Raw genomic sequence first — 288,358 nt, forward strand, 5'->3', positions numbered from 1 at the left:
TTCCCTGTATATCCCTTCCCCTGTCCATCCCTTCCCCTGTATATCCCTTCCCTATATTCCTTCCTGACCATCCTTCCCTGTATTCCCCCGTATATCCTTCCTGTATACCCTTCCTTGTTATCCTTTCCCTTATATCCTTCCCTGCCTATCCTTCCTTGTCTATCCTTACCCTGTATATCCCTTCCTGTCTATCCTTTCCCCTTATATCCCTTCCCCTGTATATCCCTTCCCCTGCCTATCCCTTCCCTTGTCTATCCCTTCCCCTGTATATCCCTTCCACTGTCTATCCTTTCTCCTGTACCTTCCTTTGTCTATCCCTTCCCTTGTCTATCCCTTCCCCTGTCTATCCCTTCCCCTGTCTATCCCTTCCCCTGTCTATCCCTTCCCCTGTATATCCCTTCCCCTGTATATCCTTTCCCCTGTATATCCCTTCCCCTATATAGCTATCTCTTCCTCTGTATATCTCTTCCATTGTATATCCCTTCCCCTGTATATCTGCAGCTTGACAAGCTTCAGTTTGAGGGCTGGCTTTAAGTCTGTTTTCATTTCCAGTGGGTACGCTTTGAGTTGGCACACAAATTCAATGTGTGAATGGTGTGGGAGTTAAGAAAGTTGCATTGCTATTTCTCTTTTTAAAATTAACAGTGGAATCCTTATGCGAGCCGTGTAGGCTCCGGAATGTGCCACACACTGTTCTCTAACTGCATAATTAGGGAGTTCTCCATAATAAAGTAGTCCTCATTCTTGCCAAAATTGGTGCCCCTCCTCCACACCCTCCTCTGAGAGGCAGGAGACTGACAGCTGCTCTGCAGGCTTCCCCAGCTCCTGTAATTTCACTGTCAATGTAGCCTCCACATCCTGGCTACAGGGCTTCTCAGGTGAGGCTTACCGATTGAGTCTGCCTGCTCTGAAGTCCCTGTCCCCTTTAGCTTCCTGGCTTTTCTGAATTCACCATGAATACCTCCCTGATCTACATTCTGTGCTCATACACTCCTTGGCAAGGTCAGTTCCCAGTGGCTCTCTGCTACCCTTTATAGAGAAGACCTTTCTACACAAATATGGTCCTTCAACCAGCAGAAGTGGCATCATGGGAGCATATTAGAAATGCAGATTCCAAGGGCCACCCCAGCCCTACTTCATCAGAACCTGTGGTTTAACCAGCTCCCCCGGATGATTTGTGTGCACACTGCAGTCTGAGGCATGCTGGGTGTATACCTGGGAGCAGATCAGAAGGCTGCCTAGGTTTCTATCTTCAGTCTTGATCAACCAATCAACCAATCATCTAATTAAGGACTACCTTCCTATAAGGATCATCTTTCATCTGTTAACTGTGGAAATCAGAGTAATAAAAAGGTACCAGCCCTGGGGACACCCAAGTAAAAACTTTTCTCATGGCGATTGCAAGATTAAGGACAGTAACATGGCCCAGGAAGGTAGGAACATGGGAGACATCTGAGAATTCTACGGCCCCTGCGAATTTAGAGGCTGCAATGCAGTTTAGCCTCCTGCAGTGACCTATCGGGCTTGTCTTACATTGGGTGGTCAGTGCTGACAGCAGAGAAAAAGACATCTGATTTTGGTTTTTGACAAAAAGCCATGGCTGGGGCAGGTGGGTGGGTGTGCAGGCAGGCCCTGTGTCCTGTTGTGGCTTCCGCATGGGTAACTTAAAATCTCTTCAAGAAATTCATCAACTACAAATTTCTAATTATAAAATTATGAAGAAATCATTCCTCAAGGATATACTGACCACATATTTAAAGTGTTCCTTTTTGGCTTGGTGCGGTGGCTCATGCCTGTAATCTCAGCACTTTGGGAGGCCGAGGTGAGTAGATCACCTGAGGCCAGGAGTTCGAGATCAGCCTGACCAACTTGGTGAAACCCTGACTCTACTAAAAATACAAAAATTAGCCGGGTGTGGTGGTGGGTGCTTGTAGTCCCAGCTACTCTGGAGGCTGATGCACGAGAATCGTTTGAGTCCAGGGTGCGGAGGTTGCAGTGAGCCAAGATCGCACAGCTGCACTCCAGTCTGGATGACAGAGCATGACTCTGCCTCAAAAATAAAAATAAAATAATAATAATAAAAACAAATTGAAAAATAAAGTATTCCTTTTAGGTTCTTAAAGTCCTATTTGGCTCTTCACTTTCCTATGCTTCTATCATCCAGCATGCTTTCAAGGTTATTAATTCTTTAGAAATGCGTTTCCATTAACTTCTTTCATTTCCTTTCCTGTGCCATCCCTAAAGTCCAAGCTATTATAACTTCTAATTATATCAGTTATGAGATGACTACTTCTTTCCACAATATTTCCCCAAACACATCTAAGACTGTCTTTAGCTGCACAGTTTCCTAAGATGATGTTTATCAGGCTACTTTCCTGTTTCATAACCACATTGATGTTCCATCTAAATGACTCTCCTTTATCTTCAGTGCTTCGGTGACCTGGCCTCATGTCACCCGGACAAACTTGGTGTGTATACCCAAAATATTAATCAAGATTTCTTTCCTAATATCATCTCTTGGCAAATAGAAAGTCACTTTAGATATGTCTTTACAAAGTTGGGTGCCTTTTGAAAAGCACTGGTAATGTGTGTATTTTCTCTACTACTTTATTTGGAAAAAAAATTCACTGCTTGGGGATCACATTTTAGACTGAAATCAATGCTAGCTTGGGATGCTTATTGAGGTTACCTGTTTGAACAAAAAAAAATGTAGGAAAAGACATCAAATACTAGTAATTACTTCTGGGAGTGTGATCTTCTAAGATTTTAAAAGTGATTATTTTTGAAAGATTACTTTAAAAATATAGTAAGAAGGTACTTTGTGGAGATCATGAGTATGCAACTACAGGAAGAAGGTTATAAAAACTAATCTAATGGGGTGGAACTGGTAAATTGTGGCTTGGATAAAATATTTAATAACAACTTCATACATGGATTGAAGTAATGCCATCTATCCAACATCTTAGATGACTGTGGAGATGAGGTACTCTGTAAAATTGTGATAGATGACTCAAAATATGGCCTTAAGGGATCATGATGATTCATGAGAAGAGTTTCAGAAACTGATGTACAAAATGTGACAATGGAGAAAAGCAGTGTTTGTATGTTGTATAAGATATGACTGTAAACAAGCATGTGCATTCAAGGAAAGCCTTGCTGCCCACACATTGACACCATCAGGGCCTTCCTCAGCAGGGTTAGCTACTAGGCCTCCCTAGCCCGAGATCTCACTATGGGGTCAGTCCACATCAGGTGACCAAGCAAGGTAAAGATATAAAGCCCTGGCCACTTTGGCTTCACTGAGGGTAACTCTGGTAGGCAACATTTGCTCCAGAGCTCCCTGCAGGGTTGGTGGAGTCTTTGTCAGGGTTGTATCACAGTTTAATATCTTCCTCTGAGAAATCCTGCTTCTTTTCTCTTTCTTTGACAGGCATTGATCTCTAAAAAGTATTTCACATTCCAAACTCCATCTCAGCATCTGTTTCTGGAGAATTCAGTTTGTAACAGCATGGGTGCTACGTTAATAAATATTACAAGGAAATGTTGCTTAGTTCATCTACCTCCTTACCAGTTTACACATTCAGGTTGGCTACTAAAATTTTTCTTTAAAAATGATCTCTTTGGGAAAACTGGGTATCACCTTATGAATAAGGTCGTTTTTTATTGCATACACTTAGTACTCCCATCGATACTGTATTGAGGCTGGTCCACTCACTGTCCCTCTTGCCCCATGCCCTATCCTCATATCACACCCCATTGCACTCATTCCTGCTCTTAGGTTCTGGCTCATGCCATTTCCTCAAAGTAAATTTCTGTCCCTCTGCTCTCTTGCACATGTAGACCTTACTCATTCTTCAAGGTCTTCAAAGAAAGTACCACTTCCTCCACAAAGACCTCTTTGACTTATGTAGCCTTCTCTTTTATTCCTTAATTTTAAAAAAATTAAATGTTATTTTGCTTTAAAAATGCAACTCAGTTTAGTGCAGCTATTTTCTAATAGTTTCATGTGAATTATATCTCCCAGTACCTAATACAGCACAGAGCATAAGGTGTTACCTGTAAAAACACTAGTCAATTGATAAATATTAGGGAACATCCAAAAAGTTTAAAGTTTAAATTAAACCCTGAGAGAGCAATATGTTCCAAAGCCTGTTTCCTGGATTTTCCTTTTTCTTTAAAAAAAGTTTTCACGGTCAAATTTGTTTGGAAAATGTTGCCTGTCATATCTTCCTACTGGGGATGAGTACACTGGGTAGTTAAAGGATTTGAGAAGTCGCTCAGTAAATAAATCTGGTTGACTTTAACCCAAATTACTTTAATAAAAATGCATTTATTCCCTGTTTTAAATAGCATCTATGAGCATCTCTGTGGAATTTGTGTTGTGCAGAACATACTTTGGGAGTTGTGTCCCGGCAGATAGCAGAGACCTAGATGCCCATAGAAACAGACTCCATGTCAAATAGGCTGATGAGTAGCACCTCCAAATCTAAGGGGGGACAGGCAGGCTTGCGATGTCACCATTGCAGGCACAGGAAGCCAACTGAAGGAACAGTGGGAGGAAGAGCTGGCAGTTAATGCCAGTGACTCATGGGAAAGGGTTGCTTTCGGGTAGCCAGCCGCAACCCTGGCGCACATCGGAATCACCCAGGGAGCTTTAAAACATCCTGACGCCTGGGTCTCACCCCTGGAGACGCTGATGTCATGGGTCTGAGGTGGGGCCCGGGCACTGGGATATTGTAAATTCCCCACATGATTCTAGTTGCAGCCAAAGCTGAGAGCCACTGCTTCAAGCAAGTGGGGATGCTTGTGTGTGAAAGGATTTTTTTCTTCTCTGTTCCAGGCTTCCTTTATTGAATGTATCTGCTGTACTGGAAATTACTCTGGGAAATTGTTATGTAAATAACCATGTGTGCTGCTCACCTTGGCACTTGAACCTCCAGCTCCAAGTAGGGTCTGAGAACCGCCAGAGCTGGTTAGAAAGGCAGAGTTTCCCGCCCCACCCAGATGCCAGTCATGACACCTGGGTGATCCGCAGGAGTGTTGCAGCTGAGAGCCCTGAGCTAGACCGGAGTTGCCCTGTGGAAAGCAGCTCCACCACCAGAAGCCTGTGAACCAGAGGGCCTGCTGTGTGCCTGCTTCTTACTTCATCTCAGTCCCAGAGGCACGGGCAGCCTGGCTTCTATGCCTCTGTGCTGCTCCCTCAGCGGACGGCTGCCTACCTCTCGAAGGAGCCTTCAGGGGCCCCCACAGTACCGTTTTCAAACACCAGTTAGTCAATATTTTAAGCTGGGGGGGGGGGGTCCTAAATTGGTGGAAATCTGTCTGGCTGTATTCCCCTGATGCGATAAGCAGGAAAACAAACAAACAAACAAACAAACAAACAAAAAAACCAGAAATGTATTTTATTTCTATAGATGACAAACATTGTCAGAAATGGTTCTTTTCCTTCTTTGTTTTGGATTCAATAAAGAGTGGGGGAATATCGGAAATGAAGGCCCTGAGAGATGAGCCAAATCATCCAAATGTATATGAGCAAGGTATGGATGAGTCTGTCACTTCAGGGGCCCGTGGGAGCTGAGCTGGATGAACGCAGAGCGAAGAGTCAGAAATCCCGCAGCTGCCAGTGATGAACTGTTAGCTGTCCTTTCACTGTGCCGGCGCATCTAGCTCCACCATCAAACAGGGTCACAACTTGCTCCATCAATGACTGGTTCACAGCGTGCATCTGTTTCAGGCAAGTTGTGCTCGTTACCTTAACAGAAGGTTTACCTTGTAAACGTTTCTCACAAGGAAAAACAAATGACCAAATAACCTCATATTTTTGTGATGGGTAGATTTTTTTGGATCATCAGCCCTGCCCTTTCTCCATTACCAAGTTCACGGCAGGGCTGACATTCCAGGGCAAACACCCGCCTTCTTGGTGCCCACGAGCAGCGGACTCCTCATTCTGCTTTGGTTTACTGCTTCCGCATTAACTCATCCACTGGCTCCCTTATTCATTTGTTCAACAGACAATTATTATCTACTGCGTTGGCAACAGTGCTAGGTACTGGGTCTTCATGTTCTTATCTACCTAGAATTCAGAGAAGAACACAGTGCATAGATTGCCTAGGAGTGGAGAAAAGCTTGATGTGGCAACTTCCAGATCCTATCATAGGAGATGGAGCCGCGTGTCCCTCCAAGATGCATATTCTGGGAGGTTTATTCCCAAATAAGAAGACAGTGTGGGTGATGGGCAGCCCCAAACGTAGCGAATGTTCACTAAAGATAGTATCTTTACTATGACTGGTTCATCTGCATTCTCCTATTCCATGCCCGTTGCCTGTGAAGAGTCTGCAATGGTTAGGTGCTCCTGTAGCTGACCCGGCCTTCTGCATAGGGAGGAAGACAAGTTAGACTTCCAAACAAGGTGGCATACAAGTGAGAACCCTGTTGGAGGCAGTTAGCAGAAACCTAATCCAAATTAGCTTAAGCAAAACAGAAATTTCATTTTAAGGATGTGGGAGAGATTTATCCATTACAGCTCAATAAAACTGGGGGAAAAAAGAATATGGGGGAGGAGCACGTCTCGTGGAATCCAATGGAATCCATGCTTGGACTTTGGGAATGACACAAATCCAAAAATATGAATGCTGTCAGGACTCTGCTGCTAATATTCATATAATTAATAATATTTGTGGAGCATTTATTATGTCCTAGGCATGCTTTCTGCTTAGGTTTATTGCATTTTATTTATTTATTTTTACAACAACTCTGTAAAATCTGAACTAAAATTATTCCATTTTTCAGAGGTGGAAGCCTGGGGAAGTAAAGGCATGTGTCCAATGTCACACAGCTATTGTAGTAAGAGAACAAGAGTGAATCCACAGCCTGTACTGGTGACCCTCACCACATCATTGTGCCCTGCCTTGGTACAGACTGCTGTCCTCTGTCCCTCAGCTCAACACACCTCAAGTTTCACACATGCCATCCATCAGTCTATGGAGACACCACACTTTTCTGTGTCTCCAGTCATCTCTCAAGGAAAGGACTATGATTGGCCAGCTTGGGTGAGGTCCCAGTGGTATCACCCAGAGGGGCTCTGCCATACCAACTAGAAGAAATGGGTAAGAGTGAGGGCTTCAGGGGCAAGGCGACTATTTTCAGGAACTGAGTGTTTCTGAGCAGCCAAACAATGGTTAACTACAAATTTCACCTTTCCCTCCTGCATGACTTTTCATTTTTGCTTTACTTTCCACCAATTTAGAAATAAATTTAATTTTCAAAGGCAGTGACTAACTCATTCCATGTGTCTGGGAGCATCTAGTTCTCTGCTCTATTTTACAGAGCTTTCCTCTTCTTTTACTATTTTTTTCAATCATTAAAAAAATTAATTCTCGGGTTTTATACTGTGCTTGATTTTTTTGTAAGCTGTCTTAGCTTACAAAAACATTTATGGAAATATGTGAGGGATAAATTATGGATGAAAAAAGAAAAAAGACTTCAGAGTTATGCTATCAACTGGCAGCTACTAGCCACTTATGACTGTTTAAACTTAAATTAATTAAAATTAAAATAAAAAATGTAGTTCCTCATTCACACTAACCATATTTTAAATGTTCAACAGCACATTATAGTTCTATATTATAGAATATTTCCATCTTTGCTGACAGTTCTGCTGGACAGTGCTGCTACGCAGGGTTCCAACAACGGTGTGCTGTCTCTGAAATAATGAGCTCCCTAAAGGAAGTGGCCCGGTGACCTGCATTCACCCTCCAGATCTCAGGGGTTGTGAGTCCCAGCTTTCCTTCCCACCATTGTGCTTCCTGTTGATTACTTCCTGACTCACTTCCCTATTCATTTTCTCAAAGCCAACGTTTACATCACATAAACTTGTTATTCCTTTTCAGTAGCAGAAGAAATATACAATTGTAATAGACATTTTTGGGGGGTGGAAGGGACATTTATTACTGATACTAAAAATTTAATGCCCTTGCTTAATTAGAGGTGGGACTGAAGGGATGCATGAACCGAAAATGCTGGCTAACAAAACAAAGTGTTTGTACATGGAAATGCTTCAAGAGCCCCAAAACAGAGCTCCCATGTTCTCCATGGTGGGAAAGTTCCCATCCTTCCTCTTTTTGTAACTGTCCAGAAAAGACAGAATGTTTTTGATCAAAGTGGCTTTGAATCTTTAGCATTACGTTGTCCCATTAGAACAGAACTTTTTCCCATGCAGTGCCAGTCCACACATTTAGTTTCTGCAGCTCCTTAGTTTTATTGGGAATGGGGGTGGGGGTGGGGGCACCATCTTGTTTGAAAGAGTTTACAGCTGATACTACTGTTTACAGTAAATTCCTAGAGTGGGAGGAGGAAGTGGCACATTTTTGGAGCAGCTAGGTGGCTGGAAGAGATTCTCTGCCCCCAAGACTGGTCAGAGGTCCTGTGAGAATGGGAGCTGCTCACCTCTCCTTGGCAGTGTGCTGGGCTGGGGAGGTGCCAAGATGTCCCTAGCAGCGACTCCAGCCAGGGAGATTGGTCCCTAGATGCAGCATCTTCCAGTGCACCAATGTTCTCATGCCCCAAGACTGATACTGAAATACCAGGATTGTCAAACCTGAAGGAACCACTGCCTGTGGGCTGCAGGGACCTGGAACCCTGACCCAAACCAGGATGGAGGAGGTGCCCAATAATGATTATGACTCAGCTGTCCAACAGCTCAATAAAAGGGGGACTTGGAGTTACATGCAACTTGATTTAAGGGATTCTAAAAAGATATGATATTTATTGTGAACCTGAGTTTAAGAACTGATATTCTTGCTTACTGAAGTTGGACATACTAAGTTGGGACATAAAACCTGAGGGGCAGGTAAGGGCAGTGTCTGTGTGCCTGGCATGCACAGGACACGGATGGCATTCTGAAAGCCACCATCCAGGACTGAAGAGTTGCTTTCCACACTCGACATGAGGTTCACTTTGGAGAGTCTTTTGTGGATGAGCCTCATCGATTAACAGTCCTAGTGTGTGTAAGCGTGAGCTCAGTTTTGTTCTGTCAAGTCTTAAGACAGCATTTGATTTAGCAATTGATTCAATTACATTACATGTGGATTTGGAAAAGTGTGTGTGTGTGTGTGTGTGTGTGTGTGTGTATTTCTTTTAAACAATGATGTAACCTTTCTGAATTCAGATGGAAGCTGTCTTGATTGACCTCCACGTACCTGGACAGATCAATTAACTCTCAGTTTCTTTTCGTGAAACATACGAACACGCCCTGAGCTCACTGATAGCTCGCAGCTGGTAGGACAGGAGGCTCCTCTTTAGTAGGCCCAGTGTGTTGTTTGCCTCTTTCCTAATCTGTTCATTCCACTTAATTGTATCCCGATAATGACATAATTTGAGCAAATATTACTAAAACCAATGATACACAGATACATGAAGAAAGGGCAGATATTTCCAATGGAAAAAAAAAGCAAAATGCTTGGGAAAGATTCAACAGGAAAAGCTGCTTTAAATGTGTTGTTGAATTGTATTTGATGGTTATGAGTACAGAATCTAAGATTCTTTAGTCAAGATGCTTTACACTGTCTCTAAATTCTCGTTTCACAAAGGAAACTCAAATGAGACAACATGGAGGATGCATTGTATGTGTGGCTCATAAAGAGAGGGAACAATACAGCACACTAATCAGCACATCTATATTCAAAGAAAGGCATTGGCTAAATAAAAACACTGGTGAGTAAATAGAAAACTCATTTCCCTGCTAAAATAAAATGTTCGTGTAGGCAGGACTCCTGCGAGAGCCCCTTTGACTGCCCGTTGAGCGCCCTCTGCTGGCCCGGAGGGAAGGGTGCCACGGCGGGGACGGCCTGGAGGCCCCACCCACGGTTTAGTTTCAGATCAGCGCTTTTCAGTTCCAAGATGCAGATTTCCGGTTCCAATAAATGCCGGTTGAAAATACGGCCGTGTTTTTAAATATCATGAAACTATTTTACGTCCGTAGTACTTTCATCTATTTTTATAAGAATGTTTTGTAACTGAGAAACCTAAAAAGATGATGAATTTCCCCCACTGCCCCCGACTATTTTGCCTTTCAGTGACTCGGTAGTATTTTACGATAGGTGCCGATTCAAATCAGCGGCTTTCAAAAAGTACAGCTGCTATTCTTTGGTGCCGCTATTCAGAATGACAATGTGAAATAAAAGTGATTCTCACTATGGGAGGGTCTGATCTTCCCATGAATGAAAACAATCATGTGGACCACAGAGAGCTCTCTCTTTCCAGCTATCGAGGGACATTTTGCAGAGAGAAAAGGATCCTAAAGCCACGTTCCCGATACTGCAGACTTGGCGAGATGGCGGCGGGCTCCTGCCGTCTCTGCGGCAGCGTCACAATCAATAATGCAGGGCTCTGCGGCGGAGGAAGCGCCTGCTTTTATGTAGGGGGGCCCGGACCGCAGAGCAGGGCTGGTCCCTTAACCCATTGCGCCATCTAGCGTCTGCAGGGGCTTATGGCAGGTTGGAGCCGGACAGTCTGGAAACTGCAATCTAGATTTTGCAGAAGGGTGACCTTCAGCCTTCTGCAAAACCTAGATCTCACTTAATGTAGATCTCACTTAAGAAGGGAAATAAAAAGTGAGTGGAGTGTTTATTCATTTGCCTGTAAGATTAGTAATTTTAAGGCTAGAAACTCTAAAGTAAATATTTACCAAGCCCCTGCTGTAGGTCAGTAATGTTGTGGGTACCAAGGCTATGAAGATGTCTCAGTCTCTATTTTCAGTGACCCAGTCTAGTAGGGAGAAGCCATATGAACACATGCCCAGTTAAATTTGAATTTCAGGTTAACAAGGAATTTGTGTGTGTGTGTGTCCCATATATGCTAAAGCAGTTAACTGGGCATCTATTATTATCATTATTTTTATAAGCAAAATCTTCAACCGTGCATATAAACAGATGATTGCAGTACGGGTTTTACAAGGGCAGGGTGGCACACTAATTGCTTGAGGAGCTTTGCTGTGGGTGCTGGTTAGGAAGCCTTCTCAGGGGAGAAGTCACTTGTGCAAACCGCTTATCAGATAAAGCAGTGGGCAGGGTTGTCCTGGTAGAATTGCATAAGCAAAAGCAAGAGGCTGGGGGACTCACAGTACAACAGGTCTGTGCTACCCGAGCTGGCAGGTGAGGCAAGGATAGCGCAGGGGTGAGATTGCTTCATCGTGGAAGGCCTTCTACCGTGCTTCCCAGGAGCTGGGTTCTATTCCAGGGGGAGTGAAAAAGGGTTTTGAGTGGGAGAGTGACATGATCTAACTTGTGTTTAAGAAAAAGAGATCAAATAGCAATGTTGAGGCTGGACTGGGGGAGGTAGGAAGCTTGGAGGCAGGGAGGCCTGAAGGAAATTGTCTGAGGCGAGTGAGCTCAGAAAAGTAGCAGAGCTTGAATTTGACTCCAAGTCCAGGATGCCTGTCACTGTCCCCATCTAATTGAATTATGATTCACATGTGCAAGCATTTTACAAATCAGGAATGACACACCACATTGTGCATACTTTTCCTTCTCTGAAAGATGAGCTTCACCCACATTTGGAAATACTGAAAATTTTTCTGTCCTCCTCTTCTCTCGCCTCTGCTTTGCATGTGGTCAGCCTCAGTGTCTACCTCTGATTGACTCAGCCCTGTTTCCCACACAGAGCTCCCCCTGCAAACCAGACTAACAAGGCCAAGTGACAAAATGAATTCTAAACCTCTGAGATATTTGGCCTTGTTTTCCTTGGGCCACAGCCTGACTTTTTTAAAGGCCCTTGGAATGAGCACACCTGCTTATTTTCAAGGAGACTCTGACCCAAGCCCCATGCAGATGGCTGGGCAGAGCATTTTGTGGTGGTCAGAGGTTGCTCATTTTTGGACCTGGTTTATTAAAAGTCAGACAGGGGACCAAGCAGAGCCTGGCACCTCTTTGTCCCTCAATCCATGGTGGGGGGCATTGGCAGCACCTTAGCACGCACAGAACAGCCCCTCAGAGAATGCACAGGTGTTGATTAACAAGGCTTGTTTACATGTTAGTGGAGGAAGAAGAGAAAACAAACCTACTCTCTCATGCACATGTGACTAGAGTCATGTTGGGATCTTGAGGCTCGTGCTTTGTAAAAAAAAAATGGGATGCTTTTAACAGAAAGATATATAGAAAAAAAGGTGAGATGTGCAATACAGTCACATGTCACACAATGACAGTCACATGTCACACATGTATATGACAGGCCTCATATACAAAAGTGGTCTTATAAGGTTATAGTGCAGCTGAAAAAGTCCAATCACCTAGTGACGTCGTAGCCATTCCAACATCACAGTGCAATGCATTATATATTTGTGGCGATGCTGGTGTAAACAAACCAACTGCACGGCCAGTCATATAAAAGTATAGCACATACAATTATGTACAGTACGTAATACTTGAGAATGATAATAAATACTACATTACTGGTTTCTATATTTACTATACTATATTTTTATCATTATTTTTGAGCGTAATCCTTCTACTTATTAAAAAAAGTTAGCTATAACACAGGACAGGCAGATCCTTCAGAAGGCATCGTTATCGTAGATGACAGCTCCATGCATGTTTTTGCCCCTGAAGACCTTCCAGTGGGACAGGATGTGGAAGTGAAAGACAGTGATATTGATGATCCTGACCCTGTGTAGGCCTAGGCTAATGTGGGTGTTTGTGTCTTAGTTTTTACTAAGAAAAGTTTTAAAAGTAAGAAAAAACATTAGAAAAAAAGCATACAGAATAAGGATACAAATAAATTATTTGTGTATAGTGGTACAGTTTGTTTTAAGCTGTGTTATAAAAGAGTCAAAAAGTTGGCCAGGCACGGTGGCTCATGCCTGTAATCCCAGCACGTTGGGAGGCCAAGGTGGGTGGATCATTTGGTCAGGAGTTTGATACCAGCCTGGCCAACATGGTGAAACACCGTCTCTACTAAAAACACAGAAATTAGCCAGGTGTGGTGGCAGGTGCCTGTAGTCCCAGCTACTCGGGAGGCTGAGGCAGGAGAATAGCTTGAACCCAGGAGGTGGAGGTTGCAGTGATCTAAGATTGTGCCACTGCACTCTAGCCTGGGGGACAGAGTGAGACTGTCTCAAAAAATAAAAAAATCAAAAAGTTAAAAAAATGATAAAAATCTATAAAGTAAAAAAGGTACAGTAAGCTAAGGTTTATTATCAAAGAAAAAATAGGCTACACTAAATCTATTTGTTAATCAAGTCTACAGTAGTGCACAGTAATAATGTCCTAGGCCTTCCCATTCACTCACCACTCACTCACCCAGAGCAACTTCCTGTCCTGCAAGCTCCATTCATGGCAAATGTCTTATACAGGTGGATCATTTTTAATCTTTTATATGATCTCTTTACTGTACCTCTTCTGTGTTTAGATATGTTTAGATACACAAATACTTATCATTGTGCTACAATTGCTGACAATATTTAGTACAGTAACATGCTGTACAGGTTTGTAGCCTAGGAGCAGTAGGCTGTACCATACAGCTTAGGTATGTAGCAGGCTGTATCATGTAGGTTTGTGTAAGTTCACTCTATGATGTTTGCACAATGACAAAATTACCTAACAATACACATCTTAGAACGTATCCCTATCTTTAAGGGACATATGACTGTAATGGTAATAGTTTGCAAATGGCAGGAAAGAATGCAATGGATAAATGTATGCAAAATTATAGACATGCTTAGCTTTGGTAGTATGCAGTATGTAGTATAAGGTGATTTAAAAGGACTCTCTTTTGAATCACCAAGTTTCTATTGAGCACCTACCAAGCAAATGTCCTTTAGCCTTGTTGGGCCTGCAGTAGCAACCCGGTGGGCAGAGTTGCTGCATTATTAGAGATCCAGTTGCAGGCCGAGCCAGGAGTGAACAGAGAGCCATGGGAGATGGTACAGATGCTCTGGCATTGGTTTTGGTTCTGAGTTCTGTGAATTTTCAGGGGAGAGTCCACACTCCAGGAGAATGGCTATTTTGTGAAGCTTGTGGTATTTGTAGCAAGTATGAGTATGACTTCAACTTCACAAATTCATTTTCTTTAATTCAAATTAAACCAGGCTCTGAACCCTCCTCCCCTGCCTCCATCCTCAGATGGATTTATTCTACGGTATCATTGGTGCATTCCTCCCCACCCCCAATACCACGGCCACCATCATGACCACCCACCCACCCACACCACTGCCACCATGAGTGGGGGTTTAACGACAATCCAGCAGGCCTAGAAGGTGCCTAGAAAGGGGCCAGGCCTCTAATTATCAGTTCCTAAGTTTTCTGCCAATACCTGTATTATCCAAATATGCATAGACACTTGAGGCTTTGCATCCTCACAAAGTTCTTTGAGGAACTTAGCCAGTGCAGGGCACTGGTACTGGGTCAGCCTCCTGGAAGCACCATGAATCATCATGTCCCTCTGAGCTTTAGCCACCTCCCGGGGTGCTGCACAGGGAGGCCTGAATGTTCAGTCCTCACCCAACTCACAGCTGCACTCCTCTTCCTCCCCCTCATCTCCCAGCATCACCTCTCACCAGTGAGAACAAGGCAGGATCTCAAAGGCAAGATAAAACATGCCAGCAGCTTCCATCCTGTGCTTAGAGGATGGATAGGCGGGAACCCTAAAGGGCCTCACTAACTTGTTGAAATCCAGGAGAGGAGCAGGTGGAAGAAAAATACAGAGAACTCAATGCAAATTAATATATCAATCAATCATCCTGCCACTGATCATGGTGTCATTTACAGGCCATGCAGAGAGCAGCAGAGCATGGTAATGAAATTCTTGGAATCTTGGTTCTACCTCTTGCTAACCATGTGACCTTGCCCCAGTTTCCTAATAAGTAAACCAAAGATGGTAATCATAGCACACAGGCCCAGTGTTGCTGACGGATCAGATGAGTTAATACATGTACAGCACTCAGTACAATATTGAGATACAGTGACACTCGGCCAATGTTAGCTCTTATTATTATTATACTTTTTTTTTTTGAGACAGGGTTTCTCTCTGTTTCCCAGGCTGGAGTGCAGTGGTATGATCATAGCTCACTGTTGCCTCAACATCCCGGGCTCAAGCAATCTTCCTGTCTCAGCTTCCCAAGTAGCTAGGACTACAGGTATGCACCACCACACCTGGCTAATTTTTTTACTTTCTATTTTGTAAAGATGGAGTCTCACTATGTTGCCCAGGCTGTGTTATTGTTACTATATCTCTATTTCACAGGAGCAAATATTGACCCCTCTCATAGCACACATTCAGTACATTACTTCCACAAACAATATCTTCTCTTTTCTCAAGGCTGTCAATACACCCTTCTCCACAACCAGTAAGATCGGAAGATAAGGAAAGAGGGGATGAGGAAAGGAAGACTCATACTGCACTAAGCTTGCTGACCACAGTCATGAGCTCCAAACGCTTCCTGGCCAGACAGCTGGTACTCCCAGAAGAAGGGACTATTCTAGCTGTGATGCTGCTGCTAACAGAATGATTTTAGGAATCTTATGGGAAAAGGAGTGGGATGTGCTCTGTGCAGGGGAGCTCACCACCATTAGAGGTGTGTATCTTGCCAGTGGAAGGAGTCCTGGACTGGGAGTCGTCTCCCGACTCTTCATCTAGCTTTCTCTCTCAACTCTTTAAGTATCACTTCCTCAGAAGTCCTCTCTGCCCCCAATCTAAATTAGCTCTCACCTGTCCTTTTCTCTTATAGTTTCTTCTTTGCTCTCATTAGCCTTTACTCAACTTTCAATGACGGACATTTTGTGTGTTTATTTGTTCAGCGTCTTCTCTCCCAGTAGATTATTTAGCTGTAGAGGGCAGAGATTAAGTGTGTTTTATTGACCAAGTATAATCGCTTAGCTTTCACTTTTTAATCTGTTAAATGAGGATGGTAATACTGCTTTTGTCCACCTCACTGAGCTGTGAAATTAAAAATATAATACACAGGAAACTTCTTTGTAAATCATAGAACATGGCGCACATTGAATTATGCTTAGCGCCATGTCTGTTGGAACGTACATCACAAACTGAACACTTGTGAAATGAGCTCCTAGACAGATTAGCATTCTGTTAAATGAGATAATAGGGAAACATGCTCAGAACAGGACACACACTGTGAAAGCTCTTATTGTGTAAGGTCAAAAATAGCAGCCCCAACCTCTAAAAATACCATATCCATGGAGTCCACACGCAGTCGGCTGGAAAGAGTTAAATGGGAGCTCCCACAGCCAAAGATGTCTAAACACATGTGGGAGTGAGTAACCCAGCGCCAGTGTGTTCTGGAGCTGGGGGAGGTTTTGCAGGTCACTTTTCAAGCAAGATGTTCCTTTCCTACCAAGAGGCAAGGATGGTCAACATCTATCTTCCCCTGCTCCACGTCAGTGAGACTGCAGAGGGATGGAAGACGATTCCAGAAAAATGCCTGCTGCTGCCAGCATTTCACAGACAGCAAATGGGAGGAGGGTGAAACTCCTTAAATTCAAAAATTACACAGATATGTGCATTACTATATGTGGAACCGGGAGAGCTGGAGCTGGAGAGATACAGTTGATGAATACCCCAGTGTTGGGCTGACTCCTCTGCTTTTCATAGACAAACCAGAAACATGAAATTATCCATCCTGATGGCCAGTGTGGTGTGGGAATCACAGGCTGGGACCCACAGACCAATGGTGCTAACCAGGAAGATAAAAAGCAAAAGATCAGATTGGACACTGATGGGTCTTGACTCTTTATCCAATTTGCCAGTCTGTGTCTTTTAATTGGAGCATTTAGCCCATTTACATTTAAGATTAATATTGTTATGTGTTTAGGTTAATATTGTTATGTGTGAATTTGACCACATTATGATGTTAGCTGGTTATTTTGCTCATTAGTTTATGCAGTTACTTCCTAGCCTCGATGGTCTTTACAATTTGGCATGTTTTTGCAGTGGCTGGTACCGGTTGTTCCTCTTCATGTTTAGTGCTTCCTTCAGGAGCTCTTGTAAGGCAGGCCTGGTGGTGACAAAATCACTCAGCATTTGCTTGTCTGTAAAGGATTTTATTTCTCCCTCACTTATGAAGCTTAGTTTGGCTGGATATGAAATTCTGGGTTGAAAATTCTTTTCTTTAAGAATGTTGAATAGGCCCCCACTCTCTTCTGGCTTGTAGAGTTTCTGCCGAGAGATCTGCTGTTAGTCTGATGGGCTTCCCTTTGTGGGTAACTTGACCTTTCTCTCTGGCTGCCCTTAACATTTTTCCCTTCATTTCAACTTGGTGAATCTGACAATTATGTTCTTGGAGTTGCTCTTCTCGAGGAGTATCTTTGTGGCATTCTCTGTATTTCCTCAATTTGAATGTTGGCCTGCCTTGCTTGGTTGGGGAAGTTCTCCTGGATAATATCCTGAAGAGTGTTTTCCAACTTGGTTCCATTCTCCCCGTCACTTTCAGGTACACCAATCAGACGTAGATTTGGTCTTTTCTCATAGTCCCATATTTCTTGGAGGCTTTGTTCGTTTCTTTTTATTCTTTTTTCTCTAAACTTCTCTTCTCACTTTATTTCATTCATTTGATCTCCCATCTCTGATACCCTCTCTTCCAGTTGATTGAATCGGCTACTGAAGCTTGTGCATTTGTCACGTAGTTCTTGTGCCACGGTTTTCAGCTCCATCAGGTCATTTAAGGACTTCTCTACAATGAGAACACTTGGACACAGGAAGGGGAACATCACACACTGGGGCCTGTTGTGGGGTGAGGGGAGGGGGGAGGGATAGCATTAGGAGATATACCTAATGTAAATGATGAGTTAATGGGTGCAGCACACCAACATGGCACATGTATACATATGTAACAAAACTGTACGTTGTGCACATGTACCCTAGAACTTAAAGTATAATAATAAAAAAAAGAAAAAAAAAGAAAAATATCAGATTGGACCAAAACAGACACATTTTCTTCACTACTCCATTCTCTGGTTTTGTCCTATTTCTTAGGGAGGCAGGATAAGGTGTTGGCACCCTAACTGCAGTGGGTGTTCCTTGTTGTTCAATGTGCGTATACTTACAGTTTAATGACTCCTTGGTAAGCTCTGTGTGATCTGCAGGTTTTAGGGTGTCCATGGTTCTCCAAGGACACCAGATTCTCTGTGGCAGAGGACAGCCTCATTTTTCCCAGGCCCTCAGCCCAGGCCTAAGCAAGGCTTGACGTTGTCTTTATACAGTAGTGCCTGCCTTGAACAGAAACAAAGGTGAGCAATGGGTATAGAATACGTAAGGCAGCAGGAAAAGCCGGGATAGGTAACTGATCAAAGGAAATAGAAATAGGCCTTGGGAAGGGGGCAGGCAGGTGGGACCCCTCAGGGACCTGAGAGGGACAAAGCGCCATGGCAGCTGCAAGTGAAGATGGGAACACAGACCCAGGCTGAGAACATGGAGAGGCAAAGGTCCCACGTGATGACACAGGAGGAGATGCGCTGGTGGCCACACATTTCAGGGAGGTGAGTATGAAGAAGAGGAGTACAAACCTGTCAAAATTTTATTTTTAATCTTTTTTTTTTTTTTTTTTTTTTTGAGACGAAGTCTCGCTCTTGTCCCCCAGGCTGGAGTGCAATGGTGCGATCTCGGCTCACTGCAACCTCCGCCTCCCAGGTTCAAGCGATTCTCCTGCCTTAGCCTCCCAAGCAGCTGAGATTACAGGCGCCTGCCACCAGGCCCGGCTAATTTTTGTATCTTTTTTTTTTTAGTAGAGATGGGATTTCACCATATTGGCCAGGCTTATTTTTAATCTTAATTCATTAAATGAATGATTGCTACCAGTGTAATTGTTTTATTTTAGGCCTGGAAAAATGGAGGTTAACTTCATTGTCATCTGTCATGGAACTGTGCCCCCAAAAGGAGGCGTCTCTCAGGCCAGGTACTGTAGGAGTCCGCCCCCTGCTCCATCTGTATTTTTTCCACTCACAGTCCACCTGGCATGAGAAAGGTGTTGGGATAAAGGTGAGCCCAGGGCACTGTGGGTGCCTCCGAGAGAATCTGAGCTGCGGGAGTCAGGGTCCTTTGAGAGCCTGCCATTAATATGGAGGGGGAAAGCCAGGGCTAGGCTACGATGGGTGCTATGGGGGGACCAGGCCTGTGCTCTGTACATGAGGGTGAAGGGGGAGAAGGAAGCAGCCCAGAGAGGACCCGGAGCAGGGCAAACACAGATGGAGAAGCTGAGGGCAAGGAGGGGAATGACGTGGGACCTCACCCGTTGTCGGGGGCAGGCTCTGCTCTCTAGGAACAGGTAACGCAGTCACTCAGAGAACAGTCACTACTTGCCCTGCCCTCCTGAGTCCCGGGAGGAAAGTGCTCGCCCGCTCCTGACCTGTGACACGCTCACTGCGAAGGCAGGTATTAGAAGAGTCCCATGAAAGTAAACAGGGTATTAAAACGGATCCTTAAAAAGGAAAGTGCAGGCTGAAAGTTGGTAGTGTGGGAGGTAGAGGGTGTGTGTTCTTGTGCAGAGGAGCGTGGGGTTTGCAGAGGAGACAGGGGAGCTTTGTGTACCCGGAGCAATGAACAAGCGGCGACTTCTCTACCCCTCAGGGTGGCTCCACGGTCCCAGCGACATGCAGGGGCTCCTCTTCTCCACTCTTCTGCTTGCTGGCTTGGCACAGGTAAGTCCTCTCCCCTGACTCTTTCCCTTCCGGAGACTACAGCCATCCTTAGTTCTTCAGGCCCAAAACTAAACAAAATGAAGATGGAGGAAGAGGGAGGATCAATGGCTTGTGGAATTACTTCATAAGAAATAGGAAGCCATTTTTCTTTCCAAATAAAGTTCTGTGTTCGTTCATGAGCTTCATGAAAGAAATGTAAAACATTTCTCCCTTTCAGGTAATGGCACCGAAGCCTCCTTTCGCTATGTTTGAACAGCCCCACGCTTTCCTATATATTTTTGTAGCAGAGCCTAAGGCACAGCCTGGCACAGTGCGGGAAACAGTGTCTCTCCATGCCAGCTCCAGGCGGAGGCTCAGCTTTCCACTGCTGTTTGCAAAATGTGCAAAGAGCCCCTGGAAAAAAGAATTTTGACAGCGACTTTTTCCAGTTAAGCCTGTCCTTGTTTGAAAGGGGCACTTTGAAATAAACATTTACATTTTTAAAACATTCTCTTACTTTGTCTTTTCTCAGTCCATGTGTTTCTCACTTCCTGAAAGGGAAGCAGTCCATGGAGGCTTGGAAATATTTCAAGCAACAGACCAAAGGGAAGTGTAACTTACTATGAGCAGTTCATTGCCTTAGTCTTTTTAAATAAGAAGATGAAAACAAGGTGACTTAATTGTTGATTTATTTACACGGTAGACAGGAGACAGAGCTTTTGAAATCTGGTGATTTAGAAAACATGGGTGTGTCTGTGAGTTAGTAGTTGATTGGGGCCATAAGTAGTAGATATATCTTAGAAAACAAGGAATTGGAAATTGTTATACCATATAGAGAGAGATTTACGATTTCAAAAGAATCATGCAAGAATGTCAGTGGTCCGGGTCATTGCTGCCCTGTCTGTGTGTCTCCTATTCCACTGTTCTTGAGAAAAAGCCTGTCATTGTGGATGGAGAGCAGCTAGATGTTCTTAGACAGCAAGTATTCCAACACAGAGAGATGTGTAAAAAATAAAGAACAACAAACACAGAAAGGTGTTACACACAGAGCGGTGAGAATGGATTATTTTGTGCTTAACTTTGCTTTTATGAATTCATAAATTCACGAAGTATCTGATAATACCTAGCATTTACTGAATATCTGCTATATGCCAAATACTGTGCTGGGTGCTTTATTTATTTATTTATTTATTTATTTATTTATTTAAAGACAGAGCCTTGCTCTGTCGTTCCAGGCTGGAGTGCAGTGGTGCAGTCTCGGATCACTGCAACCTCCACCTCCTGGGTTCAAGTGATTGTTGCCCCTCAGCCTCCCAAGTAGCTGGGATTACAGGCCTGCACCACCATGCCCGGCCAATTTTTGTATTTTAGTAGAGATAGGGTTTTGCCCTGTTGGCCAAGCTGGTCTCGAACTCCTGACCTCAAGTGATCCGCTCATCTTGGCCTCCCAAAGTGTTGGGATTACAGGTGTGAGCCACCACCTCTGGCCCAAGGGTGCTTTAGTTATTATCTTAATTATCAAAACAACTTTACAAGGTAGGCATTATTAATCCCATATTACAGAGGAGATCAAATGATGGGAAGTTCTGTAAGATCACAGAACTATCGCAAAGCTCGGATCTGTAGTCAAAATGCTTATTCTTTCTATTGCACCATTCTAGTGACACTTGTTGTCTTGAAATTTTGCTGTTGAAAACAATCAAAATATGCCTGAGGAAAAGAGAAAAATACAAGATTCTTTATATTTACCCACATATTGACTATGTCCAGGCCTCTTCATTTCTTCCTGTATTTCTAAGTTACTATCATAACAGATCTTCAGACTGAAGATCCTCCTTTAGTATTTCTTGTGAGGCGGATCGGCTAGCAACAATTTCTCTTAGGTTTTGTTTACCCAGAAACGGTTTTATTTCACCTTCATCTTTGAAAGATAGTTTCACTGGCTATATAATTCTGGGTTGACAGGATTTTTTTTTTTTTTCCCATTTAACATTGTCTCTGGGCATCTTGTCCTTCTCCATCTCTCCCTCCTCCTCCTTCTTTTAATGAGTAGTCAGATCTCGTTTTACTGTGCTTCTGTATGTAATGCTTCCCCCTTTTTTCAGTCTACTGTTATGATTTTCTTTCTTTATTTTGAGACAGAGATTTTCTTTCTTTATTTTGAACCTCTGATGCCCAGGCTGGAGTGCAGTGGTGCGTCTCAGCTCACTGCAACCTCTGCCTCCTGGGTTCAAGTGATTCTCCTGTCTCAGCCTCCCAAGTACCTGGGACTACAGGTGCACGTCACCACACCTGGTATGTTTTTGTATTTTTAGTAGAGATGGGGTTTCGCCATGTTGGCCAGGCTGGTCTTGAACTCCCCACCTCAAGTGATCCACCTGCCTTGGCCTCCCAAAGTGCTGGGATCACAGGCTATTTCAGCTTCATTTTTGAAAGATAGTTTCACTGGCCATATAATTCTGGGTTGACAGGTTGTTTTTCTTTTTCCTTTCAACATTGTCTTTGGGCATTTCTCCATCTCTTCCTCCTCCTCTGTCTTTTGATGAGAAGTCAGATCTCATTTTTAACGTAATTCAGTATGTAATGCTTTTCTCAGTCTACTGTTAAGATTTTCTCTTTATCCTTGGATTTCAACAGTGTTACCTTTTGACCTGAGATTATCTGGAAATGCTTCAAAATTGGAAAGATAAAGAGGCATCCAGGGGGCAGTTTTGGGAATGTGCATTTCATTAGAAAGAACAGAAGAAAGACAGGGAGGAGAAAACCAACCCGGGGAGTCCCGCAAATGGCTAGGCGTGGAAGGAGAGTGTGTGAGAGCTAAAGCTCAAGAGGTAGGCAGGAGATGGCTTTGGATACCTGGCTCAGAAGTTTAGGCTGCACAGTATAGACTGTGGGGAACCCCTCATGGGCTTTAAGGAGAGGAGTAATACAAGCAGACATGTTCTTTAAAGAGATTCCTCCAGTGGCAATGTAGTAGATGCACTTGAAAAGTCATTCTGGAGGGAGGAAGGTCAGTCAGGAACTCGTAGTTGTGATGCTTACTTAGTAGCAATGAAATGGGGAAGAGCGTCTAGTTCTGGGAAGACAGGGACAACAGAATACATAGGAGAGGTCACTGAATGGCCATAGGAGGTGAGAAAGAGGAAGACAACCTAGATGAATCCAGCTTCCTGACTCCAAACTTTGAAGAGTGAAAAATGATGACTTTTGGTCTTGAGTATTTCCTGGAGGACATTTGGGTGGAGATGTCCAGTAGGTAGTTAGCTCATGGATCTAGGGCTCAGTGGAGAAGTCCAGGCTGGAAATTTAGTTTTGAAACTTGCATAGGATGAAAACTGAAGGCAAGGGTCTGGGTGAGATTGTCAAGATACAGTGTAGAATGAGGCAAGCAATACATTAAAGCTATGAAACACCAATAGGCCTAAATCTAAGTCAAATTCAGGGTAACAGGAGCTTGCGGAGGAGGTTGAGAAAGTATGTTGAAAAGTAAGGGGAGGATTGGGGGGACCAGATGTAATGAAATCCAAGGTAGAGGAGAGTCAAATGCCTTAGAGAGGTGGGGCAAGAGGAGGACTGAAGAGATTTCACGGATGTGAGACCAGCAAAGAGGCCACTGAACCTGGCATCCTGGATCACTGGTGGCTATAGCTGAACCTGTGCAAAATTGAGAAGTAGGCAAAATTTTTTTAAGTTTAAATTTTTATTAGGATTCTAGCTTCACTATTTCTACTCCCTTCTGCACTTTGGTGTTTCCTTTTCCCCTGCTCCTTCTCCAGAAGCCCAGCAGTGTCCTATCCTCCCCATCAAAACCCATTCTCATGTTGTGCATGCAACTTTTGAATTGCAGCTGAAATGTTACTCTTTACTGGGGCATGTGTGTTTTACCAGTGGTAAGAAAAAAAGGCTGAGGGTTTAATATTAGGTGGAATTTCATGCAGATACTTCTAAATGTAGAGTTTTTGAGCTGCGAATGGACTTAGATCTAGGAATCAGTTCAACAGCCCCTGGTTCCATCAAATAAACATTAAGAGCTATTTACACAAGCGAATTGCCAGGCACTGTGCTAGGTGCTGGTGGTATACTCACAAACAAACCACAAGCACCTGAGGTTGGGTGGCTTTATGGCTAGTGGAAGAGATGGGCACTTACTTACATGGGTAATTTCAGTTTAAAAATGTGTGCAAGGCAGGGAAGTTACAGGAACCTTTCTGGAAAAGATGATACTGAAACAGAACCTTGAAGGATAACTAGATGAAGAAGGAGCTGGGTCTAGGCAGAATGTCCCAGGCAGGAGGAACAGCATCACATATGCAGGGAACCGCAGGCACTTTAACTTTCTGGAACCTAATGCATACAAGAACTGCAAGACATCAGGAGGGCCCTGAATGCTGTGCATAAGTGCTTTCACCTTTCCTGTAGGTCAGACACTTTCAGGTGTGAAGGATGAGGGAGAGGAAGAAATCCAGATGGTTTTCAGCTTCCTGACTAGGGGACCTGAGTGGATGGTGATGCCATTCACTAAAATGGGAACTGCTAGTTGAGGAGTAGTTTGTCAGGGGGAGGGTACTTGTAGAACCCCAGAGTGCATATGTCCAGTAGCAACTAATAAGTTGTAAGCTTAAGGGATGAGGTCTAGGCTGGAGAAATAGATGCAGAGATTTGGTGATTTGTTCTGTATCAAAGCTGGGTTGCAGTGTGATTTGGACTAGGAAAGGAAGGAGGGTAAGTGTTGAGCGCTTAGGCTCTGGAACCTGCCTGCCTGATTTAAATAATTCTTCTACCACTTACTTGATATGTCACACAGGACAACTTAAATAATTTGAGTCTCAGAGTCCTCATTTACAAAATGGAGTATACGGTTTCCTGTTGCTGCTGTAAGAAATCACCAACTTGAACGGCTTAAAACAACATGATTATCTATAGTTCTGGACATCTGATGTCCAAAAATGGGTCTTACAGGGCTAAAATCAAGCGTTGGCAGGACTGCCTCCCTTCTGAAGGTGGCAGGAGAGAATCCATTCTTTGCCTGTTCCAGCTTTTAAAGGCTGTCTGGCTTCCTTGGACCATGACCCATTTCAGCAACAGCATCACTCCTACCTCTGCTTCTGCCATCACATCTTCTCTGACATGCCTGCCTCCTTCCCCAGTGGACCCAATGTACTTGCGATTACCTTGGGCCCACCTGGATAATCGAGAGTGATAACCTCAAAATTCTTAAGTTGACCACATATGCAAAAATCCCCTTCAATGTTTTAGGTAACATATAAGCACAGACTCCAGGGATCAGGACATGGACATCTTTGAGGGGACAATTATCTGCCTATCACATGGTATAATCACCACTGCACACTGTTGCTATGAAGTTTGATTGAAATAACCAAGTAAAGTGATTTATAAAGATGGCAGTCATCAAGACAGACATTAGGCAAAGACCTTGCTTTCGAGATGCTCACATTCTTGGTGCAGGTATCAGAAAGTAAACAACTGAAATGCATAGGTAATAAGAAAGGTGGTAAACTCTACGGCGAAAGGACTGGGATAGGGTGACCTTTCACAAAGAGTGGTCAAAGAGGGCCTCACTGAGAAATTTGAGCACAGACCTAAAGATAGTAAAAGAGTGAGCCATGAAGATACCTAGGGGCAGAGTGTGCTTGGAGTCAGAGAACAAGGACACTGGTGTGGCTGGTGTGGAGGCAGCAAGGGGGTGAGTGGCAGTGGGCAAAGTAATATGGGGAGGGGGGACCACAGGATGCAGGGCCATGGTGGCATTTTGAATTTTACATTGAAATGGGAGGCCATGAGGAAGTCACTCCATATGAGCAAAGAGTGATATGAACTGGCTTATTTTAAAAGAATCATTTTGGATGTCAAGTGGACAAAGGACCAAGCAAGGTGAACACTCAGGAGGCTATTGTAATCATCCAAGTGAACAATGGTGACTTGGATTATGATGGTAACAGAGAGGGTATGAATAAATGATCAGGGTGGGTATTTTTAAAGGTGTAATAAACAGGGTTTACTGATGGAATTAGATGTAAAATGTGAAAGAGAAGAGTCAAGCATGATCCGATCTCAAGGTATTTTGGAAATATATTGGCATTTGCTCAAATAGGGAAGTGTGTGGAAGAGCACATTGGAGGAGGAAGCTTGGGAGCTTGTTTTTGGTCATATTAAATGTGCTATACCTATTAAACATCGAAGTGGAGATGTTAAGTAGGCAGTTTGAGTCTGAGTTCAGAAGAGGGGTATGAGTCGGAGATAAGAGATACAGTGAGGGAAGATACTTTAGAGGCCTTATCCATGGGGCTCTGAGGTTTACAGATTAAGAGGATGAGAAGAAACTGACAAAGGAGAGTGAGAAGGAGCAGTCAGTTACAAAGGAGGAATAAGAGTGGAATAAGAGGAATAAGAGCCTCCAAGAGTCTTGGAGGCTGAGTGAAGAATAGTTTAAGGAGAGTAATTGTGTCAATTGCTGATAGGTGTAATTATAATGATTATAACTCACCACTCTGTATACTACCTGTTTGGGGGAAATCTTCTATTCCTGTTACACTATTACATAGAGAAGCTATTTCTAACATCACCTTTATTATCAAATGAAGTTCTGCTGCAGGGCACAGGGCACTGGACCATTAGATACAACACCCAAAGGAAGGCCTGGAGAAGTGTCAGACGCACCTCAGCGTAAACAGTTTTGTCACTGGCCCTGCAAATGCCCTCATCAGAAGCCCCGTTGCCCTCCTGGAGTGAGCCTGGTGAGAGATGGCTGTGGATGCTGTAAAATCTGTGCCAAGCAACCAGGGGAAATCTGCAATGAAGCTGACCTCTGTGACCCACACAAAGGGCTGTATTGTGACTACTCAGTAGACAGGCCTAGGTACGAGACTGGAGTGTGTGCATGTAAGTTCTTCTTCTGGACTTGCTGGAAAAGGTTGAGTCTAGACAGAATTTTTTTTTTCCTGCAATTGTTAGCTTGGAGTGATCAGCTTAGTTTGGCTAAATATGAGGTGGGTTTAGTTTTCATATTCCAGTGGGACTGGCTCCATTGTATTGGATACTATGTGAAATTAGCGGATGCTTACACACATTCAGAAACCCATTATTTTCATTGTATTGAGGTGACCTTGCAGTTCTTCTCAGGTAATTGCTTTTAACGATAGAAAATAAAAGGAATTATCTAGAGTCTGACTTCTTAAAGTGCTACAAAATGACAGCTCTTGTTAATACTGTCAAAAACAATCCGAATTCAGCCTCTTGAAAGTAACAAAAAATGATCTCCTTAAAAATATTAGAATGTATACGCAGTATTCAGACATATAACTTTAACCTCAGCTTTCCCGACTAATGACCAAGTTGCTGTGCTTTTTACTTCAGCAGATTTGTAAAAAAAGAAGGTGAGGTCACCCCAAACCACAACCTGACCCTCAGCCTTATGTGACTAAGCTCTGGAGACTGATTCAGACCATCTGAACATTGACACTAATTCAGGGTGCCAAATTATTTAGGATTAAAAAAAATAAAATTTACAAGGGAAGAGAAACACTCATGTCACCTGGGCAGTTTAGTCTGTCTGTAGAAAAGTCAAAGTAGGAAGGCAAATTACTATCAGAAGTTTGGTTATGAGCCACGGAATGAGAGCCTATCTTTGGAGTCAGGCTGAATGTGTAGAGCGCTCAAGCTTGATAGGCTGAAGCCCCTGCCAGCACTGTATTGTATGGTTAAAAATGTGGGATCTAGGTTCAAGTCCTGACTGCTCTGCTAACTGAATACACTTGATCAAGTTGTTTATTCTCTGTGTGCCTCCGTTACATAATATGTACTTCCTAGCTTATAGAGTTGCTGGGAGGATCAAATAAAATAATGACATAAAACACCTAGCACAATAGCTGGTATTCAGTAGGCTCTCAAAAATGTTATTTATTGGAATCCTATAACGAAAACATGACCTATCAAATAAATGTGGCATTCAGGACACTCATTTTTCCGAAGCTGGGCAGGTTATTTCATTAACCCAACAAACACTTAGTGACCATCCACTACAGAGCCAAGCACTGTGGCCAGCAACTGAGGACATGACAGGAAAAACAAGAGATACAGGCCTTGGCCTCAGAGAATGAAATAGTAAGGTGTCAGACCTTTCCGTAAGTAATTTCACACAAAATGTGATGAGACTTTTAACAGGGCATAGCCACGAGGATAGGAATGGGGATAATCTATAACTAGGGCCCCAAACTATGACCTGAGAGTCAAATCTAGCCAACAGCCTGTTTTTGTAAATGATGCTTTATTGGAACATGGTACATTAATGTAGAGTCTATGGCTGCTTTGCAATGGCAGAGTCAGTAGTTTTGACCAAACACTCTCTGGCTTGCAAAGGCTAAGATATTTTCTAATTGGCTTTTTTCAGAAAACCTGATGATCCCTGATCAAGAGCAATATTTTAAAAGCTTTTTGATCTGCGGACCCCTTTATAGTCTTAGAAATTACCCCTTTATACTCTTAGAAATTATTGAGGACCTAAGAGATTTTATGTGGGTTTTATCCATTGATATTTGATGGATTAGAAATTTAGAAATATTTATTCATTTAAAAAGAATAAACCCATTGCAGATTAATAAGAATAACGTTTTTATGAAAAAACATATAACTTATTTTCCAAAGAAAAATTTAGTAAAAGAGTGTCATTGTTTTACATTTTTTGCAAATCTCTCTAGTGTCTAGCTCAATAGAAGATAGCTAGAGTCACACATTTGCTGCTTCTTTCAGTCTGTTACTATGTGTTTTCCTGGTTGAAATATGTGAAGAAAATCTGGCATCACACAGATATGTAATTTGAAAAGGGAGGAATATTTTAACAGGCTTTTCAGATCATTGTGTATATACTTTTACGTTTATTGATATTATATTAAAACTTGGCAAGTGACAGTGTCTTAAAAATTAGCTGCATCATGGAATCTGAAACCACATCAATGAACTTTCAACTCTGTGACATTAAAATGCATTGGTCTATCCAAGACCCATTTGGAATAGATCTTTTACTCATGCATAATTTTGCCATTCTATGCATTGTTCATTTGGAAAATATGTTTACTGTGTTGTAGAGATGTTCAAAATATTGATACACTTAATTATGTAATATCTTTAAAAATCACATTAATATCATCCTCACCAGAAAAGTCTACATATTGGATAAATATAAAGTTTTCAGTGATGGATACAAGTTTTCCAAAATTCTAATTTTTCCTTGAAATCTTGAATTCTCTCATCGGCAAAAAACGCTGTCACAATTGTTTTCCTTGAAGTGACAGGCTCAGTTTGCTCATTTTCAAAGAAAAGTTTCCAAAATACACAAGTCTGAATAACCAGTTATCATCAGTCATTTCTTCAAGTAAAATTCCCACTAAAAAAGTGGTTAGCTCAGCTCACAACTTTACCAATGACATAGTTCCTTAAGTTTTCCTGAGACAGCCATTTGCTGAAGTTTCAAGACAGCTATTGCACTAAAATATTCTATGTATATTTCCTATTTTGTCACATAGAATATTAAAGAGACCTGTATTTGATGATTAACATTTAATAAAATTAATACTTTTTGCTGTGCCATCAAGGACATTCTTAGGTAAAACTCCCACCACCCCTTTTAAAGTATAAATACCTGGCAAGGAAAAATACAAGATTACCTCTACAGTTTGATTCATGCCAAGGCACCAGCAGTTCAGTTTTAGCCACAGTTGCTTTTGTAGCACCAGTGCAAATACCAACACAGTGAAAAAGGCCAGCCACATCTTAGTATTTGGAAAAGAGTTTTGACCTTTTCCAGATCCCCTAAAAGTGTCTCAGGTACTGCCAAGGGATTAGAGGACCACACTTGTGGAACAGCCGATCCAGAAGGTCAAGAATACCCCTCAGAGGAAGGAAAACTCTCCTGCAATCTCTTAACAAAAACCTTGCAGTTCTGTAGTTAACTAACATATAGTTTCTTCAGACATTCATTTATCCTGTCTTCCTAAGACTATATCCTAGCCTATTTGTTGGATGTCTGAGAAAACCTGTCTCACTAGGCATCAGCCTATCTCAGATTTTTTATCAACCGCTATACTTATGGTGATTTTATAGGGTCTTTACTTGGTCTTAATTCTGGAAGTGACCATGTGGGGTTTATAGCCTGCAGTATAATAAAAATGCCTCACTTTAGAAACCTTTCTACAGATGTCCTGTGAAGGAGGTTCCAAATGGAACCTAAGAGGTTGAGAGCTATACTTCATACAGGAGATAATCCATTTCTTCTTAGGTTTATAATTGGAGGTCTAGACTGTCACAGGTTATGGCTTCTTTGGCAATTTTGCTCTTTTCTCGTTTCAGACCTTGTAGCTGTTGGATGCGAGTTCAACCGGGTACATTATCATAATGGCCAAGTGTTTCAGCCCAACCCCTTGTTTAGCTGCCTCTGTGTGAGTGGGGCCATTGGATGCACACCTCTGCTCATACCAAAGCTGGCTGGCAGTCACTGCTCTGGAGCTAAAGGTGGAAAGAAGTCTGATCAGTCAAACTGTAGCCTGGAACCATTACTACAGCAGCTTTCAACAAGCTACAAAACAATGCCAGGTGCTCAGAAGTAGAGCTATTTTTCATGTATGACCTTGGTGGTATTCCTTCATGTTCCTTCTATGTACCATAGGTACTCAGTAAGTACTTATTGATTGGTGGTCAGATTGAGATATAGTTTGAGTGTATCATTTTACTCAATCTTTGCCTCAGACAGGGATAAATATCTGAAAAGGAAATTTTATAATGTTTTAGAATTTTCTGGTAAAACATTTAAAAACATTTTTAAAAGATCTACTAAGTCAGGAAGCTCTTCTAAAATCTTACACCTCTGCTTATTCCTAACCTCTTCTTAGGAAAATTGACCAAATATTGTTTACATATACCCTAGAACAACTTATTTTTATTCTTCTATTATGGGCAAGAAGTTTGACCATTCACTTTCCCAAATTTTAAAAGGCAACATTTCTATGTGATACAGGCAGAAATGGGAGGCTACTGCTGAAAAATATTTAAGAACTGACACATATTTTGAACTTGTAAATATTATTTCTAAAAATAGAAATCTCATAGGAAGTCGTTTCACTCACTCTGAAATTGAAGCTCAATTGCTAATCTCTCTGTAAACACACACACACGCACGCACACACCCAGGCATTTTTAAGTAGGTTACCCATGTATCTATGTTCTCAGAAAAATGAAGTGTGATCCTTCATTACTCATCTTGTGTATCTGGCCACTTCAAACAGCTTAAGTATATTTATAAACCTTGTATTCTGGTCTGCTCTAAGTTAGCATTTTATTTAAGCATCAGCATATTTTGGGAACAGGAGTTTCGAAACCACCAGCAAATAACGTATAGAGGAGGAAGGACCCAAAAGGGGCACCATCGAAGTCTGGTTCTTGTTCACATCTCTGTGTTCTCATCCAGAAATCAAGAATGCCTTTTTCTTAAAGTTTAGAGCTTAATGAGAGTTTCCATGGAAATGAAGAATACTTGTATATGTTAACAACTCCTAAGTTCACTTTTATTAAGTGGATATTTAATAAAGGCAACTATAAGCAGAGAAATGAGTTTAGATACTTAAAAGCTAACTCGATGAAAGGAACATCCTCAGCAACTCCAGTTTCGTCAGTAAATTAGAAAAAAAATTTACCAGGTTGTGGTGAATTTCCATTTACTATACATGTTCAGTTGACAGGATGACACTGTTAATGCTCTAAAACCTCTGGAATTATAAGCTATGTCCTTATTTTTTTTTTCAAAAATTACAGAACAGTTGGTTTTATGCATTGGATTTTAGTGATTCAATATAAGGGTCTTAGAACCCACACATAAACTTCCCTGGAAAGACTACCTTAGAGCAGCTTTCCACAAGTGAAGCCCTTCGGATCAAGTTCAAGTTGGTCTCATTTTAGAAGTTAGAGCAGTTAAGTGGGTTCACTTTGACCTTGGCTGGGAGAGGCATCAGATAGTCAGTCTTAGTAGTTAGTGCTTTGTCAGGTAAAACAAGAAAATCTCCTGAAGTGTTCTCTGGTATTTATGATTTAGACCTAGATATGTTTCAAACGAAGTTTATGTTCAGTCTAATGTCTCTTCTTTGCTTAACTATGAAATTATATTTATGGCCCACACAGGAATTTGGCTTTTAAAATTAACCATAATGACAAAAACACATACTTTAAGGTATATTCGTGACAGTAATTTATAGTCTATGGTTGGAATCTAGCTTTTGCTAGGTCAGTATGAAGCATGCAATGACATAATGCCCTCATGCTTTTTTCAATGCTCACCAAACACTAAGCTTTGTTTAAAAAATCTCTTCTAGTTTTCTTGCTTTTTAATGAATGGTAAATTCCTGAACTACAGCTCTTGGTTTAACAAGCGGGATTACTGGTAACACGGTAATCTAACCTGCCTTTATTTATTGCAGATGTGTGCCAAGCTTCTAATCTGCTTCCTGCATTGAGGTCTTTAAACTGTTGTCTACCTTCCAGGTATCTTCACGTTTCTGCTTCCTCTCCTCAGTTCTATGTGCAATTGCAAGAGACTCTACTGTAATAACACTGAAAGCAGTGTCATAGTATCAGTTAAAATAGAGCACATACTTTAAAGAGACTATTTCCTATGAAGAAGGCTTTTTTTTTTTTTCTGGGTCTTTTTCGAGTTTTAAATTGATTTTTTTGAAGTAATATAGCCAGAATTTTGCTGTGCAGACTCAAATCACAACCGTACTCCCAAAGCATCCATTTCAAGGTGCACATTAACCTTAAGGAAATGCCTTGAGACAGTAAGTCAATATGTAGTTTGCTTAAAATGAGCCAAGGGCCTGTTTCATTTATAACAAGAAGCTCCCAGTGACCTTACATGGAAATGGGAGCATTATTAGACCCTCTTATATTCTCTCTTCCCCTCCTATTTCTCCTTAGCAGCAGACAGTGGAGGGGCTCTATCTACTCACTCACTGACCCATCTATTGATCCATCCATTGTTTTTTCATAAGTAATTTGAAATCTTAGCCAATTGGAGAGTAGTTTGGGCCTAAGAACATAGGGAGTGTGACAATTAAGTTGAATGAATGAAATTATACACTTGCAATGACTTTGTATATAAATGATTAGTTTAGTTCAGTGTAGTATTACTTAATCAGACAGTTTTCTAAAAGACTAGATTAAAACAAATGGAAGAAATCTGGTCTCACTGATAGTCTCATTCTCAAATATAATTTTTGTATTTTAGATTTTAACATATTATGAAAGTTAACATTAAGATCACACTGTTCTGATCAAATTCCCTAATTTTTATTTCAACGTCTGTTAGAAATGATGAGGCAAGAACAATGGAAAAGACAACTCAACAGGAACATAAGCTTAGGTTTAGTATTCAGAGGACAGGCAAAGCAGAAAAATGCAAATGAGTAAATCTTCTCAGTTTTTCAAAGATAAAGTATTTTTATTCCTTCTAAGAGACTGGACTGTAGTACTTGATTGAAAGTTAATTTTGGGGTTGGGAAAGAGGGAGATAGAATGATAGATTAGACCATCAGCTTCTTTTATTCTGAGTTATACAAAAATATTCAGATTTCTTAAACATTAAACATGATTAAAAATTATCTATTTATACAAGTACATTTATACGTATACATATGTACTTTTCTCCCTTCGTTATAGCTTATAGAAATCTCCCACTTATTTGGAAAAAAAAATGTCTTGTGCAAGCAACAAAGTGGACTCCCTGCTCCAGAACATGTGGGATGGGAATATCTAATAGGGTGACCAATGAAAACAGCAACTGTGAAATGAGAAAAGAGAAAAGACTGTGTTACATTCAGCCTTGTGACAGCAATATATTAAAGACAATAAAGGTAAAGTTTAAATATATTTAACTTAATTCAATATTAAGAGATTCCTGAAAAGTAAGAATGTGTGTGTTTTGGAGGGTGGGATGGTGTTTAGTTCTTAGAAAAATAAAACTATCTCATTATAATGCTTAAAGTCAAATTATTTCAGAGGAAAACAGGTATTAACTGCATGTTGTGGGGAAAATTTTACCAACCAGAGCAGATTCTAACTTCTTTTTTCTGTGTTAATGAATAGAAGATTTTGATTGCTACACTATAATTATGAAAACAGGTATTATGAACATCAGAGTAGAGAAGTCCTGATCTTAGTTATATATCATTAACTTGGAAGGAAGCCACACCATTTCCAAAATGCTCTATGCTTACATAGTAAACTTGCTAAAACACTACAATAAAATATTTACCCTAAGATTGCTTGGTATAACTAGAGCTGGTCCTACTTCTTGAACGAGGCAGGAAGTCTGTCTCAAAAAGGGTAATTTTTAGAAATGCTACACAATCCTTCTACCCCAAAGTTATTCTCTATCATATTAGCAAGTTGACAATTCAGTTTTAAAGAAAGATTAGGATAATTATTCATCTATGCATCCACGGAAAACTGTCTGGGCTGTGTTATGGAATTTGCTAAGTCTTAGATAAATATTTAATAAGACATGGCTCTTGATATCAAACAAAACAGAAGTTTTGTTTATTGTAAAATTGAGTCAAGAATAGATAGCAAAAAACATTGGGGAGTAGGTGCTATAATATGATGAAGAATAGAGAGGGCAGACCTCTGATAAGGGGATCTTAAAGGTAAAGAGAGTGCTGGAAATCACTACATAGCAACTTTTATTAATGCCTCCAAATAATTATATTCATACTATAAAATATTCTACATGTTGATTTTCAAAACTATTGTAATAAAATTTAAAGAATGACTTCATTTTATGTATCTTTCCAGATTCCCAAAGGAAAAACATGCCAACCTACTTTCCAACTCTCCAAAGCTGAAAAATTTGTCTTTTCTGGATGCTCAAGTACTCAGAGTTACAAACCCACTTTTTGTGGAATATGCTTGGATAAGAGATGCTGTATCCCTAATAAGTCTAAAATGATTACTATTCAATTTGATTGCCCAAATGAGGGGTCATTTAAATGGAAGATGCTGTGGATTACATCTTGTGTATGTCAGAGAAACTGCAGAGAACCTGGAGACATATTTTCTGAGCTCAAGATTCTGTAAAACCAAGCAAATGGGGGAAAAGTTAGTCAATCCTGTCATATAATAAAAAAATTAGTGAGTATAAAATGGTGGTAAATCTACTTTGTGTAAAACAGTATGAATGCCTATTCTCAGATCACTACATTTAAGGCATTAGAAGCTTTTAAAAAGTTATTCTAAAAATATACATAAAATTTGAAAAACTTAAAAATTGAACTCATTTCTAAAATATATCCTATAATTATATAACACACAGACATTTGGTACCATCTAAGCATTTTGTATATGAAAAAATTATGCAATTTACAAGAAAATATTTTACAAAATAATCTGGAATACTTGCTAAAGCTGTATAAAAAGCATACTAAATTTTAGGCTGGGCACAGTGGCTCATGCCTGTAATCCCAGCACTTTGGGAGGCCAAGGTGGGCAGATCATTTGAGGTCAGGAGTTTGAGACCAGCCTGGCCAACATGGTGAAACCCTGTCTGTAATAAAAAAATACAAAAATTAGCCAAGTGTGGTGGCGTGCGCCTGTAATCCCAGCTACTCAGGAGGCTGAGGCAGAACTGCTTGAACCCAGGTGGTGGTGGTTGCAGTGAGCCGAGATTGCACCACTGCATTGGCATGGAGGAGCGAGACACTCCTTTGGGGGGAAAAAAACATACTAAATTTAAAAAATTTAATCTATATTTGACAATGTAGCCTAAGGTGCCCATTAGTTGATAAATCATTATAGGGCAAGTGAAATTCTAGATTAATTCTTGAACAGAAATAAGATTAAGCTGTAAATATATTTAGACTTTTCACTGCCTGATCTTGAATATCAGTTTATTTTGGAAAGGAGAAAATGCAACTTTTCTGGCCACTGTTAACAACTGCAATCTAAAATTTTTTGTATCAAATATTGTAAAAAATTAAATTTCCAAGACAAAGACCAAGAACAGTATCATTACTTTGCAAAGGAAAGAAACATAAAGAATAAAACTTAAAATTAACCTGTGGGTCTGAAATATAAATTGTTATTAAAAATAAATTAATGTTAAGGCTAGAACTGAAGATTATAGTAACTGGAACAATTATAACCATTTATTGCAGAGTTTGGAAGATATCAAGCTTAGTAACATTCTGTTGTTCATTTGTATAAATGTCATGCAGAACAATAACAAGTAGCACTGTTGAAAAATATAGACATTTACTATAAAATCAATTGGTTTGATAAGAAAGCAATTATTTAAAAAGTTTAATACAAATACATGTTAAGTGTACAAATTAAGATTCTTTTGAGCAAACAAGTTGTTATCTAAAGAAGAAGCAAAACCTCCTTAACAGTTGTAATAAAATCTATGCCTGAAAAGTTAGTGGATATTACACGGAAATATTTATATTGTGTTCTTCTACTCCCAGTAACTACTTTTAAAGAATCAGGATAACTTAAATAGAACATCAAAATATAAATTATAAATAATTATAAAAATATATCTGTACAAGATTTTTATTGAAGACTTACCAGTGCATAAATGCCTAAATATGAGGCTATAAATACAGCAAAATATTCAAGAACTCTGTTCTCTCAATTTTAGAAAAGGGAACTTTCCTGAAGAGAAATGTTTGAAGTTAAGGTACTAAGATTTCACTAGTTTCACACATTGGTATTACCAACAAATTGTGATTAAACAGAAATCACTCTTTTAGACAAAAATATTTCCTGATAATATGAAAAAACTGGAGTTTCCAAATTACAAAAATGTTGAAACAGAAAGGTCAGAAAAAACAATGTGAAATTAAGAAAGTCTTTCTGAGGGTTTCTTTTTCACATAGCTATGCTTAGTCTGGGTAAATCTTGCACAGGCATGTTTTTTGTGGCATCCAGTTGGTCATATTCCTGTATGAGTGCTGATAAAGATGACACAGCTTCTGTGAAACAGCTTTCTTCCATCCCTTCAACTTGTAGATAGTGATGAAGGTGAGCCTATAAATTAAAAAATTAGGTAACGTTTACCATTTCAGGAATTTTAATAAATAAGACTATCCTAAAAGGTAAATATTCCTTATTAAAATTAGAGTTCATTCAGCTCTACATTTGAAAGAGAACTTGTGTCAAATTGAATGAATCCTATAAACTCATGAATTTTCTCATTTAGAGTAAAAGTAGTATGAGTAAGCCTCTCCTCTTCAGTTATAATCAGTACAACACACATAATAGAAAAGATCACCCCGATTTGTAATAGTGTAATTTTTAAGAATACATCTTAAATAGCCAAAATAAACACATACAGTTACAAAGCTGTATGATAATTACCTTTTTCTTGTAGAGCCTCATGAATCTCTCTTTCAGTTCCATGAAGGTGGGCTTCACACATGTGTTATTTGCTAAAGCTAATAACGAATGAGAATGGCCCACAGGAGGTATGGAACACAGGCTGGTCTTCCAGCCTTCTTGATTCCAGGAGACAAATTGTAGAGATGGTTTTAATCTGAGATTAAAAAAAAAAAACCTCAAAAGGTAAGAACTAAGGTACTAAAAATGTCTGCCATATTATGGCAGCTCATATTAGTTAAACCAGAACATTATGGATGGTATCAATCTAATTGCTTAGTTTATACGCTAAGTTATCTATTTTTTACTATTGGCAGTAACATGGTACAGTCTGACAGTGAACTAAGAGACATTTTATAGGGGAACATTAAATTGGCTGTGACGGTGATTCAAGAAGCTAGAAACTCATTCCTTAAGAGTAGAAATCTAGGGATATAAAGAAATGAAGGTACTATCATTTTCCTTGCTTTGTAATTCAACAGACTAGTTTTCTTACAAATAGAATGAAATACTAACACAAAAATCAGAAGTAGTAGTAGTACTACTATAGTAGTACTGGTGGCAGCGATAATAAAAATAGTATAGCTACGATTTTCTGAACACTTTCATAAAATAAAACATGTCATATATCATTTAATACTCCTAAATAAAAACTATGTACTATTATTATCCTTATTTTACACTTGAAGAAAACAAGGCACAAAGAGACTAAGTAGTTTGTTCACGGTCACACTTTAGTAAGTGGCATTGCTAGAATTTGAAGGGCGGCTGTTAACTAACTACTATGCCACACTGTCCCAAGCAGCACACACAAATTATCTTTAAAAATATAAACCAAACCTTTCAATATTTCTACGAAGATCTGAAATTTGTACATTTCCTCTAACCATGAGCGCACAGGCGAGGTAAAGACTGTGTTTGGGGTCCGCCCGAAGCAGCTGGTGATCTTTACTAAAGGCATCTGAAAACATCTGATCCAATCTGCAACAATGAAAGTGTCATTGTTTATATAAAAATTACTTATTTCTTCTATGTGTAACTATAAAGTGAAGATAGTCTTCTATAAGTAAATAAACCACAATAAATATTAAACTAACAAAATATTAGATTATATATATTCTAAAAATATTAAATAACTACAATTTTCTTGAAGTAATCTTAATGATATGAGAAGAGAAGAAATCATATAATATTTTCTTTTTCTGGGGGGAAAAAGCTTCTGCAGTACATGGGTGATTTCAGGTAGCTACAAAATGTTGACTGTAGCATTACTGAACTCTGTAGTACTGATTTTTGAAACTTGTATTATTATTACTTAGTTCAGTATACCTTATTTATTTCATAGTATCCAAACTACTAAAACTAATTAAAAGCCTATAACATTAAGACTATTACTTTGTAAAGTATATTATATCATAAATTTTGTTAACAGGAGGAAATTATCAAAGGACAATGTGAAGCTCTCCTATAAAAGATGAAACTCCATAGTAGTGCTCCTAAAAGTAGAGACTTTTAACCTAAGTCTGTTAACTGAAGGATAAAAGACAAAAGAAAATAAAGGTGGCTGACAAAGTTTGTATCTAACAATACACAGACTCCAATGCTAGGCTGATGCCAATGGACATTTAATAATCACCATGTTGCATACACTGTGTATGTTGCTTAGCTTGTTAAGGTCATCAGCATCCCGTGCAGAAAGGGAGTCCTATCTATTAGTTGGCAAAGTGGTCATTTGCTGTTGGCTTAGATGAAAACTTACCAATATCACTTGTGACATTCCCGAAGTATAGAATTATCTTGTCAAAACTTTAGTTATAAAAAGGAATCTTTAATTTAGTTTACTTTAAAAACTTTTTAAAAATTATTTTCAATCTGTTTAGAGACAGAGTCTGTCTTGCTTTGTTGCCCAGGCTGGAGTGCAGGATCAAAATCATAGCTCAATGCAGCCTCAAACTCCTGGGTTCAAGTGATCCTCCCACTTCAGTCTCCAGAGTAGCTGGGACTACAAGTGCAGACAGGGTCTCACTATGTTGCCCCGGCTGGTCTTGAACTCCCGGGCTCAAGTGATCCTCCCATCTCATCCTTTCAAAGTGTTGGAATTACAGGTGTGAGCCACTGCACTCAGCCAATTTAGTTTTCCCTTTCTTACTTACACATACTGTCTCCTTACAGAGTTTGGCAGGACCTTTTCCCTCAGTCAACTGTGAATGCCACTGTGAACTTTTCAAGCTCATCATCGGTATACATGCTAAGAGTATCTTTCAAAACTACATTTTTTGTTAAGTATACTGATGTAATCTTTATGCTTAACAATGACACACAGTTATAAAGCAAGGTGTTCTGGAAAACATACAGAGTTACATCTGAAATTCTTCTATGGTACTGGGCTGTGACAGTAGCTTTAAAACAAACTCTCATTTAATCTACCCAATAAGTATATGAGGTAGGTACTATTTCATTTTTACAGATGAGAAAAACTAAGAAAGTTTAAGTCACTTGCCCAAGGTCCTGTAGCTAGTGACAATTAGGATTCAAATGTGTTTATCAGACTTCAAAGGACTTTTCATAAGCCTACAAATTTAATCATTAGATTTAAGTTCAAATAGTTTAATATTGACATTTTCAAACAATTACTTCTAAATAAAGATGCATTCATCTAATGGAAAAATGCATGTCATCAACTGTATTTTACATACTTCTCACAGATAAAATGATACAATTAAATAACTAGAGTTATTGTAAACTTTTTTCTCTTAAAAATGTTTTTTAAAGTAATTTGAGGCCTCAAAAAATTGAAACAAAGTTACACCTTACCTTCTAGGAGGAATGTTAACATCTGTCAGTGTATACAGAGGTGTTAGGCTTGACATGAGATAATGAAGTTGAGGAAAAGGAACTAAATTCATGCTGATTTCATTAAGGTCCATATTAAGGGACCCTTCAAATCTTGCAGAGCTAAAAAGTTAACATTAAAATGAGAAAATTTTTAATTTTAAAATTATACACTTTAAATGTAGCTCAATTTATTCAGCAGGTAGTTTCTTAAATTCTTTTGTACACTGTTCTTCAGTGCAGAACACATGCTTTTCTTCCATATTAGTGAAATTTAGTATCAGAACAATCATGTATAAAATAAAACACACAACATCTAAATTTTTTCTTTTTTTTTTTTTTTTTTTGAGACAGGGTCTTGCTCTGGTTGCCCAGGCTGGAGTGTAGTGGTGTGATCTCAGCTCACTGCAAACACCGCCTCCCATCTCAGCCTCCTGAGCAGCTGAGACTACAGTAGGCATACAACGCCATGACTGGCTAATTTTTGTATTTTTTGTAGATACCGGATTTCATCATGTGCCCCAGGCTGATCTCCAGCTCCTGGGCTCAAGCAATCTACCTGCCTTGGCCTCCCAGTGTGCTGAGATTACAGGCATGAGCCACCATGGCTGGCCCTACAGTCATTCTTGTTTCTGGATTATCTGAAGTGTAATCAATATACTATTCTAGTTGCTCATTACACATATAAAAATATCCTATTTAAAACAAACTTTATATTTGAGTTAAACACATATAAGTCAATAATTAGTAACTGTAGAAATAACTAAATCCTCAAGAATCTGCTTTATATACTCTACAATCTAGAATATAATAATGTCAAAGCAATCTCTGATACCAAAAACCCAAAGAAATCTTTTGGACCAGCTAATGAGGGGGTACAGATTAGTTGGTTTAAATGATTAAGACATTCTACAGCTAAAAAATGTTTAATTTTGTCTACGTGTTTCACAAGTGTGTCAACCACAAAATCTTTTACATCATATGATATCTATTAATATTCCATGGAACATACTTGGGGAAATGCTGCTTTGGAGTCATAGAAGTTAAAATTCTGCTTGATCACTCCAAGAAAAGAAGATAGAAGACAAAATACAAACAGAAGCAGCTTCTACGATTTAGAATAACTAAAAAATGCTACTACAAAAATTCAAAATATCACCAAAAGCACAATAGTGGTTAGAATTACCTCGTTAGGTTGAGCAGCAAATTTGCCACAATGTTATTCATTGCATCAAATGGCTTCTTATGCTGTTTTAAAGCCCCAGAACTTGAAGTAACCAGACTCTTTGGCTTCACAGTTGTACCCAACTTTCCAGAATTCACCATGAGGTCGACTTTGCTAATGATGTCAAATAAAGACTTTTGAGGGAAAAACATTGGGAGAGAAGCTATTAAGAAGAGTGGATGTAGATGATATTCTACTAGGAAAGAGAAAGAAAAACAATTTAAACTGATTTTTTCTCTAAGAAGGCTGAAAAGTGAAGAGAATGTTTCATATAAACACATATACATAATACAGGACTGAATATATATAACATTTATCCATAAGTTCCAATGTCATTTCTTACTTGATTGTCAATGGGCAACACACAGTCTGCATGCTCATTAAGTTCCTTCATTGCCAAGATGCTATTATAAGGTGAGGTTATGACATCATCCTCACCAGAAGGATAAATAGAAGTCACAAATCTGTATACTTCTGGGAATTCGTCTTCAAGCACCTTTAAAAGAAATGTGCCAAGTCCAGATCCTGTTCCTGAGGATTAAAATGTTTGTAAAAATTAGCATAAATGATTCAGAATATAATCGTGAAGAATTTGAAATTTTGTGTTTTTTGAGACAGGGGCTTGCTCTGTCACTCAGGCTGGAGTGTAGCAGCATAATCACAGCTCAATGCAGCCTTGACCTCCTAGGGTCAAATGATCCTCCTGCCTCAGCCTCCCAAGTATCTGGGACTGCAGGCATGCGCCACAACACCTGGCTAACTTTTTAATTTGTGTAGAGACAGGGTCTACCTCTGTTGCCCAGGCTGGTCTTGAACTCCTAGGTTCAAGCACGCTTCTGCCTTGGCCTCCCAAAGTGCTGGAATTACAGGCATGAGCCACCACACCTGGTCAGAATTTATATTTGTAAAAATAATTTTCAACTTATTTCTGTGATTATATATTAACTAATCTAATTTTGGATAAGGAAATGAAGGCAACATTCAGGAAATGAAGTCTTGAATTCCATTTCTGGCTCTGACAGTGAGTTTGGGAGGGCCGTCTATATCTTACTCCTTTTCATATTTAAGTTATACCTATATAATGCCACAAGAACCAATTGCACATGCACAAGTAAAAAATTCAACTAAGACAGTGTTCAGTCTGCATTTGATATTAAGCAACTTAAGAAAACTAACTTGACAGCTTTAGTGTAGTGTGTATATAATCTTGATGAAGAAAACGATCATGTCATCAAGCAACTTAAACAGCCTTAAAATTGTTTACAATTAAGGATGTCTACCTTGAATTTCAAAAATTTTCAAATATGAAACACTGATTATGTAAAAGCAGAAACTCTAGGAATCTCACTAAAGATAACTTTCTGATACATAAAGTTACATTTACATAAATTCAGAAATTTTTCAGAACTTAAAACTGGAATCCTCTAATCCGATGTTTTTCAAACTGGTTCTGAACTACCAGCAGGCTATGAAACTAATGAATAGATTAGTACTGTTTTCTTTTCTTAAATGAAACAGTAGAAAATAACATGTCAGATGTAGTATGAGTAAATAACGTTTTCTTATTTTTTCATGTGTGTATGATGCATTGTGATATATAAAATGTATTTCATACTATTCTGGTTAAAAAAAAGTTTAAAAGCCAATGTTCTAATCCATGCAGATAACTATTAAAAGGCTATGATGCTAAAAATACTAAGTCAAAGTGAGGGAGATTCTTGGGGTGATCTTTAATGAGAAGGACTTTCTTAGCATCATAAAAAAACCAGAGCCATTACAGAAGACAGTTTTGATTTCATTAAAAATAAACAAAACTTCTATATATACTTAAAAACCCATAAACAAAATAACAAGAAAAACTTACAAAACAACCCTTCAATACATATGATGGGGAGGACTAAGTTTCTCTAAGAAAGAGTTCCCACAAATCAACAACAAAAAATATGAATAATGCCACCACGAAATGGGCAAAGGATAGAAATATTTGATTCATAATAAAAGAAATACAAATTGCAAATAGAAGTAAAGATGCTCAACCTTTCTTCTAATTAAGGAAATACAAATTAAAACTAGATATAATTTTGCATATAATAGATTTATGTCTCATGATACTCAGTATTGGTGCTAGTGTAGGGAAATAGAAACTCATACACATTGTTGCCAGTAAGCAGCACTGGTGCAGTATTGTAGGAAGGTATATAGGTAATATCAGCCAAAATTTAAAATATATATATGCTTTGGTCCTGTCTTCTTCTTAGGAATACTGTCTGAAGGTATAGTGGCACAAATGCAGAAGTATTTGTCCCAGACTTTCACTGATGATTGGATGTAAAAACTAAACACCATAAACACTTAATACCCATCAATAACAAACTCACTTTAAACTGTATAATTGATTCTATGACAGAGAGCTGATATGGAAAGATGTTTGAGAAAGAGATAAAGTGGAAAAGTTACAGAATAGTAGATATTGGATAATCTTGTTTATGTAAAAATATACATACATGCTTTGATAGGCATAGAATATATCTGAAAGAACAGACATAAAAAGACCCTGCAAACTTGATCATCTGTGAGGACAGGGAGCAGGGATTAGATGTGGGAAAAAAGAACTTTACTTTTAACCTTTAGTATTATTAATATTTATTTTTGCTATTTTAAGTGAATTGTAAGTATGTTCTTCTGAGATGTTGGGTAATAAAGGTATTTTTTAAAAAGGTATAATGAACTATAAATCAATTAAAAAGCTAACTCAAATTTACAGGTTAATTACACTAGTACAGAGACAAATTTGTTTCTTAACTGAATGATTATGAGGGTCTTTTAAAGACATGGTTACACAGCAATTTTAACTTTTAATCTTAAAATGCTATGTCAATGAATAATATGTATAAAAATCAACTGTACATACACATAACTTGCTGAATATAAAATCTTAATCTCAGGTTGGAGGAAAAAAGTGTGACAATTTTGTTCTTTTAAAATTTGCTAAGCCTATTTAAAAATCAGCAAATTACATTCTGTTTATTTTTACGGAACAGGGGAGCAAAATACTTCGGTTCTAAGGTATAGACTTCCCTGGGGGAAGAAAGCAATGCCGATCATTTATTTTTACTTCAAGTCGATTAACTGCCATGTAATAAACGATCTAAAGGAATTGACTAAACTAGTTTCTTTTACTTTTTTTTCCCTTTTTGGAGACAAGAAAGGTTTGAAGACGGTTAAAGAAAGGGTATTGATATCCTTTGGCAAGCACACATTATGAACATGTCAAAAATGCTTCACTCTAGGAAACAGGAATGTACAGGCAAACTCTAAGGAGAAAGTCAGCATTCCTCAAAAGCTCATACATCCTGAAAAGTATCTGAATGTTCTGTAAAAGAAACTAAAGATACAAGAAAAAAAATTTTCCAATATAGTTCTGTTGACTCTTAAGAGGGCTTACATTAAAAAAAAAAAGAAAATAGTGACATAATTCCACAAAATTTTAAGATAAAAAGGTGTATGTTTATATACTCAAAAACTATACACCCTCCGAATAGTTCTATCTTTATCAAGCACAGGTCTAAAAACAAGACTTATGTTTGCAAAATGAATTCCCACTTTAACACTGTTACAGGCAAATGAGTGAAAAATTTTACCTCCTCCCATGGAATGTATTATAAAGAAACACTGCAAGCAATCACAGTGCTCTGCCGACTTTCTGAGTTTCTCTAAAATCTGGTCTTGGTAAAGACTGCCGAAAACTTTGTGACCCACAGCCCTGAAAATTAGAATATGGATTTTAAAAATTCCTTGCATTTATTTTTTTTTATTTGATAAGTTCTAATCTAAATAAAAGGATTTTAAACAAATTTGAAAAGTATTTTTATTGAGCTAAGTAAAGTCTATTCTTGTTTCACGTAAATAAATCATACAATATCCTGAAGATACTAGATAGAAAACAAATATTCAGTATCTATAATCCTCAAATATCTGGATAAGTAAGCTCATTAGTAGTGAATATTAAACTATGATTTTCTAAATTTATCTTCTTAACCTCTTAAGGTACAATTCCAACAAAACAAGATTTCAGTTACATAATTTTTTCTTCTTTCCATTTAAGGTATAAACTCTGAATTATAGTGGATTTTACATATTAAAAACCAAAATGTGGTAAACTACAGAGACACTGAAAATAAAAAATTTAAACAAACCTATTCTGGTTTCATATATGAGAAAAAAAGGTCACATCATGTTATTAGATGAAATGGCACATGGTAGAAATTGATATTCATGCAGCTCTGCAAGTCTTTTTAAGTTGTCCAAATTTGCAAATATCACTATGATGAATTAAAACAAAAGATTTTCCCATAACATGCATTTCAGGTGTAACTTAAAAGTTACATAATAAGTTACACAACAATTAGTGAAAATGCAGTTAGGTGGTCAGATGGGCTCACTTACTAAGTGACTGGTTCTCTGGGAACACAAGATTCAAATTTATGCTTTAGGAAAATTACACATCATTCCGCATTATGAACCTGAGGGACTGGCTGCAAATGGTGAAAATAATGAATATGAGAGATTTGCAAATAACAAGGAGCTACTTAATTTCTAAAAAACAGCAACAGTCTCAACGTGAATTCTTAAGTAATCACTGTTGAAGCTTTTTTCACAGTAAAGAGAAGAGACCATTATATACTCAAGGGCCTAAACAGCCTTAGGCTCAGCTTGAATGCTAGGATACTGGTCTGGCTTGCATCTCTATCAATTCTATTACATCTGACCAATTAGACAACTTGAGAGTGAGTCAAATAACACAGATAACAGTTAATGAAAGTACTTAAAACATTTGCCATTATTTAATGTTCTTCAAGAATCAATTTATGAAAAGGAATTCAGCAAATGTTTCACAATTCATCTTTTTCTTTAAAAGTTAGAAGGAACTAGGAGTAAATACAGGTGGCTTCCAAGCCACTATTTATTAAGGTGGTGGGCTGAAAGGCCTAGCATTATGTGGCAAATTACATCCTGTTTTGTATCAGCAGAATCTCACAATGAAGAAAGATTGCTCATTTTTTTCAGAAGATATTCAATTTTTACGCTGTGTATTCTCACCAATTATTTCCTGAGCCAGAAATATCAGTGATGAGCTGTTTCGTATCAAATACATCTCTCAGTGGTCCCTGAAGAATTTCATTCACTACCCCTTCTTCCATATCAATCAAGACAGCCTGAGAAAGAAAAATAAAATATAATTAATGTATTTTCCTTTAGAGTTATTCACTCTGTAAATGAAAAGAATTTATGTGCTGAATACTGCACTGTTCTCTTTATAGTTTAAGCTTAATTAAAATCTTTATGTAGAATATGAGTAAAAATTAAAAAAGAATTTAACTCTGTTTGAAAGGTGGAATCCAATTAAAAGATGGATTCTAAATTCTTTTATCCTACTCCAAAATGCCTAGTTGGGGAAAAAAACCTCAAGAATAATCCCCTCAACTGAATTTCTAACAAGGTCTCAGAAATGTAGAAGGTATCCTTAACCAGAACAAGTTCTCAATAAATACAGGATGCATTAATGTACTTGCATACCGGGAACAATCATGCTGTTCTTTATGAACCACAGCTCAAAACTGTCCAATTCAAATGAGTAAATTTACCATTACGTGCAAAGCAAAGGCACTGGATAGATGTAAAAAATGACAACATGGTCCCTTCCCCCAAGTAATTCACAATTTAATTCATTACCACAAACTTTAGCTGACATGACAGAAAACCTACACTCCTAAGAAGAAATGAGAATATAAAACACAAAATTAATTATGGAAAGAAAAAACAGAAAAAAAAAAAAAAAAAGATGAAGGACATCTAGTAAAATGTAAAGCAGGGATAGCTTGGCAGTAGGATTACATGTCCTGTCCTCCCACTTCCCTGTACTTTCCATATATTCTACAGCGAGGAAGAAGAGTGAAAAAGTAAACTAAGTAGAGTTAAATAAAAAAAGCAAAGCTGACAAATTCTTAGGGTACACTAAACAATGATTTGTTAACTCTTTGATTCAGTGTCACAGAGGAAATGCTCGGTTTATGGCTTTCAGTTCTGTTGCCATATAACATTAAGCAGTGAGCTTAATCATTTGTGTAATTAACCATGCTACTTTAAGATATTACAATTAAAATAATACAGCAGTATATCATAAAGACTATAAAACTATGTTTTACAAATGTGCTCCTTTATATGGAGCAATCATATATACACTTTACATACAGAGGACTGTATAGGATTATGTTTGGCAATGTTAGGTATTTTCAAGGATATTTCCGACAATATGCAATTTTGACCTCAAATGCTGACTTTAACACCTAAACAAACCAAAGAGAGACTTCGCTGTATGGGCAAATTTTAGTACTACAAGTTGTGAGATTATAAAATAAAAAACAAATTGGATTATACTGGCCTTGTTCCAAAATAGATTCATTGAGGTATGTGGAAGATTAAACATACATAAATCAAACCCTCAATTACTCTGCTATCTGGCAAGGGAAGCAATATGCAAATACAAACTGATCGTCAGGTACCTCCTGAAATTAGTTTTGATAGAATCATCACTGTCCTAGTCACTTAACATTAAAATCCTGACATATAACTCTTGCAGACCTTCCTTAGTTACATCAGGCCCTTGATTTTCCTTTGGAAATTAACTAAACTTTGGGAGAGTATTTTGGGTTCTTCACTTAGGCATCCAAGGTCTGGAGCCACAACTGTTCCAGGATTTGATGTTTGTATTTCCTTTCAGAGCCACCTGGCTTTACAATTGTAACACAGGATTTATAAAATTCTGAGTATTTATTAACCTAAGAAACTGAACACAATGGAGGGACCCAAGCACTAAGTTATCTTGTGAAGCCTGGACTCTTCAGTGATCACAACCACATAATACCAAGAGCTCTTAAGGAGAAAATGAAAGAGTACCTTCTCGGAAAAAAAGTCAAAGGCTACAAAAACATGCTGATTAATTTTTTCCTAATAGTGTTTCCTCCACCTCTCAATCTGCTTACTGATAAGGTTGTAGGAAAAAGATTCAATTGGGAGTAGTCTAGGAAATGTCAAAGTCTCTTTTTCTCTAAGATTTGGATTGGGATACCTGCCCTCTCTACATCACAAAGCATACTGTGTTAGTTAGTTACTGTAACAGCCTGCAAGCACATGATCTCTGCCCTAAATTTTGTTTTCCAAGGACATCGGAGATTGCAGATACAAGATGATTCCCAGATGTCCCAAAACTATTGCTCACCAGTCTTTAAGCTACTACACCAGGTCTGATCCTTGGCATCTCAATTCCTTCCATAACATTTAAACTTCCTTTTCTGTTATAGTCAAAGATTACTGATCAAAAATCAGAAAAAGTAGTTCGTTACAGAGAAACAATCACAGAAATATTGTTGGAATGATTAAGACTGTAAATAAGACTGTAAACATGGGCTAAGAACCTGAAGTACTTGGTTCAGGAGAATTTACATGGTTAATCGTTTTTATTCACTACAATGTGGCTGGTTCCATGTTTTTTATTGGTAGTAACCTTGATGCAAATAAATCTTCCAGTATCTTTGAATAAAACATTAAACTGTACTAGTACGTATTTCGGGTCCTTAGAGTTAAGAAAGCTCCTTTTGTTATCATTTATCTAGACACTATTTCTCTTGAAAACAGGCTAACTACAGTGTTTTAAAGTATGGGTTTTTCCCCCTAATGTGTTAGGTGGACACAAATGTCTGCTTAGTTATATTTATATTAAATGTGGCTTAGTAATTTTTTCTACTTTGAAAAGTTTAAAGTTTTATTCTCATGATAGTTATTGAGAATAGTTATTTAAAAAATACATGTAATGTAAGAATCCAAGCATATGTATCTTACTCGTGCTTTTAAAGAACATATTTTTCCCTTGGAAATACTTCCACCATCACCAACCACTCTGAAAGATAAAAAAATGAGAAATGGTCATAAGATCATCCATGGCTAATAGCGCTATCAAGTAATAAAGTTAACTTCCATTTATATAATAAGACTGCTTATAGGCCAGGTAAGGCAGACACAACAGCTATTCCTTATCTCTTTCTTCCTTCCTTACCTCCCATTAGGCTGAAAAAGTGAGGTACTTAGTTTCCTGGCTATCTTTGTAGTTAGGGCTGGCCATGTAATCCAGTTCTAGCCAATGAGATAAAGGGGAAGTATTCTGGGAAGCTTTTAAAGAAGGACCAGAGGCAGTTGGTGCTTATCTTCTTCCTTTTTCCTGCCTCAAACATGAATATGGATGTGATTCCTGGGGCAGACTGCCATTTTATAGTCATGAAGTAATAATACAAGTACAAAAAGCCAACACACTTATGGACAATGGAACATATATAGTATTAGATCTTTGAGGCATTCCTTTAAACCTAGAATATCTGATTTCCAGATTTGTGAGATAAATGGATACCTTTACTGCTTCAGCCACCATTAATGTAGTTTCCTATTGCAGCTAAACACCCATCAACTGATATAACTGGTATTTACCATTGAGTATCTAAGGTTGTTCTCAGAATTTCACGTTGGAAAAGTTGCCAAAGTACCGAAATCTAACGCAGTATATGGGTCAATAAAGACAGTTCACAAGACAGAATATATGAAGGGTAGCCAATCGTCAGGCCAAATTCAACTAGCTGCCTGTTTTCCTAAATAAAGTTTTATTCAAATATGGACACACCCATTCCTTTATGTATTACCTATGCCCACAATCATGCTACAGATCAAGTAGTGGTGCAAAAGACTTTATGGTTCACAAAACCCAAAATATTTACTGCCTGGTCCTTTACAGAAAGTATATGCATGCCAACCCATGATGTAGGTAAATTCCTATCATGCTACTCAAAAGGTATAAAAATTTGATAAGAATAGTACACAAAGATATGGTTTTACTTTGAAAAATATTTTTTGTACTAAGCTGTGGAACAGATGCTGCATATGTTGATAGTACACAGTAAGAAGTGCAAGATGCCACAACCCTGCTTCCCAAACTTACCGGGAAAATAATAGTGCTCTCAGGTTAAAGCATAAAACACACAGAGTAGATGAGAGTGTAGTTATGAAGAGTCACCTTATGAAGAAAGAAAAGCTCCCAGGCTGAGTCTCAACTCTGTAATACTCAATGTTAAGCGTTGGGTAACAAGAAGTAAAGAGGTGGGTGTAGGAACTTAGCAAGAGAAGCGCCTGAAAGGAAGTATTACAGAGGCAAATTTGAGTCTCCTAAGAGAATTTAGAGGTGAGGATATTGTGGGCTACAAATAAGAGGGAATCTATAGTCTATATGACAGATATCTCCATAAGATAAAGATAAATGATACGAGCCATTAAGGTAATACACCTAACTTCCTTTGGTCTGATTCCATGGTCACCTAGATTATTACAACCTTCAGATTATTATATAGCTTTTCAGTTAGATTTCCTACAAAAGATAATGTAATGTTCCCATGAAAATGAGAATTTGGTCTTTGGTTAACCTGGCTGTACCGGAGAGCACTGAACCCATCTCGAGATGCCAATGACACTTCTGAGTTTGCAAGCCAGTGCCCTAGATAGACTCTGGAATTCACCCAGGAAGCGGGGACTAATCAGCTTTCTCTGAAGATAACTGCTCACACACCCAGCCAACTATTTTAAACTAGAACTGATGTTCCTATTGGATTAAAGCCTGACGTGAAGTATATATTTTTCAGTTTAAGCACAGCAGTTAGTTTTATAAAGTATTTTGAAAATGCATGAACTTAATGATTTACTATTAAAAGCTTATGGAGATATCCTGAACGGCAACTTAAATTACTCTTCCAGATAAAACATATATGGTACTTACATATACTCTTTATTAAATAAACAAAAACAATCCAACAACTGCTTGTCACTTTCTTAAGTATATTTTTATATTTACAGCATATATGTAAACAATATATTTTTCTTTCAAAAGTTAGTTATTACAGGATGCATTAACAAGATGCCCTCTGGGAAAATTTCAGCTTTCTTTTAATGAAACTTATTTCAAGGTTAAGTTAAAAGAAGTCACACTAAAGGCAAACCTGTTGTCTTGTTCTGAAAAATGATATGAGAATATTAATAATCTAATAGAATAAATATGCTTTCAATAATGAAACAAAAAAAACACAACTTCGCAGCTACTGGCTATTTTTATTGTCCTTTGAAGAATTCTCTCCCAAGCTATTGAAACTTAAAGTATCACACTGTGACAGACTTTAATCCCATCTTACCTGGTGTCCACATTTCTAAAGAAGCTGCCTATTGCCTCATCATAAATTCCTTTCTAAAAAAAAAAACATATGTTAATAGCATTTAGGTTTTGCTTCTCGCCCAAATCAAGTTCTTTCAATTTTAATTACATAATACTGTAATGGCTAGGATGAGACTCTGATAAGAAAAAGCAAGTATCACAAAATGCAGAGCCTGACTCTTCCCAATCTCCTTAGAAGAGTAAATGCCAGATCTACAGATAAAGTTCAGCAGGGGGTACTAAAGAAAGGATTTCACCCATAGGACTGTAGGACAGGCCCATCAAATGAGCGTTCTCTGGATTCTTGGTAATCTTTTTAAAAGCTGACCGGTTAAATTAAGGAATACAATAACCACACGTGTTATCTATTTTACAAAGTACTTTCCCATATACAAGTCTCACTGCTCTGCACACGAACACCAATAAAGAGGAGACCCTGAGAATCAGGAAAAATGTTAAGACTAAGGTCGCTGGCCAGTGTTCTTTTAGTTTAGTGTGTGTCTGACAGCAACATGTTTAAAAACCAGTACGTTCTTTACTGGGAAGATCCCATGCATCTTAAACCAGTCAGATGAAAGCTCAAGTCGATTATTTCCTGCGTATGGGCTGGAAGACCTAGCTGACAGGCGAGGGGGGCTCCCGGCGGCGGGCGGGTACCTGGTTGACCGCGGCGTGCTCCCTTAGTGCCAGGTCCCAGAAGCAGCAGCCGATCTGGTTTCCGCACTGGCCGACTGCGACCGGAGGAGAGGAAGGAAAGAGAATAGGACATTAGGCAGGAAACATGGCCGCTGGATTCTGCGGCGACCAGGTCTCTAACCGCCCGGCGTAGCTCACCCTGTACGACCACCGACTGGGTCATGGTGGAGCGCCGCCTGCTCCGGGAGCTTGCTAGCCCGCGGCCGCTTCTGCATTCCCTCCGCAACGGCGCTCTACTAGAGGGCTGCCGTAAGTCACGCTACTGCCGCAAGCCTCTGCCGTCGCTAAGCACGTCCGTAGGTTCAGGCTAAGGTTTTCCGTCAGAAGGCCGCGCAAGTGCACTTGCGTCTCACCGTTACCATAGCGACTGGGCTTCCGGACTGCATATCCTAGCTGCCTCGTCAACATCTTCGAGCATCGGCAGCTCCGGAGGCCGGGGTAACTGGCGGGTAACTAGGCTTTGGAGTGGTATTTTTAAATATGTGTCGTTAAGCTGTTCGTAGGCTATCAGAGGTTTAATTTTTGTTCACAGCCTCAACACCCTGGGCGGTGGATCAGTCCGTTTATTCAGATTGCACGGGACGCTGCGTTAGCATCTCTGTCCAACAAGCCCTTTATTCTAATAGAAAATGAACAATGGCGTCGAGCAAAGAGAAATCCCAGAGAAATAGACATGTCAGGGCACAGTTGAAACTAGATGGTTATACGCTTTGACAAAAATGGCAAAGCTAAGGAAGGTCACAGACCCAACCAGTATTTGTTGAACGCTGTATACTCCCCAAATTAACTTGTAGGCTCGCTGGGAAGATTAGAAAGAAATTAAGGCATAGATCCAGTTCCAAGAAGCTTACAATCTAATTGAAGACATACAAGCGAAATACTCAAAGAATTGTGTGGCGTTGACTATAAGTGCAATAGGATTCAGTGGTTGAGGATGTAGATGAGTATATGGAAGTCTGATAGAAGAGACGAGATTAACGCTAGGCATTTAGATGGGTATTTAGATGGGATAGAGCAGGAGAAGATTAAAAAGTTAGGCATTATGACAATTACCAACTCCTTAAAATTGTCAAACATTAAAATATGTAAACTTCTATTGATCAAATTAGACCAGATTTTAATTAAGAACTCAAGTACTTCTTTAATGAAATTAATATTTTCCACAAAAATTCTGAAGAACTACAAAACTCTAAGAAGTCTTCTTCGTTTAATAAAAAGTTATATGGTATGTGCTATGAATATGTGCTAATATGAACTGTAATATTCAATGGATTAGAACATTTTATTGTCCCACCAAGACACGTAGTAGTAACTGTTAAATTTCTCTGGTAGCTGGTAGGTTTAAAGTTGCAATGGATTTTATATCTTTTGGTAATAGGTGGCTTTTCGTCAGTAAATTTTTGTAGGCTGGATTTATTCTTAACTTCTTACTGAGTCTGGGATCAGTGGTAGAGGTAGAGTTGGGCATTTTAGGTCTTGATGCTAAAGTCCCAAAGTCTGGGGCTTCCAAAATTCGCAAGTCTTGGTCCAGTTTGTAGGCAGTGATGTGAATAGGTCTGTATCAGTGTGTTATCAGTGCTAGGTGAGATGATACACTGGCCTTTGCAGAGCCCTACCCTTCATGCAGTCCCAGTCATTATTCCCCACACAGGAAGCAAAAGTCCTAACACATCTTATTAATAACTTCAGTCTGTAGAGAATCAGACTGAGAGACAGTTTTTCTTAAGAGTCAAGCAAGGTAGAGCCTCACATGCCAGCCACTCCAAAACTTCCGTATATGCAAACCCAGGTTAGCCAAAGTTGAGATCGGTTGAACTGCAACGGGCTATTCAGAATATTATAAGCAAGAGAAATGTTTTTGGTTGAAGCTACTGAAATTTTGGGGTGCAGTTTTATTGTAGTGATAGCTGACTAACATACAGAGCAAATAGAGTGAACAGAATTCCACATGCTGAAAATGAAAAAGAAAAAAATTAGTGGGAATCCTATGGACTCCTAAAATTGAAGGAAGAAAGGAAGACAAAGATGGAAGGGAGAGAGGGAAGGAAGGGGGAGAGGAAGGAAGGAAAGATTTTAAAGATGGATAAAGTAAAAGACCTTGGGGTAAAACCTAGCCTAAGAGGGGAGAAAAGAAAATTCATCATATCTACCTTGTGCTGAAGAAGAACTTAAGAATATGAATGCAATAAAACAGGAACTTAAAGACAAGATACTAAAATAATAAGACTCGAGCTCTATGAGGGCTGAGTCTTGTTATTTTATCCACTACTAGGGATAGTACCTTGCATATAGTAGATAGTAAATAAATATTTGATGAATAAATGAAATAAAATGGAGATAAAAGAACTAAGGAAATTAACTGAAGACAACAACATCCACCTTAAAGGACTTAAAGGAATAATTTTTAAAAGCATTAAGAAGCAGGCTAGAGAGATGCACATCAAATTATAATGTAGAGGAATGTCTTAAAATAATAACAGAATACTAGGCAAAACCCAGAGATATGAAAGTTATTAAAAATAATATGTATGGAGGAGACAAAGATGGCTCAACATAAGATTAACACGTGCCCACAGCAAATGGAGGAAAAAATGTACTTGATAAAAAAAAAAGGAAGAAAAACACGTAGATTAAAAGGATACACACTATGTTCTATAGGACAATTTATAGAAAAATCAACACCAAGACATGTAGCCTCATTAAGTCATTCAACTTTTCAGAATAAAGAGAGAATTTTTTAGGTTCCTAGGCATGAAATGAACAGGGGAGTGGGATGAAGAAAAAACAATTAATTAGACTACTTTAGACTCATCTATAGCACATTCAGTACTGGAAGGCATTGAAAACATGCTGCAAAGTTCTGAAGGGGAATAAAATGTTTTAGAAGAAAATTATTCTATAGCTTTTGTAAGTTATCGTTAAGATATAATTCAGATTTGTGGGTGGTCTATCTGTTTTTATTCTTGCTTGCACACCGCCATTTCTGAGCTCATCTCTTTCACATATAGCTTGACAAACAGTAGCAACTGACATGTTATTGTTTTCCAGCCTCTTCTCCCAACCTTTAAATTCGTTAGTTAAATCACATGCCTTCTAGGTTATCACAGTTTTCCAAAGGTTTTTCCCAATAGGTTTGTTCCTGAGTGACATAGATCACTATCCTTTTAGCTTTCCACAACAGTTTCCTTGTTAATTGCTGCTTGACCACTTAGGTATGGTGACTTATATTTGAGATTTTTGTCATAGTGGTACCTAAGTCTGGACCAAAGTCTGTATACCTCAGCATAAACTTTGTTGTGCTGTGGTAACAATCAACCCCAAAATCTCAGAGGTGTAAAACAACAATTTTTTTTTTTGTACATGATACGTGACTATTGAGGGGTGTTTGGGGGCTATTCTTTATGTTATCCCCCTTCTGGCACTCAGGCTGATGATCTGCCATTATTTGGTCCATTTTTGATTTATTTGATTTTAAATTGATTAATTATTGTATATATTAATGGGGTACAGTTGATTTTTTGATAAATATTTACATTGTGGAATGATTAAATCAATCTGATTAACATATCCGTCATTTCGCATACTCAGAATTTTTTTGTCTTGAGAACATTTAAAATCTGCTCTTTTAGCAGTTCTGAAATATATATTATTAGTAACTAGTCACCATGCTATGTAATAGATCTGTAAAACTTATTCCTCCTAACTGAAACTTTGTATCCTTTGGACATGTTTCTGCTCTCTATCCCTGTCCTACCCTCCAGCTTTACTACCCTCTGGTAACCACCATTCTACCCTCTACATTTATGAGCTTGACTTTTTTAGATTCCACATATAAGTGAGATCATGCAGTGTTTGTCTTTCTGTGGCTGGCTAATATCACTTAGCATAATGTCCTCCAGGTTCATCCATGTTGTCACAAATGACGGCATTTCCTTCTTTTTTAAGGCTGAATAGTATTCCATTGTGTATACATACCACATTTTCTTTATCTGTTTCTTTATTTGTTTATCTATTGATGGATAGTTAGGTTGCTTCCATATCTTAGCTATCGTGGATAATGCTGCAGTAAACATGGGAGGGCAGATATCTTTTTGACATACTTGTTTCAGTTCCTTTGGATATATATCCAGAAGTGGGATTGCTGGATCATATGGTGATTCTATTTTTGACTGAGGAATCCATACTGTTTTCCATAATGGCTGTATTAATTTGATTCCCACTGCCAGTGTTAAAAAGGCTCTTTTCTCCACATCCTAGCCAACATTTATCTTTTATCTTTTTGATAGCTGCCATTCTAAAAGGTGTGAGGTGATAAATATCATTATGTTTTTAAATTTTCATTTCCCTAATGATTAGTGATATTGAGTATTTTTTCATGTGTCTGTGGCCATTGTATGTATTCTTTTGAGAAACGTCTATTCCGGTTCTTTGCCCATTTTTAATTGGGCTATGTGTTTTCTTGTGAAGTTGTTTGACTTCTTTATGTATTTTTGGATATTGGCCCCTTAGCAGATGTGTGGTTTATAAATATTTTTTCCTAATCTGTGAGTTGTCTCTTCATTATATTAATTGTTTCCTCTGCTGTGCAGAAGCTTTTTAGTTTGATGTAATCCCTTTGTCTACTTTAGCTTTTGTTCCTGTGCTTTTTGGGTCATATCCAAGAAATCATTGCCCAAACTAATGTTGTGGAGACATTTTCCTGCTTTCTCCTAGTAGTTTTAATTTCAGGTCATATGTTTGAGTCTTTAGTTAATTTTGGTTGATTTTTATTTATGATGTGAGATACATTTCTGGTTTTTGTGGTAGAGACAAACTCAGGAGGGTCTTACACTAGCAATTAATGGTTGCTCATAATTCACTGACTAAAACTAATCACATGGGCTCCAAGTAATCATAAGGTGGCCAGGAATTTCAATTTCTGGAAAAAAGAAAGCCAGAAATATTTGATAAACACTTGTGTGTACTACACAAGCATTCTGAGACATTACATCAGAATACAGCATCTGTGGTAGGCATCCTCCAAGATGGCACCCAATGATCTCTGTCTCCTGTTCTTGTGTAAGCCCCTCTCCTTGAGTGTAGGCTAGACCTAATGACACCTTTCTAATGAATAGAGTCCAAACACAGCCCAATGGCCACACTGAGTTGAGGAGACAGAGTTAGAAATTTTAGAGGATCAGACAGCTAGAATTTGCAGGGCAGAATGCCAAAGAGGAGAGAGTATGCAAAAAGAAAGCTCTGAAAATCTTTAGGGAGTTCCTCATGAGCCTAAACTGAGTGCTGATCCTTGCATGGATTCATGGAAACTATGTAAGACTGAGGAAAGAACCACTGGAAATAAGCGGGCAGAACAATTCCTAGGGTTCACATAGGGCTAGGACTAATTCGCATTCCCCGTATCTTGAGTGGAGAAACCTTAAAATAGCTGGAACATTGAGTACTCAGAAAGGTACCTCAGTAGTGGAGAAAAATTAGCCCTGGATGAAAGGCTGTTGTGATCTAGCCTAAGAGAGCATGAAACCAAGCCTCCAAAGAACCAGGCTGTTTCCAAATAGCTGTGTCCCAGACCAAAACTTAAAAATACTTAGAGGAATAAAAATAAAATTGTTTAGCAATGTAAAATCACAATGCCTGGCACTCAAGTCAAAAATTGCCAGATATGCAAAGACGAGTCCCATAATGAGGTGAAAAATTAGTTAAAAACAGAACAAGAAATGGCAGAAATGAAAGAATTAGTAAACATAACAGTTACATAAAATTAAAAGAACATTAAAGCAGTATATGTTAAAGAGGACAGAAGGAAGCCCAGGCAGACTGAGAAGGGACAAAGAAATACGAAAAAGAGATCCCAATTAGACTTCTAGAGATGGAAAGTACAATATCTAAGGTGAAAAATGGATGGAGTAAAGAGCAGATTAGACATTAGGCAAAAGAAAAGATTAGCAAACTTAAAGATGTAGCAATGGAAACTGTACAAAATAAAACAGAGAAGAAAAGATTTTTTTAAAAAGGAGAACTAGTGAACTGTGGCACAACTTTCAACAGTGTAATATACATGTAACTAGCATGCCAGAGGAGGGAACAAAAAAATACTTGAAGAAACAATGCCTAAAAAAATTTCAAATCTGATAAGCATTATGCATCCACAGATCCAAGAAGCTCGGTGAACCTTAGGCACAAGAAACAGAAAGAAAACTATGCCAAGTACATTATAATCAAATTGCTTAATATCAGTGATAAAAAGCAAATATTAAAGCCAGCCAGAGAAAAAAGACATATTATATAGAGGAACAAAGATAAAAAAATCAACAGACTTGTTGGGAACAATGCAAGCCGGAACATAGTGGACCCAAATCTTTAAAGTACTTAAAGAAAACAAAACTGCTAATTGAGAATTCTATACCCAGTTAAAATATTGTTCCACAATAAGTATGAAAAAAAGCGATATAAAAGCTAAATTAATTAATCACCAACAGACCAGCACTGTTAAATGAAAACATTCAGGCAAAGGGAAAATTATGTTGTAAGAAAATCTGGACCTACTCAAAGGGATAAAGAGCACTGAAAATGATGAAAATGTAGATGAATATAGAAGATGTCTCTTGTTTTAAAGACAATTGCTTAAAGGAAAATGTATAGTGACATGCATGGGGTTTGTACTATAGATAGAATTAAAATATATGACAACAAAATTATATATAGTGGGAGAGGGGAAATGGAATATACTTTTATATGGTTCTTCTAGTATATGTGAAGTGGTATAATGTTATTTGGAGGCGGACTATGAAAAGTTAAATATGTATACTATAAACCCTAAAGTAACACAAAACAAAACACAAAGGTGTATAGTAATAAACCAATAATGGAATAAAATAGATTCATAAAATACATTGAGTTGATCCAAAAGAATGGAATAAGAAGAAAAGGACACAAAGAACTGATGGCACAGATAGAATACAAAAAGCAAGATGGCAAATTTTAATTCAACCATATCTATCATATTAAATATTAATATAAATGATAAAAATACCCTAATTTCAAGATAGAGGTCATCACGGTGGGTAAAATAAGCAAGACTCAAATATATACTGATTACAAGAAACCCACTTGGAATATAATAACCAAATTGGTTAAAAATAAAAGAATAGGAAAAGATATGTCATACTAAAATTAATGAATGAAGAGTAGCTATACAAGTATCAGAAAAGTAGACTATAGAGCAAAGATATCAGACATATTTCATAATGATAAAGGTGTCATTTCATCAAGAGGCTGTAACAATACTAAATATTTATGCACCGAATAATAGCTTCAAAATACCTGAAGTAAAAACTGCAGAATAGAAAGGAGAAGTAAATAAAATTACAATTATTGTTGGAGATTTCACACCCTTATGTCAGTAGTTGATAAACCAAGTATATAGAAAATCAGTAAGAATATGGAAGACTTGAACAATTCTGTCAATCAACAAATTACTTACATAGAACACTGAAGCCAGCTATAGCAGCATATACATTCAAGTACGTGTGGAACATTTACCAAAGCAGTTTGTATTCTGGCTATAAAAACAACTCTAAATAAATTTAAAAGAATTCAAGTCATACAACAAATACTATCTGACAAAAATGGAACCTAATTAGAAATCAGTAACAGAAAACTAGAATATTCCTAAATATTGGAAAATACTTATATAGAACACTGAAGCCAACTATAGCAGCATATACATTCAAGTATGTGTGGAACATTTGCCAAGGCAGTTTATATTCTGGCTATAAAAACAAGCCTAAATAAATTTAAAAGGATTCAAGTGATACAAAGAATGTTCTCTAACAAAAATGGAACCTAATTAGAAATCAGTAACAGAAAAGTAGAATATTCCTAAATATTGGAAAATTAAACAATGTAATTGTAAACAACTCATAGGTCAAAGAAAAAAAACAAAGAAAAATTTTAACTGAAGGAAATGAAAATACAAAATTAAAAAATTTGTGGAATGCAGCTAAAGGAGTGCTTTGATGGAGATTTATAGAATTAAATATTTACATTAGAAAAGAAGAAAGCACTAAAATCAATGACCTAAGCTTCTATCTTAAGATATTAGAAAAAGAAAAGCAAATTAAGCCCAAAATAGACAGAAGAAAAGAAATAATAAAGATTGGAGTGGAAATCAAATAAATAGTAAATAGAAAATAGAGAAAAATCAATGAAACCTAAATATGTGTCCTGAGAAATTAAAATTCTTTGATGGGCTTCCTTGTTCATAAGATAAAGTCTAAAATTTTAACTTGAGTTTTTGCTCCTGCATGATTTGGCCTGTACTTATGTCTCAGACTCTATTTATTTTCTGTTTTCCATGCTGTGGTTATGCTGGCCTTTGAGATTTTTTATTGTCTTTACTGGCATGACCTTTGCACATGCTGTTTTCCTCTTTGTCCCCTCCTCAACTGTGTCGGTGTTTTTTTTCTCCCATTCATTTCCACCTAATTAATGCCCCCTCGTCTCTTAGATTTAGATTAAATATACTAGACTAAAACAAATCCTATTGTAACCTACAAACTCTACCACAATAGGAACTGTGTTTGTTTTTGCTTAATCTTTTATCTTTAACACTTAACACATGCCTGGCTCATGGTGGATTCTCAGCAAATATTCATTAAATGAATGAATGAAGTCCATGGGTCTTTTTTTCTTAGAACATGACAAGTTCAAATATCACTCATTTTCTGCATCTCATGAATTAATATCTTGAGAATTGAAAGACTATTGCTCTTAAGCTTATGATACTTAAGGGGGTATTTGGATACTTCACCATCTTTTTATTCACCATTTGTATTGCTCTTGTTTATCTATTGCTTTATGAAAATATGCTGGAGACTCAAGTTCCTTTTGTCTTCTGACGTATCATTCTAATGTTGTAAAGTTTCATCATTAAGGCTACTGTTTGGTTTGTTTCATTGTATCACCCATTCTAAAGAAGCATGGTATGCCAAATGGACTAGTTAAAATGGTAAATTACAGGATTTTAAGAATACCCCACTTACAGATACTTTACTTCGTATATATCCGTGACTAAAAAGTGAAATCAGTGTCTCAATACTCTGATTTCAAGAATGACACAAAAATATGTAGGAAGTAGTGCTGATTGAATTCTTGTGTCCCAGTCATTGGCTTTATACATGTTAGATTGTTTTTAATTCCTCACGACAACTCTGTAAGGTAAGAATTAATACCATTTTACAGACAAACTTTTAATGATTTGCTTAAAATCTCAGAGCTAACATTGTGTCAAAATTCAAACCTGGCTGGGCACAGTGGGCTCATGCCTGTAACCTTAGCACTTTGGGAGGGCAAGGTGGGTGGATCACTTGAGCCCAGGAATTTGAGACTGGCCTGGGCAACATGGTAAAACCCTGTATCTACAAAAAAATACAAAACTAGCTGGGCATGGTGGTGTGCACCTGTAGTCCCAGCTACTTGAGATGCTGAGGCAGGAGGATTGCTTGAGCCCAGGAGCTTGAGGCTGCGTGCAGTCAGCCATGATCATGCCACTGCACTCCAGCCTGGATGACAGAGGAAGACCCTGTCTCAAAAAAAAAAGAAAAAGAAAAAGAAAAAAAAATTCTAACTGAATTCTGATGCTAAAACCTATCATTCTCCCACTGCTACCACCTCTCAGACATGTAAACTATTACATTTTTTTGCCATCCTAAGGACCACATGTTTAGGTCCTAATGATACCTTAGCTCACAATGGCCAGCAATGATTTGTTTGTGTGACTGTGACACCGTCAGTTATTTTTCCAAGCTAAAATGGTGATCAACTTATTCACAGATAGTACCCTAGTAAGAAAAAGAAGGTAGAGGTAAGATTGTATCCAACATCAAGTTAATTCTTACGTAAAATGCCAGTTTTCTGTAACATGAGTCATATGAAAACACAACAGTGGTAAAAATGCTCACTAATGTTTAATAGTTTAGTCATCAGATATGAAACCTGAAAAACTGCTTAGCTGAAGAGTTATGTTCTGGTATAAGGGTTAAACTAAACATTACTGAGTAGAGGAGATGTTCATGAGGTGAGCTATTAATCTAGAAGCCAAGAATGAGTTGGGAGAGGGAGAGCAGTTAGAGAAATGAGCAGAGAGGCAGCCCAGGGCCCAGGGAACAGAATAATGAGGACAGTACAAGATGTATGCTTCCTTTCGCCCAGGCGCGGTGGCTCACGCCTGTAATCCCAGCACTTTGGGAGGCTGAGGCTGGCGGATCACGAGGTCAGGAGATCGAGACCATCCTGGCTAACACGGTGAAACCCCGTCTCTACTAAAAATACAAAAAATTAGCCGGGCACGGTGGCGGGTGCCTGTAGTCCCAGCTACTCGGGAGGCTGAGACAGGAGAATGGTGTGAACCTGGGAGGCAGAGCTTGCAGTGAGCCAAGATAGCGCCATTGCACTCCGGCCTGGGTGACAGAGCGAGACTCTGTCTCAACAACAACAACAAAAAAGATGTATTCTTCCTTTCACAATTGTAATTATTCCAGCCATTTTGGGAATTTGAAGACTCTCTTGAAGAAACAGGAAAAAAAAATAAGGTTAGTCCAGGCATTAGAGAGAGGGTGTAAAGAATCCCATGTAAGAGTTATAGAGAAATTTGTAAAGGTACAATTTGGGTTTAAGGATATTGGAGTGGGATGAGGATGTAGAGAGATTGGATTTATTTGAGATATTATAAGAGAAGGTCTAGGAGAGAAATGGAATGAGGAAAACAGGATATAAAATGAGAAGAATCTCAATTCTGATTTAGTACAGATGGATTAGACTGTAGGTCCCCATTCATGGATGAAAATACTAATATTATAGGGAAATAAGCCAGTAAAAACAAGAATGAAACCCTCCAAAAAGCTTTAGAGAAAATTTTTAGCTAAGCCTCAGCTTGTTGTTGGAGCTATGCATTGAGATACTTGATTCTTTAGCAGGTAGGAAACTATGTGAAAGAATCTCCTGATGTCATAATTTCTGGGTGTCACTGGAACATTTGATCATCATTCCTTCCACAATTCCAGCCTTCTATGGAAGGCCAGTAGAAGGCATTGATTTATTCACCTCTGCAGAAATCAGACTCAGCCTCTTTTGGTAAGTCTATTTATCCTTGATCAAATTAGCTAAATGTTAATACCTGCATAGATAGGTAGTTATACTAAACCACAGAGTTTACGATGGTTTCACTAAATCATCAATGAGCAAAGCACTTTTTTCTTGATATTGACACACAGCCTATAAAAGTTATCATTCGAATTTTTAAACCTTAATTTAGTTTTATTATTACCACCAATAAACATTTACTTTTAGGCATAGAATACTGTACTAGGCATAAGAAATAGTTGCACCATTTAAAATTTTTCCTACCCTTTGTGTACGAATAGTTGAATACATTGTGTACTAATAGTTGAATACATGCAAATTATTTCAGGATAGAGCTATTAAATGTCCACTGTGTGACAAGCACTGTTCTAGGTATTAAGCATTCAGGGATGACAAAGACAGACTTGGAATGAGGGGGGATATTAAACATTTACAAAAAATGAGGGTAGTGTTTCTCAACAGTGGGCAGTTTTGCCTCTCTCTCCCACCAGGGGACATTTGACAATGTCTATAGACATTTTGGACTGTCACAACTTTGGGAGAGGGGTACTCTTTGCATCCAGTGGGTGAAGGCCTTGAATGCTGCAAAACATCCTACAGTGCACAGGACAGTATCCTCCCTCCCCAGCTAAGAACTGTCTGATCCCAGCTGTGAATAGTGTCATGGTTGAGAAACCCTGAATTAGAAGGATAACTGTTACGTTGCAGAAATAAAGGTTGCTATGAAAACTTAGATAATGGGGGTTATAAAAGTAAGTTATAGAGTAAGTAAAATGTAAATTCAGACTTAATGGATTGCATTGGCCATAGCAAGTGAAGGGTGGGAGCAGGGGGTAGGGAAGAGTTCCAAGGTGGGCAGTAAGGAGTTCATTTATGTGTGTTTGTGTGTATGTATCATATCTATTTCGTAATAAATTTCCTATCTCAGGTATACTTGCAGACATTTATATATATTTACTAATGCTCAGTAGTACCTGCTAAATAATAATAGTTAACATTTACTGAGCACTTACTGTGTGTTAGGCACTGCACTTTACGTGTATTACCTTACTTAATCCTCACTATTATGCTAGAAGTAGAAAATATTATCACCAATGTACCTTTGAGAAATATAGATAAGTACCTTGACTAAGATCACATAGTTGGGAAGGGCCAGAGCCAGGGACTCTACTGTGACTATAGAGAAGCAGAGGGGAAATGAATAATCACCTGGAACTGAAGGATTAGCTGAAGATATCTTGGTGAATGTGAAACTGTGCTCCAAAGGAAGAGGAGGGCATAGATAGATAGAGAGGTGCTTGTTGATTGGAACAACCATTTAAAGGCATACAGAATCTTGTTTTCACACAGCAGAAATGGTCTTCAGTTTATGTTAACCATAGAGTACATTTTCCTTGCATTGCTTGGTGGCTATTTTGTATTTTTTGCAAGACTTAAATTGTACATAAGGGATAGTTGTGAAATACAGTATTTTAAACACTATTTTTAGCTATTTAAAAATAGAATAACATTCAGAATGTTTCTGTATGTCTATAACAAAATAGTAATATTAAAAATTCCAAGAGCAGGCACGTTGTGTGCACCTGTAGTTCCAGTTACTCAGGAGGCTGAGGCGGGAGGATCACTTAAGCCCAGGGTTTCAAAATTGTAGTGCACTACGATTGCACTTGTGAATAACCATTGCACTCCAGCCTGGCCAACATAGTGAGACTCTGACTCTTTAAAACATTCCATACAAGTCTTTGAAGACAATCTATCTCTACCCCCAATATTTTAATTTTCTAATCTAGGTTTTCAATATTTTAACTTTCTGATCTAGGTTTTCAGTGAATTATGCCTTTTCGATTTGGAACCCAGCCAAGGAGGTTTCCAGTGGAAGGAGGAGATTCTTCAATTGAGCTGGAATCGGGGCTGAGCTCCAGTGCTGCCTGTAATGGGAAGGAGATGTCACCAACCAGGTAAAGTCTTCTGTCCTCACAAGTGAGGAGATATGTATCGGCTATCATCAATACAACCTTCAGCTGATATTCAGTATTAGCAAGAAAAAACCCTCAGCAATTCAAAAACATTGTTGTTTCTAAATTCGTATTAACAGAGCCCAGTTTTCCTTAGTGTAGAGTCTGTATTTTGTAGTTCTGTAAGTCTTGATGATAGACCAATTCATTCTTTCTATTTCTGGTACATTTTTAGCTATTAACAACAACAACAAAAACACAATTACCTTTGCACCAACCTAATAGATTGTTTTGTTGATAGCTTCACGATTAGATAACATTCAATTAAACAAACAAAACTTCAGTGCTAGTGTGTACAGGGCACTGTGCCAGGCATAAGGCTAAAAATATGAAAAAGACTTAGACCTCAGATTTAATGTCACTTTGGCTTTGATTAGTATCACTTTGGCTTTGCTGTGACCTTTGGCAGAAAGAGTGATATAGAATATGAAGATTCTGTGAGACAAAGTGTTTTTGCAGAATGATTAGTTCCACTTCTCTGATGTTTACCATAGCAAAACCTTAGATGCTACACTGTTAGATTCTCATGGCTTGGAAATTTTGGGAACACAGATTTAAGTTTAACAGGTGTAGGTATTTAAAAATCGGAGTTAGTCAAGGATAAAATGGGCTGCTTTGGGAAGTAGTGAGCTCTTGATCTTTAGAAATGTTAAAGGCTGAATGACTATTTGGTGGGAATGTTGGAAAGGAAATTCATATACTTGATGTATTTTTGGACTAGGTGTCATTTAAGGGCCATTTCAAATCTGAGATTCTATCAACATTTGAACAGTATGTGGAATACTATGTTCAGTTTTGTATTTTACCACAAACATTCTTGTTTTGAAATCACTCAACTGAGGTGATTTAGGGTGTGTATGCACATTAATTGCTACAATATTATCACTTATGTTTGTAACTATGCACTTTTGTTTTGCCATTTAGCAATCATTGCATACCTTTCAAAATGAATATCTGGAGGATTATCTTTGAATATATGAATTTCCTGTGATTAAATATATGTCAGAGGCCACAATTTCTTTGTTATATCCATCTAAAATGGGTGCCTCATCAGCATCACCATGTTGTACTCATTTTATGACATTCAGAGATTTCAGAGTGATTATAACAGTTAAATATATAATCAAACTTTGGTGCTCTGAAAAAAAATATTTCCTCTTTTTAGTATCTAACTACATGTCATCTGCTTTTTTATTCAGGCAACTCCGGAGGTGCCCTGGAAGTCATTGCCTGACAATAACTGATGTTCCTGTCACTGTTTATGCAACAATGAGAAAGCCACCTGCACAAAGCAGCAAGGAAATGCATCCTAAATAGCACCATTAAGTCTTTTGTCAAGGTCTGACTAGGTCAAGGGTAATGGACCAGTATCATCTGGTGATCTGGTAAACAAATAAAAGTGGTGGCACCTTTAGATGATGACAACAGTTGAGCTATTTACTTTTAGTAAGACCGACAGAAATGTAGTCAGTAAAGCACACGTAGTGATAGGCTATCATTTATGTCTGATACATAAGACAGAATAATATTTCACAATTAGAAAGTACCTTAGAGATCATCTTGCTCACAGTAGATCATTAATATCAATAATTAAAGATGAAGCTTAATCCACCATGGTCATCAGTGAGGTGGGGCTTATTCTAAATGCTTAATGTGTCTTAAGCTCATTTCCTTGTTCATATTTGGGTTGCTACTTGGCTAAATCCTTTCACCTTAGTACCCCAAGCCAGTTTCCTGGCTTGATATTATTTGATAATGCTCTGCTCAGGAATAATTATACTGGGTGAGAAATGGAGACCTGGGGTTGTGTGTTTTGGAAGAGTATTCAAGATCAAAGAAAGTTCTTAGTCCATGGTTAATCTGCAAGGCATTTAAGCTACTTCCATAGAGGAGCCCAGATTGTTGGTTAAATGTATTGATAATGAAGTCAAAGCTGTGGTTCTAACCCCGATTTTTCCAAGAAAAATGATGTCCGGTTATCACTTTGTACCTGAAGTGCTGACCAGGTATCTTGATAAATTGTTTACAGTAGGTATTGAGAAACCTCATGTGGATTTTTTAATTTGGTTAGATGTAGGATCACTTTTGAGGTTGAGGCCAGCTCTCTATGTTCTCTTTTTCTTCTTGCAGTAGTCCCGAGAAACTCAGCCTGCTTTCCTTTCCTCTTGATGGCTGTCAGCATCCGTCTAATGAAATTGTCTTCTCCAAAAGACTGACTTTAGGATCAGATACAATTTTCACCAGTGTTTTTTGTCTACCTTGCTGCTTCTGAAAATATACATATAAGCCTTTTAAAATGAAAAGTTTATTAACTTATAATTAAATAGACATAGATGCATATGTGTTACATTAGGTGAAAAGAAAAACTGCCAGGGAGTTATAAGAGGAAAAACTCTCAGAGCTCACACTGAGCTGGGAGGTGTTTGAATGCCAACCAGTTAAAGTGGAAAGATCTTGAACATGTGGGGCATTGAGTAGAGACTCAGAAAGGTCGTACTTTCATAAGAGATCCAAACCGGAGCTAGACTAAAGGCTAATGTATACCAACTTTAAGAAAGCTTAAAAATAAGCCTTGAGAGACTCAAGATGATCTCTAAGTCACCTCATTTTATCTGCCAAATAAAAATAGAACATTCCTTAAAGGAAGAAAACAAAATTGAGGCAGGAAATTGCCTGAGGCTGGAGAAAGAATGACAGGAAGGAGAAAGGAGTGATGAAAAATTCCTCAGAGGGCCGGGCTTGGTGGCTTACACCTGTAATCCCGGCACTTTGGGAGGCCGAAGTGGATGGATCATCTGACGTCAGGCATTCGAAGCCAGCCTGGCCCACATGGTGAAACCCCGACTCTACTAAAAATACAAAAATTAGTCAGGTATGATGGGCGGGTACCTGTAATTCCAGCTACTTGGGAGGCTGAGGCAGGAAAATCACTTGAACCCAGGAGGCGGAGGTTGCAGTGAGCTGAGATTGCACCACTGTGCTCCAGCCTAGGCAACAGAGTGAGACTTTGTCTCAAAAAAAAAAAAGAAAAATTCCTCAGAGCCCGTACAAGGCTGGGTAGAATATGTGTTTCAACAATAGTGGATCTTTTAATATAGTACATGGATTATTGAGTACAGTCTTCAGCAAGATATTGGCAAAGTAGGGTTAGGGTTAGGTTAGGGAGATGGGAGTAGACTGAAGACTACTCTGGACTTGCCCTAACAGAATTTAAGAACAACATTTGAAAGGATCAAACTGATTTCAAGTAACTTGACTGCATTCAAGGGGAGACAACCCATCAAAATAAAAATAAAAACTACAATAAAATCCAGCACCAAAAGTGTAACATTCACAATGATTAGCATCTAATAAAAAATTACCAGGCATGAAAAAAAAAAAAAAGGAAAAGGCAATCCACAGTCAAGAGAATCTTTAGTCAATGGTAACAGACTGAGAATGACAGATGACGGCATTAGTAAATGATATGGTTTGGCTCTGTGTCCCAACCCAAATCTCATGTTGAATTGTAACCCCCAGTGTTGGGGGAGGGACCTGATAGGAGGTGACTGGATTATGGTGAACACCTATATGGATATGAATATGGAGTATTCTCTATGGATATGGAGAACACCCCTTGGTGTTCTCATAATACTGAGTGAGTTCTCACCAGATCTGGTTGTTTAAAAGTGTGTAGCACTTCCCCCTTTTCCCTCTGTCTCTCCTGCTCCACCATGGTAAGATGTGCTTGCTTCCCTTTGCCTTCTGCCATTGTAGGTTTCCTGAGGCCTCCTGGCCATGCTTCCTGTTAAGCATGTGGAACTGAGTCATTTAAACCTCTTTTCTTCCTAAATTACACAGTCTCAGGTAGTTCTTTATAGCAGTGTGAAAATGGACAAAGTAGACCAGCTACCATAAATATCATTCAAATAGTAGATAAAAGCATAATGAAGAAATAAATGGAAGGTATAAAAATGACCCAAATAGAACTTTTAGAGATGAAAAATACAATATCTGAAGTAATAATGTATACTGAATAGGATTAAGAGATTAGATACTGGAGAAGAAAATATTAATGAACTTGAAGATACAGCTATATAAATTATCCAACATTAAGTACAAAGAAAAAAGCAATTAAAAAAGAGTATAAGTTTTGTGTTTCATTATCAAGCAGTCTAATATATATGTAAGTGGCTTCTCAGAAGAATGGAGGGGGATAGAAAAATGTTTGAAGAAATAATGGTCAAATTTTCCCCCAATTTGATGAAAACTCTAAACTCACAGATCCAAGTATCTTAACCAACCCCAAGGAGAAGAAACATGAAACAAAACAATGACATGTCCTAATTAAATTGAAGAGAAAAATCTTAAAACTTGATAGTAAATGACACATGCATTCAGAGAAATAAAAATAAGAATGAGAGCACACTTTTAATCAGAAGATATGAAGGCAAAAAGGCAATGGAGCAATATCTTTAAAGTATCTTTCAGAAATGAAGGTGAAGTAAAGACTTTTCAGCCAAACAAATGCTGAGAGAATTCATCACTAGCAGATCTACACTATAAAAAATGTTCAAGGAAGTTTTTCAGGCAGAAAGAAAATAGTACTAGATGGAAATTTGGATCTTTAGAAAGAAAGAACACAAGAAATGGAAAATATGTGGATAAATATATAGGCTTTAAAATTTTTTAAGCACTAATAGGTAACTGTTTAAGGCAAACTATGGCAATGATATTTTATGTAAAAGTATAATGTATAATACTAGCAAAAAAACAAAGGAGGAGGAAAATAGAAATTTACTTTTGTAATTCGTAAACTATTTGTGAAATGACATAATGGTATTTGACAATAGATTGTGATGAAGTAAAACTTGAGTTATCTCTAAAACCTAACAAACAGAGTTAGAGCTAATATAGTAGCTCTAACTATTGTATGGTGGAGAGTAAATGTAATAAATATTACTCATTTAATTCTAAAGAAGACAGGAAAAGAGGAAAGAAGGAACAAAGATAATACATTTAAACCATATCATATTGATATTTGCATTAATTACAGAAGGTCTAAATTTCAGTTAAAAGGCAGAGATTGTCAGATTGGCTAGAAAAGAAGATGCAACTATAAGCTGTCTACGTGAGCCCACCTTAAATACTAAGACTTAGATAAATTAAAAGTATAAAAGGATAGAAATAGATATGCCATGCAGACAGTAATCTGAAGAAAGCTGGAGTAGCTATGTTAATAATAGACAAGATTTCAGAGCAAAGAATTTACAGAGGTAAAGAGAGACAATTCATAATGATAAAGGGGTCAAGACATCAAGAGTACCTAACAGTCTTAAATGTTTATGCCAGAGCTTCAAAGTACATGAAGCAAAAACTGATGCAATTGAAAGGAGAACTAACTCCACATTTGTAGTTCAGGATTTAAGCTGGTAGAACAAGTAAACAGAATCAGTAGGGATATAGAGGACATGATAACCGATATGGAACACTTTACCTGGGAACAGCAGAATACTGTATATTCTCTTCAAGTGCACATGGAAAATTTACCAAGTAGAATATATTGTAGGCCACAAAACAAGTTTCAATAAATTGAAAAGTATTCAAAGTATGGAAGGGTATGCAAAATATGTCCTACAGTAGAATTAAATTATAAATTAATAACAGAAAGATACCTAGAGAATCTCCAAATATTGGAATACTAAATGATACACTTCTGAATAACCCATGAATAAAAGAAGAAATGATTGAATAAATCAGAAAGTGCTTTGAACTGAATGAAAAAAAAACACAGCGTATCAAAATGCATGGGTAGTGCTTAGAGAGAATTAAGGCAATAAATTATTTCATTAGAAAAGAAGAAACATCTCAAGGCAATGATCTAAGCTTCTACCTTAAGAAAACACAAAAAAATGAGCAAACTAAATCCAAAATAAACAGAAAGAAAGAAGTAATAAAGAGCAGAAACAATGATATAAGAGCAGGTAAATAATAGAGAAAATCAATAGAAACAAAAGCTGTTTCATAAAAAAGATCAATAAAATTGATAAACCTCTAGGTAGAATTATCAGGAAAAAAAAAAGACAAATTATCAAATCAGGAATGACAGTAGGGGCATCACTACAGATTTAAGAAACTACCATCAGAGTGAACAGGCAACCTACAGAATTGGAGAAAATTTTTGCAATCTACTTATCTGACAAAGGGCTAATATCCAGAATCTATAATGAACTCAAACAAATCTGCAAGAAAAAAACAAACAGCCCCATCAAAAAATGGGTGAGGGATATGAACAGACACTTCTCAAAAGAAGACATTTTTGCAGCCAAAAGACACATGAAAAAATGCTCATCATCACTGGCCATCAGAGAAATGCAAATCAAAACCACAATGAGATACCATCTCACACTAGTTAGAATGGCGATCATTAAAAAGTCAGGAAACAAAGGTGCTGGAGAGGATGTGGAGAAATAGGAACACTTTTACACTGTTGGTGGGACTGTAAACTAGTTCAACCATTGTGGAAGTCAGTGTGGCGATTCCTCAGGGATCTAGAGCTAGAAATACCATTTGAACCAGCAATCCCATTACTGGGTATGTACCCAAAGGATTATAAAACATGCTGCTATAAAGACACATGCACATGTATATTTATTGTGGCACTATTCACAATAGCAAAGACTTGGAACCAAGCCAAATGTCCAACAATGATAGACTGGATTAAGAAAATGTGGCACATATACACCACGGAATACTATGCAGCCATAAAAAATGATGAGTTCATGTTCTTTGTAGGGACATGGATGAAGCTGGAAACCATCATTCTCAGCAGACTGTCGCAAGGACAAAAAACCAAACACCGCATGTTCTCATTCATAGGTGGGAATTGAACAATGAGAACACATGGACACAGGAAGGGGAACATCACATGTCAGGGCCTGTTGTGGTGAGGGGGGAGGGGGGAGGGATAGCATTAGGAGATATACCTAATGTTAAATGACGAGTTGATGGGCTCAGCACACCAACATAGCACATGTATACATATGTAAAAAAAAAAAAGACATTAAAAGGATAAATAGAGTTTTCAGCAGTATGAATTCTTTAGTCTTCCAAGGCCTTTACCCTGAATAAATTGCCTTCCCACATTTCTTACATTTCCAGGTGTAAGCTTTCTGTAAGGGAATATTACAAATAGGTCCCAGGGCAACCTGGTGACACCATGCTTTCATAACCTACCATCTGGCTGACATCAGCTCATTAATCAACAGTTTTTAGACAGGATCATTTGACAACATGTTCTGTTGAGGTTGCTGGTTTAGCTCTCTGTTTGTAAACTATGGTCTGGCTGGGCTGGTGAGGGACTCAAGCCTGAGCAGCCACCATCACTACACTTGAGAAGTTCCTTGAGAGATTCAACTGTTTTTTCCAGCTGCTAGGGTCATGCTACGTTCCACTTATGTTTCTGCCTTCCTGTCCCATGCTTTGGCAGATCATCAGGCTTTCACCCTTAATCTCATCTACCTTCTGCCCACCTCATCCTGCCCTCTAGCAGTCTACTCTGGGAATGGTGTCCTTGGGTGCTGTGACATTTAGAAACTGAGTGGTCCTATTCATGGTAGTCAAACTTCTTACCTACTTTTCAGGACTTGAAAGGTTATCAGAGACCTGAGGGAGTGCTTTTTGTCTCTCTGAGGACTTCAGGCTTCTCTCCTGCACCTCCCTCTCTCCCTCAGGCTTCTCCCTGCACCCTCAGGCAAGCCAGAGATTTCTGGAGCTCAGTCGAACTCACATGGAGAAGTCACTGTCCGTTTTTCCCTTTTCTCAGACTTCCAGGAAATTTACAAGTCAGGTGATTGCCTTAGGAGGTGAAGTGAGGGGATAACTTTATGGAAACTAGGCTTCCTTTAAATGCACTCCTTACGAGCATATACTTACCTGCCAGGCACTGGTCTCAGCTCTTACAACATCAGTGAATAACACAGATGAAAATTTGTGGTGCTCACATTTTGGACAGGGGCATGTTCAGTTGGCTTTCTATACTCTACATAGACTCTGTGTGTGCATGTGCTGCAGGTTTGTGTGTGTGGTGTTGGGGCCATCATGGTGTTGCACTGCCAGTTGTGCTGAAATGGTTTCTCTCATCCAGTCCTAAAGAAGGGATTGGCCCCTAGAAACCTGCTGCCCTTCTAGATGAGTCAAAGCAAGTGCCCTCTTGATTTTCACAGTGAGACCCTGCCAGCTCACTACTTTCTGGTACCTCTCTGGCTCTGGTCAGCTGGAAGGCAGATAGTCTTTGGAGGCAGGGAACCAAGGTGACAATCATGCTGCCCCTGGAGGCAGGCAGTCTTGTTTCGACTACCGGCTTCTTGGTCCAGCTGAATGACAGTGAGCAAGTTATCTGAGCTGCAAATATTACCTCAAAGGATTAGTGGAATGAACAAATAAAATAATTAACTTTAGCTTATCATGATGGCTGGCACTTAGTAAGTCCTCTGTGAACAGACATTAGCTACGTTTATCGATATCTTCAACATTATCATTATTTGTATATTTCAGACAGAAGGGTAGCAGAGGATATAGGTAGGTATGGACATATATACCAATATGTAATATATATATAATCATTTCAAGGTAACATTGTTTTATTCCCCTTGGTAATTCCTCAAAATATTTTATATCCTCTCCCCTCAAAAGTTACTCCCTTTATGTATTGTTAATTCTGTTGATATCAGGGCCTATTTTCTCTTTTTCTGTCTTCTGAGGTGAGTTTTTTAGATATAATTCTTTTTTTCATTTCTATATTTTAATATTCTACCAGCTATTCAAGTCCATTTTCTCTAGACTTTATTAATGTAGCTACTTGGAAAAAAGATTATAACATTTTAGAAATAAGACTAGTTGTGTTGCAGGTATGTGGGGAGCACACTTTGTTTTTGAGACAGGATCTCACTCTGTTGCCCAGGCTGGAGTGCAGGTGCAGTCAGCAGTCATAGCTCACTGCAGCCTTGAACTCCTGAGCTTAAGCAATCCTCCCATCTCAGCCTCCCAAGTAGCTGGGACTACAGTTGTGTGCCCATATACAATTTTTTTTGTAGAGATGGGATCTCATTATGTTGCCCAGGCTAGGAGCAAACTTTTAATAAAAGGACTTGTGTACTCTTAAATTGAATTTTATGATTTTGTCCTACTGTTTTTGCTGTGATATCCTCAATGATTCCTATAGAACACACAATAATAGTAATAATAACCTACAGAAGCCTCCCCTCATGTACAATTTTATTTTTCTTTTAAGGAGATAAGGAAGGGGAAAAAGTAGTTTATTTCCTTTGTTTCTTATTTAGAAAAAATTAAATTATACTACATTTTTCTAGTATTCTGTTAGAAATTTACTTTATTAAACCTTGATAACTTCAGCTATAAACCTAAAATATTCTTCTTATACTGATAGACCAAACAAAAGGGCTAAAAACAAATCTATCATCTAATTTTAGATTATATGTAAGTTAGTAAGTCTCTTCAAAATAAAGAAAGGTAGTTTTAGGACAAAGAGATTTTTATATAGATTGTAAGTTATCTTCCCTGGAAGAAAGGTGAATCTGAGAATCTAGCCGCACTTCAAAAATGTGTGCAAGTGTTTATTCAGAATCCCTTCTATTTTATTAGAAACAGAAACAGTAATTTCACCAGTAGGAATTGCATGTGCTCTCAATACAAGTAAGTTTGCCACTCCTTCGATTGTTGTCCATTGCAGACACTTTGGACTCAAGGTTAAGAATCCAAATGAGAAATAAGAAATATCCAGTCCCTGATGATTCATTTAAGTCCTGTTCAACTCGATGAAAGCTTCCACCAGAAGGAAGAGTTGCTGTTCCTCCTGGCTGGCTTTGTGTTTCTTTCAGTGCTCTAAAGAACTTTGTACTTGGGCAGCTGTGCTCTGTCGTGTCAGGCTGCTGGACAGGAGTTGATGCTTACGGCGCCGCTGACCAGGGCTGCTTTACTGAAGCTCACTGGGTGTCCATCAATCACAAAGTGGCGTATGCAGCCTGTGAAGGGTTTGCTGGGGGCCAAGCGTGGTGTCAGTAGAGATTCTGAAAAGAGCAAGAAATAAAAACAAAGATTGCAATTGAGGTATTCCAAGCCCGAATATTACTTCCTGGTAAAAGTATACATATTTGCTCATATCATCAACATGATTTACATTTCAAAAATAGAATATAGTTATAATTGACTCATTTCTCGGGAACATTATTTGCTTGTGAAGTCCTATGGACTTGTGGTAATTTTAATGTTTTGCCATGTTTTCCATGATCAGATTTCTGTGTATTGTAGCTGTCTTTTAAGGCTGAAATTTACCACTTACATGTAAAGCCTCAGCAGTGAATTTTCATGATCTACCTATGTTTTTTAAAGCTAATTTCACTAGGCCTCACTTATAATGTGTGCTTTGCTAAGGAGGAGGAAAGAAATTTTAGCTTCCACACTATTTTTGGACTTGGCTAATATTTCTGTTTAATTCATTACCCTTCACCCTTAAGCCTCCACATTTTTGCCTGTTCATAAAATATAATGAGAAAATAATGAATTCAAATAAACTAAAATTCAATTTTTCTGAGCTCAGGGTTTAAGAACTATAAATAGGTAATGATAACTTGCTTAGTCTTTGTGTGGGCACAAGTGCCCTGTGGTATGCCAAGGGAACTTTCTCCTCTTATCTTAATTAGAAATCTAGAAGAAGCCTTATGCTTATTAATTGTACAGACACAATTAAATGTGTTAGGATGATAGAAGCAATATAATTTAAAGCAATTTAGAGAGCTTAGAAATATCATAAAATTAAAATCCATTTAGCCAAAGCTTATTATTATTTACAAACAGCTATGTGAGCAGTAGCAGATAAAGGATGGAAAACACTTAGAAATCAGTAATTCAGGAAAGAACATAGAACAGCAAATGAAACATCAGCAAGCAGCTGTAATAAGTTTTCTAAGCAATGTAGGGTAAGAATATGCAGAAGCCATGTACTGAAAATAAATCATGGAAATAGCATTTCATATTTAGAATGATGATCATAAAAGTTTTAGATTTGGAAGGGGCCTGAGAGATCAATTCCCTTTATTGTCTCTAGATTAGTGTGACTATTCTTCCAGCCTGCTCAGTGTACTTCATCATTTGGGTAAGAAATGAGTGAACAGGAACGCTTATGAGAGGTAGAAACATCTAATACTTCTGCTTACTTTGGAGACCAGACTTAGAACATGGGTTTTGATTCTGCCCAAGCTTACCATCCTTTGGCTTATGAGGGAAATCATCTGGAGGTAATAATTCATGTAGCAGTTAGTGGTCTGAATAATTCACCACACAATTAATTGTAGGTAGTGACAGTACAGTGCCCTAGGGTCCTAAGTAATTGATTAATGAAATTAATGTGTAATTTTTAGAGAGAACGTTTCCAGGTTGAATGCTTGACTATATACAAATAATGTAGGATTTTCAGTAGAGGAATGAATGGTTAGACCCATGGGTGGGCTACATTAACAAAACCTTTTTATTTTATTATTATTATTATTTTGAGACAGAGTCTCACGCTGTGGCCCAGGCTAGAGTGCAGTGGTGTGATCTCTGCTCACTATAGTCTCCAGTTCCTGGGTTCAAGCGATTACCCTGCCTCAGCCTCCTGAGTAGCTGGAGGGATTACAGGCACTCACCACCACGCTCGGCTATTTTTTGTATCTTTAATAGAGATGGGGTTTCACCATGTTGGCCAGGCTGGTCTCCACCTCCTGAGCTCAAGTGAGCCACCCGCCTTGGCCTCCCAAAGTGCTAGGATTACAGGCGCGAGCCACCATGTCCGGCAGAAAAAAAATTCTTTAATTTTTAATTTTGATTTTAAAATTATCACACACTAAAGTTGACTTTTTTGGTGTGTAGTTCTAGGAATTTTATGCGTTAGCTTTTTATGGATAGAAATAATGAGTCACCAGAGTTCTGAATGGTATTCTTGGAGAATTCAGTGCATTTAGGGGTTTTATTCAGCCTAATTTCTTTAGTTACCCTCTTAATGCCTGGTTTCTGATGTGATTTTAGTGGAATTAATCTTGAACAGCTAAAAATGATATAATTAATTACATTTCATCTTAAATTATAGTTGCTTTTATTCTAGGCTTGCTGGCATAATTCTTAGATGGATTTAAAAGCCGCAGTGGTGCAGTGGGCTGGTGGTTACGCCCTTCTGGCCTGCTAGCTCCTATGCTGACTCATTAGCTAAAGTTTGCTATTCATTCTGTTTCAGGCAGGCCGAATTTGGCTTTAGGTACATCTTGCCCGTCCAGTCTGGGGGGCTTAGCAACTCTTGTAGTGAGGGATGATGGCAGTGCATGAGGCTGGGATCAGACTGTGAAAGCAAACAAACAAACAAAAATCAAAGAGAACTATCTGTTTGAAAGATGTAGTAAGCACGTCGGGTGGCATAGTGAAGGACAAATACTCCAGCTTCCATGAGGGAGGGCTATGCTTGTTTTGTTCGCCTCCCAAAGCCTAGCACAGTGCTTAATAGACAATCCATGCTCTGTGTTGGATATAGTCATGTTCCCTGCCATCAAGGAATGCACTTCTTAGTTTCAACAATATTCTGTGCTAAGTGCTATAACAGCGGTATGTGTATACATCCCAGGGGGAAAGGGGTGTGTTGTAAGTAAAAGTCTGAGCTGAGTCCTAAAGGTCAATAGGAGTTAGATTGGGGAGGAATAGGAGAAGTTGTTTCTTAACAAAGGTACTAGGGGAGGAAAGGAAGAACATTTCCCAGAATTTGAGGCCCAGTTCCCTTATGCAAAGGCCTGGAGCAAAGAGACCATCAACATTTAGGAACTGCAAGTGCCAGAAGGTGTGGGGAGATCCCAAAGGCAGGGACAAGGAGGAGACAGATGTCAAGGAGCTTGCATGCTATGGTGAATTTAATCCTGGAGGCCCTTGGGAACCTGTGAAACATTTTAAACTGTGTTGTGATTTCTGGAGGGAAGCAATATGCAGAAATATGCACTGATGTGAGACTTTTTCATGCTGCACCTGCACGAAGTGCAGTGCTGGCCTTTGCCAGAATCCTTTCAAAGCTGAAGTCAGGAACAGGGAGAGGACTGGGGAATGGAGAGGGGAGTGGAAGCGGGAGACAAAGGAGGAGAAGAGTTGCTTTGCGAGGGTCTCAAATATTTCTTTTCACACCGGGTTACCATTATTGTCAATACTGGTATTTGAAAAATTCAGACAAAGAAGAGTGCTTAGTTGTTACTATTTTTGGAGTACCCAAGGTCAGATGCTTAATTTTATCTGTGCTTTCTTGCTCTCTTCTTTAAAGCATTGTCTGTCTTTATGGGTCAGTCTAAAAATAATCTATTAGAAGATTATTAAAATCCCCACCAAGCTAAGCACAGAAAGACAAATATCATGTGTCCTCACTCACATATATGAGCTTAAGAAGTAAATCTCATGGAGAGAGGTAGAGAGTAGTTGGTAGTTACTAGAGGCTGGGAAGGGAAGGGGGAAGAAGGAGATGAAAAGAACTTGGTTAATGGGTACAAAAATACAGTTAGATAGAAGGAATAATTTCTAGAATTTCATAGTACAATAGGGAAATTATAGTTAAGGATAATTTATTGTACATTTCAAAATAGCTAGAAGAGAAGAATTGTAATGTTACCAACACAAAGAAAAGATAAATGTTTTAGGTGGTGGATATTGCAATTATCCTGATTTGATCATTACACATTGTATACAGCTATCAAAATATCACATGTACCCCCAAAATATGTACAACAATGATATGTCAGTTAAAAACTCCCCACCAAGTTCCAGCTGCAAAAGCTGGGTTATTTCCCTTTTAAATCCCACTCCCCAGCCATAGCATTCAAGTTTTCCAAGTTAGTGAAATGTATAAAAACAAATGCATTCAATATGAGGACATGGTCCTTGCTTCAGAGGTTTAAAACAATTGGGGTGTTTGTGTGTTGTCCATAAGTGTCTTGTCACCATCCTGGATTATACACCATTCTTGGCAGATGACAGCAGCAGTGACTGATGATGTTTACAGAATTGCAGCTGGGAACCTCTCTGAGGGAATGTCACTACCAATGGACAACAACTTATGGTCTGCAGCTGTTTTTGCAGTTCAGACTAATCATGGACAGAACTGTGCATTTTTTCCTACTGAGGAAGGGGAGCAACTAACAGCAAACTTAATCCTCCAAAGTTCTCAGATCCTACTGTAGTGTTAGTCAATGAGTTTTCTTTGTGTTAGAGATAAAATAAGAGTATGTGTTTCACTGTGTATATGTGTGTGGCGGGTACTTAAAAGGGAAAGGAAAGAAAAAAATAAGCAAATATGGCAAGGGAGAGTAATAGCCACTGGCTGGAATGCTGGGGTCTAGTTCTTACATGTCACTTTATTGTGCTTTTTCCATTTAAATGACACTGTATGTAAAATCCTTTGAGTAACTAGGTGCATCATGAAAACACATGGCTCAATTCTACAATAACAATTGTGAGAACTCAGTTTTTTGGATTGGAAACTTTTCCTTTTTAAACAGCACTTACCTGGAACACCTCCAACAAACACAGGCTCCCTGTGATCAATTGGTTTTGGATTCAGGGGTCCAACCACGTGGTTCACTTCAGAGTCCACATCCAACTGAACCACATTAGAATCTCTAATAACTGAAATGCAGGGCAAAGACTGGTCATAAGTGGCACTGGAGTGATGAATTTTTAACCTGAGAAAGACTATCACAGCAATTGCTTTTATTTATCCCAGAATAAAACCCACACTTTCTTCTATATTATTAAAATCATCAATGATATCTAACAATGTCTAACCAAGAGATTACTGTAACATTTTCCTTAGAAAGGGAGAATATTTAGAATATTTTTGTGCCACTTTTTTTTGCCCTATAAGCTATGCGTTATTTAAGCAACCCCTTAACACAATTTTGCAGCATTCATATTTTGAAATCACATGTGGATTCAGTATACACATAATAGTATAATAACATGATTTTCTTTTCTTGGATACTTTTAGACTGTCATGCGTTACCTATCATATAAGTGATAGCCTAAGTTCTGCCAGGTCATAATCTTACAGTTGGGTGTGCAGGCTACCCAGGGCAGTCAGTTTTCTCACCTGTAATTCTGTGCCATCTGCCATCACAGAGACTCTGCTTGGGTGTTACTGAGGTGGAAAAATCTCTGATGCCATTATTGACTTTCACTATGACCTGCAAAAGATAGGACACATTCTATGATTTAGTTTGTCCTCATTGTGATAAAACTGAATTTCTTAAATAATTTACCACAGTGAAGCAATACTTCAACAAATATTCACACATGATTAGCTTTGCAATTTGAACACAAGGGGTCACTCTTTGGCAGCCTATAGAAATAGGTTCAACTGGGGGTGCTCTTTGGGGAGAGAGCAAAGTAACTTCATAAGGGGAGAAAATAGCGAGAGAGGGACAATAAGAAATAGAATAAATCCCTTTAATTTCTAAAGACTGAGTGTGTTATACGAAGCAGGTTGAAGTATTGGTGAAGAACATGGACTTTGAAGCTAGATAGCCAGTCTCCTATTTAACTTACTCTCTGCCCCAGTTTTCTCGTTTGTAAATTAAAAGCGATACTGTTACCTACATCATGGAGATAATTGGGAGGATTAAATGAGTTAATCTAGGTAAATCATTTAGAATAGTACCCAACAAATAGTAAGCACCAAGTAGGGTTACATTTTATTGTGATGGCTAAATATAATTTAATAGAATGTACTAGAACCCAAATAAAAATCTGTTATATTAAGTTAGCAGCATCAATGAAAATATACTTTTTTCTTAATATTTATTTGAATACTTCCATGAATATTCTTTAGTAGTATCTTAGGATGAAAGTGGCATTATAACATAATTTTTATTTCTATCAATTGAGAATATGTATAGTATATATACATATCTAGTACAAGTACATATATCTGATATACATACATATTATAGATATTTAGAAAGATGTTTTAGTGTTTGTTGATTTTGATAGTTATGTTTGCTGATTCCATTTGGTGAAAAAAAGTGCTTCTCATTCTTCTGTTAAAACTATGTTGTTATTGGTGATTTTTTTGATAATTTTGCCATATTTTCATGACTCTTTGTTTTAATCAAATCAACTTTCAACATAGGAAGCTGAATCCAAATATTGCTCACATTTACATTTCATGTTATAGCTTTCCTATTTTTCTTTTCAGTTAGGAAAGATTGATGAAATAATTCTGTGAAATAAATCTGCTTCAGATCTAGAATCTAAGGTCAGATGAGCTAAATTGTTAAACATTTTTCAGACACTACCTGTCCATTTTTCATGTGAACATTTAGGTACTCCCCATTGACACTGTGGCCGTGGACCAGGGTTCCGGAACTGCTTCTGGGACGGACTTCAAATGCAATTTCAAACTTCAATCCAATATTGAAAGATTCATCTGTGGAGATAAATACTATAAACTCCCAAGAACAGCAAGATCATATTTGCAACTATGGTGTGATTTTGTAATTATGTATCTTTGTATCTGTTTTTGAAAGTTTGATGCATTTTTTTTAACAGATAAGTAGAAAGTGGCTTTTCCATGTCAAACTCACTGTGGAAAGCTCTGTGGGGAACCAAGATAACTAATGCATCCATCCCGTTGTGGGGTGTGAGGCTGGCAACAGCACACAAAATATGTGTTATGGGAGCTCAGGGGAGGAGAAATTAATTCCAAGTAGCAGCAGCACTATTGAGTATTTCACAAGTAAGGAGGACAGGGCAATCTGGGCAGAGGAAGTAGACTGAATACAGGTACAGAGGCTGGAATGCTTGGAGAGCACTGTGAAGGCCATTGTGGCTGGACTGTCCCTGCCAGGAGAGAAGGAGGCATGGTGAGTGGGAACCACACTGGGAAGGGCTCTAGTGCTGAAGTATGGAAGTTAGGCTTTATTTTGCAGTCACTGAGCAAGAGAGCTGTCTTGATCAGACCTGTATTTTAAAATAATTTTTAAACAAAACCCTAACTGGTGCCAGTGCTGTACAGCATTTCAGAGGAGAAAGAGCAGAGAAGGTATTTAAGAACTGTTATTGAGGTGATCCAATAAAATTCTTATTAAGAATAGTTGTGTTTACTCCAAGAGACTCATTGCAAACCAGGGCGTCTAAATAATGTTCATTTAATGTATCCTATAAATCATTTAAAATTTTTTCCTGTTATTAGTTAATGCTCATGGAGTAGTATATAAATTGTGCAGTTTGCTCTGCATTCCCAGCCGTCCAAACCGTTAAATTCCATGAAAGGCTGAGAATTGTTAAGTGTAGGTGTTTTAGTGTGGGGGTAAAGATGGGTGAGGCAGGAAAGTAAAATCATGAGCTAAACAGAGAGGAAATACTACCTCTGGGTGTTCTGCTGGATATGGTGGTGGTTTAAAAAGTATACTTGGCTGCAGTGTAATTTCTTTATTCAGGGGATGTGCAAAGTACCTAAGTGCCTTGAGAGCAGGGAACATGCAGCTTTATACCCTTTCCTATCCTAATTCCGGGCACTTATTCTGGTGTCTTCCTCACATCCAGCGATTGCTCCATAGAATATTCTTGGAATAAATTAGATGATGATTGTGTGTAGTCTGCTAGGATTTTATTTATTTTTAGAACTGTTATGTCCCATCATCTGGCATAGGCACTGCCTTACGGGAGGCACACAATAAAAACTGAAAGAGTGAGAGAGTAATGGTCAAGGAGAATAATAAAAAGCCAGAAATAAAAATTTCTGACGTTGTCTGCTGGTGTTGTAGGTCATGGGGAGAAAGTGGGACTTCCTTTAGCAGGACAATGGTTCATGCCAAGGAGGAGCAGAGCAAGACCTCGAGGAGCAAGGTGGCCAAAAATTGACATGGATCAGGCCACGGAGCAGCATAGACATTCTAAAGGAGCCCAGGTGGTCTTCATCCAGAAGTTTGGCAGCTGTGGAGAAGCCTGGTCAGGGAGAGTATACAGGGTTGGGAACTGCGTGTATGGTTTGGAGTGCAGGAGGGAGAAAGGTGGTTCTTGTGGGAAGAGGTCATCTTCTAGGGCTGAGTTTGGCATTCTTAAGTTTTAACTCTGGGCCTGATATTCCCTGTTAGCCATCTCCAGGAAGAAGCATTTCATGACTCATATTTTTAACATGACTAATGTTACCTAGAACCACGTATCCTCCTTCTGTTGAAAAGTAAGTTCCTGTTTCCATGGGGCCTTCAAAGCAAGGGGTCACACTGAATGTCTGAGAAGCAGAGGTGATGGAGGCCCCATTGAGCTGGAGATTGCTGAGACAGCCACTAAAACTGTAGATGGAGTTAATCTGAGGAAAGAAGATATTTCTTAAAATCAATTTTCTCAACACAGATGCACCAAGGGGAAGCAAAATGAGGGGGTTTGAGTCCTGAGGGAAACCACGTAATTACTTGTTTTATTTATTTCAGATGTCTGAATGATCAGTACTTTCCTGGATAGTTGCTTTTTAACTGGTTGTTTGAAGCTGGAATTTTGTATTTGATAATGTCAACCTGTAGTAATTAAGCTATGGACATTTTTATGTCACACTTTGACACAATAAGTTGCAGCTGTGGTTTTCAAACTGCATATTTAGAAGTATCCTAGTTTTCCCTCAAGAATGACAGCTGTGCCAAGATCACCTAAGGCTGATGAGGGCTAGCAAAGTTCTTTACTTAAATCTACCAAAGCCAAATAAACAGCAGAAAGCTTTCATTTCCAGTTTCATGAGCTGTTTTTGTGATTGAGAATTTATCATATCACAGGACATGAAACTTGGGCCACTTAAGATAACTGATTTTGTACTGCATTTGGACATTTTAAAAAAGAGATTGCCATGGAATTGGGGCTGCTTACCTAAAATCTAATTATAATGTAAACCATCTTTTTTGCTTTATCTACATATATTAATGGGTCTTAGAAATTATTTTTAACATTGCTAAAATCCAACCTATATTTATGTTAAGAAAAATTTAGTCCTTTGATGCATTCCTTTGATTGCTAAATTTTTTATAAGTGCAATATTTTTAATTTTTAAATTACACAAATGATATTTTTCTACTATATTCTCACTTCTCCCCAGGGTAACCACATTTCCTTATACATTTACAAATTGTGTGTGTGTGTATGTGTATGTGTGTGTGTGTGTAGGAAAAATGGGATTGTAGTTTGCATAATGACCTGAAACTTTTTTTTCACTCAATAATGTATAATGCAATGATTTGCTTTCTTTTTTGTTATGTTTTTACATTAAAAGTATGGGTACTTCCTGAACAAATAAGATCCCCTTGAGACATAAATTTTCATGATAATTTATGCGTCTGAAACTTTTTCATTTCACATCTACCTTAGAATCGAAAGATTACTTCTGACTTTGTAATGCCACAGTGCAGACAGGCAGCCCATAAGACAGTACTTACTTTGATATCCCATTTCCAGAAAACTACAGTTTTACTGGTGCTAGTTTCCAGTTTCCTAATCTGTGAGACGAGGGCCTCAATTAGATGATCTTCTGGCTCTAATGGTCAATGGCTCTACTTGGTCATGCCTGGCTTACCTGAACATTTTTCACAGCCTTTCCAGGAGCCACACCTCCCAAATAAATGGGACCCTTGATTTTCCAGGTAGCTTCAGTAGGAGGAAGACTTTCTTCTAGGACTCGAAGACCATCAATTACCAGTCGGCCACTGCTCCTTTCTCGAATAAATATCACCTGGATGAAGAGAAGGAAAATAGCACATCTCAGGTACATTCCAAGATTGGAGAAAAGGCTGTGTTTCCTCTTCTTCCAATTTTGCTATTGCAATGCTATGGGGAATCTTCAGAAAGTTTATTTTTAAAATGGCCCCATCTCTGAAGGTCAGGAGTTTATCTCTTCTGTTTAGTAGGCTTCTGGCAATGCAGTTTTTGGAATGGCAGAAACTTTATCCCCCATTTGATTCTGTTTTGTTATACAGCATATGCCTTTATTGTGAGTTGTCTCCAGGCCTCTTTGCTTTATATGCATAGGTGTATTTTTTTCCTGCTCATCTTCCATTTACCACTTCATGTATTAGAGGAAGTGATCCATATATTTTCTGACCTCTAGATAGAATGATTTAAAGCTTAATTTCTGAATATAGCTTATGTTTTTCCATGTTCTCTATGAAGCTTTTCCCAGTTAACCAGGCCACATATAGCCAGAACAGGCCGTATGTTCTCTCCCACTTAAACTTCTTGTGATTAATTGTAATGCATATTACATTGCTTACTCTTGACATTACATACCCACCAATTTCTTTCAATATTTATCTGCCCCCACTGTGGTATCCTATCTTCCTAACTGATTTACTATTCACTTTGTATCTTCCACAGCTTAGCCAATAAAAGACGCTCAATAATAATTGTTGAAAAGTAAAAACCTATTGGCAGTAGAAAATAAGTGAGAAATCGTTAAAAACCAAATTTCAGTTTATGTTGACCACTGATCCTTTAGTTAAAATAATTACGCTCAGCCTGTGTCTCTTTTTAAATAGTATGCTTTAAGACTTTTATAAGGAATGCAATTTTTTGAAATTGAACTCTGAGTGTGCAGCAGCAGAATTTTAAAATGGATATTTCTAGAGAGAGTAATGGAGGCCCATTAGCGTCCATTTGACAATGGTAGCTATTTGCTGATAATGCTGTTCTCTACCTTCAACTTACATCATGCCACAGGCCATCATTATATTTCTCCTGGCTTCTAATCTTCAGTTTCTTGTGACCAACATTAAACATGTAAACCAAGCGGCCATGGGCCAAAAATAGAGTCATGAAGTCATTCTCTTCTTGATCTGAGACATAGAAGATCATGCCGTGGGAAGAACGAGTTCTCAGACGAATGGAAAACTGAGATCTGGTAAATGAAAAGAAAGGGATTACCATATGTAAAATGAGACTGAGGATAATCTCTAACTTCTTAAAATAATACAGTGTAAGGAAGAATAAATAAGTAGCCATTCTATCTAATCCCAAGCAACGTTATTCCACACTTAGTATTATTAATGAATATTAAATTAGCATGGCTAGTTCAAAAATGTAAATTCTTCTCTACTTCCTCATACAACAAGGATGTATCCCACATTTGAGGAAATGTTGTTTCAGTTAAGGATCTTACTGTGTCTTGCTTTGAAAATATGGCTGTAGGCTGAGTGCCATGGCTCAGGCCTATAATTCTAGCAATCCTTGGCCTTTGGGAGGCCAAGGCAGGAGGATCACTTGAGCCTGGGAGTTCAAGACCAGCTTGGGCAACATAGTGGAACCCCGTCTCTACAAAAAATTTTTAAAAATTAGCCAGGGATGGTGGTGCACACCTGTAGTCCCAGCTACTTGGGAGGCTAAGGTGGGAGGATCACTTGAGCCTGGGAGGTTGAGGCCACAGTGAGCCATGATCATGCCACTGCCCTCCAGCCTGGGTGACAGAGCAAGACCTTGTCTCAAAAAAAAAAAAAAAGGCTGCCATTTAGTAAAAATGTGTATGTTAAAGAAGCTTTTCCATGTGGACAAAATACTAGTGAGTAATACAAATAATATCAGTTGTGTGCTATCTAAAATACAGACTAAATTTTTTTCCCAGTAAAAATTAATTAATGGATACCACATGTAAAAAGCAGCCACCCGAGTGTGTAGAAATTAAACAAAACCTTCTAGAAATTTGGCCCCAGGCTATGGATGAGATACATTTATTAGGTTAACTTCTAGTTTGATTAACTCTAAATTCTTCCTGAAAAATACAAAATACTGATTCTGCCTATTACGCAGGTAGCAAATTATAAGGTGTTAGAGATTTCTTATTGAATACTTTGCCTCTATGAATGTTTGACAGAGCTATGTAAGACCTATATAAAAATATTTGGGTGCTAAAACTGTAAAAAGAATTCTTCAGTAATATCAGATAACCTGGAGATTTGTGAAATACTGGAAAGAGGCGATGGGGTTGGAGATAGCTGGAGGGTCATAGACATACAAGCATATTTGTATTTTCAATGCCTTTCCTTATTAACCTTCTAGCAGTTCGAATGTACTCCCATTTACAATCTGAAAGCAATTTGTATGGGAGAGGGAGGGGGATATCAAGGTTAGATGATGAGTCATTTGAAACTTGCTCCATCTTCCTTTCTTTGATTGGCTTTTCTTTTTGATCAAATACAGTATCCTGGAAGAATACTGTTTTATGAACCTTACAATTGGAAAGTCACAGAGAATATAATTCTTTTGATAGCATAAATCATGTACTATTTAGTATTTATTTCGATGACAACATAATAGGATTAAGGTGGCACAGAAAGGAAAGATAGGAAAAAACAATGACATGTGGCAAACAAAGATGGAGCCCAGCCATGTCATTAGGAGTCTAGGAGTATAGTGTGTTACTTTACTTTGCACCAAAATCTCCTTTTAAGTGTTCAAACTCTTGGCGGCTGTTGGCTGTTCCTCCATATTGATAGGCGTGCTCTATTGCTCTAGGGCTGTTGGAAAGGTGGCAATGAGAGTTTCTTGGAGTATTCCGCTCTGGGAATTTCAGGGCAACAGGATCCCACGAAGGTGCATCTTTACTTTTCCCTCCCTATAAAAGTAAACCAAATTAAGTGATAAAAGTGACATACTAGCAGCAAAAAATAATTTGTGATGTCCTTATCATTAATAAGGATAAAAAATTGTATATTATTTGTGCATTTTCCATTCATGGAACATTAGGTCCCCTCTCTTCCCTACCTCTAGCACCATGAGCAAATGACAGCAGTAGCTGCAGCAGTAACATCAACAACATAGCATGTTAACTAACCCCAAATTCTTCTGCATGGTAGTAAAGCAAAGTTAAACCGAAGCTATAGAGACAACTGCTCTATCATTTAAATTAAGTGCACATCTTAAATAATAGTGAAAAGTGGCAAGTTGGCAATTAAAATGACCCTGAATCAATCAACAAAATCCTCATATAAGAAACAATATTAACATTACTTTAATACACAGATTATTACTTATGCATGTTGTGTAAAAAGTTAACATAGCAACATCTTCAAAATACTTAAGGATATTTTTGGTGATAGGATATGTAGCAGAATTTTATGTGACAGGATATAGAACAATTTTTAAACACATTGTGCTCTTAAAATTGCATGGCTGATGCTAAAATTTAGAGTTGTGCAAGTATAGGCTAATATTTAATTATTATTTAGTTTCAATTTCTGAAGCAAAATAAAAGTAAATGCAAATAAATTCAAGTATTTAGTCATTTATTCAAGCAAATGTTTAGTGACTATGGAATGGGTAGAAGTAAAGGGGAAGGAATTCCATGATTATACGTGCCTCCCATGGGTGGCATGTAGTGGGGAAAAGAAAGTGAATGAGAAATGATTCCTGTTTTTTAAGGAGCTGAAAATTAATTTGGAGAAACAGTTATAATAGCAAATTGGAAAACAGGTTGGTGCCAGATAGGACCTTAGATGATTGCTGGAAGTTTTGTTTTTTAGGTGATAAGGAGCCACACAGGCTTTGAAAGCAGGGGCGGAGGGAGTGGCCTGCTCTGACCCACCTAGGAAGACAGCTTGTAACAAGGAAGGTCTGATAGAAGAGGAAATGTGTGGCAGCAGGGAGGACAGAGGCAGGATTAGATACGAAAATTCAGGATTACTGAATGTGCACTCACAGGCAACAGACAAGATGGGAGAGAGGATTAGATATGAAAAGTTCTGGTTCAGGATTACTGAATGAGCATACACCTTTAGTCCCCACCTCCCTATTCCCATTGAAATGTCAGAACTATATACATAAAAATAAATCCACAGCAGTCCTGGAAATCTAGGAGAGTTTTTACTGGCAGAACCAAGCCGTGTGGAATTTCTGGAAGATATAAAGTAGATTGGAACAGATGGACAATAAAACCCTTAATCTCCTGAGGGCAAAAGACAAGACCCCCCCAACACACAAAAAATAGTGTTTTAGCTAGATCTCAGAATTACTTTCAAAATCTAGATCTGATTTTGGGCAGAGGGCAGGTTAATTAATTAAAGGACAGACGAGCTGTGCCAGTGTCTCTTGCTCTCAGGGCAGCAGCTCGTGCAGTTGGATTTTGGCAGTGGAGACTCTCACAGTGGTGGTTAGTTTGGAGAGAGATGGGAGCTCATGGACTCTCATGTCCTAAAGGAAAGCCCACCTGGTTCCACCATTCCCTCTTCCCTTCTTTATGCAGTTGTCAGGACTCATAACTTGATTTTTACTGCCACAGAAACAAGGTTTCTCTCTTGGATGGAAGAAATATACCCAGCTACCAATACTTTTTGGTCCAGGCTCTCAACTACAAACAATGGCCATAGCTTCAAGCTGTAGGTGGGCAGAATGGGCTGGAGTAGGGCTGCCAGGAGATTCTTTAACTCTAATGTCTTAGGAAAATTTCCCCAAATCCATGCTCTATTTCAATCCCAGTGGAGTAATATGCTTTATGATAGGAGATATGATCACCTTTGTCTCAGTGAAAGGCCCAGCTGGAAATACTTTGCACAGGTGCTCAAAATACTTTGAGGGTGAGAGAACAGAGTGAGAGTGAGGGTAGAGGACTTTCCCCAACTCTGGCTGCTCCCTGTTTTCTCCATTTGGATGGAAAGGATCTCACACTTTCTTAGTCAGTGTATCCACTTAGCTCTAGGTGCTCAGTGAAGCACAGGGTTATTTGAAACAGAATAATCTCAATTTACCAGGCTTGCCTTACTCTGCTTCAATGTGGGAATACATGACTATGTAGGCTGCGTCTCTCATCTGCTGCAAAAATCAATCAACTCAGGTGTCTTTATATATGGCAACCAAATATGTTAATTCTTCTGCAGATATACATTCACACTCTTAATAATGATAAAATAGCCAAGTTATAACTTAATTACTTTATACCATACAACACTGAGACTCAGTTTATTATCCTAAGATGGGTATGTGTATGGTGATTCTCAATGAACTCCACTAGACTTTGGCTTTACCAGTGTAATTTTTTGTTTTCTCTGTGGGCCTATTAGTTGCAATCCCACTGATAGTACCAGTTCAATTTAGCAAGATTCTTTTGTGTCAGATAACAGCCAAGCTAGTTGAGCTACTGAAGAAAAAGATGGCAATGTGTTATAAGGATCTAGGGGTATCTTTTTTTTTTTTTTTGAGACAGTTTTGCTCTTGTTGCCCAGGCTGGAGTGCAGTGGCGTGATGTCAGTTCACTGCAAACTCTGGCTTCCAGGTTCAAGCGATTCTCCTGCCTCAGCCTCCCGAGTAGCTGGGATTACAGGCATGCGCCACCATGCCCAGCTAATTTTTGTATTTTTAGTAGAGCCGGGGTTTCACCATGTTGGCCAGGCTGGTCTCGGTCTCCTGACCTCTTGATCCGCCTGCCTCGGCCTCCCAAAGTGCTGGGATTACAGGCGTGAGCCACTGCACCTGGCCAGGGTATCTTAAACAATCTAAGATAAGATAGTATTGTGGTGTCCCAGCAGTGGCTAGTATCAATTGGAAAGCTAGAAAGAATCAAGGCACTCCCTTTCTGGAGGTTTCTGGTTTCTCAGAGCATCTCTTTTCATTTTTCTTTCACAGCAGGATAGCTTTTTGCCTTTCACTCTATGAAGGAGCTTTTCTTCCTCTGTGTATAATTAACATAATGCCCTTAGGTTTACATGCTTTCTATTCAATGGCAAGCTCAGGCTAATCTCTCCAGGTTCTAAGTTTCCAAGGAAGAGAATCTGATAGCCCAGCTTCATGCACGTGATCTACCCTGGTTCAGTGATCTATATCCAGGGAAGTGAGGTCGTGCATCTAAAACACAGGGCCTGCCCGCTAGGTAGGAAATCAGTTCTTAGAGAAGAGAGTGGTTTGCCAGATACCTTAGCATGATGTCTGTTACAATACCTGAAATGTTCATTATTAAACACCAGATGAGAAACTTTTCCCAGTTAAATTTGAAACATAAACATTGTTAAAAAAATTTAAGGCTGGAACATAGGTGATAATACAGGTATTCACAAATACCATAGGGAACTAGAAATCAGTGTTACCTTTTGGGAAGGCAATTTGCCTTGATTCAGTAATTCTGCCTCTAGGAATCTATCTTAAAGATTTGTTCAGCAATATACTCAGAGATTTACCTACAAAGATCTTTGGCTATAAAAGGAGAAAACTAGAAGCAACTGAGTCTATTAATGGTTAAATGAATATAATAAGTCAATAAAATAGGATATTAGGAAGTGATTGTGAAAATAAATTATTACAATCCCAATTGCTTTGATGCAGCCTTGATGAAAATTTAGGTCAGAGGCCACACATTTTTCTTGGTAGCTATTTATGAAGCTGTTGAAACAAGGGTCAATATAAGAAAAGATTAGCAAATGTTGACATTCTAGTTACCATAAAATATAATTGAAATCTATGGTGATTCTTTATCTTGTTATTACAAAGTCAAGTTTCTGTCTAACACTATTTACCATAAAGGTTAACAAGTTTCCTATAATATGGAAAAGCTTGTGTTAGTAGGGCTGTTGATTATAACCTTGAGATTGAATGTTTGTTGGGAAATCACATTTGATAGACAACTTAATTTAGAAAACTGTGTTTATTTAAAGGGGTAACTGTGTATGCTTGAGAAGGTTGATGTCCCTCATCAGCCTGTAATGTTAATCTGCTGCCTATGAACCTCTGACCAGTGTTCAAGTGCCAGATAAAAAAATTTGCAGGATAAATCTTTTAGCATCAATGTATGAGGGTAACAGCAAGAATCTATTAGAATTTTATAGTGTACTCTGGAAACTCCTTCATAGTATCTTCCAGCAAAATCCTTCATGAGAATCAATGAAATTATCTGTCTTCATGTCAAACTCAGGAAGAGATCCTAAGAAACTACTAAGTTTTAATTATACACACACAAAATTATTTTGTTAACATTGATAAAGCTGTCATGTATGAACAAAGGAGAAATTTCAAGAGGATTGAAAACAGTAGTCCACATATGCTCAAATATATGGAAAATGTCAAGATATAATGGTCAGTGAAAACCATCAGAATGGAGAAGCTGGTGGAGACACTTCCCTCTTGCTGATGGTCCAGAAGCCAGCCTTGGAAGGCAATCAGTTCTTCCCCTGAAAAGATGTTCAACCTCACTAGCATTCAGAGAAATGCAAACTAAAACCTCAATTTGTCCATCAGAATTGCAAAATTATAGAAATTTGATTATTTTCATTGTTGACAATAGTGTGGGACAATATGTTCTTTCAAATGCTGTTTGTGGGAGTGTAAATTGGTATTGTCTCAATATTGAAAATGCATATTCCCTTGAGCCAAGCAATTTTACTTTTAGGAACCAATCCTCCAGAATACTTATAAGGCTCTATAGAGATATAACCACTAATATTCACTGAATCTTTACTATATTCCTTGTGCTATGCTAAGTGCATATCATTTCATGCATTAACTCATTTAGTTTTTGTTACAACCCTATGATGCAGATAGCTGTGTATTTATTGAACACCTATTATATGCATTGTTCTGAGTGCTTATTATACTTCAGGGAACAAAATGAATGAGCTTGCATTTTAGTAGAGGAGACAGACAATAAATAATAAACATAATAAAGAAAGCATGCTAATAAATTAAAATATAAGGACTATGAAAAAAGAACAGAAAGAGGCAAAAGAGCAGTATTACTGGTAGGAGGTAGGAGGCAGGCTGCAGTATTCAATACGGTGTCAATGTAGGTCACTAGGTCATTGAACAGATGAGAGTTGAGCAATTGTAGGAGGAGAAGTTGTCTGTGCAGATACTTGGGAGAAGCGTGATCCAAGCAGAAGGGAAGCCTGAATAAAGAACCTAAGGTAGGAGTACACATGGCCCATTCTAGGAATAGTTGGGATGCCAGTATGGGGAGAAGAGTGAGGGAGGTGGGCAAGTAGGAGGAGATGAACTCAGGGTAAGGCATGGATCACATAGGGCCTCTTATGAATTGTGGTGCCTTGGGCTTTTACTCTGAGTGTAGTCGGGGGGCCATTTGAGCACAGTAGTGACATGATATGATTTATGTTTATAAGGATCTGACTGTAGGGTTGAGAATAGGCTGTCAGGGAACAAGGTGGAAGCAAGGAGACCTGCTGGGAGGTGATGCAGTTACTCAGATGAGAGTTGTTGGTGGCATGGGCCAGGATGGGAACACTGACACCTGAGCACACTCTTAAAATTGGATCAGGAAAGAGGTGGGGAGGGTTAAACTGATAGAATTAGAAGGGATTAAGGGTCCCACTTATAATGAAGGCAAATAGTGTACACAGTTGAAGTAAATGAATGAGAAAGAATAGTAGTCAGGATGGAATTTTACAACTCAAGATTTTGATAATGGAGTAGCTTTAGCTGATGTCACAGACCAACTGTGCATGTGAGTGGTTGAAGTGAAGGTCCAGGAAGGAGGGGAAAAACCAAGGTAAGATCAGAAACTTGAATAATTTCCATGATTGTGACAAAAGCCTAAAATTGTTACACAAAAGCAAATGATACTAGAGAATTATAGTACTAAATAATATGTATTATTTATACAAACTGTTAAGCACAGAGACATTTCAACCATTGTAAGGGAAACCATTGTAAGTTGGAAGTATGAATAAATAGCTGATTCAGACTGTTCATTGGAACAAGAACTGATGCAACAAACACGGATGAGCCTGGAGGACATTATGTTAAGTGAAATAAGGCAGGCACAGAAAGACAAATACTGCATGTTATCATAAGTGGGAGCTAAAAATGTTGAGTTCACAGGAGACTACAACTGTGGTTATCAGAGGCTGGGAAGGGCAGCGGCGGGAGGAGGATAGGCTGAGATTGGTTAATGTGTACCAAATTACAGCTAGATAGGAGGAAATTGTTCTGTGTCTCTATAGTATGGCAGAGTGACTATAGTTAACAATAATTTATTATATATTTCCAAATAGCTAGAAGAGATGATTTTGAATGTTCCCAACACAAAGAAATGATAAACATTTGAGATAATAGACATGCTATCACTCTGATTTGATTTTTGCACATTATATACATGTATTGAAAGATCACTCTGTACCCCATACATTTGTGCAATTATTACATGTCAATAAAAAATAAAAAATGCTTCTATAACAAAGAATTAATGCAACAAAGCTGGTAAACTAGAATATGTGATACTGCAAGAATCCCATCTTTCCTATGTACGTAGTTGCAAAGTATCAAGTAAATTCTCTAAAACAGCAGTGTCTAGAACTGTGGGCATGGAAAATGATGACAATTAGGAAGTCAGAACGGCATTATCTTTTACCTTTTTATTTTGACTTGCTTTAGGCTTGGATAAATTTTTTCCTTTTTTATGGAGGAGAAACAATGGTGAAGACTCAATGGGACACTCGTAAAGAGAAGTGTGGACCTTTTCAGTATACCGTTGGAAATCTTCAACCTCCACATCTCTATCCACCCTGTGTTTGTAACAGAGGAAAAAATATTTAAAATATTGTTCAGAATTACATGATGAAAATTATGGAAGTCAAAGAGCTTTGGCAATTAAATGTGTGTGTGTGTGTGTGTGCGCGTGTGTATGTGTGATGGGTCCTTACCCATCAACCACTCTTAACCAGAACCCTTTAAATTAACATTCAACCTGTTAATAACTATGTGCCTGGCATCACACATTTATAATAATGAACATCTTTTCCCTCAACACACTCTGGATGATTGGAACTGCCTCTGTTTCTTAATCTATATTAAATTCCTCCCTTGCTTGTTCTTTTACTCAAGGAACCCCTATTGTCTTTGTTAAGGACCTAGATTAATAGCTTTCTTTAAAGTCATGCATTAAATTAAGACTTTTGTAAACCTCTGGGTATGTTACTCTGTCATTAATGATAAGTACAAAAATAATTGCACCTAATATTTATAGCTTGCTGTATGCCAGACACTGTACAAGTTGCTTTATATGCATTATCTTCTCATTTACTCCTCATGACAAACCTACCAAGCAGGCACTATTATTATCTGCATTTTCAGGTGAAGAAATGAAGGCTTACCTAGTCAAGGTCATATGGAAATTAAAGGGCAAAGAACCTACACAGAAACCCAAGTATGACAGTTTCTCAAGCACATACAAGCTTTTAATTACTATCCCCTAATGCCTCAGATACATTTCATAGTTCTCAGTTTTAATATTTTTGTTGTTGTCTTGATTTTATCAATCGTGCAGATTCATTCATAATAAAAATACTATACCTGGTAAAGTAGGCATTACTTATGCAGCCAGTGAAATTAGCATACTGAGCACTGATTGGTGAGCCACCGAAGTAAAACTTCTTTTCACCTGCTTGTGTCTGTTCTATTTTCCCTTTGGTAGGATTCTTACTCCCAACTCTGCTTTTATCTACTATCAGTTCATATCTGCAAAAGAAAAAGGCTTCTTTACACACCACAGAGCTAGCATTTTACCTTGACCCACTCTAGGTTAGATAAGCAGATTTTCTCATGAAATTGAAATGGAACATGTGGTTAATGAAAAGACAGCGAGTTGCCAAACTCTTCATGAGGCCCAGGATAAAATGGTCGGATATTTCTATATGCAAAAAAGATGCTCCAGACTTCTCTCCCACACACTGTATATCCAAACTAAAGATGAACTCAAGTTGTTTAGCCTAGGTGACGAGAAGGATGGAGCTGCTGTAACTAGACGGAGATGGCTGAAGTAAGCAGGTCTGGGCAGGGGAAGGGGTTAGATTGAGAGTTTAGTTTTGGACAGATAGAAGATGCAGGGAAATGTCAAGTGAGCAGAAGGAATGCTTTAAGTTCAAATCTATAAGAATATATACTTGACATATGGTATTCAAAGCCTTGAGAATATAGGTAGTGCATTAATTCAAGCATCTCATGCCATGTAATAAACTCATGCCTTACAGAAAAAAAAAAAAAAAAATCCTCCAAACCAAGATTGGAATTTAAACCCGTAAGGCAAGAAATTCAGATGACTAGTCATCAGCATTATTTTTGTGTGTATGTGTGTGTGTGTGTGTGTGTGTGTATGAAACAGAGCATACCTCATGATGATCACTTAATCACATTTGTGGAAGACCATTTTCATGGCAAAGCACATTAGATTATTTTGATCCTTACTGGAAGTGGGGCCCAGAAAAAGCCTACTCATGTTTTCTATGTCCACAAAAGTGGACATAGGGTAGCAGCAGAGGTTCATTTCTTATTCCAGAAAACTTTCTTATTATGAAAAATAAATTCAGTATTATGTATTTTAAAGATGAAGTTCGAGCTTTTAAAATGTGGCCATAAATGTTGCATTCTCAATTGTTTGACTCAAGGTCTAAACAAGACCAATATTTGCTGAGCTCCTTCTATGTGCAAAACACTGCACTCCGTTCAGTAGGTAATATTAGTAGGCATTTCCCTCAAGGAGATTATAACCTATTGTTTTACTGGAAAAAGAACCCTTATATTTATTTTAAGAAATTTCATAGTGATTTATTTTACATGTCTTGGAAACTAATAGCAATATTTTTTTGAGGAAGGTAAGTTGTTCCTTCTAGCATTTTTGTTTTAACATTAGAAAAGGTATAGGAGAGCCTATTATTCATAGTGGTTTTTGACATAATCATGTCCCACAAATAGACATGGTGGAAAGAATATGAAGTGAGGAGCTGTACCTTGTGGGTGAGACAGAGGTAATGACGAAGTGGGACAGCCCATCGTTGTACTGCTCATCTACTGACTGAACTTTGATTCCCTTTACATTCATGACAACAGTACCGTTATCCAGTGAGATGGAGAACACGTCTGACTGAAATGCAAGCACAGGCATGTAAGTAGGGGGTCTAGGGATCTAAAAGACAGAAACGTTTTCAACATTACTGAATGGTATTGCTTAAAGGCAATATAGTGTGTAGGAAATTTGCTTGTAAAATAATTTCTATAAGTAACAACCAAGAATACCTTATTGCTTGTACTGGTATTGCTTATAAAATTAGACACATTTCAGTAGAAAAATGTATCTCCTATATTTCCAACTGAAAATTTTTGGTGACTTTGTCATGCTGAAAGTTGTCAACCCAGTCTCAGTCTTACTTTCCTACTTTCAATCTCACTTTTAATCCCTTCGAATAGATGATACTTGGCTCTCCTTGGGGATGTAGCTAGATGACTAGGCAAGGGTTAATTTGCTAGTTTGGCTTTTTAAAATCTTTCACTTTTTCATCTAGAGGCAGAAGAGACATTTTTAAAAGCAAGTTAGCTCTTCTTATCTGAATTTGCTTATTGCTTGTCTTAAAATATTTGGCAAATGTTAATCTTGCTTCTTTTTCCTTATATGGGCACCAACTTCTTAAGTCTGCCCTCAAAATAGACTACTTTTTGTGGGCAAAAAGTGTTATTTAACTAACCAGGGTAGTCTGAGGCAGGTTTGGGTCAGAAGTTCTATAAAATGCTTTGGGTAAATTCTCACAAATTCTACTGATTCCAATTAAATTCGATGTAAATGTGTCAGATGCAGGTAATATACATAAAAAGTGAAAGCTGCTTTCAGAAGTTATACGATGACTTGGCACATCAGTGTATATACTGATGATGACCTTTTCAGAGACCCATCAGTTGGATCTCACGGTCACCAATCCTCTACAGACCTTATTTTATTCTTGAAATAACATATCTTTATAGGCTGAGCTCAAATGCTCTGTAGCAAATCTAAGAAGTATGTATGTTCTTTTTACTCTTTTATAAATTAAATCACAAATGTGTTTGTTCATAGCATACAAACAGGGACTGTTAACAATTTTTGTGCCAGAAACACCTTTGGCATTTTGGTAACACATAGGGACCTCTTCACAAAATAATGTTTTTAAATGTATAAAACAAAACATATAATAATACAAAGGAAACCAATCATATTGAAATACAGTTTTCAAAATATTAAAATAAATAATCTGTGATATTATTATAACTTTTTTATTAAGGCATTAAATAATAAGATTCCATAGCAGACCTATTAACATTAGAAGTAGCAATGAGCAAAAATGACATTCTGAGATTTCTGTGACAACTGTAATGTGAAACAAAAAAATCCGTGATTTCTATCAATGACAAAGTCGCAGGTACTGGCAATACTACTGTGGTGTGTTGCCTAGATTCATAATCAAAGAAATTGACCAATTTCATTGAGAGAAAATAAAGATGTAATCTTTTCCCATTAAGTCCACAGACCCTCTGAATTCTGTCCATGAACCCTTGGGGGTGGGGCTATGAATTCCAGATTAGGAACTTCTGATATACAATACATATAATATTTTATAAAGTGTTTGAAATGAGGCATTCTGTGTGTCTACGTGTGAGTCAAAATTAATCTGAATAGAAAATCACTTCTAACATGTATTACAAATTATTTTTAATGGGCAAAACAATTATCACAAAGAAGTTTCCTCAGGGAAAAACAAATACTTACCCCTGAAGCGTAATAGAATAGTAACCCATTTGGTTGTAATGTTCGGAAATTAAAACCTCCTTCAAAGCCATCAAAGAAAGATATTTTCTGAATTGAAGCAATGAAGCTCTGTCCATTGAAATATGCTCTGCGAGATATCTGTGTGCCAAAACAAGTGGAGGTAGTGTTTTTGAGAATTATCAAATGCTTAAAACTATCAACGTTTCACATATGGAGGGCCTTGCCTGTTAGTTTCTATGTAAATAGTTTATTTTCCCACGCTGGTTTATGTTGGAATTCAGGCATACACCAGGAGCTCCTCTGAGAGATGACTCCAACCTGAGTGAACGATGATGCTAGCACACCCTCTCTGGGTGTTAGATGCCCCACCCATGGAAAACTGAAGCAAATGAACAAGTCACAGAGGAACCCCATGCACAAGAGCCCTTCTAGCTTAATGATTCTTCTTTCTGGTGGTGGCAGAAAGGAACCCAAGGTGTACCTAGGATCAGAGAGAAGCTGAAAAGAGCTTTTCCAGCTTTTGAGAGTGGTAAGTATTGTGTCTATTAAAAAGCTTTTGACTGAGTAGTTCTTACAAGAGAGTCTTCTGGGCATCCATAACCAACTCCCAGGGTTTCTGTCTGCTCCAGTAAATTGAAATCTTTCTTTTGGAACTGGAAGCCCTTCATGCATCCTCTGAAGTTGATATCTAGGGGAAGGTGTGCTCTGAGGGTCCTGGAAAAGAAAGTCAGCCTCACTGATACAGCCATGATGATGATGTTACCCTGCTTATGTAGGCTATGGAATTTGCATTTATTTATAGTCATTTGTAATGGCTTTATAATCATTCATATTCTCATGCTTTCTTTGATAGGCACACAGCAACGTCTAATCTTTGCCTATAGAAGAGTTTTGTTCTGAGTCAAGCCAATTTGTTCTTTATAGTTTTCAAAATGCTTTAACTTACATTATCTCATTTTATCTTTATAACAATTCAGTGAAATAGATGGAGATGCTATTATTTCCCTTTAGCAGATGATTATTAGGTTGAATCATAGGGAACTGACATGTTACACGTAAATATAATCAATTCTTAGTAATTTCACAGGGTTTAACCTATAAAAAGAAACTAAGAAATAAATTATTCTCTTATGTCACAAGCGATGTTAGGATTTGAACACAGGTCTTCAGACTTTTATTAATCCACGTCGTTAATGAATCCATTTTGGCATTATTTCCAACACATCTGTAATCAAGAAAGTTTAGGGGAGTGTCTTAATGTTTCATTATACATAATACACAACCATTTGGATAACCTTAAAAATTTGTGTAGCTCAGATGCTATTGGAGAGTTCAAAATGGGTTTAAGGCTAAAGCAAAAGTAAATGGACAAATGCTGTTTTGTCTTCACACAGTACACGTGTTCCACCCTTCCTATTATTGATGAGAAATATTGCATTAGATCATATTCTAAGAGTAATACAATAATTGAAGAAATCTGTGATTACATCTATGCGATGCTAATTTCAGGGGATCCTGAGGACTGACTGCAGAGGGCCTGAAGGTACATGAATGTGTGTGCCTGTGCCTGTCCCTGTGTGTAAAAGTAGCAAGTAAGGGTGTGTACACTGTTACTAGACCTCTCCTGGATGTTGCCAGCCCAGTACGTTGCTAGGAACAAACAGCTACTTAACAAAAAGACTTACCTGGATTGTAAGATTTCTGGGGGAGCTCCTCCAATGTATATATCTGTAAAAGGTATTTTCATCTTTTCATTTTCCATACTCTTGACATGCCTTCTGTCAACTACCAAGATCATTTTCTTATCATTGTGGTAAATGATTGAGATCTGGAAGAGATAATATATAGTAAGCCTTGATTAACTATTTAATATTCAGTTATTTGATGACTTGTATATATTTTAATTCTCCTGGCTATACTAGCTGTTCTTCCATGCCTTTGTGCTTGTTTGTTCACAAAATGGGGAATGGATAGATTTTCTTTTCTCACAGATTTGAAAACTCTTGCTTCTACAAGCAGAAGTTCACATTTCCTGGGAAAGGAGGTCTGTATGAAGAGGGAGCCAGCCCAAGAAAAATTTTGCGATTAGACCTATTGTTTCCTCCTGCTCCTTCTGAGAGGATTCAGGAAAGAACTATAAACAGGTGCCACCGTTCTCTTCTTTTTTAAAAACAACTTTATTCAAGTCTAGTTGATATACAAAGAACTACACATATTTTATGTATACAATTTGATGAGCTTGGACATATGCAAACACTCATATCATCCCACAATCAAGGTAAGAGACATATCACACATTTCCCAGCATTTCCTTGTGTCCCTTTGTGGTGTGTGTGAGCATGTGTGTTAAGCACACTTGACATGAGATCTATCCTCCATAAATTTTAAATTAGTTTTAACTATAGGCTCCATGCTGTACAGCAGATTTCCAGAACTTACTCACCTAACACAACTGAAACTTTATACCCATTGAAGAGCAATTTATTATTTCCCCCATCCCCTAACCCCTGGTGACCCCTATTGTATTCCCAAGCAGGTGCCTTCTGGAATCTAGATTGCATGTTACCAGGTGTAATTTTTTTGGTGACACAGTGAGCAGTTCTAATGAATCTGCAAAAATGTTAGTCAGAGAAATAGTTAAAATATTCTTTTATTGTAAACCATTCTTATGAGGCTATGGACTTTGAACTGAAAAGGAAAATACAGTCTCCTACCCCGTGCATTTTGGTTCAACTTAAAAGATATTATGCCTTGTATATACTTTATTAAATTGTATATTTAAAATAGTTAATGAAAATGGATGAAGTATATTTTCAGTAGTCTGCACATCTGTTTCAAAACTAAAGGGGATTCTTTGTGAGTTCTCTTTATAAGGAAAACTGTGCTAGTATTTTCTAAATTCTGGATAAGTGGTTTAAAAGGAAATTCTGTATTTACTTATATGTATTCTTGTTACATTTGGTGGGGCTCAAAGGATAAGCAAAAAAAATGGCTCTGTATCTACACTCTGGCTCATTCAACAAATGTATAGAAGTATTCTGTAGGAATACCAATTGAGATATTTAAGATTAATAGATGCCTTCTGGTTAATTAAGCAATTAAAAGGAATCTTTCAGTGACTTTTAAATTGGAACATCAACAGGACAAATACATCCATTGTTTTAAAGCAAATGTTTTCCTGGGGTTGAGAAGATGAGGGTCCTTCAGTTGCTCCTTAGATATGAAAGTTCTCCGTTTATTTACTATCCTGCCTGTCTCATTTGACTGCCTGATTAGATCAACAGATCTAAGTATAAAAAACAAAAACAAAACCAACCAAACTACAATGATTTGTACCTCATGGTATTTTGCATCATTAATTTGAGCTTTCTTTAATGTATCTTCCAGATGCACAGGGCCACTGCTGAATCCAAAATCATAGAACACATGTAGGTAACCATTGCGCATTTCCAGTCTGAAAAACATACTCTGGGGAGAGAAACAAGTTGTAAGATAGGAATATCTGTTATTCGAGTAGAGTCAGATTTAGCTGAATTTGAGAATTAAGACTGTATTCTTTATTATTGGAGCCATTTGAAGACTAAGAAAGTCTCATGAAATTCTTCTGAAATAAAAGTGACAACGGCTGGGAGTGGTGGCTCACACCTGTAATCCCAGCACTCTGGGAGGCCGAAGCAGGTGGATCACTTGAGGCCAGGAGTTTGAGACCAGCCTGGCCAACATGGCAAAACCTCATCTCTACTAAAAATACAAAAACTAGCCAGGCGTGGTGGCAGGCACCTGTAATCCCAGCTACTTGGGAGGCTGAGGCAAGAGAATCACTTGAACCCGGGAGGCGGAAGTTACAGTGAGCCGAGATTGTGCCACTGCACTCCAGCCTGGGCTACAGAACGAGACTCAAAAAAAAATTGCCAATCGGGACTTTTTTTAACATAAAATTAAATTATTCTTTTGTTTTCATTCTACTTTCTGAATTAATGGATGAAGTTTTAAGTCTACATTATTGCCCTTTAAGAAAATCTTGAAAATAGAGTATAGTATACCATGTTTATTCAACTGCCTTGTCTTTAGGAAACTTTAAAAAATTATAGCAGGCCAACAGATGTGTCTGCATTTATTTTAGGTGAAAATTAGTAAAATTAAAAAATAATTTCAAGGTATACTGAAAAGAATTCTTCCATATTATCAGCAAATATGGATTTAAAAAAAGAAGGCCATTGCTGTATTGTTTTGAAACACTGGATTTATGTAAATAAATATAGAATTATTATGCACTTGGAACACATGATGTTTGAGAATCAAAGAAATTTTGTAATACTCAGATAATTTACTGGAGGTTTGCTTGTTTCAGAAGATAGTTCATAGATACAAGAAGTCAATGGATTTGAAAAATAAAGCATTGTGGCAAGGTCCCTATTCTATAGGAAGTGATCTCCTGAGTGGAGTTTGTACATTCCTGGGAGTGTGGAAAGCAACCTACCGGAGTTTAGGAAGAAAATATTTCAACTTCTATTTATACTAATTAAAAAAACCTAAAATAGAGAAGAAAATATTTCAACGTCCATTTATACTCACTAAAAAATCTAAAATGGAGAAAGAAACTAACTTTTAACATTTAATACGTGAATTATTGACTGTGGGCCTTCATTTTATCCTTTTGTCAGACTTTCACAAAATTCACATAATATGTGTGGCTTCCCAAGAGGGGTTCCACACTTGAAGGGTTGAAGGTAGCTCCTCATCCATTTCTTTGCTTCTAGCCTATTGCAATTTATTGCAGTTTACATGTGGCTAGTTACATGGATTTAAGGGTGATATAACCAAAATAATAGAATATTTACACTCATTTTGTATTCAGATGTAGAGTGATGTGAAAATATTTTGCTGAAAACACAGCTATTTGCTGGCTACTTCCTACAAATTTCTGAAAATGCTGTCAAGTTTATAGAGGGTTACACATTTTTCTTTGTAACATGAATTATTCTAAATTTGTTGAACTTTATTTGTGATGACAAATGTCTGACAGTAGTATGAAACCTACTAGTTATTTCAAAAAAGAAACATACTGTCACATCAATGTAAGGGTATTATCATAATAATGGATGAGAAAGTAACTTTCTCTTTTTTTTTGAGGACAGTTATACTGTGGAGAGATGGTTTTTAAAAAATATGTTTGAGAATTTTTCTATTGTTGCTTTTGTTGATGGGAACAATGTAAATGCAATCCCACAAAAACTCTCCTATCAGCTCTGTTAAAACATTTGAGGGAAGAAATTTCTAACCTTTAGAAAAATCTTTCAAATAAAGATTTTCAATAGCTTTGAACCCTTTTATTAAAGTTTACAAAATGATATCTGGTTAGCTTATAAGAACTAATATTAGAAAAAAGGAAATATACCAGTCAAATCTCAAAGACAACCTTTGCCACTTTGTGAATGTGATTGAAAACTATTTGAGTTAGTAGGCACAGCTAATGATATGCTTCTTTCATTTTTTATTTTTGTGAGGTATCTTGTCTAGTTACACCAGCAATAAAATTACTGTTGAAATAAACTGGACTTAGGACAAGACTTTTGAATCACTGTGTCACAAAGAGTTTAAGGATTTTCGAAAATATTTAGCATACTTAATTACATTTTCTCACTAAAACTATTTTCTTTGAGCTGTACAGTAGATAAAGTACTATTAAAAATAATTTTTAGTGAGAGAAAAACATTTCTGTATCATTAATAAGTCAATTTAATCTTCATTTTAAATATATATAATCTTTTATTTTATCTTTATATAATTTGTCCTTTATTGCAAGCTTTGACTGTTTCATACTATATTTATATCTGTTTATAGTACACATATATCATTTATAAACAAATATATGTGTGCGTGTACATACATATATACTTACATACACACATACATATATACAAAGCATGCAAGCTTTGCTTTATAATTGATTAGGGCATATGATTTGGAAAAGTTAGGAACCCAGTGCAAAATTTCTGCAGACACACTGCTCACCTAGATCTTGGTTCTAATTTCCTCAAAGTTCCCTTAGTTTATTTATATCCAAAAATGCACTGTGGGGAAATGCATTTCAGGGTTGCTTTTATTTATTGGTGTCATTACTTTCCTGAAGAAGAAAATCCAATCTGACTTTCTAAACTAGAATTTCAGTTTGATGGCATGACACACTAGACCTGGGAAGGTTCCTGGAAACATGAGTAGCAGAAAGTAAAGGAAATAAAGGAGAAGTAGTAGGACTTGTATTTTTACTCACTCCATTGACCATCAGGAGAATAAGGCTGTTGTCAGCTGGTGTTCGAACTTCTATGTCAAAGCGAGTCACCTGACCAAATTTCCCTCTCCTTGCGATGTCTCTCACCACGGCATAACCGGAGCCATCGAAGAAGTAACTGGCAGCCCGACTCTGAGTGAAGGCCAGCTTATCTCTGAAATGGAAACACAAGGGTCATTTGAACACTACAGTTTCTGTTATGCTTTTCAAGTGAAGCCCTTTTAACCCATTCTTCTAACATCTTCTGTGGACCTTACAACATTTAAATGAAGTCCTGTTGTCCGCAAGGAAGAGATAAAAGGTATTTGTAGGTATGTTAAATGGATTGTTTTCTTCTCTATCCTGTGTGCTAAGACAACTGAAGTCTCCAGGGACACCCTAGTCTCTGGAATCCTAAATCAAGGCTGCAAACAAGTTGTTTAACACTTGATACTTGGGCAAGCTCATCTATGATAGAGAACAGGTGAAGAGTTTTTTGCAGGTATGACAGTTTCAAAACTGGCTTCCCCAAGAAAAGTTTGAGAACCTGAATATTGACTCATACTTGTTCTATCTGCTGCTCTTGCATGAACATCCAAGTCTTTAGTACTCTCAACTGTCTCTTACCGGGCACATGGCACTGATGTGGAGGGGTCCATATTATAGATGCGCTTAAAGTTGTACAAGCTGATCACATCATTATTCAAAGTGGCCAGTTCCAGGCAGCCAACGAAGCCAGGCAGGTTTAAGCTGGTAGGGAGCTATGCAATAGAAAAAGTAAAACCACCTGTCTCATGGTCATATTTCACTCAGACATCACAGAACAGAAAATGCAACTAATAGTAGGTCAAGGAGACCTACCCCTTCGTAGAAATATCTTTCTAGACCCGAGTGTGTTTATGCCAAATCATTTAGATATGGAGTAACTTGTCAGTTGTGCAAATCTTAGCAGAGAAAATGGGATTTACTGAGCATAGATTATGTGCTGGTCATAGGCTGGACAGTGAATTCATGACAAAAATCAGTCCCTACGCCAGCTTTGTGAGGTAGGTATTCTTGTTCTCATATAATGAGAGGGAAAATAATTCTCACATAAATTCCAATTATGTGCCCATAACTAGTAATAATAGTCCTGAAATTGGAACCCTAGATCGACTTCCCATCTTCTTCGACCTTTCCTTTATCCCCCTTCATCAGATTTCATACTGTCTCCTAGGTCCCACTCCCTCTCTCATCCCAGATACTTTATTTCATACCTGTATTAGGAGAGATAACTGAATTTTTGAAACCACCACTGCAAAGCTGAAGATTAGATCTAAACTGTGGTGACACCACAAGCTATGGACATTCCTGTGGCAGGTGGGGGTAATATTAATTACATATGCATGTATCAGAATGCATGAACTGATCTTCAGGAGTTAGCTATAACTTGAAAGCATTTGACATTATGAAAATATGAGTGGCATAGACCAGATTTACACATCAGGTTTATAGATTCTGGTTCAGAATTCTACTCCCCCATGAACTAAGCTCTTAAAGTGATATCAGCAACCCCCAAGTCATTATAGGTTTATGGATTTATAAAAACAATTACTATAGATTTGTAATAGGTCAAAATATAGCTGTATGGCTGACCTTGAAGTTGGAAGGCACTCCACCAACATAAAACACCGTATCCTCAGGGTCCAGGTCCAGCAGAGAGTCATCTCCCGAAAATTCCCCCTTTTTAATGAACTTTTCCTCTGCTGTGCTACTTAGACTCGGGACTGTTAAAAACACCTTTCCATGTTTTCCCACTCTATTGAGATAAATAATTTTTACTTGTTATTATATAATTTATAGAAAATACTTTTTAAATGTCAAAATGTTAACGCTCCCTCATCACAAAATGTGTAATTTAATTTTGTGACACTAATAAGTATTTATAAAATATCACAATCAATGACAAAGAGAAGACATTCCATTTTGAAAATAATTCACGGATTGACCAGGTAAAATCTAATAATCAGATCGTGACTTAGAAATGACTTTTTTTTTCTTTTCTACTAAGGGGTTTGGGAAAGAATACAAGAATAATGGAAGGAAACAGAGCAAGACTAAAGGGAGGAAAATGCTATTTATAACATCCACAGGAAGACTTTGTGTGTGTGTGTGCACGGGTGCATGTGCACGTTCAACAGATTTCTTATGAAATGTGCATATATGCCCTGTGTCATGGATTCACTGTACCTTTCAATCTTGACAATGCTGAAGTAAGCAGGCCAGGAACTGACGGGCTTGGAGTCCAGGGGAATCTCCACATCTTTTGTTCCCAAATTATAGACGTATACCAGGTTATCATTTTTTATTGCAAGACCCATATACTCTTTTTTGGCCTGAAATATCAAGAAGTCAGAATTCATTTAAATAAAATTTATATGAATGAACATCATCTTTTTTAAAGGACAATCAGAAATCCAAATACTTGGGTATATACAAGTGACTTCTGGCCTGAATTATTATCCAAAGCTCCTGTGAGCAGGCAGTGGCTCTTCCTTTCCAGCCTCCCTGTGGCCACATCAGAGTCTGCTGGCCCCATCCTTGCTCAGGCTCGTGGAAATTTGTTGGCTGCCAGGAATGGGCTAATTTTGTGAGACTAACCCAGGAATATAATACAGCCTAACAGTACCGATCACTATGCATCTCCAAACAGGATTCAGCAAACAGAATAGGCTTCTGTCTTTCCGAAAGTCTTTGAGGTGTTCCATTCAGACTCATCAAAGTTAGCAGTGTGATGGTGATAGGAAACAATCCCCACAATATCCCACACAGAGAAGAAATTACTTGTCCTTGAGTCATTCTTTAAATTTTGCCATTAAAATGAGATCTTCTGAGTTACCAGAATGGGCATTGTTTTGGTTTGTTTGCCTAGGTGGCTTTATTTTAGGCAAGAGAAAAAGCAGCTTTCCTTGTAAATATTATTCCCTCCTTTCAAACTCATGTGCTTACGTTTTTGCTTCCGAGGTACAGGATAAACTGATCTGCAGTCTCGGTCAGTTCTGGCCGCTTCACAGGGGGTTTCATGTACAGGCTCAGAGACGTGAAGGCCTTTAAGTCATCCATACTGGTTCTCGAGTGCACTTCCACAGATGACTGGCCATCAAACATCATGGAAACTTGGATCTGGAGTGACACAACGGTTTCATTAAAAGTGCTTTGCAGAAATGGCAGAGTGCTTTCCCGTGGTTCCCTCATTCGTGACAGGGGCCTCTAAGCTCTCCTCACCTCCATACCTTTAGTTATTTACCACATCCTCCCCTAGTTGAAGAGAAGACTTAGGGCAAACTGTGACACAGTAGTTTAAAGTGGGGTGAAAGAAAGCAAAACAAAGTGGTGACTAAGTAGATCCAAGAATGAGGATAAATATGAATTCCACCATGAACGGTATACTTGGTGTGGGTGAACTAAACAACTTGCTCAAGTTGTCTGGTCAGTGTACAATTCACAAGGCTCCTACAATTTATACAAAACTAATTGTTTGGGAGAAGTAGAACTAATTTCGGTTACTAATACAGCTGGGACTTTGTCCCTAGGGTCCTCATAAAAGGGGCATGGGGTGAGGCTGTGAGCAACATCCCTGCCCTTGTCTACACAGTTGGGAGGGGTCTGGACTAGCTTTGTAGTCTCAGACCAGGTGGGCTCTGCCACTTCCTAACCATGTAACCTTGAGCAAGTCATTTAACCTTCAGTTTCCTCATCTGTGAAATGAGGATAATAAATTTGTTGTGAGCATGAAATACGATAACTAAAAAGTGCTTTCCAGTGCCTGGCCCTACCATTATAATAACTGTAATAATGAGTTCATAAGGTGCCTTTTATAATGGCTCACAGAAAGGCATCACAACAAAGCACAATTCAGTAAATGCACTTCTAAGAGGCCCAATATGATATGCTGAACTGGTCTGATTCAGGGGTAATTTTTAGAGTATTTACAAGTGGATGGATTGTGTATACTTATGTCTTTTATCTGAATCTTTCCAAATGATTAGGCATCTTTATATTAATTTATTAATATTGATTTGGCTAATGTGGGTAGTCAGCGAGCTCAAGGCTCTATTTCCAAATGACTGGAGTGCAGCTGTCCTATGTTACCAGTTGAGTAAAAACTAATACATTTATTTTTTTTTGAGACATAGTCTCACTGTCATCCAGGCCAGAGTGCAGTAGCACAATGTCAGCTCACTGCAACCACCGCCTCCCAGGTTCAAACAATGCTCGTGCCTCAGCCTCCCGAGTAACTGGGACTACAGGTGTGCGCCACCATGCCCAGCCAATTTTTGTATTTTTGGTAGAGACAGGATTTTGCCATGTTGGCCGGGCTGGTCTCAAACTCCTGGACTCAAGAGATCTGCCCACCTTGGCCTCCCAAAGTGCTGAGATTACAGGCATGAGCCACCGTGCCTGGCCAAGACCAATACATCTTAATAAACAAGAAGTGTGGGGGATTAAAGTCTTACATTAATAAGTGAGAGTCTGAGAATAGTGAATGTCTGCATGAAAAGCATCTGACTTGGGGGCACTGAGTGAGCTCCCAACTCCCAAAGGTAGGGCTAAGTCTGTCTTTAGCAAATAGTCTTAGGTGATTAAGGTCCCAAAGTCATACTCTTTATAGAAATAATATTACAAGAAAGCACTCATAAAAACCTAGCTTTCAGAATGCCATTTCTTGATGTACCGTTAGATAAATCTTTTTTGAAAATGTTCACTGGGGCATCTAAATAAGGTAATTTGTCACAAGGGACCATTTATCATCATTTAAAAGTCAGGTCTATTTACCAAGAATAATCTTCTACATTACAAAATAGTTGATTTCTAACTCTTCTTTCTGTCAGTAATTAGGACCAGTAGTCTGCTCAGGCCGATTCTTAACTGAGAAAATAAAACCATATACTTTGGTCATAAAAAGTGAGTCTGGTCTATGAATCAATTAAAAAAATTCAAGAGGTCCAAGAACAAGCTCCACTTTGCCACATTGAAAAGTAATTGTTATGTCAGGAGATGTTCCTACACATGCCGGCTCTAGTTATCTTCTGCTAGGTTGCTTCTAAATGTGTCCCAAAACAGTGTCTTTGTTGAGTTTATTCGTCTTAGCCAGTATGTGTTTCCTCAGTCAACCCTGCGGGTGGTCAGTAAAAGCTTCTGCATAATTTGTGTTGTACCAGATAATTTCTTGAAGGGGTAGGATAGATGGGATAGATTATTCCATTATGGTAATTGCACTAAAGCAGCTGTTAAAATAACAAATAAAATATAAGAACGAATTGAGGCTTTTATTGAGGCTTTACTTCTTTTGCTATATTAGCTTTATTGACTAGTTTAACTCTGTGGTTTTTAAACCTGGCTACACATTAGAATAACCTGGGAGCTTTAAAGAACATACAGGTACTGAGCCCTTTCTCTACAGGGTCTGATCTATTGCTTTCGGGTAGGGACAAGGAATTGGTTTCGTTTTCAGTGTTCCTCACGTGTTTCTAATTAGCAAACGGGGCTGAGAACTACTGAGTTGGAGAATACAGCACAAAGGTCCAGGCTCTGGAAGCTGCCCAAGCAGTTGGAGCTCAGCTTCGTGTTATTATTATCACTGACTGATGAGTCTTTTCATCAGTTACCTTGCTGGCAACACTTCTGGTCTGAGCAATGAGCTCTCGGATCCTCTGGATGCTGGCAGAAACGTTGCTTGCAGGCCGCTTCTGCTCAACTGTACGAAGCTGATCCAGGAGCTGAGGGACGACCTCTGTCAGATTTCTTACTGCAGTTAATAAAAATTAATCATTTAAGTAAATATCTCAATATTATATTTCAAGAATCAGATGTAGACAACAAACATGGATTACATATGGTAGAACTATGAGAAATTATTTTTAATCCTGCAAAATTAATAGTAAAGCCTGTAAGGTACACAGACGTGCTTTGATCAGGGAATAGGTTGAGGCAGACATCTGGGCCAGACGGACTCACCTAGTTTAGGGCACAGGTGCATACTTCATTTGTTATATAACCTGTTTGTGTAAGCTCATACTTGGCTCAGAGCCACTATTGTTTGAAAAGGTATAACTGCCCTGCTGATGCCATGCACAGGACGCGTGCTCTTGCGCCCAGAAAAAGAGAGAATGCCAAGGCTGCCTGTCTTGCAGACGGACAGAGGGAGAGCCAGGGCTCAACATGGCTTAGGCGTGCTGGTGCCCAAAGAGAGAGTAACGCTACTGACCCCCGTAGGGGAGAGCCAGTTGCCTTGAAGGCAGGCATGGGGGAGCCAGGAACCGGCTTGTGCCTGGAAAGAGAGAAAGTTAAGCTGCTGACCCTGAAGGCAAGGGCGAGCCGACTGCTCAGCTGTGTGTGGGAGCAGCCAGAGCAAGCAGCTGAGTCAGAGCAGACAGTGTGAGAGAGCTTCTGATGAGACAGCTGCTGAATAGAACTACATTTCACCTGTATACAGCCCCCAAGTGTTCTTTCAGCCACTCACCCACTCCACTCAGACCTCAGTATGGGCTTGAACCTGACCCCGAGCATGACATTTGGCATAGTCGTGGACCTAACAAAGCCCAAAGCACAATTTGTTTCTATTTTTGTGACATTTATAGTACTTACTGATCTAAAAATTGTATCTAGAGCAGGCTAACTTTTTCTAAAGGGCAGAGTCCACGGTATATATACAAATGTTCCTTTAACCATATAGCACAGGTTCTGCTTGCATTTCTAATATAACTGATATAACAGGTCAAGAGGAATACTGGGAAAAAATGTGGGAAGATTGTTTTCCAGAATGTCCATGCACACATCATGCTGCTGCTACCATCTCAGAAGACGGCACTAGATGGAGGAAACAGGTAGCACCCAGAAAAGTGGCAATTGTGCCAAGGTAAGGGTGGGTGGCCATGGTCTGTGGGCACAGACAAGGGTGATGCTACAAGCAGATCATAGTGACCTTTTATTTCTTTTTACTCTTGGACATCTTGCTGGAGAACAAAACAACCTCTGAGTGTTGGGGGTTGAGGGAAACAGCAAAAGTGGAAGTGGCTGGAGTGGGAGATGAACACTCCCCTTGACTCAGTCTAGTGCAGCTGTGCCCCTCAAGGCTGCCACTGACTACTTCTTACATCATTTTTTTTTGAATGCATAACTTAAACACAGAAAAGAGTGCGAGTCAGATGGGCTTGGTGGCTCACGCCTATAATCCAAGAACTTTGGGAGGCCAAGGCTGGTGGATCACCTGAGGTCAGGAGGTTGAGACCAGCCTGGCCAACATGGCAAAACCCCGTCTCTACTAAAAATACAAAAATTAGGCAGGTGTGATGGTGCATGCCTGTAATCCCAGCTACTCGGGAGGCTGAGGCAGGAGAATTGCTTGAACCCGAGAGGCAGAGGTTGCAGTGGGCCAAGATCGCACCACTGCACTCCAACCTGGGTGACAGAGAGACACTCTGTCTCAAAAAAAAAAAGCACCAGTCATAAGAATACAGCTTGATGAGAGAAACTCAAAACAAAGAGAATGGCATAAATTTTTCCAGAGTTTCATTGACTGAACAGTGGTTCTTAAAGTGTGGTTCCCAGACGAGCAGCAGCAGTATCACCAGGAACTTGTCAGAAATGCAAGTTCTTGGCCCTGTCCTGAGCGCATTGCATCAGCAATTCCAGGAGTGGGATCCAGCAGTCTGTTTAACAAGCCCTCCAGGTGATTCTAATACACACTAGTATTTGAGAACCATTGGCTCAGAGACGAAATACTTTTGAGGTATTCTCTTACGTAAGGGCAGGGCCATGGTCATTAAGCATTAGTAGCTGAGCAAGAGCAAGACTCTTCCTAGAGAAAAACTAAACTCAGATTCAGGAGACTATGTCAGTGCAGATCAAGTAAACATCGCTTCTCTGTACTTAGGACACACGATGTTTCTCCAGCGCAAGGAATAGAATTAAGTAAAATAATAGCAACTATCAGTTTCTTATATTGATTAATACAGAGGTAAATATTTATTGTTTGGATCACTGATGACAACATTTATTTTAGAGTATACTAGTCTTTAAAAACTAGAGATCATATACTTAATGAATTATGTTGGATATTGATTATGGAAATGTTTATAAGACAGAGTCCCCCTGCTTCCTACAATCAATTCTCTCAGAAAAAGGGAGCCACCTTATATTACTTATAAAGTTTCTTACGTTATGGTATCCTCTTTCATTTACTTTGTTTTGAACCACAAAATGCTATTTGAGAAAAGCACAGTAAACGATTTCAATTTTTTGAAACTTCTGGATGCTTACTGGAATCACTTGATAAGACTGGTAAAAAATGGAAAAAAAATGTAACACAGATTTGGTACATATTCCCGAGGCAATATCATTATAAATGTAACAGTTGAATTTCATATAGGCAAATCTTTTAAAGACAAAATTTTAAAAGCACTTCCATGAGTGGTTACATGGAAGAAACGAACATATACTTAAAAGATCATTATAAAAGAGCTATTTTACTGTTATGGGAATGCGTATTTGTAAATTGGAATAAAATTTGTAGTGGCAGGTCATATATGGATTTCTGACCTTTCTTAATTCAGATACAAGTGAAGGTAATATTGTATGCAAAACCATATTGGAGAAGAAAAAGTTCTAGTCATGATTTGTCATGATATTGACAGACATTGCTATTTAAGAGGTTATGAAGGGATTGGATAAAAATGTGAGAATGGAAAAAGCGAAATTTCACAAGTACTGCCTGGTTCTAATATCTACAAAATAAGTTAGGTAGACATGAAAATATTTCATTTTCATTTCTATAGAACTGTATATTCAAGCTGGCCAACACGCTGTTCTTAATAGAAAGCTAGAGTTATGTTTAGCCGTATTCAGTACTGGTTGGTAATAACCTGCTTTCCTCAGATAAAGAAAAAGCAATGTTGCCTAGTAAAAGCAATGCCATTTAGTAATTTTTTTTCTAAAAGGTAAACAGTATTTTGTTAAGATTATTTACCCAACATTTGATTAACCTTGTTCCCTAAAGGATAAGTCTTACGTTGATACAATTGCTACCATAATTTCACATAGAAAAAATTATGACTCTTTACCAATCTATCTAGTGTTCATGCGAAATATATGTATGTTTCTCATATGTATTTAGACAGGTATAGATAGATGAACAGAGCAAAACCTTTTCTTTTTCTAAGCTAACTTCTATAATTTTCAAATCCAAAACCCAAATGAAGCAAACTGTTTTTTGACAAAAGATGTATAGAGTTTAATGGCCAATTCCTTAATTAGATTCAAATTGTGAAATTTCTAAGTGATACCTGCATCCCTAGCAGAGTCCACTGCAGTGTTGTAAGCAGAAGAGTCAAAATGTTGAAGATTCTGTGACCAGTTGGTTAGATTGTTGGCCATGGGGGCAGTGGCCTGCTGCACCTCCATCGTCGTCCTGTTGGCTTCCTCAGTGATCAGTCTAGACTGCCCCAGGCGCTGCTGGGCATCCCCTTTACACACAGAGCACAGGGTCATTCACTTTGCAGAGAAGCCGGACATTTGTTGGGGAACATTAACACCCCTTTAACCCTTTAATGAAACAGATCTCACATTTTCGGCTCTTAAGCAAAAGTAAGATTTTTAGATAACCATGTGACTCACTGAAAACATTTCCAAATTAAGAGGTAAATTTAAAAAGAAGAGTAATTGTATTTCCTATAAACCTGGTGAGAAAGCCACAGAAAATGCATATGAGATTGTAACTCATAAGAGGTTTGTGTCTGAAATTAATTGCAAATATCACTGTCTTTTATGAAAAAGTAGGCTTGTGGAACACTTTTGCCATAAAAATGATTCTACAAAAGTTAACCAATAAAGAAAGGCATTTTTTAATAGAAAAAAAAGCAAATTTCAAAGAGTTTTAGTAGTGAATTCCCATTTTTGTTAAAAATTACATCTTTAAAATAACCATGATGTAAATTTACAATAAAAAATTTTGTCTAGGGGATGGGATTATAGGTGATTTTCTTCTTTTTTTCTTATCTGCATTTTCTAATATTTCTATAAGAATTACTTGTTATTTTTATAAAAATAATTATAATTCATTTAGGTGACTTTATAACTTCAAATTTTATAAATTTGAAGTTATGCCCTAATTTGGATATTGGATTTCTGTGGCCTCAACTGTAATGTAATTAGAACTGTAAAACAATTATAAATTTGAAGTTATACCATCACCTAAGTGAATTATAATTATTTTTATTATAAAAATAATTAATAATATGTAAATAATAAATAATTTATTAAAGTGAGGATATATTTCATTTAGCCTCACATATTCTGGATTCTGATAAATGCTAGTTTCAATCCTGAATCTGCTTCTTACTGGCTGTGCCTGTTGCAGCAAGTTCCCTAACCTTCATGAACCTCAGGGTTCATATCAGCCTGAAGGCAATAGTGGTACTTATCCCCATGACATAAAGTATTAATATGGTTGGCTGTGTTCCCACCCAAATCTCATCTTGAATTGTAATCTCCATAATCCCCATGTGTCATGGGAGGGATAGGTGGGAGATAATTGGATCATGGGGGCAGTTTTACCCATGCTATTCTTGTGATACTGAGTTCTCAGGAGATCTCATGGTTTTATAAGTGTCTGGCATTTCCCCTTTGCTCAGCAATCATTCTGTCTCCTGCCACCCTGTAAAGAGGTGCTTTCTGCCATGACTGTAGTTTTCCTGAGGCCTCCCCAGCCATGCAGAACTGTTAGTCAAGTAAACCTCTTTTCTTATAAATTACCCAGTGTTGGGTATTTCTTCATAGCAGCGTGAGAACGGACTAATATATCTATGTTGAACACTTAGGACAGTGCCCAGCTCACACTAAGCATCAATAAACAGTCATTCTGATGATGGTGATGATGAGGCTTCTCCGTGAAGGACCACTCTTCTGGCCAGAGCTTTGGTGCACTGTAGCACTGGAGCTAGGATTCGCTCATTCTAGTAAAACACCCATATGCTGCACTAGTGTTTTAACTTTCACTGTGCCAAGGAAGGCACATCTGCTTCCAATCGCATCTATCTAAGATACCACTGCAGTCCCAGATTAAGCAAAACGTGTGCTTTTGTTTCTCTATTTGGGCTTGTTGGTCTCCCTGGTTTCTATTTGGTCTCTGGGCCTGTTGCTTATATGATAAGAATGACTTGACATGTAACAGAGGGAAGCTGTTTACAGCTGGGCCAAAGAAATCCAATAACCAAATTAGGGCATATTGTTATGAGGAAGGATGTTCATAAGAAAGCCATTACCAAACACTATAAACAGCATGATCCCATTAAAAGACACTCACATGCACACACACACACACACACACACACAGACACGCACACACACAGACACACACACAGAGGAAATGCTGGAAAAAAAGGCTCTCAAATCTAAAGGTCACCTCTATGTGGTGTGATTACAGCATTTATATTTAGTTTCTTCTTTTTATTTTCTAGAACTCTTTTTTGTGATGAACATATTTTGTCATCAGAAAATAACATTTATGTATGAAAACATTGACAAATAAAGAATTACCTAATCCTTCCTTGAAGGTTTACCTTACACTCCAGTGAACCAACAAATGAGACTTCAATTCTGTCTGATGCTTACCTCTCTCTGCTGCTTGTAGTTGCTTAACGGCATCACTGAGTCTGGTTTTAAGGGCACTTTTCCTTGCTAGGGCTCCACCCACACGCCTGCTAGTGTCAGCCACTGCTTCATCACTGCCTGTGGAGAAGCAGCAGAAGTACTAGCGGAGCCAAGATGCCTCGGAAAGGATTCCATTTCAACAAGGAAACTTCTCATTTGTACGATGCAGTCATCTGCAGTATTTGCAGTATTCTGAATACTCTGAACATAGATCAACAATTCTGGAAAGTAGCATTTAAAATTCGAGGTACAGAATTGCAGAACACTTGTAATACTGCTTGTGAGTGACTTAGGATGCCATCATGGTTAATTTCTTTGCTTGAAACATATAGCCCTGCTGTGACTAATAACACCAAGCAGCACAATTGTTAAAGAGCTGAAAAGAAAAAAATCTCTCTCTCTCTACATATATATGATAATGACCGGTTATAAAAATAATCCTTGTTTTCTTATTTGTTTCAATAAAATTTTAATTGCAATATAACATACATCTGGAAAAAGGCATCCTTTATAAATGCACAGCTTGACAAATGTTCACAAAATGAACACAAAACATAACCAGCATCCAAGTCAAGAAAATAGAAACTTATTATCACCTTTGAAGCTCCCTAGAGTCCCTGTGATGACCCGAAGATAATCACTTTTTTGAATTCTGTCTCCATCTGTTTGTGTCGGTTTTTAAACATTATTCAAAAGAGAGGATATGGTATTATAATCTTTTATATCTGTCTTATTTCTGTATAGAGCTATAATACATCTTGATAATGTAGTTTATCTTCTAGCTTTGTATTTTTATTCTTCAAGACGGTCTTGGCTATTCTCGGCTTTCCCCTCTCATTTCTATATAAATTCTAGAATATTCAGTTCAGGTACTTTAATTAATACTGAATTAAATCTGTAGATGAATTTGGGAGAATTGTCATTTTTACACATTTTAATCTTCTACTCAATGAATATGGTATTATTTATCATTTATATACAAATTCTTGTTTAGATCTTCATTTATTTAGATCTTTATGTGTAGCCTCTTTTATCAGATTTATTCCTATGTATTTGATGCTATTGCAAACACTGTTATTTTAAAAAGTTAATTTCCCATTGTTGTATATAAAATTAAACCGGATTTTTACACATTGAATTGGTAATGTAGGGTGTCCTTGTATTGTTTCTAATATTAGTGGAAAAGCATTCAATATTTCCATTTTAATTGCTGAATATTATTTTATTTTTCAGATTATGGAAGTTTCCTTCTATTCTTAGTTTGCTGAAAGTCTTTTTTAAAAGTCAAAAATGGCTATCAAGTTTGTTAAATAATTTTTCTGCATGTAGTGAGATGATCATATGAATTTCTCCTGTATCCTACAAATGTGACAAACTACAATTGATATTTTAAATGTTAAACTATTCTTGAAATCCTAAAATAAACTCAAATTGGACATCATATATTGCACTTTATAGGTGTGCTAGATTTGATTTGCTAATATATTGATTAGAATTTTTCATCTCTTTTTGTAAGAGAATTTGGCTTATAATTTTCCTTTTTAATAATATCCTTATGTGATTCAAGTAACCAAGTTTCGTTGGCTTCAAAAAACAAGTTCGAGAGTGCTTTCTTGTTTTCTATTTTCTAGAAGAGTTCATATAAAAGTGGTGTTATTTCTTCTTTAAATGTTTAAGAATTAACTGGGGCAGCCATCTGAGCCTTGAGATTTCTTTGTGGATAGGGATCGATTAATGGTTAAATTTATTATACATATGTATGTACATACAATTCTATCAGATTTTGTATTTGCATCAGTTTTGAGAGTCTTTTGCTTATAAAATTGTTCTTGAAAGCATACTTGTGGCACAGTCACTAGACTGGGGTTATCTTTGAGCAAATCCCAACAGGTCATGATGTAATTACCTCATCATCTGAACTAAAGGATCAACTTTGCCAGTAATTCTTCGTTTCTGTTTGTGCTTTAATTCCAAAGCACTGAGAATTTTGTTTCTTAACAAACAGAAAAATAGTTTTATCACTTCTAATTACACTTTTCTCTTTCGCTCCAATGGGACTGTAAATATACACTTCTGACGGCACCCTTTTGCTGTTCTATTAGGTAGTCTTGATGTGATTGGTTTATTGTTATCTTTTCCCCCCAAATATGTGTATAATGGGTGGTGGTGTCATGAAGTACAGTTAACCAAATACAAGCACTTCTTTCATATTTTCTCTGGGTAGTGTGGAGAATTAGCATTGTGCCCTGCCTCCTTCCTCTTTCTAATTTCAATTTCCAAACATTATAATACAAACAATGTTTTAGCTCTTATTTTGGGTCTCATGACTGCAAAAACAAAAAAAAATACTGCCTGATATACTGAGAAAGAATATATTTAACTCTATATTTGGATCTCTTGATAAAAAGAGGAGGAAGAAAATCTATTTTGGGCTTGATGTTTATAAGAAGAAATGTTTCATAAGAAGTGTATTCTATTTGGAATTTACTGACTTGCATAAATATTTTTCATTTTGCAAATGAGTTAAGCAGAAGATTCATTTAAATAGCAGCTTCCTGAGATTATATTGACTATCAACTATTTGATATATAATGAAAAGGAAAATTGGGAAATAAGGATTACTGATCATTGAAAGGAATTTGGAATGAAGAAAAGGTAATCTGAAATTATAAACGTAATTCAGTAGATGACTATGGTTTAATTTGAAAACCTGAATGTACATCACAAATGTGTGTATTATCAAAGGAAGACAGTCCTATAAAGTTCTAAGCCACACAGTACTAACTCCCTGTTTTTGTTCCTTTTGCAAATAAATACAGGAAGGGATTTGGCCAAATGAGATCATGAAATAGGTGAACAGGTCTGCAAAATATTCAAACAGGCTAATGCAGAGAGATTATTCAGACATAAAACATGGAACTTTGAAGGGATGTGGGTAGGGATCGATTAATGGTTAAATTTAAAATAGAAAAGTTGCTTTTATGAGGTTCAATAACTCAATAATGACAAGAATGAGAGAATATATTACAAGTTATCAAAAAGAATAAAATATTTAAGTCACTGTGTCATGAAGACTGACACATTCTGATCTTCACAACACAGGAAACAAAAGCAATACATAGATATAGCAACATTTATTTAAAAATATTTTACTGTTAATATTCTAATTTTTCACTACTGATATTCTAATTATTTTCCATAGAGTATGTTCAGGATAGACTTACATAATAAATTAATTAGACATATAATAATTAGACTAGAGAAACAATGACACTTTTTACTGCCTTTGTTTGCCCAGAAAAATAAAATAACAGTTGTTTTAGGGGAAATAAATAGTTAAGTATCTGTGTATGAAAAGCAAAGTGCAGTTATCTTCTCTATGTAATGGCTCTTTGCAAAAGAGAAAGAAAATGCATGCTTAAATGAGATTAATTACTTTAACAAAATTGGGTGAGGTTTTTAGTTTCAAACTTGGCCTCTGTTTTTAGGTGGTAGGTAGAAGTTTGCTAGATGATGAATTTCCAACCTCATTAGTCAATGTTCAAAAATCCTTAGGAATTAGTTCATTATCTCAGAGATGAATAATGTTTAGTGAAATTCTTAGTCCATTCAATTGTTTTTAAGAGTGATTCACAAGATTCAAAATTGTCTAATGCGATTTTGCTTTTATTTTTCCTTCCCTCCCTCACCCTTGGATGTGCACACTTTAGCAGATGCAAACACTGGCCTTTGGAAATGCTTCTTACCATATGGTTGTTAGGTCTGTCCTAAATACAGTAACCTATGTAGAACACAAACTACAAAAAAAAAAAAAGCAAATAACCAGATGGCTTTGTGGTACCCTGTCATCCTAATTGACTCACAGAGATGACCCATTCCTTCATGGGAAACATTTTAAAAGGCCTTCGAAATTGTTCAAGAAAGAGGAAATTTTGTGCAATATAGTTTTAGTGTTAAGTGTATTTTATGACATTTTCCCCTAAAAATTAGTATTTATGGTCAGTTTCTATTAATCAGCCTATTTGATTAGCAGGAATAGCCACAGTATGTGAGATAGCTATATGTTTCCATGTAGTTTACTACATAGCAGTTTTTTTTTTAAATCACAATTTAAAGTATCAAATCTTTGCTCTTTTGTAACTTGACTCTAAGCAGGAACTACTGATATGTTATTTAGTTATAATAGTATTCTTTAATCCTAGATTTGGAAATCTCTCTTTACACGTATGAAAGGAGGGAAGCAGCTATAAGGGAGATAGGAAAGTGAAGATATTTACTAGACTCTGCCTTTGCTTGCAGTTCTCTGGCTTGATTGAGGAGGTTCTCACTTTCATCTTTATGGTAAATGATTTGAGTATCAATCCCACTCACCGCCTACAAAGGAATTCAAAGAAGAGGGTAAAAATGACAGCAGAAGAAATCAGCTATTCATAGTTGAAGGATTTAAATGACAGAGTTTATCTGCTAAGCACCAAGCAAAATTCATTCAGCTTCATTTTCACAGCTTAAAATTAAGGTCAAATATGTGACCATGAGGAAGTAATGCCTTTGGCATTTTCAAGGTAATGTTTTTTTTGGAAAGATTCAGTGAACCTAGAACAAAGCCCTGGCCAAGACCCCACCAAAGTGCTTGCCACATAGAAGCCACGCAATAAATAATTTTGAGTTGAAAAAAAATCTAAATGAATGCATAAAGTATCTTATCTATCAGCAGGAACTAATTTTAAATACATATTTTTTTTTTCAGGGACTTTGGCTAAAAAAAAATAAGCTGTCAAAGGAACTGGCATTTGCTGACTGGACTACAGCACATCTCGAAGAATCTGCAGACTGAAACCTTCAAGGTATTTATGAAATGGTCTTTCCTTAGTTCCCCTGCCCTTTCCACTCTTTCTGCCATTTGGATTTCACACTGGAAGTTCAAGAGATGACATCAGAAAACAGAAAAGCCAGTGAGAAAGGCAAGGTATAAAGAACTTTAAGGGAATACTCACATCATAAATTCGGTCAGTGGTGTTCAAAGCAAATTCTGCTGTTTCATTGGCTTCACCAACATAATTAACAATATTTTCATAGACATTTGATGCATCCAAAGCCTTCTGTACCAGCCCGTTCATATCTGAACTGTGCAACTTCCTGTTAATAAACAAACATTGTTATTTCTCCTTCTTACCTTCTTGGGGAATGGGGCCATGTTTAATACTTGCTTTTTAAATACTTCTAGGATCACAGATACTTCCTTCCTGTTATTCAAAGTCACCTAGTGTGGCAAGGTTTTCTTGAGGGTCACACCTCCTCTGCATTCTTCTGTCTTTGCTGAACAGCATTTTGGTTCTATGACAGCTGCCTGTCTGGCAGTAGCAGCAGGAAAAGGGAATGATGATTTAAAAACAGCCCTCTGCACCTCTTCTAGCTGGAGTTTGTTTATGTGATGGAGGTCAGGCAGAGGAATGAACCCATTATGATGACTACCTAGTGCTTATCCAAATCAGCATTGTTATTTCCTTTCTGTAGAGGAAGCCAAGGCTCTAGGAGAGTATGCAGAGCTTGGCCAGGGCACCTATTGTCAAGGTTTGTCTCACTCCTGAGGCCTGGCTGCATCCTGGGCCTCAGGATTGAGACAGCCCCAGCCCTTCCTCAGCACACAGCCCCACCTCAGCCCACCCTCACCCCTGCCCTTTCACACCATAGTCTCTGCCTTTGCCCCTCTCTGGCCTGTGTAAGGTTCATCCAACATTTACCGAGTACCCATCACACAGGGTACTTGCACACTTGCACACAGGGACTAATAATGTGAGATATAACAGGAATAAAATATAGAAATGCTTGGTATACCATGCCCGGCATCTGGTAATCATCAGGGTTTATTATTATACCTACACCATTTCCTGAATTGGGATTTTAAAACTCTACGTGTACCCGCATAATTTATTTTATTGACAAATACTTCTACTGCCTCTGTAATAAAACTCTAACCTCCACTTCTGCAGTTCATCTAAATCCTTTGTCTTAATTTTATTCAGTCGTAAATCCACCAATTCCTTATTTTTTTTCTTAGCCCAAACATCGATGATTAGTATCATCACCTCATTTGTGAGTAACTTCCAGAAGGTCCTCTGTGACCCAGTATATGACACTGCAGATCCCACACTGGCTCCTGTCTTCAAACCGCCTGACCTGTTGAGCTCGGTAATTGTTCCTCAATCTCCTGCATCCAGTTCCAGTCCCTGTGTGCTCCCTTAGAGGGACTTTCTCTATATTTCTTTGGCTACTTCCCTCTCTGTTAACCAAGTCTATCATCATTCTACCTCCTCTACAGAAGGGCTGACTCATCCATTAGGCACAGCATTTTCATTTTAATTTTTTTCAATCAGAAGAAAAAAATGAAGATAACAATAATGATGGTATTAATCTTTATACCAATGCAGACATGAAATAAAAGCTTTAATTTTTCTACGGAGAAAGGAACCCACCAAGGCAAAAGTGCCTAGAGCCTATAGAAGTCATGGGGCTCTGCTCTGCAGAGGGGAGTCTAATCTAAATACTCACTACCTGTTCCTCCCCACAACCCCTTCTGAGAAAATGGCCTCAGGGAGCAAAATCTGGGGAAGGCAGACAAGAAAACACTTTTTAAAAAAGGGACAAAAGAAACAAAATGTTACAAATATTTATTAATATTTTAAAATTTTGCTGGCGAGAGTGGTAAGATGTACCAAAGAGCATGAAACAAAGCCTTTATTACTTTGCTTTTAATTACTAGGCACAGAACAAGTACTACCTCAGTATGCAAATTAAACATGTGCTATTGAAATGGAAGCTTCTTAATGAATTTTGTTTATCTTTGTTCGAGCATAGCACGTAAATCATTGTGTACACCAGACAGATGTGGAAGGATATTCACATTTTGAATGAAGATGTCTCTAAGTTGAAATGCTTTCATGAATATATAGTCAGAAATATTCTAAATACAAAAGGACTTGAGGGTGATTGATATTTTGGATCATGTTTCATGTAAAGCATGTAGTAACTGTCTTAGAATCATGCTGGAACACTGTTGCAGAGTGGCATTATACACAGAAGTTATATTTTGGAATCCCAGTGAATGGGATGTAGTTATAAAATGACAAAAGAATAATGAAGAGAGCCACAAGATGGATCTCAAAAACAACATTCTGCTAATATAGTATATTATCAAAATAGTGTTTTTTCTAAGCTCCATTGTATTGCCTTCATCAAAAGCTCATTTTTCTAGGGCCATGATACCGAGCGGGATATGGCACTGTCTCACCTACTGACACACCAAGATTTTATATGACCTCTCTCTTTCTTTTTTTCTCTCTTCACAGGAGATTTGGAAGAGTGTTTGAAAATTTTGGCAATCAAGAATAAGAAGGTGATTTATATTTTGAACAGAAGTTAATATTGGTTCTTATTTTATTCATGACCTTTACTGGTCCTTTTTTCCTAGTCTTTCTCTATAATGATCTCATTATTTACCTATTTTTTCAGGGTCATGAATTCAATTCTGATCTTTCAGTACTTTTCAGTTAACATTAATTGAGTGTCCAAGAGGTGTGTGACTCTATTCTAGGTGCTGGGAGGAAAATTGCCAATTGATTTTCTCTTAACAGGTGTTGAAATCAAATAGTTCCTGCTGGGGACTGTGGAGTATTTATCAGAAGTTAGTTATATTGCCAGTTCCCGACCAGCTTTACTTAAGACACTTGGGTGTGGAAAGACAATGCTGTCTATTAAATAAATAGGTAATGTTAGAATTAGACCTTCTAAAGGGATCTGATTTATTTGATAATGTTTTATACAGCATTTATGCCCCTAACCAAAACGTCTTTGATCATCCTACTAATAATTGTGGAACAGACGCCCCCCTCTCCCCAGAACACAGGCATTTAATATGACAGACTTTTTTAAAAATAAAAAAGACCAGCTCCCCCAAACAATTGCAATGAACAATGATGGACTCTCAGATGGACCAACCAACCAACCAACCAACCAACCAACCAACATATCAACACATAAGCATACCCAACCTTAATCAACCTGGTAAAACTGTATCCCAGTAGCTCTGGCATATGGAATTGAATAGTAATATTTTATTCACCCCATGTAGATATTTGCATTTCTAAAACCAGGATATTACCTGCTCAATTCATTAGCTTCTTGTTGAAGGTCCTGTGCATGGTCAATAGCTTCTTGGACTAAATCATGGCTGAGGTTACTTAGGTTAGATAGTTTTACTTGTAGTTCATTTTTGGCTCCATCTATTTCTGCATAAATCCCTGATGCATTCTAAAGAAAAAAAATTTTAATAAATAAATTGAATTTAGAAGAACTTAAAACATTTTTCCTAGGCACCAAAAGATAATCTCTATTCTTTCTTATTATGAAGGTCAGTCAATTTCAGTGCAGGACCACATAAGTCTAAAATACTATAAGTAGGTATCTATTTATCCCGCATTGCCAGCTCTTTCTTCTATATTGATTGCTTCCCCAGCATTCACAACCCAGAAATGCTCACCATTTCAGACCTAAAAACTAAACTAAAACCTTCAATTATCCACACATGTCCCTAATGTTACCACAATACTTTTCTGCTCTCTTCATAGCAATGTATTTAAAAAAATGGAAGTTGTTTATATATGTTGTCTCTATTTTCTCTCACTTTATATTCCGCATTTTGACCTATTCCTGTCTGATTTCTACTCCATTACTCTACCAAAAGAGAAGTTAATTACATCTAAGTTACTAAATCTAATGGACATCATTCAGTTCTCATCTGACCTTTCAGCTACCTTTCAGGTGACTGACTACTTCCTGAAACTCACCTTGTAACACAGGCTGTCTTGGTTTTTAATCCAACCACAGACCTACGATTTTGCTTAAAGATCGTGCAACTGTGTAGACGGATGTTCCTGCAAACCCGTGACTTTCAGCCTTGGCTGGCCCCTCAATGCTGCAAAGAGATTTGTTCTCCTAGTCACCCAAATAGTGATTCTAAACATTGTCATTATTCCTAAGCCAACACTTCCTTCACCCACCCCCATCTGATTCTAAACAGATCACTTTATTTTCTTTTTTATTTGGAGGTCATAAACTGTTAGTGGGGGACACTTCTTCCAGACTTTTGATGTCTCCTCTATATGCAGGGAGCCCAGTGAGTGAAACTCCAGACCTTTCTACCCCCTTCCTCACTCTACTCCTGTGAGAAGGGAGTGGTTGATTTGATGGGTAAATTGGGGAAGAATAACTCTATAGGCTCTGCTCAACTCCACCCTTCTTTGTCCTGGGAGCAAGCTGCCAGCAAAAAGCCTGGGTTTTCCTGTGTTCCTCCATGTTAAAACTATTTTGGGCAGAACCCCCATCTAAGCCTCACGGTGTTGCCTGTCTGGATGGGCACAGCTGCCTAATACTGGGACTGAATGTCAGCTAAGAGACCTAAAGCCATGCCTGCTGCTTAGCTGTTTCAGAAATAAGGCAACCTCCTTGGTCTCTGTATTTACTATTTTATTTATGTTTCCACCTGTTTAGAACTTGGGTTCTGGAAAGGGGCACTATTTATTGGTTAACTCCCTCAGAGACTCCAAAACCAATGAACAGGTATTTCCCCAGCTTTTTGCAACCAGCCCCCAGCCCTTCCCCACAAACTCCATAGATGTATTTATAGTTACACCTACACGTAAATTTCTCTCCAATTTTAAGAGGAAAAGTGTTCATTTTCTGTATAAAGCATGCTACCCCATTGTCTTGGTAACCCCATTATTCATTCTTGCCTCCTAGCTGCTGACTCTTCTCAGATATAAACATGCTCAAGTATCTCCCATCAACAAACAAACAAACAAACAAACAAAAAACCTTATTCTTTCACTTTAGGCTCCCTTCTAGCTTTTTCTATTGCTTTGACACAGTGCACTTTACAGAAATGGTTCTTGCCAAGATCACCAACACCTGGCCCCAAATCGCCAGATCCACTTGACGTTTTCCCATCCTTATTTACTGGATCCATCTGTGGTTTGCTACAGTGTTGGTCACTGTCTTTGCTTAAAACTCTTTTCTTTTCCTAGCTTCTGTGACTGTGCTATCTCCTGGGTCTCCTCTTTCCCTGACCAGGAAAGAGACCGTGAAAGTTGGCGTTTGACTCCCATCCCTTTCCTCTCCCTTGAGTGATCTCACTTCTTTCTCTGAGTGAGTGATCTCACTTCTTTCTCTAGTCCATTCTCTACTATCTTGCAGGAAAAGCAATCTTCCTATTAAGAAAATCTGACCATGTTATTTCCCTTCTCAGAATCAGCCAGTTGCTTTGCAGGAATGAGTCCAATTTCTAAGCATGACATCATCAACTGACCACTCTTTTCTCACCAATTTCACCAATTCTCATGACCCCCAACCCACTATATCCCGTGGTCTAATCTTGACCAATTGGTTGCTGTTTTAATGCTCCACAATTTTTTCTAGTCTCTTACCTTTGCATATATTTTCCCTTTCTGGAATAATTTTCTTTCATTTTCTGTCTAATCTACCTGGAAAGCTCTACTCCTCCTTTCAAATTCAGCTCAAATATCACTTCCTTTTTGAGGCCATCCCTAACCTCCTCAGGATGAACTAAGTGTTGCCATGTGTTTTTATTATTCATTCATGTGTCAAATGATTGTAATAATTTTAAGTGATTATTTAACTCACCACATCATACAATCCTAGGAGGCAGGAACTGAGTTTAGCTTATTTTTGTAATCCCAGAATGTAGCACAAAGGGTTTGTAGTACAAAGGGTTTGCTTTTATGGAGGCCGTATTAAACCTCTAACCATTTTGGTTGGTCATCTGGGGAACAATACTTTGAAAAAAAATTTTTTTTAATTGTATAAGTGGAAAATAGACCATGGACATACCACTTTTACTTATTCATTCAATCAACAAATATTCCCTGTGTGCCCATTATGGACCAGGCACTCTTTTAGGAGGTAGAATACCTTTGAACACAGTCTCCACTTTCAGGGAATTTACAGTTTAGTGGGAGAGATACAGATAATAAACAAGTGATCAAATAAGCAAACAAGCTAATTTCAGGGAGTAAAAGACATTTTGAATAACATACGACAGGTGGGGTGGGATGAGGAGTGAGTGGGGTAAGGGGTTCATTTGGATGGAAGGGTCATAAGGACACCAGTCATTTGAAGATCTGAGGACAGCAGGTGCAGAGATCCTGAGGCAGGGAATAAGTATGGTATGTTTGAAAAATAGAGAGGAGTTTGTTGGGCTGGAGTGCAGTGAGTGAGAAGAGAGTTGGGTAGGTGGTCAGAGAAGTGGGTCTGAGCTGGGTCAGGTAGGGACTCATGGGCCATGACAAAATGAGCTTGTTTCTTACTTTAAGTGCCACTGGGGAGTGTATATAGTAGAAATAATGTTGGTTATGTTTTTAAAGGATTGTTCTGCTGCTGCATAGAGAGTATGTCTTGAAGGACAAGAGTGGAGACAGTCGGATCAGCTAGGAGGCTCTGGTGGCAACTTAAACTGTAGATGAGGCGACTTAGACCAAAGAGCAGCAGCAGAGACAAGGAAAGTGTTCAGAAATCAAGATTCAAGGCCTGGTGTGGTGGCTCATGCCTGTAATCCCAGCACTCTGGGAGGCCAAGGCAGGTGGATCATCTGAGGTCAGGAGTTCGAAACCAGTCTGGCCAACATGGTGAAAATCCATCTCTACTAAAAATACAAAAAATTAGCTGGGCATGGTGGTGGACGCCTGTAATCCCAGCTACTCGGGAGGCTGAGGCAGGAGAATTGCTTGAACTTAGGAGGCAGAGGTTGCAGTGAGCCGAGATCACTCCATTGCACTCCAGCCTGGGCAACAAGGATGAAGCCATGTCTCAAAAAAATAATAATAATAATAATAAAATAAAATAAAAAGAAAGAAAGAAATCAAGATTCATTTTAGAGATAAGGAGAAAGGAGAAAGCAGTAGTGACTCTGGAGTTTTGATTTGAGCAATTGGGTTGTGCCATTTATTGAGATGGGGAAGACTGGGGAAGGAGTGGGTTTTATTTAAGACATGTCAAGTTTGATATGTCTATTATTAATACATGGTAGATGAGACTATGACTTTATTACAATTGTACTGAGTTCTGACTTGAAAATGTCAAGTAAGAACTCGGATATAGGAATTTGGAATTCCGTGGAGGTGTCATAGCTGGAGGTATAATTGTGTAATCATCGGTGTGTAATTGTTCTTTAAAGCCAAGGGAGTCAATGAGATCAGCTAGGGAGAGAGTATAGGTAGAAAAGAAGACGTAGGACCAAGCACAGAGCCATTCATTATCCAGAGCAGAGATCAACACGGCCCAGTGTCAAGTGCAGCTCAAATCTTTTTTTTTTTTTTTTCTGAGACAGGGTCTCACCTTGTCACCCAGGCTGGAGTGCAGAGGCACCATCACGGCTCACTGCAGCTTCCACTTCCCGGGCTCAAGTGATCCTCCCATCTCAGCCTCCTGAGCAGCTGGGACTGTAGGCATGCACCACCATGCCTAGCTAATTAAAAAATTTTTTTCTTTTTTTGTAGAGATGGGGGTCTCACTGTGTTGCCCAGGCTGGTCTTGAACTCCTGGGTTCAAGCACTCTCCCGCAACTTGGCCTCCCAGAGTGCTGGGGTTAGAGGCGTGAGCCACTGCACCCAACCAAAGTCTGTTGAGCTGAGAATATATCTTACATATTTAAGCGGTTGTAAAAAAAATTAAAAACAAACAAAAGCAGAAAAAAATAAGAGACAGTGGTTGTACGTGGCCTGCAGAGCCTAAAATATTGACCACTTAGAGGGTGTGCTGAGGCGAGGCTAGCAAAGGGGGCTGGGAAGAAACCGCTGGCCAGGGGAGAAGGCCTGAGCGGTACCAGAGCAGCCAGGACAAGGGCGCCACCTGGTGTTTAGAGGAGGGAGGGCTGAGAAAGCCCGGGAGAGACAGGCGATCCCGGTTTTGGCTACAGGCGGGTCGCTGGTGACCTGGACAGGAACAGTCTCAGTGAAGGGGATGGAACCCCCTTCAGAAACGGCCGAGTATAGGGGACAGTGGGAGTCTAGGAGGTAGAAACAGCAATGATAAGTCACTCGAGACATTTTGCTGTGAAGCTGAGCAGAATGGTAGGGCAGAAGTTAGAGGGGATGCAAGCTTTATAGAAGATTTTTTTTACAGGGCTTTTTTCTTTTTGATATTTAAAAGATAGGAGATAGTACAGTACGTTTGTATGCTGATGGTAATGATTAAGTAAAGAATGAGAACTGGATGATTCAGAAGAAAGAGGGCATACCTTGAGGAGTGAAACCCTGCAACCTGTTTTCAAGGTGAGGAAGGTCGGGGTTCGGAGCACAGGGAGGGGGCGGGCAGGAGAAGGAATGCTTACAACGGAGGGGAGGCAGAGGTGTGGGTGCAGATGCAGACGGGCCGGCGGATTTGAGGAGGAAGGATGAAGGCAGTTCTCTTCTGTTTGTTTCTAATTTTTCAGAGAGCAGGAAGCCAAGCCACCAGGCAGAACTGATAGTATGGGAAGTGGGTTCCCACCAGTCGCATGCAGCTGCTCTGGTATGGCCATGGTGCTGGGGATGAGTCAGAAATCTCAGGTAGGTACAACAGAGGAACAGGCAGATATGGTAGCTAAGGGTATTTTGAAAGAATGATTATGTTGATAATTTGAGCTGCTTAAGGAGGGAAGAAAGCACATTAGAGGGGTAGGGTAAAAAAGGCAGGGAGGTCTCCATGTGGCCAGAGAATGACTGGAGTGGGCATTCTAGAGTAAGTGAGATAGGAGATGGTGCTCTGGGAAAGAGGTGCTTGAAACTAGGGTTTGGGAGGAGGTACTGTTACTGAGGACAAGATCTGGATATGGCCATAGGTGGGATAACAGAGGTGGACTGGAGGATAAGCTTGCTGGAAAGGGCAAGTTCAAGGAGCTGGAGGTCAGAGAGTCAGTGACTTCATCCATATGGATTTCGCTGTCACCAAGGAGAGTGATGGGAGTCAGGTTGGAGAGAAAGACAGTTTGGTGCCGAAATAGTCAAAGGATGAGATGACAATCAAATGACCTCAAAGTGGTATCTTTTGAAAGGTAACAAAAATGAGCTGAGAGTAATTTCATGATAGTTCAGGTCACTGCATTTTATTGGAAATTTTCTACTTTTACAAAATGTGACTTTTATTGATTTTGAATGCCAGATTTATCAAACACAACTTTATGAGTGAAGAGTGAGTAAGATGGATTGAGAGCAGCACTTTCAATAGAACTCTCTGCAAGAAGTTCCACTATATTCAGCGGCACAATGCCTGTTTCTACACGATGCTTGTGCCACTGAATATAGCAGCTGCTAGCTATGTGGCTGCTGAGGACTTGAAATGTGGCTAATGTGACTGAAGAATTAAAATTTTAATTTTATTTACTTTTAAGTAATTTAAGTTTAAGTAGTCATATGTGGCTAGTGGCCATCGTACGGTGCAAGAAACTAAGACATTCAGTCATCTGATCTTTATAATGCCTGCTCACTTGATAGATCTGAATTTATTATTCTGTGACAGTGGGCTGCTGTTGTAACCTGCTGGAAATACAAACCTGAACAAGTACGTGCGTCCTTACCTTTATTATATCATCAAGTTCTGAAAGAGTTAGACGAGGTGTTGTCAGAGAGTCTGCAGATGTGCTCAGAGATATGTTCACCACTTCCATTTGTTCCCGCACTCTTTCCTGTTGTTTCTGCAGGAAGGAAGAGTAAGGGAGAGCAAAGTGAACATGTCTTTAGGGCAAGCATCGGGGAGAGCAGTAAATGTCAACTTGCTCTCTTTGGACTCAGACAAATCTGGGTTCACATCCCAGTTCCATCCTTGCTGTGTGCCTTTGGGGAATGCTACCTGTTTGATGTTGCTTTCTCATTTATAATATGGAGATAACAACAGTAAGAATCTTGGGAGATTAGACGCACGGAGGATTATTATAACACCGTCATTTCAAAGAGAGCTAGAGCCTTAGAGATGGCATTTGACTCTTTTTCCCAGAATATAAAGGAGGAACTATGGAGACAGGATTGAACACAGGCTCTATATTTGCAGTGATTGGAATATGAATTAATCCAAAAAGTATTTATCATGTGCTAGCTCTGGGCCTGACACAAACAGCCCATTTGGACAGGAACAGAGAATATACAAAAATAATCTTAATGTCCTTTTAAAAATTAAAAATGGCCCTACTATTACAGCATCAAATTTTAATCTTGCTTCATACCACTCAGAGCTCTTTATTGTAAATGCTCAGATGTTCTGAGAAGGAAAGTAAATATTAATACATGTCTTGATGAGTACTTTAATTTCTACCTTCACTTTTAGGTTCTAGAGGCAGGGACATTGTGATTCTGAAGAAAAATTATGGGGCTTCCAATGAGTTTAGAGTTTGAAAGAAACATAGAAAGAAACTTTAGAAGGGAAAAGTAAAAGACTCATTTTACAATTTGAGTGAAAAATGATTTGAAGTTACCTTAGAAATAGTAACTTAAGTTAGAATTGAAATATACATTATAGTGTAATCTAGGATATCATAGAAATAATTATAGAAGCCTAGATAGAGAAGGAAATACTTTAAAACTTTTTAAGTTCATCTTAATGCCCTTTCTTACTCCCTGCCGTCTTTCCGGACTTAGTGAAAAGGAAGAATGGAACCCATCTTCTCCAAATATGTTGCTATAGGGTAGATGTAGGTCTAGAGACAGAAAAGAATCACATTTGAACATCCTCTTAATGCAAGAACATTTTTAAGGAATCAATTTCCCCTGAATATCCATCAAGCCTAATACAGTGTGACTATCTGAGATCAATTATTCTTATCTTTACAAAGACTGGAGTTATATAGCTGTGGACAAAAGCAATACTGTAAAATATGTGTATTAAAGTATGTAAAAGAAGGGAGTTGAAAAAAAGTTGGTATTATTTACCTCTCACAGAACTGTTTTCCTTTTACAGTGTTCTTTACCCCTTCTGTAAGTTCTTTCTGGGTGACTGCGGGAGAACACTGACAACACCCTGAAGTCAGAGACAGACTTCAAAGCTGTGTGCGAATAGCACTGTATATAAGCTTATTTGCAGTAGATGAAAAACAATACGCTTCAAGTTAATGAATTTCTCCCACTTACCATATATAGCATTAGACAGAAATGAATAAAATTAGCTTTGAAACAAATAAAGATATTTCCACAGAAAAGTGGTCAACTTGAACAAAGTAAAATGTTGAAAACTGATAATTATGAAAATGACATAATTGTCACTATTCAGCATGCTTCATTGTGCATATCACATATGCAAAAAAATAGAAAAATTTCCATGGTCAAAAACGACAACAACAACAACAACAACAAAAACAACAAAAAACAGTCCTGGGGAGGTAAAGCTTGGGTATATAATAATCCCTAAACAGATTTTAATCATTCTGTTACCTTTTGGAGTTAGAGGTAAGATGACAAAATAATGTAATTGCTAGTTGTATGGCTAGTGTTGGCATATGTCAAAATGATTAAGCTCTGTGGGTACTTTTTTGGTTTTGTATGTTAACTGAAATTTTGGGATTTCTCTTTTCTAGCCCATGCTTGTAGGTGTAACAGTGAAATGTAAAATTAAAACACTTAAATTTGGGCTGGGTGTGGTGGCGCACGCCTGTAATCCCAGTTACTCGGGAGGCTGAGGCAACAGAATTGCTTGAACGCAGGAGGTGGAGGTTGTGGTGAGCTAAGATTGTGCCACTGTACTCCAGCATGGGTTACAGAGTAAGACTGTGTCTCAAAACAACAACAACAAACCCACTGAAGTTTGTTTTCTAAAACACATAGTCAAATTCCAGTAAGATCAGATCCATTCAAATCTATTTGTCATAGGAAAGACTATAAATAAAACATTGGATTTTAAATTTTGTTGGAAGGAATTGAAATTTCATGATATTTAAATATGCAAAAGTATGCAAAAGAATGGTGAAAGTAGTGTTTAGTAATTTAGAAGTCCAAGTTAATATGAAATAAATAAGAGTATTTGTAATCATGAAGAACCAGTGTACATAAATCAAATCTGTATTACTTGAGAGTAGTGCTGCAAGCATTTGTCCATCCATCTGTTCATACAAATGTAACAAACGCAAGTTATCGTGTTTGGTGCTAGGAAGATATAATTTGTGCAAGGCAGGAGTGCCGCCCTTGAATGCTCACAGTCTAGTGGGGTTAGACTAGATGCAAGCCATCACACACACACACACACACACACACACACACACACACACACACACAGTTATGCATTCAGAAATTAAGAGTGACTCTGCCGGGTGCGGTGGCTCACGCCTGTAATCCCAGCACTTTGGGAAGCCAAGGCGGGTGGATCACAAGGTCAGGAGATCGAGACCATTCTGCCTAACACACGGTGAAACCCCATCTCTACTAAAAATAGAAAAAATTAGCCAGGCGTGGTGGTATCTGTGTATGTATGAACTGGTGATCATAGTGGTACAAAAAGGCTGCACTATAGAGAGAAAGAAGGACCCTTCTGGCACAGTGTTCTTTTTCAGTCTTGTCACTCAGGCTAGAGTGCAATGGCACAATCTCAGCTCACTGCAACCTCTGCCTCCCGGGTTCAAGCAATTCTCCTGTCTCAGCCTCCCAAGTAGCTGGGATTACAGGTGCTGCAACCATGCCTGGCTAATTTTTGTATTTTTAGTAGAGACGGGGTTTCACCATGTTGACCAGGCTGATCTCGAACTCCTGACCTCAGGTGATTCAGCCGCCTTGGCCTCCCAAAGTGCAGGGATTACAGGCATGAGCCACCGAGCCAGCATTCTTAACCCAGGGTTAAGGTGGACTATCTGAACTTGCCTGTCAATATTATACGTGTAAACAAATGCATATTTTTCTCAAGGCAGGGATATGTATGTGTGTGTATGTGTGCGTGCGCGTGTGTTTGTGTGTGTGTCTGTGCGTGCATATGTTCCATAGTTTTCACTGAATTCTCAAAAGGATGTAAAACTGCAGCAATGTAGGAACCACTGGACTCGAATGAGTAGGCAAGGCACTCTACGGAGGGAGACACTTAACCTGGCTTAAAGGCTAGACAGAATTACTCATGGATTGGAGAGATGAGCAAAGGAGACACCATGAGCAAAGGCATTAAGAAGAAAATGTGCATGGTCTCCAGCGGCTAAGAGGCAGAGTTTGTACAAAAGTCAAGAAATACCACTGGAACAGTAGGTGGACTCAGACCATGGGTGGCTGAGGAATTTACCTTTCTTAAGTAGGAAGCCACTGAAGGCATTTGATGAAGGTTGATTATATAGTTTCTATACATTTAGAGAGAGACCTTGAAATTGAATCTGGCAGTGATCTCAAGGGGAGAGAAGCCAGGAGCCTAGGCAGAGGGCAGACCAAAATATCCACAAGTGAGACACAAAGGACTGGAGAAATCACTGCTCACAGAACCCCAGAGTAGGAGGGGCTGACTTAGACCCTGGGGACTTGGAGGGGAGAGGAGAACCCTGGACAAGAATGAGAAAGAATGAGAAAATAGGAAAGGAAATTGGAGGAAAAAAGGTGTTGATTTTCAGCAGGGCTAATCCATGTGGCTATTCCTGCAGGCAGACACAAATATGAAAGTTGTGCTGTGGGGCTCAGTTTTGAATAAGGATGCAAACCCACAAATAAATCCCTTTTAAGGACTGAAGCAGTGAGATTGGGTGAAGACACTGAGGGAGGAGATGGGGGCAAAAGGGTGCAACTGTGGCTAATTCCAGATCCACAGGTCAGGAAGAGGAAGGAGAACCGAGATGGAGCAGGACTTTCAAATTCCTCAACGCTATGCTGTTCCCTTCCTGAAATCTTGCTCATGCTGTTCATTTGTACGCAGTAGAAGGGTTTGTTTGGTAAAGTTAAAACGAGCACTACTATCTGTCTGAATCAAAAATGCCAAATTTTTGGTAGCCATATGCATGAAGTTTAAAAAAACTGTGTAAGTTTATTTAAAAGCTATTTTGGCAATCATTCACTTTTAGAACTCAAGTCTCTTCATACAGGCAACACTGTCCTCTTGCTTGTTACATTTACAAAGTCCACTGTGTTCTGCACACACGCTGACATTTACCAACCACCAGGAAATTGGCTGGTTTGTGCCTATGCAGATACTTTGGCTCTCAGTTCATTGACTGTGTGCTCCCCTTTCTGATTATAAAATTTGCAAAGGACTTTCGGAGGTAAGATCTATTCCTAAAAATAAATCAGAAGAGAACTGAACATGTTAACACCCACTATATGTGTTCTCTAGCACAAGGCTATGTAAGACAAAGCACTTGGCTGAGATCGAGAACTCACAATCTAAAATGAGAACCAAATACAGTTTATCACTATCGGTAGTATTAATAATAGGTCTTGCTTTTTTCTCAGCAATAAACATTACTCCCTGTGGCTAAGAGCACAGCTGTGGTCTGGCTGGGGTCTCCTGCAGGCCATTGCTTGCCCTTGTCCTACCAGGACCGGTCTGGGTTGGCAGGTCCACTTCTCATTTCAGGGCTTGCAGTACTGAACATAGTTCTGGGTCTTCATTGGTGAACCCTGGAAATTGTTGCATGAGGTTGCAGTGTTGTTTCTGTCTTACTTAAATGCTCTTAATCTTCTTTGGGAATAGAATAGTGTTACCCTGCAGGCTAGGGGTATGGGCTTAAATCTTTCGGGTTGAGAAGAATCACTTATTACTTAGCACTGAAAATGCATCTTCAATAAACTTGGGCACAATCTGACAAAACTACAGAATCCCCAAATTGGAAAGTCCTTAAGGTTTTCATTACATCAACACATTTTTTACTGAGTTGTTACTTTGTGTCAGGCATTGTGCTAAATGCTCCATGATTCAAAGACAAAGAAGACACGATTCCCTTACTTTTTGGAGCCCTGAGTTCAATGGGGAAGACAGATATATTAGCAGATGATCACGATTCAGAAACAGAGCTGTGCCAAACATATTATGGGATTGGAGTATAGGGTAGGTCTCCTGGAGGAAGTAATGCCCCAGGTAAGACTTAAAGGATAAGTGAGGTTAGCCAGATGAGTAGAAAAGAAAAAGCGATCTCCATTCCAGGCAGGTGGGATTACTGGTAGTGTGATATTGCCTGAACCTAATGTGTGAGGCAGAGAACAGTAAGAGGTGAGGCTGAGGAGGCTGGTAGGGTCAGATCAGAGGGAGTCCCGCATGCCACGTGAAACAGCATAGGCTGTCCTATAGGATAGTGTCTTTCAGAGGTTAACAATGAATTATACATTGCAACCTGGTACACATATATAAGGCAGAACTGTGATGAAACCATATCTTACTATATATGTATACTTTGATATTTTCTATTCCCTTGATTTCATTTCCTTTTATCTGTCTCTTTTTTTTAAAAAAAAAAAAAAGCTGCTGGTTACAACCCATGAAACTTATTTTGTAACCTGCGAAATGGCTCACAAGTTGCAGTGTCAAAAGCACTGTTATAGGTGATGAGGAGAAATGAAAGGATTGATGAGCACACGCAGTTGTGGCCAGACTGTGACTAAGGTGAGCTGGTCTGGCAGGGTGGAGAGGATGGCTTGGAAGGAAGCAAGAATGGAGGAGAGAGAAGGGGAGACTGTTTTGGTTGAGAAACAATGAAAGCCAGAACTAGAGAAGTTGTAGAGGAATGGAAAAGAAGGAAGAGAGCTAAAACATATCAGATAGTAAACCTGGGAGGAACCTGTGGTGGACTGGATGTGGAGGAGGGAAAGGGGGACACTTCAAGGGTAAGGCGAGTCCCAGCTACTATCTTAAAACAGTATTTTGTGTTATACTTTTATTGTGTAAGATAATCATGCATTTGTTTAACAACAACAACAAAATGTTATCCCAACTGTATTAGTCTAAAAAATATTGGCTAGGGGTTTGCTCCCATTAGCAAATAGTGGTGATGAGTGCAATTAACTTTTATGGAAGAAATTTTACAAGGATTCTTACTGAGGGGCAATGATGGCTGAAAATCAGGCTAGAGAGCCTAGTTTAAGTGGCTTTTGCCAACCACAATAATACATAACTGAATTCGTGAATTTGCTCATAATTGGTTTCTATTTGTTCACAGTATTCTTTTCTCCCTAATCTTTTAAAATATGTTTGAACATGCATGTGCCATCCTATCAAAAGATGGCCCCTCTTGATGCTGGTGGCTGTGAATACATGCATTGCTTGAAGCGGACACATGACCACTACCAGTTCTCAGCTCTGTAGGTGTGGGCATGTACAAATTCTGGCCCCATGAGATGACCATCTTTGCAAGCTATGATCACGTCTGGGAATCCTCCTCACCGTCCTCTTTGCATTTGCGTGGCCTTGGCAATTAGTCTCCTTATTCCTGCAGCTGCTGACCAGCCAGACTGTGAGATTTGCTTATCGTGCCTTTCCAAAAATTACATATGCCCAGAACACATGGTTTTGAGATGCTTTGGCCTTCCAGTGCTCTCAGTATAAAAAAAGCTATGCATTGCTTACCCACTTGCAAGAACAACAGATCCATATACATGGACACAAGCACCAGAACTACTGCATTCTTATCAAAGCAAGAACTAGACAATTATCCTAGTTCCAACTTGATTTTAGGAACACACACGTTAGTAATTTATAGCAGCAAAAAATACACCAATATTTTAAAATATAACTATTTAAATATACTAATATTTAAACAAAATTTCTATCAACTGCCCCTTCTTGGTGTACCATCACACTGCTGATGCTGAAATGCATTGATGGTGAGTGTCCACTGTACCTCGTGGTCCCGCTGCCTGGCTGCTGTGGCCCTGTTCATGTCTTCGGCATCCCTGACATGGTTAAGGGCCTGGTCAAGTGCTTCCTGGAGATCTGACAACTTAGCATTGTAGTCATCTAGCTGCTCCAGGACGACAGGAAACAGAGTGCGGGTCTCATTGTGCAGCCGCTGCCAGCTCTCAGCCTGGCTCAGTACTGGGAAGAAATGGAGATAAAGGCTCACTGTGGCTGTCTCCTGTTTGCTTCCATTCCTCCCAGCATTTTGCAAAGTTGCAAAATTCTCAGGCCATGCCTTCTTTAGCAATGGAGATTGCAGCTATTGTTCACAAAAATAGCTCCACCTTTTAGATGTGACGTAAAAAATGCTAGTTTTTAGGGTTTGGGAGTCCCTGGATAACTGTCAGTTGAAAGAAAGGTTTGATTAGTTTTCCCATAGAGGTTGTGCTTTTTGTGAAAACCATGTCATTATACTATGCTTATTATTATCCAGATTATTAATAATTTTACTGTGTAAAGGGGACTTGGGTATAGTATGCTTTTTACTATTAAAAATAACCAAACTTATCTTGTCAGTAATAAGGCAAAATGATGTTCATAACCACTCATTTTCTGTAGTTTCTCTAGGCAACCGTTTTTAGTTAGCTCTACTGGGTCAAATCCAAACCACGATTTTGGTGGAAAAAAGATTAAATGGCAATGACATGATATTCTTAAACTTTGCATGTGTCTTTTATTCTCTGCTCAAAGGCACATATGTTGAATATGTTAATTTCTGTTTTCTTCAGGGAATATTAGTTTGTCTTGTTGAGATTTTCTTCCATCACTGTAAGCAGAACACAGAAGTTCCTGGCTGAGTATAGAAAGTGTTGGAAAATGCATTCTAGGTGGAAGGAGGCCGAGTGGGAGATGTGATTGGTCCCACTTCTCCCGGGAAGCCTTGTTAAATTCCACAGGGGGCAACAAGCTTGGAAACATCTGACATTGACTGACATCAGAGCTCTAGCCTTTCTGAGTCTGACTCAGAACTGGGGCCTGAGATTCTTCTTTGGTTCTTATCGTTTCTAAGACTTTACATATTTGCCACCATAATAAACCTGTATGTCAATAATGTCTTTCTACAGTATCCACAATAATTGTTAGCAGAAGTTGATAGTGACAGTTGTAGGAAAATGACCTACTGCCCTTTAACCCTTTTTGTGTCATTAGTCCCTTTGTAATCGAACGAAGCCTTCAGACCGCTTCTCAGAGTGTGTTCCAAAATGCATACAATAAAATATATAGAACTTAAAAGGAGACTAATATATTTAAAAACTAAACGTAATATAATAATGTATATGCTTCTTTACTAATCCCTTAACTAATAAGATCTAAAGGTGGATCTAATAGTTACCATAATTTTGAGTTATTGGTAAATTTAAACAGTGTTATGAGATAGCAGCAGCAGCTAAAATATGATATGCAAATCTGTGATTTCTTCCGTTGATTGTGTAGATTAAACCAATTGTTTGTAGCTCTTCCAATCAAGAGTGGAGTCTATCTCTCTACTCCTTGAGTCTGGGCTGGTCTTGATCAGTAAAATGGATGTGGCACTGCTGAGCTCCAAGCCTAGGCTTAAGAGACCGTGTGCTTTTCATTCTTGCCCTCTTAAAGCTGCTGTTATGTGAACAACCTGGACTAGCCTTGTTAAGACCCCATATGGAGGGAGAGGCCCAGCCTTCCCAGCCAGCCCCAGACATCTGAGTGAGCTCAGCCAATACACATCACATGGAGCAGAGATGAGCTGTCCAGGTTGAGTCCAGCCTGAATTGCCAACCCATGAAAGCATGAGCAATAAATGGTTATTGTTTTAAATGAATACATTTGGGGTGGTTTTTGTTTTGTTTTGTTTTGGGAGCTGGAGTCTTGCTCTGTCACCAGGCTGGAGTGCAGTGGTGCAATCTTGGCTCACTGCAACCTCTGCCTCCTGGGTTCAAGCGATTCTCCTGCCTCAGCCTCCCTAGTAGCTGGGACTACAGGCGCATGCCACCACGCCCAGCTATTTTTTGTATTTTTAGTAGAGATGGGGTTTCACCATACTGGCCAGGCTGGTCTCAAACTCCTGACCTTGTGATCCGCCCACCTTGGCCTCCCAAAGTGCTGGGATTACAGGCATGAGCCACCACGCCTGGCCTGGGCCTTGTTATAATAGTAATTGATAACTGATACAGTGATCAAGTGATAGATTCAATAATACTACTATGGTTTGGTGCCTACACTCATTGCTGAAGGAAATGTTAAATTTCCACTGGAGGCTAGAAGATATTAAAGTCATTCATGGTCTTCACAACATGAATGTTTCTGGGCTTGTAGCATTCTTGCCTTCTCAATAAAATTTCTTTTAATGTAGTTCTGGGAATTGGTTTCCTTTAGCCTTCGTTCTACTGTTTTATATGTTTTTCACCAACTGCTATAGATTCCTTGTGGCATCTCAGCTGTTTCTCAGGGGCTCAAAGTTGGGCCTGAATCTAAAAATCTTGGTTATAAAGTCAAGTTGTCCTGAATGATTCCCTGTGGCCACATGTAGATTCTAAATAGTTCTGAACATTGGAAATTGGTTGCTTTGACTATATGTTGCCCTAGGTTTAATGTGTGCTGTTGGACCCACAAAGAGGGCAAACATGTGCTGGGTCAGCTATGAGAGGAATACACCTACATTCGTAAGCCTCATCTGCCTCCTCATCCACGAGCTCCCGTTGGGTGAAAAATGGTTGACGGCTTCTTATCTCCTCAAGCATCTTCTGGGCCAACACCAGCTTCTCAGAGATTTCCTTGGGGCTAAGTTCATGCTCTTCCCCATAATAGAGCATCTTGTTGTTGATCTCTGAAAGGAAGAACATGGTGAAACAAGGCAGCAGGGAGAGATGACCGGGCACTAGAAATGCAAGGGAGCGAGGGCTGTGGGCAAAGGGCAGGGCTGATCCTGAAATGGAAAGAGAGACTCATTCAAAGGCAGCATGCTAGTGTTCATGCTGTGAATCCCAGCAAGCATGGGAGCTCATCACCTATTCCACGAAGGAGAAAGACACGAGGAAACCACTAATCTCTGCTTCCTGTGCGGTGTCTTCAGAATGGGAACTGGCTAATACAAAGCCTCCTCTGCTGTCATCCTCATCTGGTTTCCACAGTGATTCGAGAATGCTAATATTTAGCATTAAATATTGTAACTTGATATTCAAGGCATCAAAATCTGCAGTCTTTGATCAGCCTTTTATATAACATACTTAACTTGGAGAAAATGCTCAGAGATCACTCCTGTCATGGGTGAGATTATTAATGTGTAGGAGTTATTAATTGTATTTTCGACAAAGGTTTGATCAAAGCTTTAAGCCAAAATGAGAGCATATTGATAGCTGTCCAAATGCGTCTTTCAAATTATTTCACAGGCTAAATATAAAAGGGGGGTTTGTTATAATATGATGTGAGCTTTTGCTCATTAATAGTTATTTTTTGGCAGTTGCTGTTTGCCTTCTAGAGTGTGACTACTCTAGGTCATTTTCACCCCACTTGCATAAGTCAGGTGGAGAATTTTAGAACTGGAGGGACCACTGAGGCTCAAAGGGATTAGGTGACCTGTCTAAATATTAGCAGACTGAAATACTTCTTTGAATCCCTCATTCCTACTACATATGATGAGAAGGAAGGTATGTAATTGTCACCTTGTTCTACTGCACCTCCAAGAGGAAGCATTTTATCTTGCTGGCATAAATGAAATTGCGTGTCTGTGGTTTACTATGATCTATGTGGTTGGCCAGACAAGACGGGTAAACAAACATTGGTGTCACATAAATCATACCAGGATAAGGGGTTGTATTTTATGTGGATAATAGCTTGAAGGTCACCAGCGGTTATTTTAGAGATGGTTGGGAATAAGGAATGACATATAATTGGTGTTGTATATCATTCCAGAATTATATAAAGGGATTAAACATCCATTCCTCAAGTAAAGTCTAAAATATTAACCTGTGAAATAAACTAAATGTAAATATTTTTTCCTCAGCTCTAGCACTTGTGATGCTGAATTCTTTGGCATTTTGATGCAAGTCTTATATTTATAATTTTGGCCTGTTTTAGTTTAGCTACTTGCAGTATAGATCAGGAAAGGGAAATACAGACAATAGTATTTTTGCCTTTAGTCTTTGGAGACTATTCATACATTATTTTAAAAATTTAAAAACTGTTAGAAGTTATTGTTTCCCATTTACATTTCCTTTGTATTTTTTCATCTTTTCCCATTCTTAAAGGATCAAGTAAGAGGGTTCAGATGCTTTGCAAATGAAACACTTTTGAATCAAAACATGGGTAACAACAGCAAAGGTGAATTATTTTCTGTGAATGGCTTACTAGGGTCCTGCCATTTGCTGCCTAAAGAGGCATTTATTTCTTAGTTGGCTAAGGTCATATTATCTTCTAGTAAGTTTCTTCTAGTAAGTTTCTTCAATCTTACTTTTTGAACAAATCTAGCCTGGGCAACAGAGCGAGACTCCGTCTCAAAAAAAAAAAAAATGCTATAGAAAAAGAATATTTTGTCAGGAAATGCAAAAATATGAGCCATGAGAGAGGATGTGAGTGAGGAGTGTTTGGATTGCATGTCATTTGCTTTTATTGTTTATTATAGGCATCAAAGGAAACATGACAAATGATTAATCTTGCTTTTATATGTCCCTTTGCATGCAATATGCCTCAGTAAAAAGACATGAATCTTCCACTGTGGGTCCTTTTATCGCCACTGTGCCCTGGTGTTGTCATCCAGCCCTTAATATATAGTATAATAAAAACTATGGAAATCCAGATACTGGATCTTAGCAAACTCTCACCCAAGGAAATCTTCTTTATCCTATAACACATGAAATCTGCTGTTTTCTGCTGGTAAATTGCAGGCCAACTATTAGTGCACTATTAAAGTAGTCTTCAAGATTATCCTGCATTTATTGAAGTGAGAGCACAAATTAAGCAAACCTCCAAGGAGGGAAGGTACCATCATTCACAATGCTTTAGGACAAAGAAATCTCTCACAGCCCCTCTCCTTCCTTTTCTTCTGGGTTGAGGCCCAAGCATGTTGCCTGATTGGCCTTTGGGAAAGCCCATCATAGAAACAGCTTGTGATGATTTGGGTCAACCGACGGTTTACCGGCATTCTAAAGGCAATGTTTTCTCTGCAAATAACTGAGAAAAATCTGTGACTCCTACTCAACTCTTGCATTTTAGAGACACCATAGCATGCAATCTCCTCTGTCAGAAGGGTATTCTGTGAAATGCCTAAAAAGGGAATGATGTTATACATTGATTCTTGAACATCAACAGATAGTAAGTAGGGATGAGTGCTCAGAAATTCCAGATAAACAAACTTGAAATGAAGACCTTATACAAGTTTAAACCTATAATACTTTACCAACAAGTTCCTGGCACACAGCAGACACTTAACAGTAGCCATTATGCCTACTGATGTTAATAACATGAGTGTTTCCTTGATATTAAACTGAACCAGAAGAGAATATATTTACCTTGGATTTTATCCCTCATATCACGGGCTTGCTCTACCAGCTGACTTGCGTGGTTAATGGTGACCATGCTTTCCTTCTGAACAAGTTGCCCTTTTCTGGAGGCTTGATTTTCCTACAAATAATCCATATAAAAGCTAGATTAAATGTATGAAAAAAGAATGTTATATAAGCACAGATACGGGTGGGTTATGTGTTTCATAAACATAAATCTTCCTGGCATGTGAAAGTTCTATAACATATAAAATCATCCCAAAAATAATGCATGAAAGCTAATGTGATGGCCAGTTTTATTTTTTAAAAAATTTTTAATTTTTCCATAAGTTATTGGGGTATAGGTGGTATTTGGTTACATGAGTAAGTTCTTTAGTGGTGATTTGTGAGACTTTGGTGCACCCATTACCCGAGCAGTATACACTGCACCACATTTGTAGTCTTGTATCCCTCCCCACACCACTCTTCCCCCCAAGTCCCCAGAGTCCATTGTATCATTCTTATGCCTCTGCGTCCTCATAGCTTAGCTCCCACATATCAGTTAGGACATACAATGTTTGGCTTTCCATTCCTAAGTTACTTCACTTGATGGCCAGTTTTAGAATGACAGAATGCTATAAAATCTGGTGCTATTCCTATATCATCAGTCACAGTTCAATCACAACCAACTGCCTTTCATATGTAATTTATTCTTCAAATTTTTACTGTATCTCAAGTTGCTGGACTAGAAAATTGCCCATGTCCGCTGATCATTTTGACATTGTGCTGACTGAAGAGCTTAAAGTTTCAAAGAGAAAATTGTTGAAAAAACAGGCAGACCTTGAAATGCACCATGCTTCTAGTGGCTCCTGGGTGGTCCAACCACTGCCGAAATTGAATTACCACAGAGATTTCAAGGATTATTCTCACTGGGCTAAAATGCTGTTTTCAGTGCTTCATTCCAAATTCCCATCAACATTGATGGCACTTGTGTACAAATAACTGCTCAAGCAGATTTGGCTCAGCGTGAATGGAGCTCTTCTCTGAAAAGCTGATTCCATTCTCTCAACTTGGGAGATTCTGTTTCAGAGATCTCACACAGTATTTGTCAAAAATAATGCCCAACTCAAATGTGGCCTCTTTAGAAAGGGTTTATGTGGGCATCTGTGTGTATGTGTGTGTTTTTGTGTGTGTGGTTAAGGACAGAATGTGATCTAAGAGCACAGAAATGATTCAAGGCCAGAATACCACCCTGTATGCACAGCATGGGCGACATGTACTTACTTTTGGGATTTGAAAGACTGATCTATGGGTTATATTTAAGAGGAAGAAGAGTTCTTTAGTCTGGCATTTGGTCAAATGCCCACTTGCCTTGTCTGGTGCTTTTTTGGCTCAGCTCTTTAAAAACTGCTACAATATCTGAAGGAGCTGTGGGGTGATCTGCCACACAGAGCGCTAGTAGACCCATTATACAGAGTTTCCTGAGGATAGGGAAGTGGTTGTTTTAAACTTCTCTCCTTTCATCCAGTATTCTACCCAGAGGATTATGCCATGATTTTACCAGGAACGTTTTTACACTCTCCAGGAATAACCCAAGCAAGTGGCCCTCTCAGATGGACAAGGAAGAGAATGCAGAAATGGTATTATAACAAACACATGCCCAGAGGCTTTTTATTGGAGATGGGTAATCCCCTCCCTACAGAGCAAGGCTCCCGTAGTCACGGAGCCCACTGTGCAGCAGCAGTGTGGTCATCAGTCCCTTCATAAACTGTGGGCTCTCTGAATGGACACTGTCTTCTAAGTCATTATATTCCTTCCTGCAATTCCAGTCTTCTCCTTGGCTTGTTCCAGTGCTTTCCAGAAAAACAGTATTTGTGGTCATTTTAAAATTAAATATGCAGAAACTATAATAAATTTTAATATTACTCCTCTCTGCTTTTAAAAAATATGGGCACAAACATTTAAAATTTTAGAATTTTTAACGAGTTGATCTTCGATCCAGTTTAAGTTATATTTCCAAAGCAAAACTAACACCCCTAGTTTTTACTTTGGCTTGATACTTCAGAGTAAAGCTCTTGTTATTACTGTGTCATTAAACTTACTATTTTTTGATACGGAAACTTCAGTTGAAGTGATGAGAGACAGCTGAAAAGTGTCATGCCTATAAGAAAACCTCTTCTTTTTGACAAACGCCAGAGGGCGCTGAGATACAGGTAGATAGAGATATATAGCTGTTGATACACTGTATATATGACTTGATCAGTGGCAAAGAGGAACATCTATTCCTTTACATTGTAAGATTACTGAATCGAACCTATAGTGAGGCTTATTTGAATGTTTATTTTTTCTGTAACTTTGCCTGTGGAAAGAAAATAATGATATAGGCACATGGGAAAACCGGTGCACCTCGGTTTAAGAAAAGCTGAAATTAAAAAATTACCTGCAACTGTAAATTAGTTGGTGGTTTATATTACAAATGTATTAGTAGTTTGCTCATCTCAACAGAAAATTCTTCTTGTACATATTTGACATAAAAGTGGCAAGGATGTCTTGGTAATATAGTACATAAAAGGTAGATTACGTGAGGATGATAACCAATACCTAGGGCGATCATATATTTTATGGTTCAACCTGGGGCATTTTGCACATGAAAGGGAGAACTTTTAGTGATTACTCTGGGACACAAGCATAAACAGCAACAGTCCTGGACAAACCAATAGTAGGAATATTGGTGTGCTACTTCAGAATTTGTACAGTAATATCTACTTCTGCCTACCTCCCGAACATTAATAACCTCTAAATTCCTTTCTGGCCCTGATTACCCTGAGTTGCAGATTCACATCTCTATCTGCCCTCTGTGCCTTCACAGATGTTTCACTTTTAAAATGTCCAGAGTAATCCATTCGTGTTCGTAGTCTTAGTCATCCACGTCTCAGGATGGAGCTTCTCTCTTTGCTATTTCTCACTTCCAGTTGGTCACCAAGTCTGTTTCATTCCACCTGCCACTCTGGCCTGTCTTCCTCTTTTCCATGACCACAGTCTCAGTTCATCCTTGTTCTCTGCAAATTCTTTTCAGACGAAGGCAAGACAGCAACCCACTGCTCTCTTGTCTAGACCACTGTGACGGTCTCCTAAGCAGTGCCCCTGTTGTCAGTCTTCACTGGCTAGTCTATCATCCACACTGCAGAGGAACATTTCTGAAGTGCAAATCGGATCAGTTCATTGTTCTGGGTAAATACCTGAATGACTTCCAGAGTCCGCAGGCTGCAGTCCCCATGCTCATGCGCGTGTTTGGGAAGGTTCTTCACACTTGGGCCTCTGACAGCTTCTTCAGCATTATCTCCTGCTCTCTCTGCCTTACAGTAAATCTTCCACAAGGCCACAGTTCCAGTCCCAAGAGCATAGCACATTGCTTCACATCTATCTGTTCTCATAGTACTTATCCCTTGCTTGGGACTATTTGATAAACTCCTAGTCATTCTCAATACACAGGCCAATACTCACCTTCTCTGAGAAGCCCTTCTTAGTGTACCCCTGCCAAAATAGTTCGCTATTTCTTCCTTAGAGTTACTCTTTAGCCTGTACCATGTTTCTGTTATTAAATGCTGCATCATAATTATGTTTTTACATATCTGTTTCCCTGCTAGACTGAAGCATCTTGAAAGCAGGGCCTTATTATATTTCAGGATACCTAGCACCTAGCACAATAACTGTTATATACAGGCTGGGCGTGGTGGCTCACGCCTGTAATTCCAGCACTTTGGGAGGCCGAGGCGGGTGGATCACGAGGTCAGGAATTTGAGACCAACCTGACCAACATGGTGAAACCCTGTCTGTACTAAAAATATAAAAAGTAGCCAGATGTGGTGGCACACGCCTGTAATCCCAGCTACTCAGGAGGCTGAGGCAGGAGAATTGCTTGAACCCAGGAAGCAGAGGTTGCTGTGAGCCGAGATTGTGCCACTGCACTCCACCCTAGGTGACAGAGTGAGACTGTGTCTGAAAATAAATAAATAAATAAATAACTATTATATACAGATGTTCAATAAGGCTTCTGGAATAGAAATGTAAACAGTTGTCCCTCAGCATCCATGGGAGATTGGTTCCAGGACCCAGCCCCCACAGATACCAAAATTCATGGTTGTTCAAGTTTCTTACATAGAATGGTGTAGTATTTGCAATACTATAACCTATGCACATCCTCCCATATATATTATATCTAAATTACCTATAATACTCAATGCAATGCCTATACATCACTTCATTCATATGGATTCAAAGTAATACTCAGCATATGGTAAATTTAAATTTTGCGTTTTGGACCTTTGTGGAATTTTTCCAAATATTTTTGAGCCATGATTGAATCTATGAATCCAGCACCGTACTTAATTTTCTCCTGCCTTTTTGGAAGGACCAGAGATGAGGTTCAGATGCTTTTGATGCTTGGAGATAGCCTACTTTCCTTTTAGTCCTGTGGGTCTCTCTGCATGAGTTGTCATTCAGGTAGCTTCTGCTGTGGTTCAAGGAGTAAGTGGAGGAGATGGTGCAGCACCTCCTGAGCCGCCCTTGGAGACTGTGCTTTGTAACTCTGGTCTCTGCAGTGGATCTTCAAGATCCAGATGGTGAGGGGCAGCACTGAGATTGGGAGAGGGCCACATCTCCCCTTTGCTTGTAGCCCAGTGACACTCTGACCTTGAGCACAGTGGCTCTGGGAACATGGAAAAGCAGAATCTTGGCATGATCTTTGTAATTTTCATTGCAGACAAGATCAGCAGCAGCAAAAGTGAGCATCTTTTGAGCACTGGGTATTTACGAACACAGATGGATGGGCATCCTTCAGGGGAATCCCAGACATAAGTGGTGGGAAAGGGCTGTAGGACTTCCCAGTAGAAGGCTGGAGGATTTAGAAATGGAAGTTCAGACAAAACACGTAGCTAGGTGGATGTAACTTGTGGGCTTTGGATCACATGAAATCCGTGTGGCAGGTAATCTGCAAAAAGTGGTATTACTTGTCAAGTTCAAGGGGCAATATTACTGATTTTTATCACTGTGGGTATACACAATGAAATCCTTTACTCGATTTAAAGCCAAATATTAGTTAGTTTCTTGATATAAGGCTTTCTAAGACACAGCTTTCCTTAAATCTAAGAATCAATCATGGACTTTTCTAGAGCAAGGGCTTGAAGAATGCTTAAAAAGTCATTAAGACCAGCCCTGGGCATTTGTTTTGAAACATTTCAGCAGGTTTTTGCACCATCAGGACTGTGGTCAGAACATTATATTCAATAAAAATTGATGGAAACAGCCGAGTGAAAGTTCCTAGTAGCTTTATCATCAACCTCCTGTGTTGGTGGTCTGTTCTTCTTGTCCAGGAGCCTTTTCTACTGTGATGTTAACTTTCGAGCGTACATTATTTCCCCTCCACGAAAGCCTGCATTTAGCTTACATTAGAAGTGGGGAAATTGTACAACAAAAGGATCAGGAACTCTGCCTGGGCTGTGGGAGGAGCTAATCTTGGTGAAAACATTTCCTCAGATGTTTTCTTGAAAATTCTTTCCTCAAGAAAGAATTAAGGCTGGGCGTGGTGGTTCACGCCTGTAATCCTAGCACTTTGGGAGGCTGAGGTGAGCTGATCACCTGAGGTCAAGAGTTTGAGACCAGCCTGGCTAACATGGTGAAACCCTGTCTTTACTAAAAATGCAAAAATTAGCCAGGTGTGGTTGTGTGTGCCTGTAATCCCAGCTACCCAGGAGGCTGAGGCAGGAGAATCACTGGAACCCAGGAGGCGGAGGCTGCAGTGAGCCGAGATCGCGCTACTGCACTCTAGCCCGGGCAACAAAGCGAGGCTCCATCTCAAAAAAATAAGAAGAAGAAGAAGAAAAAAGAATTAAGATACTTTTAGCAAGTTTCCACCATATCTGATACCAACATGAAGTAACGATGAGTTTCCACAAAGATTTATTTCTTAGTATTTCCTTTACTGTTTAAGAGATTTCACTGTTCTTCAAGCACTAGTGATTGGATTAATATGTGCCATTGCCAGTGAACTAGGGACACAATTTTCATGTGCATTTCAAAGTAGATAAATCTTCCAAGGGTACAATTAGAGTAATTTACATTTTTAAAAGCATAATCTCTTAAAGGGTTTGGGGTACAAGGTCAAAAGAGAATACTATTGTTATTTTATTTTTTTAAAGTTTTTGTTGAACATGAGAATTGTTTATAATGTCAAGTACCAGTTTCTGAAAGCAGCAATTCTGAAGTACTCTGGCCAGGACTGGTGGAATATCATTAGAAAAAAACAAAACAAAACTGTGTTAAACATTCTAATATGCTAAATATGCTGCCTCGTGACTTAGTTTGTAAAATTAGTATAGCACATGGATGTATGTTTTTCCATTAGGCTGTTACGGAGTGCATTGAATAGCCTTTCACATTGACTCTGCCTGTGTTTTAATGTTTTTCCTGTTAATTCCTGACAGCTTTTACAAGTTGTATTTTTCTCAATATTTTTCTCTGTCTAGTTGTCTTTTTTGTTTATTTAGTTGTTTTATTGGATATTTGAAATTTTATCTTGTCAAATCTGTATCTTTTTATTGAAATTCTTTATATCGTATTTAAGTGTTCGGTTATTCCCTTTGAAGATTTAATAAGTAGTTTGCTCTATTTTCTTGTGGATTTGAGATTTATACTCAACTCTTTAAACAGGCTAATTTATTTTAGTCTGTGGTGTAAAGTGATGGTTGAAAGTGGTTTTTTCCTGCCGAGGAGCGAAATTGCTTTCTCAGGACAATTCCCTTTCTTTCTATTTACCATTTAATGTATACTTTAACCAATATTTAAATTTTATATTCTATATAATAAATCTTAATTCTGGATGCTCTGTAGCTCTTAGTCATAAGATGCCTTGGCAAACAGCTGAATGACCATCCTAATTAAACAAATCAACCGTATCAGCCTGCCGCAAATACATAGAAAATTCTCCACAAACACAGATTTTCAAGAAAACCAATCAAAATGGGAAGAGATGGTAGAGACTGAGTATTTAACTTTCTCCACAGGTCTGGTCTTGATTTATTTTAAGGCACATGGGTCACTGCATTTTTTCTGGGCTGTGTTAAGCCTCAGTCGTTCGTGACCAGCCAGCTTCACATCAGCTAAATCCTTTCTTTGAAGGCTGTCCCAGAAACTGAATACATACATACGTACCTTTTCAACTAATTCCTCTATGTCGGACAGAAGACTTTTCATCGTGTTCTCAGCATTATTGATTTGTATCTTTCTTAGGGTGTATTGGTTTTCTCTTTCTGACAATTTTGTCTGCAGAAAAATGTGTTTTGAAAATAATTAGTCAATGTGCACACCAGGTTTTAAAAAATGTAAGTAAAACTCTTTCAGTGTAAGAGGACTCAGAATAGAATGTGAGGCTCTTTTCTCAAAATAGTGGGGTCCACAGGCTGCTGCAGCCTGGTGTGAAGGGTGGGGTCTGCAGAGGGGACTGAGGCCCTTAGGGGCTAAAATTCTGCAAGCTCCACTCACTAGACCAGGGATGCTGGTCAGGGGCTGGGTTGACCATGGGGAAAGGGCTCCTTTTTCTAACTTGTACAAAGGTACAATTTAGGCTGGTGGTGGCCCTGGGTGTCTGAGCTTTAGAATTTTAATTTTGTTAGGTCTGGAAGAACAGACCAACCCACCAGGATTGATTTAAATGGAGTACAGAAATTAACTTTCTTCATTTTAATGCAAATCTCTTTATTTCAGACCCCTTGCTTTCTCCTTTTTCATTTTCAAGGAGCTGGGTCTAAATGTGGCTTTACTGAGATTACTTGGGAGTGAACCCTTCAATCTTGACACTGACTTCCTCTCTGCCGTAATGATTCCTGTCTTGAAGTAGTGCCTTTGAGGAAAGAGAATCTGAGTGGTTTCAGGAGGCCTGGATCTGGGTGACTCCCCTGGGGGCAGTGTCTTCATGTGTTCCAATAGGTAATTTCAGACAAGAACAATTTCAAAGGTTAGAATAAAATTCACACCAAGATTCTATCCAGTCTACAATACAATTTTCGTTTTTGTTTACACTTTACATATTTGGCCAACTGCTATGGATATCATTTGCACCTCCAAAAAGCAATGAGTACTTAGTATGCCAGGTACTGTTCTAACTTCTGTATGTATATCAATTCACTGAATTCTCTCAACAGCCCATGAGATAGATGCAATAATTATTCTCAATTCCATATGAGGAAACTGAGGAATTAAAGAGGTTAAATAACTTACCTACAGTCACACAGCCAGTGAGTGTCAGAGCTGGGATTTCAACACAAGCAACCTAGTTTCAAAGTCCATGCTATTAATCATTTTCCTACATTGACTAGCAAAGCAAAACAATGTGCTGGTATTAATTCTATTTTCCCTCAGCTAATGACTATTGTTTTAAAAATATCCTTTGCTTGTGATAGAAGCCCATGATTTAGTGGGAAAGAAAACTTGTAAATCTTAGCTGTATAAGGACCTTTATATAGTCATCCCTTGGTAGTTGTGGGAGATTGGTCCCAGGACCCCATGGGGATGCTCCAGTTCCTGATACAAAATGGCCTAGTACTTGCAGATAATGTATGCACATCCTCCAGAATACTTTAAATCATCTCTAGATCACTTATAATACTACTTATAATACTAACACAATGTCAATGCTATGTAAATAGTTGTTACACTGTATTTTTCTTTTTTTATTGTTGCATTAATTTTTATTGTTTTTTAAAAAATATTTTCCATCTGTGATTGGTTGAATCTAAGGATGTGGAACCTGTGGATATGGAGGGCCAACTGTATTACTGTTTTTGTTTTTTGTTTTTAATCTGTTGGCTGCTTTTAACTTGTTTACTAGGTATTAACCAGTTGATCTATGAGGAGAAACAAGGTATGTGTGTATGTCTGTGTTTGACTGTGTGAGTATGAGAAAATGAAAGAGAATGTGTGTAAATGAGAAGGAAAGGTGGGTGGGTGGTGGGGTGAGGAGAGACAGAGAAAAAGAAGGATGCTTCTAGACAAACTCAAAACCTTGCAAATTAAGGTTAAGGAAATGGTAGCCTTGCAGTACCATTTGTGGTAATGACTTAAACAGGTAATGTATGGCCTCACTAAGGAAGTAAGTGTTTCTCTTTCCTCAGTAGTTTTGTGCATAGATACTAGTCTTTTAGTCATTTCATTTCCCATATAACCTCTTTTGTAGACAGCAGTTCTTGCTTTGGCCCAAGCTTATAGTTACAATCAACTTTTCATAACTTCCCTATGAAATTACTTATGTTTTCTATGTTAGACCTACAGGTCTAACAACCTGTAATACAGATATGAGACTCAGATACAAAAAGGGGTAGAAGGAATTACTAGCTGCGGGCCTGTGAAGCCAGGATGAAAACAGAGTAGAAAGTAGAACATTACTGCGTACTTTGAGGAGGTAGATGGTGGCATTGATTTCATTCACATGCCTATGAGCGGCAGCCCCAGAGGATACGCTCAGCACTCCGGATTTGCCTTCCTCAATGGAGAGCGCTGCTAACCGCAGGTCATCAGTCAGGTCCCAGACGCACTTATCACAGCCTGGAGGTGAAACAGTTCTTCAGAATCACAAGTCAAAAGCATGCTAAAGACAGCCTGTTTTAGCAGAACATAAATCTCTATTTCCTTGGTTAATACTATTTTTATTTTTGTCTCAAGAGGAACTGTAATTCTATTCTTGTCAGGCTTTAGTATCTTGCTTGGCATTAGCTAGTGAAGACGGCTACTGGCTAGCCACTCCTCCTCTCCTGTTAGCTTTTCTCAGTCAGTATTCAGGGGCTAGTACCAGCCTTCTCCCCACCCCAGGGAGGGCACAGCTCCTCCCCACAGCCCCACTTCGTGGCAGGATGAACACTTCAGCACCGGGAGGTCTGAGGTTATCGCTGTGAGAGTCGCTTCCTGACGTCTGATGAGGGTACCAAAGTTCATGCTGAACGTGGGCACGTGGGGAGGCAGGTCCCAGTTCCTCATCACTTCTCACTTTTCACATTTGAGTTCCTCTGACCACTGTCATCACCTCCAGAACCCAGGGCCCTCCTGTGACACACTCACAAGGATGGCACACTGTGTTTCAGAACTGCCTTGATCACCTTTTGCAACTTGCCTGTTCCCGATCTCTTTCCCTCAGATGGTGCTCTCTTCTAGAGAAGTGATACAGGGAGACTGGCATGTTAATGGTTGTTAATATGTTAATTTGTTATTTGAAGTTTAACATGGTTTTGCTTATAAGCTCTCTCAAGGGAATGAGTCCTAGCCAGTACTTCAGGCTTGGTGGGGGAGATGCTTAGGACCAGACAGGCATCTTGATGTTCTTAAATTGGCCTTGTCTAGGGGGCCACCTGTTCAATCAGGGTGTAAACTTGGCATTGCTTGTGCCTCACATCCTATGCTATCTTCTAAGATGTGATCCAATGATAAGGTTAATCTCTTACGCTCCAAGGGACTGAGAGACCAAGATACTTCTGTTTGGGGGAGGGGATGCCTACTATTAAAATAGTTTTTAAACCAAAAGTTTTTTCCTAGTGTAACTCCTCATGATTTAATTAACATGAGAGCCAGAGAAAACCAGGAAAGATAAAAGGCAGCCCCATTTTGTAAAGCCTGAATATTTACTTCTGTTCCCACTTCAGATTTGAGGTAACTTGGGAGAAGCCACTTAAATCTCTTGGTATCTCAGTTTCCCCAGGTGTTGTAAATTGTTTGTACATCCTATTTTCAGGGACCTGAAGAGATGATATAGAAAAAGGAGCTGAAAAGAACTCTGTCATTGGGAGTTGTGTTTCTGACTTTGCCTTTAGCCATTAGGCAAGATTCTGAATGTAAAGACTGGATAAAATAGAGCTATGCAAATGTAAACCACCCATTTGCCCTAGGGAATCAAGTGGACCACAAAGTACTTGGTGCAGGCTCCATTTGCTGAGGTGCAGAAAGGGTTAAGTCCAGGGGTGGGACTCAGCAGTTTCTAGAGAGTGATATTGCATAGGTTTTCTTAATCCCACACCTGCAGCACATTAGAGAAAGTGGGGTTAGTCAATCATGTACTGTTATTTTTACTTATGGTTGGGCAGTCCATGCCTGTAGGGGGTTCAAAACCTTCTTCCAAGCATTCTCCGGTTACACTGTCACATGGGCCTCCCCCGCAGTTGCACACTGTGGGAAACAAAAACAAGAGATGAGAAATGCACTTCTTAATGCTTAAAGTATGGCAATATTTTCCTGGTTTCTAGAAACACTAGCTATCAGTGTATAATTCGTCAGTGGGGATTAATTACGTTCTTCCTTAAGACTGTGTAGAATCTACGATACAGAGATTATGCCCTTCATCCGATTAAGCTCCAGCCCAATGAGATTTTCAAAGGTGACCCTGGGCAAAATTGAATCTAAGTTTTCTAGGATTTCTCTCCCAACTCTTTGGGATTCTGACATGACACTGCAATTGCTTTAGTCCAAAAATGTCCTGGTAAGTTTCACAAGATACTAAATGACCACAAGCTCATCATTCAACTGGAAATTGAAAGCCATCCCTTCCTTGCAGACTGACACTCCAGTTTAATTTAACTCGGGGGTTGATCACTGCCAGGTGTGAGGGAGGAGCAGCTTAGCAAGGAGTGAGTGAGGAGGCCCAGGAGCGATTCTTGGCTCCCACTGCGCTTGACCCTTGGCAAGACAGACTTCAAACCTCCAAATGACAGCTATGAGTGCAATAAGAATAATGTGCTGGAAGGAATCAGGAACATTTTTACATGAATTTAGAAGACCTGGGAGCCCATTATTCATCTACTGATGATTTTCTGTAATGCCTTTTGGAAAAAGCAAAAACAAAAACCCAATCTCATCAGACTGTTCAATTTCCACTGAGTTTCTGTGTGGGAACTAATTTGTAATATTTAAAGAGGAATTCTCTTACCATCTATGCTAGCAATTAACTGGAATAGAATTGTGCATTTCCCCCCACTTCTTAACTGTCTTTACAGAATAATCATAAAAACCAGGTTCATGGGGAGATCTATTTATTACTTTTCATCTGTTTAATGTTCCACAAAATGCAGATTAGATCTTTCAGCAAGATCATGCTTTATTGCTTCTAAAATTAGCTTCTCTTCCAAGAGTGACCTGCATCTTTGTAGTTTAAACACAAATTTAGTAAATGTTTTGAGAATCAGGACGTCAACCTTTCAGGCTTTGATTTTGCCAACATTATTTCTGATGTCCGCCTTCTCTCTTTAGCCTGAGTAGACACAGTGCTCCTTCCTTTCTGCTATCATTCTCAGTGTTATGCCTCTGTGCACATTGCTTTTTTGTAGACATGTTTACTTTTATTGTGACTTCTGCAGAACATATATGTTGCATTTTTTTTATTTAAAACTCCTTACTCCTTGAATCTTTTCAAGTGGAACTCTGTTTCAGTGAGAGGATTTCTTACCGAGGCATGCCACAGGAGTACAATATCTCCTGCTCTCCCTCCCTCCCTCCCCTCAAAGTCACGTAAGAGTAAGACATACTCAATCTCCGCCTTCCTGCACTTTTAGAGGAAAGCAATGTCACTTCAGTTTTGAAGAGCTTCACTCTATGTGGCAAATCGATGAATAAGATTTGTGCATTTCAGTCTAACTGAAGCCTAACCAGAAAGTTTTCTATGCTATCTTTGAAATATTTACTCTTATAATTTGAGGAAATTGGAGGGTGGTGGTGATTAAATGGCACCCTTGACTTGCTCATCTATTTCATGGAAATCTTGATTTTACCAAACATAACTGAAAGAGAGATATAGCCCTCTGAATAAGAAAACTGATTGGAACCATGCAAGATTTGTTTCTTTCTTTCCATCTTTCCATCTTTCTTTCTTTCTTTCTTTCTTTCTTTCTTTCTTTCTTTCTTTCTTTCTCTTTCTCTCTTTCAGAGAAGAATCTCTCTGTCATACAGGCTGGAGCGCAGTGGCACAATCTTGGCTCATGGCAACCTCTGCCTCCACCTCCTGGGTTCAAGGGATGCTGGGTGGGACTATAGGCACCCACAACCATGCCCAGCTAATTTTTGTATTTTTAGTAGAGACAAGATTTTGCCGTGTTTGCCAGGCTGGTCTCAAACTCCTGGCCTCAAGCCATCCACCCGCCTCAGCCTCCCAAAGTGCTGGGATTACAGTAGTGAGCCACCATGCCTGGCCTGAACCATGCAAGATTTCATTCCGTCTCCTGGTTAATGGCAGGTAATCCATAGAAGTCTGATTTATTTCTTTGATTAAAACTGGAAGGATATAAGATGCTAAGACAAAAGTTCATTTGTTGTGTTAGTGTCTCCTAGTTTATTCCACCCATGAGCAAAGTTATATTAGTAGCCTTGATAAAAATTTCTATCCCTGGTGGGTTTGGGATGCATATTCCTGTGAATGTACATTGCCATGGAAAAGTGACAAGGGGGCACTCACAATACTTCCCCAAGAGAAATTCTTCATCTAAATTCAGTATCGGCAGAGGGTCATGCTGGCCAGGCAGCTGGCTTAGTATTTATGATACTGTACCTGCACAGTTCTTGGCTATCCTGGCATCCCCATAGTAGCCAGGAGCGCAACGTTCACACTTGAATCCGGTGGTGTTGCGTAAGCAATTCCTACACTGGCCAGTGACTTCATCACAATCTTCAAAGATCAGGTTAGGATCTGAATTTCCACTGCAGTCACATTTCTTACAGGTGCTTCCAATGAGTAAGGGGTTTCCATAGTAACCGGGAGCACATCTGAAGAGGAATATCACACATTTAAGTATTTAGCATCATAATTTTTCTTCCTTTTAATTTTCTTTCCTACAAAGAAGAAAGATGTAGTGGATATTTGTTGATTGCCCTCCCAGAATTCATTTGCACTCTCTCTTCTTCTTCATAGGACCAGACTTCATTTTTAAGGAACCACCCCTCCTCGTTATGTTATAGATCATTTTGTTCACTTCATCTGTAGGCCATTCAGTTCAGCCAGGCTTCCAGCTATAGGATTGAACTGGTATATCCAGCCAGGGAACTGGTGTACACAAATGATATATGATGGGTGGGACCAGATATGCCAAAGGTACTGCAATGAGATGTATCTGTAGCGTACAGCTGGGAAATGTCCTAGCCACAATGTTAATAGCACCTCTATCGAGAAATATTGATCGGTCTAGTCACAATGAATTGTTTAAGTAACTAAGCTTGAGCCAGTCAGTGCCTGGTATTCTCCTGGCCGAAAGGGTTTGACTCAGGAGTGTAGCTTGGGCTCTTGTTTGAGGGTCATGGGGTGGCATTGTCTCCATCTTCAGGTGAAGGAAGAGGCAGCAGGTAGTATGCTTAGCTCCTGGCAGCAACTTGTAACTAAGCAAAGCCAGCCTGGAGTCAAAGCAGGTGGCAGAGGTGAGAGTACCACAAATCAATGGAGTTGGAGCCCAGACTGCCATTCTTCTGGATGTTTTAGATATGTGCACCTACAGAGGCCAGGTGCCTACCTGCATTTATTGTGTGGGCAGAGCCAGTGGCTATGGTCAGGCTGGCTGGGCCTTTGATGAGAGAGCCCAGCTGAGTTGGAGAATGGAGACTGAAATCCATCCAGCCTTTGCTTGCCTTGCCAAGCTGTGCACTCTAGGTGAGGCTGTCTCTGCCCAGAGGAAGAAATGCCTTTCCCTACTTTTCCCAAAGGTGCCCTGCAGGGCAGCAGAGGCCCTGCTGTCAGTGGTGGGCCTGTAGGCCCCATTTAAGGGAACAGCTGTTACTAGGCTCAAGTTGATTGTTGCCAGCCTAGAGCCTTGAGAGGATGAAGGACTTACGTTGCCATATTTACTTCTGGAGAAAAAAGTGGAAATTTGGATGTTTATGTGAAATTGCAATTTTTAAAAGTTGATTCAAATCTTGTAAGAGTACTGTACAGGTCAAACTACATGCTTGTTGGCTGATTGTGCACTCTCTTTTGCTGTGGACTCTAAACTGGTGTGGAAGATGGGCCAACTGGAGCTGTAGACACTTTGAGAGTAGCTGGAAAGAACATGTGGTCACACCATAATGGGATTGAAGGTAGGGTAGAAAAGTTAGTTCTGATGCATGAGAGGGAAAAAGAAAGAGAGCCAGCAAAGGGTTTTGAGCATGATGGAAGCGGTAGTGAAGGAAGCTGGTGCTGGCTTCAGCATGCAGGATGGACTTCAGGCTGGAGCAAAGGGATGGGGTGGGATGTAGAGGGCCTGGGCTGGGGTGTTGGCCTTGGGAGTGGAAAGGAAGGGAGAGCTTTCCAAGGAAATCCACAAGCCCTGGCCAGTAATAATAAAACACTACGTTTGTTTTAAAGGATTCCCTTTAAAGTTAGGGAATCATGATTCAGAACATTTGAAAAACAGATAAATAAAAAAAAATCACATCTGTAATCTCAGGACCCTAAAAAAGTCACTGTCAACATTTTGTGTATGTTCCTTCAGCCTCTGTTCCCATGTCTCAGTTTCTTGGTGTAGTTGTAGTGATAGTATATGGTCAGTCTTTAAAACTCTTTACCTGCATCGAATCTCATAGCTTCATCTATGTGAGTTTATTTAGTTACTACAGACACCCTGGGAGGGAGGCCACACAGGCCTGGCATTCTGGGAGGCTACTTCAGTTTTCCAGGGTCACATAGCTGGAAAGTCACAGTGCAAGGTCTAAACCTTCTGACCCTGGAGTTCTTTCTTTTGCTCCACCCTGGACCACACTGCTGCTGCTGTAAATGAATGAGTGGATTCATCCAACACAAGGACAATTCATGTCCATTTTATGTAAGGCATAGATGGAGACAGGATGAAGAAAAACACATAGCCCATGCTCTGAAAGAACAGGAAATAAATTAAACATAATGATACAGAATATGAACTCTAGAAATCTGGTCTATGAAAAAGATGGGGATGAATGTAAATTCTACACAACCCACAAAGAGACACCCCAAGAGGAATATTTCAATGAGTGTTGTTATTCACACTTTCTTGTGTCTTTGCACCTCAGATTTATAGGCCTGCAGGTCCCTAAGCCAGCATAAATTATTCCTCTATGGAACGTGTGGCTGGATTGAATTTCTGGCCTTTGCTGCAGTTCACCAGACAGAGAATATTAGGCTCTTGGGCTAACTGAAATGAGACTCAGATCTACCAGCTCAATGTGTGGCTGGGAATATTAAGGTCTGGGAGTGAAGGGGCTTGCCCAAGCTCATAGAGGTCAGATGCCAGTAACTTTCTTTCCATTTAATTCCACTGCATTCGCTCTCCATAGGAGGTCCCCTGGTCTTTTACAAGAGAAAACTCAAATTTTCTATTCTGTAGGTTGGAATCTCAATCACAGTGGAAACCTACTTTGAGTTACTCTGAGTAACTCAAGAACATCTTCTGGTGGTAGGTTTAGAGGAAACTCTGAAGTTGTAGTCAAAACTCTGGACCCTATGGATCTAACAAAACGAGCATACAAAAGTTTACTTATGATAGTCCCTGACAAACCCCTACTTTTATAGATAAGAAAGCTAGAAGGCAGAGAAGTTAAATGACTTGTTCATTGCTGCATAGCTCAAACCTCTGTGGGACTCCAGGCTTAATGTTCTTTCCACTCCAGCAGTCTAGCATTAAAGAATGAACTAATTAATAAATTAATGATTATAAAAGTGCCCAAGCCTGCCTTCAAAGAACTAACAACAAAGACAGAAAAGCACCAGTATTTGAGTTTAGAGTTGGCGTTGGAGCCCTGGTGCCCAGTAGCCTCGTCCTATTTTTTCTTCCATAATCTCATTTCTAGTCTATTAATGACTTGATCCATCGAAGGAAAATAGAGCTGATAAGTTTATAGCTCAAATGAAAGGATTGTGGCATATGAACTTTGTCATTTTGGTTAGTGATTATATTATTTGGGCAAAATGGAAAACCAAAAGATATGATGCTTAGAAAAAAAGATTATTTTGACCAAAAACTGTTTCAGGAATGCTTGAAGCTCCCCCTGCTCTGTCCGCCTTTTCTCTTTCTCTTTCTCTTCTGCTCCTCCTCCCAGGGCTATACAGCTGGCACTGAAAGTCTTTATCAAGAGTGCCCAAACTCCTGGGCTAGGTGGCTCAGAAACCTTTCTGGGAAGGATGTCACTCTGTAGCTGTCCTTGGGATTAAATAAAATGACATAAAAAAAAGAACTTGTTGCAAAATATGTGCCATGTAAATGCTCTCCACTTCTTTATGAAAGACTGAGAAATAAGGCTAGGAAAACGTATGTAACCTATTCAGGGTCACAGGGCAAGAATTCAGGAGTTGAGCAAGCTAGAGAGTATGGAATCATAAGAACTCTATGCAAATAACAGGGTCTATGTGTGAAAAACTTGATGTCTTCAGAGAGAATTAGACTAAATCTCCACATCACAGTAATCCTCAATAAACATTAGCTTTCTCTTGTTCTTCTTCCTTATTTTTCTTTTCCATTATCAAGGCCATCATTGAAATCATTACGATTATCATCTTCATCTCTGATGATACTGTGTTCTGCCTTTTCTGTTAGGGGTTTAAGTCAATTTGGATTTGCTTTAATTTGCCCCATTCTTTTCTTCTGATCCTTAAGCAACAAGATTCACATGATCAATCATCATGTAGTCTTAGCATGTTTCTCACTCCACCACCAAATTTAATGCATGAAAGTATACTATTAAAGCTGTTGTGGGAGGCAGTGTGGAATACTGAGGCATTGAGATTATATGACTGAAATTGGTATTGAACGTTGAGGGTCCTGGGTTTTAGTTTTGGATTTATTGCTAACCCAATTGTATGATGTTAGATTAAGTCACTTCATGGCTCAGAGTCTCAGGTTCCTCATCTTACTTTTTAAATGAACTAAGTACACACACACACACATACACACACACTACACGCACTGCTATATATTATATATTTGGGGGCGGGTGAAGGTGGTCAGTCCTGAACAAGGATTTTTTTCCCTTTTATTTTTTACTTGACATGTAATGATACAAGTTTATGGGATATAGAGTGATAGTCCCATACATGTATACCATGTATAATGACCAAATCAAGGTAATTAATATCTCATCACCTAGAACATTTATCATTTCTGTGTATTGTGAACATTCAGAATCCTCTTCTCTAGCTTTTTGAAAACAGAAACTAAATTATTAACTATATTCACCCTAGAATGCTGTAGAAAACTACAAATTACTTCTCCCATCTAGCTGTAAGTTTGTGTCCGTTAATCAGCATTTCCGTATCCTTCCCCCCCATCACTTACGACCTGCCACCTTTCCCAGCCTCTTAATAATCAGAATTATTCTCTCTACTTCTATGAGCTCAATTTCTTTTAGCTCCCTCATATGTGGGAGAACATGCGGGATAAAAAATGTGGGCTGCTTCACGATTCTGCACGTCATCCTTGCACAGAGGCCATGCTAATCTTCTCTAGGTTGTTCCAATTTTAGTATATATGCTGCCCAAGGGAGCACCTCATCTTCAAAATGTTCTTAGTTGTTCCTACTGGGATGAGAATGAGAATTGCAAAACTCTACAAGGCTTGTGTATTTTACAATTATTTGCATCAGAAGACAACTTCCATTTGCAATCTCTATTTAGCCAGACTCAGTCAACTCTGGGTCACCCTTTCCATTTTCCTGGAATGGGGTGGGAGGTTGGGGGTAAAACAGGGCAAGGAATGACTGACTCCTGTCACTATATAGTACCTTTTTTAAAGGAACATGAAAAGTGCTGTTGCTATTTCTTATTGAGAAAAAATATTTTTACTTAAATAAAAACAACTGAGGCCTTCAACATGCCAGATACTGTGCTGGGGGAAGAATAGACAGAGGAGGGATAAGGGATATGATGCTGTGTCTGTCAAGCAGCTCATAGTTTCACAGACAGATAAAGAAGCCATTGTGTGATTTTGAGCAGGTGACTTAAATTATGTCACATCTCTTCCTCTGTAAATAAGAATGAAAATGGTATCCCATAGGATTTTTGGGGCTCTTTTGAGGCTTAAATCGTTGTCTGTAAAGTTTTTACAACAGTGCCTGACATACCACCCAGTAAGTAATTAATAAATGTTACTATTTTTATCATCATGATCATGGTCTAAATACAATACAATGTGGAAAGCTTGCCAGCTGATCTGGTGGATTTGGTGAGTAGCATGTCCAACATGGGGAGTTTAAAGTGTGAGGTGGGAGAAGGTCTTTAGGGAGGAAAGACAGGTAGGGCCCAGAGCAGGCCAATATTCATGGACCTAATTGTTAAGACAAGGCAGGTGGGCGTGTTTGAGCTGTTTTTTTACACAGTAGTGTAAGAGGTAGAGTAAGTAAAACATGTTTTATGTTTCAGACCAATGTTTCGCGAATTTGCATGTAATGTGGATCCTTTCAAAAGGAAAAGCATTTTCATATAATACCCCTTCCAGTGTTAGCTTAAATTATCTTTAAATATTTCGAACATGAAGCTAGGTAGAAACTCCTTATGTCTATGGTTTTTACATGTCTTGAAAACCAAAATAAATTTGCAAATACAACACAAATAAAACTATGAAACTAATCAATTTCAGATTCACATTAATTCAATAATTGATGTTGTCTTATAACCAAATGTCCACTTGCAAAATGATGTGGTAGAGACTGCCCGCGTTCAGCATGCAAATCCAGCCATGTGCCATGTGACGACTCATGTCTCTCACCAATTTTCATTTTGGAATCTTTAGTTTTACAGTTTGCCTTGATGTCATGCCACTTGACCTCCAATTGTCTGTAAAGTGTCATTGACAGACTGTCACTTCTGTTATTTTCTCCCAGCACTGAGGGAGATCTTCTCTTATTATAATGTGACACAGCAGAAAGTCCAGAACATGTTTCAATGAATGTTTTCCTTAAAGTTATTATTAAAATTAACATAAAATTAGGAAAATATTCACTGATAACTCCAAACCTTCATTTCCGAGGACAACCAAGGTTCTTAGGTCATGGTTTGAGAAATACTTCCCTAGTATGAGAGTGTGGTATTGAAGGTCAAGGTAGAGCGGTAGTTCACAAAGTAGTGAGAGTCCCAATGCATGAGAATCCAACAGGAAGTCAAAATACAGGTCCTGGGACTCAGTCCTGGATATTCTTTTTCAGTGGGTGGTGAAGGGGAGCTGGGGAGGGCTCAGGAATCCAAAGTTTTCCTGGAGACAGTTGGACACAGATTTTAAAACCACCACTTGACTCAATGATCTCTAAAGTGCAAAAAGACCTAGCATGTTCTTGGTTTGGACTAATTATTACCTTTGTTTAAAATAGATATCCATACAAATCAGCTGCATATTTAGAAAAGCTCTTTTGGAGAGGTTCAAGTTCACAAATACATTGAAAACACAGATTAGGCGAAGGTTAACTCAGGCAACTTAAGAGCTTGGCTGCTCGAGCAGAAACCCTCCTCTTATTCCCAGGGTCAAACAAATCAAAAGCAGCAAAGATCACCACCATTTGGAAGACATAGCCCTTCTGGCTCAGTTTCCTCATCTGCAAGATGACAAAATACAACCTTCTCTAAGGTGGCTGTGAAGATGACAGATGAAGAAGGTAAAGCAACAAGGACATAAGTGATCATTAATCAGTGGCACTATTTGGCTCAGAGCCATAATTTCTAGCTAAGGAAACAGACTCAGGGAAATGAGCCAATGTGTCCCAGGAACACATTCGGCAGTGGCAGAAGTTGGACAATGACCACCATGAATCATACTGTAACCTGTTAATTCTTATTGAGCATTTATTCAGTGCCAGGTCCCACACTAAAAACTCTGCAGTATTATCTCATAACAGTTTTATGAGACGGGTGACTTTATTTTCTCCATTCTGTACAAGTGGAAATTGGCACTTGGAGAGGTCAAAGAACTTGCCCGGGTGGGTCACAAAGTGGTGGAGCTGAGATTCACACTCAGCCAGGCTGATGCTCAAATCTCTTCTTTTCAATACTCTACTTTCACTTCTCAAACTAGTGCTCTTGTCCGGAGCCTACCACTCCAGCAGCAGATCTGACCCAGCCTTACTGGGTAATGGCAGAGCTCATGAGCATCCTATGTGGGCTGAGGCATTTATCACCTGTAATTCCTTGTCAGAGGTGGGCGTGCTGTCCTGTTGAGGGTTTGGGATGACAGAACCCTTCTCTGCACCCCTGTGTGATTTTACAGGACTGTGCCCTTAGGGTCCAGGTGATTTCCCTTCTTGGAGCTTTGCATTTGGTCACCAGGGCTCTATCTAAGGCCATTAACTCTCCCCATGGGGGCCATCAAACACCCATTAGCAATACTGCTTAGTCATTATCAAACTAAATTGAATTTAACCTCAGACACTGAGGAGAAAAAGCTCCATCCTGGCTGATTAACAACCACCGCAGACCTCCAGTGAGCCAGAAAATAAGTAAATCAGGTGCCTTCTATTCCTGTGTCTCCAAGTAAGGAAATATACGATGTGTGTCACAAATTTTAATCAACCAAATGTAATCGATCATCTCTGTCAGTCCCTCCTAATAGATGAAATTCATGTGGACCCTAAGCTCACTTTCCCTCTTATGGCAATAAATAAATAAATTTTAAAAATCCACAACCCTTTAGTGAAATAATTATCTACATTTTGCATATTTAATAATCACAATAACGATGCCTTCCAAGTGCAAAGATTTTTCTCTGTATCACAGATACTGTGGCATTTTTTTTTTCAGTTTCAGCCCACTTTTTGAGAGATACAGGGTGTTTTCTTTGGAAGTGGGATTGCTTATAACTTAAAGTTTACATTTTAAGCCCCAGGTTGAGTTTTTGAGCCTGTCTGTGCTGTTGAGGGCCTGCAAATGAGTGACTGGGTGCTTGACTAATTCTGCTTGGCTCTTCCTTCTCTGTCTCTAGGGCACTACACATCATTTAGCTGCCTAAACACAATGGTGAGGCCAGTGCTAATGGCATTTCTGTTAAAAACAAGAAAACCTGTCTGAGAGACTCTTTTAGCAAAAGCCATTTTATCTTACAACACTGTGAGCAGCTGGCAGGTGGAGGGAATGGGAAATATCTTACCAGGAGTCATTCAGTGGAAAGCCCCTCGTGCTCTGTGGAGAAGGCCTTTCTTACATGAGCAAAGCCCAGAGCAGTTTAGAAAAGAGAGAAAAGAGTGTCATGTGCTTTTCAAAAGAAGACATTTATGCGGCCAACAAACATGAAAAAAGCTCATCATCACTGGTCATTAGAGAAATGCAAATCAAAATCACAATGAGATACCATCTCACACTAGTTAGAATGGCAATCATTAAAAAGTCAGGTAACAACAGATGCTGGAGAGGATGTGGAGAAATAGGAATGCTTTTACACTGTTGGTGGGAGTGTAAATTAATTCAACCATTGTGGAAGACAGTGTGGTGATTCCTCAAGGATCTAGAACCAGAATTGCCATTTGACCCAGCAATCCCATTACTGGGTATATACCCAAAGGATTATAAATCATTCTACTGTAAAGACACATGCACATGTATGTTTATTGCAGCACTATTCACAATAGCAAAGACTTGGAACCAACCCAAATGCCCATCAATGATAGACTGGATAAAGAAAATGTGGCACATATACACCATGGAATACTATGCAGTCATAAAAAAGGATGAGTTTATGTCCTTTGCAGGGACATGGATGAAGCTGGAAACCATCATTCTCAACAAACTAACACAGGAACAGAAAACCAAACACCACATGTTCTCACTTATAAGTGGGAGTTGAACAATGAGAACACATGGGCACAGGGAGGGGAACATCACACACCAGGGCTTGTCGGGGGGTAGAGGGCAAGGGGAAGGGATAGCATTAGGAGAAATACCTAATGTGGATGATGGGTTGATGTGTGCAGCAAACCGCCATGGCACATGTATACCTGTATAACAAACCTGCACGTTCTGCACATGTATCCCAGAACTTAAAATATAATGGAAAAAAAGAAAAGAGTGTCATATGTAAATACCAGCCAGGGATCCAGAAAACCCAAACTCCTGTGTAATTTGTTTACTTTTTAGTATGGTATAAAGCTGGTATAAAGAAGGGGCAAAATAATAGCTTTGTGGGTTGTTTTTTTCTAATTTATTGCTCTATTGAAAAAAGGTGATTCACATTTTATTTACTGAGGAAACCTCACTCTTTTTTGGGGAACATTAATTTTAGTATTATTTCTCAATGATGGAGAGAGAAAAGAGTACTATCAAAACCATCTAGAGAATCTTTTCAAAATACACATTCTCAATTTCCTTTTTCCCTGTGTGCTTATCCTGAGATGTGGCCCTGGCCTGAAGCCCTAGGAAGCATATTGTTATTTGCTGTATCTGGGGGATGGGATTTGGGAAAAGCTTCCCTAAGCGGTTTTGAAATGTGGTCGGTCCCTCAACCACTCTTAAGCATCTCCTTCAGGACCCACTGAATGGGAGTATGGCAGAGCTGTTGAGTGTGAGAAACAGAAAGCTTCCTTTGACCTACACAGAAAATAGAGAATTTTATTGGCTTACCTTTCACAGTTAGGTCCAGCATAATTTTCATTACAAATGCACCGAACAGCTCCATTTTTCCTATAGCAGGATTCTGCAAAACTAAAATTGGAAGCAAATATTAAAAGTCAATTCCATACATCACCGAAGAGACTGTCTTAACTTTTTATCAGATTACCTCTATGTTGGTCCCATTAAAGTTCTAATGGGTGCAATCATTTTCTTTATTTAAACTTGTACACATTTACCTTGCAGGCCCCAAAAGAAAACGCCACTCGTTGGTGGGACCATTTTCCAGGTCCTATATATATATTTCAAGCACTAGTCCAAAACGTGTGTTCCAAAGCCGGAAATAAAATAATCAAATTCTACCTGCAATTTTAGATTTATAGGAGAATCTTTTTATTTCCATCACTGTCTATGTAGTCATTTAAAAGATTTAAAAGTTTCCCCTTTTTTTTCTGCACTAGAACTTGTCCAGTTTTAAAGGGAAAGAACGAGTTCTATACTATATAATCTCCACAGAATTTTAATTTCTTTCATGTGTACTTTAAATATTGGAAATAAGGTGCTGAGACTGGCTGAGTTGAGGAAAGTCACAGTCAAGTACTGCAGCAAAACATAGGACGCACCATAAAAGGATTTTATCCCATGGAACCCTCTCTCTTTCTTCTTCTTCCTTTTTTTAAAGATAATAAAAATTAGGACACAGGACAAAAAAGTAGTAAAAATGTTGGTTTAGTGGAGTAGATAAGTCTCCTCATTATTAAGGCAAGGGAAATGGGGTTATGGTCTCCACGTGTTTGGAAAATTCTTCATAGACATGTGAATTGTGTGGGGCATAGGGGTATGTGTGCGTGTGTATGTAAAATTTTAAGGACTTTTAAATTAGCTTCGGCTTTGGTACTGTACAACCAATAAAGTGTGACCCGCTGCTCTCTTGTTCCTTTATGTATCAGCATTTCTTACCTTAATGGTGTTTGGAGGAAAGCAAATAGATGTGTTTATTTGTTTGAAGACACTTAAAAAATCAGTCAGAAAACAGTATGTGCTTCTCAGTGAAAGGCAACACCCACAATTTATTTTCTCTAACAGTTGGATAAAAACATTCCAACAAAATTACATTTCTTTGGCCTTTTACCCTTTATTTTGCTTGTTCTGATTTCTTAGCCTACTTAAAGAACCACTGTCAGTTAAGAGTCCAGACAGGAACCCCTGCTTCCATCTTTCTTTGAAGGTGTTCCACCCAGCAGCCCGCCCACGCTTGAAGGATGCAACATCTGCTAGGGGCATCTGGAGTCATCCGCCTGTAGCTGGTGTCCTGCTGTTTCAAACAGATGACATTTCCTTAATTGGAGTGATTTGCATAGCTACTGGTAGAGATGGAGGACGTCTGGCCAACCCCCAAATAAATATATGAACATTATGCAAATGGTCCCTGGGAACAACTGCATGACCACTGGTCTCTGTGGTGAAGGCAGACTCAGCGGCAGGGCCAGACCTCAAGGGTTCGTTTTTGTTTCTCATCAGCATTAACTGTTTATGTTTTGTCTGATTTTGGCTAGGGAAGTGAAAACACTGCGTCTCTCTCAGCCCACTGTAACCACTGTGGTGCCCATTTCAAGTGGAAGGGTGCCTTGTGCCTTTTGCTCTTAGAAAATCCTTAGGAACTTAGAGAAAAATAGACTTGGCCCTTTGTTTGCTTAACCTCCTCAAGCATTATTTCCTTGCTTTCTTGTAACTGGAAATCCAAATCCTGCGTCTGTGGGCTCAGCTTCATCAATGTTTCAAAATGTAATTCAGAGTCTAAACTAGACGCCTTTCTGAAAAGTCCTGGAACTTTCATTTTTATAGAAAGTAGCAATATGAATTTCTTAAAAAGCTGAAAGAGGCAATGGGCATTTGATTTTTGATAAGATATTTGATTAGTATTTGAGATTAGCTAACTAAGTTAATAATAAGTCCAGATCAAAGGTTAGAACTTTTTAGGACCCAAGAAAATTTGTTCTGTTCCATGACCACAGACGAACCCCTCCTCTCCTTTTTTGCAGCCAATTTCCCCAGCAAGAGATTCAAGGAGTAGGGCTGTCGTCACTACAGAGAAAAATCTGTAAAATCCCTTGGTCTCTCACACCCTTACCAATTCCTCCCTATTCCTACACGATATTTACTTATAAGTGACACACTTTTGATTTCATTTTCAGTAGGTTTTTCAACCTCGAATCTGTACTATTAGAGACTTGAGTTTTCATATCTGTGAATATGTACCTAAATTTAGAGCACATTCTCTAAGTCCCTTCAGTGCTCCTTTGAACCCTGGATCCACTTACACAGAGAAAAAACATGGGCAGACATGATGCCTTTGGAAACTGTTTCCTCTTTCAGGAAAGGAGACTCATTCCACAGTTGGCAACTTTTGACTTCATTTCTTAAGCAGTTAACAGCATTCAGAAACGCTTCTTGCTCAACTAACATACCGGGTAATGTGATTCAAAAGGTAAAGGGTCATTTGCTCTAGGAGTTTCAAAACACTGCTGTATTTTGACCTATCTTAATAAAGGTGAGATTTTTGACTGTTTTATTCACTGCTGTGTCACCAGTGACTAGTGCATGACTGGCATATAATAAGTACTGACTACCAGTTTTTATACCAGTGTATAATAAGTGCTCAATAAATATCTGGTTGCATGTAGACAAGGCTTCTCAGTCCATAGGGAATGATGTTCTAAAGGTCTCATTTCCCAAGACCAGGTAATTTAGATAAGAAAGTCTTGTCACGCAAATAGGGTGAAAAGTGCAAAAGTGGAACAACATAATTAGAAAGAACCATCTGAGATTGCCTGCCTAATTCATCTGCTACTGTCTAAAAAAAACTGCAGCTTGACGCTTATAAACTTCTTCTCAGCAGATGAGGCTACACAACATCTTTGTGAGAGAATGAGTGAAGCCAGCTATAAGGAAGTTGGAGGTAATATATTTAACAATACATACCATGGCAAGAGAACTGTGCTAGATATCTCACCAGATGTGATTAAGACTAATGCTTGAGAGCAGAATATTAATGAACAATGAAAAAGTATACCAAGACAGAGTGAAGGGAGCTCATAAATCAGGACATACTTGAGTGAAAATAACAGAACAGTTAAATGTTTGCGTTTTCTACCCTCACTGTGAGTACCATCCATTTTGCACACGTTATTAATGCTATCAAACATGAAAAATTACAGACCAAGGTCTGAGGCAGTTTAACAGTTTCTAAAGAAGGGTGGGGCTGAAAAATGTCTGACTACTCTGACTGTTAGATTTGTCATAGTATTTGAATACATCACAAGCTATTAGGTGAAATGTTAGTTGATACTGGTGTTCAGTTAAGGAAAAAACTTCGGGGGAATCTGATTGCCATCTCTCTTTTTCTTTTCTGTTTATCAGTAAGTGTGTGAGTATGAGTGAGTGTGTGTGTGTAGTAAGCATTCAGATTTTTAAAAGTCATTTTATGTGTATCATTTAATCTTTAAAACAGCTATCAATTACATAAATATTACATTCAAACACTTAGAACTGTGCCAGGCATAGAGTAAGAAAAATCTAAGTATTAGAAAAATTACAGCAGTATGTATTCAGTAAAGGCAACATCTACCTTATGCCTTTCCACATTTAGGGTACCAACCCAAATCCTCCACACGTACTATCCTAGTCCAGTCCTCACAACTCTATGATGCAGATCCTTACTTCCTAGTTTTATTTACTGTACTAAGAGAAAATCTGAAATACCGGGCTGGTAAATGAATCAAGGAGTAGAGCCAAGGTCTGCACCCAGGCTTCTTGACTTCAAATCCCATGGAAAGTGAGATCTAGGGAGAAAGTAACTTGTCTGAGATCACACAGGTATTATGTGTCAAAATATGAAGATGAATCTAGATTGGCTACTCTTTCCACTTGCGGCATAATAAAAAAAAACAGTATTTAGCCTTTGGTTCCTGGCACAGAACTCTTGTAATTCTTGGAATTTCCTGAGGGAAAAGACTGTCTTTTGTTACTCATGACAGGCACCTTTCAATCATATCTGAGTTTATGCTAATGATGTCACTCACGGTGGACCCCTAGATACCTTCAGAGTGGGAGCCTGTGACCAGACGCACCACCGAGGAACCAAACATGTAATTGGACGTTGGGAAATTCTTTTTTTTTTTTTTTTTGAGACGGCGTCTGGCCTTGTCGCCCAGGCTGGAGTGCAGTGTCGCCATCTCGGCTCACTGCAAGCTCCGCCTCCCGGGTTCACGCCATTCTGCTGCCTCAGCCTCCCGAGTAGCTGGGACTACAGGCACCCGCGACCATGCCCGGCTGATTTTTTGTATTTTTAGTAGAGACGGGGTTTCACCGTGTTAGCTAGGATGGTCTCGATATTCTGACCTCGTGATCCACCCACCTTGGCCTCCCAAAGTGCTGGGATTACAGGCGTGAGCCACTGCGTCCGGCCGGACGTTGGGAATTTCAACCCTCCCCACCCCCAACCTCCAGGGAGGACAGGCTGGAGATTGAGTTCAGTTACCAATGGCCAATGATTTGACCAATCATATCTACAACATGAAACTTTGATAAAAACTCCTGAGCACCAAGGCTTTGGGGGGGCTTCCAGTTGGTGACACATGGAGGTGCTGAGAGAGTGGTGCTCCAGCAGAGAGCCTGGAGTCTCTGCACGCGCTCCTTCTTCGCTCCCACCTCTCCATATCCTGCTCTATGCATCACTTCCACGTAGCTCTTTTGGAGTTGTAACCTTTATAACAAACTGACAGTTATAAGCATAGCACTTTTCTAAACTCTGTCAGTCATCTTAATGAATTGTCAAACCTGAGGAGGAGAGGTTGAGGGATCCTTCTCAAATTTACAGTCTTCTGGGAAGAAGTGTGACTAGCCTGGGGACCCCATTTTTGGCTGGCATTTGTAGTGGGGGCAGTCTTGTGGAACTGATCTCTTAATCTATGGGATCTGCGCTGACTGTGGAAACTTAGTGTCAGAACCGAATTGACTGTAGGACACCCAGTTGGTGTCAGAGAATTGGTTATTTGGAAAACCATGTATCACTATACCTGTTAAATTCCATATTCTGTCATTTTAAAGAGAATACAATGGCCAGTGATGACTTAATTACTGGATTTATACATATTCCATTATTTCCATTAAAATGTATGTCTCTTTCCTTCAACTTCTCACTCAGGTCAAAACATAGCCAGAAAGTGCTCCTGTAAATCTCTGTGAGCTGATTGGCCTAAAGCATGCATTCTGATGATCTGTGTTCTAATCCTGACTGAAAAGCCATATGTAGGGAAATGTTTCCTTTGTGAAAGTCAGAAGAGGCAATACTACTGAAAATATGATATTGAGTCTGTTGGCATTACCAGTTGTGATCACTCTAGGTCAAGAGAGAGTCAAGAAAAGATGAGACTATCCTTGATTATAAAACTTAGGAGACTTTATTGACCTCATGATGCACCCCAATATTTTGGGAACAGAGTCATCATCTATATTGTAAGTGCTTAAGCATTCCAGGTGGTGTATTTAGACTAGAAACCTTTTCTATATCTTTTCCAGTCTCATCTCAATATGAGGTTTTGCCTGTGGAGAAACCTCAGAACTCTGGGATAAGGCAAAACGAAACAAAACAAAACAATACATTGACTGATCATTAGAAGAGACCATCCTCCTTTAGGACTTACTTGGCCAAGTGGGGCAGGGGACAGGGGCATGGCTGGCAGAATTGGGGTGCTCCCCTGATGGAATCTCCGATATAACCATCCAGACACTTTTCACAGTGCTCTCCTGTTGTGTTCCGCTGGCAGTGCTATGAGACAAAAGACAAGAAGATTGATAAGGGTGCAAAAGAAATTTTAGAGACAGCACATCTAAGCATCATGCAATACTTTTTCAAGTAAAAGGGACGTTAGGTCAGACAGCACAGACAGTGTGCGGCAGTACTGATTAGCATGAGGAGTCACACTGGCCCCAGTCAATGCCAGAAAGTGTGGGTAATTGGTGAATGAATTTTTCCTGGGCTTTTATGTGTGTGTGCTAGTAGACTGGGGACTCTAGAGTTTGTGTGCAGAGGAGATTATTCATCAGTTACTCATTTCAATTCAGAGTGATAATCAGAATGATCAAACCCTGGATGTTCCAGAAATATCGGCTTATTGATTTGGAATGAATATGAAACGAGAAACCAACCAACCAACCAACCAACCAACCAACCAACCAACCAACCAAATAACATCCCTCTGGTACTTATCCATGACAATGGGAACAATAAGGATTTATGGTCTTGGAAGGATAAAATGTGTCAGACTGTAGTATAAATGGAGTAGAAGGTGGATAAAGAGCATTCTGCTCATGGGTTGGTATCTTGGATAGTGACATACAAGAAACAGTAAGGAAGTTTTTTTTGCACGATTTTTCCACTTGTAGTAAGGATTATAGGAGTAAAAGCACAAAGCAGGCTGACCCTTCTATCTGGAATGCCATTCATCATTCAAGATCACAGTAGGCTGCAAAATCTCTTGAAAGTACATCCTAATTCTCCCTTTCAGGATCCTTCCTTCTTTTCCACTACCCATATTGTAGTGCTATTATCTATTCTCAGCCTCATCACCCCTCCCCAACTCTGTGTTTTTCAGCACTGTATTGCCATTAACTCGAATGCAGTAGGCACTCAGTAACTGTCAAACTGATGGATTAATTTCTATAAGGGGCAGTGAGCTAACACACAAACAGCTTTCTTCTATGGCATTATACTAGATGGTACAAGCCAAAGCCATTAGCTCTATTTTTTTCATCTTTACATTCATCAGAGTGTATAAAGGTTGAATTGGGGTTGCAGTGAAAAATTATACTGTTAGAATTAGAATGCCATTGAAGAAGCACCCTCCTATTTGAGCAATTGCCTTAGTCACACCGATGCATAAGAGCTTCAACAGAACAACTTTTTTAAAACAGTGGAGGAGCCTTGGGAAAGCAAGATGGAGTAGCAGTAGGCTGAACTCTAAGTTCCTTATTTTGGCCCTTATGCTTTATTTGAGGTTCAGAATAAAAAAATAGCAAGGCCCTGCTCTAAACATTTTACATGGATTAACTGACTTAATTCTCACAACAATCCTGAAGTAGGTTCCTATTTCCTCTGCCACCTCTCCCCTGCCCCCACCCCTGCCATTTTACATCTGAAGAGATGGAGGCACAGAGAGATTACGTAAATTGCCCAAGGTCACACAGATAGTAGGTGTCAAAAGTTAGATTCAAATTCAGGAAATCTGGCTCCAGAAGTGAACTTGTTAGTTTCCATATTATACTGCTTCTCCAGTATTGTTGAAGAAAAGGCTTAACAAACAGTAGTAAAATGAATGCATTAGAAGGCATCAGTGTTACAAACACTTTGAGCTTCAATTGAAATATAATATTAATACATTAGTCAAAGGAGAAGAATCTTAATAAGGGCAACTAGCTATCCCGGTTGAATGTTCTTCAGGCATTTGATCAGCCATTAGGTATGAGCAATCTTTAGTCCCTGATTAAAATTATGTCTGCAGAATAAAATTTAGGGGCTAGTTCAGATTGCCTGACAGATCAATGAGAAACTCTGAAAAATAAAGTATGATATGCAGACAACAGGATGTTAACATATTTCCCTTACAGTTCTTAATACTGTGTCTTGTGCTAAGTCAGCCTTCAGAAATATTTATTGGGGAAAAATGAAGGAAAAGGGAAAAGGGTGAATTAATGAATTTGTGTCTGGAGCAAAAAAAGGAAATTAACATGAACCCAAAGCTAATACAAAGTTGTGGCAATCTCTCACCCCAGGAAAAACCAATGAGCCTTACCCAACTACCATGAAACTATGCCATAAACAATCTAGCAGGGCTGCTTGTAGGCTGGGGTTAAATTTGTCTGAGTTCTTCTTGGACGGATGAAGCCCCTCTCTGCAGAAGAAAACAGGCCCATTGTAAGATGTTAGGCCGTTCTTTGTGCCCAAAGTGACTACTGTGCTGCAAAAATGAGCTAATTCCCAATTCTGTCCCCTTATGGCTTGACAGATGCTTTAGATTCCTTGTCAGGGCTTTAATTCTGCTGTGGCAGCCATGGGAAGCAATGACCCTCAAAAGCAAAGCCACCAAATTTCTTTTGCCCTCTAAATGCTCAGAATGCAAGTATGAACTTTCCTCATCTGCCTTCTTTCAAAAGGTTTATTATGAAATTCCCTAAAAGGCTTCAATGCACATTCTGGGAGATTGGCAGACAGAGTGCTGGAGGCAGGGAGAAAAGGTCCCTAGCTCTTCCACTTTCTAGCTGGTCAACTTTGAACGAGTCTCTTGACCTTCCTGGTTTTCTATTCCCTTATCTGCAAAGTGACGATTTAGACTAGATGGCCTTTCAAGTTTCTTCTAGCTCTGATAATTTTTTATTTTGAGATTGCAAATTGTCTTCTGTTTTACCTTCAGTGTTCTGGCATTTAAAAAACAGAAAACAAAAATGACAACAATAAAAAAAGTATGTTGTTTTGAGGTGATATTGTTTGGCTCTGGGTCTCCACCCAAATCTCATGTTGAATTGTAATCCCCAATGTTGGAGGTGGGGCCTAGTGGGAGATGATTTGATCATGGAGGTGGTTTCTAATGGTTTAGCATGATTCCCCTAGTGCTGTCTTGTAATAGAGTTCTCATGAGATCTGGTTGTTTGAAAGTGTGTAGCACCTCCCGCTTTGTGCTCTCTCTCTCTCTCTCTCTCTCCCCCTACTCCCACTGCAGGCCATGTGAAGATGTGCCTGCTTCTGCTTTGTCTTCCATCGTGATTGTAAGTTTCCTGAGGCCTCCTCAGAAACAGAAGCCTGTACAGCCCACAGAAGAGTGAGCCAATTATGCCTCTTTTCTTTATAAATTACCCAGTCTCAGGTATGTCTTTTTTTTTTTTTAATCCAAAGAGTGAAGTGAAAGCAAGTTTATTGGCAAAGTATAGGAATGAAGAATGGCCACTCCATAGACACAGCAGTTAGGTATGAATTTATAGCAGTGTGAGAATGGATTAATACAGGAGGAAAAGTTTATTTTTAAATAAAACTGACTCCACTTAAAAATGAAATTAGCATTCTGAACTTTTAGCCAGTGGTTAAGAAAGCTATATCTAGATAATTGATTGCAGATAAGTGTTGGGAATGCCATTTGGACACCAACTGTGTCTCCCCAACATGAGAAATGATATCTCTCATGTACTTCGTCACTGGACCAGAATAATGTAGGAAGAAGGCTCAAAAGAATCTGGTTAGCCTTCCTGTGTTTGTCAGCATGCTTTATGCAAGACTAGATCCATGGATCTCAAATTATGCCCAAGGAGGTCAAAACTGTTTCTAAATAATACTAAGATTTTTCTCATATTTTGCATTCTCATTTTCTCATATGTGTAAGGTGAAATTGTCTAGAGGCTACACAACACAAGATATCACACAGATTGATGCAGAAGCAGATGGCAGAATCCATCTTCTTCTATTAAGCCAGACATTAAACATATTTTCAACTTGTAAAATATGTTTATGTTTGATAAAAACATATGTCTTAACATGCAATTGGTATATTATTGCTATTTTCAAATGAATTTATAAGGATTATAACATTTTTCAGTTTAAATTTCAAATGCAGTAAATATTGGTAGATATAGTCCACATTAAAAAAAGCTCTCTGGTATCTTTAATAATGCTTAACAGTGTAAAGGTTTATGAGATCATAAGGTTTGAGAACTGCTCTCTGTGTAGATCAATACTTATCCAATTTCAGTGTGCACGTGAATCCCCTGGAGATCTGGTGAAAATGGAGATTATGAGTCAGGATGTCTGCATCCTGAGGGTCTGCATTTCTAACAAGCTCCCAAATATCATCAATGCAGCTGGTCTGGATCACACTCTGACAAGCAAAGGTCTAAATAAAAATACCTTATATTGGCAGCACTGTTTGCTAGTTACATACAGGGTTGGGCCTGAGCCTGAGTTTCTAGCATAAGACAGTACATCTTACTGCCATAAAGAAGTGACCCAAGTATCTCATAAATTACAAAATTAAAGATTTTTGCATTTAGGGTAGCTTGTTATTTTAGTAACCTTTTCATTCATTCACTTAACAAACCTAAATTAAGCAGATACAATAGACAATGAGCTGTATCTGTTATTAAAATGAAGAAGACCTGGATCCTGCCTTTGAGTAACTCACAGACTTGTGAAGAAAACAGACAGGTCAACAAAGAATAATACAGTGTGTGAAGGCTATGTCGGAGGTATGCAGAAAGTACATACCTGCTATGGGACAAACATGAGGGAAAGGCAGCTTTTAGCTCTTCCGGAGAAAGTTGGAGAAGGCTTAATGGAGGTGGTGACATTTGAACTAAGCCTTGAAGTTATCCTTCAAGAAATCTCAGGTAGAAAACAGGGGAACAAGTTCAGGCACAAGAGAGTGAAAGAACAAAGTATGTTTAGGTGGCAGTGTGCTCAGTGTGGCTGGAGGAGAAACTCCTGGAGGATTTTGGAAAGAGGGATGCCTTGATTGGGTTGTGTTTTTGAAAGACATCTTCATTGCTGTGTGGGAGACAGAGTAGAGGAAGGAGAGTCTGGAGCAGGGGATGGATGATGAGTTGTTGGGAAGCTGTGTCAGTGGTCAGGGAGGTTGTGGCTGTGAATTAAGGCAGTGGGAAGGGATAGTTGAGAGCTCGCTCCTAGTTTGAATTGGTAGGATATGATGTGAAATTGATGGTTGGGGAGGTAAAAAAGGAGGTCAATGGAGAATTTGGAGGTAAAAAAGGAGGTCGATGGATCATGGAGGACCAGCAGAGTAATGCTGTCACCAACTCAGGTGGGGAGTATATGGGGAGGACCAAGTTCAGGTTGGGAGAGAAAGGATGAACAATGTATACATAACTCATTACTTGCATTCAGTTTCTGTCATTTTTTTTTAAAGCAGAGTCTTGCTCTGTTGCCCAGGCTAGAATGCGGTGGTGTGATCTTGGCTTACAGCAACCTCCACCTCCTGGGTTCAAGTGATTCTCGTGCCTCAGCTTCCCAAGTAGCTGGGATTACAGGTGCCCGCCACAATGCCTGGTTAATTTTTGTATTTTTAGTAGAGATGGGGTTTCGCCCTGTTGGCCAGGATGGTCTTGAACACCTGACCTCAGGTGATCCTCCCACCTCGGCCTCCCAAAGTGCTGGGATTATAGGCTTGAGCCATCGTGCCCGGCCAGTTTCTCTCATATTCTTATGTTGATGGGCACACAGCAACAGGGGACTCCACTGAGCTGTCCAACCTTAGAATTCTTTGGACACGAAACTTTCTGACTTTGTTTCAGAACTTCAGTTATCATGGAACCAAACTGATGATGCTTTCCAAAATTTCAAGTTTTTCCAGGTTTGCAACAGACGGAAAAATTGTCAAAGTTTTCATGAAAGGATTATGCACTTGATCTAGATACCAATTTACAGTTGCAAGAAAAACAGGAACAGGAAGTCTCTATAATCAGTTTCTTCCTGTTCTTCGACACCTAATGAATATGCTGGTTTATTGATCACACATCCTTAGTCTTACAGGGATTTATATGGTTGATTTCTGCCTTACACAGTAATAAAATAGAGTTCAAAAATCATGAAAATGCTAGTGTCTGCAGAAACTGAGATGTAATATCTTTGTTTTCCTGAATAGGGTTTTAATTAAGCTCTGAGACTAATAAGAAACCAATTAGCCTTCAATATATTGGATTGCATCCCTTCTCATTGTGCCTAGGGTAGGTTGGAAGTTCATTTGGGTGAATTAAATTAATGGACAAATTAATTCTTAATCAAAAGGAAAATGAGGAGCCCTGTGCCTATGGTGAACTTCAGGTCAGGTTTGTCCCATTCTAGTTCTGGTCATTGGGCTCCTGGCTTTCTCCTAATGACAAAGCACCCATTCTTTAGATGGTAACTAACCTTAGTTAGAGCTCCTTCTGGGTTCTATGTACTTAAGCCTCTAGGGCTGGGATGAAATATGGATTATCTGTGACAAGGCATTTCTGCCACCAGCCACCTATCTGCTTCCACTTGTTTTTTCCCCTCAATTCTTAGCTTGTGCCTCCTTCTAGAACCTTCCTAGAGAGCCAGCCATATCCACCAGAGTTGCCTGTCTTTGGGGCCCCACCGAGCTGACTCAGCTGAGAATCCTGTCCAATGTGTTCCAGTTCTCATAAGATGCAAAGTGGCCCATTGGAAAGACACTCAAAACATAGTAGATTTCTAAGCTGTTTTATTTTTGTTTAGCCACTATTCTATATTTGAAAGATTAGTGTTCCACTAGTAAAAAAAAATCTCTTTGCTTGCTTGATATGTGTAAAATGGTAGCATAATTTTGTCTCCTCTATATTTTGTGGCCGAATGGCTTAGTTCAGCTTTACCAACAGCTTAGTTAAAATCAGTCTGTAAATTTTAAGTTCAAATTGACATTGGACATTGGAATTGAGGAAGAATTAAAAGCAGTTGAAGGTGGACAAGGCAGATACAGAGTTCTTATATGCCTTCAAGATAAAAGCAAAATAAGACAAAATGAAATAAAAGAAGGCCTTTTATTTTTGGTTGCTTGCAGGAAATGAGAGAAATGAGGTAAGTCAGGCAACCTGCAAGAACTGACTGAAACACTGCTCATGACAGTGAGCTACAAGAAGTGTTCATGTTGGAGCCCTGGCTTCTCTGGCTCCCTGAGAGCTGAGAATGAACAATAGGGCAGAAGCTGAAAAACCTGGGACTTCTCCATCGGTAGTCTGAGATAGTGGCACCAAAGGAAACAGAAAAACGTGAGTTTGATTCCAGTGTGACACCACAGACTTAACATATTTGCAACTAAGTGAAATAAAAAATTCTTTTGATATTCATGTGCAAGCATTTTCTGCTCCTTCACTTACATTTAATTAAATATAAATATATCTTTTTTCTTTTTTTCTTTTGTTTGTTTATTGTACAGATGGGATCTCATTATGTTGCCGAGGCTGGTCTTGAACTCCTAAACTCAAGTGATCCTCCTGCTTTGGCCTCCCAAAGTGCTGGGATTACAGGTGTGAGCCACCATGCTTAGCCACTATATCTTTTTTCTTTCTAAATTAAATTTATAAGAATATATCTATATGTGTAGCTCTGGGGGATAGGAATGTGGGTGATTTTTACTTTGTACTTCAAGCCATTTATAATTAAAATAATCTGCTTAACAGGGCAATTATACTAATGTATCTATATTGTTTGTCTGTTTTCTTACACTGAACATATATTACATTAATGAGGGAAAAAAGATATTTTTCTCTGGACAGGATGAGGTGGAGAAACCATCATTAAGATGAATAAAATGGCTATTTCTTTTTGTATTCATTTTCTGCATTGAAACAAAGTAATTGCAGGAATGTTGGCAGCTTCACTGAGTGCGCATGTAAATGTGTATACGCTAGCCCATCCCTAAACATTTATCAGAACCTGTTATGTCACAGGACCTTGGAGGGAATCACATGATGTTTGTTCCTCTCACCACTAGGTCAGAGATAAAGCCATGATTGCTCCCATTCTGACAATGTCATTGTAAAAAGAGTGGCTTAGTCATTTCTTTCAATAGACACTAGCAGGAGGGACTTCTTCCCTCTTTAATTTATCTCAGTCTTTCATAATATTGACTGCCTAACAGCAGCTGATGTGCTTGACAGTCTCCACTGCTTTATATTTTAATAAATCAGATAACAAACAATCTTTAATTGGTCAAATTATCAGAGATGTATGTTATTAGTTCAAGTGTATCCATGGGATTTTTCCCCCCCAAATGTTACTGGGATTAAAATAACAGGAAACCGGAGATGGAAGCATTAGAAAGGGGTAGACTTTGGCAGCTGCAGATGCCTACACTGCGACAGAGGACATCCTGGTTGTAATGCTTATTTAAGAAGATGGGGGAAGGGAAAACAAATATCAGCACTAAATAAACACTACAAAGAGATAGCAACATTAGTATTTTGTCACTTAATTCTCTGTCCCTAGAAAAATGGCAACTTCTAGGGTTAAAGATTAATAAAAACATTCACATTTGCATCTTAATGTGTGAATAAAATATCACTTTCATGTACACACCTTAGAGGCCATTTAAAATAAAAATTATCTAATAGGGACAATTATGCAAATGTTGAGTGCATTTAAATAAGTATTCTTATAGTTTATGCAAAAATACTCTTGTAGTTTTGGAAAGCCTCTTTTTTGCCAGATAGGAACTTGAAGAATTTTTCTGCTGTATCATACAGCTCACGAAGGAAAACATGCTATTTGAGCACAAGTTCTTATAAATGCCCTCTATGACTTCCACTGAAGCCACTTCTGGTAAATATTTCAACACCCATTTTCACTTAAGTTTTCAGTCCATTCATTAAAAATGGGAAATATGTAGCAAGTACTTTTCTGCTGGAAGACTTCTCAATCTTCCGCACTAGGCTCTATCATGCTTCAATGAAGAACAGTCTACTGGAGAATTTATTTCAGTTAAGGAAAAAAATAGTCTCCTGGGGGCTTAAACACAGACTTGCAAAGATCACAAGGGTAAAGCTTTCATTTTCATCAGCTATTGGGTTTAAACTTAAATTTCTTTTCTGAAAACTTATTTTGATCTATAGACCTGGTTATTTTAGGTTCTAAAATAGGCTAGGCAACAACTGTTTCATTCTCCTGGTTTATGTGGAATGAAGCCAAACATATGGCAAATTATATGATTACAGAGGAATTTGGATGTATGGGTTCCTCCTCTGTGTATTATTTTCAGTCCCACCACCATTGGCCTACAGCAGGCAACCAGCTGCTGAGGGTGGTGGGGCAGGAGCCTCCAGGTGCACGTGCACACTCATGCATATGCCTTGGTGGACCCTTAAAATCAGAAGTAGTTTACATGAGGTGTTTCACAGGAAAAGTTGAAGGGTGAACAAAAGCACTTGATTAGCAGTTTGCTCCTATGTAGCTCAAACATCCAAAGAATATTTTATGTGCACCCAAGATGCAAATGCCCAGTGAAGTATGTGAAGTGTTATAGGGGCCTCAACTTACCACACAGAATCCTGAGCCGTCCAAACACTCGTTGGAATTGCCATTACAGTCGCAGAACACACATTCTCCTGACAGAGTGCGAAAGAATCCAGCATTGCATTTCTGCAACAGACAGACCAAACCGTTTTGATTATTGAAAGGATTGATTTTGGTCAATATTTTCTGAGAAGAAATCAGAGAAGGTGACTATTAAACAATCTAAACATTTCTAAAATGAATATACTAAATGATATATACAAAACATACTAAAATAAACTATTTATACTACCATTCAGTGATAGATGATGTATATATAATCTTCTTTGTTACATAACTTTTTCCCTCTTCTTTCACTTTTCAGGAGAACAGAAATGCCTTTAACACTGTCTTATCATTGCAAGAAAGAATAAGAAGGTATTATGTAACAGAAAGGGAGAAAAAAATGCTAATGTTTTCTTCCAGTATAAGCAAAACAAAACAAGACCACAATTAAGTATTAGTCAGGGTGAGGTCACGCTCCCTATAAATAAAGACTTCTTGTTTCAGAAATCATTAGCTGTAGGATAGCAACTTAGCTATAGGATAGCAACTGAGTCTTTTGCGAACTTCAGCTCTTAAAAGCATCTGTTTCTTCAGATGCTAACACGTTAAAGGGAGGGATAAGGAAGTTAATGAGTTCTTACACCTGACAAGTCCTGTGTGAGTGCTGTTCATATATGTATTTCATTTGTCTTCATAATGCTGCGAGGAACACATGACGTTCCCTTGTCCTAGTGATGAGCTCATGAGATTGAGAGGTGCTAAGTGGCTTTTGGGGATGTTAAACTGTCCTGTCATGCACCAATTGACCTGCACAATCATCAGCTGCCCTCCCCAGATGTCATTTGTGTGCCATTTTAGACACATTATGAGATTGTTCCTGGTTTATGCGATTAGGCTGTGGATATGCATTTGATATTTCTTTGGAATGTCTCAGTGATAAAGGGCAGAAATGGCATTATGGGCCTGGAAATCCGCCCCTGCCCATCAGACAAGTTTATGTCTAAAGAATTCCAGACAGATAAGAATCTGCTTTGTTTCCACAGACTTACAGAATCCAAGATTTCACATCATACACCCCCATTGACCCATTGTAGTTTGCACTTCCCTGGCGACCAGGAAATTTTCATTACATCTGGCTGAAATCCCTCTGATTGCTATGCAAACCTATTTCCTCTTGCTTTTTACCCTGTAAAGAAAGAGTCACTAAACACCATTCATAGTATTTTAAAAAAAACACATCAGTTCACACTTTAAAACTAAAGTTTAATAAACCCCATTTGGAGGAAGTTTAATAAAGAATAACAACATTTGTCTATGAAAAAAAGGCAAGGAAATTCCACATTTTCGAGTTAAAGAAATAAGGCTAAGAGAAGATCAATTTATAATTTTTTAATGGAGAGTTGTGGTTGATGTTAAGCTTGTTAGTTTCAACTAGAAAACAAGAGAGGTAAAGGCACTAAGATTGCAGTAGGAAGCATTTAATTTAGACCATTTAATTTCACATTTTTAGTCTTTGCCGCAAAGTAAAACATACATGTTTTCATTGTGATGCAGTACACAGATCGGTATCTATATCTGTATTGGTGTAGATATGGAGATAGATATAGATTCCATATATATGTGTCTCAGAGAAAAGATTCACAAAGTAATAATGTACCTAAAACTTCTCTATTGTATTTAAAAGTATATCCTGGTCATGACTCATAAAATTGATCTGATGACCCATGAATGTGTTGCAGTTTTGCATTACTGCAGGGTTTTCTTTATAAGAGTAGTGAGGGTCTTAATATTAGTTATCTTAGTAGCCTCTTAAATGGTGGTTTCTGAGCTCTCTAAGTGACCACATTACAGTCTTCTGGGGAGCTTCTGATTCAGTGAAACCAAAAGATCTGCGTTTTAAAAAATAACTTTCGTGTTTTAGAATAACGTCAGATTTACAGAAAAATTGAGAAGGATCTGCATTTTTAAAAAGCTCCCCAGAGACTCTGATATTTGACCAGGTTTGGAAGCATCTCTCACAATGCCTTGTATATATTAATTGCTCAATGAACACTTGGTGATTTTGGTGGTTTGGACAAGGACAGCAAACTGGAGACATATATACTATTGGGAGCCCACAGAATATACTGATAATCCATCCACTGCTCTCTGCTAAGGCTGGATTTCATCTCAACTCTTTGTCAACAGTCCAGCAGCCAGTGCCTAGAATGGACGGCATGCAAGATGAAATCTTTTTGATGTGCCAAGTTCAGGAGGAGAGTTCACTGTGAGAGCCTGTCATTATCCACTTACCACTCCCCAATCTGAGATTATGACCTTGCGTGAAGGATAACTTGGCTCTGATCTCTTACAATGTGGGAGATGGGAAGAAAAGGGAGGTAGGAACAGGGCTGTGTTGAGTCATTTGGCCCCCCGCCGAGAGGGCGAGGAGGGCTGGCAGGGAAACCTGGCACACTACTTTCCTGCTGGGTCTTGTCCACCTGAAAGAATTATATTTTTCAATCATCTATCTGGGGGCCCTGGGCATGCCCTGCTAGAGCACATGTCCTGGGCAGCTTGGGTCTGGTGTTGTGGAACTTTGGAGGACTCCCTGGAATGGAGTTGTTAAGTGGTTCAAGAGAAGTTTGAGTGTACTGAAGGATGAGCTGTTTAAGATTGTTTCCTTTAGGTGGAAATATTTCATTTCCAGTGAGTCCTGTTATTTGTGAGCTCCAGTGAGTCCTGTTATTTATTTTTACTGAATCTTTCTTTGAAATTTCAAAGGACCTGGCAAAATTGGCTTTTTTGTAATATCAAAAGGCAGATATTTCCAAGTATGAAAGCAGAACAATATATTTTTAGTTTTGCTCCTGGTTAATGTAATCGTTATCCTTAGTAATTCTAACACCTGTGCTATTTAGAGGCCTGTGAGAGCTGAATGGGTTCTCCACAAATTAGTGCCTATTTTCTTTTGGAAGCATCTCCACAGTTTACTAAACAAAGGTGGTGTTTGTGTATGTCTATGTAAGAGAAAGTAAGAGATGAAGCCTTCCAATCAATTTTTTGATGCCACACTGAATCCTCTTTTCCACATGAGAAGCCTGTCCTATACTAGACAACTGTAAAAACACAATCTTAGCATTCAGAGGATCTGTACCTTCTGGGGTGCCATGGCCTTTTTAAAAGTTGATAGTAATAACAAGGATAATGATGATGATAATTATAATATAGTGGCCATCAGTGTCACACAACTCCAAGAGTTCAGACTGATCCAAATCTTGTACTTTCTTTGCTATAACTTGCTGCCCCTCATAAATAAATACATACATAAAGTTTATTTAATTGAACATGAATATCTACCATGTTTAAGTCACTGTGTCAATTATGTTGCACAATTCCCTCACTTGACACCACAGTAGCCCTACGAGGTAGATTCCCTTGTCTTTGTTTTACTGGTGAGGACTTTGTGACTTACAGGGATGTATTACTGAAGCTGGCTAATACAGATAAGAAATGGTGGACCCAGGATTTAGATCCTTCATTTTTCCGCCAAGTTTTAGCTCTTAACCATCTTGTGTGCCATTAATATATTGAACCAAACCTTTCTTGTTGGACATTTAGGTTATTTCCAAATTTTTGCTGCTATTAACATTTCAAAGCAGGCTGAAATGGATAAAAAATGTAAAATGCCTCCTTTAAATCTCAGAAAAAAATCTTTGCTAATAGACACAATACTTAAAAACACATAGTTATTAATATATGAAAACCATTGAATGGGATATTACATTTAAAAATATTTATTTTATCCAAATTGTCTCTTTGACCAATTACCTTCCACTAAGTCATTTGTAGATCTTTTACAGCTCTTCATTATTAAGAGACTCTTATTATCACAGCTTGCCTCCTGCTCTACCATTAAGACTGAATTAATCAATACCATTTACTTCTGCCTTCGAAAAATAAGAGTGAAAATTCCCATTTGCTTACTTTGTTATATTTAGTATGAGGTCTGGCTTGGAGTAAAATCATTGTATGTGTACTTGCCTAATTTTACATTTATAGAAATAAGAACTAGATGTAACTTTATGAGGAAATGAGTGTGGTGTATCTACATGTGCCAATTACATTTAAAGGAACTGGGATAACAGGACAAGTTGTTATCATTGCAGAAGGAATTATTTCCAGAGGTTTACCATATGATCATAATATTATTTATTTCATAAGATATAGTCATAATGAATTAAGATTGTTTAACAAAGTGGACAAAGTGAATGACCTTTTATGAGTGTCTGATTATTTTTGTCTTCATTTGAAGAGCCCCTTGAGAGCACTAGAGTCATACCAACAATATTGTCATTGGATATAACATTTAAAAATTTTCTAAAAATATTTAAATCACTTTCTTTTGAAGGATAGTCCAGTATGCATACTTTGGCTATGGCAAATGTTTAAGTCATTTGGAGTTATTAAATAAAGTGGATACCAATCTAAGTCATAAAATTTTAGTTAAAAAATTTTCACAAAAATCTCACTGTTTCCCAAACACTATCACAGAGGAGCTAAGTAATTGCCCACAAACCACTACTTTTGCATAGATACAGAATCTCTGAGAACTTCAGAATTTCTGTTGAGAAGCCTGATTTACTAAATCACTTACATACTCAAATAGATCTTCTAGGGATCTAAGGTCCCTAATTACCCATTTAAACAAACCAACAATGGCAAAAATTGATGGGATTTAGGAAGAGCTTGAAGTTGTCATCTGAGAGTATGAGATAAATTCTGAGGTTTCTGAGTCTCAGAGAGGATCAGACCCAAGTGTCCAGCTCCAGCAAATGATGAAGAATTAATTATAACAAAATTCCATCACAAAGAACACACTCTACAGCCCTAGTGTCTATTCTCGTAGGAGCTGATTGGAACAGTTATTTGCATTGTGTTTCCAACCAAAGATCTACGAACATATGACATATATTGACTCAACTCATCTTCCTTTCTGAATTAGACTTAGAATTTGATTCAACAACTTTTGCTTCAGTTTATTGAGGCTCCAAATAGAAAGCATAAAAACAAAAACAAACCCAAAATCCCTCTAAATTCATTCACTGGTGTCCAGAATCATTGCTACCATCCAAATTAGTCTTCTTCAAATTTAATGGCCCACATTACATTATCGTTCTGCTTAGGTTTTTGTATGTATTTAATGCATCCACTTTTCTCTTGTTTCCAGACAACAATGATTTTTAGTTCTAGTTTAGTTATAGTGAGTTCCATGTTTTGTTTTAATAAATAATAAAAGTCAGCTTAAGATAGAATATTATGCTCAGTTAGAAGCTAAAGCTGTGTGCCCTTACTTAAGAGTCTGTGGTTTCTGCACAATGCTGACTTCCGTCTGCCTAAAACTTGGGCAGACTTAAGAATCAGATAGTATTCAAGGATTTTCTAGTGGGGAAAAACATGATTTAATCTATTCAAAAATTTCCAAAATATTCCACCCTTTGCTAAGGAGGAATGACTTCTGAGAACATATGAATAAATTAAATGAATAGGTATTTCACAAGCCATTTTTTTCTGTGTCAGTAAAAATAAAATATGAAATATCTGAAATGGCAAGCAGTTCTGAATTTAAGCTTTTGCTAACTTTTGGCTCCATATGTTTTTCAGATAGGGCTTAACATGTCCCGATTTTTAGTATGCAAACCTATAAAGTGCCAAAATGAGTTAAATGGATTATGTGTTGCAGTTACCAAGAAGTTGGATTCTTGATTGATTTTACTTGAATCTGAAGACAATTACTCACACATCCTCCCTTGGGTATCTCTAAGCTCTTGTTGCGTAATTGAAATTCCCCACATTTTAATAGGCAGAGTTAATTTTTAGATTTTGACAGCGATTTCACCATAACTCAATTAGGAAAGTGGTTTCAACATTCTTCAGAGGTTTATGCAGTTCAAAGGCATTTTTTCTTAGGATGGCATAATAAGGCTAGGCCAAAAACCAAACACCGACTATGGTGCTGGTTTCCCCTGCTTGGCCTAGAGAGTTACCTTTGTGCTTACTGCTTAGGCCCTGTGTCTGCCATGCCTTGCCCAGCTTACAAAACACTCCAGCTCTCAATGTAATCATCAATAAAATAGAGACTGTGACTTAGAGCCTGAGGAATTCCAAGGAGCACAGAGCCATCCTAACCACTCTTAAGCCAAGTCCTTTAATTTTGTAAAGAGTGGAGACAAGGTTATCACATGTTTACATCACATTTCTGTGACTACTCCTCAGCACTCTTCATGGGCTTCATGGGTGGAAACCAGTGCTTCACTCACAGCTCTCAAATAACTGTCCCTGAACCCTGTTCATCAACTATTTGGACTGTAGATACCAACAGCCTTGGCGTGTGTTGAAGTACTTGCTATGCTTGCTAATAAATAGCCCTCTTTATTTGCCTAATTAAAACAATCAACTAAGAAAATCCACAGCCCCTACAGCCATACAGGTTTTCTTTTAGAAATGCTGGGTTTGAGGATGATTCTACTTATTAATACTAATGAACATTTCTTTAATTTGCTTCTTGAAAATTATTTAAAGTAATTGTCAAGTCACTTGTTTATAGTAGAGATTGCTGCTTATATAACATAACGAGGCTTCAGTGGTGCCTTTTTTCCTTTGGTTTTTCTAGAAATAAATCTCCTGCTAACATCTGGCTTTCTGCTCTGGGTTCATCTCACATCGCCTCCTGTAACTGGCTTGTTCTTTTCACTCCTCGCCTTCCAAGCTATGGTTACACAACATAGCCTCTGAGGCTGCCAGATTTTTTTTTTTTTTGCATCTGAAAACTGACTCAGTTTTATTTAATTTACTGGGGCGAATGCCTTGGACACATTTCCAAGAAAGGAAGAGATGCGGCACACAAGGGTTAGCAATAAGAATGAGTAGACAGAAATGACTTCAGAATTATAGGCATTTAGGGGATTTTGATTTGACTCCTTAGCTACTTAGAAGGAATCAATGCTGTGAGGTGAAAGACATCTCTGTCATCTTCATCTGGTTTTTATAAATCACAGCTAATAATTTACTGACAGACACCAAGCACTGAGCTAAGTGCTTTTTATGGATGATCCAGTTTGATCATTACCATTTAATGGCCTATAGTCTTGCAAAAGTCTGCCTAAATTACTTTTCTTTTTATAAGAAGTTTGGAGGATGAACTGTCTATAAATGACAACAGCTTCTCTTCAGTGTACTCAGGGAAGGCAGTTGGGGTGTTTCATCAGTGTCCATTGCTGGTAGATGAACCTGCTTCTGTCTTGAGGTCCTGTGGGTATTTCAGTGCTATCCTCACCCTAGATTTCTCAAGATGCAAGGCACAAAGTGAAAGTGACTGGCAGGACATGCCTTTCCTTCCTTTTGCTCTTCCTCACAGGTTTTTGCATCACTGAAGAAATGCTATTGTGAATTAATAGGAAAAAGTAAATGTATCCCAAACTTCTATTGTACCCTCTTACTCTCAGCAGCTAATCCTGCTTCTTTCAATGAAAACACAGAGGCTATTGGGTGGGAAATCTCATACTGTCTTTTTTTTCTAAATTCCCCTTTGTCTTGACTCATCCTTGTGTCTTCTGCCCATCTCAGAAGCAGTACTCTTTTCACTGTAGGAAAGAGAAGCCCTCTATCTGTGCTCTGGGATCCACGCATCTCTGGCCATCACACCCGGCCCCATCATCTGGCCTTCCTCTCACATACCATGCACTTTCACATCCACAGGGATGAGGGGAGGCAAAGAGAACACTTAGGTGCTGCATCCTGTGTTGGATGAGCCTTGACATCTTTACCTGGGCTCAGATCCAAGAGTATCCTCCCTCAACTCTGCCTCCCCTTTATCTCCTCCTTCTTGTCCAGCAGATCTTGAGTGAGAACTTAATCGCACTGGGTCTGCTTCCTTCATACTATGCTGATCCATGCCTCCATCCATCATCTGGCTGTGCTTCCACTGCACACTGAAATTGCCCTCACAAAGATGGAATTCCAGTACTTAACATTGTTGATGGCTGGGTGTGGTGGCTCACGCCTGAAATCCCAGCACTTTGGGAGGCCGAGGCAGGTAGATCACTTGAGGTCAGGAGTTTGAGACCAGCCTGGCCAACATGGTGAAACCCCATATCTATTAAAAATATAAAAATTAGCCAGTTGTGGTGGTGTGCGCCTGTAATCCCAGCTACTTGGGAGGCTGAGGCAGGGTTATCACTTGAACCCAGGAGGCAGAGGTTGCAGTGAGCCGAGATTGTGCCATTGCACTCCAGCATGGGCAACAGAGCAAGGCTGTTTCAAAAAAAAAAAAGCAAACATTGTTGAAATTTCTTCCCTCCTTGAAGTTCTCTCTTCTCCTGATTTCCAGGACAACTCTTTCTTCTGGCTTTTCCCCTGCCTACGTTTCTTTCTCAGTTTTTTTTTTTTAATTTAATTTTTTTTTGGCAGGGGACAGGGGAAGGGGCAGAGGCAAGTGGTTCATCTGCTGCTGCTTCTACATTGCTGGTGTTCTCCAGGGTAATCTCCTTAGCTCTCTTTTCTATCTATACACTTTTATGTATGGATGAAATTTGTGGATGATGTTAATCCCTCCCCCAATTTTATCCTCCAGCTATATTTTGGTAATTCCTAAGTCTCTCTACATATCCCTGATCTTACTCTTTTATGCCACCCCCTTGTTTCCAAGTGCTTATTAGACAAGTCCATCTCCAGTTTTATAGGCACCTAAAGTTGAGTGTGTCCCACACCCAAATCTCTTTTTCTCCTTATATTATGTTTATATTACGTCTCAGTTAAAGATAAAGACTATATAACATGAAAAGGTAAGGGGTTAACACTTTTAAATTACATTAATGTATTTTGCATTAATGTAATTTTTGGAAATACTTCCAGAAGAAGGAATTCCTCAAGGATCAGAGGATGGTTTGCACATAGAATGACACAATGTAAGCACTCAAGTTATCTTACATTTCAGAGTCACTGTGCTATTATCGTTTATGATAAATCTGAGGTTTAAATGCAGATATATGAAGTACCAGAGAGATTAGAGTCTCAAGTGAGATTGACCTTACACAGTTCTGAACTGTTATAAACGTACTCTCTAAACTGATACCTCTACCTGTGCTGGAGTGGGCTGTAAGACTAGGAGTTCTCCAAATTAATTTCTGGATAGAACACAATGTTTACTAAAGGTTAAGAAATTGGAATGTGCTAATTTGAAGTTTACACATTTGTTGTATTATCAAAACTCAACAGTAACCACAGCAACTGCTTAGACCTTAAACAACAAAAGAGTTCTCAGGGAGGATAATTTTGTCATTGACATTGTTTATAATTGCTGGCACATGGTGATAATAAAAAGCAGACTGAGTTTTAGTAAGTTTTATTGTTGTTTTTAAATTCTCTGCACATAATGCACGCCCTTGCGTCCTCCTGGGTTAGGCTGTTCCTACCTCCTGCCTCCCTTTGTAGGCTGCTGCCTTATAGAGTTTATGCTCTGCCTCTGAAATACTACCAGGGAGATTCTTCCTCCATGTTCCCAATACCACTATTTAGTTCAGGATCTTGGTGTTTCTCTTTCGGATGATTATAATTCCCTCCACTCTACTCTCTCCATCACCAGAAGTTCTTCCTTCCAGTTCATTCTTCATTACCAGAATTAATTAAAAACCCTTATCATACTACTTTTCTACTTCAAACCTCTCAGTGGCTCTTCATTCATTACCTATATGAATACATAAAATTCTTTAGCATGACATACAAGGATCCAACCTTAAACTATTTCTTTAGGATCAACCTTGGCTCCCTCTGCTCTAATTAAATCACATACCCCACCACCCTCATAAATATAATGCTCTGGCCCGCCTTGCCTTTGCATACACTATTACATATGCTACAGAGGCCTGGGATGTCTTTCCCTACTTCATCTCACCTGAGAACTATTTCCCTAGACTTTCAGACTCAGTCACTCACATGGCACCTTGCACAGACTTCATCAGAGCACACAGAACATGACATTATAAATTTTAATTTATACTCTTGCCTCCCTGAAATCACTGTGAGCTCCTTCAGAACAGGAATAGCGTCTTACTCATTTTTGTGTCCTCATCACCTATCGTAGTCATTCGCAAATAGCAAGTCAATGCCAAAAATACGTTAGCAGAAAAATGGGTTTGAATTGGTAAAGAATGAGGCAAGTGAGGGCAAATTGTGCCAACACTTTGGAGAGCAATTTGGCCAATTTCACAAGTGAAGATATCTCTAACTATGAATGAATCTTTTAAATACAATATTGAGGAAAAAGTCAGTTGCAAAGGAGAAACAGTAGGATGTTTATACTGTATTTTAAAACATGCAAAATAATACGATGCAATATATTGCGTAGGGATACACATATATAAAGAAAAGTATGAGGAAAGAAATAGGAATCTGAGAAATCAGGCCAGTTAAGGGTAAAGGAGTGGGGATGAGACTCAGAAAGAGTCTCAGGGCTTCGACTATTTTATTTATTTATTTATTTATTTATTTATTTATTTATTTATATATAATTAGATGGAGTCTCGCTCTGTTGCCCAGGCTGGAGTGCAGTGGCATGATCTCCGCTCACTGCAACCTCTACCTTCCAGGTTCAAGCAACTGTCTGTCTCAGCTTCCTGAGTAGCTGGGATTACAGGCACCTGCCACCATGCCAGGCTAATTTTTGTATTTTTAGTAGAGACAGAGTTTCACCATCTTGGCCAGGCTGGTCTTGAAGCTCTGACCTCGTGATCCACCCTCCTCGGCCTCCCAAAGTGCTGGAATTACAGGGGTGAGCCACCATGCCCCGCCTGACTATGTTATTTCTTAAAATCCATGGAGGACATACATGTTCTCATGAAAGAATGAAAGAAAGAGGAAAAGGAGCAAATGAGAAAGAAAAAGAAAAGAAAGGAAAACAAAAGATCCTACTTAGGTTGTCTGGATATAGGATTTCCATGTCCATACCCAGTGAGATCTTTAAAACATCATCTCTAGGAAGTGACTAATGTGGTCTTGACAATAGATTCAGACGCTTGTGTATAATTTCCCCAACTTCCTGGTTATTCACTTTATGTATCATTATTATTAACACAGTTTAAAAATAAGCAAAATAACATTCCTTACTTAATTTGTCCTTCCTTTGTTTTTCACCTTACAGCTAGCAGCTGCCTCATCCCATGTGGCACATTTCACAAATATCTGTCTTAGTTAAAGCATACATCAACCTTTAGGTTCTTCTATAATATTTGAGTGGCTACTAAATCTGATTTCCAGTAATTATTTTATTCTAGCAGTAAAGCTACATGTCCCAGGCTACCTGTGCAACTCAAAGGACTTTTAGGGTGCTTATTTATTCTAGTTGGGCCTTACTATTTAAGGCAGAGGTAAAAGATCCTCAAAATAGTGCACAATACTCCCATTTTCCAGTTGACTGAGAAATTACAATATTAAAATTTAAGTAAGAGGGTTTACAGGCCAGTTTTCTGTCCTAAGAAAGGATCTATGACCCAAACTCAGACAGTCTTGCTTCCTTAGGGATCAAGAGAGCTAATAATGGGAGCCCTAACCATCTGTGGCCTTAGATTGGCAGAACATGACAAGAGTAACCCACAAGCTCAGGCCAAAGGTTGCCCTGTCCAGCTGGCCTGGAGTTGAAATGGGGGAACCAGGAGAAGATTGTGCAATAATTCAAATGAAGCCGAACTACGGAATTTAGATTATGTTCTTATAGTTTGCTAAAATTTTTTTATATAATCTCTTCCTTTATGTGAAGGTAAAATAATTTGTCAATTAAAGCAGATGGTAGTAGATGCTTTTGAGAAGGTTTCCTCTAGACAAAAGTTAATGGAAAAAGCCATGAATTTCAGGAGGCAGCTTGTCACTGATGTAGTCAGGCCCAGCAGGAATAATCAAAATTCACCTTAGAGAGTTTAAATGAAGAAAAAGAAGAGAATTAGAGTTTACTGAATTGTGGGCAGGTTAAGGCAGCAAGGAATGGAGAGGCCATAAAAGCTAGAAACAGTAAAATTTGCAAAGATCTGCTCCCTCTAGGGCCCAAAGGGATAAAGAAAGCCTGTTACACAAAGCCAGGGAAAGCTGGAACTGTGGAGGAGGGGAGCTTGCCGGCGGGAGCTGCCATCTTGGGGGTCATGGCTTCTGCCTGAACAGCAGTGTTGAGGCAGAGAGGAAGTGGAGCAGAATGGCCCCAACTTTCCCTTCTCCTGTTACTTTCCCCGAAATGCAAGGGAGCGTGCGTGCTGTAGCCTTTGGGCATCAGTCTCTTGAGGCAGGGGCAGATCCTGGATCTGGATGGACAGGTGCAGAGTCACCAGCACACCCTCGTTCTCAGGGTGCTTAAGCAGTGGTAGGAAAGACCAGCTGGCTCTTGATCTGGGGACTATTCAGTGGTCCAGCAGATATGCGAAGTGATATCTGATTCACTTTCTTTCTCAGACAGTCCAAGATCAAGGACTCTTTCAAATAATCAAGTGGCCTTTACCAAATTTCAAAGGCTCATTGAAAAATGTTAATTTACCAATTAGGATGGTTTTAAACCCTAAAACAAAAGCACAGTCAGCTTTTGTTAGAAAATTATTAAATATGACACCAGAAATCCCTGTGGCTCATAGACTGAGCTAGAAATAGGCCAAGAGTTTAGGATCTCTTAATCTTCCTCAGCCTTCTTCAGGCACAAGTCTCTGGAAACAGCCAAAACCATACCAATACCCATTATCTCCTCCAACATCCTGAACTCAACTTTCCATTTCAAAAAGTTGAGTTCAACTCTTTGAAGTCATCTCTTGCAAGATAATTGATCTTTGTTGAAATGGAAAGATCTTTTTAGCTGTAACTATTCTAAGCCTTCATTTAGTCGTGACAACTAAATTTTGCATGGTCTCACTGGGGGCCATAGGTAGGTAATGGCATGGACATAAGTGCTTCTTACAAGGCATATTTCTGGAAGAGCTAGTAGAAGACTGAAAAGAGCTAACAAATGGAATTCTATCCATCTGGGGATTGAAGTTGCACTATCTAAAGAAAGATGGATTGCACTCCACGTATCATAATTCCCCTATCATAATTTATAACAACTTGAGCAAAATGACATTTTCCCCTGTTCAATTGATGGAGCATATTTTCAGAGAATCAAAATAGATAAGGGTTTGTATTCAAAGGTGGGATCCATGTCACCTAGTCAATTTTGATAGTTTTCTCAATACAATTGTAGTGAATTAAATGTTAAATGAAAGAATCAAGAACATTTCATATGTGGGGAGCAAATTTCTTTAAAATTCTTTGTCCTTTTTTTTTTTTCTTATGCTTCTAATAGCTCTGTAACTACTTCTATTTCCCCAGGAACATGCACATTTAGGTATTACTTCTTTAACATTTACATGCAAAATGGCTAGGACATGATAAATCTACTTTTTGCCATTTTAAGAAATGTCCACGTATATCTGTGTTCAGTCCCCATTTGTTCACCATGCACCTGGCAGCTGTGTAGTAAATGCTTGTTGAGTGAATGAGTAAATTTCTCCTCCAAATATGCTTACGTTTAAGACAGCACAGCCTCTAGACCTAACTGATTGATCTGCCATGGGCATGACATGACACACTGCAATCTATTCCTTGCAGTGGATGTAATTTCCTATAGTTAAGTCCTTTGGAGACAGCCTGAGGCAGCAGAAAGCCTGAGATCATCAGTATTTCAGTTCCAGCTCTACCTGGGTGACCTTGCCCAGGTTATTTAACTCTAGGCTTCTGTTTCCATTTCTGAAAAAATGGGGCTGCTCACCTTATTACCTTCTAGAATGGTTGTGAGGATCAACTAATATTTAATGCATTTAATGTCCAATATAAAGGCATAGAAATTTTTCAGTAACTATTAGTTTCTTCTCTTCTTTTTGGACTTGTCTGTACCAGAGTTATTTGTTTTAACTGGTTCTCCTGAGTGAGCTGCAATTCTTTTTTTCTTTAGGGCACACAGCTTAGCAATGTTTAAGTTAGTGGTTCCTTGTCTTTCTTCCTTGGAAGACTTAACTCCCTGAGCACAGAAACTGGATTCACCTGATTTGTTCCTGAATCCTCAGTGCCTTCATAGAGCAGATGCTTAATCAATATGTATTGGATGTGTCTTGGCATTACAGAAACACAGAATGCCAGAGCTGGGAAGGACTGTTATCTAATTCTTAATTTTAAATTTGGGAAAACTGAGGCCTAGCGAAGAAGGAACTTATTGAAAGCTGTTTACATTGAGCAAGGTGATGCACCATTAGTGCTCCACTCACTCAACCACACTTCTTGATGAGGATGATGATGAAGAAGAAAATGATGCTGGAAAACTGTGGCATTTTTGCTGAAGCTCACACCTCTTCTGGGGCTGCAAACAAACTTATGCTGTCCATCTCTGCCTTTCCCTGGGATATCCAGGACAAAAGTCAACTCTGTTCAAGTTTATCAGATTTATCAAGAGTCTCATAGAAGATATCCCGTTAGTATGTCTCCCTTTTTTCTCAGGAAAGTGCCATTGTCATCAAAAGGTCTCAATACCACTCCGCAGTCATCTTGGAGGGGAGAATGCAGGTGATGGATGGGGTAAGGTGGAGTGACCTCTCTTAAGCAAACTCAGGTTTGCTCCATGAGTGTGTGTGGCTGAGTCCAGATGGACACTCCAGACTATCAGATAGTCCTCAGAGACTGCCCATCAACCCTCTCTTATTAGTTGATTTGACATATGGCAATTATTCTTAATTTAAATACAATAATTTATAATTGATGTTTTAGTTTTTAACAGTTTTGATACAGTGTAGATAGAAATAGACCACGAAGCAAATAATGTAGATCCCTCATTTGCAAAGTCAACCTCGATAGAAGCCAGTCGTATGACATCCACCTGTATTCCTGACACCTCCTTTGTTCCATTTGAGGGATCTGACAATGGGCCCTGGAAAAGGATGCCTCTTTGTGTAATATACACCAGCATGTGTGCAGGTGTTTCCCTCATGAATCAGAGGCAGATGTCTGCTCAGGCAGAATATGTGGCAGCTTGACATATGTCTGGCCCCACCTAACAGGAAAACTGTGGCCCATAAATTGTACTAATAAATCCCATCACTGCAATTCTGCCTGAGCCATGAAACCAACACCTTCATCCTTCAACACTAAGGAAGGCTATACTCCACAGAGGGTTTGTAACTGGTTTCAAACTTAGGATTGTGTGTTGAACTCCCACTCTGTCATGTGTTTTATGAGTCAAATTTTATGAGACAAATGATAATGAAATTCTACTCCAAGCGCTCTTATTTGTAAAATGTATGCAGTAGAACTCATTTAGCAAATATTTTACATCTCTACTATGTGTCAAACACCTAAAAAGGCTCAGAAGAATGGATCTTTAAAATCCAAGTATTTCAGAGTGGCAGTCGGCTCAGGGACACTGGTAGCAAGGCCATTTTCAAATAGTTCATTAATAAACAAATTCACCAAGCACCAACTGCTTACAGAAAGCAAGGCAGATGAATTACCATCCTGAACACTCAGCTCCTTAATTTGGGGAGCTTATTTAAAAAACAGATTTTGCAACAAGTGGTAAATATACACGAATACAATTTTAACTACAATATCATGAACCATTCATAAGCTACTTCTATTCTTTTTAAAGCATGAATGGTATTCAAAATTGCTACAGAATTTCCATCCTTTTCATGTTATTTAAGGGTATTTTGTATTATTTCTTCCCCTAATCTCCCTTCCCTAAGATTTCATTTTTAGAGTTTTGTGAAATACTATTTAATGTAAATATGTATTTTGTTTAACTTTTCATTTATAAATGGCGTAATGTGTACATTTCTTTCGAGTAAAAATTTTGGAGTATAGTTTCAGAATTGCTTTACAATATACCATCATTTTGTAGCTTTGAAATTTTGCCCCCAGATAACTGTTGTGATCGAGATAGCTATTCTGTTACAGCATGTTTCTAAAAGTGAAGGTAAAGAACACAAACTAAAGTGAAAAGAAAATGACTGCAAAGGGAATGGCAATGTCTGGGGTGCAACAAATCTAGTCTTCACACTGCCATTTTAATGACAACAAAATAATACACATTTGTGAAAGGAAATGAATGGGGAAGGCTGAGAGTGTTTGATTTAAAGCAATTCTGTTATCTGTCATTTGAGGGAAAAAATTGTGCTGATTTTAAAACAATACTTTCATTACAGATGTTTCCAGACCCCTTCCCTGATCCAAGGAAACAAAATACCATTCAGCAACAAGCCCAGATTTAGAGATGGGGCTTGTTCCAATATAAACATTTCTTAGCTAGACCTTCTCCATGAAAGTGCATAGTCAATTTTTCCATATACAGTGGGAAAGACAAAGCTTTTAGCTTAAAAGGCATTCTCACTCACAGCACGGAGCTCCTGGAATGAGCAGCCAGGGACACCGTGGTTGACTATTGATGTCACGCCAAATGCTATCTTGACTTGTTCTTCAGAATTATACAGCGGAATCGTATCAGAGCATACACATACCACAAGCAGAAAAGTAGGCACTGTTTTGGCTTTCAGTATTTGGTATGGTCATTTATTCATTTTGTCTCTGCTTCATGTACCACTGGCTATCCAGGGCCCAGCCCAGGGGCTGGCACAAAATGGGTTTTCAATAAATAATTGTGGAATGCATAAACAATTTTTTTTGAGCACCAATTTTAAAAGGAACTTGCACAGGCAATTTGGGGAATCAGAAGATGAATCATAGACCCTTCTGGCCTTCAGGGGTTCAATGGGGGAAATTTAAGTTGTATCTGTAACTTACTAGAATATTTGGAAGAAAGTGCTAAGAATTATAATATCATGAGAGGTACAAAGAAATGCTGAGTGAGCTAAGAGGAGCAAGAGATTACTTTTAACATGGGGAGGAGCGGGAATCAAAAATGGTTCTTTGGTAGATGTGGGGTTTGTGAAGGATTTTCTGAAAGGAGGAAAGCTGAGGCTGAAAGAAAGTATAGGGCAGTTTTTAGTTTACTCCTCATAAGGTAGTGAGGTTAAACTTATATTCTGTCTGTTGTTTCATTGCTTCAAGCAGGCATCTTTCACTCCTGGTAATCTCTCTCAATAAAAACACCAATGAATTTACTTTTTTCTACTTGCTGGGAATTTCTTTGGAAGGATTAGTTTAATATCAGCAATTAAATTTTGTGACACCTTCAGCAACATTCTGGCTTACAGTATACTCACATGGACACACCACCCTCTCTCCACACATTGTAGATAATATCGGAGACTTGCCCTAGTTCCTGAAATAAATGTTAGGCACATCTGGAAGCCTTGTTAATCCTTTGTGGCCACCAGGATCCCATGAGTCATTCTCATGTGGCTTGAAAATTAGGAATCTTGGGAGCAGTAATAATTTTCAAGTTATAACTTATACATAGGGAGAATGTCATTCAACTATAAAAACAAATATTTTATTTTTCATTCTGCCATTTGATGCATTTTACCCAAAATGAGCTAAGCAAGATAACAAGAGGAACACTTGGTTTTGTGGCTCTCTGAGTAACTGCAAGACTGGTTTAATGAACTTAGAACCTATCAAGAATGAAAACAAGAACCTGGTGCACCTGGTTTTTCAATACTCTACTGTCATCAGTATAAGACAGTAGATTTATGTCATAGGTTTATGTCATAGGTTTATGACAGCTACTCAGTGGCTAGCTGAGATACAGCAAATAAAGTATTCTCATAAAGCTTTGACTACATTTTAGTATATCTTTTCTTTTTTTGAAATTTGTTAATTTCTAGATGATTTGAACTAACTCAAAGGAAATTCATGCTGATTCATGACTTTGAGGAGAAAGCGCATTTTCTAGATAAACATGAGCTTGTGTTAGCAGATTAAAAAAAAAGAGATTATAATCAAAAGAAAACCAAACTAGTTTAGATAATCTCAGATGAAGATCTAATGTCATAACTAAAAAACAGATCCAACACGTAGCTTTCAACATAACTGAACGGAAGAGAAGACAAAAAATGTGCTAAGAAAAAAATAACAGAATGCTTATTTCCACTGAACACTTTGATATACTGCATGTCCAAAAACATAGGGCATGGGGAAAATGTGCTTCATCTGCCAAAGTAACCAGAAATACTGTTTGAGACCAGGAAGAGCCCAGCCCTTTAATATAAACCTAGAGGTTTTGAGAACCTTACAAAGATCTTTGGATATCCAAATATCTTCAGATAATACTCATAAAGATGATTACTCTGACCTTACACAGACATCAGCTTCATCTTAAATACAGTATTATTCTCACCATACTGAGGATCTTCCTGACATCAAAGACCAGGGTGAGAATGAAGCATGAAAGTGCCTGCCATTTTGAAAATGGACCATGGAATGGGCAGGGTTAGAACTGTCCTGCCTCCCAAAAACCTTTCTATTTTGCAGACCACGTGGGGCTGCCCCAAACCCTTGAAATACCCCCTTTTTCCTTGTCCTCTATTAGGTTCGGGGCACATCTCAGCAGATGCTGTTCATAGCAAAGTCCCTGGATTATATCATAAAGTTCTGTAGTTCTGTTGGGAATTGGCAGATTTTCTCGAGAAACAGGTATTTTATTTATTTATTTATTTATTTTTTTTTGCTGTTAGAAGACTAGGGTGATTTGCCTGTGACATTAACAGTAGAAAAATTCTACATATAAAAATGGAGCTACTGAAACTCAGAATTGTTATAAAGCAGGTTGAGAAGGTCATGGAGGGGTACAAGTGCCAGAGTGGACCACTTCGGTGCTATCAACATTTCATTTTCTTCATTAATTTCTCACATTTCAATTGTTTTGGTACATGATAGGGAAGTTTCTTAAGGTCATGTGGAAACCTGACCTATCACTTGTACAGGAGGAATACCAGACATGGTATGGTCTAGGAATTTTAAAAATTAATTCTTCAACTTTTAAAACAAAAATGTTATTGTTCATTTTTGAAATAGATCTTTCTTTCTTCCTTTTAAGATCAAGGATGTTTTGTTTATTTTTATGTGACCACCAGAAAACTCTAGCCGGAAATTCTGAAATCTTAATGCACTCGAATGCTAACTTTCTAAGTATAGGTGCTGAGAGCATGGTTTAAGGGGTTGATAGCAATATGGGGCCAAGGCAAAAAATGCTTGAAATGAAAGAAACGGGATGCATGATTTGGTTATAAATTAAATTCAAAATCAACATAAATATAATGACCAAAGGCTAAGAGAACTTTCAACGTTTTAGCAATTAAATTACTTAGTTCTACGACACAGATGGCTACATAAGTTATAAGGCGAAGGTAAACATGGATATATTCTTGTCTGATCCAGCTCACTTAATGTCTCAACACCCCCGTGATGGTGTCCCTGCTCTGTGATGCAGTAGAGAAAGACAACTGACCCCAGAGCCAGGAAACTTGATTGTGGTTCCAGTTCTAGAAACCCTGTGTGGGAACTTGGGGAAGTGACTCAACTTCTGGCTCTGGTTTCTTCCTCTTCAGTGATATTAGCAGCATGATGATTTCCAGGCTCTTCACATTCTAACAGTCTAGAACTCTACGAAACTTCCTGCTGTCTCAACAAGGTTCCACGCTAGGAGACTTTGGGCTTGTCATTTTACATTTCCATGCTTTCATAAATTAGATGAATAACCTCTGGCCTGCCTGGTTTGTAAGATGGCTGCAAAGATTAAAGGTGGAAATACATAGGAAAACACTTTGTAAATTGTTAGGTAACATGGGGTAACTTAAAATGGCGCCGTACCTTACGATGGGGCCGGTTCCGGGTTCTTCTCCCCTCCTTGACCGGGCACTGTCTGAACCCGCCAAAGGAGGGCCAATCAGAAAGAAGCATCTCCCGCCTTCCCTTGGGCCCGCCCCAGCCCAATCCACGTAGGCCCAAGGGATATAAAACTCAGCACACCAGCAGCCCTCTCTCTCTTCTCTTCCTTCTCCGCTCGATACCTCCAATAAAGATCTCTTGACCGCGACCGGTGTAGTTTGGTCTCCGCCCGGCCCCTTTCATTGGTTCCGTGACTCGGATCGGGACTCCCTACCCTCCTCAGTGGGACCCCGATCCTTTTCAGGCTCAGTCCAGACCCCAGCCGGTCTTCGCTCATTTTCCTGTTCGCCGACCTCTACACCCAACACCAGCCTCTCGGTAAGTCTCCCCTTCCAGTGTCCGACACCAGTCGACCGGCTCCCGCCACGGCTGCCATAAATCCTATTTTAGACTCGGCCTCCAGGGAGCAGAGTTCCCTCCTTTTCCTCCTCACTCGCCGGGCCTGGGCCCCTTCCCCTTTCTCACTCAGAAAATCCTGGTACCAGGTGGCCCACGGCCCTCGGCCTCCTAGAGGCCCTCAGTCCTTTCATTTCGGTGACGACCGACTCGAAGGGTCTGACTCACAGCATGGTCATTGGCTGGTAGGGGACACCCTGCCCAGCCCTTTGCCATATATTTCCGTAAACCCCCTCTTCTCATAATGGGAGCCTCTGCATCCCTGCCAGCCGACTCTCCCTTACAATGCCTTTTAGATAACTTATCAGCCCTTGGTTTGGCTGCTGATCTCAAACCTACACACCTGATTAAATTTTGCACTCAAAACGGGCCCACCTACCCCTTAGACAACCAAAACAGATGGCCCACTTATGGGTCCTTTGATCCCAACCTTCTCCAGGATCTCTACAACTATTGTGAGTGAACAGGAAAATGGGCAGAGATCCCCATGTTCATGGCTTCTTTCTTCTATGGGACAAACCCAACCTCTGCCTCCCTTGCAAGCTGCAACACCTTATTGCTGCCCTCAAGCTACCGACCTCTCCTTCTGCTCCCGACTTTGATCCGGCCGATGAACCCCCCCATACCACCACCCTCCACCTCATCTTCCAGTCGCGGGTCACCGCTCAACCGGTTGAAACCGGCTACCAACCCGGACCACACGAAGAACCAAACTGCTTACGCCCCGCTCTCATGCATCTCCTAAGTGCTCTTCTCTGGCTTTCCGCCTCTCACATCTTTACACTTTCCTCCGCCGGTGGGCCCTCTTCCCAGCCCTATTATCTCTTCACAGTTAAAGAGTCATACAACATTCACAGGAGGGCACACACCAACTACATCAGCCCCACGGTGGATCTTCCCCTTCCCAGGCTCACTATGATAGAAAACAGCTGGGACCCTCTCTTCCACATGTTCCACTTCACCTTCTGGCTCCCGCGTCAACAAACACACCCCCTTTCTATATTATACCACTAAAAACAACACCTCCTCCCAAGCCATACATATCGACAAACCCGCCGACCCAGTCTGGGGCCAGTCAGTTACAGGAGGCATATATCCCAGCAATGCCTGGGCATATCCAACTCAAACCATAACTATTTCCCGTTCCCTCAAAGAGTCCATCTCTAACCAAACCTTTAACCAGCTTCTCCTCAGAAACTACCAGCTCCTAGCGACTTGTGAAGACACGGCAGACTCCAGAGACAGTCTCACACCCTGCTGGCCTCTTAAACGGCCAAAGACCGGCAACAGATACCCAGGATTGGGGGGGAGGGGGTAGGCCTGCCCTCGCACCCTAAATTAACTACCATCTTCTTTTCTCTTCGAGCAGACCAAACTCTACCCCTAGTACCCCAGATGGCTACAGCAAGCCGATTCTACCAATTCTTAAACACCCTTCGCTCAGACAGCTGGCTCATCGCCAACCCATCCCTGCCCCTCAACTGGCTGACAGCACTGGAGGACAAGAAACATTCATGGACTTCACGTTTAACGAAGTCTTCATGTATAGCGCCCTATTGCTTGGCCTCATACTCATACTGTACCCCATGCACAACCCTGACAGCTCTCCCTGTGCCCCCTCCCCACAGCACCCCCACTCAGCAGGAAGCAGCCAGATGAACCACGAGGCCCATTTTCCCCCATTTAAGAAAACAAAAAGGGAGGAATGTTAGGTAACATGGGGTACTTTAAAATGGTGCAGTACCTTAAGATGGGGCCGGTTCCGGGTTCTTCTCCCCTCCTTGACCGGGCACTGTCTGAACCCGTGAAAGGAGGGCCAATCAGAAAGAAGCATCTCCCGCCTTCCCTTGGGCCCGCCCCAGCCCAATCCACATAGGCCCAAGGGATATAAAACTCAGCACACCAGCAGCCCTCTGTCTCTTCTCTTCCTTCTCCACTCGATACCTCCAATAAAGATCTCTTGACCGTGACAGGTGTAGTTTGGTCTCCGCCTGGCCCCTTTCATAAATCATGAAAGCTTAATAAGTATCAACACTATTTTTTACCTGAGTCAGTAGTCATTGGAAATTCCAATATTTGGCAATTGTGAATAACTGCCAATTTAACAGTTGCTCAATATCAACAGCTTTTTAAAAGCTGAGATCTTCAAGCTACAGGTAGAAGGAGATAAAAGAAGCTTTCCTAATTCATTAGAACATCAGTTCTCCCGGGTATACTGCAGATATGTTATAAGGCAAATTAAAACAAGCTGCAGTTTGCCTTCATGACACAATGAAATGCTTAGGTTGCCGCTTTTTTAATTTGCATGAAAAGCTAAAGTTTTTGATGCTTATTTTCTTGATTTTTATAGACATAATATTCATCATGGAAGTACTTTTCCCCTTTGGAGATCACTGGAAACAGCTTCTGGACCACAAATTGGGTGAACTACTGTATCGAGAAAGGAGACAGACTTGAGAGCTATCTTTTTAGCTCAGGGTGCAGGTGAGAAACTGGTTTATGTTTCAGAATAAGATGATATTCATTGTGATGGAATAATTGGTTTAGAAGAATAAAAACTGAATGAACAGCTGGTCCTTCTTATGAAGATCAAAAGATAGTGGTTATCTGGTCTACCCACTACCATCCTATCCTCTCTCCGAAGCTCCTTTGTTGTTGTCCTCAGTACTCCCAGGTAATGACCGAGACAAAAGTGGAATTTCCTAATTTCCTTGAAAAGGGCCCAAAATACCATCAGACAGGGAACAGGAAGCATAAAAATATCTCTCAGGAGAGCACCGATTGTTTAAAGATTTCTAGCTCATGTTTGGACCTATTACAGGAGTGCTCTGAGCATCAGCTGCTCAATGCAACCAGTGACACGTACTGGCCCAAGGCAGGCATGTGTACTGCCGGGAAACTGCCTAGGAGGCACTGATTTGAATAAGATTTTGAGTAACATTTTGGAGACTAGTCTTGATTTAGCATATCAGCTTGGGAGGCCCCAGCATAGTGGTTCTCAAATATTTTAGAGCAGAGAATCCCTTTTTTAAAAACCAGTAAAACTTCATGTGAAATTCATCTATAAAACAGATAAAAAAGAAGCTGCTGTGATTGAAGGAGGTAGGGAGCAACCTCCTGCTGCTCCGGAGGCCTTGAACCCTCAGGCATTTCCATGGAGCCTCAGTCTGAAAGCCACTGATTTAGTAGGTTTTATGTTAAAAGGTCTCTGGCAGAGACTTCTCTCCCATAATTTAATACATTTCTACAAACATCAGCAGCACCTTTGACTTCTCCTTCATCCTTACTCTTCAAACATATGACAAACCATCTTGATAGAACCTTGGCGATGATCCCAGCATCTGTTCTGTCCTTTCCAGACCACAGCCAGCATCCAAATCCAGGCCTCCTTAGGCTCTCCTGGACGGTTACCAATGCACGACATGGGTTATCCTGATTCCAGGCTCTCTGCCGCCTATTGCCCAATCTAGCCAGGGACTGTTTCCCGATTAATGTTGACAAATCACGATTCTCACGTGTTTCTCTTTCTTCTGCTATGAAGTCTTTGATGGCTCCCTGTGGTTCAGCCCAACCAACTGAGACTACTTCCCTTTCCAGAAGAAACCCTGTGTCTTTTTATCTACTCATCCTGTCCCCTCAGCTTGTATTCTTTTCCTCAATCTTAAAGATTCAACTCAAATGCCACCTTGCCCATGAAGTCACCTGGGAATGTTCCACCAGGAGTGAATGTTCCTTCTAAATCCTTGAAGAGTTTTTGTAACATAAGAAATTAGTTGTATTGCATTATTAGTGTATTTGTTTCATCTCTGTGTTTTATTCATCTTTGTAGGATACATGACACTTGCTGAGGTAGTGGGCACCTTTTTGCTAAAAAGAGAGTAAAGATATTGATACTGATCAATCGAGTGTCCCTGGATACCTAAGAAATACAATGTGGCAGTACAGAGCCTGACATACTATTTTCCATATTTCAAAATATTGAATTAAAAGTTGGCCGGGCATGGTGGCTCACACCTGTAATTCTGGCAGTTTGGGAGGCCAAGATGGTTGGATCACTTGAGGTCAGGAGTTCGAGACCAGCCTAGCCAACATGGTGAAACCCTGTCTCTACTAAAAATACAAAAATTAGTCAGGCATGGCGGGCACCTGTAGTCCCAGCTACTCCGGAGGCTGAGGCAGGAGAATCGCTTGAACCCAGGAGGTAGAGATTGCAGTGAGCCGAGATCACACCACTGCACTCCAGCCTGGGTGGCAGAGCAAGAATCTGTCTAAAAATAAATAAATAAATAAATAAATAAATAAAAGTAATAGCGACCTATTTATAAAAAATGTACAATTAAAATGAAGTGCTAAATTTGGCTTTTGCTTAAAGTTAAAACAGCAATTACACTCACTATCTTATTTTCTCAGAAGCTTTCTTCTGTGGTTATAAATTACTTTGCCTTATTAAGAAATTAGTTACTACTTAATACATTTCACTTGGTAGGTGTGATGAACTGAATTGTGTCTCCTCAAAATTCATGTTGAAACCTAACCCCTAATGTGACTATATTTGGAGATAGTGCCTATAAAGAGGTAATAAATACAGATAATAAAGATTAAATGGGCTGGGTGCGGTGGCTCATGCCTATAATCCCAGCACTTTGGGAGACCCAGGCGGGTGGATCACTTGAGGTCAGGAATACAAGACCAGCCTGGCCAACATGGTGAAACCCCGTCTCTACGAAAAATACAAAAATTAGCTGGGTGTGGTGGCAGGCACCTGTAGTCCCAGCTACTTGGGAGGCTGAGGCACGAGAATCGCTTGAACCCAGGAGGTGGAGGTTGTAGCAAGCAGAGATTGTGTGCCACTGCACTCCAGCCAGGTGACAGAGTGAGACTCCATCTCAAAAAAAAAAAAAAAAGAAAAGAAAGAAAGATTAAATGACATTGTAGGGAGAGCACCTTTATCTTATAGAACTTATATCTTTACAAGATGAGGAAGAGATACCAGAGAACTCTCTCCCTCCACATATACACAAAAGAAAGGCCATGTGAGGACACGGTGAGAATGTGGCCATCTGCAAGTCATGAAGAGAGCCCTCAACTGAAACCAAACTTGGCAGCACCTTGATGTTGGACGTTTAGCCTCCAAAACTGTAAGAAAATAAATTTCTATTGTTTAAGCGACTCAGTCTGGAGTATTTTTTATGGCAGCCCCAGCAGACTAATACAGAAGGAAAAACATTTTAAAACATGAGGCTAGAGGAAGAGGAGAAATAGTAAAGAGATGCCTGCACATGAAAAGTTTGGGTAACATTATTCTCACATTCCCCCATGCAGGTTACAATGCATTTCACAAGTGACTGCTGCTATAATCCTTCTGTTAGTTCAGAAGGGCGGAAGACTACCTGGGTCTGTTCCAGATCAAGTCACTACTACCTTGAATGGTACCTTTCGGCACTACACTTTTATTCCTTGGGGTGCCGAATGAATAACTCACTTATTTCAGACAAATTGTTTTATATAGTGCTTAAAGGAGTTAGCAGCCTATGTTTCTTTTAAGTCTGACTTTTGAGGCCGGGCGCGGTGGCTCCTGCCTGTAATCCCAGCACTTTGGGAGGCCGAGGTGGGCGGATCACGAGGTCAGGAGATCGAGACCACCCTGGCAAACACAGTGAAACCCCATCTCTACTGAAAACACAAAAAAATTAGACGGGCATGGTGGCGGGCACCTGTAGTCCCGGGAGGCTGAGGCAGGAGAATGGCGTGAACCCGGGAGGCGGAGGTTGCTGTGAGCCTAGATCGGGCCACTGCACTCCAGCCTGGGCGACAGAGTGAGACTCCGTCTCAAAAAAAAGTCTGACTTTTGAATCCTTTTCATCGTTAAATTTCCCTTCTTTTTCTGTTGTCATTTGTAGAGAAACATTTTAAAAGGCAAATTGTTTCTAAACCTTCATTAGTTTTCCTGATTGACATATTCTGTCGAATTATTTCCCCTGAGGTCTTTTTTGTTTGTTTGTTTTATTTTTAATCTTTGTATTTTTTTTTAAATTGTTGTGGGTAAATAGTAGGTGTATATATTTATGGGGTATGTGAGATGTTTGGATACAGGTATGCAATGGGAAATAAGCACACCATAGAGAACGGGGTATCCATCCCCTCAAACATTTATCCTTTGAGTCACAAACAATCCAATTACATCAAGTTATTTTAAAATGTACAATTAAGTTATTATTGACTATAGTCATCCCATTGTTGCTATCAAATAGTAGATCTTACTCATTCTTTCTATTTTTTTGCGTGCCCATTAACAATTCCCACCTCTCCACCAACCTCCTACTACCCTTCCCAGCTTCTGGTAACCATCTTTCTATTCTCTATGTCCATGAGTTCAATTGACTTGATTTTTAGATCCCACAAATAAGTGAGAACATGCGACATTCGTCTTTCTGTGCCTGGCTTATTTAACTTAACATAAAGTTTCATCCATGTTTTTGCAGATGGCTGAATCTCATTCTTTTTATGGTTGACTAGTACTCTATTGTGTATATGTACCACATTTTCTTTATCCATTCATCTGTTGATGGACACTTAGGTTGCCTCCAAATCTTTGCTATTGTAAACAGTGCTGCGACAAATATAGGAGTGCAGATATCTCTTCTATATACTGATTTTCTTTTTTTCAGGTTATATACCCAGCAGTGGAATTGCTGGATCATATTGTAGCTCAATTTTTATGTTTTATTTTTTTTAGGAACTGAGGTCATGTTTTTACTACCATGTCAGCTCTTTCCATACCCTTTTCAAGATCTTTTAAGTTGTAGGTCCACAAAGTAGACTCAGGACTATTGAAAAACCAATGCTCAGCATAGCTGGAGTCACATGAATATATATCTATATACACATTCAGAAATTTAATCAACTGTTACTCCTCCTATGTTTAAGGGAAGGACTCCCCATTGTTACTGAGATGATACTTAGTTTACTCTGTAACTTAAAAACAAGGCCAAAGACTAAACATACCACTAATTTAAATGTTCTTTACAGACTTGTCAACTGCTAAGACTACTGCGGTAGTACGGGAAACCTTTATTAGGTGGGGTATTGCTAAAGCACTCTGAGACTTAGAAACAGATGTTAGAGGGTCATTATAATGTGAAGGTTATGAACTTGAGGTCAGATTTCCTAGCTATGACCGTAAGTTACTTAACTGCTATCTGGCTCATTTTCGTCATCAGTAAAATGGGGTTAATATTAATGCCTTCCTCATGGCATTGTTATGAGGAATAAATGAATTTATAATACACATAAGTGCTTAGAACAGTACTTGCAACACAGCAAGTGCTAATCAAGTGCTTAGTAATTATGCAGCTAAAATGCTGCATCAAGGATAGCTGGAGTCTGCTGGGAGAATGGGGACATCTGCTCTGATAGAGAAGGAGACACAGACCTGACTCAAAAGCACTTTCCTGCAGATTTCAATCCCTCTAGAAAAGGACCAGCTGGAGAAAGAGCAATTGGCAATTTTCATTTTGGGGAACTGGGTCTTCCCTGTCTCCTAACATTATCTTTGTAGTCTAGGATACAGACTGCACTCCTCACTCCCTGGAGAGACATCCTGAATCAGAATGACTCCCTTGTTACCAAGAAAAATATCACAATCCCACTATTCCCTGAAAAGTGTGAGCAACATCCTATTTTTGAGCAGGTTCCCCAAGTAAATTCTTCCCCTGCTTCTGCTCTACTTCCTTCAAGGACACAGAGTCTTCAGTGTTTTGGTATCTGGGCTATGGGTGCTGAGAAGAGTTAGGTGGGAGTAAAAAAACCTGCCATGTCATTTCATGTCTTTTCTCAAAAAATACGTTTTGAGCACCCAGTGTGTGTGTGCCATGGTTTCAGGAAGTGACTTTACCTTATCAGCTTCCTTTAGAAGCCTCAAAGCAGCAGTTTGCTTTGAGGCTTGTGTTTTATTCTGAAGTACACATTTTCAGCTAGCATGGGTGAGCTTGTGAACCCCCTTACTAGACTTAGCCATAATTTATGTTTTTTGGGTCTTCCTCCATAATTATATCAAACATTTTTTACATTTTCTGCATTTACAATTTCCCCTAAGTCCATTCAAAATTCAAGCCCACCTGTATTTGAGAGCCTAGCATTTCTCATATTTTAATGTGCAGATAAACAGCCTGGGGATATGGTGAAAATGTAGATTCTGATTCTGGGGTGGAACCTGAGATTCTGCATCTCTAACACATTCCCAGGTAATGCTGATGCTGCCATCTTTGGACCACATTTTCAGTAGCAATGTTTTAGACCCCTCTTCCCTATAGCCAGCAACAATCAGGGCATTTAGACACCAGTGCACATCCCCTCACACACCAACAATTCTGACTTCGAGACAGTTCCTTGAATATTCGCTTCCACATGTTGTGTTCTGCAATATTCTTCTTTACATTGTCATTAAGATTTAGTGGACAGCTCTACTCTGTATAATATAATGTGAGTATTTCATGTTGATGTTTATAATGATTAATAATCTGCCACTGGCTTTCCCTTCCTTTCTCTTTGAGTAAAAATACCTTCTCCTCTCTGGACCCTCTGCCATTTGGCACTGAACTGTTATGTGTTGACATGAGTCTCTGCTCAGTAGGTCTCCAGTCCCTGATCTCTTCCATTGTCTACTTTGTTGTCTCTCTGCAGTGGGGATAGGTTTAGGGTCATTCTGGAGGGTCCAGATAGCATAGGGGGCAGCACCCTTGGACCCTGGAATGGGAGACCCATGAACATTCATTGACCACATGGAGACACACTTAGGCTGTCTGGGAAGCCTCATTGTTGTGTCACCTTGGAGAGGCTCATGTCTGTGGCTGGGTTGGTAACCTGTGCTGCAGATCAGCCCCAGCCCCACATCTGGAGTTGTTAGGAACTACCGCTCCCCAGCCCCTTCCACAGGCCAGGACCCTGTGTTTCCTTCAGGCTCTGGACTCTTAAAGTCTTGGGTTCTAACTAGGGCAACAGCTATGACTATGTGATTCAGTATCTTAAGCCAGGTTTCCTTTAATTGGGATAAATTTTAACCTATTTATTAAATAATTGTAGAATTTTGTTGCTAGAAGTAATCGTTTTTAATTTTTTTTTGTATAGAAACTGAGGCCCCAGCAGGTAGAGGAATTGACCAGGTTTCTTTACCCGGCAAGGGTGATCTGGTTGTTAGTGATGGAGCCAAGAATCAGAATAGTTACAGACTCATAGTCTAGCTCTACTCAGCTCCATGAGAATCTCCTACTGATGACTCAACTCAAGGATAAACAGAAACAATAAAGAGTAAAAGAGTAATAATATATTAGAAGTAGATATCTTTTATAAGATATCTAGATATGCTCAGGTAATAATCACTAGTTCTAAAGCTAGGATGAGGCTGGGCATGGTGGCTCATGCCTGTAATCCCAGCACTTTGGGAGGCCCAGGCAGGTGGATTGCCTGAGGTTGGGAGTTCAAGACCAGCCTGGCCAACATGGCGAAACCCTGTCTCTACTAAAAGTACAAAAATTAGCTGGGCATGGTGGCGGGCGCCTGTAATCCCTGCTATTCAGGAGGCTGAGGCAAGAGAATCGCTTGAACCTGGGAGGTGGATGTGGCAGTGAGCCGAGATTGCGCCACTGCACCCCGGCCTGGGCAACAGAGCTCTGTCTCAAAAACACATAAATAAAATAAAGCTAGGATGATTCAGTACATTAAAACAATTGAAAAGAACATAAGGCAAAAAGTGAGAACCAGCAGGACTGGTTTCACAAGGTAACAGGTCACAAAGACCCCGCTGATAAAACAGGTTGCAGTAAAGAAGCCGGCCAAACCATGCCAAAACCAAGATGGTAATAAAAGCCACCTCTGGTCTCTCTCACTGCCCATTATATGCTAATTACAATACATTAGCATACCAAAAGAAAATCCCATGATATGTCTGGAAGTTACCCTATAAGGCCTGAAAGGGGGAGAAACTCATGGTTCTGAGACTTCCCCATCCCTTTCCTGGAAAACTCATAAATAATCCATTCCTTGTCTAGCATATGATCAAGAAATAACCATAAACACAGCCAACCAGCAGCCCTCAGGACTGCTTGTCTATAGAGTACGCACCCTTTTATTCCTTTACTTTCTTAATAAGCTTGCTTTCATTTTACTCTGTCGGCTGGCTCTTGATTTCCTCCCTGTGTGAAGCCAAGAACCCACGTGGCCTCCCAGGCTGAACTCCAATTTGGGGGTTTACCCTGTGACACGTGTACTACTGCTAATGGGCATCGTGTCCCAGGGTCAAGCACCCACACCTCCCCTCTCTTCTCAGCTTAGGTTTCTCACGTACAAAATGAGAGAGTTGAATCTCTAAACTTCCTTTCTAATTCTGACATTCTATGATTCCTTTGATTTCATGGCTCATGCTGCAAGGTATGATAGATTTATGTAACCAGTAATAACCACCCACTGACTCTGCATTCAAACAGGTCTCCTTTATGCTGAATTTTGTGCTGCAGGAGAAGCTTCAGGTCTCTTATGAATGGAATTTCAGGGTGTCTATTGGCATTAATGGTGGCGGACAACAATTTCAAAGGAATAATATAAAATGAGGCAATTATTCATGTACTACAATTAAACTGCAGCCCATCTCCAGATATTCAGACTGTTTAATCTCCAAATAGCAGGCATTTAGCACCTCGTCTGTGACCTGGGGGTTGACAGAACCACCTAGGACTCAGGACGGATAGCAGGAAAAGAGGTAACACTTAGGTAACACCTTCAGCTTGTCAAATTGTATCACTGTTCATCAAAGGGAAACATACACATGTAGCCATGAAGCTTGAAAGGCATCCTGGACTACCTCTGCTGTGGAAGAAGAGGCTTGCCAGGGTTTTCAGACCCCGAATTTGTGCTGTGGCTCTGTGCTGTGATTCTAGAGGGTTCTATAGTCCTAGCATCCCAGGGCCTGAGGCTTACTAGACATTTCTCTTCCCTTTGGCTGGTGTCTATGTTATGTGTTTCTTTGGACTGACATTTGGCTTTCTAGAGCTGCTTAGTTCAGCATGCCATGTTGCATTTCACTTTGTACATAGACAACAGTGTTCCATGTAATAGTTGTGTGTGTGAGGGAAGTTTTAGTGAAGATACTTTTGATCTCTAGAGTCCTTGATTTCCTTTGAAGCAATCATACCACTCCAAAATGGCATAATTTCAAAATAAATGTTAATATGCAAAGTCTGCATCATGCTCAGGGGCTCTTTTAGCTGTAGAGTACAGCCTGGATTACTGGTCTACTCTGCAAAAGACTTGTGCTAATGCAGCTGTTAATGTTACAGGATTTCTCTAACTCATCAGTTCTCATGAAGCAAAAAATGTGTATACTTCACTCCATTTAGGTAAACACAGATCTCTAGCCTCCACCAAAACACAACATAAAAACCAAGAAAGTCCTGGGAGTGAAAAGAAGGTCATTTTGCATATTACTCAAATTATATTCACCCGTCTCTCCTCCCGCTTTTAACAGAATTTGTTTATGTATTTTTTTCTTTATGGAGAGGATTTGGGCTGAATATGGAAATTTTCCCATTACCATTCAGCTTCAGAATGTTGTTTCCCCCAAGTTTCTCATGATAAAAAGACTCAGATTCAGAGCTGAACTGCTGGCAGCTGAATTTCATTAAGACTTTGATGGGAAACTTAAGTTGGAATTACAAACATCTGTGGTTAAACTTCCCTTTAGTAAACCATTTCCCAGAATTTAACTTTACCACACCAAGAGCAAAAAAGAAAAACAGTCGAAAAAAGAATGCTGCTGTTTTGCAAATATGAGTAGGTATTTAAATATTCTTCTATATGGTCACTATACATCAATAGAATAGGTTTACTTATTTTAGAAAAAAAATGGTTGTTTGGAAATGCTAAGGTTTGGACTTAAAGCATATACTAGCAATCTGGTTTTAATGGCTTTTAACTAATCAAAGTTCTCAAAATTATGTCTGGTCATCGTTATACTTATGTGGTTACTATAAGCCAGAAAAAACTCTGAAGTAGGGGAGTGTTTTCGGCATTTTAATTCAAGAAACTGTGCATCACAGAGCAGGGACACCGTCACGGGGTGTTGAGATATTAAGTGTGCAGTGGCACGATCTCCGCTCACTGCAACCTCTGCCTCCCGAGTTCAGGCAATTCTCTGCTTCAGCCTCCCAAGTAGCTGGGATTACAGGCACCTGCCACCATGTCTAGCTATTTTTTTTTGTATTTTTAGTAGAGACGGGGGTCTCACCATCTTGGCCAGGCTGGTCTTGAACTCCTGACTTTGTGATCCACCCGTCTTGGCCTCCCCAAAGTGTTGGGATTACGGGCATGAGCCACCGTGCCCAGCTGCTGTTGGCTTTTTTCTTTAGCTTTTCTAGGGATTTAGCATTCATTTCTCTTAACTGCTCAGATCCTCCTATTGCTAGGGAAAGGCTGTTTAAAGAACCATAAAAGATACAATGATTATAAAAATTAAATGACAGCCTTCTTCTCCAATGTTGGATAATCAGCAAATTTTAAGCAAAAGTTAAAAGTACTCGAATTTATGGAATAAGTAAAGAGTTTGATAACAAAATACTTTTAACAAGATAGTATAAAGCTTTACCTGAAGATAGAGGCAGAGTGGAAAAATGAGGGAAAGGAAGGAGGGACAGACTGAGAGAAATGAGGGTTAACTTTGTGTTGGGCAGCTTACATATATTATTTCATTTGAATTTCACAAGAATTTTGCAAGGCAGGTGTATTTCTATTTATTTTACAATCAAAGGAACTGAGTATCTAAAAGATGGTCCAATTTGCCCAAAGTCAAACAGCTAGAAAGTTGTGGAGCTGGATTCACAGTGCATCTGTCTGGTTGTAAGCCCATATTCTGCCTGTAACGAAAGGTGAACTTCAAAATATTGTAAAGCAGAGGCTGCAAATAAATTATCTTTGGGCTGAATCTGGCCCTCAGATGTACTCAGCCTACAGGGCACTAAAAAAAATTTGAGTCAGCAATTTCACTTATGAATCCAAATTCTGTCTTCTTTTGAGAAAGACACAACACAACAAAATAAAACCAGAAGACCTGGCAATGCTGAGAGGTGGCTGCCACTCTGGAAGAGGGATTCTTCCATTTCCTGTTATTGAGGCCCACCACTCAGAGGATGTGTTTCTTTACTGAGCTAGATTCACTCAATTCTTTTTTACCTGGCCGCTATAAGACTCCAAGTCTTAAAATTTCTCTGTACCATACGATCCAGCAATTCTACTTCTAGGTATACACCCCCAAAAAACTGAAAGCAAGAACTCAAACAGAGGCTTGTACAGCAATATTCATAGCAGCATTACTCACAGTAGCCAAAAGGTAGAAACAACCCAAATGTCCATCAACAAATGAATGGACAAAACATAGTGTACATAACAGGGTATTATTTGGTTTTAAAAAGGAATGCAATTCTGACACATGCTACAACATGGGTGAGCCTCAAAGACATTATGCTAGATGAAATAAGCCAGGCACAAGGATAAGTACTGCATGATTATGTATATGGGGTATTTAGAGTAGTTAAATTCATAGAGACAAAGTAGAATTGTGGTTGCCAGGGGCTGGAGGAAGGAGTTAATCGGAAGTTATCGTTTAATGGGTTTCAGTTTGGGAAAATGAAAAAGTTCTGGAGATTGATGGTGATGGTTTTATAACAACGTGAATACAGTCAATGCCACTGAACTGTGCCCTTAAAAATCGTTCAAATGGCCAGGTGCAGTAGCTCATGCCTGTAATCCCAGCACTTTGGGAGGCCAAGGCAGGTGGATCACAAGGTCGGGAGATTGAGACCATCCTGGCTAACACGGTGAAATCCCGTCTCTACTAAAAATACAAAAAAACTAGCCCGGCACGGTGGCACATGCCTGTAGTCCCAGCTACTCGGGAGGCTGAGGCAGAATTGCTTGAACCCGGGAGGCAGTGGTTGCAGCAAGCCAAGATAGCACCACTGTACTCCAGCCTGGGCGACAGAGGGAGACTCCGTCTCAAAAAAAAAAAAAAAAAAAGTTCAAATGGCAAAGTTTCTGTTATTTTTATTTTATCATGTTAAAAGAAAAGACTTCCTCTCGTTAAATCAGAGAATTCTGGAACACTAGGGAATGGAATTCTTTATTTTTTAGCAATGTTATAATAAATTCTATAACATAGACCAGGTATTCCATAGGTAATACTGTTATGAATTTCCTGCTTATTAATCTAAATCGAGAGCTTTTAAGATAGACTGTAGCATCACGTGGAGGACACATCCTAGAATATCATTATAAAGAGAAAATAGGATAAGAAGACTCTATAGTTGAAAAAAAAAGTGCTCTATCAGGGAGACTCCCTGGTATACAGAAAGCAGAGAAAGGAATTTGAAAATTTGGTTAAGGTACTTACCACTTTTAAATGTCAATGAACTCATCTGTAAAATGGGTATAATTTTCACTAGTTAGTATTAAGATAATTCATGGAGGTTGATGGGACATAGTAGAAGTCAACAAGTATTAGTTTTTTTCTTTCTTACATGAGTAGTTTTAAAAAGTAGTTAATAGACTAGATGGGGAAGTTATCTCAACTTTTTGTAACTTATGCTACTCATCTAACAAGCACCGCAAAAATGGTCTTTAAATTGCGTTTTATATTTCTTCATTTTAAGAAATTCCCGGCAGGGCGTGGTGGCTCACACCTGTAATCCCAGCACTTTGGGAGGCAGGCGGATCACAAGGTCAGGTGATAGAGACTATCTTGGCCAACATGGTAAAACCCTGTCTCTACTAAAATATGAAAAATTAGTTGGGCGTGGTGGCATGTGCCTGTAATCCCAGCTACTTGGGAGGCTGAGGCAGGGGAATCGCTTGAACCCAGGAGGCAGGGGTTGCAGTGAGCTGAGATCAAGCCACTGCACTCCAGCCAGGCAATAGAGCAAGACTCCATCTCAAAAAAAAAAAAAGGAATTCCCAAAACTTTGACTAGAAGTATTCCTATATATATTTCTATTTACCTAATCACCTCTTCCTAGCTGCTTTTGCACAATTGAACTGCTTTTATAAACTCCTTCCTAGCTGTGCCACTTACAAGTAGGGGCCTGGGCAAATGCTCTGTGCCTCAGTTTCTATGTATCAAATGAGACAATAACGATACCAGTCACACTGATTTGTCATGAAAGTTACTGGAAATTACTCACGGGAAGTGTTTAGATCAGTATCTGGCATGTGGTAAGTACTCAACGAGTGTCAGCTATGAACCATACTATTATTGCTATTACCACCACTGCTATATTCCAGTTCTTCTAAAATAATGTTTTTGAAGCCTATTTTGGTGTTTGGCAAGTAAGTTTTGTGCCCTACTGGTCTAGCACAGGAATAATACTTTTTTCACGTTACCTCCATGGCACTTACCTTGTAGCCACTCTTATAGAATGTTAGTACATTGTTCTGTATATAATGGCCACTTATTTTTTTTCTCTCTTCAATTGCTCACCCCTGAGGGCAAAGATGAGACTATACCTTCTTTCTATTTCTCCTTGTGCCTAATTTTATTGCTCTTTTGAGGTAAGGCTCCAAACCAGCTTGTTGGGTGAATAAATGAATGAAATAATGACTGCATGTAAGGGGTTCAGATTACCTAATTGAATTGTTGGAACGGCAATGTAGAGTGATAACCCAGGCTAGCAACTGGAGGTCTTAGTGTGATCTCATGGGACCTTTTTCAAAGCAAGTGACCAAGATAAGAAAAAAGAAAGTAGATGGTTAAAGAGATCTAAAATGTTTTTATTAAACATTCTGCAATCTTTTAATGGTAGGACCCTAACAATGTGTTGGGACATGGGGTCACGTATCAACAAGGAAAAGAGTCAAGAGGAAAAGTCCCTCAGAGTTAGTCTGCTTTATAGAGTTTCTTTTTAGCAAGTCAGTTTTTCCAGTGTAGGGTATGTTCATGGGCACTGATCTTGGAGTGAAGTTAACACAACAATAATGATAACAATAGCAAAACTGAGGTTTCTAGGAGAGAAATTCCTCTTTTCCCCTCTGAGGGGCAACTCAATGACAACTCAATGTTGTCAGTTGTATCCCTTATTCTCTCATTTATCTGTGAAAGCCAGTAATAGCACCGTCACCCCATCCACCACCTCCCACCTTGCCCTGTCAGCAGAGTCCTTGCCTTCTCAATTTCTCAGTCTGTGTGGCTTCTTTCCAGCTACACAGTGTAACCTCCAACCTCATGTTCTTGACCTGTTTAGCTCCTACTTCTTTTTGACGGACAAGAATCTCACTCTTCCCAAGGACATTCTGTTACTGGCTTCTTGTGGGGGTGTTCCCATCTTCATTCCTGCCCCCACACCAGTTCTTTTCCATATCTACCATATCTATATTGGTCAAGAAGACTTTGGCCTAGTTTTTCTTGCTATAGTGTATATGGTGGAATGAATAGACTTTCTTTTCCTTAATGTGAAATATTAGAATACTGATTATCATTATTGAAACTGCCCAGTCTTCCCTTTTGAGAATCACCTGTTGAGAATCACTGTTCTCACCATAAACTCTGCAATAATGGACTCAGTAGATTAAGTGTCAAGAAGCAAAGGTGGGAAAATCCTCCCCACAACTAGTACGGAGTTACCCACAGGTGCCCTTCTTTTCAAATACTTTGCATCTGGGGGGAAGCTTTGGCTTGTTTTACAAGGAAAAGAGGAGACTTCCTTTCTGGTCAGCCAACAATCTCTATCCTTTTATTCTGTGCATATTTCATGTATTTGTTCCCCAGCTCACATGGAGCAATACAGCATGCCAGAGTTTGTGTCTTGGGCCAAGTACTCAGGGATGGAAAGTCCACAAGCTGGGCTATTGAGGAGCTTAGGAGAACCTCAGGAAGGCCTTCAGCCAAGCACCTCCCACTGCTCCATGCTTGCCTTAATATTTTTCTTCCTTCCCTCTGAAGGAGAATTGCAGAATAACCATTCATATAAATCCAAGTAAACAGAATGTATTTTTAGAATATCTTCCCATCCACACATTGAACCTCTCCCATGAATAATGTGTCCGTGTTCTCTTTCTCTCTCCATATATACACAAATACAATCTCCTGAGCCAACCCAGTAAAATGTTTGTACCATGTTATTAAGTCTCCGGAATGTATTTGGTTTAAGGTCTGCTTACTGCTATAAAGAGCATGGGAAACCTGATGGTGGGGCGTTGGGATCGCCATGGGACCACAGGCTAACTGGAGGCATTATGTGAAACTATGCAGTGGGAACATAATTACCTCAATCTCACCCTTTCTACACCATATACTTTGACCTTCCTGGAATGACTAATATCTTCTTTTTGTTTTTCAAAACTGAAGGCCTCCACTGGCATCCTGAACCTATTAGACTCTGACATTATTACAAATTTAACTCACTACATGACATTTTTTTTCCAGTTGGAAGAATATAGATAAACAGATATAATAACATTAAGTAAAAGAAAACCATAAACATAAGGTTCTAAGGAATATTCTCAAATAAGGGTTTCTTTTAATCTGATCATCCACATTTTTTATAGTAATAATTTTAACAACTCTTGGCATATATAAAGCATTTATACTATGTCAAGCACTATGCTAAGCACTCTATTTTATCTAATTTCATTACAATAACAGTATGAGGTATGAAGTAGGCATCAATAAATTCTGTCAGTATCAGTTTATCTGCAGTCTGGGGATGTGTAACTTGCCCAAGGTCAAAGGGCTTGAAATTTCAACTCGGGACCAACAGACTGAAAACCTGCAATCTAAAACACTTTGCTGTGCTGCCTTCCTATTATTTCACCAAACATATGAGCACATAAGACATTTCCTAGGGTCTCAACATTAATTTTAAGCTTCTCTAAAACTAAAAACAGTTGTATATGGCTTCTCTCTTTAGACATAACAGATACAAATACAGGATGCCTGGATAAATTTGAATTTCAGATGAACAATGAAAACAAATTTTAGTATAAATATGTCCTTTGCAGTATTTGGGATGTGATAAAAATTCATTCATTATTTATCTGAAATTCACATTTGAGTGTACTGCAATTTATCTGCCAATTTTACTCTTAAGTAAAATTAAGCATTTCATTCAGGGACTTTCCGTGCTCAAAGCAACAGGTGGAGATAATGCTTCCCTGGGGTTAATCCCAAGCCTGTAGAGAAGCAAAGCCTTCCCATTGCATGAAGTCCCTCCTGGTCTGGCTTCTCCCCAAGTTTCTGGGTATGAAGTTGACCAGAAGCCATGCTCCCTCTTTTTCGTGGAGGCTACATTTTATACCACAGTGAGAGGTTGGCATATTCTGACCTTGTCCACTCTCTGTCTTTTTTGGGGCAATGTGGGTAGGGCTTACTCTGAAGAAGGACCATGTTCATGCACCTTATTTTTAATAATCAATAATTAATAACTGTAATTGTACTAACAATTAATAGAATTCATAGCAATAATCCATGCATCAGTGATGTTAGAAATGGTGTCAATCCACATAACTGTTTTAGTTGTACAGTTGCTGTAACCAAAGCTATAGAGTGTGGTGTTTGTTTTGCTAGGTCAATTGCTCCTTCCTTTCCCATGAACTTAGGTGACTTCGTTTTCCTCCCTCTTAGCATCTGCCATGCAATGGACATGCTGTTGTCTGTTTCGGTTCAGGGGCTCTTAAATCACTTGTTCTGGATTCATTCTCCTTTACCAGATCTCTACATTCTGGTTTTGTTTCCAACTTAAAAGCTATTGTAAGGTATTCAAACAGCAGCTCTTTGAATAAACATATTATCAATAGCATATCCTGAGGCTTGATTTTAATGGAAACATCTTGTTTCTGGAATACAATGGCTCGTTTCTATTCAAGATACCCTCTCAGCAGTTGCCTAACAGCTCCTTTCATGACCAGCCACTCTCACTCACCCCCTCACCTTCCCTCCTGCAGAAGACTTCTGGTCTAAGGAGACAAAAAGGTCCTGCAGTAGTATTCCCACTGTCCTAACAGCACCGAGGAGCACGAAGCCAGTGACAGGGCACATACGTTAAGTGTCGTGGCTTGACAAAATGACTACTGGGACACGCAAGTGGCAGAAGTCACCGATGTGCTGCTGCAGTCCCCGGTGAGAGTCTAGCAGATGAACTCAGAGCACCAACACATGCACTCTCATCCCTTTGAGCAGACACATTTCCGAAGCCTCAACTTTCAACTCTCAACATCCAAATGCAACTTACAAAGGAAAACTCTTTATTTCAAGTTTCCGAACTGACCTAGCCCAGGTGAAACTCTCAAGGCAATGGGGAGAGGAAAGAGGCAGAGAGAGAGAGAAGGACGAGTGTGGCACAGCCCGCGGGGGCGCAGGTGCCCCAGCAGGGTGGCAATGGCAGGGACACTGTACCTCGGCCGCAGGCGGCAGGCGTCCCAGAGCCACGCGGGGCTCGCTCGTCTCAGGCGGGTCTTGCCTGCCAACCGCTGAGCTCCCTTCAAAGTCAAAAGGAAAAGCGTTGTCGTCCCCGGACGCGGCGCGGGAGCAGGCAGCGCTCCAGAGGAGCCACAGAGGCAGGACCGAGCGCCAGGCTGAGCTCAAAGCCATCCCTCCGCTGACATCCAGCAGGGCTCTTCCAGGGCTCGGGCGCTGTGGGTCTGCGTAGGTCTCCCGCGTGGTGCGGCGGTGCCTCGCTTATTTTCCCTTCTCTCCGTGTGCAGTATCCGGAGGTGGCAGCGCAACCAGCAGCTTAGGAAAAAAAGGGAAAGTGCGAGAGTAAGGGAGAGTCCCAGCCTCTCTCTCCCTCGCTCTCTCTCCGCTTCTCCCCCTCTCTCTCCCTCTCTCTCTCCCTCTCCCTCTCCCTCTCCCTCTCCCTCTTTCACTTTTTCTCCTTCCCCCAGAGGTTCTGGCTCAAGAACCTACAGATGGACGGAGCTTACAGTCCGGCATCAAAAGGCAGACGGATTGGGGTGAGCCCCGCCAGCGCCAGGCCACCTCCTCTCCCTGGCCGTTCGGGACTGGGGACTGCGCTGTCCTGGCTTCCTTCTCACAGTCATTCTCACCACTCCCTTTTTACCTTCCACTCCCAGGCCCTCCCACTCTAAGCTGGCTTTTCAGACACTGAGGTCCGCCTTTCCCTGCGGCCTTCCCTCCCCTCTCAATTTGGAGCCCCTCCAAGGGCTCCAGAAGAATATTCAGCTTTTGTGACCGCTTCCTCACCACTCTTATTTATGTAGTCAAGGTACCGGATGTCTTATCTATATTTACATAGATATTTTATGTGGCCCCCGCTAGTTTGCAGGCAAGTGGGTGGAAAAGGGATTCCAGGGGCAGGAACCAGAGGTAGATGATCTCTGAAGGCAGAGGGGTCATGCTCACTTTCTTGAGCAAGGTTTCTCGGGTTTTTTCTGGGGGATAGACTGTTGCACTCTTTGTGCTAACATCTTCTCTTAAGATTCACTGGCCACCCCTCTTCCTCCCTACAGTCCTCACCCAGAGGGCTTGGGAGAAGAATATCTTTCACTGCAGCGCTGGAAAATGACTTCATTACCCAAATGCATGAACTTTTATTTACAAAGACCATCTTGTTTTCACCCTAAAGAGGTGCTTTGTAAGGGACCCGGAACAAGGCTTGCAGTGTATGAGCCTGTCGAGTATACTGCCTACAGCCCGGCCTCTTCCTCTTGGCCTGTAATCTCATGCCTACTACATCTGTCTGAATCATGTAGCCTTTCCAAGACTTCAGGGTGAAGTTGGGCTACAGTTATGTCAGGGGTGCCCCTGTGGATGGGATAGTGTCTGCAACAGCTGATAGGTACCTTTGTTTACATTGGCTTCATAACGAGCTCTAAACATTTCCACAAGATCCAACCATGGTTTAAAAATGGTCAGATGAGACAACCATAAAATGACACCCAGGTAAGCTTCCAGGTGAAATAAAGCATTTTTATATAACCTAATCATAAAATAAATAAATAAAGCCTTTCCATAAAACCTAATCATTAGCTGCATTTCACAGAACAAAAGTCATTTTATCTAAGCGTAAGCAAAACCACTTATTTTGTACCTAACATGTGCCAGATACTTGGCATATGCTATTTGTAAACCTCACAGCATTCTTGCAAAGTAGTACCATTATTTTCCTTTTATAGAAGAAGAAAGTGAGGTTCAGAGAGACTAGGACATTTGCCCAAGGTCGCACAGCTGGTGGAAAGCAGAGATGGGGTTTGGATCCGGGCCTCACTGATTCCAAAGCTCTCTTTTACATCTATATACACGACACTGCAACTTCAAAATAAAGAGTATGAATTCAGAGGTGAAAGAAATGGTCACTTTTATTTTTTGAGTGCCTCCTATGTGCAAAAAAAATCACATAAATTGTCTCATTTAGGGCTGGGCGTGGTGGCTCATGCCTGTAATCCCAGCACTTTGGGAGGCCGAGGTGGGTGTATCATGAGGTCAGGAGTTCGATACCAGCCTGGCCAATATGGTGAAACCCCGTCTCTACTAAAAATAGAAAATTTAGCCAGGCATGTTGGGAGGCGCCTGTAGTCCCAGCTACTCGGGAGGCTGAGGCAGGAGAATTGCTTGAACCCGGGAGGTGGAGGTTGCAGTGAGCGGAGATTTTATCACTGACTCCAGCCTGGGCGACAGAGCAAGACTCCAGCTCAAAAAAAAAAAAAAAAAAATTGTCTCATTTAATTTCATCTTTATGATAATCTCATGAAGTAGGGATTGTCATACACATTTGGCCATGGGTAAGTGGAAAAATTACTACTATAGCCCTGGTAAATCTGATGGTAAGATCTTTGATTTTAAATGATAAAATTATATGATACAAAAGAACCAAAGCCAAAGGAAGCAAAAATAATTCTTATAGGTTTCAAAGTGATATTTTGATTTTAAAATATTACAATAGTATTGCAAAGAACTATTAAACTAAATTATGATAATCTTCTTTTACATAGACTTGTTAACCTACTAAATTAAGTGGGAGAAGTTAAAAACATGTTTGGTTTAGTTGAGAGACTGATATTGGGAAAAAAGATAGCCAGACTCTGAGACAAAACAGATTATGCTCAATTATACTGACCCACTCTCCCTTTAAAAGAACATTAAATAATAATAATATTAATTATATATGATGTATATTAAATATTCTGACTTCACAGATCTCTTCAGCACAACAAAACTCATATATTTGTTTTCTGAAGGATTTCATCTTGTTCTTTACTAGCTGCCAATTAATCACACACTTTTAATTTAATCTGGGCCCTCTTCTGTCTGCCTGCCTAGTGCTGGTAGGAGTGTATTCGTCCAACACCTATGGACTTCTTATTTTTGGTTAAATATGTGCTCCCAGCTCTTCCTCTTCATCTTCTTTCTGCGGGTACTATTATTATTTTTGAGACAAAATGGCATAATACGCAGGGGGATGGGTTTTGTATAAAATAAAACAGGGTTCACATACTGGGTCTGCGTGTAGTAGTTTTGGGAGCTTCGCATGTAACTTAGTCCCTCTGAAAGTTTCCTTCCCTGTAAAATGGGCATAATGATGCCTTTTTGTCATAGGCGTTTCAACTACAGCAATTCCATCTTGAATAGGGGCTCCGTAAAATAAGACTGAAATCTACTGGCCTGCATTTGGAGGAGGTTAGGCATTCTAACTCACTGAATGAGACAGGAGATCAGCATAAGATACAGGTCACAAAGACCTTGCTGATAAAACAGCATGAGGTAAAGAAGGCAGTCAAATCCCACCAAAACCAAGGTGGTGACCTTGGTCGGACTCACTGCTCATTATAGGCGAATTATATTGCACTAGCATGCTAAAATACACTCCCACCAGCACCATGACAGCTTATAAATGCCATAGCAACATCAGGGAGTTACCCTATATGGTCTGAAAAAGGGAGAAACCCTTACGTTCCCAGAAATTGACGACTCCTTTCCTGGGAAACTCCTGAATAATCCACACCCTGTTTAGCATATAATCAAGAAATAACCACAAGAATAGGCAGTCAGCAGCCCTTGAGGCTGCTCTGCCTGTGGAGTAGCCATTCTTTTATTCCTTTACTTTCTCAATAAACTTGGCTTTACTTAAATCTATGGACTCGCCTGGAATTTTTTGTTGCGCGAGAGCCAAGAAACTTCTCTTGGGGTCTGGATTGAAACCCCTTTCTGGTAACATTTTCACTGAATTATTATGGGTAGTAAATGAAAGAATATAAATAAACATTAACACAGACTAGCACGTAGTCAGAGCTCAATAAATACTATTTAATTATACAATAAGCCCTCATTTAATATTATCTATATGTTCTTAGAAACTGCGACTTTAAGCAAAACAACATATAATGAAGCCAATTTTACCTTAGGCTAATTGATATAAATAAGGTTTATTTAAATTCTTATGACATAGTTCTGGTCACAAAAACATCACCAAACTTCTAAATAAAGACCAAAATGCTTCTAATGGTAAATATGAAAATAAATATGAGCTATACACACATTTCAGAAAGATTAATAAAAACAAGTGAGAGAATTATTTACTCAATGTTTGGTGAATCAGTGAGTGACAGCAATCATAGCGGTGGTGGGTTAAAGCAAGGAATAAATGTTTAAAAGCAAAAATTTTAAGAAACACCTCCTACCACCATGCAATTCAAAAAAACCCAACAACAAATATGATGGGCTCGCTGAACGCTTCCATGCAGCATTGTTTATTGTCATATGTCTGTATGATTATTGTAGACTTCATGAATTTTTATTTGATAATAATTTTTGTTCATTATTCAATCATTTTCCATCCTGCTTTTTCCAACTCAGAGTGCTGGGTGGCTGGAGCCCATCCTGGCGGCTCTGAGTTCAAGCTGGGGACCTTGGACAGAAGGCCATCCCATTGCCGGGCATGCTCACACACACACAGCCACACTCACTAAGACTGGAACCATGCAGACGTACCAAGGAACGAGGACATCTTTGAGATGTGGGAGGAAACTGGAGTACCTGGAGAAAACCCACGTGGGAGAATGTGCAAATTCCACATAGACAGTGGCTCCAGCCAGGATCTGATTTTTTTTTTTTTTCTCACCAATATTATGACAAAGCAACGTTGAAAGAAACAATGTTATCCTGGGACCTGCCTTACTATATTTTCAAATCTTAAAGAAGAACAAAATGACTATTCTAAAATAGGAAAGGCAACCATTTTATTTATCCTGGTGTAGGTAACCTCCCATGTTTGAGAACAGCCATTCACATTTCTGACTGCTACTGGGCCCTTCCTTGCATTAACCATGAGTGAGGCAGTCACGGGCCACAGAGTCATAGGTCAAGCACAGCTCGCTCTTCTAACTGCTGCAAGTTAGAAGGCAGCAGAAACCTTTGGTGAGTTACCTCCTCACCAAAGGGCCACTCCCCGACCACCAAACGCCTGAGTGTAGGAGGATTTTATCCCTGCCACAAGGACAACTGGGAAGCATTTCTAGTGTGGCTGCTTTCTTATCATGGCTCTCCCTTTCTCTCCCTCCTGAGATTGGGGCTTGGTGTTCACCCAGTCCTTTCATGGCTGTCATCGTTTTTGGGACACTTATCTACCGTGTGATGGAAGGGGTGCTGCTCCATCATCCACAATGCATAGAAAACAGTACGGACATTCAGAGACGCTCACAGTGCCTCCAAGGACACTAAGCCAGTTAGTGCAAAACGAGGGCCCCCACACCATCCAACTCCTAGACCAATACTTTCCCATCTAGGCCAAGCTATTTTTGGTTCTGGCAGCAGCAGATCTGATGGTTTTGAGGTTTTATCAAAAGAAGCTTCTGGAATTCCCTTTTGAGGGCACTAGTGCGGTAATCAGCAGACAAATATCAGGGCTGCCTACCCTTTCAGAGCTCGGCTGTTAGGCCTGTCCTCAGCATCCAAAGCCCTAAGGAGGGTGTTATTAACACATCCCATGTGCCCTTCTGTAAATAGAAAGTCACGTCAGATGCTATTTTGAATTTGTAGGTGCTAATCTTGACATAACTAGACAGAGGATTGTTGTGGGGACTGTGTACTAGTGACAATAATTTTGTGATGAGATCAGTCAGAGAAGCAAGTATGAACTGAGCTATACCCACCATGAGGTCTCTAACTGGCACTCAAGTAGCAGGACCAGAAAGTGTAAGATGGCGTCTCTTTTTTTCTGCTTATCCTGCTGTCCTCTCAGACCAAGATTCCCTTCTATGAACGACTCTGGTGGATGTTTAGGCTCTGTGAGGAGGAGCAGCAGCGAGAGTGCTAGGAGGTGAATAGGGTTTAAAAGTTGTTCTTCCTGGCCGGGCACGGTGGCTCACGCCTGTAATCTCAGCACTCTGGGAGATCTAGGCAGGCAGATCACATGAGGTCGGGAGTTCGAGACCAGCCTGACAAACATGGAGAAACCCCACCTCTACTGAAAACACGAAATTAGCCAGGTGAGGTGGTGCATGCCTGTAATCCCAGCTACTCGGGAGGCTGAGGCAGGAGAATCACTGGAACCCAAGAGGCGGAGGTTGCAGTGAGCCGAGATTGAGCCATTGAGCTCCAGCCTGGGCAACAAGAGTGAGACTCCATTTCAAAAAAAAAAAACACACACAAAAAACTTGTTCTTTCTTCTGTTAGTTTTCTCAGGCTTTTACCCAGGACATGAATAGTATGTGCTATCTATGCTTCCGCTGCAGTCATAGAGTCATTTGGCTTTTAGTATATGCTACCAGCATTCTTCATCATTCATTCTTTCATCCATCCATCCATCTATTCATATATTATTTATTTAATCATCATTTATTAAATAGCTCAGTACACCAGGTTTAGATGCTGAGGATAAAACGCTAAAAACATTATTCTGTCAAGAGTTATTTTTTAAATTTTTATTTATTTATTTGTTTTGAGACAGAGTCTCACTCTTGCCCAGGCTGGTGTGCAGTGGCACAATTTAGGCTCACTGCAACCTCCACCTCCCAGGCTTAAGAGAGTCTCCTGCCTCAGTTTCCCAAGTAGCTGGGATTACAGACGCATGCCACCACACCCGGCTAAATTTTGTATTTTTTAGTAGAAACAGTATTTCACCATGTTGACCAGAGGCTAGGCTCGAACTCCTAACCTAAGGTGATCCTCCTGCCTTGGCCTCCCAAAGTGCTGGGATTACAGGTGTGAGCCACCATGCCCAGCTGACTGTCAAGGAGTTTTTTAAGAGTTTGGTGGGACTCTGTAAGGAATGCAATTATTAACAGGAGTTCAAAGAGAAAGTGCAGAAATGCTTCTGATAAAATATATTGAACAAGCCTTTTACCCAGATGCACTTCAAAGAGGAAGTGCAGAAAGGCTTCTGATAAAATATATCAAACAAGCCTTTTACCCAGGGGAAGTCAGGGAGGCTTGAGAAGAAGAGGGCAACTGGGCTGAGTCTGAACTGATGGGAGAAGGGGAAGGATGGTGCTCCAGGAGTGAAGTGCAGATGCAGAAGGACAGACAAGTCTGGGCGTGGTGGCTCATGCCTGTAATTCCAGTATTTTGGGAGGCTCAGGCGGGTGGATCACCTGAGCCCAGAAGTTTGAGATCAGCCTGGGCAACATGGTGAAACCCCATATCTACAAAAACAAAAAAAACAAAAAACAAAACCCCCAAATATTAGCCAGGCCTGGTGCTATGTGCCTGTAGTCCCAGCTACATGAGAGACTGAGGTGGGAGGATCGCCTGAACCTGGGAAGTCAAGGCCGCTGTGAGATCGCACCACTGTACCACTCTGCCTGGGTGACAGAGTGAGACCTTGTCTTGAAAAACTAAAATAAAATAAACCAGAGGAACAGACACATCAGGGAACATGATGCCATGGGAGGATGAGAAAGCCGTGTGGTTTCTAGATGCTCTCAGCACCCCCCGCCCCGTTCACAGGGTACCGTCCCTGCTGTCAGGCCCACAGAGCTTGCAGGAAAAGAAAGAACTTCCCCAGCCTCCTACTGCTCTCTCAGCACTGCCCACCAATCCAGGCCCAGTAAGTAACAGAGGATCCTTCCCCATTGCAAATCTGAACACTGGGAGCTGTTAGTCCTAGTATTTATACCTTGAACAAAAACCCAATAAAACTGATGGGAGAAAGAACAACTTTTAAAAGGCTTCCATCCCTCTCCTAGCACCCTTGCTGTGCTGTTGCACCTCAAACAGCCTGAACTTCCACCAAAGTCATTCATAAAAGAGAATCTCCATCTGAGAGGAGAATCAGCAGAAAAAGAGACACTGTCTCTCTTAAATGTTTCATTCCCACTACTGGGTACCAGTTAGGGTACAGGGTGGGGGAGAGCTGGTGCTTGCATCTCTGACTGATCTTACCATAAAATTGTCTTCACTGTTTTTTAGGTGAATAAATTTAAGTGTAGGAATGCATGATCATATTTGCATTAACTTTTTTTTAAATTTTTTTTATTTTGAGACAGAGTCTTGTTCTGTTGCCTGTTGCAATATCAGCTCACTGTAGCCTCCGCCTCCTAGGTTTTAGTGATTCTCTTGCCTCAGCCTCCCAAGTAGCTGGGATTACGGGCACATGCCACCATGCCCAGCTAATTTTCTAATATATGTAATTTTTAATTTTACTATAATTACTTTATCTGGTATATTTAAAATTTTATACAAAAATTAGCTAGGCGTGGTGGCATGCACCTGTAGTCCCAGCTACTCAGCGAGGCTGAGGCAGGAGAATTGCTTGAACCTGGGATGTGGAGGCTGCAGTGAGCCAAGATCACGCCACTGCACTCCAGCCTGAGCAACAGAGCGAGACTCTATCTCAAAAAAAAAATAAATAAATAAAAAGAAAAAAAGGAAAAGAAATTACATATATCACAAAAGGTGGAAATAATAGTTACCAGATATCATACTATTCTGGGGCAATAACTTACAACACTGAAAATGCTTTGGTGTAAATACCTTCAGACTTTTGCGACATCTATATTAACGTATCCCATCTATTTTTATATTTTATATATTTTATTATATATTATATATACATGTTTTGCACGTATTCATTTTGTCTATTCCATCTATTTTTTTTGTACGAAAATGAATCCAACTGTACATAATATATTTCAACTTTTTCTCCATGTCAATGTAACTCCAGTATGTTACCATGAATAGCTTGCAGGGTTCAGATTTGAATTTTGGGAAGACCTTCTGGTGTGGATGGAGCCTGGAATTGAGGACAGTGCTAAGAGACCGGTTAGGAGGCTGGGAAAGCCCTTGCTTCTCATGCAAGCTCTGTTAACCCCAAGGGCAGGGACTGTACTCATGAACTGGGGACTCAGGAAGCATTTGGGGATGATAGTAGCAATGAGTGGGTTGGCCTGATGGAGAGTGAAACAAACAGATAAGAGCATGGTCCTAACAAGGATTATTGACCAGCCTCTGCTGTGGCCATTCCTTTAGATCTAATAGGATAATTACTTCATCAGCACTAAAGGAAGTGATAGATGCTCCCGGTAATGTATTCAATAGAGAACAGCAGGTGTCAACATCAATTAGCTCAGTTGATGAGATCAATATAACATAAGAGCTCCTGGGACTTGTTAATAAAATGATATAATTAAGAAGAATGGAACAACTTTCAAAAAAGGAGGCCTAAGAAACTGACTTTTGTGTCTCTACATCTACCCCCACTCCCAGTACCACAAAGGAACTGTCCATTAAGATCAAGATTGCTGTCAGCATGGTGGGAAGATACACAGAATGAAGTGTTAAAATCTGTTCTAACCTGCTCTGTGTGAGCAGCTGCAGAAACTAGTCTGTGAGATTTTAACTCAAAAGCTCTATAATGGAAAATGCATGCTGGACATGCTCACTTTAGGATATCAACTGACTTCAGAAGAAACTTTGGAAATAGGGAGGGCATAATCATAATAGTGCTTCAAATTTTCACAGTGCCTTACGATTTGAAATTGATATATAGTTCTTTCTCCTCCTACAAGTGAGACCGATCGGGCTTTAAATGCCAAGCGTAGACTCAGACTTTTAGGAGAAAGATTCCTACATCACAGTCCACCACATCCCTTATTCCTTGAGTATTTAATAATTGAAATAAGATGTTAAATTCACCATCCATTCAACATCCATTCATTCAACAAATATTTTTCAAATGTCTACTTTGCAAGCTGCATTTTTCTAGGCTCCATAGCAAAGAAGAAATCAGACAAAAATTCCTGCCTTCATGGAGTTTACATCTAACTGAAGTAAGGTAGAAGACAGTTAAAGAATAAACGAACAGACAAGAGAAATGTATAGTAGGTCACATGGTAAATACTTTGGAGAAAAATAGAGCAGAGCAGGGGTGGGGGTGGTAGAGCATGTAAGCTGAGAAAAGTGAGATGAAAGTATTTTAAATTGGGTCATCAGGGCCAGGTGCAGCGGCTCACACCTGTGTTCCCAGCACTTTGGGAGGCCGAGGTAGGTGGATCACTTGAGGTCAGGAGTTCGAGACCAGCTTGGCCAACATGGCGAAACCTGGTCTCTACTAAAAATACAAAAATTAGCCAGGCATGGTGGCACACACCTATAATCCCAGCTACTCAGGAGGCTGAGACCCAAGAATCTCTTGAACCTGGGAGGTGGAGGTTGCAGTAAGCTGAGATGGCACCACTGAACTACAGCCTGGGTGACAGAGCAAGATCTGGTCTAAAAAAAAAAAAAAATTGGGTCATCAGGGAGGCCTCACTGACAAGACAATATTTGAGCAGAATCTGGGATATGAGGGGGCAAGCCAGGCAGCTATTAATGTAGAAGAGCAGGGCAGAGAGAAGAAACAGGAACTGAGTAATAGAAAGGAAGAAGGTGTTTCTCTCATTGAGGAAGAGACTGGAATGAAGTGATGGAAGTAAAGCATAGCTGGAGATAAAGTCAGAAATGTAGGGGCTGTGGGGAGGATGATTATGTATGACCTTTGGGATCATTATGTACAAAGGCTTTGGCTTCTTCCCTGAGTGAGTGGGGAAGAATTTGGAGAGTCTTATGCGGAGAAGTGACATGATCTGACTTATTCTGTCTGTGATGTGGGGAGTAGATTGTAGGGAAAGAGGTAAGGAAAGAGGCAGGGAAGCTATTTAAAGGCTATTGCAATAATACAGTTGAGCCATGATGATGACTTGGGTTAGGATGTTGGCATTATGTATGAAAAGTAGTTAAATTCTTGATTTATTGTGAATGTGAAATCAATGGGATTTGCTGGATATAGGGAGTGAGAGTAAGAAAGAAATCCAGGCTGATGTACATGTTTTGTCCTGAGCAGGCTGGAATGACGAATTTGCCATTAAGAGAATGTGAAGGACTATGGGAAGAGCAGGTCAGGGTAATGGAAACACAAAAAGTTTGGTTTTGAACAAGACTTTTTTGAGGCCGTGTGCAGTGGCTCACGCCTGTAATCCCAGCACTTTGGGAGGCCAAGGTGGGGGGATCATGAGGTCAGGAGTTCGAGACCAGCCTGGCCAACATAGCGAAACCCCGTCTCTGCTAAAAATACAAACAAATTAGCCAGGTATGGTGGTATGTGCCTGTAGTCCCAGCTACTCGGGAGGCTGAGGCAGGAGAATCACTTGAACCCAGGAGGCAGAGGCTGCAGTGAGCTGAGACTGTGCCATTGCACTCCAGCCTGAGTGACAGAACGAGACTCCATCTCAAAAAAAAAAAAAGGCTTTTTGAAATCCAACTCAGATCATATTCTTGCTAAGAATTCCTTATTGTATTCCTTACTTAAAGATACTTATTTTTAAACATTATATATCCATACTTATTTTAAACATTATATATCCATAATATGTAAGGCATACTTTTTTTTCTGGGATCTATTATGTGCAAGGAACTGTAGATAAAACTATAGGACATCCTTATAGTCTAGTCAGAAAGATTGGTACCATGAACTCCATTACCTACAATTCAAATCACCTAGTGCTCAAGATGGGCAAAAGTCCATTGCCTTTGGGAGAGATAGCAGGAAGGGATCCCTTTGAACTCCATGAGAAGAGAAGGGATTAAAGATTTGAACTGGGGCCAGGTGCAGTAAGTGGCTCATGCCTGTAATCCCAACACTTTGGGAGGCCAAGGCAGGCAGATTGCTTGAGTTCAGGAGTTGAAGACTAGCCTGGGCAACATAGTGAAACTCTGTCTCTACAAAAAATACAAAAGTTACCCAGATGTGGTGGCTAATTTTTAATTAGCCTGTGGTTCCAGCTACTCAAGAGGCTGAGGTGGGAGAATTGCTTGAGACCAGGAGGTCAAGACTACAGTAAGCCGAGATCATACCACTGTACTCCAGCCTGGGAGACAGAGGAGACCTTGTTTAAAAAAAAAAAAAAAATTGAGCAGGATGTCCATGTATAGGAATTAGATGTGGGGAGATGGGTGGGGAAGGTGCACGAGGAAAGGAATTTCTGGCAAATGGAACAGCACAGGCTCAGGTGTAGGAATGGGAAAACACATTCATGTTCAGGCAAAGGCAAGCTGATAGATGGCTGAGTGCTGCACAAAGCTGGTTTGGGTGAATAACAGGAAGTAATATAGAATAGGTAGGTATGGCCTGATTATTTTATAGTTTGCTGCTAGGAGAAAGAGAGAAGATCCCCAGATAGTTAAGAAGGGTTCATTGGATAACCATATGGAGGTTGCACTGCAGTGGAGAGAGACCGGAGGCTGGTCCAGCTGGGAGATTGCTGCGGTAATAATGTAGGCCTCAAGCGGGAACAAAGAATAACGTTTATGAACTGTCGCTGTCCACGAATGCAACGTCCCATCCCTGAGTTAATCCAGGTGTAATTCGGACATCTAATTTTGTAAAACTACTATTTCCTTGAAACTGAGATGAATTTTAGCTTGAATGGAATCAGCCAATGGAAGGATAGGCCAGGAAAGAAGGCAATGCTTGATACGGGTGTTTCCCAACTGATGCACACTGTGTGGAGTCTACCAAGCCACAGGCTGGCTCCTCTGCCAGGGGACGGTATTGCCTGACAGCAATTCCTATGAGACAGCTTCTTCTTCTTCTTTTTTTTTTTTTTTTTTGAGGGGGCAAGAAGTAGGAGGGGGCAGCACAGCGGAAGCCCTTGTGAGTGCAGGGGTCTTCTGGAAAGAGAAGTTCTCATTCTTCGGAGAGAGCTTCCAAAGGTGGACAGCTTTTTTTTCTCTTTTATGTGGAAGAGAGACTTTGTTGCCCTTGGAGTTGTTGACAGTCCCAGGGGAAGCCAGGTTTAGCAGAAACTGACTCCACAGAAGGCAGAGTGGAAGGAGAAGAGAAAATGGGTTCCAGAAGATGATATTTAGCTGTGGAATCTGAACTTTCCAATTTCACAAGCCCAAAAATACCCTTTATTGCCAAGTTGAGTTAGATTTTCTGTTAGAACAAAAAGGTTTCTAACTGATACAAGAACAGTAGGGATTTGAGAAACATATGATTTTGGAAGAGACTGTGATGAGTGTATCAGTGAGAAATAGGAGGTCGTTGAACAGAAATGTCTTTTGGAGGAAGTCCTCAGGAAAGCAAAACTAATATAGAGAATATCTTGATTTTCCACAATTCATCAATCTGTAGACATTTATTAAAAGAGAAGTCAGATGTTAAAAACTCAGCCTATGGATTCAGACTGTGAACCTGTGTATTGTAGTTTGTTTTTATAGCCTTCAATTCTCCAACTTATCAGCTCTGTGAACTTGAGAAATTATTTCATTCTCAAAACCTCAGCTGCCGCATCTGTAAAAAGGGAACTGTATCTATCTCCTAGAGTTTTTGTGAGTGTAAAATAAGGTCATGTATGAAAATTGCTCAGAATAATGCCTGGCACATAGAGAATGCTTAATAAACTTTGGCTGCTATTATTATTGCTACTACTACTAATATTAACACTTAGTTAGATGTCTAATTTGTTCTGGAGAAAACTAGAAGACAGAGAGGTAGGCTGATAACTATAAAATTAATAGAATTTTCTGTTACCTGTAGCATAATGCATAAGTATTCTTGTTTTCTTTCAGTTGTTTTAATATTCAGAAGCTATAACAACAATTATAGACACATTATTATCAGCGTGGTGTGTAATATTTGTTAAGGTTTCTCAGAGGCTGCTAACCAGGCTGCCACAGGGTTACAGTCTCATTAGGGGCCGAAGACAATATCTAGCCCTTGGCTACAGGTCCTATCTTAATTCTTAGCACCATCCAGATAATTCACGGCTTCAGCTACTCTGTCCTTAATTACTTGGCTCTTTCAGTCCATAGTGATTTTAGTATGAGTTCTCTGTCCTTAATGGACTCAGTTCTGTATTTGAATTTCATTTGTAGACTCAGACGTAGTAAAACTCCCTAGGAATAAGTGCCTAAAAATGAATAGGCTTTTCTAGGAGACTGGACCATAATTTGGAGGACAGTTTTCTCTCTGGCATTGTCAGGCACTCAGATTCAGACTCTATAATTACTAAAGGTTTTTTGAATTATGGCATTTTACACTGGTTTCAATTTTTCATCATTTTGAGTATGCAGACTACTATCACGACATTGTCTCAAATAATTCTCCCAACATCTCTGTGAGGTGAGCATAATTATCCAACTTGAAGCTGAGAAACAGAGTCGTGGGTGAGCAGTGGAAAATGACCCAGTGACTGATCTTCAGGCTCCCAGGCCGATGCGATTTTTTCCCATTCCTCCTGGCTCCTGGAGTTATCAACCTTTGACATTTTGAACTTTACAACCCAACTTAAGTAACAGCTGAGCAGCAAAAATACAAAGACAGCAGCGTTCAAAATTTCTGTCCCTCAGATTTTGGGGAAGAATTCAAGTATTATCATTCTTAAATTAATAATTATTAGAAAACAAGAACACCAATGACAAGAAGTTGATTGAGGGCTAGAGGGAGAGAAGGATCATGTGATTGGAAGGAGGCACATTTCATCTTTAAATAACTGAATAAACGTGAAGGCTTGTTTTCTCTGTCTTTATTAACTAGGATGTCGGAGCACAAAGAATTTAAAAATTGGGCTTGCCATAGCTCAGGCTTGTAGGGAAGAGATCTTCCCGGTGAATACGATTATGTATCAAAGACCTTGAAATGAGCATTTCCTCCAGCCAGCTACTAAAAATGGGTCTGTGGCATTTTTGTGCTTAATTCAGCTGGATAGCCTTTGGGAAAGGGCTGGTGCAATTTTTAATCTGGTGTTAAGATGAGTGATGAAGAACAGTTTCATTGAGGGCATGGGACAGAGCACACAGAGGAGAAAAAGTTCTGGACTGGGGCCTGGAAGCCTGGTATTCTCATCCCAGGGCTGCCTCTTGTGAGCCATAGTCTTGAGCTAGTTTGTTAAGCTCCTTGGCTTTCACTTTCCCCACTCTATGAAAATGAAAAGTGAGACAAGATGAGCCTGGGGTCCCATTCAGCTTCAAAGCCCTGATGTTCTAGGAAAGCACCTATCCTCAGACACTGACTGTTCTGGCCATGGCCAAGAGCAGATTGATGGTTTAGAAAGCAACACATAGAGGATTATTCCATGGCGTTACCTGCTGAAATCATTAATCCCAGGGTCTGGTAATTTGTGCCCAAAGCTATATTTTAGGTGCCCAAAAAAGCCTGTGGACAGTTCATGTAACAAATTAAATGCAACAAAAGGAGGAGAAATATGAGTTATTACTTTAAACTCTGCCAGATTCAGAACTGTAGGCCAGAAAAGAGAAATGCTGCTTGAGACCACAAAAGGAAAAGAATTAGGAAATACGTCTCCTGTCCCTGATTCACTCCTCTACGATATAGCCCTCCACTGGCATTGTGGTGTGTGCTTCCTAGAACAATAGGCCATCAAATCATGTAGTGCCACAGATGGAAAAAGACAAGACAAACTACACAGGACACTGAAACAGGAACCTGTGACTCTACCAGCAGAACAGGGTAGTTTCTCTCAGCCATTAGTTCACCTGCAGGGTCATTCAAAAAAAAATTTATTGAGTAACAAGTGTTTCAATGAAGTTGAATTTTATTCTCTTTATTTAGCCTCTATTGTTCTTAGCTGTGAATAATGTTATTCTTGCTATTTGCAAAGACCATAAACGTATTAGGTTGGTGCAAAAGTAATTGCTGTTTTTGCCATTGAAAGTAATGGCAAAAGCTGCAGTTATGTTTGTACCAACCTAATATAATTACAAATGGTAAAAAGCAAAAGGGAGAACTATGACAAAATGTACGTGAACTCCACAAATCCAAGGCCAAGTGTAGACACTAGCCTGGCTGAACTGTATAGGACAGGAAGCACCTGCTTGTTGCAGGGTGCTGAGGAACATGGAAGGTTAGTATGTATGTAATTTTAGCTGTAGATTCCTTTCTTATTCATTGATTTTATGTAATCTATGCCATAGACTAAGTAGAACCCAATCTTTCCTGGGAAATGTTCTTATTTAACCTTATGAAATAGCTATGAGACCCAGATCATTAAGCAGTTTTGAGTAGCATCTATGTCCAAAGTAGGACACAGCCAAACCCAGCCCTTCTGGTCTACGTGTGACACAGTCATGAGGACAAACCCACAACAAGAAAAGAAATTTAAAAATAAACAAAAAACCACAAGCCAGGAGCATTAAAACACAAAGCAATCACACAGAGATCAGAGGAACATTGTCTGTGCCTTCCGTCTCCCCACTCCCAGCCCTTTTAATAACTTAAACAGTTGCCTCTGATCCTTCCTTGGATGGTGGACAATACCAAAAGCTGAGATCCACCCTCCACCCTGGCAATTCCATTACTGCATCATGGCTGGACATCTGAAACAGTCTGGGAATAGCCAGCTGGTTTTAGGCAGAAGGCCCAATATTGACAGTGTGTCTGATGGGCAGCTGGAATAAGGCTGGTGAGTGGCTGAGCCTCTATTCCATAAACAACTAGCAGGATGTTTTAGCCTTTATCAGCCACTGCCTTAATGAAGGGCTGAGCTGCTAATAAAACCTACTCAAAATGGTAGGTCAAAGTCCACCCCCAGGATCCTGGGAATTAGCAGATATTTTTATTTTGTGTTTAAATAAGCCAATGGGTACTGCTTTTACAATTGAGGCAACACTTCTATCTGCTTACCTAATCATAACATTAGCAAAGCTATGATGCTTTGGATGAAAGTGGGGCAAGCCAGTGGCCTATCTTTTGAGTCAGTCGGTCACTCCAACAGCCACTCTGTTGGTCATCAGTGTAACAACCAGTCTCTCAGGTTGCTGCCATTTTCCTAAGCTCGGAATTTTTCTCATTAGCTGACAAGTTTCAGCTTCTCATTCTGTCATTTATTATTATGAAACACTTTTTACCTCCCAGGACTCACCACCAGGCCCTCTCACCATCTTATCTACTCCCCACTCCCTTTTCCTGCTTCTGCTCTCATTCATAGGCTGCCTGGCATTGCCACAGAATGCCATGGAATAATATGGACTTAATGCCACTATTCCTTGGTTTTAACCTTATCAGCGTCCTCACAAATGCCTGACAATCCATCTATTCATCTGTTCTGAATTTTTTTTTTTTGCATATTTTTAGAAGCTGTTATACTGGACTGGCACTGTCACTCACAAATTGTGTTCTTTGGCAAGTCCTTTAACATCCTCTTCTGTAAAGTGGGTGGTTGGACTGAATGGTCTTCAAAGTCTCCCTGGATGTAAAACAGAGGTCATGTTCTGAACCTTCTCGGTCTTCCTCAGATGTCAGTTCTTCATCACTACCCTTATTCTCACGGACGACCCTGGCTTCTGCTTTATTGAGGTACATGCTTTGGTTTCCTAGTTTTGACTCCTTTCTGTAACTTCTCTTTCATTCACTCCTCTCTTTCAGGAAGAGTGCACATGACTCTTGCAAAGGCTAACTTATCCTGCTGCACTCTTTTTCCCTTTTCTTCAGTGATTTTGTATATTTTATTGATCTTGAAATTATGAATGAAATTCATATTTGTAAAAATTTAATAATACATAATTAATTAAAAGAATGACTTCCCATCCAATCCTACTTTATAAAGACAACCATTTTAATTTGCTGGGTATTCTTCTAGAATGTTTACATATATGTATCATGTTTATCCAATATATATATTATGTATTATATAATGTTTTATATATATAAATGTTTTAAATATATGTCTATAAAACAAATGTGAATCATGTTATGCATGCTATTCTGCAACATATTTTAAAAACTCAACATTCTGTTTCATCCAATAAGTATTTATTGAACACTTACTAACTGTGGGTCAAGCTCTATGCCAGGGCATGGATATACAAGGATGAGAAGTACAAGGATGAGAAAGCAGATATGGTCCCTGCCACAGTGGAACTCACAGTGCAGTGGAGGGATATTTTGAGCTTCATTCCGTTTTAGTACATACACATTTTGCTCATTGTTTCTAATAATTGCATGGTGTTCTGTAGAAGAGGTTTATCATAATTTACTTAAACATTTGTCTATTGAAGGACACTTGGGTTCTCCATTTTTTCCTATTGCAACTAATATTATAATGAATATCCTTGGACATTTGCATGAGCTTTTCTGTGGGACAGAATCATATTAGTGAAATTGCCCAGTTAGAAGGCAATTTAAAATTTTATGCATATTTAAGAATATACATATTTAAAATTTCAATATTTTCACATTACTTTATAAAAAAGCTGTAGCAATTTATCTTCCCTCATTAGCAGCCAGACTTCTGACCCCAGTCTCCCCATCATCTTTGAAATTTTACTTATCAACTATTCTCCCTTTACTTGCATCCACAATCACTCCGTTAACCTATAAAAAAGCTTAGGCAATCCTGCCCCCCTGCCCCTTTTCTTTTTTTTTTTTTTTTGAGACGAAATCTCACTCTGTCACCCAGGCTGGAGTGCAATGGTGTGGTCTCGGCTCATTGCAACCTCTGCCTCCTGGGTTCAAGCAATTCTTCTGCCTCAGCCTCCCGAGTAGCTGGGACTACAGGCACATGCCATCACACCCGGCTAATTTTTTTTTTTTTTTTTTGTATTTTTAGTAGAGACGGGGTTTCACTATGTTGGCCAGGCTAGTCTCGAACTCCTGACCTTGTGACCCGCTCGCCTCGGCCTCCCAAAATGCTGGGATTACAGGCGTGGGCCACGACACCCGGCCTGCGATTTCTTAAGTTACCTATCTTTCTCATTTCCGCTTGGCCATTACTTCCCTCAATTCATAATCCTTTCCATAAGGTTTAGGTCCTCATCATAATGCCACACTGCTCTCAAGGAGCTCCCTAGTCACCTCAAATCACTATGTCCAACAAGGGCTTAGTCTTTTTAACCCCCATGGAACGTTTCTTCCTTCTCAAGACCTTCTCTTTTACAGAAACATTCTTCTGTTTTTCTCTTCTTAGCTTTCTGATGTGGCCCCCTTAATACAGGGAGACATTCGGCCTTTGGCATTCTTTCTTCTCCCTTTGTCATTTCCTCCTTATCTAATCTACTGCCCTAGCTTTCATTATTGCTTCTGTATGTGACTGAACTCTTCATCTCTGGTCAAGGCCATTCTAATAAGCTCTAGACCTGAATTTCCAACTGCAGAAATGTTATACCTGAAAGACACCTTTACACCAATCTCAGTATGCTCAGAATGGAATTCATTTTCTCCACCTGAAAACTTCCTTATGCTTTTTTTTTTTTTTTTTGTGACAGAGTCCGGCTCTGTTGCCAGGCTGGGGTGCAGTGGCACAATCTCAGCTCACTGCAGCCTCTGCCTCCCAGGTTCAAGCAATTCTCTTGCCTCAGCCTTCCGAGTAGCCGGGACTACAGGGGCATGCCACCACGACTGGCTAATCTTTTTTTGTGCGTGTGTGTTTTAGTAGAGACGGGATTTCACCATGTTGCCCAGGCTGGTCTCGAACTCCTGAGCTCAGGCAATCCACCCACCTGGGCCTCCCAAAGCACAAGGATTACAGGCGTGAGCCACCGTGCCCTGCTGGCTGGCCTGCCTGCCTGCCTGCCTGCCTGCCTGCCTGCCTTCCTTCCTTCCTTCCTTCCTTCCTTCCTTCCTTCCTTCCTTCTCTTCTTCCCTTCTTTTCTTTCCTTTCTTTCTCTCTCCTTTCTTTCTCTTCTTTCTTTCTTTCTTTCTTTCTTTCTTTCTTTCTTTCTTTCTTTCTTTCTTTCTCTCTCTCTCTCCCTCCCTCCCTCCCTCCCTCTCTCTCTCTCTCTCTCTTTCTTTCTTTCTTTCTTTCTCTCTTTCTCTCTTTCTCTCTCTCTCTCCCTCCCTCCCTCCCTCCCTCTCTCTCTCTCTCTTTCTTTCTTCTTCTTTCTTTTCTTTCTTGCCTTCTTTTTAACAGAATCACTATTCTTCCAGTCATCTAGGCTCAAAATGTCAGCATATTTTTACTACTATCTTGTTCTTGACTCTCATTTCCCATCCATTGCCAAGTCAATAGATTCTACTAAGGCTGCATTTCACACACCAGCATCTTACAGAATAATGGGTTAAACAAAGTTAAAAAACATTAAACTGCAATACCTCTTACACCTTTGCATCATGAATCCCTAAAAAGGACAGTTCCTATGCATTTCTCCCCTTATAGAGCAAATACATTTTTATTTTCAAGAGAAATCTATTGAAGTTTCTCAGGAAGTTAAGGAATATATTTTGGTAAATGCATGCATAGAAAAAATGTCGTTCTCTAAAACAGCATTTTGATGTATGATTTCACTGAATTCATTCAGAAAGAAGCTATATGAAAGGGCCAGATCTGGTGAAAGCCATGCAGAATGGGTGGTGGGCTTCTTCCTGACATTGTTGCTGATTCCAGACAGTAAACATTCATGCAGTTCATTGCAAGTGAGTTTCGTAATTGGTGTAAAAGCAATTACAGATGCATAGGCATTTAGAAATGGGTTAAAACAATTTTGTGCTTACTCAGTATCACTCTGGCTCAAAATTCTTTTAAGTATTCATCAGACATCTCACTCTGTCTATAATTTGGTCCTGCTTGGGTTTTAAAAATAGGTGTCTTTTAAGTGGTATATATTAATTTCCTTTGAGAGCCACTATTTCCATGTATCATCAAGTAAAAAAAACTGTGCTCCAAAATTATTCAAGCACATTGATACATTTGTCTTCTATAAAAAGTTAATCACAAGCTGACATAGATAAACAATATCTTATACTTTCTTTTAGGTCCTAGAACTGACTTTGGTTATATCTACATTAGCCGATATGTAGCTCTAAATTATAGCCTAGAAATGATATTCATTGCTACTATGGCATTATTTTATGTTTCTTTTCACATCAGATAATATTTACAGAATGTAATAAGATAAAAATGTATGAAAAGAAGAAAAATATCTCATTTGTATCTATTTCTCTTAAACGATATGAATTTTATGCAATGGCTGTAAAATGTTTAATGCAAGTGACACATTTCTAGCTGCCAGGTGGCATATTCTGCTATGCAGGAAGTGAGTGCTCAAGGAAGGCAAAGTATCAGTTAGAATGCAAGAAACTGAACACTCCTACTCACACTGGCATGGACAACAGGGAAATTCAGTTTCTCTGTAACAAGAGGCTTGGAAGTGGGGGCTTCAGGCATAAGCACAGGATGTGAGAGCTCCAGCTCTGCTCTTCTGAGAATCTTTGGGTTCTTTCTTCTATATGTTGGTTTTATTCTTAGGCTGGGAACAAAACGGCTACAGCAGGTCCAGGTCTCACAGCCAGACTTGACATTATCTAGAAGCAGAGAAGGATCCATTCTTCCAGCAGACCACCCCTCAGATTTCATTGGCCAAATGGGGTCACTACTCATTACTCACCAAGCAATGATAATAGATCAGTTACAGCCTGTAGCTGTCAATGGCTTAGGCAATGTGTCACAAACAACAAGACAATAGATCGATAGCTTAGGTCAATCAAGGCTTAGTCTTAGAGAAGGGAATTAGGTCACTATCCTTTGAATTACTTGAATTAATTTTGCACTCTGCCAGCAACAAAGGAGGGGGAATGGATGTTGAATGTATGAGTGGCCTATGATGGAGTAACAAACCACCCAAAACATAGTGCTTATAGTAACTACCATTTATTTAGTTCATGTTTCTGGGGTCAGCAGTTTAGGCTGGGCTCATCTGGATGGTTCTTTGAATTTGTGTGGCCTTTCACATATGACTGAAGTCAGCTATGGGTTGACTAGTGGCTCTGCTTTTGTGGGTAGGCTGGCTGTCAGCTGGGGTACTTGGTTCTCCTTCAGAAGTTCTCTCATTCTCCAGAAGGCTAACCTGGACCTCTTCACATGTTTGAGGCAGGTTACAGGAGTAAGAGGGCAAGTTTCAATGTACAAGCAAGGGCAAGGAAGTGGATAAGTTTCTGGGCATATTTGCAATATACCATATTGAGTTTGCCGTCATCTGGTATGGTAAAATTTAGTCAAAGATCATTAAAAACATATGCTGCTCTCCTTGTCCTTTTCCTTCATTTTACCCACTTAAACACAATAATACTTTATATAATAGCTTAAGCAAAACTTAGAAGATATCTAGATATCCAATATTTTGGATTTTTTTCTCTTCAACCATATATCTGCCTTAGGACCTGGCATGATGATGTTATTATACCAGGTGGAATATTTGTTAGGAAAGCCCAGCTTCTTGGCCCCTTGCCTAATGAAAGGTTTAGAAACTTGAGACTTTTTTTCTAGAGATTTCTAAACGAGGCCAACATGCCCCAAGGTATTCTTAATTCTTTAGGATAATGCTCTGTGGTGGGAAAGGCCTTGCAGTGGAAGATTTAGGTACACGATGATGATTAATGCTTAAAAAAAAAACTTTTATTTCAAGTTCAGGGGATACAAGTTCAGGTTTGTTATGTAGGTAAGTTGTGTCATGAGAGTTTGTTGTACAGATTATTTCATCACCCGGGTATTAAGTCTAGTACCCATTAGTTATTTTTCTGATCCTCTCCCTCCTCCCACCTTCCACCCTCCAATAGGCCCCAGTGTATGTTGCTCCCCTGTATGTGTCCATGTGTTCTCATTATTTAGCTCCCACTTATAAGTGAGAACATGGTATTTGGTTTTCTGTTCTTGTTAGCTAAGGGTAATGGCCTCCAGCTCCATTACCCTTCAAAAGACATGATCTCATTCTTTTTTATGGCTGCATAGTATTCCATGGTGTACTAGGTGTATATGTACCACATTTTCTTGATACAGTCTATCATTGATGGGCATTAAGTTGAGTTCACATCTTTGCTATTGTGAATAGTGCTGCAATGAGCATATGCGTGCATGTGTCTTCATAACAGAACGATTTATATACATTACTGGATCAAGCTTTCTATACCTGAAGAGAGGTGGCTGTTTAATTGCATAGATGCATAAACTGAGAGGTATAAAGGATGATGTAGTTGCTTAGTCATAGCCATCAAACATCAGAATTGAACAGAACCTGAACTGTGGTCTAAATCCTCTGCCCAACTACCTTAAATAGTTGGAATTTGGCTGTTTAATAAACTCTCTCACCCAAAACACAACTAGGAACAAAAGCATGAGCAAAAGGAGCCTTTAACCCTAAAAAGTATGTCATAAAGTCCATGAAATTCACTTTACTTGGAAAAAATCCTCTTCAGACTGTCGATCAGAGTCTGTTTACTCTTATGCTACACACAACTATAACAGTGGCTTCCTTTCTTTCTTTCTTTTTGAGATGGAGTCTTGCTCTGTCACTCAGGCTGGAGTGTAGTAGCGCAGTCTTGGCTCATTGCAAACTCTGCTTTCCGGGTTCAAGCTATTCTCCTACCTCAGCCTCCTGAGTAGCTGGTGCACACCACTGTGCTGGGCGAATTATTTTTATTATTATTTTTTTATTTTTAGTAGGGACAGGGTTTCACCATGTTGGCCAGGCTGGTCTTGAACTCCTGACCTCAGGTAATCTGCCCACCTCAGCCTCCCAAAATGCTGGGATTACAGGTGTGAGCCACCATGCCCAGACCTGGCTAGTGGTTTCTAAGTCCACAGTGTATTAGAAGAGTACTTCAAAGGGGGAAAAATAGACATAATTATAAGAGAATGTGAAGTGATATTTGATAATTTGACAGGAGAGAGAAGAGAGAAAACTTTTAAAAATAAAATTCAGGGATTAAAAAATACACCATTTGGATCCTTTCTTAAAAATGAAAATAGCTCCCTCTATTTAACTGGAATGGAGGGGCATCACTATAATTGTGGTTCATGTAACATACACACATAAGTCTATAAGGCAGTATCTATAGACAGTATAATCGCTGGCTTCAGATACCAGAATATTGTTACATATGTTAGTGTCCCTCACATTTCTCCCCCAGTTCAAGGATTAACCATAGCACTACTTAGAAAAGCATCTTAATTTGGGGGTTCAAAAAGCAAGAAAAGAATTTATTGAGAATGGTTGAGCCTGCACACTATGGAAATAACTTTCCTCAGTTTACGAAATAGCTAACTTAATCATAAAAGATACACCAAAAAACACAGCTTTCCACCAACGTGCTTCCAGTGTTAACTTTGAGCCCCTCCATACCAGAATTAGCAAAGCCCTCTGCTATCTGTGACTTGGGGCCCATCACCATGCTTGGATGGCCACTGTTTAGAGTCTGCATTGGCCACTGACACATCTTCTTTAGGATGGGGTCCCTTTTTGAATGTAAACTAAGGGGCACACTTGCCTGAGAATGTTTGGCATTATGTTGTGAGGCTGAACATCCTCACACCCTGTGGCCCAGCTATTCTACTCCTAAGTATATCCCCAATGGAAACTCTGGCACATGCCTCACAGGACATGTGCAGAAGAATATTATACTGCTCACAGAAAAACAAAAACACAAAAAAGTCCAAATGCCCTGCCAGTGGGATACTGGGTGAACAAACTGATAATGCTTAGACACAGGAAGATGACTGTCTAAATGAATGATTAATTTTAGCCATATAATATTAAGTTAAAAACATTAAGTCCCCGAAGAATACCTATGGTATGTTATTCTTTTTTAAAATTAAGAACAAGTGAAATAAAAATATGAATTTTGGAATGTGTATAGATGTAATAAGACAATTTAAAAAAGGAAAGCAAGGGAATGAGCAACGCTGTATTGAGGATGAGGTTATTTGGTGGGGAGTGGGGGTTGAGATGAGGAGGAGCCGTATGGATATAGGTAGGTTATTTCCAAAGCTCTAGACTTTTAGAGGATAGCAATAGTCTCATAGGCACTTATTAAATTATTTAAAATATTAAATTAAATAGATAACTAGGTAAATAAAAGCAGGACATACATGTATCACTGATAAGAATGTGTCAGCAAACATGATTGTAATTAATCTAATTATTTGTATCAGAAGGCCAATGAAAGGTCCAGGAAGAAACTTAGGTAAATTAGCAGCTGAGATTTCCAAGAGTCAATCTGTGGGAGATCTATTCTTTAAACTACCTCGCCTCTGCACCACTGAAGGAGAACAGAGAGGGAGGTTTGCAACGGTGCCTTGGTGAAGTGGGAAGGAAAGGGCATGGTATCATAAAGTGCTAAATAACAGCCATCCCCAAATCTTAGCTCCCCGGTATGTTGCCTTGCTAAGCGCAGAGGCTAACTCCATTTCCCCTATTGCACATCAGAAGCTCACCAGCATCCATGCTGTGTGTGATTGTGACCCTGGAACCCAGCCCATTTCAATGTATTTTGCATGTCCTCCTCTGAAGCATGCTGGAGATAAAGAATGATGAAGGAGCAAGAGTAAGTTTAATTAGCACATGACTGGCAATATTTCCCCACTCTGAGGACTAACCATGATTTTCTGGTATTGGACAGAATCTTAAATCCAAGTTTTTAAAAGGGTCTTATTTTCTCAATACAGTTTTAGATTAGATTTTAGAATCAGCACATTATGCACGAATCTAAGAAATAGACATTTTGCACAATCCAAGGTGGAGGTTAGTCATCATTTTGCCTCTCTCTACAGCTTGTGAGAGAGAAATTATAGCAGCCAGAACAGCACTCTAGTCCTCTAGAGAGCAATGTTTCTGCTAAAATAAAAAGGGAATGGACTACAGGATAAAGATAATTATGAACATGTAACCAAGATGCAAACCTTGGCTCCGTCTCCTCCTGCTTCCCACCCTGTGCTGTTCTATTCCTTGGAGAAGCAGCTAAAGCAAGGCCCTGCCACTTAGCCAGACTCAGCCTGTGGCTCGGCAGCTGTGTTTCTTACACAGCATATTTGCCTTACAGTATTTGTACTAAAGCTGTATCTTTTCCCTTCTCCACCCAAATGAAATCATTTCCTTTTACCATCCTGCAGCTTAATTCTTATGGAAGAGAGGAGTTACAGTTGTAAGGGAGACAGGGCGGGATGGGCAGGGAAGGAACAGCCAGCTTATAAACATGCCAGGGCTTAACATGGGAGCCAGGGAGAAAGCTCACACTTGCAGAAAGACGATAGTGCTTAAGGCCTGCAGCCGCCGTGTTTGTGAGGGATCACTTTTCCCATCTTCACCAAGCCATACCCTAAAAATGTACCACACCATCCTCTGAAAAGAATTCTTGTTAATTAGCTATGTTTTATTTTTGGAGCTTGACAATATCAAAATCTTTTTGGGAGTTAAGCAATTTTCAGTCATGTTAAAGCACAAGATGGAGAAAGTACTCCCTAATTCTCGTAAACTTGCAAGAATGGAAAAGGGCAAACTTTGCCTTTTATCTACAGCATATGAAATTTGAAAAATAGCATAAATAAAGACTGTATCCAAGCCCCTTCTCTGCCCTAAAAATGACACTGCAACCTAGAGAATGAATATATGCATTCCCATGTATTGTCGGCTGTCTTGATAAAATGATGTTTTCATAATATAGTGTTATTTCTTTAAACCACATTCAATATTCTTGGCTGCCAGATGACAAGATGGAGAAAACAAAATATGTTTTGGGCAGAGGGCAAAGACTTAAGGACTGAGTGGGTCATGGGAGGGAGTAAAATAATAGTTTGAAATTTGCTGCTCTTCTTGCCTGTTCTATTTAATTTTTGAGATGAGTGGGGAAGAGACACATAACACAGGAGATTTGGGGAAGACCAGTTGTCTCAATGTTGGCAATGATTTGTAGGGCATTTTGCATTTATTCTAACAACAAAATCCAAGGGCCAAAGTTGGGTGAGTCTGGACGGATAGCAAGAGAAAAAGACTGCTACTTCTAAGCAGCCCTCAAGGAGGTGCCCTGGTGACTGATGTTATAAGGGCTGGCCTCTCCAGAATTTCCTTCCAAATAGGGCAGTCGTTAATGGAATGAGTTATTGGCTTAAGATATTTAATAAGGATGTGGTAGAATCTGAGCATTGTATTCCGAGTCTGACCTCTCCTAGTACACATACACATATACACACACACACACACATGCACTCACACACACCCCTCTTTAGTTTTAATTCTGTTTAAGAGAGAGTTTTATTTTTTATCCCTAAATACCACACTTCATGCCAAATTATTTTCGGCAATTTACATACAATGGCAAAAGTGAGTAGCTTGAGAAGCTGGCCGGTGGAGGAGCCTTTTGAAGATTCCCTTTTATTAAAGAGTTTAGAGGCTTCGAAGGACTTGAAAATTGTTGACAGTGAAAAAAAAAGTTGAGACGATAAATTCTTAACCCTATTTATTATATGTTCAAGGAAGATTTTTTTTTGGCTTCATTTTCATCCATGTCAACACAGTTTGGATTGTAAGTCATTTGGGAGTAGGAGCACTGACTGTGTGCCCTAGATTTTCTAAGATATCCCTGAGTTCCCATGTTCTGCTCTGTGGTCCTTGAAATGCCCTCAAATTGCTGTGAAGATTTTGCCCCCATAGCTACTCTGTTTTCATAGTCTCATATTCAGAAAGGGTCTTAAAGCTTTGCAGTAGGCCAGGCGTGGTGGCTCACGCCTGTAATCCCAGCACTTTGGGAGGCCAAGGTGGGCGGATCACGAGGTCAGGAGTTCGAGACCAGCCTGGCCAATATGGTGAAACCCCGTCTCTACTAAAAAAATACAAAAATTAGCCAAGTGTGGTGGTGTGCACCTGTAATCCCAGTTAGGAGGTTGAGGCAGCAGAATCGCTTGAACCAGGAGGCGGAGGTTGCAGTGAGCCAAGATCGTACCCCTGTACTCCAGCCTGGGCAATAAGAGCGAAACTCCATCTCAGAAAAAAACAAAACAAAACAAAACAAAAAACCCAAAAACCTTTGCAGTGATGTAGTGCTGTAGGGAGCTTAAACAGCATGTCCTAATTCGTAGCTGGTTAGTGGGGACACCCAGGTTAGGGTCTCCTGTTGCAGTGCTGAACTTACAAGTGGACACTTCGGTTTTGTTGCTGTCAGTGATCCAGAGGAAGGAGAAAAGTCCCACAAAAGCACCAGAGTTAATTTTATTTATAAAAAATTGTGAGCCTGAGCAGTTTTTCTTGATAAAGTAAAATTTACTCCAGTGTTGGCAGGGATTGTACAAATGTCTTATTTTCAGGAAATGATCTTCAGCTCATAAATTTTGCCAAAATATAAATATAATTAAAATATATCCCTAAGTGAACTTAAAATCATTCTGGAACAACAAAGTTCCCCAGTGAGATGAGATGTGCCTTTTCTTTTTTCCAGTTAATCATTGAGAATTAAATTTTACTTATTTTCTTTTCCTCTTTAGTTTTCTTGATAACTTCTTCTGCAGTTCCGTGGAAGAATCATTTTTTTTTTCCATTCCAATGGAATACTACAATGATTTAAGAACTTTACTTGCTTCAATTTGGATCTTATGCCTTAATCCACCCCCGGCCTCTCCTCCCCATACACACACACACTGGAAATGCGGCTCTCTGAGTCGCTGACTCAAGCAGCAGAACGACATCTGCTATGGATGTTCAGCAGCACAGCTGACATGTATTTGAAAAGTGAAGTGTTGGAGTCATTTAGGGAGCAGAGCAATTTCCTCTGTCAGAGATGAACACTTGGATTAACAGAGAGTACTTCATTCCCATACAAGTTGATTCTGAAAGTGCCTGAAGCAAATCTCTTGACCCTGAAGTTGAGGCTAACTACTCCTGGGCAGGGTCAGAAGTTTAAAAAAATGCTGTTTTAGAGTTTAATGGGGTGAGGGCTATTTCCAACTGAGTCTTCAGAAGTGCTTCAGACTGCAATTAGCATTTACTGTTTGCTTAAAAAAAAATGACTTCACTCATTCACAGCCGTTGATTCTTATTTATGAATATTGCTTTTTTAAGAGACATTAAAGTAATATAATTAAAATACTTGGTGTTTATCTTTAGTCTTTTTCCCTTCCTGCTCTAGCCATACCAAAGTTCTTAAAATTTTCTGAATAAGCTATGTCATTTTGTTGTTAACCTTTAAACATGCTGTTTTTTGTTTTAGGAAAACTATATTTTCCCCTGCTTCTCTTTGCCTGGCTAATTCCTACTCATCTTTTAGGTCTTGAGCTTCCAGCTGGGTGGTGTGTTGCTCCTGTGAGCTCCCTGGACCCCTTTCCTTACCCCGCACCCACCTTGTCACATTTTGTCTTGTCTACCAGGACCTTCCACCACTGCACCATAGCTATCCACTTGGGACACATTAAGTACTCAACAGATATTTGTTGGATGGATGGATACATGAAGAAAGGAGGATTAGAGGAATGAACAAATTGGTAAATCACTTTCCAATTAGTGGAGGTAGAGTTGCTTTCAAATGTTATTGTGCTTCACAATCACTTGGGGTACTTTGATAAAAATGTGTATTCTCAAGTTCTAACTGCAAGGATTTTTCATGACATATAGGGGTATATGTGGCAAGCCTCAAATAATTCATGACTACAGAACATAATATGTGAGACAGAAAGCGGAGAAGAGCCTGCCATTGAGCCTGGGTTCGATCTGCAGTGCAAATGATGGGCAGTCAGCAGCCAGCAAAGGATTTCAAGGATGGTCACATTTCTGGTATCTGTATAGAAATTAGATTCAGCATTGATCTTCAACCTTGGCTGCATGCTGGAATTACCTGAGGAACTTTAACAAGTAATGATGCCTGGGTCCACCTCAAGAGGTTTGTATTTAATTGGTCTGAGGTGTGGCCTGGGCTCTGGAATGGTGTTAAAGTTTCTCAGGTGATTCTAATAGAACACCAAGATTGAGAACTACCAGAAGAGAGGAGAAAATTCATCCATACAATTTGGCAATCAGTCAACTCCCTTCTGACATCTTTTAAGTATTGTGTATTGGCAAAAAGCAGTTAAAAACCACAATGCGATATTACTGCATACCTACCAGAATGGCTAAAATAAAAAATGGTGATAACATTAAATGCTGGAAAGAATGTAGAGAAACTAGTTTTCTGATATGTATGGCATATGTATGGTGGGAATGAATGGCAATTTCTTCAAAGCTAACCATGCAACTATTATGTGACCCAGAGTACGGTAAATGCATCTGATCGCAATAACTTAGGCATACCCTGATAATGACCCCGTGTGGCAGAGACACCTGAATGTATGTTCCTAGATAGGGAAGCTGGGAGCAGACAATCCGAAGATTAATTCTTTTTCTATGTGGAACGTCTGGGTATCCGGCTCATCCCATGGAACACCAGCCACACAGGATATTGAAGCTCCGGGTTTTGGGTTGAATGAAGGTTGCCAGGTGGAAGTTTTAGGGAAAGGGTGCTAAGTGAAAATGCTATAATAAACTGGATGCTTTTTGCAAGCTGTTGCAGTTTTCTTGCCCAGCCCACCTCCACTGGGCTGTGTAGTTCTCCTGTCTAGCCTGCTGCCATGGGACTCTCTCCCCTAAATATAAGCCCTAAATAAAACCCCATGTCTCATTTGCTGTCTGAGTCTCTTCTTCAGCCTCTTGAACCTGGTGCCATCCCTGCTGAGGTTAATAGGTGTTCAGCCTGACACCCAGCATTTGCACTCCTGGCATTTATCCCAGAGAAATGAAAATGTAGGTTGGCAAAAAAATTGTACATGAATACTCATAGCAGCTAAATTGTAATAACCAAGAATTGGAAATAACACAAATGTCCTTTAATGGGTAAATGGTTAAACAAACTGGTGTGTCTATATCATGGAATACTCTTCAGCAATAAGATGAACAAATTATTGGCACATGCAACAACTTGGAGGGATTTCATGGGCATTATGCTTAGTGAAAAAACCAATCTCAAAAGGTTGCATACTATATGATTCTATTTATATAACGTTCTTGAAATGACAAAATGATAGAAATAGAGTACAGATTAGTGGTTACCAGGAGACAGTGAAGAAGGTGGGCGTGAGTACCAAGGGGTAGGCCCTGCTTATTCCTTTATGGCAATAGAATCATTCTGTATCCTGAATGTGGTGGTGGTTACAGGAATCCATACAGGGGATTCAATTTTGCAAAAGACTATACGCACCTACACTTACTTATTCATACCCCCACACATAACGCCCCCTCTCCCCAACTGAGTGTCAGGTAAAAACTGCTGAAAACTGAATGAAGCCTGTAGTCTAGTTAGCAGTATTGTACAAATGTCAACTCCCTGGTTTTGATATTGTACTACAGTAAAGGAAAATGGTAGCTTGGAAGCTTGGGTAAGAGTTCACTGGATTCTGTGAACTATTTTTCTGACTTCCTATGTGTCTACAGTTATTTTAAAATAAAAAAAATATAGTTGCATGTTTTTATTTACTGGCTGTATTTTAAAAAATGTCAGCATGCATACATACTTTAATTCCATGGCTAGACTGTAGATTTTAGTATAGTGGCAACGTCTCATTGTGCTCATTCAAGTAAATTTAGTTCAATTCAATTAAACTCAGTTCATCTCAATAAATATTTGAGGGCCTACTAGACACAAAAGGAATGATGTTAGTCCTCTTACCCTTAATCTTATATTGTCCATCGAGCCTATGTACACTGATACGTACACAATAAGACCTCAAAAAATGGCATCTTCTGATTGGACAATTGCTTTATTAATTTTTTATGGTGCTGTGTGATACGTCCCTTATTTGTATAAAGGCTGCATTTCTTTTACTTTGTTTTCTTTCTTTGAAAAGAGCAAAATTTATGTAAGGAAAATACATTTTCCAAATTAATTTCTTATACCTCGTTATCAGGATTGATGAAAACATTAATACGCTCCACAAATTTATTTCAGGTTTTAAGCTGTAAGCATGTTTTAGTATATTATTTTACATCAAAAGACATGTGGTGCCTTGAAACCAGGACAAAACAGCTTAGACTACCAAAAAATATTCTTGGTCTTTTTTTTTTTTTTTTTTTTTTTTTGGGATGGAATCTCTCTCTGTCGCCCAGGCTGGTGTGCGGTGGCATGATCTCGGCTCACTGCAACCTCCACCTCCCGGGTTCAAACAATTCTCCTGTCTCAGCCTCCTAAGTAGCTGGGACTACGGTATTCTTGGTCTTTTTTATTTTTATTTTTAACAATCACCAAGCTTAAATTTGTGGGGAGGAGCGCAATTTCCTTACTGTTTTATACTTGGTTCAACATTCCGAGACAGCAATTACAAGGCAAATATCATTTCAGTAAATGAGAAATTCTTGTTTTCATGTACTGATTGGCTTTATGACACACTAAGGTTAATTGGGAAGCTTCTCAGGCTTATCTGAGTGATAATGAACAGCTGCAATAGATTGCGCTCCCTTATCCCCCACATCATTTTGACAGAGCAACACCAAAAGAAAACCTCACGAAATGTGTCATTAAACCGCACTGCAAACCTGGTTGCAATTGTGGCTGAGATAGCATCATAGGAAGCCAGAAGGAAACCAATAGCCTGAGAGAAAATGTTTAAATTAGAGGGGTAGCCAGCCACCCTAGACCACAGCAGCTATAGGATTTGGTTACTGGAGTTCCAATGTATGGCAATCTAGATAGTTCTTTATCTCACATGAATACATAGTGCTATTCCAAGCAAAAATATACTTGTCTAATGCAAATGCCCTAAATGCCAGATTTTTATATCTCTAAGAATCACATTGCTGATTTCCGTAGTAAAATAAAAAATGGATATCTTTGACTGCTTTGAAGAGCTTATAAAGGGCTTTACTTGTCATAATTTTTTTTTTTTTTTTTTTTATTTGAGACGGAGTCTCTCTCTTTCACCCAGGCTGGAGTGCAGTGGCGCGACCTCGGCTCACTGCAAGCTCCGCCTCCCAGGTTCACGCCATTCTTCTGCCTCCGCCTCCCGGGTAGCTGGGACTACAGGCATGTGCCACCGTGCCTGGCTAATTTTTTGTATTTTTAGTAGAGACGGGGTTTCACCGTGTTAGCCAGGATGGTCTCGATCTCCTGACCTCGTGATCCGCCTGTCTCGGCCTCCCAAAGTGCTGGGATTACAGGCGTGAGCCACCGTGCCCAGCCACTTGTCATAATTTTTAAGTAACAACAGCTAATCTGTTTGAGCACTTATTAGAGCCCAAGCACTGGACTGTTTCTCATGTATCATCTCAGTTAATCCTCCCCATAACCCTAGGATAGAATTATTATGCATACATCACAAATGATGCCTAGCACACATACGAATCTTGTTCAAGGTCACAGAGCCAGTAGGTGTTAAAGCCTGAACTTGAGTCCGGGTACATCTTTTCCCAAAGACACTCTTACACTAATGAGTAGGTTAACAGAGAATGCTTTACAGGGAACTCATTGAGAGAAGGTTGCCTGGTAGAGTAGTTTTTAGGTCAGCAGATGTTTTTCCAGTTCAGTTGCCAGTTGGCCAGGTCACCAAGTGGATAACCAGTAGTCTCTCTGGTTATCTATGTGCATATTTGAGATGAGATGTCTTCCACTGTGTGGTATGAGGATGCTGCAGTGTTTTTAGGGAGTGTGTGGGTCAAAGCAACTTGCTCAATGATGGAAAAGAAGAGTTAGTCTGTAACGCTTTAGTTGGAAGATGGATATGTGCCATTGGTGTCCCTTTACTGGCTTCTGCTCATCCAGAGGCTCCTCTTTCTCGCTCCTACCTCTTTGTCCTCTTGCACACAGTCTGGTCCAATCATGCTCTTCATTTGGGCTTTGAAGGGGCATTTTAACTTGTTGTTCATCCTGCTGTTTGTTTTTCAAATGGCCCCATTTATGTCCCTTACCTTTCTGGTGTACGAAGCAGGGAAGTGGAGTAATAGCTTAGGGAGTGCCGATTTGGAGTCAGACAGACTTAGGTTCAAATCCCAATGTAGGCACTTGCTGACACACATGAATTTTGGTCAAGCCATTTAATTTCCCTGAGCCTCCATTTCCTCATCTGTAAGACTTAACAATGACACAATCTTATCAGGTTGTTGTGAGACTTAAATGAATTTATGTAAAGCTGAATTCTTGGTATTGGAAGGGCTCAAATGTTAGTTATAATATGTTAGTTATAAATAATTGTCATCAATAGTTCAACCTCACTTATTTTTAATCCATTATTACTGTTCTTTCCATAATTTGGAATTTCTTTTTGCTTCACTAATCTTTGAACTGCCTTAGCCTCAACATACTACAGTCACCTTTCTGTATACATGGGGGATTGGTTCCAGGATACATTCCCCACCCCTCTTCTTGGCTAATACTGTACTTTTGTTAGTATTTGGTTGAGAAAAATCCCAGTAGAAGTGAACTCTCGAAGTTCAAACCCGTGTTGTTCTGTGGTCAACTGTATTTAGTACCCATGAAGCCGTTCAAAACTTACATTGATCAGTATTCTAGTTGTAAAGCATGTAATAATCTTCACTTTCTTAATTTTTCTTTCCCTGATATGCTATTTAGCACCTGTGTAAACCTATGCAGCTGTGCTCAGCTATGTATAAATGTTTGCTTATGTGCTTCTGTTATGTTTATTTATGTGATGCTGTGGAGAGCCAGTTGCTCTATTAAATTATAAGCTCCTCAGAGGCCAAGGACCACACTTGCTGTTTCTGCTCCAAGTCTGGATGTCCTTCCAAGGACAGATTTTAGGAAGGCTGAAACTCAAACATACAGAACAGCTTTAATAAGATGTTAATGACAAACTTTCAAACATTGTGTTCTTTTCTAGGGTATCATTTCTTAAGGTAATTTCAGTCATAGCTTATAGAATTGTTCAACTTGGGGGCCTTTAGTGGGTGACGTTTTACACTTAAAAATTAATAGAATAAGTCTACAATTTCAGAAACAAATGAATAATAAAGGATAAAAAGGATTTAATAACTGTTACTCTCCAGAAAATTTCAGGCCACATTTCCTTTGATCGGTTAAGTGATTGATATATTGGATTAAGAAAAGATCAAGTCATGCATAATGGAAATAATAATAGCTACACTTTTAGAGCACTTAGTAGATACTAGGTGCCTTGCCAGGAGCTTGGTTTGTCTTATTCAATCTTCCTGCCACTATTGTGAGGTAGGTACCATGTTTCTTTCTGTTTTGCTTATAAGGAAACTGAAATTAAAAATGGTGTTACTCATGTCTGTAATCCCAGCACTTTGGGAGGCCCAAGGATCACTTGAGCCCAGGAGTTCCAGGCTGCAATGAACTATGATTATAGCACTGCACTCCAGCCTGGGTGGAAAAAGAAAAAAGAAAGGCTACCCTTTGTCCAGGATGCAGCTGAAAAGTGATGGAGCCAGGCCCAGCAACCAAAACCCATGCTAATCACTAAACTTTGTTGCCTGCCACAAAAGAGAAGGAGTTTTGTAGATGCATTAGAAAGATAATTATAATATTCCTTTTCTTCTTCTACAACACCATTCCCTCACCCCTCCACCCTAAGGAAAGGAAATTCTATTAGTATATAAAATTTGATTAATGTAGACAAATACACTGCAGAAGTTTTGGATGGTTTGCAAGAACAATTTAAAAAAATTATCTCACTGGCTGTTTGCCTTCATATGCTGCTGTTCTCCAAAGGCCCAGCTCGCTCACTGCCTAACAGTGGATTCCTCAGGGAGTGTTGTCTCTGTCAGAGTGAAGCCATTAGGGACAATGTCTCATTGCCTTTCAAGAGGACAGACAGGAAATACATTTTGCTTCCCTCTCTCTTACCCCATCCTCTATCTTTTCCCTCCTCAGCTATATTCTTTTGGAATAAATAACAGGCTAACTTCTCCCAGGAGTTCAGTAACTTGAGCCCTCCCCAAGCACTGTCTGAGAAAGCTGGCTCTAAACACACACACACACACCACAGGCAGCTGCTTGGGGGCCCTGTTCTTTGGCAGCCTCACAACTCCTGCCTGCTTTTTCTGGATTTCAGGACCCAGCAATTACAAAGCCAGCCTCTGGGCCTGCACGTAGAGCATGCTTTAATAATAAAAGCATCTAGTGGGTCTCTTGCAACTTCAAGCATTCTGGGAGTCTCTCAGCCTTGAGTCTTAAGGATCCAAGAACCTCTCAGTGGAGTCAGGATTATGCCGTAGCCAATTTGTAGCAGAATTCTTACATTTGTTCTGTTTTTCAGCAAGGGTACCAAGAGAGCTTCCAAGTCACTGCAACATGCTGTGCGTGTAATGTGAAGGAGGAGCGCAGAGGTGGCTGTACCAGGGGGCTGATGATGCCTGGGCTTCGCGCTGCATAAGTGCCTGGATTCTGGCAGGCAGCGGCCCTGTTGTATTCATAATTCATCATTCTGTCTTCAGTTTCTTAAACATGGCCTCCCCAGTTGTATAATCTTTAAGCCACTTAGAACATTAACCTGCCCCTGGTTGAGTGTCTTTTTGAGCAGTAGTTCAATCTATGCCATGTTTGACTAACATGTTCCTATTGCAAGACACTGAAGCCATTGAAGATTAAATATAAGAAAGCTAGTGCAAATAATATGGAAAGTTAGTTTTTTGTCTTTTCATGTATGATCATTTTTCTTATATTTACCATTTTCTTGTGAGCATTTTTTTTCATATTAGCTCCTTGAATCCTCACAACAACCCTAAGCAGTAAAATCTATAATTACCTCATTTTTGGGATGGGAATATGAAGTTAAATAACTCACACTAGAGCTCTAGCCAGTAAGTGACAAAGGCTGGATTTGAACTCTGGCAGTGCAGAGCCTATCCTGTTAGTCACAATGTACAATGCTGGTGTTGACTGACAGCTTCTGTTTTGCCTCCATCTCTCTTGATGTCTTTGTCCTTGTACTCAGTCAATAAACTTCTTCTTCTTTTTTTTTTTTTTTTTGAGATGGAGTCTCACTCCATCGCCGAGGCTGGAGTGTAGTGGCATGATCTCGGCTCACTGCAACCTCAACCTCCCAGGTTCAAGCGATTCTTGTGCCTCAGCCTCTGGAATAGCTGGAATGACAGGCATGCACCACCACGCCTGGCTAATTTTTGTATTTTCGGTAGAGATGGGGTTTCATCATGTTGGCCAGGCTGGTCTCAAACTCCTGTCAGTCAATGAACTTCTTTTTGCCTTACTCTCCCCATTAGAAAATTTTATCTCTCTGCTTCCCGGAAATGAGAATGGATTAACATAATATAGGAGATAGTGTTTAATATAGGAGATAGCAATAAAAAAATCTGCAAAATGTATTTCAACTGAAATCCAGAGAAGGTAGTGGCTTGCCACTTGGCAGTGGAACTGGAATTAGACTCAAGTCTCTACCTCTCACTACTCACCATGGAGGCTCTTGTACAGAACATACTTCCATCATAATAAAGTATGGACTGGTATCGTAGAGTAAGTGAGGAGTGTAGAGAAGAATTTCTATTTGTGTTCAGTTAAGGTTTGATTTAAACCAGTGTTTGTACCTTAATTTTAAAAAATAAATGTAATTTAAATATTTCTTTTTTTCTTGTAAATAAATGTATATTTGTTCACATCAAAAATTCCAAGTTGCACTACAAAAGGGAAGAGTAAACTTCTGTAACTCACATCATTGTTTTTTTAAGAGCCATTTAATAAATAGTCTATATTTCAGTTCAGTATTATTTATGTTTTCAATGTGTTCTTCTATAAAGTGTATGAATCAGTTGTTGTTAGTTCAGACAAGATTAAAACCTTTACTCCCACATGAAGAATGAAATGTCAATTTTTCTTTTGATATTTAGATGTTGCTTCCAGAATTATAGTGGCTAACTGGAGTTCCATCCATAGTCAAGGTCGTTTCATATTTGAAACCCTCAGGGAACACATTGTATTATTGTTCTTGAACCACTTGAACATTATAGGTTGACTGACTTCAAAAACTGTATTGTGGGTAAAAAGCATAAAGTTGTATTCTTATGTTTTTTTTTTTCAAGTAATCCTAGATTTTAAAATGACAGCTTCAATTTTGTATGACAAAAGCTTCCCCAAACACTAAACCTTTTAAATAAATGACATTCTTTATTATTTTCTCTTTTATTCCCTACGTGTAAATTGTGAAAGCTCACAGTATCTTCTGTTAGCTCTGCCTTTGCCTAACCCACACTAAGAATTTCCTTTTTTTTTTTTTTTTTTGATTGCACAATTATTCCTCACTAAACTTTTGGGCTATAACGTAACTTGAAAGTCAAGAGACACAACTGTCCTGGTCAGACTTCTGTCAGCCTTCTGAGCCTTCTCACCTCCAACCCTTTGGCTTCTCAGTCTGCCTGATCCTAATGAGGAAAGAAAGAAAGGAAATAATACCTCTTTTCTACCATAACTTCTGCTCAAGATACCACACTATGCTTCTGGTTTCTTTTCACCTTCACATTCTTAGAAGGAGGGGTGACATTTATTACCTTAGTGTTCTCATCTCTTTCGGTCCTTGGAAATTCTTTTATTTTTTATGACAGCAGCACCCCATTCTCAGAACTCTCTACTATGTTTACTTTCTAGACACTACTCATATCTGGTTCTCTTCTTAGCTCTTGAACTACTTTTTTCCTCCCTGTCTCCTTTGCTAGTACCTCTTTCCCTGCCCAAATCTTAAATGTTATCTGAATTTCCAACATATTTGTTGTTCTTTTCATCAGCTTTGCAAGTGCCCCTGAGTGATGTCACCCATTCTCTTGGCTTGAGCTCCACCATTTTCGCTACAATTCCTGCCTCCAGCTTGATCTTCTCATCTAGGCACCAGACACAGACTTCCAAATAAGTGTGGAACTGCTTTAGCTGGAAGACCTGAAGCACCTCAAACTCAGCACAGCCAGAGCTAAAACCATTATCTTCTTTCTAAAGCCTGTCTTTCGATTTGTGCTTTTTATGGACAATGTTCTCACTGTCGACAGGTCTATTGCATCTTAAAACATCAGAGTCCTTCAAGTCTTCCTTCTACCTCACTCTAATGTTTAATCATTTCAGGGATTCTTTTCCCAAATCTTAAGAAAACTTCAGACACACCGAAATTGAGGGGTGTTCTACAAAATATCTGACACTCCTAAAGAGTGTCAAAGCCAGTAAAAACAAGAAAGATTGAGGAACTTTCACAGATTGAAGGTGACTAAGGACGCACGATGAATACATGCAAGGTCATACCCTGGACTAGATCCCTTGAAAGTAAAGGACATTAGTGGTGAAATGTGAACAAAATCTGTAGTTGGTTAATGGTAATGTGCCAATGTTAATTTCAGTTTTTTACAAATGTTCTGTGGGTCTAGCAGATATTAAGATTAGGGAAAGCTGGGTGAAAGGCATATGGAAACTCTATGCTATCTTAGTTACATTTCTACAAATCAGCAATTTTTCTAAAATAACAACTAAAAAGCAAAACAAAAAGCATGGCTTCCCACTGTTTATGTGGTGTTTCTCAACTTATTTTGAAAAACTCACCTGGATTTTTTTTTTTTAATATATGTGGCTGGGCTCCACCTGGGATATTCAGATTCAGCAGGACTGTGGTGGAGCCAAGAAAGCTGCATAATTGTCAGGTGCCACAGGATATTTCTAAATACTCCAGGTATTGCAAAATTACTTGTCTACAGGACAGAGCTTGCCTATGACATTTCCTTGATATAGACTTCTAAATTTTTTTTTATAGAGAGCATTGCTCAGATATCATAGATGGCCAGAATTATCTTTTATAATAAAGAATATACTAGTGGCTGGGCACGGTGGCTCACACCTGAAATCCCAGCATTTTGGGAGGCTGAGGCAGGTGGATCACTTGAATTCAGGAGTTCAAGACCAGCCTGGCCAACATGCTAAAACCCTGTCTCTACTAAAAATACAAAAATGAGCTGGACGTGGTGGTGCATGCCTGTAACCCCAGCGACACGGGAGGCTGACGCAGGAGAATGGCTTGAACCTGGAAGGCAGAGGTTGCAGTGAGATCATGTCACTGTACTCCAGCCTGGGCAGCAGAGCAAGACTCCATCTCAAAAAAGGAATATACTACTTAATAAGACTGAAGTGATCCTGAGTATAAGGAATAAAATTGATATGTTGAATAGTTTTTCACTTAAAGAATTGCATGAAACTCATGTATTTTATTTTTAAATATAGTATATTGTAAGCTTGCCACTTGATTTCAATGACTCTAAAGGCTTATTAAATATTTATGAGTGAGGGAATTATTTCCACATCACTTTGCATTCCATTTGCTTTGAAGTAAAAATTTGCACATGATACATTTCCAGCAGGATTTTCATATGGTCAACCTATACTTGCAAGCTTCTTGTGAAACAGAAACACTGCAAGCTTATTTCAATGAACAGGAAAAAAAAAACAAAACCCAACTTGGAAAAATGTTGCAGAGATCTTTAAAAAAACATACGAGTAATGAAAGATTGAAATTAGAGAGGCCATGTGTGTATGTGTATGTCTCTGGGAGTGCATGTGTGCATGAAGCCTCTTACTGGGCTCCATGAGATTTATGAAGAGATGTCAGGAGTTCCTTGGACTCTCTGAAATGGAAGTAAAATATATGTACGTACATATTGTTGAGGATTCTCAATAAGGACAGTTAGCCAAAAAGCAGTCAGAAACACTGACCATGGGGAATCTTTCAAGAAGCAATGGCATAATTTTAGGTGGCCTAAATTATTGTTTTAAATCAAATAAGTAAAAGGTAGAGGCATTGTGATATGATCTTGTAATAAGACCTATTGCTAATATAGAGCTTATTTACTTTTCCCAATAAAGGATTGAGAAAAGTCTTAGAATGCAATGAATATTTCCTGAAATGATCCAAACTGAAGCCTTGGTATAAGAATAGATTATTAAAATAGTTTGTCAAATGTTTATTAAGCCCTTACTATGTACCGAGCAAAGTTCTAGAGCTTTAGTTCACGTTAGTGATTAAAACAGACAAATATTGATCTCTAATCAATTTTACATTCAGTTAGGGAAGATAGACCTTAAAGAATACACAAAATAAGTAAATTGCATAGTATGTTAGAGTGTGATATAAATGCTATGGAAAAAAAGAAAAAAAAAGAGCAGGGTAAGATGAGTTGGACCAGCCACTTAGGGGTATGGAGAAGTTGCATATTAAATAGGGTGAAAGGGTGGACCCCTCTGAATAGGTAAGATTTGAGCAAAGATTCCAAGGAGGTAAGGGATTTAGCTCAGTGAATCCTGAAGTGGGGATAGGGGTGGGGTGGTGGGACATTCCAAGTAGAGGGAAAGAGCTATGGTGACATTTGGGGAGCTGTGAGGGGGCCTCACTGTGAGGAATGAAGTAATCAGTAAGCTAGGAGAAGAGTAGGAAAAGAAGCCAGAGGAGTAACTGAGGCAGTGAGGGCTTTGCAGCCACTGTAGGACTTGGGCTTTCTCTCTGTATGTGGTGGGAACCACCACAGATGTTTTTTGTTTGTTTTATAGATCCACAAGTATAAACTTTAATATACTTTGGTCAGAAATGGACAAATCAAGTCAACACAAAATATGTAAATCCAGAGGGAATTTGATAAAATTAACATAACAACCAGCTCTAAAAGTAGACAATGTGGCTGGGTGGCTCATGCCTAGAATTCCAGAACTCTGGGAGGCCAAGGTGAAAAGATCACTTCAGGCCAGGAGTTTGAGACCAGCCTAGGCAACATAGTGAGACCTCCTGTCTCTACAAAAAAAAAAAAAAAAGAAAAAATAGCTGGGCATGGTGGTATGTGTCTTAGCTCCAGCTTCTTGGGAGGCTGAGGTAAGAAGATCGCTTGAGCCTAGGAGTTTGAGGCTGCAGTGAGCTATGATTGTACTACTAGCACTCCAGCCTGAGCTACAAAGTGAGATCCCGTCTCTTAAAAAAAAAAAAAAGTTGAGAATGCATTTTCTTTCAAACACACAGGGGCAGATAATAAACATTGTCCATGTATTAGACCTCAAATAAAATCTCACCATGTTCAAGAAGAGACTATGCACAACATATTATCTTACAACAGTGCAACAAAAGTAGACGTTAACAAGATTTGAATAGTTTTTTTTTTAATATAAACATTTAAAGATTTAAAAGCACTCTTTCACATATCTCTTGGTTTAACAGGCATATCAAACCCGAAATTACAAACTATGGAAAAATTAACAACAGTAAAAACATTGCAGTTCGAAAGTAGCCTGGCCAACAAGGTGAAATCCCATCTCTACTAAAAATACAAAAATTAGCTGGGCATGATGGCGAGCGCCTGTAATTCCCGCTACTTGGGAGGCTGAGGCAGGAGAATCGCTTGAACCTGGGAGGCAGAGGTTGCAGTGAGCTCAGACAGCACCATTACACTCCAGTCTGGGTGACGAGAGCAAAACTCTCTTTCTCTCTAATAATAATAATAATAATAATAATAATAATAATATAAAAACAGAAAACATTGCACAGTGAAACCCATATAATATAATTAATATGGTGCCCAGAAGTAGTAAATTGAATTCAAAACCTCTCAGGATATCTTGCGTTGAAATTTCAGCATTATTTGGGAAGCGGTGACCCTGAAAACTGCGATGAGAACATGCAAGTCAACTCTAATGTAGCTGAAGAAATTGAACTTTTGAATTCATTTTACGTTACCAGTAGAAGTAGCTTTTCTTCTTTAACAGAGGAAGCATCTTCCCTGGCTTGAAGAACCTGCACTGGCCTCCCTTGAGGAAAGAATTGTCTTGCCAGGGAATTTGTAGGACTGTAGGTTTTTGTTACTGTTGTTGTTTTAAAAGAGAGGGTCTCGCTCTGTCACCCAGGCTAGGGTACTGTGGCATGATGAGAGCAGAGATAACAACTTGTTTCGAATGAATCACTGGCTGTTGTGTTGCAAAGGACACTAGGGGGCAACAGTGTGGATGCCAGGAGACTAGGAGGCTATTATAGTAACCCAGATGAGAGAGGACAGCATCTGGGACCGTCCTGGGAGCAGTAGGGGTGGTGGAAAGTAGTTGCTCTTGCTCTATTCTGTATGTAAAGCCAGCATGATCTCCTGATTTGTTGTGAGGGGATGTGGGGGGAAAAGAAGAGTCAAGGATAACTCCAAGGTCTTTGGTCTGAGCAACTAGAAGATGGAATTACCCCACAGAAATGGAGAAGATTGCAGGCAGGAGCAGCTATGGAAGGAAGATTAGGAGCTCAGTTTCAAATGCTAAGTCTGAGAAGTTAAGCTCCAAGTGGAGATATGGAGGAGACAATTGGCTATATGGGCCTAGAAATTTGGAGAGAGATCTGCCTTGGAGATATAAATTTCGGAGTCATCAGCATGTAAATGATGTGTAAGGGTCATAGGACTAGAGATCACCAAGGGAGGGAGAGTAGCTGGCAAAGAGAAGTGGCCAAGGACTGGGTCTTGGGGCTCTTTCCAACACTAAGTCATCAGGGAGAAGCAGAAGAACTAATCAAGGAGACTGAAAAGAAGCAGCCTGGTAGGAAGAAGGAAAGCCAAGAATGTGTTGTCCTGGAAACCACATAGGGTAACTGTATTAAGGAAGAGTGAATGACAGACTTTGGCACACACTGACCTGACAGATCAAGTAAGATAATCAATGAGCACTGACCAATGGATTCAGTAATATGGCTATTACTGATGACTTTGTCAAGAACAGTTCAGTGGAGTGGTAAGGGCAAAAGCCTGATTGAGTGGATTCAAGACAGAATTTGAGGAAAGAAACTAGATAGCCAGGTGATTTGCTGCTAAGGGGAGCAAAGGAATGGGGCAGGACCTGGTGGGAAGGTGAGGCCAAACGAGTGTGTGTAGTTTTTTTTTTTTTTTCTATTTAAGGTAAGACAAAAAATAGCATGTTTGAGTCCTGGTAGAATGACCCAACAGACAGGGTAAAATGAATGGTGTTGGAGATAGAGAGGAGAATTGGTGGATTGATATTCTCCATTAGGCAAAAGGGATGGGATCTATTACATAAAGGGTGGGTGGGGCTCACAGGAAAACAGAAACTTCATCTATGGAAGAGACAGGAACACGGAGAATGTAGGTAGATACTTTGGTAGAAGCCTGCGGACATTTTCCTCTAACTGCTTCTATTTTCTCAGTGAAGGGAGAATTAAGGTGAGCAGCTAAAAGCAAGGGTAGTCCAAAAATTCTATGAAGATATAAATATGTCAGAAACTTATTACTTTGGTGCTCCTTATATTAAACTGTTCATTTGCCAGTGTCACTTGAGTAGAATCAATGAAGGTGTATTAGTCCATTTCACAGGGCTATAAAGGAATACCTGAGACTGGGTGATTTATAAAGAAAAGAGGTTTAATTGACTCACAGTTCCGCATGGCTAGGGAGGCCTGAGGACACTTACAATCATGGCAGAAGGTGAAGGAGAAGCAAGTACCTTCTTCACAAGGTGGCAGGAAAGAGAGAGTGTGCAAGGGAAACTTCCACTTATGAACCATCAGATCTTGTGAGAAATCACTCACCATCACAAGAATAGCATGGGAGAAACTGCCCCCACGATCCAGTCACCTCCCAGTGGGTCCCTCCCTGGACACATGAGGATTACAGTTCCAGATGAGATTTGGTGGGGACACAGAGCCAAACCATATCAGAAGGCAGAAGAAGTACCATAATAATGTGATACAAAGAATATCTGCCCTGTGGTACTCCTGTCTAGCTGTTTGATATATAACTAAATGCTACTCTTCCCGAACTCAGCATACAGGGAGGGAAATTTCAGGGCCTCCATCCCTGGGAGAATATTCTGAAAGAAGGGTAACCCTTAGCAACTGCACAAACTGCTCCCAGATGACTCACCAGAGAGCTTCTGGGTGGAAATCCAGTGGAAATAATGCAAACAGATTCATCTTGACCCCAGAGGTCTAACTCCACCCGAGGCTTAAGTTTCTTTCCTCTGTTGTACCCTGTGAGTTTCCTGAAGCAAATATTCATGCTTAGCTCCCATGCCTCTTCCCATTTAGCTGTCAGTTCCACTTAGGTATGCAAAGGCACTCAGTTCTCACTGCTTTTAAAATTTCATGATTTTCCCCTGGCGTTCTCCTAAGATTCCTCACAGTATTGCACCTTCATGGTCGCCTTCATGGGCGAGCAGCATTAACGCCTGGGCTTCCTGAGCGTCAGCAGCAGCTTCCAAACAGAGAAGCACATTAGGAAAGCGAATTCACTCAGTCATTTAACTGTCCATTCTTCTATTTAGAACTTAAGAATATACGAGGCACCTCAGTCATTAAGGCCTTCTTGAGAAACGAGGGGAATATTTAAAATCAGTTTTAAAAAAGAAAACATTAGCTCTGCAATTTTTATCTGTGTCTTGGATAGTTAACCTACAGAAAAAATTAATTTGTTACCACATTATATTTCTCTCTCTCTCTGTGTGTGTGTGTGTGTGTGTGTGTGTGTGTGTAAATCTGGGAAGATCCCATGAACTTCTACTTACTCTGGTAGAATAGGCAGTTTAAGTCACAAGAAGTCTCAAATTTCTAAATGTCTAGTCCAAGGTATGAATCAGCACTCCATTTCCATTCTAGCAGAAGTCCCTTCTCCTCGCCCTCCAGCTGCAGATCTGTTGTGGAAGGGCAGGCTTCTGCTCTGCCCCACTCCTTCAGGCTGGCTGATTCCTCGGGGTGGAAGGTGGAAGGGAAGGCATGGGGAAGTGGAGGTAGTTGTGATGTGTGAAAGTATTGCCTCCTGAGAGCCACTTAAATATCAGGAATGTTATAAGCTGGTTGTTAAACTGCTGGTAGCTTGAGATTAGTCATGGTGGGTGTATGTACACCACAGAGACTGGCAAATATTTCAGATCAAGGCTTCCCCCTCCCTGCCCTTGGAGAGCTGTTTTATTAACACATCACTGGCTTAGGGAATAGGAAATTCTTCCTGGGTTTAGGTGGCCTTGAGTGCTATAGTCTTGGCAGACAGTTCACCTAACTCTTTCCCTACTTGTGAGTTCTTTGGAGACCACTATCATCAGGTACCTCTCTCCAGCCCCTGGGATACTATGGGCTGTTCACTTTGTGCTTGGGCAGGCTACTTCCAATTCTCAGTCAGCTTCTGCTTGTAGAAGATGACCAGCCCCACACATTTCCTGCTGTTGTGGCCCCTTTGGGTTCTGGGCAGGATTCACTTTGATACTATCCCAGAGCAACATTCCTTTTATATTAGTTTTCTATTGCTATATAAAAAATGACTACAATCTCAGTGGATTAAAATAACATATATATATTTTTTAATCTCAGTTTCTGTGGATCAAGAGTCTGGGCCTGGCTTAAGCAGGCTCCTCTGCTCAAATCCTCACAATGCTGCAATCAAGATGTCTGATGGGCTGCATCCTCTCTGGAGCTTGGGGTCCTCTTCCAAGTGCTTGTGGTTTTTTTTTTTTTTTTTTTTGAGACGGAGTCTTGCTCTGTCCCCCAGGCTGGAGTGCAGTGGCGTGATCTCGGCTCACTGCAAGCTCCGCCTCCCGGGTTAACGCCATTCTCCTGCCTCAGCCTCCCGAGTAGCTGGGACTACAGGCGTCCGCCAACACGCCCAGCTAATGTTTTTGTATTTTTAGTAGAGACGGGGTTTCACCGTGTTAGCCAGGATGGTCTTGATCTCCTGACCTCGTGATCCGCCCGCCTCGGCCTCCCAAAGTGCTGGGATTACAGGCGTGAGCCACCGCGCCCAGCCTGTGTGCTTGTGGTTCTTGTTGGAATTCAGTTCTGGGCAATTGTAGGACTGAGGTACTTGTTTTCTTGCTGGTTGTCAGCTGGGGCCTGCTCTCAGCTCCTGGAGGCCACTTGCAGTTCTTTGCTCTCTTAGCTTCCTCTCTTAGGTCCTTTGATCAGATGTCTTGCAAAGACAGAAAGATAATCTAACATATATGGATGTAATGTAATAATGGGAGTGACTATCCTATCACCTTTGCCTAATCAAGGTAGAGACATCCCATTCCTTTTCCACACCATGTAACATAATCAAGGGAGTGACATCCAACTGCCTTTGTCATATGCTATTGACCAGAAGCAAGATACAGGCTCTGCCTACATTAAGCAGGAGGGGATTGTACAGAAGAATCATGACTCATTGGAGGTCATCTTTGGGTATGTCCACCATACCTACTACATCTGGTACTTGAATTTCACAGACCTGTGATCATCTGTCAGAGGGGAGCCAGTTTCTTCCCACAGAGCCTCAACTTTCTGCCTGTTCTGCCACGAAAGCAGCCTGCTGACCTCTCTCTCTCCTTCTGGATTTCCAGAAGTGCAGCACATGTCTACTGTGTTCCTGCTGCAGGGGCCTGTGGATCCCTCTGAGGGTCACTTTGGAGCCTACTGTCTTTAGACTTGAGGCAAAGCAAGTTGAAACTGACATAGCATTCCTGTCCTTGAGGTGAAAAGGGGGCTAGTTGTCACAGCACCAATTTCTCCAAAGAATGCTCCTGAAATTTTCTTTCCTCTTCATATTCTGAGTTCTTTGTGTAAATTTGATCTTGTCAATGGGCTCAAAAGTCAGTAGAATCTCCAACTTCCATATAGGAAATCAACAGAGTACAGTGTAAACTTTATAAACAATGAATAGCAGCATGTATAGAATGTTTAAAAATGTGAAGGTGAATATTAGAAGAAACAGTTAAAAGAATAAAAACTGGTGCCATTGGAAAGCAGGGCAGGATAAGGGTGGGGCAGATATAGTGCTATTTTTCTTTATATTCCTTTTAGCATTATTTAATTTTTTCAGATATCTTCCTGTATTATTTGGATTTTTTAAAATATATGCTCAAAGAGTCACTATTTTTATCTAGTCTTTGTGCTTGTATATCCTACTGCAGGACTAGACATAAGAATTTTTATACTTCAGTTTAGTCATCTGCTAAATAAGCACAGTAATGCTGTAAAAATTAAGAGATGAAAACTCTTGATAAAATATTTTGAAACCTCTAAGGTAATATGCTTTAAAATATCAGTTGTGATGAGCCAATTTGCTATCACCAAGTCTTCTAAACATTGAATCAAATAGTCTTTGTCTAAGTTATTTCTGTGCCAAAGCTACAATTCAGTCTCAGCTAAAAATGTATTTACTAAACACAGCTACAACTATGACTTGTATTTATTATGGTTTAATGGTGAATTGTTGATTGCATGTTTGACATTTTTGGAAGTCAATGCTCACTTTATTGAAATACCTTCTGTCTAAAATATAGACCAATGTTCTTCATCATACCAATCTACATTAATATCTTTGACATATTGATATACAGACATGTTGGGCACATAGACCATGTGGAACAGGAAACCAAAGGAAATGTCAGACTGTTGAAACCAGCATTCAGAGCTGAGAAACAATTGGTCAGTGTGGCATGGGGTAGCCTGTTTCAGAGATTACAAGGATTAGACCAAAGTCACGAACAAGGATAGTCCCTGCCATCAGCAGCTAGAATTGTCCGTCAATATCCAGGCACGAGGGGCTGCTGCCCAAGGGAGTCTTTTTTGAGCTGCAATTTTCAACACTCGAAAGTCAAATTAGAGAGTAGCAGCTCTTCCTGTTAAACTTAATTATGGATAGCAAATTGATCCATGCCATTTCAGAAATGCTCAACTCTTCAGTTATATTTGGCAGAAAATCGGAGGTTCCAACAAGTTCGATGTGAGTAAAGTTTAGTTCTTCTCTCACCACCTTAACATCATGTGCTGATGAAATAAAGTCTCACAATTCTGAGTGGAGACATTTGTTACCATTGATTACAAAGTGAGGCCAGGCTGGTTCATGCCACCTATTCTTTTTTTCTTTCAATAAATCTTATTGTATATATTTGAGGTTTATCATATGATGTTATGGGATACAAATAGATAGTAAAACGGTTACTGTAGTGAAGCAAATCAAAACATACTCCTCTCACATCGCTACTTTCTTGTGACAAAAGCAGCTAAAAATCTACCAAACAGAATTCCCTAATATAGTTTTATTAACTGTAGTCCTCACATTGTACATGGAATCACTAGACTTGCCCATCCTACATATCTTCTACCTTACATGCCGCCTACTGTAAGTCTCAGGAGTTCCTAGGTCTTTTCTTTAGGTGATTCACCCACTTGTTACATGGAAGGTTGATTTATTTGAGGCAGACACACTGATTTCCCAAAAGCAGAATCGTTTTACCCTGAGAGTTGACATCAGAGAAACAGAAGTTTTATGACCTTTCAACAGGATTCAGGTCACAAGGGCACAGGCCACAGGCCTTATCAGGTTCTTATTCTAGTGTGAGGAGTATCTTGAAACCATTTCCTTGGCTCATCTGTATATCTAGCATGTTATTAATTCATCATTGAGAGCCTATTTCTGATATTCTTTATGATAATTTCCTAAGGCTCCATGCAAGAAGACTTGTGCTAGCCTCTGGAGTGCAGACTTCCCAACTAACTGCTGACTAGCTAACTAACCAACCCGAGGGCAGGAATTTCTGCTTCAGACAACAAATAATACCTAAGGCTGTACTTAAACCAACACATGCTGTTTATGCTGAGGTTTTTTTTTTTTTTGTAAGACAGTTTTGTTGGGATGCAATTTACTTTCCTTTAATGTAAACTTTATCTATTGTAAGTGTACAATTTAGTAATTTTAGAAAATGTATAGAGTTGTGCACCCATCACAGCAATCCAATTTTATAATATTTTCGTCACTCAGAAAGATTCCTCTTGCCCATTTGCAGCCAATTTCAAATTCCATCTCCAGTTCCAGGCAACCACTAATCCATTATCTATTTCTATAGGTTTGGATTTTCTGAATATTTCATGTAAGTTGAATTATATAATGTGTGGATTTTGTATCTGGCCTATTTCATTTAGCACAATCTTTTGAGGTTCAGCCACATTGTAACATGTATCAGTAGTTCACCCTTTTTGGTTGCTGAATAGTATTTTATTGCATATACACACTGAATTTTGTTATCCATTCACTATGAATATATATATATATATAGTTATTTCCCCTTTTTGACTATTATGAATAATGCTGCTATGAACATATATATATATATAGTTATTAAAATCTATGAACATATATATTATATGTCCTATATATATATAAATTATAGGTCCATTTATATATAATATATAGGTCCTATATATATATATATATATAATATATAGATCCTATATATATATATTATATATATATATATATATATATATATATATGTTCATTCATTTAGGGTAGATAGCTAGGAGTTGGACCTAATATTAAAGTGAAGTTTAAGCATTTTAAGAAACTGCCAACCTGTTTTCCTAAGTGACTGCACCATTTTTATATTCCATCAACAATGTAGGAAGGTTCCAGTTTCCCCACATCTTCACCAGCCTTGTTATTGTTAAAGCAAACTAAACATGGCCTGAGAAGGACTCCGTACTTCCATATTTGAGTCCTTGTGGATGAACAGCAACCTAACTTAATAGTTAGACAAGACTGAAAACCTAACTTGAGTGTGAGCCTGTAATAATAGCTGAGTCTTGGCCAATCCCAGTGGCCGTACTTCAACCATTCATACACTGCTGAGTGTTCAAACTGTGTTCAAATAAGGCAAATGCCAACCTGTAACCAATCCAGCTGTTCTGTACTTCACTTCCAATTTCTGTACCTCATTTCTTTTTTGTTTGTCTATAAATCTTATTCCACCATTTGACTGTGCTGGAGTCTCTTTGCATCTGCTGTGATTCTGTGGGCTGCCCGATTCGTGAATTGTTCGTTGCTCAGTTAAACTCCTTTAAATTTAATTTGGCTGAAGGTTTTCTTTTAACATTATTATTTGTGTTTTTTATTATAGCCATCCTAGTGGGTGTGAAGTAATATCTCATTGTGATGTTGTTTTTATTGTATTTTTAAAAATTTCCTTTTAAATTTAAGATTCAGGGGGTACATGTGCAGGTTTGTCACAAGGGTATATTGTGTGATGCTGAGAGTTGGGTGTCTGTTGATCTCATCACCCAGATGGTGAATATAGTACCCAACAGGAAGTTTTTCAGCCCTTGCCCCTCCTCTTCTCTCCTCTTCTCTCCCCAGTCTAGTAGTCCCCAGTGTCTGTTGTGCCAATGGTTATGTCCATGTGAACCCAAGATTTAGCTCCCACTTATGAGAACATGCGATATTTGGTTTCCTGTTTCTGCATTAATTCGCTTAGAATAACAGCCTCCAGCTGCATCCATGTTGTTTCAAAAGACATTATTTCATTCCTTTTTTTATGGCTGTACAGTATTCCATGGTGTATACGTACCACATGTTCTTTATCCAGCCCACCACTGATGGGCACTTGAGCTAATTCCATGTCTTAGCTGTTGTGAATAGTGCTCTGATAAACATACTAGTGCAGTGTCCTTTTGGTAGACTGATTTATTTTCCTTTGAGTATATACCCAGAAATGGTATTGCTGGGTTAAATGGTAATTGTGTTTTTAGTTGTTTGACAATCTCTAAACTGCTTTCCTCAGGGGCTGAATTAATTGGCATTACCACCAACAATGTATAAGTGTTCCTTTTTCTCTGCAACCTCACCAAAATCTGTTATTTTTGACTTTTTAATAATAACCATTCTGACTGTTGTGAGATGGTATCTTGCTGTGATTTTGATTAGAGGTGTTGAAGGTTTTGTCATATGTTTGTTGGCTGTGCGTATGTCTTCTTTTGAGAAGTGTCTGTTCGTGTCCTTTGCCCACTTTTCAATGGTTGTTTGTTTTTGTTTCTTGCTAATTTGTTTGAGTTTCTTATATATTCTGGTATGCTGAAGCATTTTAAAGAAAAACACAGACATCGTAACAACACCCACTCGATGGATTATATGCAGCTGCATTTTCTACTAAACATCAGTTCTCCTGGAGCAGGCAAGCACATTAGAAAACAAAACACTTGAGGGAATGATATTACATTAATCTCCAACACTGGAGCTTGTTTCAGCTATGGACTAAGGGAGAATATAAATTTTGTTGTTGCACTTCATTCTTTCTCCATTTCTGATATAAACTTGGCAAGAAGTCTGTGCACTCCTGATCATCACTAACTAAGGTGCCTTGATCCATTGGAAGTTCTTCATCTTTTCTCAGTGGCATTAGCAGAAAATTGATGTTTCATACATGGCATTAGTTGGAGCATAATGCCATCTCTCAAGCAGAGGCATACACTTTATTTCATTACTGTACTCCCAGGTTGACTAAAGGAAGAAATTAGTCTCTCTCTTTATCCTCCTCTCTCTTCCTTTCTCTGTTCCCACTTCTTGCTTCTCTTTCTATATCCTGCATTGTTATAAAATTTTTCTTCTAATAAGATAATTGATAACTTGGTTCTTTGTAAAAACAAGATTGAGCTATTTTTACAAAGAAAGCTGGTTAAATTTCCGTCATTCCATGCCCTAAGAAAGATCTTCCAAGTATAGCAGCTTCTGTTGTTTCTGCTACATGTTTTAAATGTTCTGCATCTACAGATTACCCCTTGTCCAATAACATGGAATCTGGGTTAGCACCACCCCTCTGCAGCCTTTTCTTTTTTGAGATGGAGTCTCACTCTGTTACCCAGGCTGGAGTGCAGTGGCGCAATCTCAGCTCACTGCAACCTCCACCTTCCGGGTTCAAGTGATTCTCCTGCTTCAGCCTCCCCAGTAGCTGGGACTACAGGTGCCTGCCACCATGCCCTGCTAATTTCTTTGTATTTTTAGTAGAGACAGGGTTTCACCATGTTGGCCAGGATGGTCTCGATCTGCAGAGCTCTTGATCTGCCTGCTTCAGCCTCCCAATGCTGGGATTACAGGTGTGAGCCACTGCAACTGGCCTGTCCCAGAGATTTTTCTTGACGCCTTTGTTTCCTTCCACCAGGTGTTATAGATCATTAGTTCCCACAGGCAGGCACTGAAACAATCAGGTTGCCTTTGGTCATTTATTTATTCTTTCACTCATTCATTAAATATTTACTGATCATATCTGCCCAAGACAAAGAGAATACACATATAAATGAGGGAAATACACCATCTAACCACAACGAGAGAGTTATTAACAGCTTTTTAACAGCAGTGCTTGAATACTTCTCTGGGCTCTTTCCCCTACAAAATTGAGCATCTAGGGAACGGCAGGCATGTTAATTCCCATTGGAAAAGCTATGGGTTGAGACAGTAAACCTAGGGACTAGAATTAACCTTAGCCTTTTTTCCTCCTCCCTCCCTCCATCTCTTCTCCTCTTCCTCTTTCTCTTCCTTCCTCTCTTCCATCCATCCTTCTTTCCTTTCTTTTTAAAAAATCTGGTTTTAGGACTGGACTAAGAACTCAGTTAAGTGAAGCAAGCAAGAATTTCCCAAGTGATGCCAACTCAAAATGAATTATATCAAGAAAGGAAAAGCAGCTTTTTCATCTGGAAAGAACTGGAGACCTTGAACCTAGGCAGCATGTGCCTTGAACCTAGGATCAGTAAACAACAAGGATGGAAAAGACAGTAAGAATTTGGTTAGATCACCATATCTTTCCAGTGTGCCTTTAGAACAAAAGGAAAGAAAATATCTCTTTGGCTCACAGAGAAAATATATTGAGAAATGAAGTACAACCCCTCACAGTGCTGGGTACAGAGCAGATGCTCGGTAAATAAATAGTGTACGTGTTTGCTGAGTAATGTTTGACTTGAATTGCCTTTAAGCACTTTGAGTGATCCAGTGGTATTTATGGGCCTCCCAGGTACAGCCCTGCACCAGCTTTCTCAGAGTAATGTCTCCACACAGGCAAGCCTTTTAATCCCCAGTAAAACAAAAAGATGGTGATAAATATTCAGTATCTTAAAAATTTAAGTAAATATGCAGTGTCCTACCTCTCACTCACATCTGCAAATGATCTTAGTTTGTTCCTTGGAGAGGAACCAAATGCTTTAGTGGATGGTAGCACATTCTCTCTCCCTTTGCTTGTATAGACCTGACCTAACTTAAAAATAAATGTTTAGTTAAGATGATCTCCAGCTTAACCTCTCTGAAGGCATAGGAAGCTGGATCAGGTGTAGCTGTGCCTGGCTATAGGTTGGAGTATCTCGATGTAGGTGAAGCAGTGTTCCTAAAGGGAAGTCCTTCCTTGTTCCCCAACTGGTTGTGTTCATGCCTTTTAGTATTTGCCCAAGTATTCAGCAAGTCAAAGTCTGTGGGGTAATAGGTACATTGAATAATAGGGATCGGATTTTAATTTTTCTCTTAAACTAATGTAACACATTGAGATGCTTGTAACTGATGAGTGAGTTTGGTTCAGCTTTCGGTATAGCTAATGATAACAATTTGTAAAAAGCATGTAGGGGTATTCACTGGGATAGAACAATGGCTGTGCACATGAAATGTGGCTGTTCCCTTTCATTTTCCTGGAGTAATCTAGTTCAAAAGCTTTCAGGTTGTGTATAGGTAAATTGACTTATCAGGAACTATTGAAAGGAGGATGATATTGGTATTTAAATCCTATCTCTTATTTAATATGTAAACTTAGGGAAGCATCTTCCCTTCTTTTAGAATTAATTTCTTAATCTCGTAAAACTGACACCAGGGTTTTCCCTGGTTTCCTCAGATTGTCAGTAAGGCTAAAAGTAGAGAATAGGACCCAAATTCTAAGCCCCAAGAACTGCAGCTTCTGGGGCCCACTAGCTCCTTGCAGGGTTTTCTGAGAGGCATTATTCCAACCGCATTGAACTCACTGCTTCACTGTCGCTTGATCCCTGCTGACCTTAGAAAACGGAGAAGAGAGTCATCTGGGAGAAGAAAAGTGTTCATTTCCCCTCTTCATCTCCTCTGTTAGAGGCAAGAAGGGGAAGTCCAAGAGAATCATTCATAAATGTGGGGGTGGCCAAAAAGGGCAGGCAGACACTTCATTCCATGGTTGAGTGCCTGCTTAGTTAGCAGAGCTGGTGGCCTGCCTTTGAACTGCTAGGGGTGTGTGTGTGTGTTTGTGTTCACACATGGGCACATATGTGTGACCTTGAGTTTAAAAAAATTAATGGCAGCTACGTATAGGATAACTTGAAATCAGGAGAGACTGGGGTAGGATCAAGGTGGTGAGGAAACACAGGGTAACCAACTTGCATGTTGGGAAAAGGACTATCAGGTGGAGAGGTCACCAGGATTTCTCACCGCCCCGCCCCCCACCATTAACATAGGCCCCTTTTCAAGAGATACTGATATGGCTCTTCCTTGCAGACCTAGGAAATGGCCACAGGGTATAGATGAGGTTGGGGTGTTAAATAATTCAATGAGGGTCATTGGACTGAGCTGACTCTAATGCCCTGGGTTCCTATGTAAGCAAACCTAAATCTAACTCAGAATTTAAAAGAAAATAAAACTTAAGTTCAGCCAATCACAGGCAGCCAAATGGACATTAGCTGTATTGTCTTGAACTCCCCACTGGGCTAGTTCAAATAAGGCAATTGCTCAAACTTTAACCAATCAAACAATTTCTTTGATTCACCTCATAAAAACATCCCCTCATGTCTCTTTGTCAGAGCTCTGAATTACCTCTGGTTTGGAGCTGCCTGATTCATGAATTGTCATGTGCTCTAATAAACTCTTTAAAAATTTAACATGCCAGAGGTTTTCTTGTAACAGGGGCAATTATCTCTAGAGCAATTCCCCAGTGAGGGACAAAGGAATGTGATGCAATAATGTCAGCTGGGGTCAGCCAGAGATGTGGCCAAATTTCTCAAGGAGCTTCCAGTGTCAACAGCTGCTTCATGGAGGGAGCATGTTGGAGAAGGTGAAGCATGGTGGAGCCACAGACAAGCAGAGGGGGCTGTGCAGGAGAGGTCTGCAACCTCATTGTCCTGCCCCAACACTCAGGGAATAGCTCAGGGAAGTGGGAGGAAAGGGAAAGCATGTGATAAAGACCTCACCCCTGGCTAGGGGAAGGGTAAGTGAAAGGAAGTTTTGAATGAGATACAATATGCAATCTAAATGAAACAAACAGACTAAGAAAACATGGAATAGGGCTCAGGTGTTGTTAGGGAGGGTTTGATCTGGGATTGTTGGGGACAGTTATTGGAAGAAAATAAAATTTGTATTTATAGCTGAATGAATTGAGACTCTTTAATACCACCTCCCTGATTATAGTCCACTGTTCTTTCTGCCATATGGTGCTACCGCTGACATTCTCTAAATGTCTTCACTCTCATAACCTCATCCTGTTCATAGCATCTTAAATATTTGATCCCATATCTCAATTTTACAAACTCTTGGAATTTGTGTCAAATCTTGCCTCTTCCCAGAAGTCTTCCTTAATAACCCCAGGTTCACATTTCTCCCTGTCTTTTCCCCATTGCCCTCCACCTTTTCAGCATTTTCTAGAATCCATCCTTGCTTTTCATTCCAATCTTCCACACCCTAGTTCAGGATCCCATCCAATCCTCCCCCTGCGTGGTCGCCACACACTGCCTGGGGACAACTGGCTGAGGCCCTGCTGCATTTGGCAAGCCACCTGCTCTGAAACAGGGTGGTGCCAACCCAGAGGGGCACCATTTTTTCAATTGCCCAAGGGCTCTCTTAGCTCACCAGGTGTGCATGGGGTCCTGTAGGCTCACAGGGAGTGTCTTTTCCTAAGTTGCACGAAGGTGACCCTGTATTTCCTAACCACCTCGATCCCACCCCAGTCTCTTCTCATTTCAAGTTGTCCTATACATAGCTGACATTAATTTTTTTTTAAACTCAAGCAAATCTCCTTTTCTACATAAAAGCCATGCTCTAGGGCATCATCAATATCATGTGTATTGGGTATTGTCAAAGGGCTAAGATGAAACAGCCTGGATGTGGAGTGTGAAGATAAATAAAAAGCTTCCTAGCACCATGAATCTCAAACCTTCGTGTGCACACAAATCACTATTAGATCTCATTAAAATGAAGATTCTGATTCAGAAGGTCTGAGTGAGACCTGAAATTCTGAATTTCTAGCAAGTGCCCAGGTGATACTGAAGATGTTAGTCCAAAGACAACACCGTAAGTAGCAGTAAGTAACATTTAATTTAATACACTGTGAGTAGCATTTAATTTTCACAAAGATCCCTATAGGGTTATTATTATTATTATTATTGTTATTCTTGCAATTCTTTAGAGATAAGTTCTCACTCTCTCACCCAGGCTGCAATACAGTGGTATGATCCTGGGCTCAAGCTATCTGCCCTCCTGAGTAATTGGGACTATGAGTGGGCACCACCACACCACCATGCCTGGCTAATTTTTTTATTTTTAATTTTTTGTAGAGATGGGGTCTCCCTGTGTTGCCCAGGCTGGTCTTGAACTCCTGGGTTCAAGCAATTCTTCTGCCTTGACCTCTCGAAGTGCTGGGATTATGGGAATAGGGATTTAAATTCATGTCTGCCTGATTGAAGACTCCTTTTTAGCCACCATGGTGTATTCCCTCTAGAAGGACTGGAGAGGAGAGAATAGACTTGAGGAAAGAATTTCATTCAGGAAATAAAACAAGAAAACTTGGGGATGGGTTGGCCTTGATCTTCTCAGTGGAGTTGGTGAGAAGGTCACTTAGCTCTGGTGGTGGGAGTGAAAAGCCGACGTGATCTGGGAGAATTGGGGCTAGGTGCAGAGGGCCATGTGCTGGAGGAGGAGCAAAAAGGGCTGCCAGTGGAAGGGAGTGCCCAGATGAAGCTGGGAGGATTGAACTTGCCAAAGCACTAAATCAGTGGTTTCCAAACTTCACAGTAGAATCACTTGGGGATCTTTTAAAAGTTCAAGTTATTCCCCAGGCCAATTAAGTCACAATCTCAGGCAAGGACACAAACATCAATAATTTTTGAAGCTACCCAGTAATTCCAAAGTACAGATTATTTTGGGAACCAGTGCTGCAGATGATTAGGTTATAGTGCTAAAGAGGCAAATCTTGCATTATTTTAAATAACCCAAGGAGCATTGAATAATGGTTTTGGCATTTTGCATAGTTTGGAGTTTGGCAAACTTTTTCTGTATTAAGTCAAATGGAAAAAAAAAAAAAAATTAAGCTTTGTGGGCCAAGAGGCAAAATTGAGAGTATCATGTAAGTACTTACATAACAGGAGAAGAAAACAGATTTCCACAAAATTTTTATTGATGAAATTTGAAACTTTACGAATACTGAACTTGGAATTTTATCTAATTTTATGTGTTATAAAATATTAGAATTCTTTTGATTTTTGCAGTCATTTAAAAATGTAAAAATCATTCTCAGCTTTCAGGCCATACAAAAACAGGCAGTGGCTGGGTTTGGCCCCCCTATGTTGTAATTTGCTGACTCCTAGTGTAGTTAGTGATGTACCTTGTGATGAATCCAAAGAAGCCATCAAAAATATGCATCTCCATAAAAATAAATCAGCATTCAAATGAGTGCTTGATTGACTTACAACAAAACTGGCTTTTGAAAAAAAATCATTGCATTTTCTATGGACAAAGTGCAAATTGAATGACAACATTTTGAGGCAAAGACTATTTTAACTCATATTTCCTTAATAAATAAAAAAATAGCTGGTTGAAAACATGGATGACTTATATAGAGTCTACTATATAGAGTACTGTTTTCTGTAAATAACTCAAAACACTTTAAAAATATCTTGTAAAAGTATAAATAGTATTTTGATTTATTTTGAAACCATTTTGGTGTTTCACCAGATGTCAGTTCTCCTCAAGGCCTCAAATTGTTGAAGATTCCTAGCTGTTGAGTACAGCTCCCTTGCGTTTGTAATGTCTATATTTGGATACCAGGATTATAGGTCAAAAAAAGGGCAATTTTCTGGAAATGTTGTTTATGTAATCAGGTGGATAATCTGAAATACTTTAGAGAGGCTATAGAGATCCCTCTACTGTCTTTAAGCATTTTACATCCAGAACTTTCTGAATTATTGCATTAATAATTTCAATAGTTTCTGATTAGCAAAAAGCACAGTGAGGAAAACAAAATTAAAGAGAAAAAGGAATCTTAGCACCTGCAGGTCTAAATATTGTATTTGTAATTTATTTACTAATGGATAGTTTTTTTTTCCCTTATGTATAGAAAATTTCGAATGGAACCAGAGGTTACCAGAAACGTGCCCCATTTGTAGTTTCTCTGCTTTGAGAACTTGCCAGGCGTTGAGGGGAGCCCTCTGCTGTTCGTTTTATTTATTACAGTAAAATTTGAATTACATTTGTTTTATGCCCTTCCTTGAACCTTCTCAGGTTTTTAATGTTGCTGTTGTGATTGTACATTTTACATAACAAAGAAAACATAAATTCCATGATGCCAGCTGGCATAGTTAATAATCCGTCAATTCTGCCCTTTTTGAACTATACCATAGCATTGAAACATCTGGCGGTTTCCAATTTCCATGTTAGAGTAGGGTTTTGACCTCTATTTCACTTTCAAATGGGTCTCCTCAGCAGAATAACTAGGCTTTCTCAATTAATTTTACTGTTCACCCCCTTAACAGTGAATATGGAGGTTTAAACCTAATGCTTTAGAAGGTAATTGTGCAGTTTTCAGAGAGTCAGAGGAAACCGACTCTCCCTTGCTCCTTAATTGCCTTTGTTACGTTCTCTCATCCACTAACTGTGAATGCTCCTTGAATCTTACTTCTAGGACCTCTAATTTTGTTGTTGTCATTGTTGTTGTTTTTACATTTGTTGCATCTGTGGACTCATCTATTCTCACAATTCTAGTTATAATGTCTAAATTAGTAACCTCTTAAGCTGTGTCATCTTGGAGACTGGGCAGGAAACAAGCATTTATTGGGTGCCTGCTACTTGAGCACGGTGGTAACATGTATATACACATATATATACACACATATATAAACACATATATATACACATATATACACATGTGTACATATGTGTGTGTGTAATATATAGAAAATATATACATAAATATAATATATAATCATATATATATATGTATTTTATCTAGCCCTTTTTTCCAACTTTTTTTCCAAATTCCACACGTCCCCACAGTTGTCTTGGTCATTTCCCTTCCTAAACAAAACTCTCTCTTTGCCCATCTTCCTTTCCTGGCCTCAAAGTATCTCCATTTCCTGGTGCTCAACACTTGGGAATAAGATTTACAGCATTTCTGACTTGGAATTTACCCCTTTTATTGTCTCTCTTTTTTATCCCCACTACCATCATAAAGGCCTCGTCACTTCACATCTGGATGGCAGTTTTCTCATTTTAACTATTTTTTCTGGCATCTTTTCCTTCTATCTGTTCAGCATGTACTCATCATACCACTTTTTCTAAAGAACACTCTTTAATCATTTCCCTCTCCCTTGTAAAATACCTGCAATGCATCTCCATTGCTCAAAGGTTCAGTTTGAAAAATTTCACCCTGATATTCTAGGCCCTTCAAATCCTGATTTGATCTATCTAGCCTAATACCCTGCTCCTAACAATGCTTATTCCAATCAGGTCTGCCTCCTTCCTGCCCATACCAGGCTGGCACTCCTACCTCAGTACTTTCTCATCCTCTTCTGTCTGAAATGTTTTCTTTCTCTCTACATGCCAATATCCAACTCCCATTTGAAATACAAATATTTCCATCAAATCTTCTTTAATAATTCAGCCAACATTGGTATAATCCTTTCTCAGTTACCTGTTTGCCGTTTATTATTAGTATGATGCCTTATAGTATTTTATTGTATTTATGTATTAATCTTATTTGTATTTCATTTGTGTATATTCTCTTAAGTACTCTTAATTGTTCCTTCACCGTATCGCATATCACTCAAAAGCCTGACTGTACATTTCTGATGATAAGAAATATAGTCTAGCATTTCACTCTGGGATACCATACTGGGTTTATTCAATTAAGCTCTCTGAAATTAATTTTCTTCTTTTGTAAGATGGAGATAATAATACCCCTCTACCTGTCTGATTTTGATACTTGAGGTTAAAAATAGTGGGAAGAAATGCTTCAAAGTTTTCAAACTAATTTGTTACCATGGTGGTGATGATGATGATGATGATGCAGAACGTATTTTCCCCTTTGAGATATCACCTAATATAGGGTTGTAGGGGTGGAGAGGAGATGATCTCTTTCCTCTTTATCATAAAGGGTCATGACTGACACCCCATAACAACAAAAAACAGGTGAATCAAAGAAAAGCACAACAAGTTTATTATAGTACTATTATGTGCACACATGTGTATGGGAGTCATATAAAATATGAACTCAAGGAGGGACCAGATGGTTTAGGCTTAAGTGCCCTCTTCATAAGGGAGAGGGAAGTAAGACGTATCGGAGTAAATGATTTTCAGGGGAAACAAAAGGCACAGTGCTCAGGCAGTGGTCCACAGAAACAGCCTCTTAGGTAATTTCTTGAAGCTGCCTTCAGATGAATTGATGAAGTCTGTCTGGGTATGGTGATGACTCCCAGTCTTCTCTCTCCTCCAGTAGTTGATCTTTCCTGGTTATTTGACGAGATCTCTAGGGAGTGAGTCTTGAGACAATTGCATTTCTTTTGGAAAGAAGCTTTCTTGGTCAGACAAGAAAATTTCAGAAAGAGTCCCTCATTGACTTGCAGGGTGAGGAAAAGACGAGGTTGAATGGACCTTGATTCTGAGGCAGCTTTTAAGGCCTCCCAGCAGGCCAAAGCACCAGTCTTTGGAGTATCACATTCTGAGGCCCAAAAGGGTCATAGAATTCCTTTCTGAGGACAGAGGTTGTAACCAAAGATTGTCACTACCACCATGAGGAAGAAACATCATCTCTCTGAAGGCATATCTGATCTGCCAGAGTTCAAGATCAAAGTCAGTACCTTCACTTTAGCTTTTACCCCCACCTGTAGCCTATGATGCTGCCAATTTCCCTTCACACAAAAGCTTGTGAACTGTTGGTCTGCGCTTATTGCTTATACTCTTGCAATCTGGGGTCAAAGCTCACAAGTACAAGAAATTTCTTCTAAAAGTGCTCAAAGACATTCTAACTGTTTAATCGGGTAGCTGCTTTTTGGTCATCTTCCTAAACCTTTCTGCAGCATTAGATGTCATTAAGAAGAGCTGTAATATAAGGTTTTAAGGAAAAGAGAGATGTTTCAAAGAAAGGGATAACAAAGGAAAAGACAGATTTGACTACGTTGCATTTCCCCAAACTTAGAACATATTCACTATGTGTTTGGCAGCCATATCACTATTTCTAACATTAAAAACTCTGAATAATACAGAAAAGGATAAACACTGTAATAGAAAAATCAGCAAATGTCATGAACATGCAAATCACAGAAAAGACATAAATGCACATACAATATAATGTTCAACTTTAATAATTAAAAAGTATGTGGCCAGTTTTAGATCCCATTTTTTCTTTTGTAAATGTTTCAGAAGTATATTAAACTTCTTTTGAATAGTTTTCATAAAAAGTTCGATTAACCTGCATGGAGTCCTTTTTCTTGAGCCCAAAATGGTGGGTCATCCTCACTATGCTTGCTGGAGTATGTCCACTGGGTACGAGTTTTCTTTTTTTTTTTCCAAGAATATAATGGAATATGTGTATCCTAGTAACAATCCAGACGATAGCATTATCTTGCAAAGACGTGTTTATATCAAGCTATGCTATGAATAAAGTATATATGCTTTCCCTCATTCAACAAAGAATAGGAGAGACATACAAAATTATGTTAGGTCTTGTTGAAAGAATGAGTAATGGGTTGTTTAGAAAGGCAAAGAATGGAACAATTATTTTCCATCTGAACATTGCTTATGTCAATATTGCAGGTTTTTATCCTTGGTTCAAGGTTACAGATCTTGGTTGGGATACATCAGCTGCCAGACATAAAGTCATATGCCATGCTGCCAAGAGTTTTATTTACAGCCTTCAACCTGTCTCCCCATCCCACACCCAATATTAAAATATGCCATTTGGGCCATCAGTCTAGAAAAATATCCCTTCTTTTAGAGCTAATCGTTTCAAATGGAGCAAATATTGCAAAAATCCTACAAATGCTCTCCTCTGCCCTTGCAACCAAGGCGCTGTTACTGGGTGTAACATGGCATGCATGTTACACACACAATTCATTTAACTTTGTGAGGCCTTTTCAGGATAGGATAGGATAGGTATTTTTTTTTCTCACATTTTGCAGAGAAAAACTGGTGCCTCAGATAAAATAAATAACTTACTGAAGTTTATATGCTACTAAGAGGGCTACTCTCAATTGAATTCAGTTATGCCTGACTCTAGAACCCCTGATTCTTACTTCATTTTATTCTGTGTGTTCATTTCAAAATGTAACTTTCATACCATGTTCATTTTAAAATTAACCCAAGGCTTACCATGCTCCTTCAGTGGTATGGATTTGTATCCCATGTAAGATGCTTTGAAACTCTGTATATGGACACCATTCCTGATGGTTTCCACTTACCCTATAAAATGATCTACCTACTGCGTCTGGAAGCATCTGGAAGTTCTTACCATGAGAAAGTTGAAGAATTCCCAATCTGAAATGAAAAATAAAACAGGGCGGCTGTTAGACCTCAAAATTCAGTGTGATATTAGAATTATTAATGGTCACAGCTAGATGATCTGATAAACGGGAAGTTTATGTTATGTTCTGAGTTCACACAGGAGGCTTTGTGGCAAGGTTCTGTAAACAACTCTTGCTCTGGAATATTTGTGAATGGCCATCCATACAATTGATATTGAATGCTCTTTCTTGACTTCTATTTACTTTATTTTTTTTTTTGAGATGGAATCTTGCTCTGTCACCCAGGCTGGAGAGCAGTGGCGCGATCTCGGCTCACTGCAAGCTCCGTCTCCCGGGTTCACGCCATTCTCCTGCCTCAGACTCCCGGGTAGCTGGGACTGCAGGCGCCCGCCACCACGCCCGGCTAAATGTTTGTATTTTTAGTAGAGTCAGGGTTTCACCATGTTAGCCAGGATTGTCTCCATCTTCTGACCTTGTGATCCGCCCACCTCTGCCTCCCAAAGTGCTGGGATTACAGGTGTGAGCCACCGCACCAGGCTGTTTGACTTTTTTTCTGGAGAGCTGTCTTTAGTGTAGAGATTCTAGTGTCATTTGGACACTTTCGATTTATGATTAAGAGATCAGTGTCTTCACCAACCCATGGGTTGCCTAGTGAGGACAAGGAAGGTATTAAGTAAGCAGGAGGCCATTAGCCTGAGGCTGACTCCATACTTTGAGTTCCTACATAGCAAACCATAAACTGAATAAATAAACAAGCTAAAACCTAACGTAGGAGTATAACAAATGACGGAATTTTAGCCAATCACAGGAAGCCCAGGTTTTAGCTAATCACAGTAGCCAACTCATCACATCACGCCCAAATAAGCCAAATGCCTCATCACACAATGTCCAAATAAAGCAGGTTGAGGTGGAAGGATTGCTAGAGCCCAGGAATTCAAAACTTCAGTGAGCTAGGATCATGCCATTGTACTCCAGACGGTGCAACAGGGCAAGACTCTGTCAAAAAAACAAACAAACAAAAAACAGCTTACTGCTTACACTGCTGAGCAGAGTTCTCTTAATCTCTCTTTGGTTCTCAGTGCTGTCCCATTCATGAATTGTTCTTGCCTCACATAGACTCTGTTAAATTTAATTTGTCAAAAGTTTTTCTTTTAACATAGGATACAAGGGAAATTCTCTTTCTTCCTTTCCTAGAGCTCATGGTTATGGCAGGGGAGATGCCTCTGCTAGGTTCAAGTTTTGGCTTTGCTACTTGATAGCATGCTTGATTCACTTAGTTATCTGATGAGATTTCTTCAGTCAGTAGCAAATTTAATCAAGGTAAATCTTTTCTTTTTTTTTTTTTTTTTTTGAGATGGAGTCTCACTCTGTCCCCCAGGCTGGTGTGCAGTAGCGCCGTCTCGGCTTACTGCAAGTTCTGCCTCCTGGGTTCACGCCATTCTCCTGCCTCAGCCTCCAGAGTAGCTGGGACTACAGGCGCCCGCCACCACGCCTGGCCAATTGTTTGTATTTTTAGTAGAGTTGAGGTTTCACTGTGTTAGCCAGGATGGTCTCGATCCCCTGACCTCGTGATCCGCCCACCTCGGCCTCCCAAAGTCCTGGGATTATAGGCGTGAGACACTGCACCCAGCCTGGTAAATCATTTTTAATTCTCAAGTTTTCTAAAATAATTTACTATAGTTTCTGAAGGAATAAATCTGCTCTATGTCCAGAATTTTGCTCTTAGGATCTATGTTGTTTGTAGGCTCCTAACTTAAAAAAAGGTTATCTTCTTAAAAAACAAAGCAAAACAATTCTGTCCATAGCAATTTGTTCACTGGACTGTAATATGTTTTTATTTATCTTCTCTCAGTGCATTGCATAGTCTTCAAGGATAAGGAGTTGTGTTTTATTTAGTTTTGAATCTCGTGGGCTTGACACAGTCAGGGCTCAGCAAAGGTTTTATAGAATAATGAATAAGTAAATGAACTCAGAGCACAAGGTGAGCAGAAACATGAACATTTACCTGATAAATTGGGCCACAAAGACAGCCACTCTGATTTGAGTGAATGTTACTCAGAACTGGGCAGGCTGAATGTGGAGGTTTTCAGTATTCACAAGTAATCTTCAAGGGCCCGTGGCAAGTATAAATTTGTACTCAATTTGAATTTCACAGGCTTTGGCAAAAACACATTTGTGAGAGAATTTCTTCTTGCATGAGTGCACGTAGTTGGCCACCTGTCAATTACATTTAAAATTGGTGTACAAGTATCCAGTTAGCCTCTCATTGAAGAAAGAGAGGGAAAATAATTTTTTGTGGTAACTGTGTTCCAGAATTTGGAGATGCTAGAAGGCCTCCAGAATCATCCTTTGAGCAGTAGCAATGGTCTACACTATCAAAAATTATTTTTAAAAAAGGTTAACGTAAAGTAAATATAAAATTGGGATTGTGACAAGATTAGGTAGATTAGGAGAAAATGACCTAGACAAGTTGCTATGAGACAGCAAGCAGGCCCCTCCACCTTACAACCTGTAGTGTGTGTAGGGGTCTCATTGGAATCCACTGTCACTCCAGGTCTTCTTTAGTAAAGGGATCAGTTTATTTGGACTTATCCAGCTGTATCACATGCCTGAGGCTGTCATCCATTGTGCTGTCTCCACTCGTGTCCACTACCAGCTGAGAGTGTGTGAGTGAAACTTGGTCCAAATAGGAAAACTGAAAAGGGCTAAATTGCAAAGGCACACACTTCTG

General features: G+C 39.4%; 4 protein-coding genes and 1 non-coding gene across 10 annotated transcripts; 2 read left to right on the forward strand and 3 right to left on the reverse strand.

The window, feature by feature from the left end:
• The first annotated feature begins 19,538 nt into the window (after positions 1 to 19,538).
• CCN6 (cellular communication network factor 6) lies at positions 19,539 to 34,817 on the forward strand. The gene is made up of 5 exons (XM_032156970.2): positions 19,539 to 19,640; positions 26,222 to 26,519; positions 29,982 to 30,224; positions 33,336 to 33,529; positions 34,470 to 34,817. Exons 1-5 carry the CDS (start codon positions 19,539 to 19,541, stop codon positions 34,749 to 34,751), a joined length of 1,119 nt encoding a protein of 372 aa, XP_032012861.1. The 3' UTR covers positions 34,752 to 34,817.
• Positions 34,818 to 35,790: 973 nt separating this feature from the next.
• TUBE1 (tubulin epsilon 1) lies at positions 35,791 to 52,334 on the reverse strand. Of its 4 annotated transcripts, XM_058435495.1 has the most exons (13): positions 52,064 to 52,138; positions 51,387 to 51,439; positions 50,150 to 50,337; positions 49,006 to 49,063; positions 48,386 to 48,477; positions 46,207 to 46,322; positions 44,748 to 44,869; positions 41,450 to 41,637; positions 41,068 to 41,240; positions 39,864 to 40,004; positions 37,890 to 38,030; positions 37,032 to 37,206; positions 35,791 to 36,701 (listed from the first exon to the last, which is right to left on the reverse strand). In XM_058435495.1, exons 6-13 carry the CDS (start codon positions 46,305 to 46,307, stop codon positions 36,543 to 36,545), a joined length of 1,200 nt encoding a protein of 399 aa, XP_058291478.1. In that variant the 5' UTR covers positions 46,308 to 46,322; positions 48,386 to 48,477; positions 49,006 to 49,063; positions 50,150 to 50,337; positions 51,387 to 51,439; positions 52,064 to 52,138; the 3' UTR covers positions 35,791 to 36,542. The 4 variants fall into 4 exon arrangements, with proteins under 4 accessions (XP_058291478.1, XP_032012897.1, XP_058291477.1 ...); XM_032157006.2 differs by lacking the exons at positions 48,386 to 48,477; positions 50,150 to 50,337 and adding an exon at positions 52,241 to 52,334 and having other exon boundaries at positions 52,064 to 52,137; XM_058435494.1 differs by lacking the exon at positions 48,386 to 48,477.
• Positions 52,335 to 52,420: 86 nt separating this feature from the next.
• FAM229B (family with sequence similarity 229 member B) lies at positions 52,421 to 66,681 on the forward strand. 3 transcript variants are annotated; one of them, XM_032157042.2, is made up of 4 exons: positions 52,421 to 52,551; positions 63,073 to 63,232; positions 65,061 to 65,199; positions 66,456 to 66,681. In XM_032157042.2, the coding sequence occupies exons 3-4, from the start codon at positions 65,075 to 65,077 to the stop codon at positions 66,571 to 66,573; spliced, it is 243 nt and encodes an 80-aa protein (XP_032012933.1). In that variant the 5' UTR covers positions 52,421 to 52,551; positions 63,073 to 63,232; positions 65,061 to 65,074; the 3' UTR covers positions 66,574 to 66,681. The 3 variants fall into 3 exon arrangements, with proteins under 3 accessions (XP_032012933.1, XP_032012943.1, XP_032012953.1); XM_032157052.2 differs by having other exon boundaries at positions 52,422 to 52,540; XM_032157062.2 differs by having other exon boundaries at positions 52,449 to 52,540; positions 63,076 to 63,232.
• A 6,930-nt stretch (positions 66,682 to 73,611) lies between these two features.
• LAMA4 (laminin subunit alpha 4) lies at positions 73,612 to 223,060 on the reverse strand. The gene is made up of 39 exons (XM_032157109.2): positions 222,952 to 223,060; positions 222,425 to 222,760; positions 182,704 to 182,805; positions 173,318 to 173,442; positions 167,625 to 167,705; positions 157,647 to 157,861; positions 155,183 to 155,278; positions 153,519 to 153,670; positions 151,283 to 151,393; positions 144,104 to 144,215; positions 141,256 to 141,423; positions 138,565 to 138,758; positions 131,368 to 131,484; positions 124,903 to 125,051; positions 121,739 to 121,880; positions 121,022 to 121,118; positions 116,706 to 116,822; positions 114,380 to 114,559; positions 110,705 to 110,844; positions 108,045 to 108,218; positions 107,286 to 107,431; positions 106,692 to 106,854; positions 105,684 to 105,817; positions 105,060 to 105,231; positions 102,122 to 102,253; positions 100,471 to 100,613; positions 99,361 to 99,499; positions 98,786 to 98,923; positions 96,999 to 97,132; positions 95,566 to 95,730; positions 94,625 to 94,778; positions 87,708 to 87,895; positions 85,996 to 86,185; positions 84,869 to 85,024; positions 83,461 to 83,620; positions 81,606 to 81,736; positions 80,402 to 80,495; positions 79,819 to 79,938; positions 73,612 to 75,323 (listed from the first exon to the last, which is right to left on the reverse strand). The coding sequence occupies exons 2-39, from the start codon at positions 222,617 to 222,619 to the stop codon at positions 75,178 to 75,180; spliced, it is 5,472 nt and encodes a 1,823-aa protein (XP_032013000.1). The 5' UTR covers positions 222,620 to 222,760; positions 222,952 to 223,060; the 3' UTR covers positions 73,612 to 75,177.
• On the reverse strand, positions 162,471 to 162,577 carry LOC116477150 (U6 spliceosomal RNA). The gene has a single exon (XR_004250373.1). It is a non-coding gene; the product is annotated as a U6 spliceosomal RNA (small nuclear RNA).
• Positions 223,061 to 288,358: the final 65,298 nt, after the last annotated feature.

The sequence above is a fragment of the Hylobates moloch genome, unplaced genomic scaffold, assembly GCF_009828535.3.
Source record: "Hylobates moloch isolate HMO894 unplaced genomic scaffold, HMol_V3 SCAFFOLD_2, whole genome shotgun sequence".
NCBI lineage: Eukaryota > Metazoa > Chordata > Mammalia > Primates > Hylobatidae > Hylobates > Hylobates moloch.

What these genes read in the sequence shown, in the direction of transcription:
- TUBE1 (XM_032157006.2), bottom strand. Translation starts at nt 52,265, where the DNA reads ATGACCCAGTCGGTGGTCGTACAGG. An exon ending in AATACATTCCATGGGAGGAG is followed by an intron (nt 41,638 to 44,747) that starts GTAAAATTTTTC and finishes TTTAATCCTCAG; the next exon opens with GAACAGGATCTGGACTTGGC. An exon ending in TGAGGCTCTACAAGAAAAAG is followed by an intron (nt 36,702 to 37,031) that starts GTAATTATCATA and finishes TTTAATTTATAG; the next exon opens with GCTCACCTTCATCACTATCT.
- FAM229B (XM_032157042.2), top strand. Translation starts at nt 65,075, where the DNA reads ATGCCTTTTCGATTTGGAACCCAGCCAAGGAGGTTTCCAGTGGAAGGA. An exon ending in AAGGAGATGTCACCAACCAG is followed by an intron (nt 65,200 to 66,455) that starts GTAAAGTCTTCT and finishes TTTTTTATTCAG; the next exon opens with GCAACTCCGGAGGTGCCCTG.
- CCN6 (XM_032156970.2), top strand. Translation starts at nt 19,539, where the DNA reads ATGAACAAGCGGCGACTTCTCTACCCCTCAGGGTGGCTCCACGGTCCC. An exon ending in TGCTTGCTGGCTTGGCACAG is followed by an intron (nt 19,641 to 26,221) that starts GTAAGTCCTCTC and finishes TATCAAATGAAG; the next exon opens with TTCTGCTGCAGGGCACAGGG. An exon ending in CGAGACTGGAGTGTGTGCAT is followed by an intron (nt 26,520 to 29,981) that starts GTAAGTTCTTCT and finishes TTCTCGTTTCAG; the next exon opens with ACCTTGTAGCTGTTGGATGC.
- LAMA4 (XM_032157109.2), bottom strand. Translation starts at nt 222,619, where the DNA reads ATGGCTTTGAGCTCAGCCTGGCGCTCGGTCCTGCCTCTGTGGCTCCTC. An exon ending in AGGCTGTGAAAAATGTTCAG is followed by an intron (nt 83,621 to 84,868) that starts GTAAGCCAGGCA and finishes TTCTTTCCTCAG; the next exon opens with ATTAACTCCATCTACAGTTT. An exon ending in TTCACATGAAAAATGGACAG is followed by an intron (nt 80,496 to 81,605) that starts GTAGTGTCTGAA and finishes TATCTTTTGCAG; the next exon opens with GTCATAGTGAAAGTCAATAA.